Source organism: Mus musculus, chromosome 3 (assembly GCF_000001635.26).
Source record: "Mus musculus strain C57BL/6J chromosome 3, GRCm38.p6 C57BL/6J".
In the NCBI taxonomy this organism is placed as follows: domain Eukaryota; kingdom Metazoa; phylum Chordata; class Mammalia; order Rodentia; family Muridae; genus Mus; species Mus musculus.
This window is the reverse complement of record NC_000069.6, coordinates 48,650,291-48,938,648: the sequence shown is the minus strand read 5'-3', so window position 1 is coordinate 48,938,648 and position 288,358 is coordinate 48,650,291.

Sequence of the window (288,358 nt, the reverse complement as noted above, 5' to 3'; positions counted from 1 at the left end):
GTCCTATAGACCCAAACGATGGGGCTCATGGAGACTGATAGGACAAACAGTCATGTTATGTGTCTGAGCTATGTCCTCTGCATGTATATTTATGTAGCTTGGTGTTCTTGCAGGATTCTAAACCATGAAAATAGGAAGTACCTTTGACTCTTTTGCCTGCTCTTGGGACCCTTTCCCTTCTACTGGGTTGATAGGAGACTTTGAGCTCAGTCTTATTGTATAGGTCGTGTTCAGGGGATATCCCTGAGAGATGTTATTTTATTTTATTTTATTTTATTTTATTTTATTTTATTTTATTTTATTTTATTTAGAGAAATGGAGGAAGAAGAGTAGTTCTGGGATAATGGGGAGGTGAGAAAGGGACTTGGATGGAGTGGAGGGAAGGGAATTGTAATCATCATGTAATATATGAGAGAAGAATAAAAGTTTAAATTTTTCATGATATTTTAAACAGTTGAATAATACTCCATTATGTAAATGTAGAATATTTTTTCTCCATCCATTTTTCTGTTGAGGGACATCTATGTTGTTCCAAGTGTCTGGCTATTATAAATATAGCAGCAATGCTCATGGTTGAGCAAGCATCCTTGTGGTGAGATCAAGCATGTGATTGTCTATTTCCAACATTGGCATATGTGGATTGTGAGGTAGATTGATTTCCAAGTCTGTGAGTAACTGCCTCAGTGATTTCCATAGTGGCTGTACAAGTGTGCACTTTCGCCATCAATAGGTAAGTATTGCTTTTATTCTACATCCTCACCGGAATGAACTGCTGCTTGTATTATTGACCTAAGCTATCTGACAGGCACAAGATGGGACCTCAAAGTTCTTCGTTCCATTCCTCTGAGAGCTAAGGATGATGAACACTTCATTAAACATTTCTCAGCCATTTGTGTTTCAGTTTCCCACTTTTACAATTGCTTATTTTAGTGCTTGTGCTAAAAATGTTCTGTTCAGAAAGTACTCTATGCCAATGAGTTCAAGGCTATTACCCACCATCTTTGCTGTAAGGTTCAATGTATCTGGTTTTGTGTTGAGATCTTTGACCCACTTAGACTTGAGTATTTTGCAGGGAAATAAGTATGGCTCTATTTGCATTCCTATACATGTAGACATCCAGTTTGACCTGTGACATTTTTGAAAAGCTGTCCTTTTTCCAGTCTGTATTTCTTACTTCTTTATAAAATTCTAGTGTTCATGTGTATGTAGATTTGTGTCTTAGTCTTTAACTCAATTCCCTTGATCAATTTTGGAGAAAGTTCCATGAGGTGATTAGAAGAAGGTACCTTTTTTTTGTGTGTTTGGATAGAATCATCTAAAAATATCTGTTCATTTCATTTCATTTCATTTCATTTCATTTCATCTCATTTCATTTCATTTCATTTCATTTCTAATATCAAATAGCTCCAGCCTTTTTCTGTTTATGTTTTTGTCTTGATGGCCTGTCCACTAGTAAGAATAGGTATTGAAGACTCCCACTGTCAGTGTGTGATGGTCAGTATATGATTTAAGGTAAACCAGGGTTTTATTATTTTGTTTTGTTTTGGTTTAGTTTGTTGTTTGTTTGTTTTAGCAACATGGATCTCCTTGTATTTGGGTCATATATATAAAGAATTGAAATGTTGTCTTCCCCCCTCCTAGGGCAGGTTTTTGTTTTTGTTTTTTGTTTTTTGTTTTTGCTTGTTTGTTTTTTTCTGAGCATCCCTGACTATCCTGTAACTCACTCTTCAGACCAGGCTGGCATGGAATTAGAAAATCTGTGTGCCTATACCTCCCAAGTTCTAGGAGTAAAGACACCTCCCACCACACAAGCTTGAAATACCATCTTGGTGATTTTTTTTCCTTTGATGAAAAAGAAAACTGTACTGTCTTGCTCTAACTCTTTTAATTAATTTCGAAGTCTATTTTGTTAGATCTTAAAATATAGCTATGCCACCTTGTTTCTTAGGTGTGTTTGCTTGGAATATCTTTATTCAATTCTTTACGCTGGGCTTTTGTCTTTCCTTGATGTTGAGATGTTTCTTGGTTGTTACAGATGGATGGTTCCTGGGTTTACCCTTATTTTATTAATCTGTCTATTAAAAAACTTTTTAATTGATTCTTTATCAGTTTCACATCATACACCCCAGTCCACTCATCTCCTCATCCTATGGTACCTGTCCTCTGCCTTTGAATTCCCTACCAAAATAAAATACCACACACACAAACAGACAAACAAAAGTCTGAGGGGCCTCTTTTTACCAAAGAGTTAAGAACTTAGCTATTGAGACATATCAATGTCCAATAATTGTTTGTTTATTCCAATTATTTTGTTGATGTCATTTGTGGTTTTAGTATCTGTGTGTGAACGTGTGTGTGTGTTTCCCTTCTTTTAGTTTTGCTAGTGTGACACTGTTTATTTAATATGTGTCCATGGGTTTGTTTAACTACCTTGGTAAGTAATGTTTAAATTTTGCTTTATCATAAATATTGTACTTTTCTCTATTAATGTTAATAAAAATTTTTGCTGGGGATCGTACTCTGAGCTGTATTTGTGTTCTTTTATAGTCTAGAGCACATTTCTTCTAAGCCTTTCTGACATTTAGAAGCCAGATATTTTTCTATACATCTGCTTTTATATATTAATTTATCTTTTTCCTTCATCTCTTTTAGTATTCTTACCTTTTCTCTATGTTTTATTTTCTCTATTATTATGTGGGAAAGGGACTTTCTTTTCTGCTCCCATATACTGAGTGTTCTGTATGCATCTTAGACTTTTATAGTCATCTCCTTAGTTAGGTTAGGAAAATTTTCTTCTATGATTTTGTTGAAAATATTTTCTGTACCTGTAAGCTACAACTCTTCTATCTCTATTCCTCTTATTTGTAGGTTTGGTCTTTGTGTAGTGCCATAGTTTTCCTGAAAGTTTTCTATGAGGACTTGTTTTTATTATTTAACATTTGGATGAAATATCCATTGCTTCTATTATATCTTCAGAATCTGAGATTCTCTCTTCCATCTCTTGTATTGTTTGTGAATATTGATTCTAAAGTTTCTGTTTGCATTTCTAAAATGTTCAACAATTGCCCCCAGTTTGTGATTTATTTCTTCTATTATCATTTTCATGTCTTGAACAGATTTATTTCCTGCAGTTGTTTTGTTTTGTTTGTGTTTTTCTTATTTATTTATTCATTCACTTGATTTTTAAAGGATTTATTCATTTCTGATAATTGTTTGAGTTTCTCGGCTTTCTCAGGGACTTATTCGTTTACTATTTATGAGCAACTTTCATTGTATAGCTTGTTTTTAACATATTTTTCTTCTTGTCTTGCTATGCTGTAATATTCAGAGATGTCTCTTATAGGATAGTGGGGCTTTGCTCCAGACATATTGCTCTAGATGTTATTGAACCCCTCCCACTGGCTTCTAGATATCTGGGTTTGGAAGGATTATAAGTCTAGGTGCTGACTTTGTTGGGTGAGTGCTTGTTCTTTCATTTCTCTTTTCTCTCTGGAGTGTCAGAGTGTTTGGTGGTTCTGTTGCCAAATAGGGAAGTATCTTTTGACCTGATAGCTGTAACCACTGGAAGTTCCAGGTAAAACTTTTTTCTGGGTATCAAAGTGACTCGAGCCCCGGGCTACCTTGCCAGCGGAGTTGCCTGACACCCGCAAGGGCCCACACAGGATTCCCCACGGGATCCTAAGACCTCTGGTGAGTAGAACACAGCGCCGGCCCCAATCCAATCGCGCGGAACCTGAGACTGCAGTACATAGGGAAGCAGACTACCCGGGCCTGACCTGGGGCACAAGCCCCTTCCGCTCCACTCGAGCCCCAGGCTACCTTGCCAGCTGAGTCGCCTGACACACGCAAGGGCCTACACAGGATAACACAAGGGATCCTAAGACCTCTAGTGAGTGGAACACAACTTCTGCCAGGAGGCAGGTTCGAACACCAGATATCTGGATACATTCCCTGCAAGAAGAGAGCTTTCCTGCAGAGAATACTCTACCCACTGAAACCAAGGAGACTGCTACCCTCCCAGGTCTGCTTATAGAGGCTAACAGAGTCACCTGAAGAACAAGCTCTTAACAGAGACAACTATAACAGCTAGCTTCAGAGATTACCAGATGGCGAAAGACAAACATAAGAATCCTACTAACAGAAATCAAGACCACTCACCATCATCAGAACGCAGCACTTCCACCCCACCTAGTCCTGGGCACCCCAACACAACCGAAAATCTAGACACAGATTTAAAAACATTTCTCATGATGATGATAGAGGACATCAAGAAGGACTTTCATAAGTCACTTAAAGAATTACAGGAGAACACTGCTAAAGAGTTACAGACCCTTAAAGAAAAGCAGGAAAACACAGCCAAACAGGTAGAAGTTCTTAAAGAAAAACAGGAAAACACATCCAAACAGGTGATGGAAATGAACAAAACCATACTAGAACTAAAAAGGGAAGTAGACACAGTAAAGAAAACTCAAAGCGAGGCAACGCTGGAGATAGAAACCCTAGGAAAGAGATCTGGAACCATAGATGCGAGCATCAGCACCAGAATACAAGAAATGGAAGAGAGAATCTCAAGTGCAGAAGATTCCATAGAGAACATCGACACAACAGTCAAAGAAAATACAAAATGCAAAAGGATCCTAACTCAAAACATCCAGGAAATCCAGGACACAATGAGAAGACCAAACCTACGGATAATAGGAATTGATGAGAATGAAGATTTTCAACTTAAAGGGCCAGCTAATATCTTCAACAAAATAATAGAAGAAAACTTCCCAAACATAAAGAAAGAGATGCCTATGATCATACAAGAAGCCTACAGAACTCCAAATAGACTGGACCAGAAAAGAAATTCCTCGTGACACAAAATAATCAGAACAACAAATGCACTAAATAAAGATAGAATATTAAAAGCAGTAAGGGAGAAAGGTCAAGTAACATATAAAGGAAGGCCTATCAGAATTACACCAGACTTTTCACCAGAGACTATGAAAGCCAGAAGAGCCTGGACAGATGTTATACAGACACTAAGAGAACACAAATGCCAGCCCAGGCTACTATACCCGGCCAAACTCTCAGTTACCATAGATGGAGAAACCAAAGTATTCCACGTCAAAAACAAATTCACACAATATCTTTCCACGAATCCAGCCCTTTAAAGGATAATAACAGAAAAGAAGCAATACAAGGACGGAAATCACGCCCTAGAACAAGCAAGAAAGTAATTCCAGTTCTGCACAAACTATTTCACAAAATAGAAGTAGAAGGTACTCTACCCAACTCATTTTATGAAACCACTATTACTCTGATACCTAAACCACAGAAAGACCCAACAAAGATAGAGAACTTCAGACCAATTTCTCTTATGAATATCGATGCAAAAATCCTCAATAAAATTCTTGCTAACGGAATCCAAGAACACATTAAAGCAATCATCCATCCTGACCAAGTAGGTTTTATTCCAGGAATGCAGGGATGGTTTAATATACGAAAATCCATCAATGTAATCCATTATATAAACAAACTCAAAGACAGAAACCACATGATCATCTCTTAGATGCAGAAAATGCATTTGCATTCAACACTCATTCTTGATAAAAGTTTTGGAAAGATCAGAAATTCAAGGCCCATACCTAAACATGATAAAAGCAATCTACAGCAAACCAGTAGCCAACATCAAAGTAAATGGAAAGAAGCTGGAAGCAATCCCACTAAAATCAGGGACTAGACAAGGCTGCCCACTTTCTCCCTACCTATTCAACATAGTACTTGAAGTATTAGCCAGAGCAATTGGACAACAAAAGGAGATAAAGGGGATACAAATTGGAAAAGAGGAAGTCAAAATATCACTTTTTGCAGATGATATGATAGTATATATAAGTGACCCTAAAAATTCTACCAGAGAACTCCTAAACCTGATAAACAGCTTCAGTGAAGTAGCTGGATATAAAATAAACTCAAACAAGTCAATGGCCTTTCTCTATACAAAGAATAAACAGGCTGAGAAAGAAATTAGGGAAACAACACCCTTCTCAATAGTCACAAATAATATAAAATATCTTGTCGTGACTCTAACTAAAGAGGTGAAAGATCTGTATGATAAAAACTTCAAGTCTCTGAAGAAAGAAATTAAAGAAGATCTCAGAAGATGGAAAGATCTCCCATGCTCATGGATTGGCAGGATCAACATTGTAAAAATGGCTATCTTGCCAAAAGCAATCTACAGATTCAATGCAATCCCCATCAAAATTCCAACTCAATTCTTCAATGAATTAGAAGGATAAATTTGCAAATTCATCTGGAATAACAAAAAACCTAGGATTGCAAAAAGTCTTCTCAAGGATAAAAGAAACTCTGGTGGAATCACCATGCCTTACCTAAAGCTTTACTACAGAGCAATTGTGATAAAAACTGCATGGTACTGGTATAGAGACAGACAAGTAGACCAATGGAATAGAATTGAAGACCCAGAAATGAACCCACACACCTATGGTCACTTGATCTTCGACAAGGGAGCTAAAACCATCCAGTGGAAGAAAGACAGCATTTTCAACAATTGGTGCTGGCACAACTGGTTGTTATCATGTAGAAGAATGCACATCAATCCATACTTATCTCCTTGTACTAAGGTCAACTCTAAGTGGATCAAGGAACTTCACATAAAACCAGAGACACTGAAACTTATAGAGGAGAAAGTGGGGAAAAGCCTTGAAGATATGGGCACAGGGGAAAAATTCCTGAACAGAACAGCAATGGCTTGTGCTGTAAGATCGAGAATTGACAAATGGGACCTAATGAAACTCCAAAGTTTCTGCAAGGCAAAAGACCCCGTCAACAAGACAAAAAGACCACCAACAGATTGGGAAAGGATCTTTACCTATCCTAAATCAGATATGGGGCTAATATCCAACATATATAAAGAACTCAAGAAGGTGGACTTCAGAAAATCAAATAACCCCATTAAAAAATGGGGCTCAGAACTGAAAAAAGAATTCTCACCTGAGGAATACCGAATGGCAGAGAAGCACCTGAAAAAATGTTCAACATCCTTAATCATCAGGGAAATGCAAAACAAAACTACCCTGAGATTCCACCTCAAACCAGTCAGAATGGCTAAGATCAAAAATTCAGGTGACAGCAGATGCTGTCGAGGATTTGGAGAAAGAGGAACACTCTTCCATTGTTGGTGGGATTGCAAGCTTGTACAACCACTCTGGAAATCAGTCTGGTGGTTCCTCAGAAAATTGGACATTGTACTACCGGAGGATCCAGCAATACCTCTCCTGGGCATATATCCAGAAGATGCCCCAACTGGTAAGAAGGACACATGCTCCACTATGTTCATAGCAGCCTTATTTATAATAGCCAGAAGCTGGAAAGAACCCAGATGCCCCTCAACAGAGGAATGGATACAGAAAATGTGGTACATCTACACAATGGAGTACTACTCAGCTATTAAAAAGAATGAATTTATGAAATTCCTAGCCAAATGGATGGACCTGGAGGACATCATCCTGAGTGAGGTAACACATTCAAAAAGGAACTCACACAATATGTACTCACTGATAAATGGATATTAGCCCCAAACCTAGGATTCCCAAGATATAAGATACAATTTGCTAAACACATGAAACTCAAGAAGAATGAAGACTGAAGTGTGGACACTATGCCCCTCCTTAGAATTGGGAACAAAACACCCATGGAAGGAGTTACAGAGACAAAGTTTGGAGCTGAGATGAAAGCATGGACCATGTAAAGACTGCCATATCCAGGGATTCACCCCATAATCAGCATCCAAACGCTGACACCATTGCATACACTAGCAAAATTTTATTGAAAGGACCCAGATGTAGCTGTCTCTTGTGAGACTATGCCAGGGCCTAGCAAACACAGAAGTGGATGCTCACAGTCATCTAATGGATGGATCACAGGGCTCTCAATGGAGGAGCTAGAGAAAGTACCCAAGGAGCTAAAGGGATCTGCAACCCTATAGGTGGAACAACATTATGAACTAACCAGTACCCCGGAGCTCTTGACTCTAGCTGCATATGTATCAAAAGATGGCCTAGTCGGCCATCACTGGAAAGAGAGGCCCATTGGACACGCAAACTTTATATGCCCCAGTACAGGGGAACGCCAGGGCCAAAAAGGGGGAGTGGGTGGGTAGGGGAGTTGGTGTAGGTGGGTATGGGGGACTTTTGGTATAGTATTGGAAATGTAAATGTGCTAAATACCTAATAAAAATGGAAAAAAAACAAAACAAACAAACAAACAAACAAAAAACAATATAAGCAAATCCTTAGCAAAACAAACTAAAAGGCACAGAGACAGTTTCCATATTAACAAAATCTAAAATTAAAAGGTATCACTGAGGAAATTCAAAGAATCATTAAATCTTACTATACAAAATTGAAAAATCTAAATGAAATTAATAATTTCTAGACATATAACAATTTCCAAAGTAAATCAAGATCAGGTGAAAGACTTACTACCCCTAAGGAAATATAAGTAATCATTAAACGTCTCCAAAAAAAAAAAAAAGTTCTAGGCAGATGGTTTTAGCACAGAATTATACCAGACTTTGAAAGAAGAGCTTATGCCAGTACTCATCAAACTCCTCCACAAAATAAGAACAGAAGAAACAATGCTGAACTCATTCTATGAAGCCACATTCATCCTGATACAAAACCACACAAAGACTTAACAAAGAAAAAGAATTGGAGTCCAATTTCCTTCATGAATATCGATGTAAAAATACTCAGTTAAGGGGTCTGCAATCCTATTGGTAGAAAACAATATGAACTAACCAGTTCCCCCAGAGCTCGTGTCTCTAGCTGCATATGTAGCAGAAGATGGCCTAGTTGGCCATCACTGGGAAGAGAGGCCCCTTGGTATTGCAAAATTTATATGCCCCAGTACAGGGGAATGTCAGGGCCAAGAAGCTGGAGTGGGTAGGTAGGGGAGCAGGGCAGGCAAGGGTATAGGGAACTTTCGGGATAGCGTAAGAAATGTATATAAAGAAAATATCTAATTAAAAAAATAAATATATACTCAAAAACCAAATCTACGAAAGAAGTTTGGGAGCCATCTCCTGTTGTAGTAATTGATTAATTTGCTCTAGTTCCTCTATACCTGCCCCAATATTCTGGATTCCCAAATGAAAGACACACACATGCAGCCTATGTTTAATATGCTTTAATCAGCTCAATGGCTCAGCCACTCCTAAACTTCCACATTGCTAACACCTCTCTCTGATACTGCCGAGCTATTATTTACTAAAATCTACATTTCATCTCTGCTAATCTAGACCAAATGCAGGGTGGGGGTTAGGGTCGCTCTGGCCACCTCTTACATGATTGATGTGCTCTTCTGCAGCTCTCAGGCCTGGATCTTCTTCCTTTGCCAACATGGTAGTCCTGTTTTCTCCTTCTGATCTGCTTGCCCTGAATCCTAAAGTCCTACCACTGTCTCTTTGCCCAGCCATTGGCCACCAACAACTTCATTTACCAATAGAATCAACTGGGGTCAGGGACCCTCAGCATCTTACATGTGGGAATCTTATACAATTTAGGGAACCCAAAACTTCAGGCCAAATCAACAGCAACGCCCTTCGTAATAGCCAAACATAATATAAAATATTTCGATGTAACTCTATCCAAGCAAGTCAAAGACCTATATAGTAAGAACTTTAAATCTCCATAGAAATAAATTGGGGAAGATATTAGAGGATGGAAAGATCTCCCATGCTCATGTATTGGTAGGATTAACATAGTGAAAGTGGCCATCTTAGCTAAATCAATCTATGGATTCAATTAAATACCTATCAAAATTTCAACACAATACTTTATAGATCTTGAAAGAAAAATTCTCAACTTCATAGGGAAAAAACAAACAAACAATTAAAATACAGAATAGCTAAAACAATTCTGAACAATGAATGAACTTCAGCTGTATTTCAAGCTATACTATAGGGCAATAGTGTTAAAATGTGCATGGTGTTGGTATAGAAATAGATAGGTTGATCAGTGAAATGGATTCAAAGACACAGAAATAAATTCACACACCTATCAACACTTTATTTCTAACAATTAATCCAAAACCATACAATGGAAAAAATGAGAGCCTTTTCAACAAATAGTGTTAGTCTAACTGGATTTCTGCATGTCGAAGATTGCAAATAGATCCATATATTTCTCACCCTGCAAAAAAACTTAACTTCAGTAGATCAAAGTCCTCAAGTAAAACCAGACACAATAAATCTAATGGAACAGAAAGTAGATAATAATGCTGAACTCAACAGTACAGGACAAAACTTCCTGAACAGAACACAAATGGCTCAGGCACTAGGGACAACAATTAATAAACAGAGCATCATGAAATGACAAAGCATTTGTAAGTCAAAGGGCACCCTCATTAGACAGTCTCTGGATTGGAAAATGATTTTTCACAAACTCTACATCAGACAGAGGGATAATATCCAAAATATATATATAATTCTCAAGAAGTTAGACTCTAAAAAAATCAATAACCTAAATTAAAAATTGGGTACAGAGCTAAACAGAGAATTTTCAACAGAGGAATCTCAATTGTCAGAGGAGTACTTAAAAAAAATGTTCAACATCCTTAGTCATTAGAGAAAGAAAAGTCGAAATAACCCTCAGGATCTACCTTACACCAATCAAAATGGTTAAGATCAAAACCTAAAGCAACCATGTGGAGAAAGGGGGGCACTTCTCCATTACTGGTAGGATTGCAAACTTGTACAAGCACTCTAGAAATCAATTTGGTAGTTTCTTAGAAAAATTGGAATAGTTCTACCTCAAGACCCAGTTGTACTACTCCTGGGCATGGCCCCAAAAGATGTGCGACCATCCTTGCTCAACTATGTTCATAGCAGGTTTACTCATATTAGCTACAAGTTTGAAACAACCTAGTGCACTTGAACTGAAGAATGGATAAGGAAAATGTGGATCATTTATACAATATAAGCTTTTGAAAACAAAGATATCATTAATTTTGTCAGCAAATGAATGGAAATAGAAAATACCATCTTGAGTGTGGCAACCAAGATCCAAAAGGATATGGATGGTATGTACTCATTTATAAGTGGATGTTAGCCATAAAGTTGAGGATAACCACACTGTAATGCACAGGCATAAATAAGCTGACTTACTAAGAAATCATGAGGGAGGATGACTGAATCTCTTTCAGAAAGGGAAATAAAATAATTAGTGGAGATAGATGGAGGGAAGGGAGTGGGTGAGAGAGGAGATGGAGAGATAATCAGAGTGGGGTAGCAAGGGGATCAGATGTAAGGAGAACATGGCTGGGAGAAGGGAAACTGGGGTTGGGGGCAATCTTTAGGGAATGCCACAGACCTGGGATGGGGGAGGCTCCAGGTGCTCTAAGGGGACGACTCTAGCTTAGATTGCGAGCAGTAGAGGATATGGATCATGAAGTGGTTACTTTCTTTAACCAGGCATGACTCCCAGTGGAGGGATAAGAACAGTAACACACCCACAAAACTTTCAACTCAAAAATGTGATTTTCATATAAAATGTGTAGAGATAAATATAGAACAGTGACAAAGGAAATGGCCAACCAATGACTACCTCAAGTTGAGAACCCTCCCAGGAGCAAGAACTAAACCCTGACACTATTAATGACAATCTGTTATGTTTGCAGACAGGAGCCTAGCATAACTGTCTCTGAGCTGCTCCACCCAGCAGACAATGGAAAGGCATGCAGAGACTCAAGGCCAAATGTTAGATGGAGCTCAGGGAGTCTTGTAGAAGAGTTGGGGGAAGGATCAAAGGACTCAAAGAAGACAGAAATTGCACTGGAAGACCAACAGAGTCAATTAATCTGGACTTTTGGTGTCTCCTAGAGACTGAATCACCAACCAAATAGAGAACATGGGCTTGACCCTCTCCACATATGTAACAGATATGTAGCTTGGTTTTCACAGAGGCCCTTCAACAACAGGAGCTAGGGTTATGCCTGAATCTGTTGTCTGCCTATAGATCCTATTCTCCTAAGTGACCTGCCTTTTCTGGCCTGAGATGGAGAGGATGTGCCTAGTCCTGAGGAAATTGATGTGCAAGGGGTAGGAGTAGGGCTTGGCAGAATAGAGTGGGGAGAGTGTGGTAGTAGTGGAGGGGTAATACCTAGAGGGGAGAGGAGGCTGCTATTGGGATGTATAGTGAATGAATAAATAAATTTAATAATGAAAAACATTTAATGTTTGGATGTTTCTAAAGCCATATTGAACTCTGTGGGCCATGTGACCAACTGTAGCCATGGTGATGTCTAGGTCTGTGATGGTTTGTATATGCTTAGTCCAGAGAGGGGCACTATTAGAAGGTGTGGTCCGGTTTGAATAGATGTGACCTTGTTGGAGTAGGTGTGTCACTGTGAGTGCGGACTTTACAACCCTCACCCTAGCTGCCTGGAAGCCAGTATTCTGCTAGAAGCCTTCAGATGAAGATGTAGAACCCTCAGCTCCTCCTGCACCATGCCTTTCTGGATGCTGCCATATTCCCACCTTGATGATAATCAACTGAACCTCTATCCTGTAAGCCAGCCCCAATTAAATGTTGTCCTTATAATATTTGCCTTGATGGTGGTATCTGTTCACAGCAGTAAAACTCTAAAACAAAGACCATGCTGCCATGTGTGGATCCAAGGTCCTATGGTAACTGAGGTCTGTATTGATGAATGTGGCCCATATTGCCACTGAAGAATATGTGAGTGTCTGTGCTATATGTTTCAGCCTGACGCTGTGTTGATGTCTGAGGGCCATGTTGCCTCTGGGGGCCATGTTGATATGCATGTAATCAGGGTGTATGATATGAAATTCCCAAAGAATCAATAAAATGCACAGAAAACAAAGTCTGGCTTTAAGTGCATTTTGCTACTTTGAGCTCAGAGTGAATGAAGACAGAAAGGTAACAAGCTCCATCAAGGATATAATTGTTGTTGTATTTTCTGTAAAAGACAACCTTAAGCTATTTCTTAACAGAATATTACCTGGTGAAAAGCACCATTTTCCATGACAAAGTCGCAGACAAACCATTCACTCAGATTCTGGCAGCATATTGTGAGCTTTTGTACATGTTTCTGCTGTGCGCATAGAGCGTAAATGAGAACAAAATGTAGTGGGCGAGGAGCATCTGCTGCAGAGTCCTAGCTTGTGCTGTTGACCCCAAAGCTGTGCATAGAGCTTGTACTTGATAGCTGAGGTGCATCACTCTTAGGGATGGTAGAATGAGGGCCCCAAAAGAGCAGCGCAGGGGGGGGGCTGGCCTACTGTGTACTTCTGTGTGCTTTATATTTTTACCCTCCAAATACAGGTCTTAAAAGTTTTGTTTGTATATTTTACTATATCTGTAAACTGACTTAAAACAAAAAAAAGGAATAGTGTAGAATTGAAAATATAATCTGTCCAAGAAGCTGTGTTGCTTCTGCAGCCTGCATACTCTTCTGTGCAGACTGGTCTCTGAGGGACCTGGGATAAAAGATGATATTTATATTTTTGAGAATACCCTTATGAGGAAATGATGCCATCCTCAGTGGCCATGTCTTTTTCTATCAATTGAAAATCAAGACAAACTCCTACACAGTTGCCAATAGGACAACAAGATCTGGTTAACTTTTCAACAAGACACTCTTCTCAGGTTGTATCAAGTTGATAGTTATAATGAACAAACACTGTTACTTGCAGATGTGGCTTAAAAAAAAAACTTGTAGTTGACCCTGTCTGTAGTTGGGTTAAGAAATACTTGTTAATTCATTGCTAATGAGGTAAGAATACAAAACATACACAGTATAATGACACATTAGAATCATGTATGAGAAGTAAAGTCTGTAGCATGACATAGTTAGTTCTGTCAGAAATATCAAATAACAAAAACCAAAAAAGATATATTATAGAGTGATAATAATAAAATGGTATGGTCCTAGCACAAAAAAATAGATATATAGATCAATGGCACAAAATTTTAGCACAAACATATACGTATCACTGCTAAAAATTTTGGAGGAAAATGCCAAAAAATAAATAAACTGGACAAAAGAAAAAGCATCTCAACTAACAGTGATGAGAAAACTGGATGTTCACAATCAGAAAGAATTAGACCAGTATCTGTCAAGTAGCAAAAATTGAACTAGGTGGCTACAATGACAAACCACTCTAGCTGCTAAGAATTGGTACACATTGCAAAAGAAATACTCTACGAAAAGCAATAAGTCAGATCGTCCAATTTGTATTGCCCACATACCAATAGCATAGGGTCATCCACTGGAGTATCTTCAATCATTAGCACTGCACTCTTATATCAAACTAGCTCTTCTCTCAGAAGTCTTCAAAAAGTCTATGTATATAGAGATGTAAATTTCCATGGGAGTTTAATACTATATACTTATCAAAATAATAGTAGTGACTTCACCTATGGTGATTTGTGAGCTCCAATGTTGTAGATTCTTGGCCAGATTACAGTATAAGATACTTGTTTTCTTTCCTATAAAACAGGACTTAAATACAATTATCTCAGGAAATACCATAAAACAAGCTGATAGGTAGCATGTGATCTTCCTGAGATGAGTCTGCTTTAGGTTAATAAATAACCCACAACAGATTTGCTCCCATAGCAAAACCAAGGTGAAATAATTTTAGGAAAGATTCCTGCTATTAATATGGTTTTCCTGTTATTATTACATATGTAACAATCACTACATATTAGCCCACCACTTTGGACAGATCTCTGAAGAACTATAAATAGGTACTGTCTTGTAATGATGCTATATAGACAAATAAATGACTTCTTAATTTTTAGTGAATATTCTGTAAGAATTTCCTAAAATTATATCAGTGTTTATTAAGTTCTTTTATAGTGGGACTGCTATTAGGTTCTTTCTGATAGTCAAAAGTGCAATAAGATCCCTGCAAATCTCCATGTGTCCCCAGCTAATTGCTTCTACTTCTTAGAGGACATTCCAAAAGGTTGTACAGCCATTAACTAAAGGTCATATAAAAGGGAACTATTTATTATAGGTGCTATTACAGAAAATAAAATATTGACTGAGATTGTCTATACAAAACTTCACTAATAACTTAGTTATGGTTTTTAACTCTTCATGATCCTCTGGAGCTATGAGAGGTGATGAATGTTTAGCCAGATAATTACTCCTAATGGATATACTTGTAAACATTCTCTGTTCTAAACATTTTATTTGATTTATGAGTTGAATTTATTTGTAAACTTGTGATGAACTTTTTACCATGTGTTCATGTATTCTGAAAGATGTATGAGCGCTAAGGAAAAAGAAGTCACTCTCTCATGCACTCATTCTCTGTGTCCCACTTTTCTTAGCATTATTATTCTCCTTATCCTCCTCTTCTTATCACTCCTCTCCTGCTGGTTATTCTGCTATCCCCTTTCACTTAGAGAGCTTTCATTGTAAACTTTTAACAATGTAGAACTAAATGCTAAATTCACTTTTCAATGTTTCTCTTTTTTTCCTGTGACTTCAAGACTAGCAGGCTAAAAGTTAGAGCAGTGGAATTCCTGTGGAGTTAGAACAAAGGCTACTTTACTTAGTCTTGCTGTTTTAGGATGATATGCTAAATGCCAGAGACTGCAGCTTCTAGCCTTAGAGGAACACAGAAGGCAGGTCAGCTACAGTAGGAAGGAAACTTAGACTTAGGTAATTAAACTTTTTATAGTTATACAACAACCCTAAGTATCTCATAAGACAAAGTCTTCCCCTCCCCTGATGCTCCTCTGCTCTGCTGCCTCAAGGGGAACTGAGAACCCTGACACAATTAAAATCCAATATTTGCCCTTTTAAATTTCATGGCAGCATGCATCATGAGCATGTTCTGCCATGCTATTCATTATTGATGGGTTCACAACTGGAAAAGACTTTTGATTTATGTCTCAGTAGCCAACTTTGCAACTTATAGTAGTACCAAAGCTATCTGCTAAGGCCTAGAATTTAAACAAACAAACAAAGAAAAGTATACATTGTTATTTAGCAGATTCCTAAATTCTTTTGTTACTTTGTTCAACCCAAGGTGAAATGTATATGTGTATGTGTGTGTGTATGTATGTATGTGTGTATATATACATCAATCATACTTGGGTAAATCTGGCATGCTGATTTTGTGTATCTCAGGCCTACATAGCATTTAAGATTAGTTTGAATACATCTTAAGACTTGTGAAATTTCAAAAACTATGTCTTGTTTATGAAAATATTTCTGAAAGACATTAGACCCATTCATTCCACCTAGATATCAGCAAGAGAAATGTTATCTAAGTCCAATGAACATTATGTATTATGTTTCTGGTCAGGCTATGAGGGTCCAATGGGCAGTTATCTCATTTGGGTTTGATAATAAACTGGAATATTCATCATCCGTATCTGAATATGTCATGTAGGTAAGGGACACATGTGAAAAAACAAAAACAAAAAACAGAATATAAAATATGCAAATGGTATCTGTACTTGCTACTTCTGTCCAGAACAAAACAAATTTCTGATATGAAAGATTGATTTTATACACATATGGAGTTTAGAGTAACTCATGTTTTTTTCTGAGAAACTTTTCACATGCTCATTAGCCTTAAGCAACTTTTAATATTAAATACCTTTGTTCAAGATTACTAATATAATAATTTTTAAAGAGGAAATTCTTTTGATACAATCTACTTTGTATCTAGCTCTTCTAATTTGAATTCCCTAGTACTCAAAAAAATCTATATTGTCATAATAACAAAAATAAATATTATTTTCAAAATATTACCTTATTCAAACTGGATTGAACAAATGGACTTTTAAGAATTATTTCTGTCAGAAAAAGTCTTAAATATCTTACAACAAAATCAAATAGTAGATATTACATATCCTACACACACAGACACACACACATGTATGCACATACATGTACACACATTTCCATTGCAAGCACACACACACACACACACACACACACGCGCGCGCGCGCGCGCGCACACACACATTTTCCATTTCAGCGTCTTCTAAAAAAAATTAGCCTACAAACAAGATCCCCTTTAGATATTAGCGCACAAATGATACATACAAATATCTATGGTCTAGTTAGTATAGGATGAATCATATAAGACCTCACTATGTACATCAATTCTTGTTATGATGTCTGGATAATATTCATCTTTGTATAAACCTGTGTAGTAATAATCTATCATGTTATTATCAGGACATACTCTAAAAATAAAGAATAAATAAATTATAAACAATTAATTTCAAGCAAATGAGCTCATTATTTGTTGTTCTCCATTTTGCAAGTGTACGATTTTCAAATACGTTAATCTGAACACCTTATAAACTCAATGTAGATGTCGAAAAAGGTCTCAGAGGATGGAAAGATTTCCTATTTTCATGGGTTGGCAGAATTAATATAGTAAAAATGGCTATCTTGGCAAAAGCAATCTACTGATTCAATGCAATCCCCATCAAAATTCCAACTCAATTCTTTACAGAGATAGAAAGGGCAATTTGCAAATTCTTCTGGAATAACAAAAACTATTCTCAACAAGAAAAGAACCTCTGGTGGAATGACCATCCCTGACCTCAAGTTTTTCTACAGAGCAATTGTGATAAAAACTGCATGGTACTGGTAAGGTAATTTGAACTTCCTAATACTCAAAAAAATCTATATTGTCATAATAATAAAAATGAATTTTATTTTCAAAATATTACCTTTTTCAAACTGGATTGAATAAATTGACTTTTAAGAATTATTTAAAATATTAACAGGTAATAATGACAGGTAGATCAATGGAATAGAATCAAAGACCCAGCAATGAACCCACACACCTATGGTCAGGTGATCTTTGACAAAGGTGCTAAAACCATTCAGGGAAAAGAAGACAGGTTTTCAACAAATGGTGCTGACTCAAATGAAGGTCAGCATGTAGAAGAATGCGAATTGATCCATTGTTATCTCCTCATACAAAGATCAACTCCAAGTGGATCAAGGACCTCCACATAATATCAGAGACACTGAAACTTATAGAGGAGAAAGTGGGGAAGAGTCTTGAAGATATGGGCACAGGGGAAAATTCCTAAACAGAACACCAATGGCTTGTGCTCTAAGATAAAGAATCAACAAATGGACCTCATAAAATTGCAAAGATTTTGTAAGGCAAAGGACCCAGTTAATATGACAAAGAGGCAACCAACAGATTGGGAAAAGAACTTTACCAGTCCTAAATTGGATAGGGGGCTAATATCCAATATATATCTCTATCTATCTATCTATCTATCTATCTATCTATCTATCTATCTATCTATCTATCTATCTATCTATCTATCTATCTATCTATCTATCTCTATATATATCTCAATGTACATCAATATATGTATATATAAAGAAGTTGGACTCCATAAAACCAAATAACCCTATTAAAATGCAGGGTACAGAGCTAAACAAAGAATTCTCAACTGAGGAATAGATAATGACTGAGTAGCACCTAAAAAATGTTCAAAAACCTTAATCATCAGGGAAATGCAAATCAAGATAACCCTGAGATTCCAACTAACACCAGTCAGAATAGCTCAAATAAAAACTCAAGTAATGCTGGCAAGGAGGTGGAGAAAGAGGAAGACTCCTCCATTGCTGGTGGGATTGCAAGCTGGTACAACCACTTTGGAAATCAGTCTGGTGGTTCCTCAGAAAATCGGAAATAATTCTACTGGAAGATCCCCGCAATACCACTCCTGGGCATATACCCAGAAGATGCTCCAACTTGTAATAAGGACATATGCTCTACTATGTTCATAGCAGCCTTATTTATACTAGCAAGAAGCTGGTCAGAACCCAGATGTCCCTCAACAGAGGAATGGATACAGATGTGGTACCTCTACACAATGGAGTACTCCTCAGATATTAAAAACAATGAAATCAGGAAATTCTTAGGCAAGTGGATGGATCTGGAGGATATCATTCTGAGTGAGATAATCCAATTACAAAAGAACACATATGATATGCACTCACTGATAAGTGGATATTAACCCAGAAGCTCAGACTACCCAAGGCACAATTTGCAAAACACTTGAAACTCAAGAAGAAGGAAGACCAAAGTGTGGATACTTTGAACCTTCTTAGAAGGGGGAACAAAACACCATGGAGGAGTCACAGAGACAAAGCTCAGAGCAGAGACTGCCCCAACTGGGGATCCATTCCATAAACAACCACCAAACCCAGACACTATTGTAGATGCCAACAAGAGCTTGCTGACAGGAGATTGGTATAGCTGTCTCCTAAGAGGCTCTGCCAGTGCCTGACTAATACAGAAGTGGTTGCTCAGAGTCATCCATTAGATGGAGCACAGGGTTCCCAGTGAAGGAAGTAGAGAAAGGACCCAGGGAGTGGAAGGGATTTGCTGCCCCCATAGGAGGAACAACAATAAGAACTAACCAGTAACCCCAGAGCTCCCTGGGACTAAACCACCAATCAAAGAAAACACACAGAGAGACTCATGGCTCTAGCTGCATATGTAGTTGAGGATGGCCTAGTAGGTCATCAATGGTAGGAGAGGCATTTGGTCCTGTGAAGGTTCTATGACCCAGTATAAGGTAATATCTGGTCCAGGAAGCATGAGTGGATGGTTTGGGTAGGAGGGGGAGGGGGAGAGGACAAGGGATTTTTGGAGGGGAAACTAGGAAAGTGGATAACATTTGAAATGTAAATAAAGAAAATATCTAATAAAAAAACTCAATGCACTCAGTAATTGCAGTCATCCAAACTAAAATAAAGAGAATCTGCTGAATGAAGATATACCAATATGTTGTTATAAAGATATAGTAGGATACATTGCAAACACATGAACACACACACACATACACACATGCATACACACAGTACACACATGAATACACAAAGTACATACTCTCACATACATACATGTATGTTATAATTACAATTTTTACTTTGACAATAACAAGAAAACTGATTGTAGTTGAGAGAATTTGAATCTCCAGTGCAGCAGAGCAACATTTTAATGGAAATTGGATAAGTAGTAATTAATAGACAATTGTATCAGCATGATCCAGTTTTTAGAACTACTTCTGCTTTTTAATTATATATTTACTTTATTTACATTTCAAATGTTATCCTCTTTCCTGATTTCCCCTCTGAAAATCCCTTATCCCCTCACCGTTCCACCCTCTCTGTACTTACCAACCCACATACTCCTGCTTCCTGGCCCTGGCATTTCCCTAAACTGGGTCATAGAACCTTCACAGAACCGAAGGACTCTCCTCCCATTGATGACCGACTAGGCCATTCTCTGCTACTTATGCAGCTAAAGGCATGAGGCCCATCATGTATTTTTTTTGGCTGGTGGTTTAGTCCCAGGGAGCTCTGGGGTTATTGAATAGTTTATATTGTTGTTCCTCCTATGGGGGTATAAACCCCTTCAGCTCCTTAGGTACCTTTTCAAGTTCCTTCATTGGGGACCCTGTGATCCATCTAATGGATGGCTGTGAGCAACCACTTCTGTATTAGTCAGGCACTGGCAGAGCCTCTCAGGAGACAGCTATATCAGTCTTCTGTCAGCAGGCTCTTGCTGGCATCAACAATAGAGATTGAATTTGGTGGTTGTTTATGGGATTGATCCCGAGTTTGGGCAGTCTCTGGATGTTCATTCCTTCAGTCTCTGCTCTGAACTTTGTCTCTGTAACTCCTTCCATGGGCATTGTGTTGCCCCTTCTAAGAAGGTTTGAAGTATCCACACTTTGGTCTTCCTTCTTCTTGAGTTTCATGTTTTACAAATTTTATCTTGGGTATTCTGAGCTTCTGGGTTAATATCCACTTATCAGTGAGTGCATATCATGTGTGTTCTTTTGTGATTGGGTTACCGCACTCAGGATGATATCCTCCAGATCCCTCCATTTGTCTAAGAATTTTATAAATCTATTTTTTTTAGTAGCTGCGTAGTACTCAATTGTGTAAATGTACCACATTTTTCTGTATCCATTCCTCTGTTGAGAGACATCTGGGTTCTTTCCAGCTTCTGGCTATTATAAATAAGGCTGCTATGAACATAGTGGAGCATGTGTCCTTATTACAAGTTGGAACATTTTCTGGCTATATGCCCAGGAGTTGTATTGCTCCATTCCCTGATAGTACTATATCTAATTTTCTGTGGAACCACCAAACTGATTTCCAGAGTGGTTGTACCAGCTTGCAATCCCACCAGCAATGAAGAAGTGTTCCTCTTTCTTCACATCCTCTCTAGACTCTGTTGTCACCTCAGTTTTTATTTTAGCCATTCTGACTGGTGTGAGGTGGAATCTCAGGGTTGTTTTGATTTGCATTTCCCTGATGACTAAGGATAATGAACATTTTTTTAGGTACTTCTCAGCCATTTGGTATTCCTCAGTTGAGAATTCTTTGTTTAGCTATGTACCTCATTTTTAATAGGGTTATTTGGTTTTCTTGGGTTCAAAATTTTTTTAGAGTATAGAATAATTTATTTAGGGCATGGGGAGGGGAGTTAAGAGAGTAGAAGAGGCAGAGAGAATGATAGATAAAGCAGAGAGTAGAGAAGTAGAAGCTGGCCATGACTAAGTGGAGAGAGGGGAAAGGGAATGGGGCCAGAGGCTAGGGAGAGAAACAGGAGTAAGAGAACAATGGAGTCCAACTTCTTGAGTTCTTTGTATATAATGGATATTAGCCCTCTATCAGATTTAGGATTGGTAAAGATCTTTTCCCATTCTGTTTGTTGACTGTCTTACTGACTGTGTCCTTTGCTTTGCAGAAGCTTTGCAATTGTATGAGGTCTCATTTGTCAATTCTTGAACTTACAGCACATTGCATTGATTTTTCTGTTCAGGAATTTTCCCTCTGTGCCCATATGTTGGAGGCTTTTCCCACTCTCTCCTCTATAAGTTTTAGTGTCTCTGGTTTTACGTGGAGGCTCTTGATGCCCTTGGACTTGAACTTTGTACAAAGAGATAAGAATCGTTGATCCACTTTTGCTTTGTAACATTTGAGAATTTGTTTTTACTGATACTAGAATTTTAGAAGATAATTCATGAACACATGGAGCAGAAACAAGAAATGGAAATGATTTTTATTTAATGATAATGTTGGAGTTTTGATTCACCCAATAAAATGTAAGAAATATTGTTTAATTTTCACTTCCATATTAATTCTACCTGAGTAGGACTTGGCTATTGCAACGTTATCCTAATTTGTAGCAATATGCGAAGAGATGTGAAGAAGAGTCAGAGAATTTAGGCAAAGAGGTCATGTCTAGTCTTCAGATTATAAATCTGGATGATACATATGTAACTGAAAAATGAAAAATATAATTATAATCCATGATTGTAAAACGTGCTTATTCAAAAATTTGTCTCTCTCAACCCATGTGTTCGACACTATCCATTTATAATGAGTTCTCTATGAACTTTCTCCCAAAATTTATGTCTGTAAACTAATAGTCTCTAAATTTAACCTAATTTTAAAACCATATAATTAATAATCAGGAATTTAAATTGATTTACTAATTAAAACACTTGGTTACATTAATAATCATGTAATTAAATATCTTTTTATTCATTATAATTTGTATTTATTATGATAAACATTACATAACAAATAATTGTTATTTATGAATAGTGAATGCTTAATTATTTAATAATTAATAATTAGTTGAATTAATCATTGACTTGAACTTTCATTTTAAATATGGATAATTTTAGAGATTAAAATATTTTATCACACACACACACTTAACTTGCAAAGTTTGTTTTGAAAGTGTAAGTCAAAAAATCAAACATAATATCTTGTACTTTCATGCTCAGGTTTTTATTACCTCTCTCATATTTTTCCCTTAATGTATACAGTAAGCAGTATACATTATAATAGACATAAATGTAGTGATGCAACTATTTCTTGATACTTCTATTGTACAATAAAACTGGTTGTGTTACAACAGGTTCTGAATGGACACCTGACATCTATGAGATAAAATCCTGATGCCTTGGGAAGCATTAAATTTGGGGGTGCATTTGCTATGCAAATTATGGGCCAAAGTAGACTTTCTACAACCCAGAAAACATGTGGCAACAAAACAAAAAGGGTCCTTGAACTTGCTCAGCACCCTGCCTAGTGAAAGTCTTCAGGTACTCAGGTGAGAGGACTTCGAAAAAACAAGGTGTACCTCTTGAGGTCTTAATCTGGCCTCTAGCTACCAGAAACACTCAGATACACATGAATATCTGAACTCATAACAAAGAAAACACATGTATGTATAGCAAATGCATATACACTCACTCACACTTATACCCACACACGCATGCACATACGCGCATGCACGCACATGCATGCACACACACAAATGCATACACACACACACACACATGCACACACACACACACACACACACACACACACACACATGCACACTCACACAAGAAAAATGACCAAGAATTAAGTTTCCAATATCATTTCAAACAAAAAATTAGATGTTTTAAACTGCACATAATGCTGCATAGAAATGGCATTATTGAACTCCATATCATGTATGGTATTTTCCCTATGTTTATGACTTTAGGACAGAGTTAGTGTAATGTCACTTCTATTTTTTATCTCTCATTTTGTGTGTGTGTGTGTGTGTGTGTGTGTGTGTGTGTATGTGTGTGTTGTGTGTGTGTGTGTGAAAGAGAGTTTGCATATGCCATAGTGCCCATGATGAACCTAAAGGATAGCACAAACTAAGTTATCCTTTCTACAATGTGAATAGCTCTGGTCCTCATTGTAAGAGGACTGTAGATTTAATACCCCATTTAAAAAATATTCTTAGCTAAACTCAAAGGAAAAAAGAATTGTTTCCAAAGAAACTATTGCTAGTTCATATGAGACAGAAGAGAAACTAACTACAGTTTCTCTTGCAAGACAAACTACTACATTTCCTTTAACCCAGGTCTCTTTGTAGACTTTTATTTTCAATTATTAAATCAAGTGGTAATGTGAAAGAATTACATCCAAGCCACAGAATTGACTTTTCTTTCCCATGATCAACCAATAGAGAGCTGATATCCAATATATGCAAAGAACCTAAGACATTAGACTCTGAGAACCAAATAACCCTATTAAAAATGGGGTACAGAGCTAAACATAGAATTCTCAACTGAGGAATACTGAGTGGCTGAGAAGCACCTAAAGAAATGTTCAACATACTTAGTCATCAGGGAAATGCAAATAAAAATGACCCTGATATTCTACCTCATACCACTCAGAAGGGCTAAGATGAAGGGACAACCAATTACTCTTTGGAGCAAATAAGGAAACAAAGTACAGAGCAGAGACTGAAGGAAAGAACATTCAGAGACTGCCCCACCTGGGGATCCATACCATATACAGTTACCAAACCCAGACACTATTTTGGATGCCAACAAATGTTTGCTAACAGGAGCCTAATATAGGTTTCTCCTGAGAGGATCTGCCAGAACCTGAGAAATTCTGAGGCAGACGCTTGCAGCCAACCATTGGACTGAGCATGGAACCCCCAATGGAGGAGTTAGAGAAAGGACTGAAGGAGCTGAAGGGGTTTGCAACCTCTTAAGAAAAAAAACAGTATCAACCAACCAGAACCCCCAGAGCTCCCAGGGACTAACCCACCAACCAAAAAGTACACATGGAAGGACCCATTGCTACTGCCACAGGTGTAGCAGAGGATTGCCTAGTCAGTCATCAATGGGAGGAGAGGCCCTTGGTCCTGTGAGGCTCGATGCCCCAGTGTAGGGGAATGCCAGGGTGAGAATGTGGGAGTGGGTGTGGGAAGACCCTTATAGAAGAGTGAGGAATGAGATAGTAGGTTTGGGGTGGGGGAGCAGGGAGGAAGCCGGGAAAGAGGATAATATTTGAAATGTAAATAAAGAAAATATGCAATAAAAATGACAACATGATTCCAATCTTTAAGTAAGATTTACCTGCTGTTAATTGTTGGTTGAATTAGATGTATCCTTGCTGTATGCTAACAGGTTTGTGGGTCTGAAGGTTTTGACTCATCTGTTCTTATGTTAATGATCACCACCACTTTGAGAAAAGTACCTTTCATATGTCTCATATTAGCTGGTATACGCAACCTGGTTGGTAGCTCAGTGTCTGAGAGATTTGGGGGATCCAGGTTAGTTGACATTGTTGGTCTTCCTTTAGGGTCATTCTCCTCCTCAGCTTCTTCCAGCTTTTTGCTAATTCAATTACAGGGGTCCTGGCTTCTGTTCATTGATTGGGTGTAAATATCCGCAGCATCTGACAGTTTCGCCTGCTTGTTGGGTCTCTCAAAGGGCAGCCATGCTAAGCACCTATCTGTAAACACACCATAGCATCAGTAGTAGTGTCAGGCCTTACAGCTTCGTCTTGAGATAGATTCCCATTTGGGCCTGTCATTGGACCTCTTTTTCTTCAGGCTCTTCTCCACTTTTGTCCCTACAGTTCTTTTAGACAGGAACAATTCTAGGTCAGAGTTTTTGACTATGGGATGGCAATCCCATCCCTCTACTTGGTGCTCTGTCTTTCTAGTGGAGGTAAACTCTACCACCTCCCCACTCTAGGTCATTTCATCTAAGGTCCCTCTCTTTAAGTCCTGAGAGTATCTCACCTCCCAGGTCTCTGGTACATTCTAGAGGGTCCCCCTACCTTCTACCTCCCACCTCCCAACGTTGCCTGTTTCCATTCTCTCTGCTGGCTTCAGTCCTGTCCCCAATACCAGATTATGTTTCCCATTTCCTCTCCTTGTTTCCTTGACCATCCAGGTCCCCACCTCCCTCTGCCCCTCATGACTGCTTCCTGCTCCCTCCAAAGTGGTATTTAGGCGTCCTCACTTGCCACCTTCAGCATGTTAACCTTCTTGAGTTCTGTGGAATGTAACTTGAGTATTCTGTACTTTTGGGGGATAATATTCACAGATTAATGAGTACATAGCATGCCTATCCTTTTGGGTCTGAGTTTCCACACTCAAGATGATATTTTCTAGTTCCACCCATTTGCCTGCAAAACTCAGGAAGTCCTTCTTAAGACCTGAACAGTATTCCATTGTGTAAGTGAACCACGTTTTCTGTATCCATTTTTCAGTTGAGGGGCATCTGGGTTGTTTCCAGCTTCTGACTATCACAAATAAGGCCTCTGTGAACATAATGGAACAAGAGCCCCTGTTGCATGGTGGGTATCTTTTGGGTATATTCCCAAGAGTGTTATACCTGGGTCTTCAGGTATATCTACTTCCAATTTTCTGAGGAACCTCCAGATTGATTTCCAGAGTGGTTGTACCAGTTTGAACTTCCACCAACGATGGAGGCCTGTTGCTCTTTCTCCATATCCTTGCCAACATGTGCTGTCACCAAGGACCACTGATTGTTCACGACTGTTATTCATCCAAGAAAAGATTATAAAATAAATCACTAGAAACTCTCCAATAATTGACATAGTGTTGCTTGTGTTATATTCATAGCAAATGGATCAAAAGAAGACTAGAGCAGATCAACAGTAAGTATCATGATAATATTTCAGGAAGCAATTACACTGAAATAAACATGGTAATTCACAAACCGGTTTTTGTTTGTTTTGTTTTATTCTAAGATTTATTTATTATGTATACAGTGCTCTGCCTGCATGTATGTCTGACGGCCAGAAGAGGGCACCAGATATCATCATAGATGAGTAGGAGCCACCATGTGGTTGAGGTTGATGGGAATTGAATTCAGGACCTCTGCAAGAGCAGCCAGTGCACTTAACTTCTGAACCATCTCTCCATCTCCCTTTCTTGTTTTGTCTTGTAAACAGGATATGGTTACTCTTGTGAGCTACAGGTTCAGTAGAAACCCTGACTCTAAAATTTAAATGGACAGTTATAGAGGAATAAACTCTATAATTATCCTTTGGCCTCCATGAAAACATGCACACACAGGCACAGATTCACACAGAAACACACAGCCACAGAAAACATACACACTCTCACACAATCAGTAGAAATGCACCTATCTCTTATTGTAAATGTAATGAGTCTTAGATGAACATTTAGCTACTTTTTAAATGGTAAGGAAAGTGGTTCCTCTTTTCTCTGTGTTGAGGGTCTGCTGGCTATAATCTAATTTTTTTAAAATCTAATACTGAGATTATTTAAAGCACTGTGTTTCAGATAAGATTCTCTGTCTAGAGTGGGGAATTGAAAGATGAATTGGTTTCTTTGGGAATAACTATTCCTGGATTGGGGCACACACTGGATGTAAATTAAGATTATGTAGATGGTGCTGAATTCAAATTTCTCTACAGGGTGCTTTAACTGCCAACACTGCTCTCTGTCTTGACTTCCCTATAATCACAGTCTTTCCCATTATTTGAATTCCTGTACTTAAGTTAAAAGAGAACTATGGGTAATTAAGGAATTCTGAGAGTGAGAGAATTAGGTTTCTCCTGGGAAGAACCTACCAATTGTTTCTCCAATACCAAATGGCCAGCCCTAAAAACGCACATACAATAACATTATATAGACTGCTATGTTGTATTTAGGAATATATATGGCATGTAATAACAATTAATTAAAAATTACGGTAGAAAGAAAAGGGGAATAACATAATTATAATGTTAAATATTGAAATATGCAATACAATTTACAAAAGAGTGTCTCAGTTCCATGTCTTTTATTGTTAGCTATCAATAAATAATAGTGAATTATAAACATAGAAGTAGGTTTTTGCTGCATTTACATTTATATAAGATTCTCAACATGTCAGGTTTTAAACAGGCTTTTCCTTCATACTTATGTGAACACAGAAGCACCTGAGTTCAGTTTAAAGCTCTAGTGTCTTGGAGTTCTTAATCATTCTTGAACAATTGCATTTTTCACTGGGCTCAATGCATTATACAGGCAATCTGCTTTTGAAATTTGCCAGAGAATGAGACACGATCATAAATGATTAGATGCATTAATGTGGGAGACAAGAATTCTCAAGAAACTGGCAAAGGTTTAATTCAAAAATATTTATTAACTCTGTGGTAGGCAAGTAAACAGCTGAGGCCGTTTCATTAGGGCGCTTCTGCTTTAGACAAGAGGAATGACAATAAGCCAGGGGAGGAGATAATTTACTAAATATTCATAACTATGAAGGAAGGAGAGAAAATAAAGGAAGAGATGAGAGAAGTGGCACTGCCCACGGAGACAGAGATGGCACATGAGTATTACATCACTTTTATTGTTTATTATTTATTTACTGGTTGTTTACAATCTGTATTTATAGTATATAATGTATGATTTTTGTGCACATATATCTTGGGAGATTGTAGGTGACCTCTGTCTTAACCTGTTGGTCCCATCTTTAGGGACATTCCAGAACCATTGTTGGTGTATGGAGACTGAAAACTGTTGCTGGGGAAGTCTAAAAACTGTTGCTGGGGAAGTCTGGAAACTGTTCCTGAGGAAGTAGCTGAAGAAGTCTGAAAACGGTTGCTGACCATTGCCCTTACTCAGTCCAGGTGGCATGGCAGCTTCTGATGGCAGGGTAGTTTTTAGGGTTTTTTCTTGCTTGAACTTGACAAGTTCTCAGAAACAGAGATTAAGGCCTAGTCTCCTGAACTGCCTATTTGAAGCCTGTCATGGAGTCAGCCTAGCTTATCTCAAGATCAGAAGCTAAAGTCAGCTGTTTTTCTATCACTCTCTACTTTGTATTTTAGGTGCATTTTAAAGTTATATTTATTTACATGAGGATGGGTAATGCATTTGTGGAGGCCAGACAGCAAGTCACAGAAATTGGATCTATGTTCCCACCATGTGATGTCTAGGAATGGAGCTAATGTTATCACACAGAAAGTTCATTTCCTGGCTGAGGCATCTTGCTGGTCCAAATAGTCTATTATCCCTACAAGAAAGAGTGTAGAATTATTGTGTGCCTCTTCAGTTCACTGTTAATTATATAAACTCATTACAAATGTATTAGAAGTGAAAATTTACATATTCTTTCATTTTATGGAATATTATATTACTACCTTGTTTCACCCACTCAACATGTAGAGCCAGAGGACAGAGCAAACTTTATTAAGTTTGGGTAGTAAGTCAGTAGTTACTTGCTTACACTGTGGCTCCTCAACATATTGAACTGCTTTCTTTTCTTCATAAACTTAATTATGTTTATACAACCCTGGCATTCTTAATGTTCACTGGAAGAACTGAATTTAATAAAAATGTGTATCCCGAATCAGAGGTTGAATTGTAGAAAGTTAAAAATCCATTTATATTAGCAATAATGACATCACATTCTGTATTCTTTATTAGAACACTAGCACTTTCATCAAAGATTATTGCTTTGGGCTGGGTACCTGCACCCCAGTCATAGTGCATTAAGAGGTATGAACAGCACAATGCTTTACCACAGTTGTTTTTATGGAGATTATAGACCTTCATTTCTGCAATCAATTTTCTTTATTATCTCACGCTTATAATCCATTTCTTGTTTCACTTAATGTTTAAAAAGCACCCATGACTTTTAGTTTACAAATCTCTGCCATTATTTTTTTTAATGTTGCTTCTGCTGAAGCAAAGTAAATTAATTTGCATTTTTATTTTCCAGGTAAGTTATGCTCGTGTTATAAAGTACTTCCTGATGTCTGCTTACCTGCCATCTGTTACAGTAACTGGAGGGATTACTGAAGTCTAATAAGGCGTGCATGTGAGTATTTCTTTAACATTCTGACACTTTCATGGATGAAAAGGTTCTGATATAATCACAAAGCTTTTACATTTTAATTTTAACACTCAAGAATGGTAGTGACAAAAATCTATCAAAACTGGAAGAATCATTCTGGGGTTTGAATTGGATGGTACACAACATTGTAAATCATTTTAATGCGTTCTTTTCATTTTATTTGATTCATATAATAAAACCTCACATGCAAGGGATGGGAAGCTTTATAAACTCATCTCTAACCTATTAATAGTTTCTTTACTAACACTATGCACAGTGAGTTCCTTTTATTAAAAATCGTGGAAGTACATAATTCAGAATACAGATAAGCGGGTAGACTAAGTGAAGAACCTGAACTCACCTCAAATCCTCCAAATCTAATACCCTAGTCCTATACCAAGCTTTCCAGTGGACAACCTGCTGCAGTTTCCATCCCCCTGTTCCCCTCATCTACACTGGATCACATATATTTTGTCTTCAAAATTGTCACCATCCAATTCATTACATTATTTCAGACCCCAAAGCCAGCAGCATTTCATGGAAATCCTCAGACCACTCTGCAGAATTTAACTACATTTCTCTCCTCCAAATCCAATCTATTCGTCTTAACCAGCTTTGAAGCGTGCAACCTCTCCTCTACCTGCACCTTTCTTGCTTTAATGAAAATGATAGAAGTCTTTAAACAATGAATCCATTAACAAAATCTCTGAAAACACAAACAGTGGGAGGAAATTATAAAACAGTTGAAGATGTGAATCTGTGTTTAGAATAAACCAATAAAATCTAATCTGAGGAAAAACAGGTAGTGAGGAAAATTAGGAACTTGAATACTAGGAACTTGAATAGGAATTTAGGAAGCAACTCAGCAATGGAACACAGAGATGTAAGAGAGAGTCTCATGTATTAAAGACACGATAGAAGAAATGCATGTATCATTTAAAGAAAATGTTAAATTTAAAAATCTCCTGACACACTCTAGAAAATCTGGATGTGATGAATCAGAAAGAGATTTGACAAAATGAGTCAGAGATAGGACTCCAACCTCTCACAAGAACAGACAGGAAAAGAAGGCTGTATAAGATCAGTGAAGGAAGAGAAAGTGAGTCACGTGGAACTATATTGTTCTTTCACCACAGTGGGTTTATTTATGAGTTCTATTCAGTTTGTGAAGTTCATGCCATGCAGATCAGTAGAGACAGTTGAGAGAAGAGAATAAGAATCCAGTATATTAGAACAAATTGCCAGAGTTAATTTGAGGCCAACCAGAACAATTCAGGGAGAAGCCCAGAGAAGCCAAATTGAATCTGTCATCTTAGAGAAGAGTTTGACACAGAACAAATGAGTTGGACTAGACAACCAGAGTTCAGAAAGAGCCAGAAAGGGTGATCTTATTTATATGTAAACATCTGAGGTAACAATTACAAACTAGATATAGTTTAAATTTTATTGCCCAATTTCATCTTCTATAGCCATTTTAATATCTGCCAAAATAGAATTCAAACTCAAACTAATCAAAAGAGGTAGGGAAGGACACTGTACACTTTTCCAAGGAAAAATCTACCAAGATGGTACTATAATTCTTAAAATTTGTGTCCCAAAGAAAAGTGCACCAAAGTTCATAAAAGAAACACTGCTACAACTTATATCACATACTGACTCTAATATACTCTTAGTGTGTGACTCAAAACCCCCTCTAACAACTGGACAAGTCATTCAGAGAAAATCCAGAGAATTGCTGGAAAAAAACTGATAAAATAAAGCAAACGAAGTGAACAAATATTTACAAGATACTTTACCCCAACACAAAATAATAGATTTTCTTTGTATATCATGGAACTTTCTCCAAAATTGACTACATACTTTGACACGAAGAAAGTCTCAACAAATACAAGAAAATTGAATTAACTCCTTTTAACACTCCATATCTTATCAGGCCACCAGAGATTAAAGTGGGATACTAACAAAAGAAACAACAGAAAGTTTACAAACACATGGAAATTGAACAATTTATGAACAAATGAATAATGGGTCAGGAAAGAAATTCAAGATTGCTTAGAATTGAATGAACATGAACACATAATATCCTCAATCTCGTGGGACACAAAGTGAAACTGATCTTTTCTTGGTGTTGTTTTGTTTTGTTTTGCTTTGCTTTGCTTTGCTTTGCTTTGCTTTGCTTTGCTTTGCTTTGCTTTGCTTTGCTTTGCTTTGCTTTGCTTTGCTTTGCTTTGCTTTGCTTTGCTTTGCTTTGCTTTGCTTTGCTTTGCTTTGCTTTGCTTTGTTTTGTTTTTTTCGAGACAGGGTCTCCGAGGAGCCCTGACTGTCCTGAAATTCACTCTGTAGACCAGGTTGACCTCAAACACAGAAATCAGCCTGCCTCTGTCTCCCAAGTGCTGGGATTAAAGGCATGCATCACCACTGCCCGACTGTGAAGCTAATCTTAAGAGACAAGGTCATTGTTGGAAGAGCCAACATTAGATAGATAGGTAGATAGATAGATAGATAGATAGATAGATAGATAGATAGATAGATAGATAGATAGATAGATAAAATGAAAAGAAAATAGGAGACATCTCATATTAGCAACCTAACAGCACACCTGAAAGTTCTGGAAAAAAAGCAGTAACACCTCATACAGGTACATGACAAGAAATGGTGAAACTAAACTCTCACAAAACTATAATAGAACCAAGCAAGTAAACAAACAAACAAACAAACAAACAAACAAAAACCAAGCTATCAATGAAACATGAAGTTGATTCTTTAGAAGGGACTGATGAACCCTTATCTAAATTAACTAAAAGGAAGAGAAAGAAATAAACAAATTAAGAAAATTAGATATGAAAAGAGACATTAAAAACAAATACTGAGGAAATTCAAATAACCATAAGGACATATTTTAAATTAAATTAAATCCTGTAATTTATCCAATTTTCTAGTTAGCACCATAATCTAAAGGATATGAATAATTATTTTTTGATATATCCCACTTAGCAAAATTAAATCAAGAGTGTATAAGAAATTTAAAGAGATTTTTAAACCCTAGTGAAATAGAATCAATAATTAAAAGTTTCCAATTAAAAAAAATTCCAATTAGATGATGTGAGCACAGAATTCTGGAAGATTTTAAAAGAAGAGTTAATGTTAATACTCCTGAAATTATTCCATAAAATAAAAGAAGAAGGAATATTGGTAAATCATTTTAAGGCCACAGTTACTCTGCTACCCAAACCACATGAAGGCCCAGCAAAGAAAAAGAATGACAGACCAATCCCCCTTAAGAATGTTGATACAGAATTTCTCAGTACTTGCAAACAAATTCCAAGAAGATATCAAAGATTCTCCCCAATGATCAAGCAAGCTTCATCCAAGAGATGAGAGGATGATTCAACACACGTAAAGAAATAAATGCAATCCACCATATGAAGAAACTGAAAAAGAAAAAAACACATGATAATCTTATTAGATGCTAAAGATACCTTTGGCAAAATTCAAAGTTCCTTCATAATAAAAGTTCTTGAGGAATTATGGATACAGGGCATACCTACATGTAATAAAGACATTTTACAGTAAGCCAACATCAACTAAAATGGAGAGAAATTCAAACTAATTCCACTAAAATCAGGATTAAGATAAGGCTGTATGGTCTTTCTGTTCCTATTCAATATAGAACGTGAAGTCTAAGTTAGCACTGGAACTAAAATCAATAGTTAATAAATGGGACTTCATGAAACTGCAAGCATATCTCCCCATTCAGGTGAAGAGTGACCTACAAAATGGAAAAAAAGATTTTTTACCACCTGTACATCCAATGGAGGACTAATATTCAAAATTCAAAAAGATCTGAAAAAACCTGGATATCAAGAAAACAAATAAATCGATTAAACATGAGACACATATTTAAACAGAGGATTAAAAAAAATGACACAAATGGCTGAGAAACATCCTTAGCCATCAGGGACATGCAAATCAAAATTACTTTGAGATTTCATCTTACACCTGTCAGAATGGCTAAGATCAAATTTGAAAAGTGACAGCCCTGCCATGTTTGGTTAATATCCGTGGGAGGCTTGCCCTTTTCTGAAGGAAAATGGAGGAGTTGATTGGTGGAGAGAGGAGGTGCCCGGAGGGACAGAGAAGATAAAATCGAGAGGAGACTGAAGTCAGGATATAATATATGAGAGAAGAAAAAAAGAGTCCAAAGTTAAGCAAAGTGACCGCACATGCTGGTTAAGATGCGGGTGGAGAGGAGTGCAGTCTTGTACAGTCACTGTGGAAATCAGTGTGGTGGTTCTTTGTGAAGATGGGCATTGATCTACCACTGGACCCAACTATAACTATTCTTGGGCACATATCTAAAAGTTGCTTTATCATACCAGGGAGACTTGCTTGATCATGTTCATTGCTGTATTATTTATAATAGGCAGGAGCTAAGAATGACATGTCTCTCAACAGAAGACTGGGTAAGAAATACTCATAAATTTATACAATGGAGTAATTACTAGGGTGTTAAAACAAGTACCATGATCACCAGGTCAGTGGATAGAGCTTGAAAGATATCATCCTAAGTGAGAAAATTCAGGTCCTAAAAGACAAATAGGGTATATATTCACTTACAAGGGCTAAAATTTTTGTGAGTAATCAACTAATATCTGAATTGAAAGAAGATACCTGGCACGAGAAGTAACCCATACCCAACACTGATTGGGTTATTAAGGACCACGGATTAGATAGCAAAAATATTTAGAGTAAAGCCTATACTATTGTTATAAACATAAACAAACAAACAAGAATACTCTGCAATAAAATGATTATTAATGACATTCTACTATACCTGTTTTGGTAGCTTGGCCCAGGGAGCTATTAGGAGGTGTAGCCTTGGAGTAGGTGTGTCAGTGTGGTTGTGGGTTTTAAGACCCTTGTCTTACCTGCCTGGAAGCTAGTCTCCTGTTTGCCTTTGGAGCAAAACATAGAACTCTCAGCTCTTCCAATACTATGCCTGCCTGAATGCTGCCATGCTCCCACCATGATGATGATGACTGAAACTCTGAACCTGTAAGCCAACCCAAGTTAAATGTTGTTCTTATAAAAGTTGCCTTGGTCATGATGTCTGTTCACAGCAGTAAAACCTTAACTAAGACACTGGTAAATCAGTGCCTTGTTCAACCATCATCAGATCAGCTTTCTTTCTACAATTAAGGGAACAAATACAGAGACTCACAGTCAGATATTATGCAGAGAATAAGAGACCTTGGCACACTCAGCACACCCAAGTGGGGTAAAAAGCCTCCCCTCAGAGCTCAGGGAGTCCTGTGGAAGAGCTAGAGGGCATGGACTACACCAAGAAAATAACGTGCTCTAAATCAACATGACTAGTGTGCATGTGAATTCACAAAAACTAAGGGCTGCATGGGGCTACACCCGGTCCTAAAGCTGAATAGAGAAGAGAAGTGGACCTATGGCCCCATTCCTCGCCTGAAAGCAATCTCTGATTCTCTAATTGATATGCACTTGCAAACCATACTTTTGTTGTTTCATACATAACATTAACTCCATATCAACCCTCCCTCTTTAATAACTGTACTGTTTTTCATAAATATTACAATATGAGTCTATTTCACTGATGTGTGCGTATGCTTGTGCTTGTGCTTGTGCTTGGGGATGAGAATTTGGTATTGACTATCCCATCAGGTATCTCATTCCTAGAAAAGACTGAGACTCTATCTTTTACAAGTCATGAATTGCTTGTAACTTTTAAACTAGGGTTAGTACTAGAAGAAAAGCAACAGCCATATTTTTTCAGAGAGTTGCAGCAAGAAGCATTTCTTTCTCATCCCTATAGGATAGCGAGTGTCTTGGGATACTGTATAGAAAACAAGTAAGCCTAGGGTCACTGTGTGCATGAAAACATGTTATTTTCAGTAAAATTTAATTAAAAGTGGAAATTCAACTTCTAGGAAAATTAAATCTCCATGTAATTTATGATTTTCAGTATGTATATTTTTCACTTGTGAAGATTTATAAACATGCACTTTCTACTTAATCTAAAGAAAGAAATTAGTAAATAATACTTTACTAGATTTCAAAATATATTTAAGGGAGTTTTCAACAAATTGATAGTTGAGAGTCCTCTCTGGATCTTGAACTTTTAGTAGTTTATTCAATCAATTATTAAGGAAAGATTATTAAGTGCCTACTGAGCATTACTAGCCATGGTAGGCACTGAAGACATAGTTAAAGTAATCGTAGACACACACAAATGTTCCCAGGTCAACTGTTCAATATATACAGATCTACAGTACAGTCAAGTGGGTGATGTTACAATAATGATAGGAAAGGCAGTGACCCAAACTAACCAGAAGGCTGGGAATATTAACTTTCAGGCATTAGTTGTAAAATTTAGTACCTTGGTTACAAGTGTGAAAATGTCTACTAGAGTGGTTTAGTGATTGTATTATATTGTCATCAATTTCTGACACCATCTATGGACATTCTATAATAAATTCAGAGAATTTCATAATGCTGATGGAAATAGATATAGAGATAGATATAGATATATAGATATATAGATGATATATAGATTATATAGATATATAGAGATATAGAAATATAGAGAGATAGATATAGAGATATAGAGATATAAAGATATAGAGATAGAGAGATGCATAAATGGATAGATGTATAGATAGATGTATAGATGTATAGATGATGTATAGATATATAGATGTATAGATGTATAGATGTATAGCTGTATAGATATATAGATATATAGATATATGGACATATGGGTATATGGGTATATGGGTATATGGATAGATATATAGATATATAGATATATAGATGATATATAGATATATAGATGATATATAGATATATAGATATATAGATATACAGATGTACAGATATACAGATAGATAGATAGATAGATAGATAGATAGATAGATAGATATACAGATATACAGATATACAGATATATATATATAGATATATAGATGATAGATATATAGATGATAGATAGATAGATAGATAGATAGATAGATAGATAGATAGATAGATAGATAGATAGATAGATAGATAGATAGTGCAGTCTCTCAATAGATGTGTCCAAACTTTGGCCCACAGGCCATGTTCATCCAACAATAGCGATGAAAGGAATAAACACAAAAGTATAAGCCTACTTAAAACATTATGAGGATATGTTTGTAAGACACTAGTGCCATTCTCACACATGAAGGTTATAGATAATGATGTGGAGTTATGGCATGAAAAGGTAAGACTTACCTGATAGCTTCCAGCATACAGAGCTAAAAGAAATGTTTATAACTATAGGATTCACACACTGCATATATTACTCCCACCTATGGATATAACATTACCGTTTGTATTTATGTAAATAAGTGAGGATGGTCATTGCCATTAAAGTTATTTTGAGGGTCTCTTTTCTACAGTGATCTGTGTGTGTGTGCACAGGTGTGTATGTGTCTCTGTGTGTACTTTATGTGTTTGTGTGCTGGTGATATGTGAGTTGTCTAATTGTGCACATGTGTATGTGTGTAATATTGTGTGTTTATGTTTGCATGTGTGTGTATCTGTGTGATATGATCATGTGTATGTATGTTTTGTGTGTGTGTGTGTGTGTGTGTTTGTATGTTTGTGCAGTTGTGTGTTTGTAGTATGTTTGTTTGTGTGTATTTGTGTACATGTGTGTATTTTTGTGTGTGAATGGTATGTATGTGTTTGTATATTTTTGTTTGTTTATGTGTGTCTGTGTGTGTATGTGTATCTGTGTGTTCATTAATGTGTCGCTGTGTGTTTATATGTGTGCATGTGTATGTGGTATGTGTTTGTATATGTGTGTATGAGCATCTGTGTTTGTGTGTGATTATGTATATTTGCATGTGTTCCTGTGTGTTTGGTGTGTTTTTGTGTCTGTGTGAGTGTACATGTGCATGTGTTTGTGTATATGTATATGTGGTTACTTGTGTGTTTGTGTGTGTATGCATATGCATATTTGTGTGTAGTCGTGTGTATATCTGTGTCTGTGTTTGTGTGTCTGTGAGTGTGAATGTGTGTGTATGTGTATGAATATTTGTGTGTGTGAGTATGTGTTTGTGTGTGGTGAGTATGTGCATGTTTTTGTGTATATGAGTGTATGTGAGAGTGTGTTCATGTTTGTGTTTGTGTGTGTGTGTCTGTGTGTATTCCATGATGCTATTCTAGAGAAGGAACCTTGCTCACCTGTTTCTGTATTCAAAAGACTGTAACTATTCTAGGCTTCTGAGCAGTGCATTCTTTTGCACTTGGAGACTTCAGGCCACAGAAGCAGAATTCCAGTTATCTATTGAGTTGATCATCTAAAAATTCCCAGAATTCCTGAATGAATTTCTATTATCTAGTGTTCACTTCCGTGCTTTGGGAAGCTTTTATTTTAAATCCCATGTTGTAGTTTGGATTTTTAACATCCATAAGAGTCTGCATGCTTACAACTTTGTTTCCAGTCTATGGGGTTTTCTGATGGTGGATAACTTTAAGAAGATATTATCAGATGAGCCCTGATGAAAATAAGTGAAGAAACTCCTGAGAATGATTTTGGAACACAGTCTCTCTCTCTCTCTCTCTCTCTGAGTGTGTGTGTGTGTGTGTGTGTGTGTGTGTGTTTATATGTGTCTGTGTATTTTCCAGCTCTGATGAAGCAAACAGCTTCACAGCTACATGCTCAATGATGTGTCATAATGAGCTATCACTATCAAGCAAAGGGCCATGTCCTGAAATTTTGATGACAAATTCAATTTTCAACTTTCAAACAGATTGTCTCAGGAACTGTGCTCCAGAAATAAAAAGTTAACCCTTCTTAAAGCAAATGACTGAGTTGTATTCATTCTTCTACTTATAGAGCTATATAGACTTATCATTTGTAAAATACTTATTGTTTTCAAGCTGTTCAATTGTGCTTCTTTTCTTATAACTACTGTCATTGAACATAAACCATCAAGGCTGAAGACAAAACACTATAAAACCTGAAGCATAAATAAACCCAGGCATGTATGAAACATCTGATATTCAAATCTGAGTATCCAGTGTTCATTAGACAGAAAGAAGTGTTTCCTCATTAAAGGACTATAGCACACTGCAGAGTTCACTCTCTCACAAAAAATCAGCCCAACACTTACCACACATGCCTCTAAAATCAATCTTTGAGACAAGAATGAGTCAAGATGTCCTACTTTGTGATATTCAAATAAATAGCATCAATATATACTGTGGCTTCTTGCTATTCACTTTTGTGGCCACAGTTAAAATGGTGAAATAAAATCCAAGTCCTAATACTTACATATTACAGTTAAAACATGAACCTCTAGCACAGAATTATGTCTTCAGTACACATCTTTCATGGGGCCATGACTAAGGATCAGGCATTTACATCATAAATTTTCTACCATGAGAGAAAAGAATGTGTCAGAATGCTGGAATTGAAGATAGCAGAAAAAAGAATGAACTTAGCACATATAATTTACATTCATGCAGGCATAGTTGAAGAATACCATGGTATTTATTAGTTAGTTTATACATAACGAAGCAGTTATCATACATTTGGTATTACCTGATAGACTGACGATTGATGATTAAATAGTTTCCTCTGTGATGTAATGAAGTTTATAGTCAAACAAATTGTAGACTGATGTTTCTTTCTTTTTTTTTTTGTGCTTATCTTTTCTTTTCTTTTCTTTTTTTATTTATTTTTTTATTAGGTATTTTCCTCGTTTACATTTTCAATGCTATCCCAAAGGTCCCCCATACCCACCCTCCCACTCCCCTACCCACCCACTCCCCCTTTTTTGCCCTGGCGTTCCCCTGCATTGGGGCATATAAAGTTTGCAAGTCCAATGGGCCTCTCTTTGCAGTGATGACCGACTAGGCCATCTTTTGATACATATGCAGCTAAAGACAAGAGCTCCCGGGTACTGGTTAGTTCATATTGTTGTTCCACCTATAGGGTTGCAGTTCCCTTTAGCTCCTTGGGTAATTTCTCTAGCTCCTCCATAAGGGGCCGTGTGACCCATCCAATAGCTGACTGTGATCATCCACTTCTGTGTTTGCTAGGCTCTGGCATAGTCTCACAAGAGAGAGCTATATCTGGGTCCTTTCAGCAAAATCTTGCTAGTGTACGCAATGGTGTCAGCATTTGGAAGCTGATTATGGGATGGATCCCTGCATATGGCAATCACTAGATGGTCCATCCTTTCATCACAGCTCCAAATTTTGTCTCTGTAACTCCTTCTATGGGTGTTTTGTTCCCATTTCTAAGAAAGGGTAGAGGAACACTCCTCCATTGTTGGTGGGATTGCAAGCTTGTACAACCACTCTGGAAATCAGTCTGGCGGTTCCTCAGAAAATTGGACATAGTACTACCGGAGGATCCTGCAATACCTCTCCTGGGCATATATCCAGAAGATGTCCCAACCGGTAAGAAGAAAACATGCTCCACTATTGCAGCAAAAGCTTTATTGCTTACATCTTCAGGAGCAAGAGAGCAAGAGAGCAAGAGAGCAAGAGAGAGAATGGCGAAACCCCGTCCCTTTTTAAGGAGAATTATCCTCCGCCTAGGATGTGTCGCTCCCTGATTGGCTGCAGCCCATCAGCCGAGTTGTCGTCACGGGGAAGGCAGAGCACATGGAGTGGAGAACTACCCTTGGCACATGCGCAGATTATTTGTTTACCACTTAGAACACAGGATGTCAGCGCCATCTTGTAACGGCGAATGTGAGGGCGGCTCCCCACATATCCCCCTTTCCTTTTAATAAGAGCAATAGGCCACCCATTTTAATGAGTGGAGATAGAGGTCAAATCCCCAGTGTGCACGTAAAGGAGCCGTACACATAACCTCCTTCCAGGCTCATCACCCAGAGGGGTCCTGGTCTGGTCCCATGTCGTTTTTCCTGGGGAGAAGGACACTTGGACACTCAACCTTCTTGAAAGATGACATGTCTCCCTAGAATAGGCTCATAAGTGCCGCAGAGCCCTTCTACTGCAGTGCTTAGCCGTGCAACTCTCTCGGGCTGCTGAAGCACACTCACTCTATCCCGTGCAATGAGACTAGCCTCGTGGGGTGCAAGAGCTGAATGGCCAGCGACCTATTGCTTAAGCATAGATAACCATATATCAGGGGAAGCACCATGTTCTAGAGCTGCAAGCGCCTGGGCAATAACCACCTTGTCTCTCCTAGTTTGGGCCTTAAGCTTACAGACCAACCAAAGAAGCAACACTAATCCACAGCAAAGTGTATCTCCAAATAATATCAATCCCACCCATTCTTTAAAGAAGGAAAATGCTGAGGAGATCCAATTGGGTAATCCTTTGGTCAGGGACAGGTCCAAGCGCGTGGAGTTGACCTGAATGATGGCAAGTCTCAATTCCCGAAGGGTTTGTACAAATTCAGCCGTCCAATTCTGTAACATATACTGAGAAAGACTTTTTGACAAATTAGCTGTCCTAGTAAATTTAACGGACAATCCCGGAAACTTTTGTTCACATCCCAGCTGAGCTATTTGCCATAATACATCTAGTTGTTCCTGGACAAGATCTATGTATTGATTAATTTCTGCCCATGGAGCATTTTTGGGATTGGAGGATGGTGGCCGCTAAGCCTGCATTAGTGAGAGGTCCCCCAAGCTCCCGACAAACCCTGAGCCAGTCTTGTAAGCCTTTGTTCTTTCTTGGGGCTATGGCTGCTCGGCACTCCTGTGTGGCTTGCTCATAAATGAGCTGTTCTACCAGAGGTGCGGCTTGCTCTGAATCTCCAAAAATACGCTCTGCTGCCTCTGTCATTCTGGCCACAAAATCTGAGAAGGACTCCTGAGGTCCCTGGACGATCTTTGTTTGTTGTCCAGTGGCTTCACCTGCTCGGGAGAGCGCCTTCCAGGCCCTAATAGCCTTTTCATCTGATTCAGAACTACTAAGAACTGGCTCCTTGAGCTCATCTAGTGATGAGTATAGGCTCCTTCTCCTAGAGACCTCCGCTGATTGATCTTTTTTCTTTTCTTTTTCCTTCTCCTTCCTTCCAATCTCTCCCCAGGTATTCTTACCTGACCTTAACTTTTCCTCGGGTTCAAGACCCTTGGAAAGACCTGTATACTTATTTTGTGCACCATGTTTCCTCTTTGCTCCTACTCTCTCTCCCCGCTTTACTTCTGATAGATTGCCCTGAATTTCATCCAAAATTTTCAGCCCTGCCTTAACCACTTGATAACATGTGAAAAGGAACAAAAAGGCTCCTAACACTGGAGAAAGTTCAAGGCCAAACATACCTTGTAAAGCTATTTACCACTTTACTTCTGATAGACTGTCTTGAATTTCGTTAGAAAGTTCAAGGCCAGACGTACCTTGTAAAGCTATTTCCCACTTTACTTCTGATAGACTGTCTTGAATTTCATTAGAAAGTTCAAGACCAGACGTACCTTGTAAAGCTGTACTTACCCCTGTTCCCCAGCTGAAGAGTTCTGAATCCACGCAGTTGAATCCTTCTCAACAGTCTGTTTTACGGGAACACTTCATTACCACCGTTCCCCAGCTGAAGAGTTCTGAATCCACACCGGATCCTTCTCAACAGTCTGTTTTACGGGAACCTTTATGACCGTGACCCGCAGTTCTGGTTCCGGAATGAGGGATCTTCCTTGCGCCGGTGGTGGTAACTCCCGTCCCAGGTTTTCTCGTCCCCGGTCTCGGCACCAACTCTTCCAAGCGTTCTCGCGACCGGCCAGGAAAGACACAACAAACCAGAATCTTCTGCGTCAAAAGCTTTATTGCTTACATCTTCAGGAGCAAGAGCAAGAGCAAGAGAGAGAAAGAGAGAGAATGGCGAAACCCCGTCCCTTTTTAAGGAGAATTATCCTCCGCCTAGGATGTGTCGCTCCCTGATTGGCTGCAGCCCATCGGCCGAGTTGTCGTCACGGGGAAGGCAGAGCACATGGAGTAGAGAACTACCCTTGGCACATGCACAGATTATTTGTTTACCACTTAGAACACAGGATGTCAGCGCCATCTTGTAATGGCGAATGTGAGGGCGGCTCCCCACACACTATGTTCATAGCAGCCTTATTTATAATAGCCAGAAGCTGGAAAGAACCCAGATGCCCCTCAACAGAGGAATGGATGTAGAAAATGTGGTACATTTACACAATGGAATACTACTCAGCTATTAAAAAAATGAATTTATGAAATTCCTAGGCAAATGGATGGACCTGGAGGGTATCATCCTGAGTGAAGTAACCCAATCACAAAGGAACTCGCACAATATGTACTCACTGATAAGTGGATATTAGCCCAGAAACTTAGGATACCCAAGATATAAGATACAACTTGCCAAACGCATGAAATTCAACACTGATGTTTCTTAAGCAATGTAAGAAAATAAAAATGCAGTGTATGAAGAAATTTGTTTCCCCTGTAAGGGTTTGCAATTGGATACAGGACCTTAGTTTTCTTCCAGTTGACTACTCCTTGCTGTTGAAACAGGAATGGAAGAAGACAAAAGATCCTGTGCTTGCAAAAGTCTCCTGAACTAAATAATAATAATAATGATAATAATAATAATAATAATAATAATAATAATAAAAGTAAGTGAAGCAATAAAACACTTATTTTTTAACAGATGATCAAAAGTTATCAAAATATGTCAAATAGGTGTTGTATTATAATGGTAAAACTGAACTATGTATATATTAACATGTGTCTACTAATAAAACATCACAAGGGTCAAAGAGATTGATGATGTAACTCAAATCGCATGCTTAAATACTTCATGTTTTTACCTTGTGATACTACGATTCTTTTAAACTTATGTCCAGAATAACAAATAAAACAAATGTCCTTAGTTATTTTCTGATATGACCCCTTTATGAAATAGTTTAGATTTTATTCTGTTACTTTTGTGTGAGTGTATATTTGTGTGTTTGTGCTTGACACATATGTTGAAGCCACAGGATAATTTTCCAGAATCAGTTTTCTCATTATACAATGTGGATGCAAGGGGTTGACCTAAGGTTCTCTGACTGGGCAGCAAGAAACTGTTCCCACTGAGCCATCCCAATCACATCCTTAAATTATTTTTATCTGACTACATAATATTCATCACATATGCAAATTAGTCCTAGAGAGATGATCCCATGTGTTCTAAGGAAACATACAGTGAGACTTAACTTATTTGATTTTTATATCATTGTGTTCTTGTTGCTCATGTCAAAGTATCACTCATTCTGGTCACAGGCTGAGGCAGGAAACATAGTCTGGTAAAACAAACAAAAGAGACACATCACTGGCTGTGCAATTCTAAACTAGAACTATTACCAAAATTTGAGCATTTTGTGTTTCTGCACATTGTGCACAAATGATTTTACTGACTGTATGAAATCTCTGAATGGTTCTATAATCTTCCAGTGGCTTATCAAGATCAACCTACATAGAATCCTAACCTGGGTTTATGTCTTTGAAAGGAAGTGGTCAGAACCATTAATATATTTCCTTCATTTTTTATTAGGTATTTATTTCATTTACATTTCCAATGCTATCCCAAAAGTCCCCCACACTCTTCCCCACCCACTCCTCCACCCACCCATTCCCACATCTTGGCCCTGGCGTTCCCCTGTACTGAGGCATATACAGTTTGCATGATCAATGGGCCTCTCTTTCCACTGATGGCCAACTAGGCTATCTTCTGATATATATGCAGCTAGAAACATGAGCTCCGGGGGTACTGGTTAGTTCATAATGTTTTTCCATCTATAGGGTTGCAGATCCCTCCAGCTCCTTGAGTACTTTCTCTAGCTCCTCCATTGGGGGCCCTGTGATCCATCCAATAGCTGACTGTGAGCATCCACTTCTGTGTTTGCTAGGCCCCGGCATAGTCTCAGAAGAGACAGGTATATCAGGGTCCTTTCAGCAAAATCTTGCTAGTGTATGCAATGGTGTCAGCGTTTGGAGGCTGATTATGGGATGGATCTCCGGGTATGGCAGTCTCTAGATGGTCCATCTTTTCGTCTCAGCTCCAAACTGCAGAAAGCCTCAATCTTTAAACAGAACATGCCTGCTTGTGTTCCTGGATATAATATATCCCTTGATATATATATATATATATATATATATATATATATATATATATATATGAATATGTATATATTCATATATATAGATATATGAATATATGAATATGTATATATTCATATATATATATATATGAATGATATCCCTTGAGATATATCATATTTGGTTTTTTTTTGTTTGTTTTGGTTTTGGTTTTTGGTGAATTATACACCAGGTAAGGATGCATGTTTTGTTGATTTCAGCTTCTGCTACATCTACTTTCTCCTTGGTACAGAAAACTTTTGAAAACCGATGATGCTCCCCTAAAGATTTTTATGTTGCACATACACTTCTCTACTCACCCCAGTTTATCAGATAATGGAACCATTTGAGGCATTGGAGGAAAGTGGAATTGCATGGCTGAAAGCAGAGAGAAACTCCAGCTCAATCGTCTACAAAAGTTATGTTTCAGTCTCTTCCTAGTCTGTATCTGAGGCAACTGATGAAATTTAGCTCAGACTTGGAAATGTCACATTTAGCAAGAGACTGTGCTATACTGTACCCCTGCATATTTCTAGCTTTGCGTTCTCCATATATAGTATATGTGGCTTTCCTAAAGCTACTCCAAAAATTGGCTCATTGCTGACTTCACTTCTTTTAGTAAGGTTTGTAAGGTTTGACATATGGAAAGAAACAATGAGACAGAATTGACTATGTCCATGGAGTCCCTGTGCTTACAATTAAACTACACTATTCAATTTGGGAAGACATGGAGAAAACAATTTTAAACATTTCCTAGACAGTTCTAAAGATGTAACACTTAAGATATATATGATATATACAGAATATATAGGGCATATATAGGGTGCATATAATGTATTCTGGGAAGATGCAATAAATTTGTGCTAATGTAAGATTTTTTTCATGATGGGAATAGGATGGCATTAAAAACACTAATGACAATACAAATTTTTGAAGTAATAACATTAATAAGGCATATGGTCACAGATCAGGCAGTGCCAGGCTCAATATCCAGTTCATCTTACATACTAAATCATAATATTTTATAATCTCCACATGCACCCAATGCAATCGTTATGAACTTTGTGAGGCTGATGGGTATGTGGCAAGGAAATCATGGCTCAGTGTCACACACCTGAAAAGAAAAAGGGTCTAGAGTGAGAACTATTTTGGTTGCTTGATTTATTTTTGTATCATTGAAATATATGACTCTTGGATTATAGTATCAAGTTCAAATTCAAAGTATTGATCCAATGAAAAATTTCTGTTGTACATTGCATAATAGCCAGGAAACAGGCTGTGCAAAATATGACATTGCATTTTTATAAATGACTCTTGGGAATAGCATGAACTACATAAATACAATGTGTGTTTGCTTTATGCACAGTAACAATAAGAGCTTTGAGTAGGGGATTTTCGGGATAGCATCTGAAATGTAAATGAAGAAAATATCTAATAAAAAAACAAAAAGAGTTTCAAAGACATCAGTGAGCAGTAACTCATCATTCCTCAAGCCACTGCCAGACCCATAAACAAGCCATACATGAGACAGTGCCATCATTTTTCCAAATGTTTTCTTTTTAAAACAATGATTCCTGGAGAGGAAAATAATTTGTAGCTTAATTTTCAATTATTGTAAGAATTATGATGTAGATTTTATATGCTATAACAACACAGTGGTTCCTGTTATATATATTTACAATATTTAGTGAAGGCATATACTACATTCTGACCTTGAATTTAGTTGATGTGGATTTCTGAAAACCTCAAGTAAAATGAAGTCTCCATTCCTGTAAAGCAGACCTTAATCAGCCTGACAAGTTACGGAAAATGTCTTCAAAGACAAAGGTTCTTTGGACAAACCCAAATGAAGATCCAAGCAGGTCATTATAAGCAGAAAGCATGCTCAGTCTCTAATGAGTATACAGATAATTAATACCTGACTTAAGGAAGCATTGGGCATGACTAGGAGTGCCTTAATTGGTCCACCTTACTTGCCTGCAGGCTCTTCCGTTTTGGGAATGACTTAAGTGAATTTTAGCTTTCAGCAATCTCAGCCTGTCTTATATTTTTGAAGCCACGTTTATCATTTGGGACCCTAAGGGGAAATGAATTGAAATGAAGCTTTTATCTTTCTTTATTGAGAATGGTAAGTGTTTTCAGAGCACGAAAGAGAGAGCTGACTAGAAAGTCTAGAGTCAATCAAAAGCTAAAGAAAAATAAGTACACGTGTATCTTTATGGGCCCATTTGTACATATGACCTATTTCCTTCATGGAGAATATATTATATGGACGCATGTTTTAGTGTAAAAGAGTTATGAAAAAGCAGTTCACAGAATCACTAGAGACATGAGGAGAGATGCTGAATTGGTATCAAGCCACACATTGAGTCCCACCTATCATTTTTTATCACTTTCATAGCATTCTGGGGCAGAAACAAGCCAAATGTTAACTTCATTTCAGAAGTGGGCTTATCATTGCCTACTTTGAAAAAAAAAAACTATCCAGGTTGTTAGGCAAAACAATGTTATCTTTCAGGAGTACAGATTTACATGAAGACATTATCATATGTGGCAGTACTTCAGCTGTACAAGCACAAACACAGAAATAACTATGTTGATGGTCCAGACCTGTGTGATGGTCAAGGAACCATTAAGCACACTTTCTGAGCAGTCAATTATTCCGGTTTATTTGAGTGATAATCTTTGACGAATAAGAAGACAGCCAAAGTAATCTCTTGAATTTTTTAGCACATTTAATTTTTAAATTTAAAAAAGTCAATATGCAGTTGCTTCTGAGGAAATGTTAGAGCTCTTGCATGGATTTGTGTCATCTTGTCTCTGTTTTCTTATCAGTGATAATATTCTTTTATAGAATATATTTCCACAAATTTTACTTAGAATGTCTGTCTTTGGTTTACTTAGAGTGTTTGCTTTGCTCACGTATGAATATGCATGCATTTCCTGCAAAGTCACTTCATACAAATGCTAAATTTGTACAAAGGGCTTAGATTTGTTTTGCTCTCTGTAGCTGTAGAAGACATGTTCAGAGAGAAATATTTAAAAATCTCTTTGAATGTAGAGAAAAAAGGAACAGTGCCATGTTTTCCTTCTGATAATTTTCAACACAGAGACGCGTACACAAGCTCACACACATTTATAGGAGTCCTAGTGTTTTTGTATGCAGAGACAGTAACACCAGAATGAGCGGAAAGTGGAGCCCTGCTGTCATTAAGGGTACTTGAATCCCTCATTCTGAATGAGTTATCTGAGTGTTGCCAGTGAGAATAAAGAAAAATTCTTGTCAATCTGGTTCTTAATTGGATATACTTCACTCTATTTGTAATCTCTAGAGAAAAGCCCTCTCAGATAGTAGGCTTGAACCATTTATAATTAAGATACTGCTCTTCAAGATTTGCTTTCATTTGTGCTGGGGAGAACTTTCTTCCCTGGCTGTGAATGAAACCCATAATTTCTTGCATGCTAGGCAAGCCCTGTATCACTAAGGTACATCCTTCAACCAGATTGTTTTAAATTTATGAACACATACCATTATCATACAGTGTATGCAGCAACGTATACATAAGGTGAACTTATGGACTTGTTTAGAAAAAACTTTTACATTTCTATTACAATTAACTATGTCTTCTAAGTTTTACCTGGGGATGGGGCTGAGGAGATCCTTGTTTCTGTGTACTTGTGACTAAGAGGGACATTGATCAAAACATGAAAATATTAGCTGTATGAATTGGACTTGAGGTGTGAGATATGAGAATATATTCTGATTTTAGACATCAACTAGATTCATCACAATTCCACAATCAATTGTTCATAGTGCAGGTTAAGAGATAGCATTAGAATTTGAGAAAAAGCTACAGATAAAATCATAAAGACAATCCTGTCAGAAATGGGGATAACACCATAAAAGATGAAGTGACCCACATGCAAATGATCAGCAGTTAATAACTTGGAGGTTGGCAGAGGATTACAGTGTTCCCCCTTCCCTGCTTCAAGAATACAAGGGTCTCTCCAGTCAGGTACCTGGGAACCCACCAAATAACAGCATAACATTGTGCAGGAATTTTGATGTGTTACTCCTCAGGCATACAGTTTAAATATGGTGTCTGGGCCCATTCAAAAGACTGAGAGCAGACAGTGAGGACAATCAATTGTGTGCCCATGCCTGTGGTGAGCAGCAGGCTTGAAATGTAGTCCAGCTGCTTCCAGAGTCAACAAACCAAGAACATTTTTCTTGTTATATCTTATTGACTTAGCTGTTGTCAAATCTCTCTAATTACCAGTAAAATCTGTCTACACAAATGTTCTTTCATATGTAGACTTATAAGATGACCATTCCCACATGGTAGGCAAACCTTGCTCAGTTCACAGTATTAGCTCCAATCCTAACTCCTGCCAGAAACAAAACATAGCTGGCAGTGGTGGTTGTACAAGCCTTTAATCCCAGCACGTCAAAGTCAGAGTCAGGCAGAGCTCTGTGAGTCTGAAGCCAGCCTCTTCTATAGAAGGAGTTCCAGTACAGCCAGAAATTGTCTCAGGAAACCAAAACCAAACAAACAAACAAATAAAACAAAGGGAAAGACTATGCTTTGAAAAGAAAGTTATAAATCCAAAGAAAAGTTGAACACGTTGAAATAAAGTGTGTGTCTCAATTACAAAAACTTTTAATAAGAATGAAGAATGTGTATGTGTGTGTATGCACCATTTATGTGCATTTTATTTTTCATAGTTTTTAATACTACCAAGGCCCTGATAATCTGCTGAGATCACCTACAATGTTGACACAAATGTTGGCACTTATAATTAAATATTAAAGTGACTTCTATGACAACCTACTTATCTACTTGTATTCTGTGAAAAATGGCATGAAATCCCAGAATATGTTTATATAGAAACTCAGAAAAGAAGATAAGGCCAGGAATATTATGTGATAGAACTGAAATCTTGAACTCAGAAAAAAAATGTTGGCATGGTTGCATTGAATGTGCAGAATAATTCTTATTTTAAAAAAAATGAGGCACATAATATAATGAAAATCATGTAGTCAAACACACAGAAGCATAATATTTTATTATGAAAAGACCCTCAAAAGTCCCATATAATTGGTAATAAATCATAGATGAAAGACTTATATTGTCAAATATGCACATGTATATGCATGTGTGTGGATATATATTTTTATTTCCACATACATTTATGTATTCTCATGTGTGTTTGTGTAAGTACATGTGAAGATCAGAGGTCAACGTCAGATCTCTTCCTAACATTATCCACTTAACATTTTCACACAGTGTTTCTCAGTGAACCTGTGGCTCACCCATTGGCCATAGCTCCCCGGGCATCTTTCTATCTCTTTTCTGCAGCACATAGACTTAGCATGCTGCCTCTGACCCTGCTGTTTCTTTTACTTGGGATATGAGGAATCCAAATTCAGATACTCATGTTCACTTGGCAAGAACTCTAGTGCCTAAGCCATTTCTGGCTCCAAATATTGCATTTTTTAATACTACAGGAGGAATCCTAAGGCAGAACATTATATTAAGTCATACAGAAGAAACAAGAGAAAAAAGTTGACGAAATTTAACCAAAGTACTCACCATCTGCTTTACTCAGCTGATGGTGATCACAATGATAACTGACCATAAGCTAACAGTAATTATTGATGTCCATAGTGTTGCACGTCTCTAAGCTCCTCTAATGTTCCCAGCTGATTAACCTTTGGACCTCTATTAAAGCAGTGTGGTTATCAGCACTTTGCAAAGAGGCAGGGGAATTATAGGGGCCTCTTTGAGCTAAGACTCACACGGGCAAAGCCATCCATCATTTGCTTGAGTCCTTCACTCTAGTGGCCTCTCAACCACATTCTATTGATGAAGAGACATGTGTATCTTGGTAAACGAACTGCACTGCACCTCTGGAGTAGTTAAAAATGCTATGGTAACCCATAAGGAATACACAAATGCTACAAAGACACAACATACCTAAAAGAATATTCAGAAGAGTTGTCTCTTACAAAAACAACTGTCAGAAAAAATGAACTTATCTCCTTGGGATATTTTCCATCGAATCTGAAACAAATTGTAATTCCAAGATTTATATACATAGATATAGCAATTTTTATTTAGTTCTTTAAGACATACTTAAAGCCAACAGAGAAATACATATTTTGCCATTTCAGGCATATTAGATATAAATTTCAGTTTAAGTAAAGATAATTCATATACACCGAAACTTACTTACCTTACTTAACATAAATAACAAGAACTATTATGAGGCTTTTAATTTGTAATAAATGTTACTTAATATACAACAAGTACGGTATGATGATATTAATTAAATCATTTATTCAATAATATTTACTGAGAGGCATATTGAGAGGCAATAATGTGCTGATTAACACAGATGCAACAGTGAACAGAAGATGTACATGCCTAATATGACTGTGTTCTGCTTTTTATAGAGGAATGTAAAACATAACAAAAAGTATGTTACATTCAGGTGAGTACTGTGCAAGCCAAGGAAGATGAGGGAACACAAAGGTGACTGCGAGTACACGGAATGCTGCAGCCACCCTAAAATGAGAGGAAGCGATGAAATAAGACTTGCACTTACTACACAAGACTTTGTGAAGGAGAGGTGGTGAGATCCTGGACCTGAGGCTAGAGGGTGTGGTGTTTGTTTCTTTAAATGAAAGAATTGAGTTAAGAAAGTTAGGGGACTCTTTCCAGCTTCTGGCTATTATAAATAAGGCTGCAATGAACATAGTGGAGCATGTGCCCTTCTTACCGGTTGGAACATCTTCTGGAAATATGCCCAGGAAAGGTATTGTGGGATTCTCTGGTAGTACTATGTCCAATTTTCTGAGGAACCACCAGAATGATTTCCAGCGTGGTTGTACAAACTTGTGATCCCACCAACAATGGAGGAGTGTTCCTCTTTCTCCACATCCTCTCCAGCATCTGCTGTCACCTGAATTTTTGATTTAGCCATTCTGACTGGTGTGAGGTGGAATCTCAGGGTTGTTTTGATTTGCATTTCCCTGATGATTAAGGATGCTGAACATTTTTTTTCAGGTGCTTCTCAGTCATTCGGTATTCCTCAGGGGAGAATTCTTTGTTTAGCTCTGAGCCCCATTTTTTAATGGGGTTATTTGATTTTCTGGATTCCACCTTCTTAAGTTCTTTATATATATTGGATATTAGTCCCCTATCTGATTTATGATAGGTAAAGATCCTTTCCCAATCTGTTGGTGGCCTTTTTGTCTTATTGAAGGTGTCTTTTACCTTACAGAAACTTTGCAATTTTATGAAGTCCCATTTGTGAATTCTCAAATTTACATCACAAGCCATTGCTGTTCTATTCAGGAATTTTTCCAAGAACCCAGATGCCCCTCAACAGAGGAATGGATATAGAAAGTGTGGTACATTTACACAATGGAGTATACTATTCAGCTATTAAAAAGAATGAATTTATAAAATTCCTAGGCAAATGGATGGACCTGGAGGGTATCATCCTGAGTGAGGTAACCCAATCACAAAAGAACTCACATGATATGTACTCACTGATAAGTGGATATTAGCCCAGAAACTTAGAATACTCAAGATGTAAAATACAATTTGCAAAACACATGAAACTCAAGAACGAAGACCAAAGTGTGTACACTTTGCCCCTTCTTATAATTGGGAACAAAACACCCATGGAAGGAGTTAGAGAGATAAAGTTTGGAGCTGAGACGAAAGGATGCACCATCTAAAGACTGCCATGCCCGGGAATCCATCCCATAATCAGCTTCCAAACGCTGACACTATTGCATACACTAGCAAGATTTTGCTGAAAGGACCCCGATAAAGCTGTCTCTTGTGAGGCTATGCCAGGGCCTAACAAACATTGAAGTGGATGCTCACAGTCAACTATTGGATGGATCACAGGACCCCCAATGGAGGAGCTAGAGAAAGTACCCAAGGAGTTAAAGGGGTCTGCAACCCTATAGGTGGAACTGGTACCCCCCAGAGCTCGTGTCTCTAGCTACATAAGTATCAGAAGATAGCCTAGTTGGTCATCAGTGGAAAGAGAGGCCCATTGGTCTTGCAAACTTTATATGCCTCAGTATAGGGGAATGCCAGGGCCAAGAAGTGGGAGTGGGTGGGTAGGGTAGTGGGGTGGCAGGGTATGGGGGACTTTGGGATAGCATTGGAAATGTAAATGAAGAAAATACCTAATTAAAATAAAAATAAAAAAAAAAAAGAATAAAAGAGAGCAGTCTGAGCAAGCCAGTTTAAAACAATGAAAAGAAAAGAAAAGGAAAGGAAAAGAAAGGGAAGGGAAGGGAAGGGAAGGGAAGGGAAGGGAAGGGAAGGGAAGGGAAGGGAAGGGAAGGGAAGGGAAGGGAAGGGAAGGGAAGGGAAGGGAAGGGAAGGGAAGGGAAGGGAAGACAAAAGAAAAGAAAAGAAAAGAAAAGAAAAGAAAAGAAAAGAAAAGAAAAGAAAAAAGAAAAGGAAAGAAAAGAAAAGAAATGAAAAGAAAAGAAATTAAGTTAGGGGATAAGATCAAAGGGATTGTCTGGAGGCTAAGAATGTCAAAAGACCTCATGGATCAAGTGCGCTAATCATGTTTTTAAACAATATATGTATATGAGCCTTTTGATTAGCGTGTGCCCCACATCGTCAGAGTCCAGTGTGTAGGCATGTGGCACATGGTCCACCATGCTGAAGCTATTCACTTACTGACCTTTCTCAAAGGAAATTTTTGCTAGAAATTTGTGGTGTAGCTTTTAGTAGATTTTTACTTTAGCATGAATATAAACTGAAACCATACAATTTTTGAATTAAAAAATAAATATATAAAAATGTTACGCTCTCACACACAAACACATAGATACTAAGGTACATAATAGTAACATAAACATGCACACACATAGACATACATAAGTACATATATGCAAATGTATATACATATACACACCTACATACATACATACATACATACATACATACATACATACATACATACATGCATACATAAATACACATACACATACTATTGCTCTGCCTACAACATTACCCCATAAAAATTGTCGGTGAACCAATAATTGCATAAACCACAGACAAAGCTCATGGATCTCAAAGTATCCCCTGGTGAGGCTGACAGCCATACATCTTTCACAAAAATGATTCAATACTCTCTTGAGTTCCTAAGAAAATCAATCTCCAGATAACTGGGTAATCTTTCTTTTCCATTTATGTCATTCAACCCTTCTTTATTTTATATCAATATTTCCTTATGCTATTTGCCCATCTGGAAGTAAAAATTAGTGAGGCAAGGGAAAATAGAAGAAAATGGGTTCTGTGCGACTTGTATTTTTCACCAAATGTATTTCTGGTTTAGACAGTGGAGTTTGGTGTGTGAGGACTCTGAGAGTTGTTTGAATTCTGTGCCTATTGTGAAAAAAAAAAAAAACCCTGAAAGATACCTGATTACAAAAAGCAAGAAGAGTGAGAAGGTAAAGGAATGGAGGCTAAGAAATTTAAAAAGTCTCACCTCAGATAACTTAATATGGAATTTCCATTTCCTCAAGTACACAGAGAGAAATGGGAGTATATCACAAAATAAAAGCCTCAAAATAATTTGTAACTGAAAGTGGAATTCATTAATAGTAGAAGAAAATATTGTTTCCTTCTTGATACAGGCAGGTAGAAAAATGAGTTATGTCATTTTACAGTTAAATTTCACTATAGTTTTCAAAGTACAGAATAAACATCAAGTCCATGATGAAAAATATGTGTTTAGCTAAATAGAAGAGAAATAGTTCCAGACAAAGAGCAAATAATATATATTGATTACTCCAGGTCTGAAAGGTGGAGATTAATCGCCACCCTTGCTTGTTGTGTGCATGCTGTGCTTAAATATGTGCCCAGAGTATCCAGTATGGAAGGGACGAAAGCCATCACTCATGGTGGAGTAAACAGAGAACACCAAACTCGCATGATAAGTGGTACAGAAAGCAAAGTACTACTCACACATGTACATATACTGACATGATGGGGAAACAAGGGGAGTTCATCTCTGCAAAAATCATCAGAAAAATCATATCTCTGGTCCAACAACAGAAAAAAAATATCCAGCAAACTGACAAGGATCTGTATTTTACATAGGGCCTGGGTAGCAATCCCCCAAAATCACAGTATGATGAGCAAGTCACACACCAGCAAGGGCTACTAGGCTGATGTGACAAGTAAGAGTGGCCTGACACATGAAATCAATCCTGAAACAAAGCAACAGCATAACTTAAAAAGATAATAAAACATGTGTGTGTGTGTGTGTGTGTGTGTGTGTAGTGATTTGCAATTCATTCTAGTGACCTCAGCCTGACACGTACCCCCCTTCAGCCCCTCACATGTTGAAGTTTCAGGGGTGTGTGCTCAGCTCTGGATCATACATTATGAATAAAATTTAAAATAAAAATTAAGAAAGAATACTTTCAAATAAAATACTAGATAAATTTTTCACATGTCTTAGTTTCCCTCGTTGCTAGCATCTTATAGTATCAAATAGTAATTTGCAGAATGAAGGAACAGATTAGTGAACTATTATTAACTGGTAATTTTTTCAGGGGAACAGGACTTAAGTCCTGAGGACCTGCAGAAAGAATAGAAACAGACAACCTCGGGAGGTAGGAGATGGGAAGACCCTCTAGAATGCACCAGAGACCTAGGAGGTGAGAGACTCTTAGGACTCAAAGGGAGGGACATTAGATGAAGTGCTCTATAGTGAGGAGGGCGAACTTGTAGAGTCCACCTCCAGTGGAGGGACAAGACATCAACTGGAGGGATGGGATCGCCATTCCACAGTGAAAAGCTCTGACCCAGAATTGTTCCTGTCTCCAAGAACTGCAGGGACAAAAACAGAGAAGAGCCTGAGGGAAAGGAAGTCTCCTGACAGGACCAAATTTGCATCCAGCTCAAGAAGAGGTTCAGGGCCCTGCCACTGTTACTGATGCTGTGGTGTGCTTGCAGACAGCAGCGTAGCATGGCTGGCCTGAGAGGCCCAACAAGCAGCTGAAAGGGTCAGATGAAGATACTAGTATCTAACCAATGGGCAAAGAACATTTCTTAAGGGAAACACATTTTGAAATATACAAGTCATCACGTGGAATTAAAATAACAAATAGGAGACCCATTACAAAGTTTCAATCTTAGATTCATCAAAGATCAGTGAAAGGGAAGGGTCAACACGAAATGAGAAAGGCAAGGATGTGAGTCGTCCGTTTTATCAAAGAAGTGTTCATCTATAGTCTTGAGATAGCTAAGTCATGTCCTATACTGAAACATGCCTCTGGGGGAAAATTCCCTGCTTATTTTAAAGTAAAAGTCTTCTAGAGGAGCACACTTCTAGTAGTATGGAGTGTCCCATCTGATTTATGAGTGTGGATAAAGTCTTGGGGATGATTCTGGATTATAGTAATTGAGGACTCTGAGGATCATGTCTATTGAGGTTTAAAGGCTAATATTCCAGTTCCAAACCCTGTTCAATAACGTTCTAATGCAGGAGATATTTGACCGCCTGAACTTGTGGATCACAGAACTTGTATCTGACATGAGGGAAATGCAATGCAACAAAAGCAGATACTTTACATTTAGCTACATGTAAGGCTCTGTAGATAATGACACAGACCTTCAGCAACTATTGAGTTAAAAGGGGTCAACTTCTGATCCCTAATCTGTGTGAATCAGACTGTCCTTATGCCAACCATGATCCCTCTGGCTATGAAATCCAATGGACTCAGTTGATTTTGTTAATTAAGCATTGTCCTAGTTACTGAGTTTAATTGTAGTGTCTTAGTTAGACTTTTAGCTGATACCATTTTAGTCCCTGCAAGAAATACTTACTATTGTACAATTGGGCTCAGAGTATTCCACAAAATTTAAAGATAATTTTAATCTTCTAAAACTGACCCATCAGTCACTTTGGTTTTTTTTTTTTTCCCTTTATTTTCTTATTCTCTTTCTAGACTGTGTAGCAAATCTGTTAACTGATTTCTTTTTCTTTTTCAGAAATACTCAAGAAATTAGTTTGCATTAACTTCTTGCTCATTTTGGGGAAGGGTAAATTGCATAAAGCTAAGGTCACAGGATTGAAGCAAAAATAGAAAGAAAAACAATCAGTGTAAATTCAAAGTACAGCCATACACTTAGCAGGTTACATAAGCTTCTCATTTGCTTCTAGCAAGAATTTTTAAAGGGGGAAATGTGATAACCTAAGTTTTCTAGATTTCATACATGTATCTATTAAGAAGCACCCCTTTCCCAAGTTTTGGCACCTCTGTTAATATTTAAAATATATAAAAATATGGCTTTATTGTGCCACCTGAGTTTGAAACCCCATTCATTTCATTACCTCATTATTAGAAATAAACACATGACTGTGACCTACAATTCTGCAAGGTAAATTTCTCAAGATTCCCTGAAGCAGAGACTGTTGGCACTGTGAGGAGGCCAACAGCCACTCTTTGCTCTATGCAATCTTGTTCTCTGCAAAATCAAGTTCTGCTCTGAACATCAACTAAGAGACAGTCCAGATCAGACAGAGGCCTTGAAACAGAGTCCAGTTTAGGAAACATTGAGATAAAATCCCACCAATGTCCATTCAGAATCATCTATGCACTTAATGGTTTCCACAAACCCGGAAGGCCTTGTCTTCTTAGGGCACAAATGCCCAATTTCAGATTGAAAATTCACCAATAATGTTGGAGTCCTTGATAAAGGTCTGGCGTATCTCACTGGGAATCGACTTCAGATTTTCTCTGGTCTAATATCAGTAAGTTTTATGACAAAATCCAGTTTTTAAAAAAAAAAAAAAAGAAGGAAGAGGGAGGGAAAAAATCATTAATTGATGTAATGATTTAGAGAGCTCAAACTGAGAATGATAAGATTTTGGCCAAAGTCTTGATACTTAATTAACTCTTGGATTCCTGGGAAACTCTTGTTATGTTATTTTTGATGACTAGGAGAAAGTGTTAAAAGATAAACTGAACCCATTTACACTTAAGAAATGACTTCAGAAAAGACCAGACACCATTCTGCACAGGTCGTTCTGTAGGCCTCCCCTGCCCAACCTCACAAACTGAGGTAGTCCATAAACAGGAAGTCAGAATGTGCCATGTAAAAATGATTAATGATAGCTATTCTGTTTACCAGGCACCATTTCACAGCCTTCAGCATGCAGTGGGCAGTTTGAATCTCATCTGATGAGTCACAGTTGTATACTGTTAGTACTTTTAGAAAGTTTAAAACTGGCTTCTAGACTTAGGTTACTAAAGCTTACTGCAGACAAAGTTCACTTGAGCCAAATTCACTGTTCAACTCTGCGGACTAGTTTAATCTAATTTTATTTCAGCTGAACACTTTTTCAAAAGTAAGAAAATAACTTACATTTAAAAATACAACTGACATCCCCTAGATAGGATGAATTCTGGACTAAAATTCATTTCTTAAGAACCTTAAGGACTCTGAATGAATCCACAATTAAATTTAGTTTATGTTGACATCAGCTAAGGTATCAATGATACAGAAACAATGTATCCCAATCAAATTTTTAGTTTCTTTAATATAAACCACAATTTCTAAAACAATAATAAACAAATTAAAGAACTTAAAATATTTGACATCACACATGAATGTATCAAATGTCATAAAAACCCAACATATCAAAATATGTGTTTGCAATGGTAACACTGGACATGAAGTAACAAAATTGTTCCATTTCAGAGCAAAAGACATGTGCTACTTGATTTTGGTGCTTGCTTTGGTGTCTAATACTATCAAAAATTAAAACTTGTGAGTAGAAGTTTATGAACAACCATTCAAGACTGCAGTCATAGAGAAAATACTTATAAAGTTATGTAATTTTACTTCTCATGGTAACAGATGAAATGTCTAAGATTACTCATCAGAGGGAAGAACTGTGTCAATCCAAAAACATATGTAGTAGAAAATCTCCACTCATTGAAAATAATCATTTACAAAATAATTTAATGTTGTTAGAAGCATATTTCAAATATAGCACCATTATAAGAAAAAGCAGTCTGGAACATTTTTGTATTGAATATGTCTTTAATTGTTTTAAAATTTATTTAAGGAAAATGATTATGCAAAGAGATTATTTTGTAAGGACTAGCTTATGAATAAAAACCCTGTAAACAGCTTCTTCTTTCTCTCCTTTTCTGGAAGATATAAGAGAAAAATTTGTATTTTAAATATCATTAGAATCTGTCCAAAACAAACTAATTTGTTTTAATAAGTTGAAATACCGTGGAAATGCCTTCACATTGTCATAGACTATGTAAAATTTATAGTGAAAATATCAAGTATATTTAAGAGAGTGCTCAGCATAAAATAAACTTTTGTAAAATGTTACTTTCCTGATAACTGCAGTACATATTTTGTTCTATGAAAATTCCACAGTGTTGGGATTCTGGAAAAGATAGAGGGAGGGAAATTAGAAAAGTAGGTTTGGACATGCTGTAACTATTACCTTAGCAATACTTTGAATTTTATGATATAACCAATGAAATATTAGTGAAGATTTATTTGATTGTAATAAATAGAAACAAGAAACTGTTAAAACAGAATAGAAATTAATCTTAGAGAAATTATACCCCAAGGAAAGAAACTATGAATTTTGAGATACTTCTGGAATACAATCATAGAGATTTGTATATGTTTAACTATCCCTTGTTCTTTTGAAAAAAGGACAGAGAAGGCAAGGAATGTTGTGAGCTAGGACAAAGAAGCTCTGACAAACCACAGAGAAAACAGTGATGGCATGATAGTGTGTTTTCTTTGCAATGTCCAAGAATGAAACCTTTCAAAAAAGACAGCATTTTCAACAAATGTTGTTGGCACAACTGGCAGTTATCATGTAGAAGAATGAGAATTGATCCATTCTTATCTCCTTGCACAAAGCTCAAGTATAAGTGGATCAAAGAACTCCACATAAAACAAGGGACACTGAAATTTATAGAGGAGAAAGTGGGAAAAGCTTCAAAGATATGGGCACAGGGGAAAAATTCCTTTTTTTAAGGTATTTATTTCATTTACATTTCCAATGCTATCCCAAAAGTCCCCCACAACCTCAACCACCCACTCCCACATCTTGGCCCAGGTGTTCCCCTGTACTGAGGCATATAAAATTTGCACAACCAATAAGCCTTTCTTTCCAATGATGGCCGACTAGGACATCTTCTGATACATATGCAGCTAGAGACATGAGCTCCAGGGGGTACTGGTTAGTTCATATTGTTGTTCCACCTATAGGGTTGCAGATCCCCCCAACTCCTTGGGTACTTACTCTAGTTCCTCCATTTGGTGGCCCTGTGATCCATCCAATAGCTGATTGTGAGCGTCAACTTCTGTGTTTTCTAAGCCCTAGCAAAATCTCACAAGAGACAGCTCTATCTGGGTCCTTTCAGCAAAATCTTCCTAGTGTATGCAATGGTGTCAGCTTTTGGAGGCTGATTATGGGATGGATCCCAGGGTATGGTAGTCTCTAGATGGTGAATCCTTTGGTCTAAGCTCCAAACTTTGTCTCTGTAACTCCTTCCATGGGTGTTTTGTTCCCAATTCTAAGAAGGGGCAAACACTTTGGTCTTCGTTCTTCTTGAGTTTCATGTGTTTTGCAAATTGTATCTTATATATTGGGTACTCTAAGTTTCTAGGCTAATATCCACTTATCATTGAATACATATTGTGTGAGTTCTTTTGTGATTGGGTTATTAACTCACTCAGGATGATGCCCTCCAGGTCCATCCATTTGCATAGGAATTTCTTAAATTCATTCATTTTAATAGCTGAGTAGTACTCCATTGTGTAAATGTATCAGATTTTTTGTATCCATTCCTCTGTTGAGAGACACCTGGATTCTTTCAAGCTTCTGGCTATTATAAATAAGGCTGCTATGAACATAGTGGAGCTTCTCCCTTTCTTACCAGTTGGAACATCTTTTGGATATATTCCCAGGAGTGGTATTTTGGGATTCTAAGAGGGAAAAAAGAATCTAGAGAGAGCACACACTAGCAGCTTGACAACATACCTAAAAGATCTAGAACAAAAGGAAGCAAATTTACCCTAGAGGAGTAGACAGCAAGAAATAATATAACTCAGGGGTAAAATCAACCAAGTGGAAACAAGAAGAACTATTCAAAGAATCAACCAAACAAGGAGCTGGTTCTTTGAGAAAATCAACAAGATAGATAAACTCTTAGCCAGACTTACTCACTAGAGGGCACAGGGCAGCATCCTAATTAACAAAATCAGAAATGAAAAGGGAAACATAACAACAGATCCTGAAGAAATCCAAAACGCCATCAGATCCTTCTAAAACAGGCTATACTCAACAAAACTGGATAACCTGGATGAAATGGGCAAATTTCTAGACAGATAACAGGTAACAAAGTTAAATCAGGATCAGGTTAATGATCTGAACAGTCCTATATACCTAAAGGAAATTGAAGCAGTCATTAATAGTCTCCCAAACAAAAAAAGCCCAGGACCAGATGGGTTTAGTGCAGAGTTCTATCAGACCTTCAAAAGGTCTAATTCCAGTTCTTCACAAACTATTCCACAAAATAGAAGCAGAAGGTACTCTACCCAACTCATTCTATGAAGCCACAATTACTCTGATACCTAAACCACAGAAAGACCCAACAAAGATAGAGAACTTCAGAACAATTTCCATTATGAATATCCATGCAAAAATACTCAATAAAATTCTCGCTAACGGAATCCAAGAACACATCAAAACAATCATCTGGGTTCCGGGACTCCACCAAGACTAGTCTGCACAGGTGAGAGTGTGGACTACAGAAGCTAACAGCTTCTGAGACAGGTGGGAGCCACAGAGCTTCTAAGGCAGCCCCCATTTTGGGCTCCAGACATCTGGGCACCCTCCCTGCCAGAGGATAGGTGTCCACCCTGCCAGGGAGGGCTTTGCAGGAGCACCTGGGGGAGCCATCTTGATTCCTGGATCCCTCTGAGACTAGTCTGTGCAGGTGAGAGTGTGGACTACAGAGGCTAACAGCTTCTGTGACAGGCTGAAGCAACATAGCTTCTTGGACAAGTCCTGTTTGGGGCCTTCATCTTTGGCCAGGAGGGAGGTCCGAATGCCAGATATCTGTGCACCTTCCCTGGAAGAGGAGAGTTTGCCTGCAGAGAGTGCTCTAACCACTGAAATTCAGAGGAGAGAGCTAGTCTCCCAGGTCTGCTGACAGAGGCTAACAGAATCACAAGAGGAACAATCTCTAACCAGTGACAACTATAACAACTAACTCAAGAGATTACCAGATGGCGAAAGGCAAAGGTAAGACTCTTACTAACAGAAACAAAGACCACTCACCATCATCAGAACCCAGCACTCCCACCTCGCCCATTCCAGGGCACCCCAACACACCAGAAAAGCTAGACCCAGATTTAAAAGCATATCTCATGATGATGGTAAAGGACATCAAGAAGGACTTTAATGACTCATTTAAAGAAATACAGGAAAACACTGCTAAAAAGATAGAAGATCTTAAAGAGGAAGCACAAAAATCCCTTAAAGAATTGCAGGAAAAAAAGACCAAACAGGTGATGGAATTGAATAAAAGCATCCAAGACCTAAAAAGGGAAGTAGACACAATAAAGAAAACCCAAAGTGAGGCAACACTGGAGATAACCCTAGGAAAGAAATCTGGAACCATAGATGCAAGCATCAGCAACAGAATACAAGAGATGGAAAAGAGAATCTCAGGTGCAGAAGATTCCATAGATAACATCAGCACAACAATCAAAGAAAATGGAAAATGCAAAAGAGATTCTAACTCAAAACATCCAGGAAATCCAGGACACAATGAGAAGACCAAACATAAGGATAATAGGAGTTGATGAGAATGAAGATTTTCAACTCAAAGGGCCAGCAAATTTCTTCAACAAAATTATAGAAGTAAACTTCCCAAACCTAAAGAAAGAGATGCCCATGAACATATAAGAAGCCTACAGAACTCCAAATAGCCTGGACCAGAAAAGAAATTCCTCCCGACACATAATAATCAGAACAACAAATGCACTAAATAAAGATAGAATATTAAAAGCAGTAAGGGAGAAAGGTCAAGTAACATATAAAGGCAAGCCTATCAGAATTACACCAGATTTTCCACCAAAGACTATGAAAGCAAGAAGAGCCTGGAAAGATGTTATACAGACACTAAGACAACACAAATGCCAGCCCAGGATACTATACCCAGCAAAACTTTCAATTACCATAGATGGAGAAACCAAAGTATTCCATGACAGAACCAAATTCAGACATTATCTTTCCACAAAGCCAGCCCTTCAAAGGATAATAACAGTAAAAAACAAGGATGGAAACCATGTCCTAGAAAAAGAAAGAAGGTAATCTTTCAACAAACCTAAAAGAAGACAGCCACAAGAACAGAATGCCAACTTTAACAACAAAAATAATAGGAAGCAACAATTACTTTTCCTTATTATCTCTTAATATTAATGGACACTTCATCCTCATCAAACTTAAATTCTTCCAAGAGGAACTCTCAATTCTGAATATCTATGCTCCAAATACAAGGGCAGCCATATTCATTAAAGAAACTTTGGTAAAGCTCAAAGCACACATTGCACCACACAATAATAGTGGGAGACTTCAACACACCACTTTCACCAATGGATAGATCATGGAAACAGAAACTACACAGGGACACAGTGAAACTGACAGAAGTTATTAAACAAATGGTTCTAACAGATATCTAGAGAACATTTTATCCTAAAACAAAAGGATATATCTCCTTCTCAGCACTTCATGGGACCTTTTCCAAAAATGACCACATAACTGGCCAAAACAAGCCTCAACAGATAAAAAAGTATTGAAATTGTCCCATGCATCCTATCAGGTAACCATGGACTATAGCTATCTTCAATAAAAACATAAATAATATAAAGCCAACATTCATGAGGAAACTGAACAACATTCTTATCAGTGATACCTTGGTCAAGGAAGGAATAAAGAAAGAAATTAAGAACTTTTTAGAGTTTAATGAAAAAGAAGCCACAACATACCCAAACTTATGGGACACAATGAAAGCATTTCTAAGAGGAAAACTCATAGCTCTGAGTGCCTCCAAAAAGAAACCAAAGAGAGCACACATTAGCAGCTTGACAACACAACTAAAAGCTCTAGAACAAAAGGAAGCAAATTCACTCAAGAGTAGTAGATGGCAGGAAATAATCAAGCTCAGGGGCAAAATCAACCAAGAGGAAACAAGAAGAACTATTCAAAGAATCAACCAATCGAGGAGCTGGTTCTTTGAGAAAATCAACAAGATAGATAAAACCTTAGACAGACACACAAGAGGACACAGGGAAAGCATCCTAATTAAAAAATTAGAAATGAAAAGGGAGACATAACAACAGATCCTGAAGAAATCCAAAACACCATGAGATCCTTCTATAAAAGGCTATACTCAAAAAACTGGAGAACCTGGATGAAATGGACAAGTTTCTAGACAGATACCAGGTACCAAAGTTAAATAAAGATCAGGTTAATGATATAAACAGTCCTATATCCCCTAAAGAAATTGAAGCAGTCATTAATTGTCTCCCCACCAAAAAAAGCCCAGGACCAGAGGGGTTTAGTGCAGAGTTCTACCAGACATTCAAAGAAGATCTAATCCCAGTTCTTCACAAACTATTCCACAAAATAGAAGCAGAAGGTACTCTAACCAACTCATTCTAGGAAGCCACAATTACTCTGATACCTAAACCACAAAAAGACCCAACAAAGATAGAGAACTCCAGACCAATTTCCCTTATGAATATCGATGCAAAAATCCTCAATAAAGTTCTCGCTAACCGAATCCAAGAATACATCAAAACAATCATCCAACCTGTCCAAGTAGGTTTCATCCCAGGGGTGCAGGGATGGTTCAAAATACAGAAATCCGTCAACATAATAAAGTATATAAACAAACTCAGAGATAAAAACCACATGATCATCTCGAGATGGGGAGAAAGCATTTGACAAAATCCAACACCCATTCAAGATAAAAGTCTTGAAAAGATCAGGAATTCAAGGCTCATACCTAAACATGATAAAAGCAATCTACAGCAAACCAGTAGCCAACATCAAAGTAAATGGTGAGAAGCTAGAAGCAATCGCACTAAAATCAGGGACTAGACAAAGCTGCACACTTTCTCCATACCTATTCAACATTGTACTTGAAGTATCAGCCAGAGCAAATCGATAACAAAAGGAGATCAAGGGGATACAAATTGGAAAAGAAGAAATCAAAATATCACATTTTTGCAGATGATATAGTATCATATCATCTGAAAATTCCACCAGAGAACTCCTAAACTTGATAAGCAGCTTCAATAAAATAGCTGGATATAAAATTAACTCAAACAAGTCAATGGCCTTTCTGTACACAAAGGATAAACAGGCTGAGAAAGAAATTAAGGAAACAACACCCTTCTCAATAGTCACAAATAATATAAAATACCTTGGCACGACTCTAACAAAGGAAGTGAAAGATCTGTATGACAAGAACTTCAAGTCTCTGAAGAAAGAAATTAAAGAAGATCTCAGAAGATGGAAAGATCTCCCATGTTCATGGATTGGAGGGGTCAATGTAGTAAAAATGGCTATCTTGCCAAAAGCAATCTACAGATTCAATGCAATCCCCATCAAAACTCCAACTCATTTCTTCAACGAATTAGAAAGAGCAATCTGCAAATTCATCTGGAATAACAAAAAACCTAGGATAGCAAAAACTCTGCTCAAGGATAAAAAAAAACTCTGGTGGAATCACCATGCCTGACCTAAAGCTGTATTACAGAGCAATTGTGATAAAAACTGCATGGTACTGGTATAGAGACAGACAAGTAGACCAATGTAATAGAATTGAAGACCCAGAAATGAACCCATACACCTATGGTCACTTGATCTTTGACAAGGAAGCAAAAACCTTCCAGTGGAAAAAAGACAGCATTTTCAAGAAATGGTGCTGTCACAAATGGCCTTTATCATGTAGAAGAATGGGAATTGATCCATTCCTATCTCATTGTACTAAGGTCAAATCTATGTGGATTAAGGAACTCCACATAAAACCAGAGACACCGAAACTTATAGAGGAGAAAGTAGGGAAAAGCCTCAAAGATATGGGCAAAGGGGAAATATTCCTGAATAGAACAGCAATGGCTTGTGCTGTAAGATCGAGAATCGATAAATGGGACCTCATAAAGTTGCAAAGCTTCTGCAAGGCAAAAGACACCATGAATAAGACAAAAAGACCATCAACAGATTGGCAAAAGATCTTTACCTCTCCTAAATCAGATAGGGGACTAATATCCAATATATATAAAGAACTCAAGAAGGTGGACTCCAGAAAATCAAATAACCGCATTAAAAAATGGGGCTCAGAGCTGAACAAAGAATTCTCACCTGATGAATACCAAATGGCACAGAAGCACCTGAAAAAATGTTCAACATCCTTAATCATCAGGGAAATGCAAATCAAAACAACCCTGAGATACCACCTCACACCAGTCCGAATGGCTAAGATCAAAAGTTCAGGTGATAGCAGATGCTGGCAAGGATGTGGAAAAAGAGGAACACTCCTCCATTGTTGGTGGGATTGCAAGCTTATACAACCACTCTGGAAATTAGTCTGGTGGTTCCTCAGAAAATTGGACATAGTACTACTGGAGGATCCTGCAATACCTTTCCTGGGCATATATCCAAAAGATGTTCCAACTGGTAAGAAGGACACATGCTCCACTATGTTCATAGCAGCCTTATTTATAATATCCAGAAGCTGGAAAGAGCCCAGGTACCCCTCAACAGAGGAATGGATACAGAAAATGTGGTACATTTACACAATGGAGTACTGCTCATCTATTAAATAGAATGAATTTATGAAAATCCTAGGCAAATGTATGGACCTGGAGGGCATCATCCTGAGTGAGGTAACTCAATCACAAAAGAACTCACACAATAATGTACTCACTGATAAGTGGATATTAGTCCAGACACTTAGAATACCCAAGATATAAGATACAATTTGCTAAACACATGAAACTCAAGAAGAACGAAGACCAAAGTGTGAACACTTTGCCCCTTCTTAGAATTGGGAACAAAACACCCATGGAAGGAGTTACAGAGACAAAGTTTGTAGCTGAGTTGAAAGGATGGACCATCTAGAGAGTGCCATGGCTGGGTAGACTTTTGGGATAGCATTGGGAATATAAATGAAATAAATAAAAAAAAAAAAAGAAAAGAAAAAGTATGTGCTGCCTAAGTGGTAGGAACTTGCCGTCGTGAACATGACAAGTCTGTGCCCTGTGGTGCAGAAATCAATGCTTCTCCACTAAATTCAGGAGCAAGGCTGGAGTCTTCAACTCTAGCATTCTTATTTACCATACTTCTAGAATTTTATTCAGCACATAAGGACAAGTAAGTAAAACAAAGCCAAAAATTTTTTTAAAAAGTAAAAATATTAAATGGTTCACAGCTAAATACCAATAACAATGAAACATGTCTTTAAAATTGAGGAAAATGGAGTAAAATTAGTGTCACATATGTATGCATGTATGTATGAATGTATGTATATGTATGTATATATGTATGTATTTGTGTATGTATCTATCATAGTGTGAATTCAGACTAGACACAATTGTTAAAAAAGAATGGAATACTGCCAATTGTAAAAATATGTTTGGACCTGAAATTATTACATATATTTAGTATAATAACATGCCCCAAACCCTAGATACATTGTTGTTCATCTGTGGAAGCTACAGATGGTTATAAGCAGAAAGAGGTAAACAATGGTCTCTAGAGATTAGAAGGATGAGCTTGTAGAATATAGATTAAATTCTGGCAACAAGTACCAAAGTATGGTAACTCTATGGTATTAAAATTTATAATATATTTCAAAATATCTGGAAATGTAGAATCCATAATTTCCTGAAATATAAACATGATAAAATTTCGAGGAGATTCAAAATGTTAACTACTCAAAAAATGTTCATTGTCCATTTTCATATATCTATCAAATAATTATTTTGTATTCAATTAATATGAAAAATATTTCATATCAATATATTTTATAGAATTAAACACAATTATATATCACACATAGTTAGTGTATGTTAAACTGGTAAAATAAGAATACTGGAGCTGGGCGTGGTGGCACATGTCTTTAATCCCAGCACTTGGGACTCAGAGGCAGGCAGATTTCTGCGTTTGAGGCCAGCCTGGTCTGCAAAGTGAGTTCCAGGGAGCCAGGACTATACAGAGAAACCCTGTCTTGAAAAATCAAAAAAAAAAAAATTACTGACAGCAACAATTTTAGGAAAAATTCTGTAGTTGTAATGTTATATTGTTTATACCAGATGATCATGTTGTTGAAAATGCAAGAGTTTATACGAAGCTTGAACAACTACTTTTTAAAATTACATGTTATAAATAGTTTAAAATAAAAATTAAAAATCCTTAGCAAAACTTACCACTTGATTATCATAATCACCTTAGCAATTTACCATGAACATATTTACTATCAAACCTTTAAAATAGACTTTTTTTTATTACTTTGAGATCTCTATAACATGGATATATTCTGAGTTCCTGTGTCACAGCAAGAATATTGATATTTTTAAATGTAGTGGGATTTGTCTAAGATAAAAGCTTCCTATTAAGAAATGAGAAATTTAAGGCTATGTCCATTTAGGCAGAGGTACAACTCTTATCCACAGCTCCATTCTTTGATTAAATACAAAGATTGTTTTGCTCATTTTATATTTAAATTTTACCCTGTAATACCAATAAGTCTACAAATATGCACAAACCGAGTTAAGCCTTTCAACCATCATTTTTTTTCTAGGTGTAAAAAGGTAATGGTGTAATGAAAACACATTTCTTTAAATCATTAACTGGCACAGTGCATGGAAATCTAAGCTTTGGTTTTGAGAAGCAGTGCTTCCTTTATCTTTTAAATTATCTCTTACATATCAGATGTCTCAGGCAAATTCTTGGCATCACAGTTAATTTATGACTGACATTTTTAATGAGTGCCTGAAATGCCAATATTTTGTGTTGTTGATAAAACGATCCATATGTTTTACATTTCAGACACTCAGGCAGCTGAATTGACATTCTGTTGTGAAATGTTAACTTACTAATATGATTCCATATCCAGGCAATGGGCTAACCCCTCTCCATACAGAACTCAGAATGTTTTCAGGATTATATTCCCTTTCTCTGTTGAGACTTGGGGTTTTATAAGTTTCTGGAATGAGTCTATAGAAATGTCACTAACAGACTGAGCTTTACAGGGATTGGAAAGGTTTGTGCAGAGAAATGAGTATTATTTGATGTACATGGATAGCATAATATTCTATTGTAGTATGAAGGACACTTAGTGGCACTTTATCAGTGACTCCCTGCTTGAGTCTTTCGGCACAGCCAAGGTCTTCTACCCCAGAGGCTCAGAACTTCTCTCTCTATTAACAATCAAGTACAAGAGTGTATGGCACATAGAAAGGTTCCTGTATCAACAAGGAGAGCAGTGGAATCATAATCGTGGAAACGTCATGAACAAGCAGATTAAAGTGTCTAGCTCCTTACTGTGTACCAATACCAACGGCTCTTTGTTTTGATTATATCCCAGAAAGCATACATTCTGTTCAAGGTTTCTTTTACTTTCTAAACTTTACTGCAAATAAATGTTTGATAACAGTATCACTCATTAATTTCTTTTCCAGAGACAGTACTATAATGACTCTATTCATTCCCTAATACTTTGTAATTGGTACTTTGGATTGTATCTAGCAGAAGAGAAGTAATCTTATTTTAAAGATATAAACTACTTATGAATGTTTTTCAATTATAAATTTATTTATTGTGTATTTTTTTATTCCTTAAGAATAACAACAGATCAAAAATTCATTTCATATTTGTTTCCTTTCTTGATATCCAAGAAATTTTACCAATTTAGATATTACTGAAAGCCATCCAGAATGGTATATCATTCTAGTAAGAAAATATCTTAATAGAAAGTCACGATGGATGATTGTTTTTTTGTTTTGTATTTTTTATTAGGTATTTATTTCATTTACATTTCCAATGCTATCCCAAAAGTCGCCCACACACTTCCCCACCCACTCCCCCAACCTCCCACTCCAAACTCTTGGCCCTGGAGTTCCCCTGTTCTGAGGCATATAAAGTTTGCATGACCAATGGGCCTTTTTTCCCACTGATGGCCAACTAGGCCATCTTCTGATATATATACAGCTAGATTCACAACCTCCAGGGGGTACTGTTTAGTTCATAATGTTTTTCCATCTATAGGGTTGCAGATCCCTTTAGCTCCTTGGTTACTTTCTCTAGCTCCTCCAATGGGGGCCCTGTGATCCATCCAATAGCTGATTGTGAGCATCCACTTAAGTGTTTGCTAGGCCCCAGTCTAATGGTTGGCTACTGGCATCTGCATCTGTTGTTTAGGATCTGGCAGAGCATCTCAGGAAACAGCTGTATCAGGCTCCTATCAGAAAGCACTTCTTGGCATCAGCAATAGTGTCTGGGTTTGGTGTCTGCATGTGGGATGGATGGTGGGGCAGTCTCTGGATGGCCTTTCTGTTTGAAGAGTTTCTAAAAGAGTTTCTGTCCTCTCTCCCCTGTATATTTGAACAATAGCCCTCCTGGGTGAGTCTCTGTGTATAACCAGTTTTAAGATACCTGTGTGTGTAAATCTTTCACATTTTCATTACAGAATTCAAGTTGTTGATATTATATTAAGCATTTTGTGCATAACTTCAAGAGATTTTGTCATATTTCCCATGATGAAATATCCCCTAAGGTAAATCATGTAGAGAATGATTATAATATATAAAATCTCACTAACCATTACTTCACTGTATTTTTATAATAATATGCACAAATTTTAGCACTGTGTTCAGTTGACAATGATATTCAGCCTAGTTGTATCCTAGAAGTTAGGAGCACAATCTAAGGTACACAAACCAATATAGACCTAGGTTTACATTGGGCTATAATGTGTTTATTACACTAAGTTTAGTGTATAATGTTGCTGTTACAAAAGTAGGTAAGAACACATTTAGCAGTGTGTGTCTGTGTGGTGTACAATTTCTTTTGTCACACTGTATATGTTTGGCATTTGTCACACCAGCTGAGCAGATGAAGTTGAAAGTACTTTTCTTTTCTAGATGGTATCTTTTGAAATGTGTTAGTTATTTTGTATTATTCTCTAGGGAACTCTTGAATGAAAGTTTCTTGCTCAATATGTTTATAATTAAAAATAAATTAATTTCTTTAGTACTTTTAGGACTATCTCTAGTATATATCTTTCCTTGTTGAGTTATAGTTGAGTGTAAGCAATGCTTCTAAATAGTACAGCATTGGGGTATAAGATTATTCCTGGTGATTACTGCTCAGTCATTATCCATGTAATGCATGCAAAGCAGATTAGGAATATTATTCCTCATTTAAACACTGGGTATTAAGATTTCTCTCTATATATTGTCTATGTTTCTAAGATTAAAGTACTTCAAGACTTCTCTCAACCTGTGTTTATGTTCCTGAGATTAAAAGTTTTACAGATTTGTTTTGGTATTCAGCTTTTCATTTTTGCTGAAACCTGTTAATATCTTTTCTTCAATTTTGCTGCCCTTTCTCTTTCTATGTATTATTTCCTCTCTTTTTGATTGTTTTGTGTTTGCTTTGTACTTATTGGCTTTTCTGAGAGTAGAGCACAGATTGTTGATTTTATATTTTCCTTGTTTAAAATTAATCTTTCATAAACATAAACTTTAGGATTGTGCTAGGAAAGGAGTGCGCATATTTTATATATTGTATTTTCTTTTGTGAGTTTTCTTTGGATCTGTATATTATTTATATATTAGTTATATGTTGATGCATATTTAAAGATTTTTGCTCTTGTCTTTCTGTTAGTTATTTCTAGGAACTCAGTGCACTTCATAACTTCAGCTGTCTCTGTTTGTTTAAGATATGATCCACAGTGCCAGATATTTCTTGGGTATTAAAAATATACTTGTTATTTTGTTGTTGGAAGGAACATCCCCATATCAACTCTTTCCTTGTGGCTATTTCTTGATCCATTTATTTTATCTCATTTTTTTTCTTATGCTTTGAAAACTATGAATTACTGAGGGGATGTTTGGGGGTGTTGATAATATTAATTATTGGTTTGCTATTTTCCTGTAGTTCTTTCTTATTTGCTCTATTTTAAGATCTTCATTTTGTGCATATAACTGTAATATTTTTGTCTTGTTGAATAGTTAATCTTTTAAATCTTTATAACAATACATTTCAATTAGGTTAATAATGGATAATTAATGATTTTTGTCTGGTACATTTTATGGGAACTTAGGCAACACAATCTAAACCAAATAAAAATCAGAGCAATTAAAACCTTGTCTAATAGCATATCTAATATTTGTTTTAGACAAAATGACTGGATATCTATCTGTCTGTATTGACATCAATAGCTATATCTATTTAATTTCTATATTTATGCCTATATCAATATCTCTATCAATCTACATTTATCTACCTCTATCTCATTCTATATTTCTATACTATGTTTTGAAATAATACATTAAAATATGAAAATCTTAACTGTCTTGCAAAAGCATTAAAAGACAGCTTAATTATTTTTGTCTAATTCAACATATATCTACAGACTAAATACACATAAACAAATTAAGTATCTTCCAATACCAGAGGCTTTAATTGCAACATTATTCTGTCATAGTGGCTGCTTTGCCCTTTTATAAGTAGCAAAGGCTCAATTCTAGTTCAATAATTATAAGATGAAAAAAATGAGAGTTAGTTCTCTAACCTCTTATTGTAAGGATAGTAATCCTACTTCTGATACTACTATCTCTGTGATTTATGCTTCTCTAAGGTGAAATCTCCGTTTACACTGAAAAATGTAAAATGCACAAGTCCTACTTTAGATGATATTTCAACTTGTAAACTGTGAAAATACAGATGTTCATTCCATAACACAAAGTCATTACTGATCTTTCTATTCATAGAAATTATGATTAGGTTTTTTTGCTATTGTTGTTTTTTGTTTGGTTTTGGTTGTGTGTGTGTGTGTTGTGTGACACACACACACACATATATCAGTTATTAAATAGAAAAGAATTCATTGTAAGTCACATAGAAAGCTATCACAATTAGTTATATTTTATTTTCTAACAATTTCTTTCCAACAGAATTGTTAGCAAACTTCTTGACCCAAATGGCATAAAGCATAAAAGCTCTAATTTATCATTAGTATTAGTATTATTACTTATTCATTCTATGTATTGATCACTGACCCCCTCCTGGTCACCAGCTCTCACAAACCTTCCACCACCTCTATTCTTCCCATGTGTGTGGGGAGCCGCCCTCACATTCGACATTACAAGATGGCGCTGACATCCTGTGTTCTAAGTGGTAAACAAATAATCTGCGCATGTGCCAAGGGTAGTTCTCCACTCCATGTGCTCTGTCTTCCCCGTGACGACAACTCGGCCAATGGGCTGCAGCCAATCAGGGAGCGACACGTCCTAGGCGGAGGATAATTCTCCTTAAAAAAGGGACGGGGTTTCCCCATTCGCTCTCTTGCTCTTGCTCTCTTGCTCTTGCTCTCTTGCTCCTGAAGATGTAAGCAATAAAGCTTTTGCCGCAGAAGATTCCGGTTTGTTGCGTTCTTCCTGGCCGGTCGCGAGAATGCGTGTAAGACATGTGAGTGTGTAGGGACTCCCCTTGGTATGCCTTTACACTGGCACATCATGATCCTGGAAGACTACTTGCATTCTCTCCTACTGAGGTCAGACAAGCAACCCCTTTAAAAGAACATATTCCTCATACAGATAAACAACTTTTGGGATAGCTGCCACTCCAGTTGTTTGGGACCCACATGAAGACCAAGATGCACATCTTCTAGATATGTTCAGGGAGGCCGGGCCCATATGTATGCTCTTTCGTTGGTCTTTCAGTCTCTGAGAGCCCCAATGATCCAGGTTAGTTGACTCTGTTTTTCTTTCTGTAGAGTTATTATCCCCTTAGGGGCCACAATCCTTCCTCCTGTTCTTCCATAAGAATCCCATGGTATGTACTCACTGATAAGTGGATTTTACCCCAAAAGCTGAGAATACCCACAATAAAACCCACAAACTATATGCAGCTTAAAAAGAAGAAAGACCAGATGTAGACACTTCAATCCTATATAGATTGAGGAACAAAATGATCACAGGAGCTAGAGTGGGGAGGGGGGACCTGGGAGGGAGAGAGGAGGGTGAGGGAAAATGGTGGTCAGAAACAGGTATTGGAAGGGACAGGAGGGAAATAAAGAGGGTCAAGAAATTGAATAGCAATATGTAACAGTGGGGGATGTGGAACTGGGGATAGCCAATAGAAAGTCCCAGACACCAGAGAAGCAAGAGGCTACCAGAACCTAATGGAGATAGATGTCTTTAGTCAAAATATTCAACCTGTAGAGACCACCTCCTGTAAATAAGCACAAGCCCCAGTTAGCAATGGGGTGACCCATGCATCTCAAAAATTTAAACCCAGAAATGTCCCTGTCCAAAGGAAAGACAGGGACAAAAAATGGAACAGAGACTGAAGGAAAGACCATCCAGAGACCACCCTACCTAGGGATCCATTTCATCTGCAGACACCAAACCCCTGTACTACTGCTGATGCCAAGAAGGGCTTGCTGACAGGAACCTAGTATACCTGTTCCCTGAGAGGTACGATCAGCACTTGATCAATACAGATGCAGATATTTACAGCCAGAATTGGACTGAGCCCAGGGACCCCAATGGAAGGACTAGGGGAAAGACTGAAGGGGCTGAAGGGGATTGTAATCCCATAAGAAGAACAATATCAATTAACTGGATCACCCAGAGCTCCCAGGGAATAAATCACCAACCAAAGCATATACATAGAGGGACCCAGGACTCCAGATACATATGTAGCAGAGAATGGCCTTATCTGACATCAAATGGAGAGGAGAAGGGCTTGATGCCCCAGCATAGAGGGATGTTAGAGGAGTGAGATGGGAGTGGGTGAATGAGTGGAAGAGCACCCTCATCGAGGCAAATTGAAGGGGGTAAGGGGAAATGGGATGGGGTGTTGGTGTAGGATTAACAAAAAAGGGGGATATCCTTTGAAATGTAAACAAATAAAATGATTAATTTTTTAAAAAATGAAGCAGAAAAGATAAAAGAATCCCCAAGCTTGATCCACTCTTTGACTGTGGGTGTCTGCATCTGAGTGAGCTGCTGGGTGGATTCTCTCAGTGGGCAGATATGCGAGACTCTTCTCTGTAAGCTTAACATAGTATTATTAGGAGTGTCAGGGAAAGTGCTTGCCCATGGGAGGGTCTCAAGTTATCTAAGCACTAATTTTGATCTCAATCTTTCATATTTAAGTTATACATGAATATCTCTGGGATAAATTCATGTTATCAGATATTACAAATTTTATTTCTGATATATATATATATATTTTTAATTTCTTGACAAAACATTAAAAGAAGCTAGTAGTCAAGCTAAACCATTTGTATTCAAAATTAACTTTTAAGTGATATAGATCACATTAACTGATAAAAACTTCAGTATGCAAAATCATGTACAAAGTCATGGCACATGCCTATAATCATGGCCCTGGGTATATTTATGAGTTCTGGGACAGTCTGATCCACAGAGCATATTTGAGCCCATGTGGAATATGAAGATGCTGTCTTAAATCATATTGGGCATTTATATATATTATGTAAAATTTCATGATGTAGTATTGATGAAATCAGATTGACTAATCTAAGTCCTGTGAACCACACCTTCGATTCTGCAGTAGAGCATGAGTTGGAACAACTGTATGTTTTGAGGACTTGACTGACACAAGACTTAGTCCAAAACTACCCCTTATGGATGCTGCAAAAATGCATTTGTACACTATCTAGCTATTGTAAATTTGCCTTAATTCTTGTGTCTGAGGTCTCTCTGCATCCCAGATCAAAACATGACAGCTTGCCTTCTGAACAATTGAGGAAGAGGGAAAGAAAATGCACACATGACAGCTCTGCTTCCTTTAACACCCTAGTTTTTAAAAATGTTACCCCAAATTGTTTGCTTCAGCCCACCTGCTTACACACCTAATCCAGGTCTCTTTAAAGGAGGAGTTACATGAGGACATGACTACAAATAGAGAGATCACTTGTGGTACATATCAGATGCCATGAATACCCACAGCATTACTATTAATGCTTGAGGTCTTCAAATTATTCTCCTTGATATTCTATGTGGTTTTCCCAATGCAAATGAGATAATATACAATGGAATTCTAATTCTGATTGTGGGTGTATGATAGTAAGAAAAGTATATAAAATAGGTTAATATATGTAAATTCAACATATGTGCTCTCTCTCTTTCAAAATACCACTTCATTTCAATGTTCTAAAATAGCAAGAGATTGCTTTTAGAGTTTAAACCTAAAATTAAAATAGCAAAAAATAAGTAGTTTGGATTTTACACGCTTGTGTGATTTGGCAGTTTGATTTTTCTAACATTACCATAAGGAATGAACAATTGTCAAAATCTGTATATATATATATATATATATATATATGTATATATACACATACCTATTTATAGAATTTAATCTTTTGGAGTTTTTGCATATTTGTTTGTTTTGTTACCACTGAATTGTAATAACAAGAGCTTCTCACATGTTTCACAAATTATCCCCTTAGTACCTTATATGTTATTATGTTTGTAAATGTTTTCCAGTTCTATGGGTCATATATTGGGGAAACTATTTTGGAATGATGAGGACAGGGGGACACACCGAGGGAAAAGGTGTGCCTCTGGGGGTGAGTTGGATGGTTTCACAAGTCTGAGCCATTCCCAGTTAGCTCTGTCCTGTCTCTGTCTAGCTCTGAAACTTTCCAGTTTTTCTTTCTCTTCTACCTTGTACTAATGGATTAGATATGAACTCTCAGCTGTTGTCCCAACACCATAAGTGCACATCTGCTGCCGTGCTCTCTCCAATGATATCCATGAATTCAGCCTCTGATGTTGTGTTACTCCAACAAACTGTTTCTTCTGGATCATGGTATCTTAAAGTAGCTAAAAAAATACAAAGTTCAAATTCCCTTAGTTTTTTTTTAGGTTTTTAACCAATCTTCTTAAATTTGTTGAAGTCAATATGCTTTTTTCTCCTTTTGGACTGCTGGCTCTTGTTAACAGGCTCACCAGACAAGCATGGGTTTACTCTTGAGAGCTCTGGAACATTTTATTATTTTATATGGAGGTTTGTCTTTTACTTTTTTATTACAGTACTGAATTGTTCAATAGCCATAGTTTATAGTACATTTTGAATCTAGGACGTACGATATATCTTCTTGTTCAAATTATTCTTCATTCTTGAGATCTTTATGCTTCTTGGTAAATTTGCAACATTATTTTTTGTTGTTTTGTTTTGCTATAAAATTTTGTTAACAACTTCAATTTAGATATAGATTATATTGATTCTACAAAGTGGTTTTTGTGATATGGTTATTTTAACAGAAGACAGTGAACCCACAAAACAACACACCTTGACCTAAGGTTTCATATTTCATTGGATTTATTTTTCTCACTAAATGTATCTAATTTCTTAGGTAAGCGTCTCACTTTAAGCATTCTATTCTTTGACTCTCTCAATTTACTCTTTGACATGTCAATATCCTCATAATTTCAGTTTTAATTATTGATAATTTAATATTTTCTGTTATAGATATGCAAAGCACACTTAAAAAGTGTATATCCCAGCACTTGGGAGGCAGAGACAGGTGGATTTCTGAGTTCGAGACCAGCCTGGTCTACAAAGTGAGTTCTAGTACACTGGGGACCTTGTCTTGAAAAAAACAAAACAAAACAAACCCCCAAAAAACAAAAAACAACAACAACAAAAAAACAAAAACAAAAAAGTGTATATTGCTCTTTATATTCCAAGTTTATGTATATGTGTTCATGTTTTAGATCGATGGGATTGTCTTTGTAGAAACTCTAGGGAGTTCAGTATACTGCAACTCACACTGACAACTATTGAAATATGCAAATAGTGTGAAGACACATATTTTATCAATCAACTGTAAGCAGAAAAATTTCCCTGCCCATGAAATTATTTGGAAGAACTCAGTTCCTTATCTTGGATGGACTCCTATCCATTTTCACTATTTGGTACTCACTGTAGCCAAGAATCATAAGCATTGTAAATAAGGCCTGACCAAAGCATAGATAAAGAAATTTGTTACATACTGTCTTAATCAGGGTTTCTATTTCTGCATGAACAACATGACCAAGAAGTAATTTGGGGAGGAAAAGATTTATTCAGCTTATACTTCCATGTTGCTGTTCATCACCAAAGTCAGGACTGGGACTCAAGCAGGTCAGGAAGCAGAAGCTGATGCAGAGGCCATGGAGGGATTTTACTGTCTTGCTTCCCCTGATTTATTCAGCTTTTTTCTTTCTTTCTTTCTTCCTTTCTTCCTTTCTTTCTTTCTTTCTTTCTTTCTTTCTTTCTTTCTTTCTTTCTTTCTTTCTTTCTTTCTTTCTTTCTTTCTTTCTTTCTTTCTTTCTCTCTCTCTCTCTCTCCCTCCCTCCCTCCCTCCCTCCCTCCCTCCCTCCCTCCCTCCCTTCCTTCCTTCCTTCCTTTCTTTCCTTTTTTTTGAAAGCACCTTAATTTTAGAACTTTGGATGTTCAGGACTCCAAGATATTGAATCTGTGTTGATTTACGACATTGTATGTTTGGCATTTGTAACATTAGTGATAGAAGTTCAATGTACGAACAATTGGTATTTATATTACCTTCTTTTTATTGGATATTTTATCTGTTTATATTTCTAATGTTATCCTCTTTCTTGATTCCCTCCCCCCTGAAAACTCCCTATCCTACCCCCTGCCCTTGCCTCTATGAGGGTGCTGGCACATACACCCATCCACACCCACCCTTGAATTCCCCTACACTGGGGCATTGAGCCTTCACAGGAACAAGGGCCTCTCTTGCCATTGATACCAGACAAAGCCATGCTCTGCTACTTATGTGGTTGGGGCCATGGGTCTCTCCATATGTACTCTTTGGTTGGTGGTTTAGTCTCTGAGAGCTCAGTGTTCTGGTTGGTTGATATTGTTCTTCCAATGGGTTGAAAACCCCTTCAGCTACTTAAGCCCATTCTGTAACTGCTCCTTTGGGAACCCCATGCTCAGTTCAATGGTTGGCTGCAAGAATCTGCCTCTGTATTTGTCAGGCTCTGGCAGAGCCTCTCAGAAGACAGATATATCAGGCTCCTGTCAGCATGTATTTCTTGGCAACTGCAATAGTGTCTAGATTTGGTAACTGTATATGGGATGGATCCCCAGGTGGGGCAGTCTCTGGATGGTCTTTGCTTCAGCTCTACTTCACACTTTTTCTCCATATTTCCCCCTTGAGTATTTTGTTCCCCCTTCTAAGAAGGACTGAATCATCTACACTTTGGTCTTCCTTCTTCTTGAACTTCATGTCGTATGTGAATTTTATCGTGAGTATTCTGAGCTTTTGGGCTAATTTGGACTTATCAGGGAGTGCATAACATGTATGTTCTTTTGTTATTGGGTTACCACACTCAGGATGATATTTTCTGGATCTATCCATTTGCCTATAAACTTGATGATACCCTTGTTTTTAATAGCTGAGTAGTACTCCATTGTGTAAATGTGCCACATTTTCTGTATCCATTCTTTAGTTGAGGGACATCTGGGTTGTTTCCAGCTTCTAGCTATTATAAATGAGGCTGCTGTGAACATAGTGGAGCATGTGTCTTTGCTATATGTTGGAGCATCTTTGGGTACATGCCCAGGAGTGGTATAGCTGGGTAGTACTATGTCCAATTTTCTGAGGAATCATCAGACTGATTTCCAGAGTGGTTGTACCTGATTGCAATCCTACCAACAAGGGAGGAATGCTCCTCTTTCTCAGATCCTGGCCAGCATCAGCTGTCACCTGAGATTTTTTTCCTTGTTTTTTGTTTTTGTTTGTTTGTTTGTTTTTTAAAATTAGATATTTTCTTCATTTACATTTCAAATTTTATCCCATTTCCTGGTTCCCCTTCTGAAAATTCCCTATCTCCTCCCCCATCCCTCTGCTTACCAACCCACCCACTCCTGCTTCCTGGTCCTGGCATTCCCCTACACTGGGGCATTGAGGCTTCATAGGACCAAGGGCCTCTCCTCCCATTGATGACCACAAGGCCATCCTTTGCCATATATGTGGCTGGAGCCAAGGGCCCGTCTTTGGTTGGTTCTTTAGTTTTTGAACTTAGCCATTCTGACTGGTGTGAAGTAGAATCTCATGGTTGTTTTGATTTGCATTTCCCTGATGAAAAGGATGTTGAACATTTCTCTAGGTGCTTCTAAGCCATTCAGTATTCCTAAGTTGAGAATCCTTGGTTTACCTCTGTACTCCATTTTAATAGGTTTACTTGGTTCTCTGGAGTCTAACAGCTTGAGTTCTTTGTATATATTGGATACTAGCCCTGTATTGGATATAGAGTTGGTAAAGATCTTTTCCAAACTATTGGTTGCCCCTTTGTCCTATTGACAGTTTCCTTTGCCTTACAGAAGCTTTGCAATTTTATGAGGTCCCATTTTTTGATTCTTGATCTTAAAGCATAAGCCATTGGTATTCTGTTCAGGAGAATTTCTCTTGTTCCCATATGCTCGAGGATCTTCCCCAATTTCTTTTCTACTAGTTTCAGTGTATCTGGTTTTATGTAGAGGTCCTTGATCCACTTCGACTTGAGCTTTGTACAAGGAGATAAGAATGGATCAATTCGCATTTTCTACATGATAACCCCTTGTTGAATCAGCACCATTTGTTGAAAATGCTGTCTTTTTCACTGGATGGTTTTAGCTCCTTTGTCAAAGATCAAGTGACCGTAGGTGTGTGGGCTCATTTCTGGGTCTATTCCATTGATCTATCTGCCTATCACTGTAACAATACCATGTAGTTTTTACCACTACTGTTCTGTAGTACAGCTTGAGGTCAGGGATGGTGATTCCCCAAGAAATTCTTTCATTGCTGAGAATAGTTTTCACTATCCTGTGTTTTCTGTTATTCCAAATGAACTTGCAAATTGCTCTTTTTTAATCTATGAAGAATTGAGTTGGAATTTTGATAGGGATTGCATTGAATCTGTAGATTGCTTTTGGTAACATGGCTATTTTTACTATATTAATCCTTCCAATCCATTAGTAAGGGAGATCTTTCCATCTTCAGAGATCTTCTTCAATTTCTTTCTTCAGAGACATAAATAAAGTTCTTGTCACATAGATCTTTCACTTGGTTGGTTTGAGCCACACAAAGGTATTTTATATTCTTATAGTACCCAGGACTACCAGCCCAGTTATGGTACCACCCACAGTGGACCCTCCCACCCTTGATCACCAATTGAGAAAATACCTTACAGCTGGATCTCATGGAGGCATTTCCTCAAGGGAGGCTCCTTTCTCTATGATAACTCCAGCTTGTGTCAAGTTGACACACAAATCCAGTCAGTACACATACTTTCAATAAAATAGTCCAGCCTCAAAATTAAGGAAATTCCACATTATGATAAAACATGAAACAATCTGAGATCTTTTCAGTAAATGAATGTAGCAGGCACATATAAGCAAATAATGCAGCATTCCCTTATCTGAAACTATTAAATATTAATACCTACAGAAGCAGCAGGTCAGAATGGTTGTCAGAGGTTTAGGAAGAGTAATATGGAGAGCTGCATTTCCTGGAAAGAGTTCCAGTTTTGTGAGAGGAGTATGTCCTGAGGAACTGCTGAACCTCAGAACTCTGCTTAATTATACTAAATTGTACAGTTAACAAACCACTAGCAAGATTGAATTCACAGTATCTGTGATCACTACAATATCTATAAAGGAAGGGTTAGTAGGATCAGAGAGATGACTCATTCAGTCTCTACTGTGCAAGCATGAAGCCCTGAGCTTCGATTTCCATAATTCACCTACAACAAAGCAAGCAAGGAAGCAGATTCACAGACCCTCCGCTGTGATGGAGGAATAGACACATGCTCATTTCTAAAGCTCATTTGTCAGTCTAGTCAATTAACCTTTACACTTAAGTAAGTCAATATTTATCTGTTTCTAAATTCCTGATCTGATATCCCTCAATAATCATGTATTCTGTAAGTTGAAACAAATCCTTTCATTTACAGTGCTTTTCGTCAGAATATTTTCTTAGATCAACAGAGAGAAGAGAGGAAGGAAGGCAGACATGAATCTTTGGTATCTACATACATAGACATGTGCATTAGCACATGTAAGCACATATGCACCAAGACATGATTGAAAACCCCACATATGCACACATATGCATACAAATATGAAATTAAAATTAAACACTTTGGAAATATTTAGCTGGTGAAAATTCAGACTTGTTTGGATAAATCTGAAAAGCATTTGTATTTTTTTTTTTTTTTTTTTTAGGTTGAGGAAAGATTTTTTTTTTTGTTTTGTTTTTTTTTCCATTTTTTATTAGGTATTTAACTCATTTACATTTCCAATGCTATACCAAAAGTCCCCCATATCCACCCACCCCCACTCCCCTGCCCACCCACTCCCCCTTTTTGGCCCTGGTGTTCCCCTGTACTGGGGCATATAAAGTTTGCAAGTCCAATGGGCCTCTCTTTCCAGTGATGGCCGACTAGGCCATCTTTTGATATATATGCAGCTAGAGTCAAGAGCTCCGGGGTACTGGTTAGCTCATAATGTTGTTCCACCTATAGGGTTGCAGATCCCTTTAGCTCCTTGGCTACTTTCTCTAGCTCCTCCATTGGGAGCCCTATGATCCATCCATTAGCTAACTGTGAGCATCCACTTCTGTGTTTGCTGGGCCCCGGCATAGTCTCACAAGAGACAGCTACATCTGCATCCTTTCAATAAAATCTTGCTAGTGTATGCAATGGTGTCAGCGTTTGGATGCTGATTATGGGGTGGATCCCTGGATATGGCAGTCTCTACATGGTCCATCCTTTCATCTCAGCTCCAAACTCCGTCTCTGTAACTCCTTCCATGGGTGTTTTGTTCCCAAATCTAAGGAGGGGCATAGTATCCACACTTCAGTCTTCATTCTTCTTGAGTTTCATGTGTTTAGCAAATTATATCTTATATCTTGGGTATCCTAGGTTTGGGGCTACTATCCACTTATCAGTGAATACATATTGTGTGAGTTTCTTTGTGAATGTGTTACCTCACTCAGGATGATGCCCACAGGTCCATCCATTTGGCTAGGAATTTCATAAATTCATTCTTTTTAATAGCTGAGTAGTACTCCATTGTGTAGATGTACCACATTTTCTGTATCCATTCCTCTGTTGAGGGGCATCTAGGTTCTTTCCAGCTTCTGGCTATTATAAATAAGGCTGCTATGAACATAGTGGAGCATGTGTCCTTCTTACCTGTTGGGGCATCTTCTGGATATATGCCCAGGAGAGGTATTGCTGGATCCTCCGGTAGTACTATGTCCAGTTTTCTGAGGAACCGCCAGACTGATTTCCAGAGTGGTTGTACAAGCCTGCACTCCCACCAACAATGGAGGAGTGTTCCTCTTTCTCCACATCCTCGCCAGCATCTGCTGTCACCTGAATTTTTGATCTTAGCCATTCTGACTGGTGTGAGGTGGAATCTCAGGGTTGTTTTGATTTGCATTTCCCTGATGATTAAGGATGTTGAACATTTTTTCAAGTGCTTCTCTGCCATTCGGTATTCCTCAGGTGAGAATTCTTTGTTCAGTTCTGAGCCCCATTTTTTAATGGGGTTATTTGATTTTCTGAAGTCCACCTTCTTGAGTTCTTTATATATGTTGGATATTAGTCCCCTATCTGATTTAGGATAGGTAAAGATCCTTTCCCAATCTGTTGGTGGTCTTTTTATCTTATTGACGGTGTCTTTTGCCTTGCAGAAACTTTGGAGTTTCATTAGGTCCCATTTGTCAATTCTCGATCTTACAGCACAAGCCATTGCTGTTCTGTTCAGGAATTTTTCCCCTGTGCCCATATCTTCAAGGCTTTTCCCCACTTTCTCCTCTATAAGTTTCAGTGTCTCTGGTTTTATGTGAAGTTCCTTGATCCACTTAGATTTGACCTTAGTACAAGGAGATAAGTATGGATCGATTCGCATTCTTCTACACGATAACAACCAGTTGTGCCAGCACCAATTGTTGAAAATGCTGTCTTTCTTCCACTGGATGGTTTTAGCTCCCTTGTCGAAGATCAAGTGACCATAGGTGTGTGGGTTCATTTCTGGGTCTTCAATTCTATTCCATTGGTCTACTTGTCTGTCTCTATACCAGTACCATGCAGTTTTTATCACAATTGCTCTGTAGGAAAGCTTTAGGTCTGGCATGGTGATTCCGCCAGAAGTTCTTTTATCCTTGAGAAGACTTTTTGCTATCCTAGGTTTTTTGTTATTCCAGACAAATTTGCAAATTGCTCCTTCCAATTCGTTGAAGAATTGAGTTGGAATTTTGATGGGGATTGCATTGAATCTGTAGATTGCTTTTGGCAAGATAGCCATTTTTACAATGTTGATCCTGCCAATCCATGAGCATGGGAGATCTTTCCATCTTCTGAGATCTTCCTTAATTTCTTTCTTCAGAGATTTGAAGTTTTTATCATACAGATCTTTCACTTCCTTAGTTAGAGTCACGCCAAGATATTTTATATTATTTGTGACTATTGAGAAGGGTGTTGTTTCCCTAATTTCTTTCTCAGCCTGTTTATTCTTTGTATAGAGAAAGGCCATTGACTTGTTTGAGTTTATTTTATATCCAGCTACTTCACCGAAGCTGTTTATCAGGTTTAGGAGTTCTCTGGTAGAATTTTTAGGGTCACTTATATATACTATCATATCATCTGCAAAAAGTGATATTTTGACTTCCTCTTTTCCAATTTGTATCCCCTTGATCTCCTTTTGTTGTCGAATTGCTCTGGCTAATACTTCAAGTACTATGTTGAAAAGGTAGGGAGAAAGTGGGCAGCCTTTTAATTATAACACTCTACCATATCAGAGATTCAGGATGAATGGTTGGAATAAGGACTAAAAAGAACATGATCTACACATACCATGGAGTAAACTCCAGCATAGCATTCCTTTTACCAAAGCACCATTGTATCCAGTTTCAACAAAATGCCAATTCATTATATTTCTAAATCATTCCTTTACTGTGTGTTAGAGCAGAGAATGGTTACAATTACAAACAATAGCCACCACACATGACATCTACTTTATGACTTTATGTTTTAGAATTCAATATTACACATATTGATTTATTTTTATAAAATCTATTATTAGCACAGTATAAAATATTGAACCATTGACTACCTTCCCTGGTGTAGAATTAGATGTGTAGCTATTGTCTTATAATGAATATCTTTCCTAACAATGGACTGCCTTATAAACATAACAATAACATTTTGGATTTCATCATTATGAAAGATTAGAAATGTACAATTTAATTCCCAGTGTTTTCACATTAATGCAACACTAGCAGAAATATTTACATTTTTTGTGCCAGTTTAATTAAGCATATTCATTGTCTTGAATCAAAACCTAATTTGCACTGGGTTTATATATTTCAGTATTTTGTTTGTATTGAGCCTAAACACTGTCATAAGGGGTTCTCAGAGTTAATTTAAAATTCCAGCGAAGAGTCATTGTGAGCTAACCCCAGCTTCCTGGTTCCTTCCAGCATGCCTTTACATTTCCTGACAAATTGAATTCCAGCCAGGTGTCACTCTTTAGAATCCCCAAGGTTTATCTCTGCCCTTTTTGCTCTGACATATGCTTTTGACATACCCAGAAAATTGTGTGATAGAAACCTGTGGAGTGGTAATACCCTCTACAGCAGGGGTCACCTGTAAAGAACCATTAATGAGGCCTCCCATAAACAAACTGTGCTGAACGGTGACAGTAGCAGGGGAAACAACAAGATATGATCTGCTAATACATATTGCATACGGTGCAAGGCTCGCTTATGGCTGCTCCTCAGGGGGCTTTTCAAAAAAGTGAAAACAAGCTAATCTTATTCACATTCCCCATGAGAAAGTTCTTTGATTTTTTTTTGTTTTGTTTTGTTTTTACATATTTCATCAGGTCCATGTGACATCCACCCAATGTTTACCTTTATTGGGGTTCCATAATAGATACATTGTCTACTGCTCATATCATTAAAAGTGTATGTCACTGTTAGAAAACATAATGGGAACATTTGAATACAGATGAATTACTACTCTCAGAGTGTACAGTGAATTTCACTTGGAAGGTTAATATGATGTAAGAATAGTATAGCGCTAAAAACCTATGTACTAAAAGTGAAAAGCCCCCCAAAAAATGGGGGGGTTGTTAATGTATAGCCCATAAGTTTCTCCTTAGTGAAACCAGAGGCAAAGAAAGAGTATATATGAAGAAAAGCATCCCATAATAATTGAAATGTATTCCAATAGTTCCAAAATGAAACAGAGGATCTGAAATGAACAGAGGATCTGAAATCGGCTTTGGGGTCTGAGTGTAGAGCTTCAGCAACCATACAGAGACTATCTTCAGTTTAATATGCTTTATAAGGATATTGATATTTCTAGCTTATGTGTTTGTGGGCACTGAATTTTGTATTTATTGGTATTATGTGTACATACATTCTACATTTTATAATATAAACTATGACATTAGAAATTAGTTAATGTCAAACATAACAAAATATACTCAAACAGTTTAAAAATGTTTAGTGTTGGATTAACATATGCTTTATATTTTTGTATGAGATGTAAGTGTTTTCATAGAAATAATATATGCATCTATTTAAATACACCAATAAAAACATATGTGGATATTACATTAGTTATGGAATTAATCTGAATAATTGGTGAAATACTTGCTTAGTTTATGAAGACACCTGTTACTTAATAATGATGTATATCTGTTCCATAGATTATTTATATTTTTCTCAGTAATTACAATAGAAATAAAGTAAAGTTAAAAAGTGGGAAAAGGTCTATGAAGTTAGAACATAAAGAGGTACTGGCTTCCAGAGCCATCCCATCCAAGGAATCTACACCATGCCTGCTATCTACATGACATCTCGTAGCAAGCTACAGCTGGCTTGTCTACTCCAAAATAAATCTTAAGGACTTTGAGACTAACAACTGAAATTAATTGAAATAATCTTCAATTATGGGCTGGTCTCCTACTTCTATTCATATTCTAATTTAATGATTCTCAGGAGCAATATCATTGTTACAAGTCTGTGTGGGACCATGTTCTTGGCCCTGAGCTTGTGTATCTGCATTTTATTCAAATATTTATGCATATGTCTCTCTCTCTCTCTCTCTCTGTGTGTGTGTGTGTGTGTACTCACCACTCCTATTGGCACATCATTAACTTAAGTGTAAGAACATTGCCATAGAATTTCAACCTTTAGGCTTTAAACTTTTCAAGTTATTGTTTGTAATTATTACAATGCTTTGATAGGCTAAGTAAGCTCAATTTGTGCAAACAAGGCTTTAATAGAATTAGATGCAACCATGGCTCATTTCTCCTTTTCTCTGTTTACTAACAAAAGATGCTGCTCACAACGAGACAACTGGAGATATCATTTGGAAGTTTGAAATTCCTTTCTCTCTGTGCAGAACCAATTTTGCAGTGCTAAATGGAAAACTAAGCCCTAGTGCCATGTGGATTCTCTCCTCCAATTAATTCTCTGTATCACTATAATTAATGTGCTATAGAGGCAGAAGAATAGGAATTATCTCTTGACTATTCTCTTCTGAATTACTTACATTGAGCATTTCTATAAACACAGTGACAGAGAAAATTAAGACTTCCTGAAATGTCCCTTTAAGGATGTTCAGAGTCTCTTGGAGAAGGTTATATATTAATTGCTTACTTTTACTTCAGGACAGGGCAGGCACGGTATAACAGAGAGCAATGTTGTCAATCCCGGGCTATAACGGCTAGATGGCAAGTTTGTGAAAATTCACCAAATCTTTAGTATTTAGAATCAAAATTTGTAAGTCAGAGCATTGAAGACAGTGAAGTTCGGTTTATCTCCCTGTTTTACAAATCATGACCATGGCATCATTCCTTGGTGGGGGGGGGGGTTGGGGGGGGGTTTGAAACAACGTTAAGCTCCAGGTGAAGCTAAAGATGTGAGGTTGTATATAAAAGGTATGGGTCTTAATTGCAATCCAAGCAGTTTCATTCACGGTAGACGTAATTTAACCTAAAAGCGTTTGTGAAATGTCAATGTTATGAAAATGAATTTAACCGCGTATGACTCTTAAGTGTCGCGTCATTTCTTTGTCCTTTTATTACTCTGCGCTGTTCAGTCTCATGTTCAAAGGACAAAGTATCTGAGGTAATTAGTATTTAAATAGAAAAGCGTGTCTTCTAGGTTCGATTTTTGGAGATTTTGTCATCGGATATGACGAATGCCTCACTTTAGGCATGGGGTTGAGCTAGAGGTGGAGGAGGAAGGAACACGGAAAAGGACAAACTGCTCACACAACTACGCAGAAGCAAAGAAGACAAAGCCCCCTTTGAAGGTCCACTTTCAGTGGCTCAAAGACTTCCCATAGGGCTGCATCTCCATTAATGTCCACTACCACCAGGAGTAGCACTGTGTAGACTCATCCTTTCACACAGAGATCTTAAGAAGAAACATCTCCCTTGCTCTTCTCCTCCTCTGCCCAACTTAACACAACCCACAGTTTGTCAGGGAGAGGTATACCTTGAACCAGACCCAGCTCTGGTCCCAAGGATATCATCTGAATAGAAGGAGTGCAATAAACAGCTAAATTCTGCTCTCTCTCTCTCTCTCTCTCTCTCTCTCTCTCTCTCTCTCTCTCTCTCTCTCGCTCTCTCTCGCTCTCTCTCTCTCTCTCGCTCTCGCTCTCTCTCTCTCTCTCTCGCTCTCGCTCTCGCTCTCTCTCTCTCTCTCCCTCCCTCCTTTTTAGAATTCTCCCAAGGTCTTTCATCACTGAAAAACATGTGCCATGAGTAAACTTAAATGCATATAACAAAACAACACACACACACACACACACACACACACACACACACACACACACACACACACACACACACATATCAAACCTTAAGTAAAGCTTAGATGGATTTGAAGGTAAAGCCTAGATGGATTGAGTCTGCGAATGTTTATAATTATAAGCTGTCATGGTTACACTACGCTTTGTGTGATCCTATTCCTATGACTGAAGCAGCTTTTAACGGAGCTTTGCAAGTGCAAGGGTCGACAAACAGACATTCCATCTGTTGCTGTTAATCATTTGTTTACCCCTTATCTGATACATTCTTCTCAGAACCCGTATCCAAGTTCACATGTACTTCAGAGTCGTTCCTGGAGTTCTCTATAAAGAGTAGTGAATGAGAGGGACAATAATAAAGCAGGTGGACAAAGCCAAATGAGGGTGGACACAAATGAAACCATGAAGTTACTGCTAGATATCTATAGAGTTATTTGCTAACATCATCTAGATAGTAGATCATGTTTAATAAAGTATATTTTAATATTTCTTGTTATGCACCATTAGTAATGCCATTCAACTGTTATAGCACGTGCCATCAGCACCAGGTGTGTTCCATGCCTCCGTGTCTGGGTGAATGTATAATAAACATTTATAGTCATGAGTTTAAACATTTTAACATCTGTAAGATATTTATTATTGTTTGAGCTTGATTAATTTATGAAGCAGAACAGGACTTGAGATTTCACTATTACCAAAATATGAATCAAAGAAGAGATGAAACTTCATTTTTATTCTCAATGTATCAAACTTTTTTTTTTCAAATTTTTGGGAGTTCAGACAAACCACAGGACATGAGAGCTATAGATTTTTTCTTCGTATAGTTTTTATTTTACACAGTACACATATTTCCAGGGTGTCTTTCTCTTCTCATAATCAAGAAACATTGACAGTCTGCCCTCTTAGTAACAATGTAGTAGAATTTGGGACTGAATCTTGCATTTGAAAAAATAATCAGGAATACATTTTTACTCTTTGATTCACTTCCTAAACATCCATACTATAAAATCAATTGGACAAACATAAAGTAATCTATATTAAAATATTATTTCCACTGTTTTTAGTAAAATAGGCCGTTAATTTATGACATGTGAGACTGGTGCCAGATTAATCCTTCAGTAATATATTTTGAAGATTTTATGCTACAATTAAATTTTCTTATGTTGGATAGACAGTGTTAATAATTACTACAAATATTCAACATAAAAGTTTGGGATGGGGGAGATTTCCTTTTGATGCCAGAGGAAATCCAGTACCTTGCTCTATTATTTTGGAACTTATTCTTCTGAGACAGTCCTGGCTTGAATTCATTCATTTTCCTGCTGATTTCTAAAATTCTTTTTTTTTTTTTTGAAGTTGAGTAGTATTTTTCTAGGTTGTTTCCAATTACTAACTATAAAACATAAACCAGCAATAGGCAATGAGGTGCAAACATCTTTATAGAATGATATGGGGGTCTCTGGGTATACCACAGCAGTGCAAAGTAAAATATTATTTCAGAAATAATACTCCCAGCATAATTTAGGAACAATTCAGAGATAAGTCAGATTGTGATATACGGATGCTAATTATTCATGTTCTGATTTCACATGGGCTTCATAAAATCATGTTTTGTTTTGCTCTTCCTTTCTATTTTAAAGAGATGGTTGTTGCTACAAGTCTATGGATGAGAATCAGTTGTATTGAAATAAAAAGAAAAGAGACATTGGCTTGCTCCATTAGATTTGACTGTTTTAAGTCTTAGAATGTGATCCTATACATTTAAGAGTTAAGAGAACACAGAAGGAAGAGCTAATAAAGAGGACAGGGTGGGGAAAGTGACCATCAGAGATGGAAACCCCATGTGATATGTATACAACAGCGAGAAGGGAGATAGGCTGCGATTCCTTATCAAAGTTTAAAGCATCACACAGAGCTTCAAACATATTTTGGAAAATGTGGGAGTTTGCTTTGTTAAAGGCAAATTAAATTTTAAGCAAGTGTTCAAAAAAATCTTTCTGATGAGGCAATCTATTTGATTAAGGATTCAGGGATGAAACATTAAAGCCTGGTTGTTCAAAGTGCTCGGCTGGCTCGGAGTGGCTTTGCTCTGAGAGCATGCATGGGCTGGCTTCCATGCACCCTTTCCTTCCCTGGGTTTTTGTAATTTTCATTTCAGATTAAGGTAAAGGCATCCTCACATCAGGATCTTTTATATTCCTGGATGCAGAAAGATTGAATAGCATAGGCTTCCAAATACACTATAGTTAAAATTTTAAATGGCCAGTTGCTTTATTATTCCTGTCTTTTATTTTTCTGTGTCTTTTTTTTTCTATTGCATTATCAAAATTTAAACTTTCCATATACTACGTTGGATATGGTGGCTTTTTCTAAAGAAGAACAATCCTAACAAAGGACTACATTATCATGCTGTCTGGGGTTATAGACCCCCAAGGTCCTCAGTGCCTCTGTGATGGCATGTCATATCAGGATTCCACCATAAAACACCCGCAAGTCTCTTCTAACAAAAAGAACCAGAAAGAAAGCACAGGGCTACTTTCTCAGCCTGCAGCAAGATGCTTAGGTGCTAATGTTTCTGGATGGAAGGGCTTTAAGTGCCTGGCTATTTTAAGAACATTAATGCTCAAAAAGCCAGTGTATTATTAAGGCTCCAGTGACTCACTTTTAATACAGCTAGTCATTAAACAAGACACACTTTGGAGTTTTCCATTTTTAAAAGTAATTTATAGCTTGGTCTCTTAAACTGGATGCTTTGATTCTGAAAACACCTCAAAGCATTTTTTTCTGTTATAGTATTCTTACTATAACTGATAAAATCACCGATGATTTTCTCTTATAAGTGCTATAATAAATATATTTTTATTCCATTACCAACAAAAAGATCCCACTGAAAAACACTATCTTTGCTGTTTTTGTTTATAAGAAAGCACAAAGGTTCAAGTAGTGTCCCATTCTTAAGTTGGTTGAGATACATTAAAACATATTTTTAAGCATCGGCTTTAAAATTTAGTGATGTAAATAATTTATTGCAACTTGAGTTTCAAAGGTAAGTAATTGCAATCTTATAGATGCTAAGCATTTGGCCAGTAGGTGGCAGCATAGCTCTTTGATTACCTACAAGACCTGCCCCAGTTTTAAGCAGTTGAAAGAATTCTTTTTATAGGCAATAAAAAAGAAAAGAGTTTCTCTGTGGGCTTATATGCTGCTTTCATTTCTAAAGCATTATAATGCATGGGTGTGTAACACTCTGGCATGCATCTTGTGGCAGATAACCAATCTGCACCGCCTTTTCTAATATTTTCAGCGACATGTGTTTCGTTGACATCATTTTCACTTGCAAATCACACTCTAGAACATAAGGAGAAATGCACGGATACACCACTTCCTCCAAGTTAGTTTGTAGGTGAGAAAATCAAAGAGGTCCGGGATACATGAGCCATATGTCCATGTTCACCTACAAGAATATTAGAAATCAAATATTCTTCAACTAAAATTATGTATCAATTTTGTTTCTTCACACATGGTGAAAAACTGAAATAGAAAATATAAATAACTGTTTGCCTTTTGGTTTTTATTTTGATGACTTTCATGCAGTTTCTGATTGTATGAAGTTGTGGGAAACTTTCCAAAGGTCATTGATAAACAGCAGGTGATTTTGCTGGCTGTTGGCAAGGACTCTAACTGGATAACAGCATTATTCAGAGCCAACAGGTGAGTGGATCATTTTAAAAGGTGATGCCGTATTGTGATCACTGTGTGTCCTTTAGAACACACTGCTTGGAGCACAGAGACCAAGCTGCTTTGCTGACAGCTGAGTGTTCCTCAGATAGCCTCTCTCCTCCTCTCTCCATCCCCAGCCTTCATCCGTACTCTATGATGTTAGATTTCTCACTGCAGGAATCAGTGCTGTTCCTAAAGGCTGAAACAAGGGCTCCAGTCTGATTTAAACTTCACATCCATGAGTACTCAGGCCACACATATTTACAAGGATGTCTTGCCTCGTTATCTTTAGGTCTTGGCACAAATGTCCTGATTGCAGTTAAAGCTCCACATATTTCCTAAGCATCTTCAACTAAATTACAGCCATAATTCCTCTTAGCCATTGTTACTGTCCATGGTCTCCATGTTACTTTCCCACATACTTACAGTTATCAGTAAAACTGATTTAATATTCATTTGTTTCCTGCCCTTTACCTCAGAGACTATAACTCTGCAGAGGTTTCAGATCCAGTTTCCTCCTGTTTCTCCAATAGGAACAATAGCCCTAGACCAATAACAATAACTCAACAGTGTAATTTTTGATTTTGGTCTTTTTAATGAAGCCCTGTTGTACTTTAAAACTGTTGCAAACAACAAGAAGATTTGCATGTAAGGTCTGACTAGCACAGAATGTGTTTCCGACGTTACTTGTAGTTCACACAAGGTATCCTCACGGTTGTCTTGACATGCTCCTACATCTTAGAAATTTATGAACCTGTTAGAAAAAGAAGAAGAACAACAATGCAGATATGCAAAGTATTTCCCTTTCTTCTTCTCCTCCTCCTTCTCCTCCTCCTCCTCCTATCCTCCCCCACCCTCCGTATTTTGTTCTTTCTATTCTCCCTTCATTTTTGTAATTGTATATTAAGTACCTGAACATAGCTGGTGAATTATAATTCTGAAATTTAACAGATATTCATTAAGTAGAGGGTTACAATAGAAGGTTTATTTTTTTACCTTGGGAAATTGTCTTAAGTTTCTCATGACAGTCAGTAATTTATTACCCACCCTAAGATGGATATGTTTTGTAGACTTTTTTTTTGACAATTTTACCACTTCTTGCATCTGTGATACATTCATGGATAAACAATTATCAATGATACTTTATGATTTTGTGACTATAAAGAATTGCTTTAACTGACAGTTTGGTGAGAAGACAGTTAACAAGATACAATAATAAGACAGAGGATCCTCTCCATTAACTTCTATATCAGCGTTTAACTAGGATACTAAGACCAGCTGAGAAGCAGAGCTTTATTCCAAGATATATAGGATGCTATTTAAAAAGCATACACAGCAGATCTGAGGCTCTAGATTTACTCAGCACCGGAATAAGTGTGCACTGCTAAAAACAATTAATGGACCGTGCATTGTACTGGCCATCACATGAGGTGACAGGTAGAGTTTGTTGTTGCAAAAGAAATGGAGCTTCATGTGTTGATCACCTAGGAACAAATCATTTGCCGTCTCTTAGGGGTTTAGTTATCGTTCTATTGCTGTGAAGGAATACCATGTCCAGGGCTATTTTTAAAAGACAGCATTTAATTGGAGGCTTGCTTATACTTTAAGTGGGTTTGTCCTTGATACTAAAGGTGGGAGCATGGCAGCAGGCAGGCAGGAGCTTAGAACCTACATCTTATTTGCAAGAACAGATTAACTGCCTTGGGGCGGGAGGGGGGTGTGCGAGGGGGGGGGCAAGAAGACACAAAGCAAAACTTCCTTCTCTCAATGTCCTCTTGTGTTGACTGTCAACATAAAAGTATGGCCTAGATTTAAGGTGGGTCTTCCCTAAGTGGGTTATGCGTAGGAAAAGGGAGACAGACAGAGAGAGGCAAAGAGAGACAGTGATGGAGAGATAGAGACATAAAGATGGACAGAGGGAGACAGAGACAGAGACAGAGACAGGGAGAGGGAGAGGAAGGGCTACCTAGGAATGGTGTGGTCTTTTAGATGCAAATTCTTCTGAACCATTCCACCATCTAGGCACCAAGCATCCAAATACATGAGCCTTATGGAGGAATTCTCATTCAAACCACTACATGCTATAAATTTTGAACTTGCTTTTGGACTTCATCACCAGGAACCGATTAAGTAGTCCTCATTTTTACAAGAGTAAGATGCACTACAATATCTTATAGTATTCATTTAAATCACGAACAATGAATGTGGCTATCTTAGTTTCACTTCTGTTGCTTCTCCAAAATCCCCAGACAAAAATTAACTTAGGGAAGAAAGGGCTTATTTTAGGTCACAATTCCAAGCTATAGTCTCTGTCCTAGCAAAGGAAATAGAGGTCTCTGGCATTTGAAATACCTATTCACGTGACACTCACAGTCAGAGGTACACAGAAATGAATTAAAGCATACATGCTTATGGTGTTCAACTCTTTCTCTAGCCTTACACAGTCTAGGAAAACCTAGGGAATAGTGTCACCCAAAATGGCCAGGGTCTTTTTCCAACCATTAAAGCATCAAGGAACTCTTAAACACACTGTCCCCTAGGCCACACTGGTCTAGAAAACCCCTCATGGACACTATGTTCATAGTTAACTCTGAGTGTTGTCAAGGTGACCATTAGCATTCATGATTTCACAGAAAAAATGTTTTTCTAAATTAGCAAGAAAGATGAAAAAAAACAGTCAACAAGACAGACAATTTCACATCCATATGTGGTCCTGGCTAGCTCCTTCAAAAAATAGTACAGGAGGAGAATAAATTATCCACATCTCAAAATTCATTTATGTTGTCCCTAAATAGATCTAGACATTTTAAATAGATGCATAATTAACAGTCATCAGATTACAAGGAAAATAGAAAAAAAATATGTGAAACAAAATTTTCAAAAGCTAAAGATTTCCATTTTACCAAAAATCCAACTTGTCTGATTCTTGAAAATTAATTCACAAGGAAAATATTTGCATGCCAGAATTGTGTGAGTTTATACTGCTGTTCACCATGTGAGTGATCATATAGTATATTGTGACTTTACACATTTCAATAGGTAGGTCTGTGTAATTCAGCCATATGATGAAGACCTTGGCCAGTAAGACACCTGTAGTCTTGCTTGAACAACAATGAGAAGCACCTATAACTGATCTCCTGATTTGACACATGTGAAAAAAATGTGAACCACTGAAGGCAGGCTTCATTAGTTTCAGCTGTGAGAATTCAGTATTTCAGAAGCATCCATCTCAAGTAGAACTCTACATGGATGTGATTATTCACACAGGACACCAATACCTCCTGAGTGTTTAAAATATGGTCTTCAGCGTGTGCTGTGAGATTACCTCATGTAAGAAGCATAATGATTTTCTTAGTTTGGAAACTTTGGCATAAGGTTTATTATAACTGATCCATATTGATAATATAATTATCAATATGTTTCTAAACAAATGTATAAATAAGGTTTTTTTTCTATTCATGTTTTTCTGTATCACGTTTTCAACTGTATGATACCCTGCTGTTTTCTGTTTCACTCACCTACATAGAATAGTCATTCTCTTTTACAGGGACATATGTCTTTGTTTATCTTCTGTCAGTAGAGTATGGATTGTTGGGATGATGATGATGATATAAGTTTTTGTAATTTTATGATATAATGGATTTTTTGCCATGACATATTTTGACACGAGTGATATAATATACTTTACAGTGAGTATCATGCATACTATCTATCATGCATACTATGAATTTTTCTATTAAAATTGCACATGTTCTATGAATACAAGTGACAAACTACAGTGGGCATACACAAGCTATTTTAGTTTAAACAATACACTTTTAGGCTCATAAAATATATTTATTTGGTCCTTTTGACTTACTCATTATTTCTAATGAAATGACAATATTAGGGCATTTTGATTAAGACATGTAATTTAAAGTTTTTCTTTACAACGGTTTTGAGAAATATGTGAGAAAGCAAAAAAGAACTATGAACTATCTCAGTATAGTACAAAAGTGATTATTTTCATACACACACACACACACACACATACACACACACATACTGCCCACATGCCCCCATACATTCCCACACCCTCCATACACCCCCCACACACCTCAGACAGACACACACACACACACACACACACACAATCATCTGCCCCCCCCCACACACACACTCACACATAGTATTGAATATACACATGAGGTATGTATTCAGGGCCCTGTGCATACTAGGCTACAATGCTACAACTAAGCTACACTGTCTATTTTCTGAGCAATAAAGTGTAGCCAGTTTTAACCCCTTTTAATTCTTCAATACCACCAAAAAAAAAAAAGACTCTTGAAATAATTGTTTATTTTTTTCTGAAATGCTTTGTGTTTGAATGCAAACACTCATAAGCTTAGTTATTGTGTAGTAAAATTACATCAATATAAAAGTGGGTTCCTTTTACCTTTATTTTTCTAAAGACAAGACTTTCTGTAACAGTCCACTCAGAACATAGATATCTTGAGTGTAGAAATAACCACATTTTGGATAGTTTATACAATAATTGCAGAAAATATGACATTTGTTTTATAATCAGTTCATTACAAAGGTTTTAAGGACAGAGAAGTTTAGGGAAAAGAGTAAAAAAAATAAACTGCTGTATCATTAATCATTCTTGAATTTTTTTATTTTAATATCTTTGTGTGCCTGTGATAGTTTGTATGCACCGTGTATGTATAGGTGACAGTGGCCAATGCTACAACAGTCTTGGGACTGGGGATGGATATGTGATATCAGGGAGAATAAAGACACTGAGCACTAGTTGGCATTCAAGTAAGTGGCTCCTAATAGCTCAAGGTGCCTTCATTTATACAATCAGAAGCCTGCTCACCTGAACAATATTGTTGTTTTCCTTTTCTTAACTTGAAGCCATCATAACATCAGCAATGCAAAACCACCCTCACTGTAAAAACTCTATATGTTCCAACACGAGTTTCCCTTCCTCCTTCTCCCTCCCACGGGTGAGTCACCTCTTCCCAACCATACATATTTCACACTACAAAGCACAATTTCAGCAAGCCAGAATTAAATGTCTAGCCAGGTATGTCCCCTGGATGTGAACACATTAACTGCTGGCAGCAAACGTGGTTACACAGCTGTGCAAGCTGAAGAGACCTTAAACATTTTTTGGGAGTATAAGTCCATCCACTTGGATCTTTGAAATTAAAACATAAAGTTAGTCTTTCCCCCAAGTCAACAAATAGCATCCCTCTGTCATAATACTTCTTTAATTGCAGAGAGAAGTGCAGAGAGATTGTGTCAAGGAAGCTTTCCTAAGAGGTACCCATCAACTCCTGATACCATATTTGTAAATGAATTATTTCTTAATATAGATGTAAGTATTAAATTAATCCAGTAGCAGTATATCTTTACCCTTTTCCAGCCCCCAATAACAACAAAGAGAAACCAAGATTTATTTCAAGCTGCGATGATCTATGCTGGTCTCTGGGTACCTTCCAGCCCTGACTCCAATGTACTTGCTTCTTATTATTATTCTGGCTAGTAGGGCTTCAGGTGTGTTTCCATGATCTTTCTCCAGACCCCATCCCCATGGCTCCAATTTCTCCATCCTCTTGGCTGATTTGAAGCTCTCTCCCTCTTCTCCCCCCTGGCTGGAAGATAACCCACCCCTATTCTTTCTTCTGCCCAACCACTGGGTGATCAACATTTATTGACAAGCAGAGAATAAATGGTAACGTGTGGGAAGATACAAAAATCTCAAATAGGAGATTCTTTTTGTTGTTGTTTTGTTTTGTTTTTGTTTGTTTTGTTTTTTGAGACAGGGTTTCTCTGTATAGCCCTGGCTGTCCTGAAACTCACTCTGTAGACCATGCTGGCCTCGAACTCAGAAATCCACCTGCCTCTGCCTCCCCAGTGCTGGGATTAAAGCCGCGTATCACCACTGCCCGGCCAAACAGGAGATTCTTGATATAAGCATCACAAAATTGAGTCCTTATTGAAACAAGATATTAGGACAGAGAAATCAGCATTTGAATAACACAGTGTGCAAAAATGTGCCTATACATCTTACCAAGAACCATTTTTATGTCTATGTTTATCAGATCCAAATACCTCAGAATGGTTTTTCAAGCAGGACACGTTGCTTGCAAGAATTGTCACAGGTTTACTCATGTAACTCTAGCTGAGTCTCTAGGGGCAAGATTGATTAAGCATCCCAAAATACCCAGGGTTAATAGTCACATCTGGAGGATCAACAGAAGTTGAGGAAAGGAGGAATTTTCCCTTTCGAAAGAGTTTTGAGACAAAATCCAAAAACCAAACAACCAAACAACCCCACCCCCCAAAATAAACAGAATCATCCATGGGGCTTTCGACATGCATGATCGCAACCTTGCCTGTGACCTATAAAGTGAAGCCAAATGTTTTTGAGTATGACCAGCACAGCGAAAGCAAGGGGGGGATTGTGCACATGCCATGTAGGTGATAAGCATCGAGACCAATGGTTTCCATGGGCCTTGCCACCTAGAGTCCAATCAGCGAAGCACTCACACACTGCTGCTGCAGATGCCGCATGGCCATTTGTGTAAAGGGGTCCAAGGTAGCTATAAGGCAGCATTGGTACCCTAGGACTTATCTTAAAGGAAGTTGTGAACTGACTGATCTGGGTTCTGTGGATCAAACCCAGGGCCTCCTCAACCGAACCCTTTCTCCAGCACCTTGTTCCACTTCTTTTGTGGTATTGTCCTAAACTTCCTATTTTCCAATGCTCCTATAATGCCAATCCCCACACCACTTTTTCCCTCACCCTCTCCCTCTTCCCCTCTTCTCTCTTGCTCCCTCTCAGTGAATCTAGGATCATCTCTGACCCATCTATGAGAGTTGAGTTCATCCCCCAAAACACTGTCTTATCTTTTTCTGAATAGTTTTGACAGGAACATTTATTTTGTTCAAGAACTAGTCATGAGTCTTCATTGTGTAGCTCACCAGGTGAATTGTATCCTATAAGTTAATTATATGATCTATCATGATTTCCCTTAATTTAGCTACGGAAAGGACCAAAAGGAAACAGAATCCTCTAGAATCCTGCCTACTTTGACTTGGCTATCATTAACTGAAAGTTTTTCACACAGAATCAAGTGAAGGTAACTTCATTTTATATTAGCTAACTCTAAAATAAGTTATTTAAGGTTTACATGATGAGCTCTAAAGAATTAAAAGCAATATACAATAAAATTTAGATTTTACTTATACATATAATAATTACAAATATGTATATACATATAGCTACACTGTATTTATGATATGTCTTCAAATATGTTCCCTGAGGGTGTGTACAACTCACTGGACCTGATGCAATACCCTGTCATTAGGGATTCACTCAGCTCCTCTGCATATCCATCTTCTCTAAGCTCTTCCTTGTGCCTTCAACCTCTGTTTTCCTGAGTTTGGGTTGGAATGATTATTTAGATGAAATTTGCACAAGCCATTCCATGACATTAGAAGACTCATGTATTCTGTTTTAAATAATTTCATATTCATGTTCTCAGTTTTACGGAAGAAAGCCAAACTTCTAGAAATCAAGAGAGTACTTTATATTCTATCAGGAGCCATTTTTTTAAAAGATTCTTTAGCTTATGTGTCATAAATTTAGAAAGCACAGAACAGCGCAGTATATGTTAAAAGACACGCAATTTTTAAAGCATTATTATCAGTTTCTTATCTGATATAAAGTGACTTAGCTTGATAACAAGTAGATCTTTCTTACACAAGTACATACAGTGCCAGGAAACTATTAACACTGTACAGCTTTTCAAGGATTTTCAGAAAAATAACAATGACTTAATGGCAAAATAATATTTTAATGTCTTCTTAGGAGGTGACATAAATTGATGCTGCAGTATTTAAAAAAATTACTCCAGAGAATAATATATAATGGCTTGTATATTCTTATATACATAGAAACAAAAACAGGGCTGGCATATTATACCTTTTAATAAATTGCTTCATCTCCATTCAGTGAAAAGGGGGACTTTCTTCCTTTCCATGTACTTTAAGAAACATATTTAGTTAGCCATTGGGTGTTTTGAGTTGGTATTGCACTGATGATTGACTGAAGGTGAGTGACATCTTGCAAATTGCAGCTGTGTCAAGTGGTGACAAAGGAAATGGAAGAGATCTTCTCCTCCATGTTTCACCTTTGCTTTAATGCTGCTCTTATCAGAGTGTCACTTTGCTTAGGGGATGCAACAACACATATAGTGCCTATCTGCAAACTAGATTTGGAAAAAGGAAAAGGAAGGATGGATTGAAGGAAGGAAGGGAGGAAGGATGAGAGGAAGGAAGGAAAGAAGGAAGAAAGGAAGGAAGGAAGGAAGGAAGGAAGGAAGGAAGGAAGGAAGGAAGGAAGGAGGAAGAGAAGGAAGTATTATGCTTACATTTATTATCATCTATGAGCTATAGTTATTTATTTGTAATGTCTTTATTTTCTGGTTATGAACATACAATAGACCAACTATTTTTGACAACATTTTTATCTATAATAGTTTTATATTATTACTGCATAAATACAATGCTAAAGCTGGCTTGATGGCGGGCTAAAATAGGAAGGTGCCTATAAAATAACCAATATGTTATAAGAAATGATTTGATGCTGAAACAGAACAGTTTACCTTTATATGTAAAAATATAGTTATCAGATGTATATCTAATTAGATTTACTTGTTCATTTTCGTGATTTAAACAGTATGAAATAATTGCAGTTTATTGAGGAGAAAAGTTACCAGTGGGTTAATTCTAAAGTTATTAAAATCTGAATAGTTCATAGAAACAAGCATGTCTAATTTTAATTGCTTATAATATTTAATATTAATTGATGGGATATGTTGGTGCTGACTTTTTAAAACTAGTCTATACTTACATGTTCCTTACCTAGTTTAACTGTAATCTGGGTATCATATGTGCTCAGTACTATTATTTTCTTTATAACTATTATTGTCAGTAGTTTATAAAAATGATCACCTTTCAAAATTATGGAGAATTCTATGACAAATGAATTCATGGATCTTGGAGAACAACTCCCACTGTACTAAACTAGAATAAAACTTACTTATAGTTTAAGTATTGTCCTTATGCCCACAGAAAAATATAGACCTCACCTTTCATCAATGAAACCCCCTTTTACAAAAGATGGATACCACTACAGAAAACCACCACCAATCAAAATACAGAGATGTAGAACCCAGTCTCAATAGATACATCTATAAAACGTCCACACTTAAGGCTCAGAGAATATTAGAAATGAGGCAGTGGGAAGCCTATAACAACCTGGAGTTTGCTGTGAGACTGTATCTCCTAGTAATGTCAGAAGCTATACCCATAAAATTTCACCAACTTGTCTATCTAAGTATGAATTTAACAAGGTCAACATCAATAGATATGCCAAAGTAGACATGGAATAAAGGACAAGGCCTCAACCCTACACAAAGAACTATAGGCAATTAAGGAATTCCGAGGCTGGGAGAAATAGTCTTCTCTATGGAAGAGCACACTGGCTGGCTATTTCATAGCAATAGACAGTCCTGAAAACATGCACACATGCGTGCGTGCACACACACATGTCACACATTTCAGACTGGGCAAGTTATATTTAAAGAAATATGTCCATATGCATGTACATATACATATATGCATGCAACAACAATTAATGAAAAAGACACTATCAACTGAAAAAGGAGCAAGTTTGGGCTACACAGGAGGGTTTAGAAGAAGGAAATGGAAAAGAAAAATGATGTACTTAAAAAATCTCAAAAAAATTGAGGATATCAAAAGGATATAATTTTTAAAATAAAACTGAGCAATTCAGACGTTTCAGAATATTTGCTATATTAGCTAGAACCAAATTGCCTCATTTTAAATACATTTTCAGATAAGAACATATGGAAAGTATCTATCAAAGCTTCTGACACCTGGTATTGAATGTTTATGATTCAGAGAAAGGGAGAAGAATGCAGTGAGGGTCAGATTTCTGGAGCCTTTTCACACAGCTCAGGATACCAAAGTCAGTAATATTAATAAAATAGTTCCATAGAGATCGAGAACAGTCAAGTATAACTTAAGAGTAGTTTGTTCAAATAAGACTTGAGAATCCTGGAGAGATTATTAGAGGAAGGTATTAGGGAGATTTAGAGTTTCCTATGTTTTCTAGGGCAGAGGGTTTATGTGTAAATGTGAGAATTTGGAGGAATAGTGGAGAGTCTCTATTATAAGTGTTCTAAGCACTGAGAAATATCAGGAACAGCAAAGCTGCAATAGTTCTAATGATCAAATCACACCCTAGCATTTCCTTGGAGGAGAGTCTCACTAAATAGCACAAAAAAAAACTTCGGCCTGTTAGCATGTCTATACACAGGATCTAGAGTCTTAACTGATGTCCTCAAATCTGTCTTGGTGTAGACACTCCCATTCCTTACATAAGGTTTTCTGGACTGTGAAAGTGTAGAAAAGGTACTGAACATGAGAACCATGCATTCACTCATTTTGCTCCGCTTTGAATGTGAGCATGAACACCTGCTTTGAGTTTCTTCCTTGACTCTCCTACAATGATGGTGGGTTGAAGCCTAATATTTTAATCCAAATAAACCACTTTTCCTATATCTTATCTTGTACAGAGGTGTTTTATTGATGGACCAGGGAATAAACTAAGACAGAAAATCTGGAAGACAAAGATGTTTTAGCTCAGCCTAGTGAAAGGAATCCTCTTTATCAATTTGAATTTAGATATGCCTAAGTTAGGGTGTTGTGAAATGCATCAAACAGCCCTACCTTTGAAGAATCCTCATAGCATAAGGTGATGGGAGAAAAATTGAAGTATCTGTGCTCCAACAATAAATCAAAGTAAGTGTGCACATAGAAAAATGATATTCAAAATTTAACTTCTTCCTGAACAAAAATGGAATCCTTAGTGAAGATATTCTAGCTACTACATATTATCCAAATCATTCAGAAAACAAGAAAATGTATTACATATTAAAGGAATAGAAACTCACAACCTACTATTATAACATGGGCAAATAAACAAAGATATGAATAAACATAAGTAATAAATGAAAGACAATTATTCATAATTTTAATAACACAAGAAAAATGTATAGGGTTAGAATAGGATAAATAATTCATATTATAATTAAATTGCATATGATTCATGACATATAAAATATATAAAATAGAGAAACAACTGTATAAGTAAATATAGACATGAAAGTGATTTAAATTTGTATAAATGTAACTATATTGAAAAACTTACCACATCCAAATAGATACAGATTGGATACTTATAAGGTCACTGAAGATGCAAAGAAAAAACAGTATTGATAACCTAATTATAATATCATGTATACTATACGTACTACTAAAAACACATTTGGACCTTTAAATTCCCAGGATTTATAGGGAGCAGAACAAAAAAAATGAAGTACTTTTAATTTTTCTTGAATTTGCTAAAAGTTTCATTCTTGTAGAGCCAGAATGTTAAATAACTTTGAAACTGAAAGTAGAAAATGTGAATATCTCCAACATAAAATATCTTAATTAAACTAACAAAAACTTGGTATGAAGAATATCTTTAAAGGAGAAATAATAATTGCCACACAAAAGAATAGGTATAAGAATAATAGTAGTCATTCTATGAGTATCAATATTAGTTAAAAAATGAAATACTATTCTTAAAGCAAAAAATGTGAAACTATCTACATTTATACGTCACTCAAAAATGTTTTGTAATAATATGCATAAAATCACTCAGCATGCTTCTTGTTACGATTGTTAGCGCTTCTTTTACCAAAGTTGTCTTTTTTAAAGCCTATTAAAATTATCCAACTAGCATAGCACGAATGAAGAAAGCATCTATTCAGGAAAGATTTCAGAACAGAAATCTAAATCTGCAACAACCAAACTCAGTTTTTTATACTTTTCACGCATACACCACCAAATGTAACAACACAGAGAATCAATTCATGATTGCCGAAGTTCAGGATCTCTCTCTCTGTTTTTTTTTTTTTTCTTTTTTGATTTCTAGTTAAGAGTCCCCCTCGCCCCCCCTCCGTAGGAAGTAATACATTTATTATGTCTTGTCATACTCCCATTTACTTGTAGCTATATCAAGAACAAGTGTTGTCTACAAACAGAGTTTCTATTCCTTTCCAAAACTCACTCATGGCATAAAGACATAATATTGACTTTAGAATGATTTAAATAAAGGGTCTTTATGACTTGTCATCTTGCTTGCCAGGTGTTAGAGTTTTTAAGAAAGATAAACAATTTGACAATACAATAGAGTTTTACCTTCCCATCCACAGGACCCTCATCTGCTAAAGCCAAAATTTTGCTTAGAAAGAAGTCACCAATGTTTGGTTCCCTTTCCCACCTCCAGAGTCCTGAAAGAAGGTTATGGGATATAAGCGGAATGTGATAGAAATGAGTCGTCATCTTTTCCCAGGAAATTCATCTCTTTTGTAATAGAGAACAGAGAAGTTTAAATCTAATACCTTTTATAGCAGCAATGAAAGTAATTCTGGAAGGAAATTGGGGAAAGATTAATGTTGAGGACTACTCAACCTGTGCTGTCTGCAGGGTAGTTTGCATGGAAGAAGGGAGAAAAAGACCAGAAAGAGCAGTTAGAAAAAATACCAAATTCTGAATGTACACATTTTTCTCTTAAGAATTTAACACACAAATAAGTTACAATATTAAGTACACAAAAGAGGATCAAACCAGAGTCTACCCAGATGATATGCTGGATTTAAAAGTCTATTTTAACAACAACAACAAAAATAATTATGGAACCCAGGGAACAACTCAGAAGCCAGATGCATATTCTGAAAAATACATTCAAACAATAGTAAACAAGAAGTTGTCCAAGAGAACAAGCAGCCATACTTAATTAAAATAATTTTAAAAGATTGCACAGTAGCCATCAAAAATGAACACACTAAAATGTGACTAAGAAATAGAGTGGAGTATATTGATAATGGTCAATAAAATCAAGAAATTTGTTTTATAATCACAATATATAAATTCAATGTAGAGACTCTTATCTAAAATGCTGAACTATCACCAGAAAACTTTAATAGTGGACTTGAACTAGGAAAGATATAACTTAGAAATACAAAGTCCCACTGATTAAGATAATTTATAACAAAATAAGTGAAAATACAGGAAAATTAAGAAAATTTAAAATGACTATATAGAGATTAAAGATAGGAATAAAGAAAAATAACAGAAGCTACAATGGCCTAAAACCATGAGTTAAAAAAATGGTGACTTACTCATTGTGGAACTTTAATAAGATTGAAAACTTTATTTAAAGGGACCAACAACAAGTAGTCACATCAAAGAAAAAGAAAAATTGCAACAGAAAAGAAAGGAAGACATTTTGAAAACTACAAAACTAAAGTGATACATTGTATACCTAGAAACCCTAAAAAAGAAAACAGCTGGCTTAAAGCTGTGTCTGGGAAGAGTGCAAAGGGGTCATTAAGTTCACAAAAGTATCATGTAACCAACAACCTTCTATTTAGTGGAAATGAAATAAATATGGTAACCAATCACACTCTGGTTTTTCAAAATTAAGACACCATAGATGTTTGTGGTGGTTTAAATAGGTATGCCCCCCATAAACTCATGAATTTAAATGTTTGCCAAATATGGAGTGGTACTATTAAGTGGTATGACCTTGTTGGAGTAGCTGTGACCTGTTGATGGAAGTATATGACTGTTAGGGGGTAGGCTTTGAAGTCGCCTATGCCCAAGCTATGCCCAATATAGCAAATAATCTCTCATTGTTGCCTGCATATCAAGACGTAGACCTCTCAGCTCCACTACCATGTCTGCCTGGAGAACACCATGTTTCTCACCATGTGATAATGGACTAAACCTTGGAACTGTAAGCCAGCCCAACTAAATGTTTTCCTTTATAAGAGTTGTGAGGCCATGGTGTCTCTTCACAGAAATAAAATCCTAAGAGTATGTGTGAGGTCCTAATTGATTTTCTTTTCAAAACTTATGAAGTTAACAGAGAAGAAAAAAAAAAACTGCCTATTTATATAACTGTACATTTGAAAGGCTTTTTCTTATTAATTTAAAATATATCATATATTTAAATATATTAATTTATAATATTAATATACAATATAAACAACAAATTATATTTGTATAGAATATGTATTCATATATAATTTACATATATTAGCAACATAACTATATATTATATGTGATATATATGTATATGTATATAAAGATATAATATTTCAGCAAAATCTTAGTCATACAAAGCAAAGTGAATGTCAATTAAATTGAGAGGAAGACACAGTATCTTCATTTATATTGACTGTTCATCAAGACAAACCCTGCTGTTTACAACAAAATAAATTATTAAGTAGAGAGCACTAAAATCATACAAAGTCTGAGTTAGGTCTACAGTGGGATTGTCCTAATAATTAGTAACATAAATAGAACTGGAACATTCCCACATATTTAGGAATTAATGATATGCCTGTGTAATATTTAGATAAAGAAAACACTTGCAGGGATCTAGAAATATTATAAGCTTAAAGTAATTAAAACATATGAAATTGTGGAATTTAGATAAATCCAATGGGATTGTGAATATAAATGATAAAATAGAAAAAAGAAAATAAAGAAATCATTGGGTATTTAATATTAATAGAATTTCTAAGATTCTAGCTTATTAGAATAAGAAGCAATGTTAGAAAATATACATTTTCAATATTAGTAATAAAGGAGATATTGCTACAATTGAAGAATTGTGCACTAAAAGAAAAGTTAGATAAAATTAAAATTTTTCTTAAAGGAAAACTACCCACATTTGTTCTACAAAAATACACATGAATAATCATTTTTTCTAAAATGACATTTGATGTTTAAAACATCGGCAGGAAAACTCCTAACTCAGGTATGTTAAGTGGTGAATGCTCCCAGACATTTAGAAGTGAATATTTGCAAAAACAGCAACACATTTAGAAAACCATCCCATATACAGACACCAAACACAGACACTATTGCAGAGGCCAAGAAGTGCTTGCTGACAGGAGCCTGATGTAGCAGTATCCTGAGAGGCTCTGTCAGAGCATGACCAATACAGAGACAGATGCTCATAGCCAACTATTGGACTGAGCACTGGGTACCCAATGGAGGAGGTAGAGAAAGGACTGAAGGAGCTGAAGAGGTTTGCAACCCCATAGGAAGCACAACAGTATCAAACAACCACATCCTCCAAATCTCCCAGTCACTAAAACAACAACCAACAAGTATACATGGGGGGACCCATAGCTCCAGCTGGCTTTGTCGCAGAGGATTGCAAGGGGCATCACTGAGAGGGAAACCCCTTGGTCCTCTGGTGGTTTGAAGACCCAGGGTAGGGGAATGCTTGGACACTGAGACAGGAGTGGGTAGGTGGGTGGGGAAGCACCTTCAAAGAAGCAGGGGGAAGAAGTGATAGGGCATTTGTGGAGGAGAAACCAGGAAAGAGGATACCATTTGAAATATAAATAAATAAAGTATGCAATAAAAAAGCAATGTGACAGTTAACCTTCATTGTTCCTCATATATCATCTTAGAAAATACTGTAATCACCTACTTCCTAAAAAAAAAAAAAAAAAAAAAAAAAACACTGGGTGGGGGGACTTAGAATCTCACACAATTCTTACAGGGATATTCAGGTATATGCCCTTGTGGTCTAGTGCATTTTTACAAATGACTCAGTTCATCTTCCCAAGTTCATCTTTGACTCCATAACCCTGACAATGAATGTTGGCTCCATTAACCAGACAACTTTCTTGAAAACTGTCTTCAGAGTCTGTCTTAGTCAGGGTTTCTATTCCTGCACAGACATCATGACCAAGAAGCAAGTTGCGGAGGAAAGGGTTTATTCGGCTTATACTTCCATGCTGCTGTTCATCACCAAAGGAAGTCAGGACTGGAACTCAAGCACGTCAGGGAGCAGGAGCTGATGCAGAGGCCATGGAGGTATGTTCTTGCTTCTCCTGGCTTGCTCAGCCTGCTCTCTTATAAAACCCAAGACTACCAGCCCAGAGATGGTCCCACCCACAAGGGGCCTTTCCCCCTTGATCACTAATTGAGAAAATGCCTTACAGTTGGATCTCATGGAGGCATTTCCTCAACTGAAGCTCCTTTCTCTGTGATAACTCCAGCTGTGTCAGGTTGACACAAAACTAGCCAGTACAGAGTCTAACCAAAATTTTAATCCAGCTGCAAAATCCCACTACTTACAAGTGGCTCTAACCCCCTGTCCAATCTGAAGTTTTACATACAAACATGTATCATACGAAAGACTGTTCAGTAAGCTTTCAGGACTATAGTCTCCATTTTGAATTTTGTTTTCAGGAAATCCAGAATAAAAAACATGCATGAGCAAAAGTGATGCTTGTAAGAAAATGTTTTAAGGGAAAGCAGTGCTATAGTTGAAAATCTAATTAGTTTAGTGCTTTGAATATTGAATAAAAGTTTGATAGAGAACATGAAATGCCCTGGATGACCAAGGACTTAGTTGAACTACTGAATATAAGTAATAAACACATTTGAAAATCATTTCTCAAAAATTGACTGTTAATCACTAAGTAGGAGCAAAATTCTCTTGCAAATTGAATATATTTTAAAAGCAAGTAGAACAGAACTATCTGGTTATTAATACCAAGATGTTGTTTGCCAAGTGCATTCTACAGATGCTGGCAGTGAAGTATGGGCAAATGGAAAGAGTGCTGAATTACCCAGAATTTTTCTTGTCTGAAAGAACTGCTGGAATGAAACTGGAGAAATGTCTGAACAAAAGAAGGTCCAGTGGCATGCCCAAATTAGGATCCAGCTCAATGGGTGGCACCAAGTTCTGACACTATTACTGATGCTATGATAGACTTACAAACAGGTACCTATCCTGACTGCCCTCTGAAAGGTCCAACAAGCCACTGAAAGAGTCAGATGCAGGTATTTACACCCAACCACTGGGCAGAAACTGGTGACACCTGTGGTTAAATTAGGAAAAAGCTGGAAGAATTTGAAGAGGAGGGTGATGTTATAGGAAGACCAGCAGTCTGAATTAACCTGGACTCCTGGGATCTCTCAGACACTGATGAAACAACCAGGTAGTATAAAACACCTGATATGTAGCAGAAGACTGTCAAGTCTGGAATCAGAGAGGAGGCACCTAACCATTAAGAAACATGAGTTCATGAAAGTGGGGAGGTCTGGTGGGATGGGGGGTATGCATGGGAACATCTTCTTGGAGCCTGGGGTAAGATGTGTGGGATGTGGAACAGTTGGAGGGTGGACCAGGAGAGATATAAAGTCTGGATTGTTGCTTAGAAGTGGGAACAAAACACCCATGGAAGGAGTTACAGAGACAAAGTTTGGAGCTGAGACCAAAGGATTCACCATCTAGAGACTACCATACCCTGGGATCCATCCCATAATAAGCCTCCAAACGCTGACACCATTGAATACACTAGCAAGATTTTGCTGAAAGGACCCTGATATAGCTGTCTCTTGTGTGGCTATTCCTAGCAAACACAGAAGTGGATGCTCACAGTGGATGGATCACAGGGCCCCCAATGGAGGAGCTAGAGAAAGTATCCAAAGAGCTAAAGGGGTCTGCAACTCTATAGGTAGAACAACAAAATGAACTAACCAGTACCCCCCACCCCCGGAGCTCCTGTCTCTAGCTGCATATGTATCAGAAGATGACCTAGTTGGCCATCACTGGAAAGAGGGGCCCATTGGTCGTGCAAACTTTATATGTGTCAGTACAGGGGAATGGAAGGACCAAGAAGTGGGAGTGGGTGGGTAGAGGAGTGGGGGGTGAGGGTATGGGGGACTTTTGGGATAGCATTGGAAATGTAAATGAAAAAAATATCTAATTAAAAAAAAAGAAAAAAGAAACAACGAATAAATTTTGAAAAGGAAAAATAAAATTATATAAAAAGGAATAAAAAAAAGAGTGCTGATAGGGAGCAATGTGCCAAGCTAATGCAAGAACTTCTTAAGGTAAATACTAATGTCAATTTGCACCATAGTAACTTAAAAGGAGGGCTAGTGCTTTATATGATAAACATGTCACTTATGACAATAATTTTTGAGATTCCTATTCATCCTTAATTATTCCTCTTTATGCTCACTGTATATCCTCATGGCAAATATTCTAAACATCTGCTTTCTGAAACAAGAGATTCAGGGTCCTATTCACAAAAACCTTACACGGATTTTTTGGTGCACAACGTGTTGCTTGCCACCCCCTAAAAATAATTCAAAATATCTGTTTCGCCCCCAGCCCAGTCCATTGCAGAGTCTGTAACCCTGTTGCTAAATATTTGCACCTTATTAGGACCGCCTTCTTCAAAACAGTTTCTTCTAAGCCAAAGTAAAATTCCATCAAGAATTCATGATGTAAAATATTAGGGTAATTATACTTTTAAAGGTATTTTAGTTCAGTGTGAGGTTATTTCTTCAGTTGCTTAAATATCTCTTCCTTCCCAAATTGATTTCAGTTACATATCAGAAACTGATCTTCACATCAGACATTGTGTCTTAGCTATATCACACTACTTCCTGTGGAATTTTCCAATTTCCACCCTATCTCTAAGATTTTTGATGAGATATTGATTGGGCATGTAAGCCTTGAGAGAGAGAAAAACTTAACTTTTGTTTTCAGTTCTCCTTTCATAATAAAACCATGAGTCAACAAATTATCAGGACTGTCTGGAAAAAAATACACACAGTTCTTAGTAGTCAGTAATATAGAAACAGTAGATCACTGAGGTTTCACTAACGTTTGCTGAAGGTTGTGTGGTATAAATTAGTATCGTTTTTAATCACATACGTGATTTTTATGGCCAAAAATTTCTCCTAACTAGACAGCTTCTGAGCATGGTGGTATTATAAAAAAAATATCTACAACACTAACTAATTTGTAGCCATTATTTGACAGATAAAGCAACCCATGTATTGTGATATATACCCATAAATACAACATTCCTCATGTTTAAGCAGAATGATCATGGACTTGAGAACAGCTTGACTTTTTTTTTCTTCTTTTTCTTTTATTATTTATTTTTTTATTAGGTATTTTCCTCATTTACATTTTCAATGCTATCCCAAAAGTCCTCCATACCCACTCCCCCAATCCCCTACCCACCCACTCCCCCTTTTTGGCCCTGGGGTTCCCCTGTACTGGGGCATATAAAGTTTGCAAGTCCAATTTGCCTCTCTTTGCAGTGATGGCCGACTAGGCCATCTTTTGATACATATGCAGCTAGAGTCAAGAGCTCCGGGGTACTGGTTAGTTCATATTGTTGTTCCACCTATAGGGTTGCAGTTCCCTTTAGCTCCTTGGGTAATTTCTCTAGCTCCTCCATTGGGGGCCGTGTGACCCATCCAATAGCTGACTGTGATCATCCACTTCTGTGTTTGCTAGGCCCCGGCATAGTCTCACAAGAGACAGCTATATCTGGGTCCTTTCAGCAAAATCTTGCTAGTGTATGCAATGGTGTCAGCGTTTGTGAGCTGATTATGGGATGGATCCCTGCATATGGCAATCACTAGATGGTCCATCCTTTTGTCACAGCTCCAAATTTTGTCTCTGTAAATCCTTCAATGGGTGTTTTGTTCCCATTTCTAAGAAGGGGCAAAGTGTCCACACTTTGGTCTTCGTTCTTCTTGAATTTCATGTGTTTAGCAAATTGTATCTTATATCTTGGGTATCCTAAGTTTCTGGGCTAATATCCACTTATCAGTGAGTACATATTGTGTGAGTTCCTTTGTGATTGGGTTACCTCACTCAGGATGATGCCCTCCAGGTCCATCCATTTGTCTAGGAATTTCATAAATTCATTTTTAAATAGCTGAGTAGTATTCCATTGTGTAAATGTACCACATTTTCTGTATCCATTCCTCTGTTGAGGGGCATCTGGGTTCTCAGCTTGACTTATACAGAGAAAAGGTAACACAAAAAGAAAAATAAAATATAGTTAATTTTGCTGACAAATATTCTACCAATAATTACCCTAAAAAATCAAAATTAGATTTATAAGACTATGTAATGTTTGTGTATAAAGGCATGAGATATGACCATTTTTGAACATTAATGGTGACATTTCAAATGAATAATCTTTAATCTGACACTGCAGTTTTAAATAGGCAGACTCTAATTGGTATGTGTTTCTTCCAAGAGAAAGATAAGAGAGCATTAAAATCCATGCAGGGGCTCTTTTGCTCTGGCTGTTCCAAAGACCATTTAAAAATTGAACATAAAAAAAGATGAAGTTGAGCATGGATGTTGCTAATAAGCTAATCAATTCCCAGATATAATTAGGAGTGGTCAGATGAATTTAGGCGCAACAAGGTGGCCTTACCTACTCCAGTCAACTCAGACTTCCAATGTCTTCACTATACCTTGTCTTTACCTGTGGAGAAAGATATAAAGCAAAGGAGCAGAAAAAGACCTGGGAAGTCTCTGTTCAACTCTAGAAAGTAGTGTTCTCCTGAGTCCTTAGAGACTGACAATAGAATCTAGGAGAGTAACTGCCTTTTACATCATTTGGTTTGAACTACACAGTATTTCTCATGTAATACATAAGTATGCAGAATAGTCACACAGGATGGAAATTTATTACTATTACTATCATTTTGCAGTTTCTGGGAGTCATACTTAGGACTTCACCTATGCTAGGAAAGTACCCAGCACTATACTAGATTACATAACCTACATGTTATCTTAACTGTGAACCTGACTGCATAAATATAGTCTGTTCACTAGAGAAAACTTATCAAAGCAGAAGTATAATTTCATGCATACTTCTTAAAACAAAGTATAGAACTTTATTCACCCACAGACCGATGACATTTCTATGGATGTGAACGTTAATATTTTGAATATAATCATTGATCCAAGTTGGAAGATATTTAGAAGCTAGGCTGATTCCTCTACAGACTTCAAATTGGCAGTTAAGGAGACTAGGCCTAAGAACTAGGCAAGTCCAAGCAAGGCCGAGCAAGTCAATTACTAATAGAAAAACAAACAAACAAAAAGAAAAAAAAACAGGCTCCAGGCTTCACGCCTCTCTAACAGTCCCGCAATGCCTAGGGATAGAGTAGGATAATGCTCATCTTTCCCAGAATTCCTAACCAACACTTTCCAATCTCCATGCCACAATCAGGGTCTGAAATGCCTAGAGACAGATAGAGCTCTTCTACCCTATAATTCCAATATGCTTTAAATGGAACCTGTGAGCTCTCTTGGTTTTCTCTTTGTCTTGGTAGTGGGAGACTCCAGACTGCTGGACTTTTGCCGAATAAAAGCACTTTTGCATTTACATACTATTTGATTTGAGTCCGGGATACCATTCTTCAGTGAATCACGGATATAAACAGTATGTATGAGCAGCTATTACTGTACAGGGATCTAAAGATTCAATGTGGGAGGATAGCAGAGTGGGTAAAGTACTTGCTGTGCAAGCCTGAGGCTCTGAGTTTTCATTTTCAGGACCCCTGTAAAGCCAGTTGAGGTACAGGGTGTTCTGTCAGCCTAAACCTCCATTTGTGGGATAGTGGATGAGACAGAAGAACCCTAGACCTTCATGTAGTAAACAAGAAGCTACTGTATTGAAACAAGGGAGGATGAGTCACTGCATGGGTAGCACATGTTTGCCTATGCTCACACCCAAGGAAATCTCTCTCTCTAACATGTGACACACAGAGAGGTAGAGAGACAGAGACAAAGACAGAGACAGAGACAGAGAGTCAGAGAGAGGGAGGAGAAAGAGAGACAGAGAAAGGAAGAGACAGAGAGATACAGAAAGGAAGAGAGGGAGAGAGAGACAGAAAGAGAGAGAAAGACAGTCAGAGAGACAGAGAAGGAGGGAGAGAAAGAGATTTAAATAAAAATGCTCATTAATATTAGAATTTAATATAAATTGGAAATTCACTTCTCAGCATTTTGTAATCTACTTTTGAATTTTTATAACAATCCTCATCTCAGGTTCTCCTCCCCCCAAATACAAATAATTATTTTCAGAGACCTTCTAAAGGAATATGAAAGTCTGTATTTTTAGTAATGGTCGATCAGGATTGATATGAGTATTCTGGTCATGAAATCAGACTCAAATGTGCTTAAGAGGAGATGCTGGGCACGTGTGCATTTCCAGTTTTGCATTCTGTGAAGACAAAGGTGGCTAACAGATGGAGCAACACTGAACTTTCCTCTGTGTTCCATTCATCATGCACACAAGTCCACACAGCGAGCAAGCCAACTTGACAGTTTAATTCCACATTAGGATAATGCTTGGAAGGGTAATCCTATTCGCACTGCAGGATAAGGATGCCTGCATAGCGGCTTTGGCCTCTAAAACTGTTAGCTATAAATTCTGAGCTGGCATTATGAGCTTCTTAAGTTCTAAACCAGCCTTTTCTTAGCAGCCTAGCCAAGCGTGGGTTATTTGTTCATAAATCTATCTCACCCTTTGTATTTTTCTCTTGGAAATCATTTTGACAAATGTCCAAAGTCATGCAATCTACATTAAAAATGGATTATTTTAATCTGTACATAGTGGCTGCATGCATGTAAAAAACATAGAGAATGAGTTGTAAATTGAATGCTCCTTTTATGGTTAGATTTTAAAAATATGGAAGCAGGCTTTTTTTTTCTTTTTTTCAAAACAAATAAATAGCTAATTATTTAGTTTTTCTTTCTGAATAAACTAGCACTTTAGATCTGATCTGTGTACTCAGTTTTGTATGATGCTTGTGTTAAATAAATTAACGATGTCTGTACTCTGGTCTTGATACAGGACTGCTAGGACACAGAACACAGGACAGTGAGCTCCAGGACCCCTGAAAAGTATCTACCCTAAGTTTTCCTTTGAAACACAAGGAAATTATAATTTTCTTTTAAAAATATTTTTACAATTAATTAAGAGAATATAATTCATGTCTGGATATCTGAGCTTCTAAGCAACCACTGTAAAAACAAATGCTTTTTCGGGTACAGAGCTCTTATTCTTTTCCCTTCTTTCTTTTCTTTTATCTCTTCTTTTCTTTTCTTTCCTCTTCTTTTCTTTTCTTTTCTTTTCTTTTCTTTTCTTTTCCTTTCTTCCTTCCTTCCTTCCTTCCTTCCTTCCTTCCTTCCTTCCTTCCTTCCTTCCTTCCTTCCTTCCTTCCTCTCCCTCTCTCTCTCTCTCTCCCTCTCTCTCTCTCTCTCTCTCTCTGTCTTTCTTTCTCCCTCTCTCTCTCTTTCTTTCTTTCTTTCTTGGTTTTGGTTGTTTGTTGATTTGTGTGTTTGTTTGTTTGTTTATTTGCTTGTTTGTTTCGAGACAGGGTTTCTCTGTATAATAGTCTTAGCTGTCCAAGAACTAACTTTGTAGATCAGGCTATCCTTTAACTCACAGAGATCTGCCTGTGGTGTTTCCAGTTTTGATCTTCAGTTTTCAAAAGTCCTTGTTTCATAAGAATGCTTCAGGCCTCAGGCATTTTTTCCAGCAAACAAAATCATTAAGTCCTCAAAAGGAACCTTGTTGAGTCAATGTGCAAATTTGAGGAAACAACTGAGTTCTTTATCCTTCATGCATGCCTAAGTAAAGGACAGCCACAGACACACTAAGACACTGATACTGAAGGAGGCATTCTACAATAGGCACCTGTGTGGCTATAACCTGTCAGGGATATTCTTACTCCCTCCAGTGGCCATCCTACAGGTATGGCCTCAGTGGGAAAGAACTCATGTAGTCCTGCAGAGGCTTGATGTTCCTGGAGAGGGAGATATACAAGGGGGACTCCACCCCTCAGAGAAAAAGAGGAGGCAGGGAATAGGGAAGGGGGTTTGGCAGGAGGATGACAGGAATAGGGTCAGCAATTGGGATGTAAAGTTAAATAAATAAATAGATAGATAGATAGATAGATAGATAGATAGATAGATAGATAGATAGATAGATAGGAATATTTTTATTCCCTTTTGTGCCAGTCCTACAGGCGTCTGGCAATAGGATTCCTGAATTTTTGGTCACGAACTTTTGTCAAAGTTTGAAAAATTATTTTTCCAATAAATGTACTCTATTTTTATTGTAGAATATTTTACCTTTTAACAGACAAAAAAAGAAAAAAAAGAAAAAAAACAACAACAAAACAAACAAGCACAATGATCTACCTAATATACAAACTCCTGGATAGACTTTAAATCTTAAACTCAGTAGACACTCCCATTAGTTATTGCTTGGAGTTTGATTGTTTTAAAACCAGTTTCTCAACTTCAGCTGTTTGTACCTATTTTGCTGAATTATATTTGTTTTTCAAGTAGTTGCCACTATGATTAAATTACTATTTTATTTCTTTTCTCTTTATCAACACTAAATAATCCATAAGGTATATTTTCAATGAATCATGATTTATGTGAAGTTGACACAAAAACATAAAGTTTATATTTGGGCATATGAATAAACAATGCTTTGAAGATGTCATCTAATAGATTACTAAATATATTTATATTCATGGAAAAATTAAGAAAGGCATTAAAATTTGCACTAGCTCATACCTCAAGTAAGTACACAATATATGTAATGTAATGATTCGCCACATTTCTGATCTTTGCTCTCTTCAGCCCTCCTTTCAACTGCTGCTATGGAATTTTTCTCTGAGTTTAGTGAAACTTTTTTGCGATGTAGGTCTTTTCAATATCCATACTACAACAATCAGCTTCAGTAATGAACTTACAACAAAGATCAAAACTATACAACCCACATGTTCACCACATGGCCATTGTCCCTATTACACCATGTTGCATGATTATTTTTAAAACTTTCTATTTATTTATTTATTTTAACTATTATTATTATTATTATTATTATTTTAACACAGGGTTTCTCTGTATAGCCCTAGATGTCTTGGAGCTCACTCTGTAGATCAGGCTGGCCTCAAGAACCAAATGCCAATAACAAAAGCTTGAAAAATAAAGTGCTCTGTCCTTCTGTAATAACTAAAACATTTAAAAGAGCAACCACAAAATTATAGATTTTACAAACCCCAAGTGCTGGAATTAAAGGCCTATGCCACCACTGCCCAGCAAACTTCTTTAGTTTTAACAAGGAATTTAATCCTACAATCTACAATGAAATACTGTCAAGTTTTACAATGATTGAAAAAAAGTTCAAGTTGACATGTAAAATGCATAAATACTGAAGTTCTCATTAAGAAGAAATGAAAAAAGAAACAAGCCAAATTAATAAAATATCATTAAAATGTACTGGAAATTCCCCTGGATAGAGATAACAATAGGCATTTATTATTTGGGGGAGGAATGGTCTAAGATAGAGTCAATTCCTGAGACAGTATTAAACCCCATGTCTCCCAGTTTTGTTTTACTTTAGGAAAACAACATTGATAAAATGTTATCAATATTAGGCACAGTAAGAGCTCAACAAGAAATAAGTATGAAAATATGTAGTTAGTAAACTTGCACAGTTGTGGTGGGCTCTCTATTTCAAAACTTTTATTGGACTTTTGCTTGGTACTTCATAGCTTCTCATTGCTAGATCTACTTTTTTAGCATCTGTTACACATTACATAGTGAAATAAAACTTGAACAAAACTACTGAGCCACACAAGAGGCCCTCCGTGAAATCATGTGCAGCTTGTATACACAGTAGATTCCCTGAACTAAGAGGTAAGGTGTGTCTCTGGCAAGATGAGCTTGCTTCGATGTTATCATGCCATTCACAAGATAGGTTATTTAAGATATGTCAATCATGTATTTCTGGAATTTTCTATGTAAAAACGTTTAACGTCAATTGGCATAAAGAAATTTCAGAAAGCAATGCCAGGAAAACTGTTAACTAGTAAATGTTCATCAATACATCCATATTAAGGTTTATATAGCGGTTTATCTGTAAGTTATTATCCAAATTAGTTCCTTATATCATTATAGCTGGGCTTAGGTACAAGAGTATTAGCAGTTTTGGTGTGCAGTACTTCCTTTCATTTCTTAATTCTTCCAATAAGCATCAAGGCTTACTAATAAATATGCTATATATAAATAGATATTTTAAACATAACATAAAGTGTCTGGTAAAAACTGGTTTATAATTTCATATGATTATCCTACTCTGATTCTTACAACCCTCTTCATAATGATACTTGTCTCTTACAATGTGGAATCAATAAAATCTTGAACACACTTTGTATAGAACTGATATACAATATTGTTTAATTCATTTGGTATATGCAAATTGTGGAAATAAATTAGAAGTAAGAACCAAATGCCAATAGCAAAAGCTTGAAAAATAAAGTGCTCTGTCCTTCTGTAATGACAAAAACATTTAAAAGAGCAACCACAAAATTATAGATTTTACAAACCCCAATGGCTTCTCAACAGCACAATAATACTCGCAGTTGGTGGCCAAGAGAATGCTTGAGAATCTGTTGTTTCTATTTCTAGTAAAGTTGTACTTAGGGGAATGAGGGACAGAAAACTGTCAGAAAAGCCTGGGGGTGCATCATGGATGTTTTTGTGTTTGTAAGAGCATCTGTAAAACTCCAGATACTCTCTCATGCCCATGAATGTCATGAACACCCCAGAATCACCCCTTGTCCCCTTCACTTGAGTACCTTCAAAAAATGGAGAAAAACATCTCAAGACAGTTGTCTTCGGGGTTATGAATGGCATTGTTTATTTTCTTAAAACCCACTTGCCAACAAGCCCGTAGAGAAGAAGAAAAGCTGTGATGTCCACCTGTGACACAGTTGTAACAGGGAAGCAGTATCAGCTAGGGAAGTTGTGTAAGTTACATAAGCATTTGGGGCTGAGTATCTCTCTACAGAGGCTACATTTTGTGATGTTTGCATTATTATTGTTATATATTATTATTAATTTTATCATTATGGCTGATTTCTAGTAAAGTTGAAGATAAGTCTTCGAGCTCTCTACAAGGGACTTTTATATTTAAATGATCCCTTAGCCCATCATGCACACAAAATTAGTGAGTATCTAACACATGCTTTCGACAATATTCAAATAAAAGAATGGTTTTTAAAAGGCATAAGGTTATATAAAGCAAATGGAGAACCACAGTGCGTGAAATTAAAGCAAGTGAGATAATTCTTTAAACTTAATGATATATATTTTACAGTACTTTTTAGACTACTCACACCTAAATAGATACATATAAGATTCAAACAGAAATGCCCTCTTATTGTTATAATGTTCTTTACAATCATTTGGAAGAATTAAGTGCACTGCTGTAGGGGACAGAGTGATAAAGGATAGAGTGTGGAAGATAAAACTGACAAGTTGGGTGGGTGCTAGATTCACTGCTACAATCTTCTCAACCAATAGATTTTTTTCAAATGTGTATATATAGATACTATTTAATACACAAAATTGAATATATGATCACCAAAACCATACTCTAATGAATAAAAATCACACTTCCTTTCTAATGTGTGTGTGTATATATATAGAGTGTGTGTGTGTATGTATGTGTGTGTTCACTAATGTCATAAGTGTGTATTAAACTAGATAGTTTAACAAACAACTTGAACTGATTACTGAAGGGTTCACAGTCAATCATGTACTAATAAAGAAAAAAGAGATTATATTAAAAAATAATTCTACATCTCACTTCACATAATAGAACAGGTACAAGTGAATAAAAGAACCAGTAAGCAAGAACATGAAGAACATTAACAGATACATTTCAAAGTATAGACTTCCATAAGCAGAAGTTTCACATAGGCTAAATGATTAAAAGTTATAAAAAAAATATTAAGGGAAGTAACACCGTAGCATAAAATAATGATATTTAACCTGTAATATCATTTTTACAGAGATTGGTGAAAGAAAACCTTGTAGAAGACAGGAGCTCACAGATCAGCACTAGGGGACCCTAGAAATGTTAATTATGTGTATACTCATTTCCCACCCATAAGGCTAGGAATGGATGCAGTTAATAACCTGGTGACATTTGCTATGTTACCTCTGTTGATTCCCCAGAAAATTTACCCTAGACCCTCCTTCCCTCAACCTTTTTCTTGATTCTTGTTTCTCACTCAATGGAACCCATCATACACACTTTTTAGTCTGTTCACATGTACTCGTGAACTCTGCTGTCTTGTCAGAAATCACAACACATCCTAGGCCCTTAAGCTCTAGGACCCATCTTCATGGTAGAGCTCCCTTGAACTTTGAAAAGAGCTTTGATGTAGCCTTCAGCTTTATTATGCTCATAGAACTGACATAGTTATTACCAGGAAACTTTTTTCCTCAAAATTTTACTGTACTTTAATATGTCTAAATAAACTGCCAGTTCTTAAACGCCAGAAGTTTGAACCAATGTGGCTAACTGTTTGCTGAATTCAAGTTTCATTCTTGCCCCTTGCTGGACGTTTCGTTTCCGTGCTAGCAATAGAACTTGTAGGGAACCCCATAAACATTCCTTAACCTAAGGTAATCTATCTAAGAACTTCATATAGTGAGAACATCCTCAGGGGATGTTATATGTCATTTATTGGGGTTTCTTTTTTTTTCATGAATCGCATGCATAATACCAGTTTTTTTATCTAAAAGTTGAGAAACTGGGCAAATAGCACTAGATAAGATGACTGTTATCAAGGACAAATACATAACACTGCATGTCTCATAGTCTTATGTAGCAGAAATAAGAAGTTATGTTTTTTAAATTTAGGTCATATATAATCATATTACACACACACACACATACACACACACACACAAATGTTTACATCAAAACTCACTGATGAGTCAAGGATTAGAAGCCTCCATGTTAGAGGATGTCCTATGTAATGTTTTGCTTGCACTTATGCAAATATCTCACATCCCATCTCGCTGGAAGAAATCTCTAGAATTATTGTAACTGTGCATAATAGCTTCAAAATAATTTTTTCTCTTGTTAAAACTAAAACTGTGCTGAAGCCTAGGGTGTTTGGATCCTTCTCTGCCACCCATCTTTGCTTTCAGGTACAGAGAACAGGGATTCTCTTACTTGTATAGAGCTTGCTTTTGTCCCATGCTACATACAGTGACTCCTCCTCTGATTATACTTGGACTCCACCCTATTGCCCCAGGTGGTAAAAGCTTCAACCCCTACTTGCTGGAGCACAGTAAGACATTTAAAGGTGGGGCCTTTAGTTAATATCTGAGGTTCTCATTGAGAATTATGGAACACTGGTCTCTATTTTTGTATCCCATTTGATTTCTAGATAAGAGATGAGCTGGCTTGTTCCATAATGCATGTCCACCTTAATGATCTGTAACACATTTTAAGCAACAAATCCAACTGAACACAGGCTGAAATTACTAAAGGTGTGAATTCACTCAGAACTTTTTTGCATACGGGTTGATTATCTTAGTCATTTGTTATAGTAACAGAAAACTGAATAACACAAGCTCAATTTTTCTTTCATTTAATTTCCTGTGAGTTCTTTTTCGCCCACAATTCAGTATCCCATTCTTTCTCAGTTTCATATTTCTACATACCACAGTAGCAACAGAAGCATAGAGATAAATATCAGTGTACAATTTTTATTCCCCTGAAGTTCTTGTTTTTCCTGTAACGACCACAGAGGCTTTTTCTGTTTTAACATACAATATTCTCTGAATTATTATTATTATTATTATTATTTTTTTTTTTTGGTTTTTTGAGACAGGGTTTCTCCGTGTAGCCCTGGCTGTCCAGGAACTCACTTTGTAGACCAGGCTGGCCTCGAACTCAGAAATCTGCCTGCCTCTGCCTCCCGAGTGCTGGGATTAAAGGCATGCGCCACCACCCCCGGCTTATTTTTTCTAAAATCTACAAAGGCTTCCAAGTTTTAGAACTCTTAGCAAAGAACCTATAACTAGATATTATATAATCTATAATTAGATAAATTGTAGATTAGTCCATTCCAATAAGCTGAGTGTAGCCAGGGCTACGTAAACATTCAGATAAATAAATAAGCAATGATGAAAAGTTTAGAAACATGCCTAACAGCAGGGAAAGCTACATAACTCTACAAACAGTAATAGAAACATTTTTTAATTAAAGAATTAATGTATACACATACACACACACATAGACACACACACACATAAAGATAGATGTGGATGTACTAACAAGGAAAAGGAACACAACTAACATCATTGTATACATTTCTTAGAAATATGCTCAAGCTTTGTTACCTACTTTGCATATGACCATCATAATTAGCATGTGGTAGCTCACAGAATGACAGTTCTACTTCTTCTTCTTCTTTTTTTTTTTTTTTTTTTTTGCAATATACACTGATAAGCAGAACATCCAGGATTTCGTTTGAAACTGATCCTTTTTAATTTTTTTGTTTTTGTTTTTGTTTTTTTTTTATTAGGTATTTTCCTCATTTACATTTCCAATGCTATCCCAAAAGTCCCCCATATCCACCCCCCCAATCCCCTACCCACCCACTCCCCCTTTTTGGCCCTGGCGTTCCCCTGTACTGGGGCATCTAAAGTTGGCAAGTCCAATGGGCCTCTCTTTGCAGTGATGGCCAACTAGGCCATCTTTTGATACATATGCAGCTAGAGACAAGAGCTCCGGGGGGGGGGGGGCGGCGGGCATGGTGGCGCACGCCTTTAATCCCAGCACTGGGGAGGCAGAGGCAGGCGGATTTCTGAGTTCGAGGCCAGCCTGGTCTACAAAGTGAGTTCCACGACAGCCAGGGCTACACAGAGAAACCCTGTCTCAAAAAAAAAAAAAAAAAAAAAAAAGAGAAGGAAAAAAGATGTATAAGACAGTTCTACTTCTACACTGCTATAAACTTATTCCTCTTATTACCAATATTTAAATCTAAGGTGAACAGTCATTGGATAGAAATTGGATGCTATTGAAATATCTATTTTTTTTTATTTCTTAAATCTATTGAGTGATTATACAGAATTTAGGAAGATACAATTCTTCATCATTTTCATATTTCATATTGGAACATAAAAAGAACAGGCTTTCAGAGTACTTACATTGGAGTGGTATTTAGTGTGATCTACTTAAGAATTTTTGTGTTTTAAATCAAGCTGATAGACACCTGCTTAACCATTGCTACATGCATCATGTACTCAATACTGAAAATAAAGGCATTCAAGAAAGACACCATCAGTAATATATCATTATATTTCCAGTATTCAGTAGATTGTTGTTATTATTAGTATACTATTACTATTACTATTTATTACTATTACTATTATTTTGAGACAAGCTTTTTCTGTGAAGCCCTGGCTGTCCTGGAACTTACTCTGTAGACCAGGCTGGCATCAAAACCAGAGAGCCACCTGCCTCTGCCTCCCAAGTGTTGGGATTAAAGGCGTGCGCCATCACTGCCTGGCTCCAGTATCTAATCTTTACAACTTTGCAGAACTTTCACTTGAGACTTTGTGATTACAAACTAAACTTTTGAGGGCCTGGAGAGATGATTTGTTAACAACTAAGGGCTTTTGCTATTCCTGCAGAGGACCTGGGTTCCAATCCCAGAATCCTCATACTGGTTCATAATCTACTGTAACTTCATCTCCATTAGGTCTGAGGCCCTCTTCTGGCTTCCTCTAACACAAAATATACATGCCATGTCCTGAAACACATTCAGGTACAGTACTCATACATGTAAATGGAAAAATAAAAGCTTAAAACAAACTCTCAAAGCAATTTCATTTTTAAAAAAAATTTCCCACTTTTTTGTTTAAACAATTTTTATTAGATATTTTCTTCATTTACATTTCAAATGTTATCCCGAAAGTCCTCTATATACACTCCCCCTACCCTGCTCCTAACCCACCCACTCCTGCTTCCTGGCCCTGGCATTCCCCTGTACTGGGGTATATAATCTTTGCAAGACCAAGGGCCTCTCCTCCCAATGATGGCCGATTAAGCTATCTTCTGCTACATATGAAGTAGAGACACAAGCTCTGGGGGTACTAGTGAGTTCATATTGTTGTTTCCCTTATAGGGTTGCAGATCCCTTCAGCTCCTTGGATACTTTCTCTAGCTCCTCCATTGGGGGCCCTGTGATCCATCCAATAGTTGGCTGTGAGTATGCACTTCTGTATTTGCCAGGCACTGGCATAGCCTCACAAGAGACAACTATATCAGGGTCCTGCCATCAAAATCTTGCTGGCATATGCAATTGTGCCTGCATTTGGTGGCTGATTATAGGACAGATCCAAAGTGTGGTTATTTCGTTCCTCCTTAGAATGGGGGACAAAATACCCATGGAAGGAGTTACAGAGAAAATGTTTGGAGCCGAGATGGAAGGAAGGATCATCCAGAGATTGCCCTACCCAGTGATCTATCTCAAAGCAATTTCTTAAAATGGATAGATTTATAACTATTCCCCAGATTCTGAAGTTAAACTACCTGTATGTATAGTGCCTCTACAGGTTTTCTGTGGCATGTCATGCTGCTTGTCCCTCCCTCCATGGGAAAATGGGAATGACATTAACACTTTTCAGAGCTGCTGTGATCACTAAATGGGATGATTGATTTTAAGTGCTTAGAAAAGAATCCAGCATTTTCTTAAAGCTGAAACTTATTATCGATTCTTCTCTAACACTTCTATTCAATCAGCACCTGTCTGTTATCTATCACATGGAATGCATTAAACCAGGCCCTTCCCAGAGCTAGCCTTGCTTAGCCAAGTGATCACTGTAGCCACATATCAAGAAGACTCGTAACAATTAAAATTTATTTTGAGCTTTGATTGATAATTTTCTTAAAATTATCACATCAGAATAAACTCATATTGCTACACATGACACTAACATATTATTGCTTTCAGATATTATGTGTCAAATAAAAATAGGATATCATAGTTAACAAATTTATCATAAAGTTGTAACAGCATGCTTGCTATATCACATTGGCAGTTAGACTAATTTCATGATAATTCAACATATTAAGATCACTGTTTTGACTAACTATAAGTAAGTGATAAGACAATGTGATGTGAAACTCTAGAGATGGGAGGTGTAGCATTCTATGACCCACTCAGAGTTTTCTTTGCTTTTTCTTTCTTTCTTTTTTTTTAATATCATCAGTGGGTTATGGCATGGGTCAGAGGTCTGATGTAGTCCACATATCTAACAAAGGAAATGACCTAATGGAGGCAGAAATTAATCCCTTGTAAACCCAAACTGAAAGAAGTACACACATATGGGCACAAGCTTATGACTGCTGTGTGGTTTGAAAATGAAAAGACACAAACAACAAACAATTGCCTGTGGCTTATGCTATTTATCAGCATTTTTTTTTGAGTATGTAATTGTCATTCCCAAGAACCGCTATTAGAAATAAATTTGTTTGGAAGGTATTTCCAACGTGGTCACTGATGACTGAAATCTTTGTGATATTCAGATTGGCATTTACCACCCACACTGTGAAAAATAAGCCTTGTAATGCAATTATGTCTGAAATGGCCTTATAACAATAGAGATGTTATATGGCTTATAAAATTTTAAATATGACTCTCTTAGGCTTAGTACTGGCACATGTGATATGAATTCTCTCTGACAAGTATTTCATCAGAGGGATTTTTGATGAAAATTCTATCTACCTACAAAATAAATGGTCCACCAAAATTTATTACTCATTTCAGAGTCAACACACAAGGCAAGATTATTCACATAGGCAAGATTTTAAAAGTTGCATGCTTTGTGGGCACAAGTAGCCAAACTGTCTGCTAAACCTACCTTTGTGTTATTTGCCCTGTTGGACTGATGCTAAACTGGAATATTCTGTATGAGATTATCAGTACAAAATAGTCCTCTAACCTCCAAAGGGGTAAGGAAGGGTTTAATTTTAGAATAAATTCTGAGAACAATGGCCCAAGAACATGGATTATGATTTCCCCAATTTATGGGTTCCAGTGTGTTAAGTTGAAAGATTGTTTTATACTAAAAGAACATAGAAAGTTATAAATCAATGCACTTATGATATATTTTGGTGGAACTATAAGGTGAGAGGGTTGTGGCAAAGGAGAGAAATCTCAGCTGTAGTTACCATATGTCATCAGATGGCATTCTTAGCCTCTTTGTACATTTTAAACAATTTATTTAAAGGTCACAGTGATGTTAAATCATAAACAAGTGTAGGTAATATGTGGATCTGAAGGAGCTAAAGGTGGTCCAAAATAAATTTTAACTAGACTCTGAAGATATTCCATTCACACTCCACCACAATCAGTTAATGAGCAACATGCTCTGTGTAGGATTTGGTTCTCTTCAGGAAATTACCTGCACAATCATTTATGTAAGATCTTCAGCAGTGTAGAAACAGTAATTTGCTCATGGACTAAAATAAAAACATATTTCTGGAGCTGACTCCCAATGAATCTATCTTTATGCATCGTTCAACAAAACATATGTTAACCTGAAAGAAATTCAGAGAATGTCATATGCATAGGTTTCCATGGTTTGCCACTGACCAACTTTTCAATGATGGTATGTTTCCTCCCTCGAGGAAAACGTGATGTTGTTTCCTCTAGAAATGGAAGTTCTGCCTTTAGTCTTAAAGTCTTTTGAAATTATAATGGGAGGTGAATAATGACAGGTCCTTCAGAATCAGTCAAAGTAGTATACAGCCATTAAGGTAGACATAAATAACACAAGAAAGGCTTCCTTATTAAAGTGGGCAATTGAAGAAGACATACTCTTTCTTTTTCTTTTTTTAAATTAGCTATTTTATTTATTTATATTTCAAATGTTATCCCCCTTCCTGGTTTCCCCTCTGAAAACCCTGTATTCCATCCTCCCTCCCCCTGTTTCTATGAGGGTGTTCCCTTTCCACCCACCCACTTCTGCCCCACTGTCCTGGCATTCCCCTACACTGGGGCATCAAGCCTTCCCAGCACCAAGGAACTCCCCTCCCATTGATGTCTGGCAAGGCCATCCTCTGCTACATTTGCAGCACATGGTCTCTCCATGCATACTCTTTGGTTGGTGGTTTAGTCCCTGGGAGCTCTGGGGGTCCGGTTTGGTTGATATTGTTGTTCTTCCTATGGGGTTGCAAACCCCTTCAGCTCCTTCAGTCTTTTCTCTACTCCTCCACTGGGGATCCTGTCTGTGCTCAGTCCAATAGTTGGCTGTGAGTATCTACTTCTGAATTTGTCAGGCCCTGGCAGAGCCTCTCATGAGACAGCTATATCAGGTTCCTGTCAGCAAGCCCTTCTTGGCATTTGCAATAGTGTCTGTGTTTGGTTGCTGTATATGTGATGGATCCCCAGGTGGGGCAGTCTCTGGATGGCTTTTCCTTCAGTCTCTGCTTCACACTTCATGTGCGACTGTGTACTGGAGGCTTTCCCTTGAGATAACTGGCCTGCCTGGGGACAAGGGTTCAGGCAAAAGGGAGAGAGCACAGGCAGGAAGGAGGAATTGCCTCTGTAGCCTCCCTGCTGCAGCTGGCTTCACCTCTGTCTCCACTGTTGCCTCCACATTGCCCTGTGCTGAGTCAGGCCAGGCTGGGCCCATGAGAGGCCAGCTAGCCAGCAAAGAGTGTAGGGGAGCTTCAAGTGGCATTTTTAGAGAACATACCACTTCCCAAGTGACAGTGTTACAGCTCTTATGATGGAAGCTCTCAGTTGACTACGGAGTTCTCACACACCTTTATTCCTTCTGGATAGGATTCTTATATTTTTGTGGTGGGTCAGGGTCTGACAACAGGTACTTTTCATTGGCTTGATCTGAGAGCTTGGAGATACCTTATCTGCATGTGGGAGGGCTTGGTGCTGCTCCTATGAGACTAATGGCCACACAATTATGGAGAGGTGAGGCCTCCTGTGAGGAGCCTAGTGTCTGGTAGTGTGGCAAATGCCTTCTGTACCTTATAGGAACACCTGCTGGGTTTTGGGGGTTTAATTCTAGCTCAACCAGAAAATGGGCTGCCTTTCAAGGTCCAACAACTTTGTCTCTGTATTTCCTACTGTGAGTTTTTGTTCCCCTTTCTAAGATGGACTGAAGCATCCACACTTTGGTCTTCCTTCTTGAGCTTCATGTGGTCTGTGAGTTGCATCTTGGGTGTTCTGAGCTTTTGGGCTAATATCCACTTATCAGTGAGTGCATACCATGTGTGTTCTTTTGTGATTGGGTTACCTCACTCAAGATGATATTTTGTACACATACTCTTAAGGGTGATGTCATGTGAAGAGATAGCAGAGATGAGGGTGGTCTATCTATAAAGCATAATGCTACAAAGATTTCCAGCAAACCCATTAGAAACTAAAGGCTAGGGACAGACAATTTCTCACAGTCGTATGGAGAAGCCAAGTCTGCCACAACTTGACCTCACAGCCTGACCTCTGAGGACAAGGTGTTTGTAATGGTTTTAGCCTTTCCAACAAACCAGACACAGAGATATAACAAGGAAATAGACGTGCCCTGTTTTGTTGTTGTTATGGCTTTTACAAAACCACTTTGTTCCCACCACGGATTCTACTTCTTACTTTTAAGTGATTCCCGTCAAAAAAAAATCAATTAATGATTTGGGTCACTTCAATTGCCTTTTAAGATTACCTTCCACACTTCTTTGCAGGCGGGGGCTGGGAGCCATGCCTCTCAACCTTGTTGACAAGCTCACTAACTGGAGCTTTTGAAGATTAATCTACTCATCAGGTCGACTCCTTCCTGCACATGTATCTTAAAGGTCTCCCGCGGTTCCCAGCAGTACCACACTAATTCAGTACCCTAGCAAAATTAACAGCAGGAAACAGACCTTTGTAATTTTCTTCCTTTATAAATAGCATTGTTCATGCAGTAAAGGAGAGCAGTTCCTGCTGTAATTGTTTCTTCACTAAAAAGATCCTTTCTTTCCACGGGTGTTAAAAAAAAATCAATCAAAATGAACGGACATACAATTAAGCAGCTTACTGAGAAAGGCTACATTGCCTTTACGTTTGGATTTTTCTCTTTTCAGCTATGAGTGTTCTTAGGTGTAATGCGGCTCAGTGTCATGGCACTGTTTAGGAAGTACACAAATAAGTATGTTTAGTACACTCTACTCTTGGGAGATCACCAGAGACAAGGACTCACAGCATGAAAGGAACTATGCCACCAGGCTTCCATCCTTGGTTCCTTTACACAGCCTTGTTTCCCCTCCCCTTCTTGCTTCCCTGCCTTTCATCCTGTCTTTCTCTTTGTCTGCCACCTTGCCTCCTGTCTTTCCTATTTCAAAGCAAACATCTAGTTTGTCTCAGCCAAAAATGTAATGTTCAATATTAACTGAAGGCAACATTTTGCAAATTAAAATTTCAAAATGGACTTAAAAATTGCAAACTAATAATGGTGGTAAGTACAGAGAAATGATGTAGATACATATTAGTTGCAATGCCTTAATGTGCAAGATCTTCATTTTACAGATTCTCTGAAATGACATAATCTTATTGTTCAAGAGCAATATAAAAAAAGCAACTGGTTATCAATTTAAGTATCAAAATAGATTAAATATCTTAAATTTTTTATGATATTCCAATTGTGGTAAGGGAAATAAAGCCAATAAAATGAAGTTTCTCCTTACTCTGAAGTCCAAGGAGACAATACTGGAAAATTAATATATACTTATTTTTTAAAGTAAATTATTTTATTTGTTTATAGCTACAAAGTTGTCCTCTTTCCTGGTCCTCCCTCTCTAAGTTCTTCACACCATCCCTCTCTTACCCCCATGGATCTCTGAGAAGTTGTTCTACCACCTGTCCACCCATCCCCACCTTACCCCCACCAGCATCTCTCTTCCTGGGGTCATCAAGTTTCCACAGAATTAAGCACAACCTCTCCCACTGAGGCCAGAAAAGGCAGCCCTCTGCTGCACATGTGTCCTAGGCCCTGGACAAGTCCTTGTATGCTCCTTGGTTGGTGGCTTCATTTCTGAGAGCTCTGATGGGTTCTGAGTAGTTGACACTGTTGTTTTTCCTATGGGGAAATCCCATTCAGCTCCTTCAGTCTCTCCCCTAACTTTTCCACAGGGCTCACAGTCCTCAATCTAATGGTTGGCTGTAAGTATTTGCATCTGTCTTAGTCAGCTGCTGGTAGAGCCTCTAAGAGGACAGCCATGCCAGGCTCCTGTCTACAAGTACAATGTGGCATCAGTAATAGTGTCAGAGTTTGGTGTGCTCTCATGAGATGGATTCCAATTTTGGTCTGTCACTACCTGGCTTTTCTTTCAGTCTCTGCTCCATTTTCCTTTCTGAATTTCCTTTAGACAGAGATAATTCTGGTTCAAAGTCTTTGAAGGTGGGTGGGTGTTCCCCTGCTTTGGCTGGGGGCCATGTCTATCCACTTGAGGTGTTTATCTACTTCAGATTCCCTCTCCCTGTCATTGGGCATTTCGATTAATGTCATCCTTATTGAGTCCTGGTAGCCTCTCATATCTCAGGAATCTGGGACATTCTAGAGTCTCCCCTTGCCTCCCCCTCCACACTGTTGCATATTTTGTTTCATTCTCCTGCCCTTCTGAGTTTCTTTCTTGTCTCCCCCCATACATGGTCATGCTCCCCTTTCCCTTCCTCCTCTCTACTATCCAGTTTCTTCTCTCTATCTGCCTCCCATGATTATTTTGTGCCCCTTTCTAAGTGGGATTGAAGTATCCACACTTGGTCTTTTCTACTTGCTAAATTTTCTATAGTTTGTAAGTTGTATTGTGAGTAATCTGAACTTTTTGACTAATATTCACTTATCATTAAGTACATAAAATGCATGCCCTTTAGGGTTTGAGTTACCTCACTCAGGATGATATTTTCTAGCTCTATCCATTCGCCTATAAAGTTAGTGATGTCCTCATTTTTTGATAGCTGAATATTATTCCATTGTGTAAATGAACCACATTTTCTGTATCCATTCTTCAGTTGAGGGACATCTGGGTTGTTTCCAACTTCTATTTATTACAAATAAGGCTGCTATGAAACTAGTGGAACGTGTATGGTGGAGCATCTTTTGGGTATATTCTCAGGAGTGGTATAGTTAGGTCTTCAAGTAGATCTATTTCCAATTTTCTGAGGAACTTCCAGAAGGATTTCCTGAGTGATTATAACAGTTTTCAAATCCCATTAGCAATGGAGAAGTGTTGCTCTTTCTCCATGTTCTCATTAGCATATACTGCTGCTTGAGTTTTTGATCTTAGCCATTCTGATTGGTTTAGGGTGGAATTTTAGGATAATTTTGATTTGCAGTTCCTTCCTAACTGGAGATGTCAAAGATTCTTTAAGTACTTCTCAGCCATTTGAGATTCCATTGTTGAGAATTGTTTAGCTCCGTACCCCATTTTTAAATTGGGTAATTTGGTGTTTTGGAGTCTAACTTCTTGAGTTCTTTATATATTTTGGATATTAGCCCTCCATGAGATGTAGGGTTAATGAAAATCTTCTCCACATCTATAGGTTGCTGGTTCATCTTACTGACCATGTCCTTTGCCTTACAAAAGCTTTTCAGTTTCATGAAGTCCTATTTGTCAATTGTTGACCTTAGAGCCTGAACCATTGATGTTCTGTTCAGAAAATTTTCATCTGTGCCAATGCATCTGAAGGTATTTCTCACTATCTCTTCTACTAGATTCAGTGTATGTATTTTTATGTGGAAGTTCTTGATCTGCTTGAACTTGAGCTTTGTACAAAAAGATAAATATGGATTAATTTGCATTCTTCTACATGCAGACTGCCAGTTATACCAGCACCATTTGTTAAATATGTTTTGTTTTGTTCTTTTCACTGTATAGTTTTGGCTTCTTTGTTAAAGATCAAGTGTCCATAAGTATGTGAGATTTTTTCTGAGTCTTCAATTCTATTCAATTGATAGAACTGTCTGTCGCTGTACCAACATGCAGTCTTTATCACGATTGCACTGTAGTACAGCTTGAGGTCAAGGATAGTGATTTCCCCAGAAGTTCTTTTATTGTTGTAAAGTGTTTTGGCTATCCTGGGTTTTTTGTTTTTCTATATGATGTTGAGAATTGCTCTTTCCATGTCTGTGAAGAATTGTGTTGGAATTTTGATGGGGACTGCTTTTGTGTGGAGGATGGAAGCAGTACTGCTTTCTTGGAAATCTTGGGTTCAGTGATTATCAGTTCACTGAGGAAGAGAGCATTGTACTTCCACATTAAGAGCATCTTTGACTCTGGAAATGCATCTGCATCAATGATGCTGGGTATCCAAATATTTGAGTGTTTTACAAAGCAGCCCAGACGTAAGTTAAGTGACATTCATCTGTAACTATTGGTGAGTAGTTTCTTACTATGTATAGCCTAAATATGTATGGCCTTATGAAACAAGTCAGATTTCTATGTATATCTAATCTTAAATTATCTTACTGAATTCTATAATTACGTGAAAACTTGTATTAATTTTTAATAAACACGATGAAATTTTTGAAAGAAAACAATTTTGTTTCTGGTATGCGAGTAAATATAAGCATTATTTCCATGAGACTGGACATTATTCTTCATAAAATGACATCTAAAAATTATTTAAAATCCAGGGCTACTTTCAACAACTAAATTAATAGTAAACAAAATGTGCTCACAATAAATGTCATTAAGGTTCACTGATACTACCTGACACCCTCATATTTCTGAGAGCTTCCAATACAGGCCATTTGTCTTACCTATCAGGTTATTTAGCTACCTACAAAAAGATGATAACTACTTTCTCATTACAAAGCTGCCCCATGCATATTTATAATTATTTCTCAATATGTACTCAATCACAAAAATTTATTTAATCTATCAAGTGAAGAGAAGGGATAAATCCCGAATTTCAAATAGTTAAAGAATGTAATTTTTGTTCAAACTCTACATTCATATTTTAGCTGCAGTTTCTTGTTCATATATGTGTGTGTCCATGTGTATGTGTATAGGATTTTATATTTATTTACAGTATAATACTCCCTAAATAGAGACAATCTACTTCATCAAAGCAATAATTACTACTTACATATGAATGTTTCATATCCACTCATTGTGTGTGTGTGTGTATGTGTGTGTGTGTGTATGTGAGATCAAAAATAAATACTGCATATACTGAGCCAAAATGCCTCACTATTTATTAATATTGTTCTTATTCCATCTGGTTGATCCTGTTGATTCAAACAAAATGGCATGAATGAGATCCTAGCTGAGATTATTTATTCAAGTGAAAACAGAATTAGAAAGGGCGGTGACACATACATCATTGCCACTGTAAGAAACCGCTTTGGAAATTTAGTCTCAGTCGAGTGTATTAAAGTCTATGAATGACTGGGCAGGCAAAATTATAGTCCCCTAGGATAATTACAGTTCACAGTCGTGTCTAATGGGATCTGCATAAATCAGGGTATTGTTTGCCTCAAAAGTGTATTTATACTTGTCAAATGATTGTAATTGGACATTTACAAAGGACCATTTCAATTTATAAACACGACTTTCTAAATGAATATTTATAAAGCACTTGTTAAAGAAAATAAATTTACTCAGGTAATTTTGAACTGTGTTTTACAACATGTAATATAAAACCATCTCTTACGAAGAAAAACCTCTCCTAAATGTCTGTTGGTGATAAAGCTTAAAATTAAATAGAGATAGATAGGATGGTCTCAGCTGTTCCATGCAAAACTGTTTTGTAGTATCTAACTATGGTAAGAAAGAAAACCATAGCATGACTTCTTATGTGTTGCTGTCGTTTTGGTGCACTGAATTGACCTCAAGCACACCCCTTTGCATGCAGATGCACACATGAGAACCTTACAATCTGTATAGTTGTCCACATCAATCAATTTATACTATAGATATTTCTACAATAGCAAAAATATTAAGTTAATATAAACATGATCAAGATTTTTTTTAACTTGAACAAAACTGGTAGATTCTACTTGTCATACCTGGAAAATCTAATTTCCAATTATTTTAACACCCCCACAACTCACTCCTACCACGGCTTCATTGCTAAGTTAATATCAGACCTCTGACTTAAATACACATTAACAGTTAGGGTGCATAAATGGCCTGTATAAAGATGTAATCCTTCAAAATTTGACAAGGCACAGTCCATGGGAACAGAGTTTGTCTGGTGATGTTACATTATATATTGAAGAAATTTCTGAAAACTAAAATTGTACTTTATTGCTAGGACAGGATCCATTAACACTCTTGTGAGTTTTCCTCTTTCACTGAGTTGGGCTAGACCATCCCAGCAAAAGTCTCCCATAGGAACCTGAACGTGACAAATAGTCTTTTGTGACATGTTTCTGCCTTGTGTGATCTACTCCAGCTATCCAAGGCATTTCCTTTAAAATACTCATGACTTTGCAAACCCTTTTAGTTGGTTGAGATGTTATAGAATCACCACAAATGATGGATTTAAAATAATACATACCACTTTAATTTCTCTCTTGCTACACTTTAGTCTAAATTACAAAATCCATCCTATCACCCAGGGCTAAAGTGATAGAGTTGTGTGTAACTTTGTTGGTTAGAAATTCACATTTTTTTTCCTAGTAACATGCTGTTTAACCTCCTGTACTGGCTAGTTTTGTGTCAACTTGACACAGCTGGAGTTACCACAGAGAAAGGAGCTTCAGTTGAGGAAATGCCTCCATGAGATCCAGCTGTAAGGCATTTTCTCAATTAGTGATCAAGGGGGAAAGGCCCCTTGTGGGTGGGACCATCTCTGGGCTGGTAGTCTTGGTTCTATAAGAGAGCAGGCTGAGCAAGCCAGGGGAGAAGGCAAACTAGTAAGGAACATCCCTCCATGACCTCTGCATCAGATCCTGCTTCCTGACCTGCTTGAGTTCCAGGCCTGACTTCCTTTGGTGATGAACAGCAGCATGGAAGTGTAAGCCGAATAAACCCTTTCCTCCCCAACTTGCTTCTTGTCATGATGTTCGTGCAGGAATAGAGACCTTGACTAAGATACCTCCTTAGTAAGGGCAGTGTTGAGTTTTTTTCTGGAGAATGGAATGCACCCCACCTCATCATCACCTTTGGGGTTTATTATCAGTTACTGGCTGTTCACTGAGGGAAGCAGGTGCTCTCACAGATATAATTAACATCTATTTTCTCCTTACTCTATCTCTCCCATTGTCTTTGATTGTCTAATTTATTCTAATCAAGATTCATGCAAACCAACACGTATGTAAATCTTTTTCTCTCACTGCCTACATCAGAAACTTTCCTATAAAATCTTCTATCTTCTTGACTATTTTTTGGGGTATTATTAAAAAAATTCTCAGATAATGAAGTGTCTGTTTTCAATGCTCATCATGTCTCCAATCATCAGTATGAGACATAAAATATTCTTTTGTAAAGCTTCAATGTCTAAGAACAGTGTTCTACTTTTCTATTGGATGTTTTATTTATTTACATTTCAAATGTTATCCCATTTTCTTGTTTCCCCTCTAAAACCCCCTATCCCATCCTACTCCCCCTGCTTCTATTAGGGTGCTCCCCTCCCCAACTACCCACTCCTGCTCCACCGTCCTAGCATTCCCCTACACTGGGGCATCAAGCCTTCACATGAGCAAGGGCCTCTCTTCCCATTGCTGCTAGATAAGGCCATCCTCTGCTACATATACAGCTGAAGTCATGGGTCCCTCCATGTGTACTCTTTGGTTGGCGGTTTAGTCCCTGGGAACTCTGGGGTTTCCTGTTGTTTGATATTGCTGTTTTTCCTATAGGGTTGCAAACCCCTTCAGCTCCTACAGTCCTCCCCCTATCTCTTCCACTGGGGTCTCCATGATCAGTGTTCTACTTTTAAAAAACCTCACACAATTCAATCATCAACCAATCAAACAAATTTATATAAATATATAGATGATGTAAGAGAAGCACTTACATTATCACTGAGATAATGAATTTAGATTCAAAGGAATTAGGTGAGGCCATCTTTCTCAAAAAAACCTTCTAGAGCCTTCTTATATTTTACGCATCAGTTACCTGTATATCTTCCAAGATTTCTCCAGTATTGTGATGGATAAGAGCCCTGGTAGTTTATTATTTGTATTTATGCTTATTTATGTATACATACACATATTGATGTTTATTTCTATATTTGCAGTATTTTCATTATCCTTATATTGCTAACACCATAACACTTTATTATGGAGAAAGAAAATGGATAAAACCATTGGCTCCATTTACACTAGTAACACTCAAACACAAACACTGTACGACATCACTGTACAAAGGTTGACAATAACTGCTTGATTTTCCCTATGTGAATTAGGATACCATTATGACCCATGGTGTATTTGGAAAATCAAATGATACTGGCCGTCATAGGAATATTGCAAGTATTTAGTTGATAAATAACCTGTGAGAATAAGTCTCTAGGTTCGTCATTACATAAAAGACTTCCTTGTTTCTTTTTTAATTTTTATTGGATATTTTCTTTATTTACATTTCAACTGTTATCCCCTTTCCTGGTTTCCCCTCCGAAAAACACCCTCCCTTTAGACCCTCCCTCCTTCCCTTGCTCACCATCTCACCTACTCCTGCTTCCTGGCCCTGGCATTCCCCACACTGGGGCATAGAGCCTTCATAGGACAAAGGGCCTCTACCCCAATTGATGTCTGACTAGGCCATCCTCTGCGGCATATGCAGCTGGAGCCATGAGTCCCACAATATGTGCTCTTTAGTTGGTGGGTTAGTCTCTGGGAGCTCTGGGGGTACTGGCTAGTTCATATTGTTGCTCCTCCTATGGGACTGTAAACCCCTTCAGCTCTTTGGGTTCTTTCTCTAGCTCCTTCATTGGGGACCCTATGATCAGTCCAATGGATGGCTGTGAATATCCACTTCTGTATTTGTCAGGCACTGGAAGAGCCTCTCAGGAGACAGCTGTATCAGTCTCCTGTCAGCATGCATTTCTTGGCATCTTCAATAGTGTCTGGGTTTGGTTACTCTATATGGGATGGATCCCCAGGTGAGTCAGTCTCTGGATAGTCATTTCTTCAGTCTCTACTCCACATTTTGTCTCAGTAACTCCTTCCATGGGTATTTTGTTCTCCCTTCTAAGACGGATTGAAGTATCCACCCTATGGTCTTCTGTCTTCTTGGGATTCATGTGATTTGTGAATTGTATTTTGGGTATTCCCGGCTTCTGGGATAATATCCGCTTATCAGTGAGTGCATATCATGTGTCTTCTTTTGGGACTGGATTACCTCTCTTAGGATGACATCCTCCAGAACCATACATTTGCCTACGAATTTCATAAATGTATTGTTTTTAATTGTTGTGTAGTACTCCATTGTATAAATGTGCCACATTTTCTGTATCCATTCCTCTGTTGATGGACATCTGGGCTCTTTCCAGCTTCTTGTTATTATAAATAAGGCTGCTACAAACATAGTGGAGCTTGTGTCCTTATTGCATGTTGGAGCATCTCCTGGGAATCTGACCAGGAGTGGTATTAGTGGGTCCTCGATACTATGTCCAATTTTCTGAGGAACCATCAAACTGATTTCCAGAGTGGCTGTTCCAGCTTGCAATTGACTACTGCTTCCAAGCAGAAGCTCATCTTTAAAAGCTTTTGTAGAAGCTCCATATGCAATAGCTTAACACAGCCTAATGTGGAATTCTAGGACGGAAAAGAAATTATACATAGACTTAGGACAAATCTAGTCTCTCACAGTTCCATTCAAGTTTAGTTTAGTTTTGTTTTGTTTCACTTCCTTATTTAATCTGTGTGAATCTTTTGTCTACATGTATGTCTATCCACTATGTGTGTGTTCTGGTCCCACGCAGAAACAGTAAATGATATCAGAGCATATGATACTAGAGTTACAGATGGTTGTGAGCTGCCAATTATATACTAATAATTGAATCCAGGTCATCTGAAAAGAATTACCTGTTCTCTTAACTGTTGATACATCTTCCCAGTCCCCTCAGAGCTGCTTTTGAATAATGACTTAGAAAAAATGGTCAGCACAACTAATGCTCAGCACTGAGGAAAAGAAACCCATATTTGAAGCCCAAGACTCCTTAAGGAAACATTTAACTTTTAACACACCTTGACTAACTACAAGTCACTGAAGATATGACCAGTAGACTTCTACCTTTCATAATTGTAAGTTAAAATCAAAGTGGCTAAATATAGCCTAAGGTCAAAGTAACCTGAAGTTTAAGTGGAAGCAGAAATAAATAACAAATGCTCCCATTTGATTATCTATTGGGGAAAAACTGATAAATATCTAGGCATATTTTAACCCCTTTCTTAACTCATTATCTATCTCTCTTCATATCTTGGCCACCAACATAGTTCACTCCATTTTTCATGTTTACAAAGTATTAGTGGCTCATATAAATTATTTGTCATTCAAAGATATTCTAAAATACCTGGATACCTCTGAATTTAATGAAGAATGAACATGACTTAGGGTCAGATCAACAGATCATAAAACTTTGAATATATTTAGGTATGAAGGAGAGAAACATCATCATATGAGTAAAGATGTGTGTGTGTGTATGTCTGTTTGCTTCTCATGTAAGTGTGTGTGTATGTGTTCATGTATGTGTATGTGGCATGGTATATATTCACAAATTCATGTGTATATTTACCTTTGAATGTGAGTGCATGCTAAACAGAAACTTAAGAAACAGTAGTTCTTTTCTAGAAATCTCTGTCAATTTATTCATCTGTGACTGTGCCTTTCAGTGGACTTGAAACTAGTCACTCATAGAGAACCTGATTCCCTTTTGTTTGTGGGCAGAGAACCAGGTTAAGATACAGCTGTATCTTACTGTAAGTTAGGTGCTGGAGACTCAAACTCAGATCTCACACTGCAGTCAGATGTCTCTACCACTTTGGTTGAATTTCTACTCTGCTCTATGTCATGTATTTTCAGTACTGCTTTTGTTATAAAATGTTCTGTGCTCTTCCTATCTGGGTGTGCAGGAAGCCAATGTACTAGATTTTTAGGACTCTAGAAGGCAGGACTCAGTCCTGGAGTCATCCTTAGAGATAGGATTCTTGACTTTTATTTGTATATTTAATCCATAGCAATTGATATTATTATTTATCATAAAATGCATTTTTCTTCTTTGTTTGTAGTCTTTGAAACTAAAATAGTACTTGTAAGGGAACAGAAAGTTTGTTGCTGTTGTCGCTTCATTTTTTTTGTTTTGTTTGTTTTTTAAGACTGCCAAAGTTTTACCCACCATGCCTAGAACAGTCACTGAAACACTAGGTGTGTAATATTTTTGAATGAATAGCATGTGATGAAAGAAGACCTAACCTAAAGGAAATATAGAAAAAAAAATCTGACCTTGCATGTTTCACAGAGAGATTTTTAAAATGAAACATCATCATTTCAATGCTTAGGATGCTAACTTACATTAAATATTGGTGGGGCTAAATTTTCCACTGCATAATTTTATAAGACTTCAAATTATGTCAGAAAACCATGGTACAGAAGTCCAAAAATGGGAAAAATTACATTTAATATGGATTTATAATTTGAGCAAAAAATTTAAGGTAATGTAACATATAAATAGATATGTCTGTGATGAAAACATTGACCATCTCTGTCAAAATGGCATGCTGGTGTTTTGTGCACTTCGTAAAAGAAATTTTCATTTCCCTGAGAGCCAAATTCATAAGTTAGTTATTTTTGTATCTCTCAGGAAAGAATGTAACTGCTGTTACATAATAGAAAAATTATATTATATCTTAAATTATATTTTAATATAAAATATAAAATTGAAAATGAATAAAATATAAAAAGTATATTTACTAAATCAATCTGATGGAAAATAATTGATGTATCTGAATACCTGCTAGAAACCTTCTCCAAACATGAAATTTAACTTTGTAAGTGTTAAAGCACATAGAATAAAACCATGTAAAAATAGAAAAAGAAAAAAATGAAACTAAGCAAAAGAGTATGTTTTCTAAATAGCATCTTGATTTACGAGTCACAGAGTGCTCCTCCTAACACTAAGCACTTAAATCTTGTTTTCTGTATTCTCTATTGTCTAAGCACAGTTTTGCTTAGAGTCACGATGTCTTTCAAATGAGTTAAATGAGCCAAGTCACTCTTTGAAACATTGTATACTACAATGGCACTGTCTATTAATTGAAAATTCTAATAATTCAAATGGATGCATGTCGAGTGAAATATTAAAAAGTCAATACATACTACACTGGCACTGCATGGGCAGACAGGTGGGTCAGACACTGGTGGGCAGGCTGACCTGTTCTCATCTCAGCAGACTCTCTGACCCAGAACTCCAAAATCTCTCCACCTGGCTTGCTAAGTTCCCGTGGTAAACCATTGCTATGCTATCAAATTCCCATGGCCGTTTTGGGTGCACTTCTTGCAAACCCATGTTTTCCCTCCTAACCTTTCTCTCTGGAAAACAGTTGAGTCACCACATGAAGGAAAACACCACACAAATTTAGTTTAGAATCAGCAGGTAACAGAATTATTGGGTGCAGCAACTAGCATCCAAATTTTTAAACCATTCTAAGTTAAATCCTCCAGTAGTGGATCCAAATGGATCTGCCACCTGAACCAAGGTCCTCTACTACCTAAATTTTGGCCTCTATGCTCATCTCCTGTCTCCAAGACAAGCCTCTCTCCTCTTTTTTTTTTAATTACGTATTTTCCTCAATTACATTTTCAATGCTATCCCAAAAGCCCCCCCCCCCACTCCCCTACCAACCCATTCCGATTTATTGGCCCTGGCTTTCCCCTGTACTGGGGCATATAAAGTTTGCCTGTCCAATGGGCCTCTCTTTACAGTGATGGCCGACTAGACCATCTTTTGATACATATGCAGCTAGAGTCAAGAGCTCTGGGGTACTGGTAGTTCATAATGTTGCACCTACAGGGTTGCAGATCTCTTTAGCTCCTTGAATACTTTCTCTAGCTCCTCCATTGAGGGCCCTGTGATCCATCCAATAGTTGACTGTGAGCATCCACTTCTGTGTTTGCTAGGCCCCGGCCTAGTCTCACAAGAGACAGCTATAACACAGTCCTTGCAACAAACGCTTGCTAGTGTATGCAATGGTGTCATCGTTTGTAGGCTAATTATGGGATGGATCCCTAGATATGGCAGTCTATAGATGGTCCATCCTTTTGTCTCAGCTCCAAACTTTGTCTCTATAACTCCTTCCATGGGTGATTGTTTCCAATTCTAAGAAGGGGCAAAGTGTCCACACTTTGGTCTTCGTTCTTCTTCAGTTTCATGTGTTTTGCAAATTGTACCTTATATCTCACTATACTAAGTTTCTGGGCTAATATCCACTTATCAGTGAGTACATATCATGTGAGTTCTTTTGTTATTGGGTTACCTCACTCAGGATGATGCCCTCCAGGTGCATCCATTTGCCTAGAAATTTCATAAATTCATTCTTTTTAATAGCTGAGTAGTACTCCATTGTGTAAATGTACCACAATTTTTGTATCCATTCCTCTGTTGAGGGGCATCTGGGTTCTTTCCAGCTTCTGGCTATTATAAATAAGGCTGCTATGAACATAGTGGAGCATGTATCCTTCTTACCCATTGGGACATCTTCTGGATATATGCCCAGGAGAGGTATTGCTGGATCCTCCGGTAGTACTATGTCCAATTTTCTGAGGAACCGCCAGACTGATTTCCAGAGTGGTTGTACAAGCTTGCAATCCCACCAACAGTGGAGGAGTGTTCCTCTTTCTCCACATCCTTGCCAGCATCTGCTGTCATCTGAATTTTTGATCTGACTGGTGTGAGATGGAATCTCAGGGTTGTTTTGATTTGCATTTCTCTGATGATTAAGGATGTTGAACATTTTTTCAGGTGCTTCTCAGCCATTCGGTATTCCTCAGGTGAGAATTCTTTGTTTAGCTCTGAGCCCCATCTTTTAATGGGGTTATTTGATTTTCTGGAGTCCACCCTCTTGAGTTCTTTATATATATTGGATATTAGTCCCCTATCTGATTTAAGATAGGTAAAGATCCTTTCCCAATCTGTTGGTGGCCTTTTTGTGTTGACTGTGCCTTCTGTCTTGCAGAAGCTTTGCAGTTTCATGAGGTCCCATTTGTCAATCCTTGATCTTACAGCACAAGCCATTGCTGTTCTATTCAGGAATTTTTCCCCTGTGCCCATATCTTTGAGGCTTTTCCCCACTTTCTCCTCTATAAGTTTCAGTGTCTCTGGTTTTATGTGAAGTTCCTTGATCCACTTAGATTTGACCTTAGTAAAAGGAGATAGGAATGGATCAATTCGCATTCTTCTACATGATAACAACCAGTTGTGCCAGCACCATTTGCTGAAAATGCTGTCTTTCTTCCACTGGATGGTTTTAGCTCCCTTGTCGAAGATCAAGTGACCATAGGTGTGTGGGTTCATTTCTGGGTCTTCAATTCTATTCCATTGGTCTACTTGTCTGTTACTATACCAGTACCATGCAGTTTTTATCACAATTGCTCTGTAGTAAAGCTTAGGTCAGGCATGGTGATTCCACCAGAGGTTCTTTTATCCTTGAGAAGAGTTTTTGCTATCCTCGGTTTTTTGTTATTCCAGGTGAATTTGCAGATTGTTCTTTCTAATTCGTTGAAGAATTGAGTTGGAATTTTGATGGGGATTGCATTGAATCTGTAGATTGCTTTTGGCAAGATAGCCATTTTTACAATGTTGATCCTGCCAATCCATGAGCATGGGAGATCTTTCCATCTTCTGAGATCTTCTTTAATTTCTTTCTTCAGAGATTTGAAGTTTTTATCATACAGATCTTGCACTTCCTTAGTTAGAGTCACACCAAGATATTTTATGTTATTTGTGACTATTGAGAAGGGTGTTGTTTCCCTAATTTCTTTCTCAGCCTGTTTATTCTTTGTGTAGAGAAAGGCCATTGACTTGTTTGAGTTAATTTTATATCCAGCTATTTCACCGAAGCTGTTTATCAGGTGTAGTAGTTCTCTGGTGAAATTTTTAGGGTCACTTATATATACTATCATATCATCTGCAAAAAGTGATATTTTGACTTCCTCTTTTCCAATTTGTATCCCCTTGATCTCCTTTTGTTGTCAAATTGCTCTGGCTAGGACTTTTCAAGTACTATGTTGAATAGGTAGGGAGAAAGTGGGCAGCCTTGTCTAGTCCCTCATTTTAGTGGGATTGCTTCAAGCTTCTTACCATTTACTTTGATGTTGGCTACTGGTTTGTTTTAGATTGCTTTTATCATGTTTAGGTATGGGCCTTGAATTCCTGATCTTTCCAAGACTATTATCATGAATGGGTGTTGGATCATGTTGAATGCTTTTTCCGCATCTAATGAGATGATCATGTGGTTTTTGTCTTTGAGTTTGTTTATATAATGGATTACATTGATGGATTTTTGTATATTAAACCATCCAGCCCCTCTCCTCTTATACCATCCCTTTTTCAGACTCAGAAGTCCCACCTACTTGCCCAGTGATTGGTTCCTTGAAATCTTTATTCATTAGGGGAAGGTTCAGAAGAAGCCACCTGAGTGTTCGTTTATTCTTCATCCCAGGCAGCCCCTCCTGGGGAAGCAGAATTAGCATCAAAATACAAACAGCACCAGAGCTATCTACAACACTTCCCCCTTTTGGTCCAATTAAAAGGCTCTTTTCTCAGATATAAATTGAGCACAACTATTACCGTTTTGTAATTTATAAAGTATAAAATACACCTAACACTCAGTCCATCATTTTTGTCAATTAAATAAAACACTGTTATCTATCCTAACTTAAAAAGCTTATAATATATGTTATGTCCTTGTTTTCGCTTGTATATTATCTGAACACTATCTACTTATATATATTTTCTCAATGCTAAATAGCCTGGGTTGTCGTTCAACACCATCAAAAATCCATCTGAGAATGACCAACATTATCTGAAAATATAGGAAGTCTAACACAGCTTCCAGAACGGAAACAACTTGTAGAGACAGCTGCCTACATATATTGACCCTGTATGTCAGGAAGTTAGAGCATCAATCTTCTGCCTTCTGGCTCAGGAATCATCTGACAGACATTAGTAAAACAGGAATTATTAAGGACTAGCTTATTTTGTCTCAGCGGAACTAACCTGTCCTAACCTGTAACTTGTGTCCTCTGAAGAATGGTACAGGTCTTGGGAGAAATAGGCAATTTCTACCCAGTGGCCACCTAGCCACAATATCTCACCTGGAGGTAGAGATGCTCCTTTGTTTCTTTGAATCCACAAATGGGGAGCTGTTAGGAGCAGATAAGTCTCAACCACAAGTGAATAAATAACATTAAATGTCACATTCTGTGGATTTCTGATGTTTTTAAAAACTATCTATGTAAAGTAATATGGACTGTTGTCCATTAGCTACCCTCCGCTGTTTCTAAATAAAATATCTTGTAAGCACCCTAGCAATTAACTCAGAGCCATGAATTTTCTATCTAAATCTTAACTCAGGCTTAATCCTCTCAGATCAGTTTGTAATGTCATTTATAGAAGGACCCTATAGCTCTAAACCTTGTATTCTTAAATGTGTTGTATAGGCACAATGCCTATGTGAGGGTAAAAATATTAATTTCAACTTTATATCAATAAGAAATGTATGCCAATGAAAACCTTAAATTTGTATCAAAACAAATTCTGTACCAAAGTAAGAAATTATGACTTCAACTTAGTAAGTATTAAAAAGATTTCTATCAAATGAGATTATGGCTATACAGTCAATGCTAGGTATTTCTTCCCTGTTCAAGTGTGTGGGTTTGCAAGAAGTGAACCCCAAGAAGCCATGGGAATTTGAAAGTGTGAGGCTGGCATGGCAACAACCTGCCACGGGAACTTAGTGAGCCAGTTTGGACCAATTTTGGAGTTCTAAATCAGCGTCTCCTAAGATGAGAGCAGGCTGGCTTGCCTGCCAGTGTACTGCCAGCATAGTGTGGGTTGCTATTTTAATATTTCACTCTACAAATATGTCCTAGTTTAATGAAACTAAGCTGTAACACTTTTGTTAAAACTTAGTGTTCTCTATCTGAAAATTGAAAAGCTAAGAACTTTATTCCATTTATGTATTATTATTTGGCTATTGATATTGTTAGAAATATTTTTAAATTTTTATCAGTCGTTTTATTTTTTAGTATTTAGTTTTTTATTTATTTACATTTCAAATGTTATCCCTCTTTCCAGTTTCCCCCCTGCAAGCACTTTATCCCCTCCCCTATACCCCTGCTTTTATTAGAGTGTTCTTCCATCCACCATATATTTAATGTTTGTTATTATGAACATCTTAACATAGATGATTTTCTTTCTATTTGTAGCATCTCATTGAACTGATAAATTTGATAATTTAAGAAGCATAAAATATCACCAGAAATGTTAATTTACAAGTGCCTTCACTAAAATACAATTGGTTCCTTCCAAGTCTGCTTAGCTATATAACTTGTTGAAAGTAGTCTCATTTCATATGTAAAATTTCTGTTCATGAAATGGAGCCTATAAGAGACTCAATATTCAAAGTGTTACTTTCAAAACTAAAAATTAACAGTTTCTTTTTCTTTTAAAAATGTTTTCATTAGTGTTTGAGATTTTTCTACACTGTATTTTGCTCTCATTTTCTTCCTTTTTCATACACCATGTCTTTTTTCTTTTAAAAACCTTTCAAGTCGAATTTGTGCTGCCCCTATATTCTTGGGTGTATGGACACCCACTGCCACATGACTTATCAGAGGCCACATTATTAAAGGACACTGAATTCTTTTTTTCCATTAGCTATCAGTCAATAATACTTCCTTATGAAATGGAATGACTTTGTGGTTACATATGTGTAACATACAGGGATTCTTTTTAACAGTTCCCTTATGGCATTTCAACTGCCATGAATTCACATGTGCAGCTGCCCTGCCAGTTAAATGGTCTTCCCTTTTGTAGTCATCTGAATCTCATAGGCTTTTAGTTCTCTCTTCTCTTTTTATCCCTGTGTGTTGAGAGTGTCTTGGGGGAGAGAGAGAGAGAGAGAGAGAGAGAGAGAGAGAGAGAGAGAGAGAGAGAGAGAGAGAGAGAGAGTGTGTGTGTGTGTGTGTGTGTGTGTGTTATAGATATTCAGTGTAGGACTAAAAACTTTGCAGTATCTTATTCTCTCTTTCTGGCCCATTCTCCATGTTAATTGCTAGCGAATGAAAACAGAAGCCATTCTGATGAGAATTGAGTGCTAATCTAATCTATGGGCACAACTCTAAGCCATGGGAAGTCAGTTTAATACTATGTTCACTTAGTAGAAAATTAATAATAGAAGGTTCTCACCTAGGGCTTATGACATTTATAGCCACAAATTCTTGGCCCAGAAACAGAGTTGCATATGGCTTTCATCTTGTTGAACACACTGCAAACCCAATCACAAAGCGTTGGATTACTCTTATGTCTCTTGATGCCACTCTTAGACCAGAGGATGGCCTGCAATGCTTACTCCAGATGTCGATTCGTTATTGATTATTTTGTCCATATAAATCATTGTTTATTTTATCTATAAAATATAAAATATAACACTTAACTACATAATAGCAATGCTAAACATATAGTATGTATTTATTTATTGTGTGTATGTGTGGATGTGGATGCCTGTTTCTGACATGTAAGCAATGTATTTGTTGGTGCAAATTTCTACAGCTTTTTAGAACATAGACTATTTGTATTGCCTTCAGCTTGATGAACTGATGTGTTCATGTCTATTTGCATACGTAGATTCTGAAGGCTTGTGAGATTTGACCGCTATTAAATAAGAAATCAAGAAACATTTTGCAATTACATTTAGCTTGATTTGGTGTTGGGAGAATAATTTTATTTACTGTACAAAGGTTGTCTTTTTATTATTAAAATGCTGTTTTCTGTACCAGCAGAGAGATGAGTACTATCTGGACTTAGGTATTGTTATTCCAATTGCTCAGTATCTGTCCTCCATCACCTTGTGACTGGTTTTATAAGGATCTGGAAGCCAGGTCAGGAGATAAGAGGCAGGATTTCCTGGCAGATATCAGAACTCTGGTAAGAGTCAGGCTCACGTGAAATTTGCCTGCTAGTCATGCAGGAAATTGGATGAACCTGAACATATTGAAAGGTAAGGGGCCATGTGGAAAACGTGGACTACTATGGACAGGGTTAGTTAAGTTATTCGAGATAGTTGGGAAAGTACCTAAGCTAAGGTCTGAGCTATATTAATTAACAATTTTCTCTATGTCATTATTGAGAGCTGATAGATTGAAGCAGCTTAATGATAACTTGGTACATGATGTTTAATTTAAAAGGTAACTATAGCATAGATATACTAATAATAGATATTTGCAAGCAAATTCCAAAAGGCCATTACATAAATTTTAAAAAATGATTATTTTAGTACAACTTTATTTTCACAGGATTAGAACAAATACATGCATAATTAACATTGTGATGAATTTCAATTAAGTATTTCTATCTCAAAGGTATTAGTCTAAACTTAGCGGGAAATATCCTCTATACTGTAAATGTTTGATTCTTCAGGAATATTACATAGAAAGGTTGTTAGTGCCACAGGGTACATCTTCTGCTGACTGAAGAGTGTGTGGATTTAATCATATAAGCATTCAAGTGTGCTGTAAGCTATGATGAGAAGGATCAATTCAGATGCCTGTAAAAATAACTGCTTTATGGTAATCTGGATTAATAATCATAAGTCACATTAATGTCCATTTTTCTCTTATAATTTAAGAAAATATTGTGATGTATTTACTACATATCTTAATCACAGGTTTTGGTAACTTGGCTTCTGAGATCAGCAATAGGCATCCCCGTGCTCTCTGTAAATCCCTCTCCTGTGCTGCCAAGTCCAAGCACTCTAATTAGAGGGCGATTCCTTTCATGTTCTACACGATTTTACCTCTGGAGTGTGGCTCTTTCTGCTTTGTAGTTTTTTGTTTTGTTTTGTTTTTTTTTTTCTGTTTAATCTGTATCCACTTGCTTCTCAATTTTGCTGTATATACCCTTCAAAGTCACGCCTCTCCAAGCGACCTTTCTTCCTCTGCTACTTTGTTATTAGAACCTCAATCTTTTTTTGTCATTCTTTTTCACAAAATCTCTTTTTTCTTTCTATCTTAACTTGAAAAATATGCATACATTTGTTCTCACATGCATGATTTTATGCCTCTGTGTGCATAATTTTTTACCAATGATTCCCTGGCTTTGTATACACACACACACACACACACACACACACACACACACACACAGAGTCAGACTGTGAAATAAAAGAGAAAGACAAAAATATGCAGAGAGAGAATGGAAAGAAACCCACCAAGATAGATAAAAAGATGGAGAGAAGGAAGAAAGACAGAAGAGAGAAAAACTGAAATAGAGAGACCCTGAGAGACAAGACAGAGAAAGGGAAAGTGAGACAAAGAGAGTGAAGAGAAAGGCAGAGACAGAAATACAGAGTATCAGGGCTTAAGCCACATCATCTAAACTGATATCCCCTCTCCTCTTTAAATATATAATACTGGGGACTTCCAAAAGAAACAGGACTCTCATCGTTAGTTACTATACTTTTGCTGCTGGGACCATAATAAAGAAATACGTTTCTTTTTTTCTCCTTTTTGCCCTTTGCCTATCCCTGTGTGTTCCATGCCTAGAAAGTGTTAGTAAAGTATGTGTGTGTGTGTGGGGGGGGGGAGCGCGGTGCACGGGGTCATCACAGAATCTCTCCTATGTCTTTAGCAGGTATTACCTGGAACTGCCTCTTTGTTTGCCCTCACAGTATTCCTTTCGATTTGAATCAGTTCCCCCATGGAGCACGGGTTCCTGCACTTCCGCATGGGCCTTTGTCACTAGCAAGCCCATCATGTACATTGTTTTCCTCCTCCTCTTCCTCCTCCAGCTTTTCCTAGAGTATAATATCAGTAAGTATTTTGGAAGGAAAAAATGGAGTCGGGCATGCTGGCGCACGCCTTTAATCCCAGCACTCAGGAGGCAAAGATAGGCGGATTTCTGAGTTCGAGGCCAGCCTGGTCTACAAAGTGAGCTCCAGGACAAAAAAAAAAAAGAAAAAAAAGAAGGAAAAAATGGAAAGGAGAACAATGTCTCTTGATTTTTTACTGTGTTGTATTTCCTTCTTGACTTCATACACTTACTCTGTAATTCTAATGGTTTATAAAATTCTCTCTGTATATACATGTTTTTCAGTAATATAGTTATGAAAAAACATATTCTTATCTTATACATATTCTTTGCTCCTTTGAAGTTTACCGTTGTATGGAATTGGCCCAGCCAAACTGATTCTGCTTGCCATAAGTATACCCGAAATTCTAAATTGCTCTCTGTCCTCTCGTCCCTTTCATGCTAAGCTTAAATAAATATGTCATCTTTATCTGCCTAGCCATTTAATCCAAAGGTAAGTTTTACCTGAAAGAAAAGAGAAAAATTACTTTGATTTTCACATGATTTCTTTTTTGTTTGTTTTTTGTTTTTTTGTTTTTTGAGACAGGGTTTCTCTGTGTAGCCCTGGCTGTCCTGGAACTCACTATATAGACCAGGTTGGCCTGGAACTCAGAAATCCACCTGCCTCTGCCTCCCAAGTGCTGGGATTAAAGGCATATGCCACTACTGCCCAGCATGAATATTTACTATATAGTGTGGACCCAAGCAAATATTTACCTAGAATTTTTTTATTATTATTCATATATAATCTTTATAAATTGGTGCTATATGGTGCCTACAAGTAGCTCTTGAATTATTTTCTTAAATACTTATGATTTTGAAGTATAAGATATGTTAAAAAATTCTTTTATTCAGCAAAATATACAATTAGAACAAATGGGTAAATAATTTCATAAAGGCTTATTACTGTATAAAATTTAGCTAACCACTGAAATTTTATGCAAGAGATATAAATGCTTTAAATAATTCATTTATGGTTCTTAACTCATTTGGGGGCATTATCATAGAACCAATTAATTTTTTAAAGTCTCTTTGTTAAAAATTATGTCTTATGAAATATGATAGCTATTTCCTTTCTTATCCAATCTTAAGAACCCCATTTAATGTGGCAAAAGTCAATAGTGACCTCAGTTACTGAGATCCCAACAATAATTTCATTAATTGGGGAACTGCTGGCAGGAACTGCTTATAGACCTCATAATCTCTGGAAATAGTTCTTTTTCTTATATTGCCAAAACTAATTATATGTTCAGTAGGCTCTTATCATATTTTTTCAGTTAAAAAGTAGTCTTGCCACGTGATATTACTGAGCAGAAATTTCTATCAGAGTCTTAAATAACCACTCTACTAATGTGACAAATGGCAAACAAGAGGCAGCTGGGGCTGAGCAAAATAAGAGTGGTGTTTCAGAGCTATGCAGTGCAGTTATTGGTAAATGTGAGTAAAGGCTGGCCAAGTAGTCTTTAGCCTTTGTGATCCAGCAATTGGGAAGTGTGAACTAGAAATCCATGCTCTGGTAATTGTTGCATTGCTCAAAGAATTAGATATTGTGGTGAATATCAGAATCACTGTTGAGTGCTTTTTACTTTTAGAAATTTTGTGTATGAGTTTAATTATTTCCTAAGATTTTTTTCATGACTTAACTATTGCTATGGTTTTGAATTTCTTCCTTTTGTGTGTGGGGGGATGATTTACAACAGTTTTTTTTCCATTGTACGAAGTCTTCTAAATTTATGAATATAAGCTTACAAATATGGTTTATATAGATGCATACTGTGTTTGTGTATATGCATGTATGCAAATATAATCACTTTAGTGAGAGTCCACCATTTCTTTGCCAGCTTATACCAGCAAGGAGCTTCTGGGTCCCATGAGCTGCTCTCTGAATGACTGATTAGCTATAGACCACAACCATGCTGATTATTGGTACTCTCTTACTGTGTTGTCTTTAAGACAGCTCTTCATATACTTTCTTCCCCACTTCTGGTACTTACATCCTATGTTCTCCAGAGCCTCAATGGTAGGCGTATGAATGTCCCCTTCATAGATAAATATTCGATCATCACTATTCACCTTTTCACTAGAAAGATAATGATCTGTGATTTAAATTGTGGGTATCATTTTTCTATGAGTACAAATGCCATTATTTAGAAGAGAGTTTGACACTATATCAATTTATCTAATCAACAGGATTAAGTTCTCCCACTATGACCTATTCTGTCCCAGCTGTGGGGTTTTGCCTAGATTCACTGAGCCAGCATGCCATCTCTCTTGTTGAACAGGTCTCAAATCCAATCCAGAAACAGTTGTTTATCCCCATGGCAGCCATTCCAATATTGCATGAGTGAATATGTCAGTCAGGAAAAAAGAACAAATGCCAGGAGATGAAATACTTATTCATTGTCAGTGAAGGTGTAGAATAATGTAGCCACTGTGGAAATCAATATGTACATTACCTAAAAATCTAGGAAGAGAACCACGATATGGTCTGGCCAAAGCACTCATTGAAAAACACCGAAGTCTACATATCCTACTTCAGAGAAATAAGTCCATCCATGTTCAGTGCTCCTCCATTTACAGTAGTTAGGAAATGGATGCAGCCAAACAGTCATCAATAGATGAACTGATGATGAAAATGTGACAAATACACATGAATGAATTTTATTCTGTTATAAGAAAAATGTAATTTGTATGTAAATGGATGGAACTGAAACTTAGTACAGATAGGCAAACACCACATGTTGTATTTCATATATAGAGCCTTACTTTGACTCTTTAAATTTGCATATCTAGCTTGGAGGACATGTGGAAGTCTTGGGACTAGAATGTAGCCATGCAGGGGACATAAGGGGGTTGCAACACATAGACAAAAGTATAAAAGTACTGAGGGGAAAAACATTATGGAGAAAGGTTTAAACGAAAGGTAGGAGTGAGAATGGGAGGCAAAAAAGGAGGGACAGAGAGCTAACCAAAGTAATGGGAGTATAAAAAGACATTATGGGAACTTACTACCTTTTAACCCAATTAGAAAATATAGGTATGTAAATTAGAATGCTAGAGAGATGGTTCTAAGTTGAGAGGTTAGAAGTACATATTATTCTTACAGAAGACCCTATTTCAGATTCAGACACCTACCTGGAGCAGCTAACAAAAGCCTATAAATATAGATGCAAGGGATCCAATACTCTCTTCTGGTTTTCTCAGCCACCAGTGCACATAAGCACATACCCAGAGCCAGAAACATATGCATGTACATACTTAATACAGAATTTATGAATGAGTAAGTAGGGGGATATGCTTGCATGACTGGAAAATGCTGTTCCTAGAAGCCATTATATAATGATCAGATTCCAATAAGATGTGAAGTTCTTGTTTATGAGTTGTTGATTGACCTGGAAGTACTACAAACCTCCATAACAATGCAGTCTCTTGTTATGCTCTTTGGATACCCATTAAACCAAATCTTAAGACCCTATTTCACAGGCTTGGGATGTGTAAGGATTTGAAGGAGCAGCCATATGTAAGGACCATTAATACTTCTATTTACATCCAAATTCCTACTTCCTGCTGTGGTCTTTCTTGACTCTGATTCATCATTTCTCTTAATGTTTGAAAAAAATTGCCTACATTATTTTATAGAGCTATACCAGCACAAATCTGTTGGCTTTAGAAAGGTTTACATGAAGTGGTGATAATAATAGAGTCATGATTACATGTACCATACAGTATAAAGTTTGGTATTGAAAACTAGATATTGCTCTTTCTATACCCTTTCTCCCACAGTCTAACTCATATTAGAAATCCATTCTGGTTTTTCTTTGTTGCTATTGTTTCTTGTTCCTCTGTGTTTAACCCTCATCTTCAGCAACTCTGCTATCATCTGAAATATTCTATTTCCTTCTTCTCTATTTCCCACTTTCTTTTTAACATTTTTCTCACAGTACCAAATGAAATACAAATTGATGAATTTCTTTAACATCTAAAAGTAATGTTTCCAAAACTAATATCTTCCCCTGATATGTTACCTTTGTCTTCAGTATGGAAGTGTTGTGACCATTTGTTTTTCTTCATTTTTCTTCCTGTGAAGTTGATATATTATTACTACAGAGGATTCTTAAGACAGTACACTGTGATTACAACAGCAACATGCTTGGAATGGGTTTGTACATTTTCAAGTGTATTTTGAAGATGAACTAGAAATATAGATTAAACAGGAGACAGCATTTACCCTATCTTCTGTCTGTCTTCATCAGTGAAAAATTGAATATGAGCAAACCATCCTTGCACCAAATAAGATGAGAGGTGGGGAGTGGAAGGGAGGGGGTATGGGAAGAAGGAGGGAGAAAGGGAGATAGGGAGAGGGAGATGGGGAGAGGGAGGAGAAGAGGGAGAGAGGGAGGGGGAGGGGGAGGGAAGGGGGAGGACAGTGAACTCAATAGTGGTTGAATCTACAGTCACTTTCTTGAAACTTGTTCCTGTCTCAAATCATTTCCTCCAGCCTTTCAACCTTAGAATTCTGTTTTGTACATTTGGACTCTTGTCAATGATTCTATGAAGTAATATTTTAGCATGGAATTATTCTGAGTTTTAGTCATTTCAGTTGCAAGATTACAATAAAAATTATAAAATGGGAGCAATTGTCATTAACATATTTTAGACTAAATGAACTTCTTGCTCAAATATCCACTCTTTACTACTCTAGCACATGTATGCACTGTTCATGTACACTAAAACAGATTCATGATCACAAGTTCTTTAGTTTTAGATGCCATAAACATCTCGTATTAAACATACACACAAAGAGAAAGTCATTGCAAGGTGAACTGCTATACACTTTAGGAAGGTGTTGTAGACTTCAATGAAGTCAGTAATTGAAACAGGAAACTTTGAAAACTGTGTATTTGGAAGAGGAAACCAGATTAAAATTAAAAGTATCACTACCAAAGACAATGACAAAGAGCTTGAGAAAGTGAATGATTTAAATATCGTTATGAAGAGATGCCTAGAAAATAACTGATAAAGTATTCAATTACCTTTTCTTAAACAACATGTATTTATGATGCCATTTTTACAGCCAGACATGAATCAAAGACAATCATATGAATGCACACTAAGACATTGAAATGACAGTTATGCAAGTAAAATATTAGCATTTGAATAATTTTTAATCAATCTTACATTTAGTATATTGTAGAAAATAAGCAAACAAAAGTGTTGGAAACCAGTATTTAGCTACCCCAAAAAATGCTTACCATTTTAATAAAGAAAAAGCCGGTATCTTGGCACAAGCCAAGCCAATATCCTGAATACCAAACAGGTAAGATTTCCTGCCTTGTCCCCCTTACACCTGCACCATCCCAAAACAATCACAACCACCTCTCTTTTCATTACTGTATCTCAGTCCATATTTCCCAAGGAAGCCTTCTCTTCTACCAGAGGCCAGAACACCAGAAACCAGTGTAGATTTTTGAAAACAAGGCAGAAGCTGACTACCCCACCAGAAGCCATGCCAGCATCCTAAACCCTAGAAGATCCAGGCCAGATCAGAGGCCACACAGCATGAAACTAGGCAGGAATCACTGCTGGGCCATAGGCCATGTTGGTTAGTAGAAATTCAGCACCCAACATGAGTGTAGACCTTCTACCCAATCAGCGGTCACTCCAGCCTAAAGAACTGAGAGGAAACAGAAACCAAGGAAGAAAACAACCCAACAAAGATGAATCCAGTAATCACTCCAAATTCTGATGCCTAAACTTCAGTGTAAGAACACAGTCAACAACAGCTAAGACAGTGTTAATTCCTGTTATTTTCTTATACCTAGGGGTGGTGTTCCTGTATGTGTGTAGTGGGGCAGACATCTACTTCTCCAAAACCCGAATATTCTAACACAGCTGAAGCACATGAAGATGACCTTAAAACTAACTTTATGAAGATTATAGAGGGCCTTAAAGAAGAAATGAACAAATCTCTTAATACAACAAAGGATGTGGAGCACAGAATCAATTGATCAGAACTCATATGGGCTCAGAGAGATCAGAGAGCTGAAATGAGTCTGACCTAGGTCCTCTGCTTATATAGTATAGTTGTGTAGCTTGGCGTTCTTGTTAGAATCTAACAGCTGGGGTTGTCTCTGACTCTTTTGCATACCTTGGAACCATTTTGTTACTACTGGTTTGCTTTGTCTAACCTTGATGTGAGACTATGTGCCTTGTCTTACTGCAGCTTGTCTATCATATTTGGTTGATGTCTTTGGGAGGCCTGGTTGGTTTATTCTGAGGGGAGGTGAATGGGGGATTGATTTGAGGGAAAGATGAGTTGTGAGACAAGAGTTTCCCTTGGAGAAGGGAAACTGCAGTAGGGAATGTGATGTATGAGAGAAGACTTAATAAAAAAGGAAAAAATTATAAAAGAAAGGTAAAATACATAATGAGGAATGAAGAATGTGTAATGGGAAGAAGGTTAGGTGGGAATTATACTCACCTGACTTTGAATTAAGGATTTAAAAACCCTACATGCCATTTCAGATTCTGAATCATCTCCTTCTTTGGGGTGCCATTTTTTTTTATTAGGAGATAATTCTACTTCTCTATATATTTATGAGAATCACAAATATATTAACAACAATGGCCCATATTTTGTTTCCATTTGTATAAGATATGTATAATTTTAGCAAGACTGCCACCTCTATTACCCAAACCTGCAATGATATCAAGTTTGTTAAGAGATACTTATATGTAAAGTTCTAGACCCAATGCCCAAATCATAGTAAGAAGTTAAAAAATGAGTTCATTTTTCTTAAATTACACAATACTCGGTATCAGTTGATTTATTCTAAGAAATAGATTGAGAGCATGGCAAACTAATGTTCTTATACATTTAAGGAGAGGAAGGGCAGTTAGTGCTCTCTTTTCCGCATTTCCCTCATTCTCTCTGTCGATCTGCAATAAGAGAAATCTTAATGTGTAAATTGAGTATTATACCTTCTTGATCTTTGATCATTACTGTTTACTTTGGCATTAAATTTCTTTTATATGTGTGCTTTTTTGAATCACAACCAGTGATAATAATTTCTATGTACCTTCTTGTTTTGTGTTTATTTTATATAGCAGTTTCATTTAAATACAATGTTTATTTTAAACCATCTCTTTGGCAAATAAATATCTAATTGTGAACTGAAGCATTTACAGAAAAGTAATATGATAAGGTTTTCTTGAGGAACATATTCACATGCCAAAGAATAGAACTGAAAGAAGAGAATTAAGAAACACAGAAAAGCTATTCACAGCAGCAACAAGCATCGTGGGATCATATATCAATCTCTTTACAAAAACAGGACCATACTTGCCCAGTTCAAGTTAGCTGCTGTTACATACCAGCATTACTGGAAGAGTGCTGAATTTGTTAAAAAAAAAAAAAACTCAAAGTGTTTCTTTAAGGCATACCTTAATACACAATATTACACAAGTAATACACTTAGCAAAACTGACTGCCTGGTCAGAAATGACCTTCTGCAGAAAGTTGCTGTATTTGGTATCACCTCCTAGCTGTTAACATGTTTGGGCTGCATTGAGCTAAATTGTAAATACCTGACATCATTTTGGATGGAGTTGATTGTGTTCAAGAATGGCATTTCTATAGAATTCATACTTTCCCAAAACTGCTGACAACATCAACATCTCACATCATTGAAAAACTTATGAGATTGCTCTGTGACAAGCTGTGATTGTTGAGCCCATTTATTTAATATATGTCCCCCGGTCAATGGGTTTCTTTTGAAATTATGGAGCTAAATCTGCTCCTAGTTATTCTTAATACTGTTATGTTGGAGTCGTTTTTTCACTTAGATGGAGGAAAAAGTAATCTTATGAAACCGTTCACTCAAATTATTTCAGCGAGATATATAAACTCCCATGTCTTTAAGGCCTAAGATGATTAAAACCCCCACTTCTGTTTATTCTGATCAAACTGGAAGTGCCGATGCCTTTCTTCTGCCTGTGCAGTATGTATGCACAAGTGAACTGTTTCATCTTCCCTTGATGTGCACTCATCTTGAACTTTTGGATAAACAATATTCTAAAAACCAAACTGACCCTTGAAACATCTTTCCTAGAAAGGTGTCGTAGTCTCCTTACTGAGCCCTGATGCTGCTAAAGACAGAACTCACATCTGGGGCCTCATGGTCTTTGTCTTTGGGTCTCCTTCCTATGCCCCAGGTATAGGAAGGATATTTGCTGAGCTCATGCAATGAACAGATAAAACAAAGTCTTCCTCTTTCCCTTTTACTTCAAGCCCTTTTACTTAAAGTCTGATGGGGTGGGAGTATGAGGGGTGAGTTTTAGAGCATTCAGCAACTGTTAGAGGTTCCAGAATTCCATCAGTAGATGCACTTGGCATGAGGTTGCTTGTGACCCACCAAACCTCCTGCGTGTCACTGAATCTCTACAGGATTTCCAAGACTGGGTCCTAATGGTAGATGCTGATTTACTAAGTCAGTCCTTTTCCTGGGTGGTTTGGTTGCAGTTATAATGTGTCAATGTTTTATGATAGCAGTGGAGACAGTATTACCCTTATTGTTTAACTGGCAGCACATATGAGTAGATATATTAAAATAATTCATATTTTTTCTATTATTTAAAATATCTTCATTTTCTTTATAATTCATATACAGTTTTTGGAAAAATGCCTCCCTCTAACTTGTAAAATTGCTAGATATGTCACATGGATAAAGCTGTATTTACAAATGTTAGTGTATCAACACTTATTAAAGGTTTATTATTGTTCTCTATTATACTCTGACACATAGAAAAGAATTTTATTTAAATTATTAGATGTAGTCCTATGAAGTATTATAATAAATATCACCCCTTTTCTGCAAACTTTTAAAATAATTGACAAAATATTTTTAAAAGATAATGATTTTATGGAAGTCAATATCATAAAGAACAGGCATAAATTGAATAAACTGTGCCCAGTTCCAGTAATTATCAACACAATTTGCTTGAAGGCATGCCTCAAGCTTCTAAATGTAGTTTAGCAAATAACCAGTGTTAGCTGTGTGAGCTGCTAAATAGATCAGAAAGAACAGAAAAAATAAAATAATCAAAACCAGCCACTTAGAGTTTCTTTTTTCTTTTTGACTTTTGGTTGTTTTGTTTTATTTTCTCCTGTTTTTATTTATTTATTTTTTTATTCACTATACATTTCTATCACAGCTACCTCCCACCTCTCTTCCTAGTCCCACAGTTAAAAATCCATCCCCAATTGCCCCTTCTCTTTCATCTTGAAGAAGGGGAGACCCAGTTGAGCACCACCTTAAGACATCTAGTCCCAGGAGAACTAGATACACCCTGTTCCAATGAAGATCAGCCAGGCAGTCCAGGGAGGGAACAGATACAAAGAAAGACCCTGATCCACTTGTTATGGAACCCACATGAACACCAAGTTGGGCATTTGCTACAAATGTGTAGAGGTTTAGGTCCTGCTCCACTATGTTCCCTCATTGATGGACCAGTGGCTGTGAGCCTCCGTGGCCCCAGGTTAGTTAACTCTGCAGTCTTCTTGTGATGTCCTTCACCACTCCAACTCGCTCATTTCTATCCCTGCTTGCTTCCACAAGACTATATGGGCTCTGCCTAATGTTTGGCTTTGGGTCTTTGCATCTACCTCCATCCAATGCTGGATGAAACCTTTCAGGAGACAGTTATGCTAAGTTCCTCTCTGAAAGAATAGCAGAGTATCATTAATAGTGTCAGGGGCTGGCTTTCTCACATAGGATGGGTCTCAAATAGGGGCAGTTAATGGTTGGCTGTTCCTCCAGTACTCCATTTTTCCCCCTGTCCCTCTTAGAGGTAAGACAAATTTTGGTTTGAAGGTTTTGTGGGTGGATTGATTCACCCTTCCCTCCTCTGGAAGTCTTTCCTGTTTACATGGCCACTTCAGTCTCTATATTACCTTCTGGTAGGAATTTCTTTCCCTCCCTCCCTCCCTCCCTCCCTCCCTCCCTCCCTCCCTCTGTCCTTCCTTCCCTCCCTTCCTCCCTTCCTCTCTTCCTTCCTTCCTTCCTCTCTTCCTTCCTCTCTTCCTTCCTTCCTTCCTTCCTTCCTTCCTTCCTTCCCCTCTCTCTCTCTCTCTCTCTCTCTCTCTCTCTCTCTTCCTCCTCCTCCTTATTCTTCTTCTAGAAAACCTTTTTTAGATATTTAAATTTTATTTTATTTTTATTAGATATTTTCTTTATTTACATTTCAAATGTTATCACCTTTCCTGGTTTTCCTTCCAAAAACCCCCTATGCCATCCCATCTCCCCTTGTTCAACCACCCATCCACTTCTACTTCCTGTCCCAGGCATTCCCCTACACTGGGGCATAGAGCCTTTACAGGACCAAGGGCCTTTTCTCCCATTGATGGCAGACTAGGCCATCATCTGCTACATTCGTGGCTGGAGCCATGAGTCCCACCATGTATACTCTTTGGTTGATGGTTTAGTCCCTGGGAACTCTGGGGACACTGATTAGTTCATATTGTTGTTCCTCCTATGGGGCTGCAAACCCCTTCAGCTCCTTCAGTCATTTCTCTAGCTCCTTCATTGGGGACCCTATGCTCAGTCCAATGGATGGATGTGAGCATTCACTTTTGTATTTGTCAGGCACTGGCAGAGCCTCTCAGGAGACAGCTATATCAGGCTCATGTCAAAAAGCTCTTGTTGGCATCTACAATAGTATCTGGGCTTGGTGATTGTTTATGAGATGGATCCCCAGGTGGGGCAGTCTCTGGATGGTCAGGTTACCTTCATATACTCCCTGTATCCTCCTCCCAGGCTTCCAGCTAGTCACCAATAATGACTCTGCCAATTTCCATTCTCACTTCCAACCCTCTCAAGCCCCCTCTTCTCCTCACAACAGATGACCATCCCTATTCCCCTCCTTATCCTGTCTCTTACCTCGTTCCCTCTCCATCCACCTTGGATGACTAATCAATTTCTCCTTCTGAATGAGGTTCCCATATCCTCCCTTTGGAAATTCTTATTAGTCAGTTTCTTTGGGTCTGTAGATTGTAGCATGTTTGTCTTGTATTTTATGGCTAATATCCACTTTATAAATGAGTATATATCATATGTATCTTTCTTGTTCTAGGCTACCTCATTCACAATGATCATCTCAAGTTCCATTCATTTGTCTGCAAAATTCATGATGTCTTTTTTTTTATAGCTGAATTTAATCCATTGTGTAGATATATCACATTTTCTGTATCTATTCTTCAGTTGTGGCACATCTAGGTTGTTTTCAGTATTTGACTATCACGAATAAAGCTGCATATGTGAGTATGTTTCCCTGTAGTGTAGTTGGGCATATTTTGGGTATATGCCCACTAGTGATATAGGTGGGTATTGTGGCAGAACTATTCCCAGTTTTCTGAGAAACCACCAAATTGATATTTTTAAGGAAATTTCATCACTAGCTTTTATTTTTATTGGTTATTTCATTTATTTACATTTCAGAAGTTTTCTCCCTTATCAGTTTTCTCTCCACAAACACCTATCCCATCCCCACTGCCCTTTGCCTCTATGAGGATGCTCCCCACCTCAACTGGCTGGTTTTGTGTGTCAACTTGACACAAGCTGGAGTTATCACATTGAAAGGAGTTTCAGTTGGGGAAGTGCTTCCATGAGATCCAGCTGTAAGGCATTTTCTCAATTAGTGATCAAAGAGGAAAGGCCCCTTGTGGGTGGGACCATCTCTGGGCTCGTAGTCTTGGGTTCTGTAAGAGAGCAGGCTGAGCAAGCCAGGGGAAGCAAGCCAGTAAAGAACATCCCTCCATGACCTCTGCATCAGCTCCTGCTTCCTGACCTGCTTGAGTTCCAGTCCTGACTTCCTTTAGTGATGAACAGCAATATGGAAATGTAAGCCGAATAAACCCTTTCCTCCCCAACTTGCTTATGGATCATGATGTTTGCGCAGGAATAGAAACCCTGACTAAGACACCACCCATCTACTTATCCCACCTCATCACTCTAGCATCCCCTTTTGCTGGGGTATCAAGCCTCCTCTGTATCTGTATTGGCCAGGTGCTGGCAGAACCTCTCAGAGGACAGATATACCAGGTTGCTGTCAGCAAGAATTTCTCGGCATCAGCAATAGTGTTGGGGTTAGGTGGGATGGTCTGGTCTCTGGATGGACTTTCCTTCAGCCTCTGCTCCATTTTTTGTGCCTGCATTTCCTTTAAATAGGAAAAATTCTGGGTTAAAATTTTTGAGATGGGTGAGTGGCCCCACCCCTCAACTGGGACAGTGCCTCTCTAATGGAGGTGGTCTCTATAGGCTCTATCTCCCCTTTGTTGGGTATTTCAGCTATTGTCATCTGCTTTGGGTCCTGGGAGCTTCTTGCTTCCCTGGAATCTGGGACTTTCTAGTGGCTACCCCTAGTTTCCCATCCCTTCACTGTTATATATTTCTGTTCAATTTTCCGATCCTCTGTATTTCTCTCCTCTTTCCATACCAAATCCTACCCCCTTTTCCCTCCTCCTTCTCTCTCCCTCCCAGGTCTTTCCCTCCCTCTACCTCTCATAATTATTTTGTTCCCCCTTATAAGTAGGATTGAAGCATCCACACTTTGGTCTTCAGGTTGTCACAATTATGTTTCTTGTCACTAAAACCATGTCTTTGAGTATAGTATATAGAGCTCTTCATTCTGCTCACAGTATCCAGTTCAATTTTTTTCTTTTTTTTAATTAGATACTTTCTTCATTTACATTTCAAATGCTATCCCCTTTCCTATTTTCCTCTCCAAAAGTCTCCTATATCCTCCACCTGTCCTGCTTCCCTAACTCACCCACTCCAGGTTGGCGGCCCTGGCATTCCCCTGTACTGGGGCATATAATCTTCATAAGACCAAGAGCCTCTCCTCCCATTAATGGCCGACTAGGCCATCTTCTGCTGCATATGCAGGTAGAGACCTAAGCTCTGGGGGTACTGGTTAGTTCATATTGTTGTTCCTCCTATAGGGTTGCAGACCCCTTCAGCTTCGTGGGTACTTTCTCTAGCTTCTTCATTGGGGGCCCTGTGTTCCATCTAATACCTGACTGTGAGCATCAAATTCTGTATTTGCCAGGCAATGGCATTGCCTCACAAGAGACAGCTATATCAGAGTCCTATCAGCAAAATCTTGTTAGTATATGCAATAGTGTATGGGTTTGGTGGTTGTTTATGGGATGGATCCCTAGGTGGGGCAGTCTCTGGATGGTCCTTCCTTCTGTCTCAGCTCCAAACTTTGTCTCTGTAACTCCTTCCATGCGTATTTTGTTCCCCAACCTAAGAAGGAATGAAGTATCCATATTTTTGTCTTTCTTTTTCTTGAATTTCATATGTTTTGCAAATTGTATTTTGGGTATTCTAAGTTTCTGGGCTAATACCCACTTATCAGTGAATGCATATTCTTACAATGATCATGTTAGAAGAAAATATCATTTGATTGGTAGATATTTCTGACCCAGACTATGACAAAGCTCATGAGTGCAGGGCAGTGGCTCTTTCTGCTTCTTTGTAGAAAGCACTTGGTTTAGTCTGCTTTTGTTTTCCTTTGTCTCTTTCTTTCTCTTATGGGAAATGTGGCTGTTAGTCTTGATTTTCATTTAGATGTCACAGAGAAGTAGCTTCTAATTTGCCTGTATATGCAAAAATAGCTACTAGTGGCTATTTTTGAAAAAACAGTGTAACAATTTTGGAGCAAATTAGTAACTCATATTGGTTGATTTAAAAATAAACCCATAACAGTGCTGAAGAGATGGCTCAGCAGTTAAGAACACTGACTGTTCAGCCAGAGGTCCTGGGTTCAAGTCCCATAAATCACATAGGAGGTCACAACCATCTCTAATGGTGTCTGATGCCCTGTTTTGGAATGTGTGAAGACAGCCACAGTGTACTCACATACAATCAATCAATCAATCAATCAATCAATCAATCAATCAATCAATCAATAAAATAGACCCATAATATTTTCTATAAATATTGGAAAGTTTCCTTTGTGGAAATGAACTTCAGATCTGATCATGGTTGCTTTTCATACCACTTGAGTATTTTAAGATTTATGAAAGATTTTCTGGAAAGAGTAGATGCTGAGAAAACACAAACCTTTTATTACACGACAGCATTAAGATAAATAATTGATAATTCTTCTGATGAAGATGCTAATTGTCAGCTTCCTATCTAGAAATTGTTTCTCTTTGTGCAAATGATTTTTATTAGCAAGCATCATGAATATTTATAATAAAACTCTTGATATTAGCTAACATGTTAATGCACTAATATAGTACACTCTATGCTAATTTCAGAATCCATTGCAAATTCTAAAACACAAAGCTCAACTATCTTCAAGATTAAGAACTTTTATTAAAATTTCTAGACATAACTGACTGTGGTGGCCCATGTCTTTAATCATAAGGAGGGATTATATAGGCTGATCTCTATGTGTTTGAGGAAAGTGTGGTCTCTACAGGAAGTTCTAAACAAGCCAGAGCTACTTTTATAGTAAAAAGAAAATGTCTAGAGATGAAATTGTGTAAATCATTATCAATATGGCTTTTAAGAAAATCACCAGGTTTTAAGATCACCAGGTTTTCATGTTGTGTCACTTTTTTTCTCAGTGTGTTGGTTCTTTCTCTTTCTGCTGTAACATCTCAGCTAAAATGTCAGGTATCCCATCCTTAAGTAACTATGTAAAAGGAACTGAAGCCATTTTGAACAATAAAAAAAATTCCTTAAGTTATAGAATATATTCATGGAAATCAACATAAAAGGAATTCTTTATATGTTTGATAATTATAAATTATAATATGATATTATAATATCACACTTTTACAGACCTTAGTTTATAATTACTAAAACAAAATCTACTGTTAGCATTTTCATGTAGTTGGTTCTTTCAGGAATGTAAGATCTGCTAAGCATTTTTTTAATAGTTTCCTCTTTCAAGACAGCCATTATTTTTCTCTATTTTTCTCCTGTGAAATGTAAATATTTTTCTTATAATTCTCTGAACATATATTAATATATTACATCATTTAATTTTTCTATATGTAAATGTATGTATCTTTGGAAATTCATGAACATTAATTTCAATTTTGGCTAAGGAAAGAGCAAATGCCATCTGCTACATTTCATTGACAATACATCTATTAATAATTCATCAACCTGAAAGTGCAACATAGATGATCAAGAGAGGATCACAACCCAATTTAATACCACATAACTTTTGGGCATGCCCTTCACTTTGGTTGATCCAACTAAAATTGATTTTGTGCCTTGAATATAACAGGTTAGGTAACACACATGCACCTGTATTTAACGTGTTCTTTATGATAATAAAACATAATTGTTTATGAGGGCATCTGGTCTTTGTATCCTGCCTAGTTGTAATATATATGTGTATATGTATATACTAATCAGAATAAATCATCTATTTAAGAAAACACCAGTTTCATAATCCTTCTTCATATCTATGACAGGATGTTCAGTGAATGCTCTTGAATGTGGTTGTTCCTCTCATAGGATGTTGTGATAATTTTAGAGACACTTAGGGATATCACCTACGTACCCATGCCCTTAATACTGATAAATGCAGTCTCACAGCGGGTTTAGTTGAAGAGCATAAGCTGCCACTGTTTCTATGGCATCACTTTCCTAAGGGAGGTGCATTTGGCAATGTGAAGTGTTAATGATCATGGCTCCTCTTAAAAGGGAATGAGAAAGTTCTCTTCCCTGAAAGCACTTACAAGACATTATCTCATTATCTCTATAGCATCTTCTTGTAGAGTTGGCTAATGGTACAAAATTCCCATCTTATTGGTAGATAGAGTCATGCACATTATTGTTTTACACTTTAGCAAAGTCGTGGGACCGCCTGACTGAAGAGGGTTCAACTTTACTTCCATCATCTTGGTAATGAGTGTCATTTATGTCTCCACATTTTCAGGGCAGACCCGACCACAGTATTCCCAGAAACCAAGTATTTAAGTGGCCAATTGATCAAAAAGTCACTATTACTATTTATAATAATAATAATAATAATAATAATAATAATTATTATTATTATTATTATATTTTTCTGAGAAAGTGTTGCCAGATTTAACTTTATTTCATTTTTATGTGAAGGAGAGTAATGTCTTAGATAACAGAAACTGATTTGGGTAATTGTCCAGAATCAAAGGAATTATAGAAGTTTTAAGAATTTTTTTTTTCGGTTCTAAATAGATTCAGACACTTTTACATAGTTACTTGCAAAAAGTCTAATACATAATCATTAAAAAAATCAATTTTATGTAGTTTTCTATCAGACATGTATGAATTAAGTTAGGTGCACTTCTTGTGTGGGATTTCCCTAAGAGACAATGGAAACTAGATACCCATGATCTAAACCAGATAATTTTGATAACTGAAGAGTTTTCGGTGGTGGAAATGTGTTTTAAAATGTGTTTTATTAGTTGTTTGATTTTTGAGTCAGGACATTGCTATATAGCACTGATGAGTATCGAATTTACAATATTTTTATCCATCAGAAAAAAAAATATGATCACAAATATGGACCACCACATAGAGTATGCCATTTTAATGGATGACATTTATTAAGCAAAAACAGACTGTTTTAAAATGTTTTCCTGGCTACAGAGATAGTTCAATAGTTAAGAGCTCTTACTGCTCTTCTAGACAGTAAGAGCTCTTCTTCCCAACAACCCACATGCTGACTTACAACTATTTACAAATTCAGTTCTAGTGGTATCTGGTCTCCTTTTATGGCCTTTGTGAGTAATGCATGCACACTATACACAGACAAACAATCAGGGAAAACAAATATGACTTTAAAATCAAAACGAAAAATTTCTCAAGTGTAAGAACATGGTCCAAGGATAAAACTGTGTGACCTGAATTTCGATTGTTTCAGAGAAAACTCCAAGAGAGCAGGACCAGAGCCTTGGAGCCTCAGTCCTCCAAATCACATGAAGGATCTTGGAATGCGCTTCTGTGCTCCTAGCAGATGAGGAGATTGGAGTAGAGTTGCTTCAGATAACCTACCCACTGTCGATGACTATGGTTATTCATTTACTCCTGGCTTGGCCATTGGATCACATATAAAGTGATAACATCTGAACTTTGTTCATAGGAACTTGTTTGATGATCTAAAAAATTGGCCTTCTTATGATACTTTAGTGGGCCTCATTCATAGGTTCCATTCTACCAGGTTCCGCTGCCTCAGGATCACTTACACTTAACTTAGCTGGGTTTGTTTGTTGTTGTTGTTGTTTGTTTGTTTTGTTTTGTTTTGTTTTGTTTACAATAAAAATTTAGAGTTATTCAATTGAAAAAAAGTTCTTCACAAAACCAAGGGCCTCTCCTCCCATTGATGGCAGACTAGGCCATCCTCTGCTACATATGCAACTAGAGACACATCTCTGGGGGCCAGGAAGCAGGAGTGGGTGGGTTAGGGAGCAGGGCAGGGGGAGGGTATATAGGGGTCTTTGGGGATAGCATTTGAAATGTAAATGAAGAAAATATCCAATTAAAAAAAAAGAAAAAGAAAGAAAAAATTCTGTAATCATAAGGGTTTCACAGATTTAAAACATAAGACATCCTAGAGAGAAATCTTGAATAATCTAGAAGAGTTCTGAGAAACTCGACAGATTATAGTGAATTGGGAATACTAACAGACTTTATAAAGTTGTGCGGACTTTATAGGAGTCGTTAGGAATAGAGAATCAATTGAGCTAAACCTGAATTCCACACATACATAGTTAGGTTGGCTCCTATAAATCAAGCTGGTTTCCCATAAATATTAGAAAAATCCAAGCTCACGCCTTCTAAAACCTAAAATTCTTACTGAAAAGCACAGGAATATACTATGAGCAATGCAATTTCTCAACAGCAGCATCTGTATCTTTCAAGTGCATGTAATACAATATGAATATTTATATGAGACATACATCAACAACCAGGGTTACCCAAGCTTACATCATATTTGAGGTAATGGGACTGGGTAGATGGTTCAATGGGTAAAATACATTTTGCACAAGCATAATGCCCACAATTCAGATCCCAGCACCCACAAAAATCTGGGCAGGCATGGGGGTCCTTCTGTATTCCCAGTGCTAAGGATTTGGAAATGGGCCAGCTAGACTAACAAATGAGGGAACTGTGGGTTCAAGTGCAAAACTCTGTTTAAATATATTGCAAGTGAGTAGCTGAGCAAAATGCACAGTATCAAACTTTGCCATTCTCATACCTGTATACTTACAAATGTATATAGCATGTACAAATACATGTGAAACATGCACTAACACATAAAACTCAATGTGAATCTATTCTTAAACACACACATATGTATATGATATATATGTTGTATATGTATACGTATATAATCAAATTACTAATCTTGAATCACAAACTGTGTAAAAAGATAATTCAAATATGCATATAATTTTTTCTTCACTTTCCTTTCTGCCTCATTAGAGATCCTACAACCTGTTTGGATTCAATAGAAGCTATTGCATGTTTATGTATAATAGAAAAATGTAGAGTGGAAACATGTAGAAAATGGTGCCCTCCCTAAATGTAACTTTGGAGTCTGTTCTTCACAATGAAAGCATTTTATGCTTTTAACGATAGCTCTGGGCTTCACTAATGTATTATCAAATGCTGAATGTATTTTAAAAGATATTTAATTTTGACAGATAAATTGTGATTGAGTTCTAAAAACTTTGGAACTTTGATCTATTATTAGAAAAATGTATTCATATTTTTATTTCATGATGCTCAAATTATAATGGATTCTTTTTCTACTTTAGAGAGCCATCCAATTACTGTTTAAATATCAAAGACACTATGTAATATTTTGATTTAGGTTCAAAGTAGGTGCATACAATCAAGCTATTTTAAAAGTCATTTAGCAATAACCATTTAGTATATTTCCCCATTCTCTTACTGAAAAGGTAAGTATGAATTGTGGATTTCTTGGAAGTATACCCAAATAAAGCTTTAATGCTATAATTCAATCTCAATTAACAGAAAAACATGTAATCTCTTTTACAATATTTTAAATGGCAACCAACATTATTCATAGAGACAAATCATGTTATTGTTTATGGAAGAATTTCTTTTGAATAAAAGAAACAGCAAATACATTCTATATATTACCATACCTTTTCTATTTAAACATTGTCTTCCTTACATTATGCATAGAATAATATATATTCATGGAAATGTTGAAATAATAATAGCTACTAACTATCTTCACTTGAAGGAAATATTCAAAGCTCCTCAATGTTCAGTGTGTTTTAAGCTAAGCTAGCTTAAAAGTAACATTTGTTTAGTGCCAGGAAAGTCAAGACTGTTCAAATCCCTTTATATACAAGGACAGACAGGGGATTCCAAAGATGTCTCAAGCTTCCAAAGTGTAAATCTGGGAGCCTTTTGACAGAAGAACTGCAGCTTTGACCTTAGCCCCTGCTGGATGCCTGTTTCCTGTGAGAGAAAACCTCTTTTCTTTTGAACTGTTCAAAATTCATTTCCAGGGTACATTTGCTATGCTCTACTCTCTCTGAAAATATATGAAGACAAAGTTGGTTGACAGTCTTCTGGTTATCATACTATGAAAGCAGAAACCATAAAGGTGATAACTCTAATTCACTGACAGCCAAAATCTACAAAACCTAATTTCATAATATTCATTCTTAACATCTCAACTCATAGTCCCAAGAAGAATACCCAAATTAGGTGTGGTGGTTTGGATGTAATTGCTCTTCATAGGTTTATGTATTTGAGTGCTTGGTCTCTAGTAGGTGGAAAAGTTTGGGAAAGATTAGGAGGTGTGCCTTGGAGGTAAATTATTGGGGGCAAGCTTGGGGGTTTCAATAGCTATTCCCAATCTCTCTCTCTCCCTCTCCCTCTCCCTCTCCCTCTCCCTCTCCCTCTCCCTCTCCCTCTCCCTCCCTCTCCCTCTCCCTCTCCCTCTCCCTCTCCCTCTCCCTCTCCCTCTCCCTCCTCCTCTCTCTCTCTCTCTCTCTCTCTCTCTCTCTCTCTCTCTCTCTCTCTCTCTCTCTCTCTCTCTCTCTCTCCCATGCTTGTGGATCAGATATAAGTTCACGGCTACCATTCCAATACCATACATTCCTGCCTCCTGTAATGCTCCCCACTACTATACTCATGGATTCGCCCTCTGGAACTGTGCACCACTTAATAAAGTCATTCTTCTGCACATGGCCTTGTTCATGCTGTCTCTTCATCATAATAGAAAAATAAGCAAGACAGGGAGACTATATAAGAATAATGGACACAATGGGGTACTACTCAGCTATTAAAAACAATGAATTTATGAAACTCTTAGGCAAATGGATGGATCTGGAGGATATCATCCTGAGTGAGGGAACTCAATCACAAAAGAACACACATGATATGCACTCACTGATAAGTGGATATTAGCCCAGAAACTTAGAACACCCAAAATACAATGTGCAAAGCACATGAAACTCAAGAATGAAGACCAAAGTGTGGATACTTCATTTCTTCTTAGATTGGGGAACAAAATACCCATGTAAGGAGTTACAGAGACAAAGTTCACAGCTGAGACAGAAGGTAGGACCATCCAGAGACTCCCCCACCCGGGGATCCATCCTATAAACAACCACCAAACCCAGACACTATTGCATATGCCAGCAAGATTTTGCTGATAGGACCCTAATATAGCTATCTCTTGTGACGGTATGCCAGTGCCTGGAAAATACAGAAATGGATGCTCACAGTCATCTACTGGATGGAACACAGGGCCCCCCAATGGTGGAGCTAGAGAAAGTACCCAAGGAGCAAAAGGGATCCACAACCCTATAGGAAGAACAACAATATGAACTAACCAGTACCCCCCAGAGCTGGTGTTTCTAGTTGCATATGTAGCAGAGGATGGCCTATTTGGCCATCAATGGTAGGAGAGGCCCTTGGTCTTGTGAAGATTATATGCCCCAGTACAGGGAATGCCAGGGCCAGGAAGCATGAGTAGGTGGATTGGGGAGCAGGGCAGGGAGAGGGTATAGGGGACTTTTGGAGAGAAAATTAGAAAAGGGGATAGCATTTGAAATGTAATTGAAGAAAATACCTAATAAAAAATGAAAAAAAGAAAGCACTGGATATTCCTTATCAAAATAATGAATAAAGCATATATATATAATATACAATAATTTAGATATACTATGTAATATCAATATAATATATAATATATAATAATTTTAGGTTATATTTTCATACAAGTCTAAAATGTTAAGTCTAATGTCACTTTTATTTTTTTCAGTCTAAAATTGTGACTAGGACAAGTAAATATATATATAAAATCATAGTAAATTAGTTCCAAAAGGATGACTGGTGAACTAGTTTCATTTGTCAAAATATTACTTGTTCTGGTAGAAAAGCTTACTAGAAATAGTTTCCAATGAATTAGAAATTAGTATGGTAATCTTTCCCTAAGGTTAGGGCATCCCCCAGACCTCAAAATAAAGAGATGTGGCTTTTGTACAGCTTAGAGGGGTTAACACGGAAAGTCACAATGTGTCAAATCATAGAGATGTATCAATGGCATGCTAGGCCAAAGATGCTATTTATGCCATTCCACTGTCAAAGCTCAGGGAATATTTTGAAATAGGATAGATAAGGATTATAACAGGTAGAAGTCAGGAAAGACAAGAGATAAATGGTTTCTTCTGGACATGATAGGACCACTGTACTCATAAACTCACATCTGAAACAAGCTCAAGCACAAGCCAGTCAACATCCTAGCATGGAGAGGCAGAGAAATTCACAAGGATGCACATCTATCTAGTCGAGGAGATAGTGACAGTTGATGGCTTTTTGTGGAGGTCAATTTTCTTTGGGACTTTAAGCTGACCCTACTATAAAGAATGACATCCATACTTAGTATTATACTGGCAGGAGTATTGTGAGTAACAAGAAGAAGAAATAAATTTGGGGGTGTGGGCAGGGAATGGAGATGAATACAATCATGGTACACTTTATGCATATTTGAAATCCTCAAATAATTTATAACTATATTCTCTCTAAGATATTGAAATTTTAGGTTATATTTTCATACAAGTCCAAAAATTTTAAGTCTAATGTCACTTTTATTTTTTTCAGTCTAAAATTCTGACTAAGAGAGGTAAATATTTCATTTTTCTATCCTTGTATCTAGAGAGAAGTTATATAGAAAAATATTTTTCAAAAATATGTTTGTGTTTAAAAAAAGTATTGCATGTACTCACTGTGTATCTATGCCTGTATGTTGAGAGAAAAGGGGAATATGAAAATAAGAAAACAATGTTGAGGTGTTCTCCCAACCATGTGGGTCTACTGGGTCAAATTCAAGTTCCCTGAATTGGCAGTAAGTGCCTTTGCTTACTGAGATGTGATACCAGACATGTTGTTATTTCATATAATGCTTTTATTTCCACCTTTGTCCCTCCTCAGCAAAGGCATTATGTGTTTGTGAGATATATACAAATTAGAGACAGAGAGATGGAGATACTTAAAGCATTATTGATTTCTTAACTATGTACTGATTTCCTCTTTCCAGAAAAGAATGTGTTTCCAGGTAAGCCACTGTGTTAGGTTCAATAATGTCTCCCTAGGTAGGAGTGTGCACTTCAAAATCTTCAGAACCTGTCATAATGATATCTTAAATAGTAGAGTTTTCAGATTTGACTAAATTAAACATTTAGGAATGGGAGCCATGGAGGAGTGACACATTGCTTAAGAGTACATATTACTCTTTCAGAGGATGTGAGTTTTGGTGCCAACACCCAAGTCAGCTGAGAGATGACTCCAGCTTAGGGAGATTTGACATCCTCTCTTGGACTTAGTGGGTATCTCCAAGCACATGTGCACATATTCAGAGAGAGAGAGAGAGAGAGAGAGAGGCAGACAGACAGACAGACAGAGACAGACAGAGACAGACAGAGAGACAGAGAGACAGACAGAGAGACAGACAGACAGACAGAGAGACAGACAGAGAGACAGACAGAGAGACAGACAGACAGACAGATAGGAGACAGAGGAGAGAGAGAAATTTAAAGCAAAGCACATCTTCAGTCTTTTCAAGAATATTGCTCACCCTGTGTCCAGTGTCTTTCCTTTTAATTTATCAGAAACAAATGAAAAGCTCGATTAAGTTGTGTTTCTTGTCCTATGCATTTCTATAGCACTCTCCAGCTGTCTACAGTTGCTCCATGGCAGTTTGAGGAATATCAGACATCTTTATCTCTATGTGTTTCAGAAAACTCTGACTAGCACCTGTGAGCTACAGTTTCACAAACATATTATCTATATGAATTATTTACTCTACACATTAAATTGAGCTTAATATACAGTTTTCTATAAAACATAGAAAGAATTAATATTTTATGTTTACCTGTTTGTCTGTAAAATTTAGATGATTTTAATTTCAGAAAATTTATTTAAATATATAATTTATGATTCACAGATAAGAAAACCTTGGGAAATATTGACCATAAATTCTATAAAGAACTAACATAAATTTATAATTTTACAACTGATAAGAACTAAGTAATCTACAATAATGACTTTTCTCAGTGAAGCAGATGGTAAGTTTGAATATTGATATGATAGTTAATAGTTGCATAATCCTAGTAGCTTAATTATTGAATTAAATAACATACTTGGGCATTTAAAATATTTAAGTATTTCTAAAGATCTTGATTAACTTGAGTTTTATGATAATTTTGAGCAATTGATTGATGTCAAGTGTCTCAAAATATTTGCACATTTTAGCCAAATACATTCATAATTGTTCTAAAAGGTCAATATATGTACCATACTGATACATAATGTCTATTAAAGCTTAATTTAATTATGTGAAAATGCAAAGAGAAGCCAATGATGAGAGCATCCATAGGTTTTCCTATATTATCTTATCTTAATAAATCATGGGTTATAAATGTGGTTATATATTCTAAATTATAGTAAAAGTTCACACATATGTATTATGTTTAAATGAAAATCAAAATTGGCAGCATGGTAAGCCATGAATGACCATAGGTGTTGTGCCTATCATAGCAGAAATCACACTGAGCAGTGGCTCAAATCCTTTAGGGTTGCATACCAGATATCCTGCATATTAGATATTTACAATTCATAATAGTATCAAAATTATACTTATGAAGTATCACAACAACACGAGAAACTGTATTAAATACTCACAACACTAGGAAGGTTAAGAAACCACTGACATTGAAGCTTAAAAGGAAATTCTAATTTAAATGGGACATATTATTATAATATGTTACTTTTCAATATGTTGATCTAACCATATCCAATTTTTGTTCAATTTTTAAAATAAACATGTTAATTTTATAGCTATCCTTTAAAAGTCACAATATTGTTATTAAATTTTATTCTTGTTTTTTCCGGTGGGTAAATTTTTTTTTAAATTAGGTATTTTCTGCATTTACATTTCCAATGCTATCCCAAAAGTCCCCCATGCCCTCCCCCCACTTTCCTCCCCCCTCCCACTTCTTGGCCCTGGTGTTCCCCTGTACTTAGGCATATAAAATTTGCAACACCAATGGGCTTCTCTTTCCACTGATGGCCGACAAGACCATCTTCTGATACATATACAGCTAGAGACAGGAGCTCTGGGGGGTACTGGGTAGTTCATATTGTTTCATCTATAGGGTTGCAGATCCCTTTAGCTCCTTGGGTACTTTCTCTAGTTCCTCTATTGGGGGCCCCATGATCCATCCAATAGCTGACTGTGAGCATCCATTTCTGTGTTTGCTAGGCCCCGGCATAGCCTCACAAGAGACAGCTATATCAGGGTCCTTTCAGAAAAATATTGCTAGTGTATGCAATGGTGTCAGCGTTTGGAGGCTGATTATGGGATGGATCCCCGGGTATGGCAGTTTCTAGATGATCCATTCTTTTGTCTCAGCTCCAAACTTTGTCTCTGTAACTCCTTCCATGTGTGTTTTATTCACAATTCTAAGAAGGGGCAAAGTGTCTACACTTTGTTCTTTGTTCTTCTTCAGTTTCATGTGTTTTACAAATTGTATCTTATACTTTGGGTTATTCTAAGTTTCTGGGCTAATATCCACTTATCAGTGAGTACATATCATGTGAGTTCTTTGTTATTGGGTTACCTCACTCAGGATGATACCCTCCAGGTCCATCCATTTGCCTAGGAATTTCATAAATTCATTCTTTTTAATAGCTGAGTAGTACTCCATTGTGTAAATGTACTACATTTTCTGTATCCATTCCTCTGTTGAGGGACATCTGGGTTCTTTCCAGCTTCTGGCTATTATAAATAAGGCTGCTATGAACATAGTGGAGCATGTGTCCTTCTTATCAGTTGGAACATTTTCTGGATATATGCCCAGGAGAGGTATTGCGGGATCCTCCAGTAGTACTATGTCCAATTTTCTAAGGAACTGCCAGACTGATTTTCAGAGTGGTTGTACAAGCTTGCAATCCCACCAACAATGGATGAATGTTCCTCTTTCCCCACAACCTCGCCAGCATTTGCTGTTACCTGAATTTTTTATCTTAGTCATTGTGACTGGTGTGAGGTGGAATCTCAGGGTTGTTTTGATTTGTCTTTCCCTGATGATTAAGGATGTTGAGCATTTTTTCAGGTGCTTCTCAGCCATTCGGTATTCCTCAGGTGAGAATTCTTTGTTTAGCTCTGAACCCCCTTTTTTAATGAGGTTATTTGATTTTCTGGAGTCCACCTTCTTGAGTTCTTTATATATATTAGATATTAGATTCATTAAAAAATATTCACTGAACAAATATTCACTCGTAACTTGAAACCAGTGGTCAATGCTTGTGTATAATAAACCTGTTTCACAGCTTGTCACAGAGTGCAAATGTTTATAATACGTGTATAGCACCTCATGAAATGCAGCTTGATTTAATCTTCTGATGGCCTATGGCAGGCTTTCCTTTTGTGACTCTAGGTCTCAGTTGAATCATAAGATAATGGTACACCTCTAATACCAACACCCACATGTACGTATCTGGCTCTGTGTGATGACTTACCAGATGTTAGCACTGAACATTGGGATTCAACTATAAACACACCGGAGAATCTAGTGAACTCATTGGTAAAGGCACAACCTACAGGGGAAGGATTTCAAGACAGGGCAATGCTCTAAATTTTAAAAAGCCAAAGTGCAATGTATAGTTCTAGGCAGCTGTGAGCTGGAAGAAGGAAGCATTGCTTATAAACATGAGAGAGTTGTAGCTTTTAATTTCACATTATTTGAATCTCCTGCAATATTAACCAGTGGTCTTTTGTCTACACTAATACAGGCACATCATTAAGTGTGTTTGGTTTGGTTTTGCTATGGCTGCCTTTGTACATGCCACACAAGTAATATTTACCTTTCAGCAATATTTCCATCTTCAAATAAGTTTTATTTGGAGAAAACACATCAAAAGCAAGGTTATATTAATTTTGCAGAAACAAGTCTATTATTGGGTAAGTCTCACTTACCAGAGGCATATATATGAGTCTGCTAGGAGCTAACTCCTTTATGGTGGTTCACTGAGTTATAGATCTAGGTACCTGACTTAAGTAAGACCTACCTGAAGGTATTCAGACTCTTTATGAGGGTGACATGCTCACACATTGACTTTTCTCAGGCGTTTTTAAATGTTGTCTTCACCCCCCTCCCGCTATGTGAGAAAATGATGATAAGAGGCATTTTTTTCTATCAACAAAGAAATCCCAGGAAATCCGCATTTCCTTTAAATTATGCTTGAAAACTGAACAATTACATTTATTTCCATATTTCATGCTGCTTATGAAATACTTATGAGCATGTTCCACACACAGGGAAACACCTCATACTCTTATGAGAAAAGATTTTCACCTTGTAAGAGAAGTGATTTTAGAAACAAGCTCCCTCCCATTTCCCAAAACACCAAGAGCTCCTCACCACTTCTCTAGCTTCTCTATAACATTTCAAATCAAATATAAACCGTGGGCTTCAGTTCACAGTGCTGGCTGACACCACTTAGCTTTCTGGTGCCTTATTTCTGTTACTGGATGATGTGAACGAACTTATGGATTCAGTCAGGTTAAAACCTGATATTTTAGTGCACATTTGTCTTGCTATTTGTGTATTCCTAGCTGATTAAGTGAATATCATCTCGAGGGATCACCAAAGTAGCGGAAGAGAGGCGATGTTTACCAGGAGGGTAGTTTTACCACGCTCATCTGGAGCCCTCAGGAACAGATCCCTCTCAGTGTGTCCTGTCATCTTAATCTTTAAAATCTGTTCCTGCTACCACTGTTTGAAGGGGATAACATCAATGTATGTGTCTATTCATTTTGAAGTACAAAGATATTTAACACTAAAAAAATCAATTATTATAACTTTGAACCATTATTTGATCTCATGGCCTCATTTAAGTGAGAATAGGAAACCTCATACTTTTCTTTAATAAAGAATCAAGGATCTAATTTTTCTTTCTTTGGGAAACAAGAACAAGGCAGAGATCTAGTACAGCTAAAATTACATTAGGAAGAAATATAGGGTCACAAAGACAATTTAAATGGATTAAATCTGAAAAAGAAGTGTTTAAGACTATCTTGTGACACCAAGAAAGAACAGTAGATTGGAAAGTGAAAAGAGATTTGGATGGCTTTGTATTATAGCTACTTCCTCCTTCTACAGTCTCTGCTGGCTTACCTCCATGGTGGAAAACAATCCTCCCAAACATGTGCGTTATGTTTCATGTTTTGTCTTGTTTGTAAGTCTCCTTTTCATCTCTTTACTGCATTCTAGCAGGGCCATACCTATGCTTTACTCTCTGTCTAGATTCTACCAACAGGAAGGTTGTAGGCTTGCTAAACAACTCTTTATTTTTTTAACTTTTTTTTAATTAGATATTTTCTTCATTTACATTTCAAATGCTATCCCTAAACTCCCCTAAACCCTTCTCCCGCCCTGCTCCCCAACCCACCCAGTCCTGCTTCCTGGCCCTGGCATTCCCCTGCACGAGGGCATATGATCTTGGCAGGAATCACAGCCCCTGTAAGCTTCATTTAAGTTTGCAAAGCCTATGCCATCAGGCCACCTTGCTGAAGTTTCTGCCAGCCCTGGTTCTACAACCCAAGACCTCAACATGAAATCTAAAGGTAAAGAATTGAAGTTTGCTATTTTTCTTTGTAAAGGACTTCAGTGTAGACTAACTAGTTCTCCCTTACTTATTGGGAATGCAAAGGAGCTACAGCAATAGCTGGGTGCAACTAAGAAACACATTGAAAATTAAGTATCAAGGGACTGAAATAGAAAATACCTTTACCCTTGAAGTGGTTAGTATTCTGCGGAATGCTTTAGGAAGAGAATAATTCGGGACAGTTATGGAATCAATTGATTTTTACTGAAAATATAGATTACTGGGAGCCTTTTAAGCATTAAGGCAGACAAGAATAAGAATAGCAATTATGTATTGAATATCTATGAACTAACATAGACTGAGTGAGATATTTCTATGGATTATCCCGTTGAACTCCTTCAAATCCATATTATTTGTGTATGATCAACCTCTCAACTAGCAAAACTTCTTACAGCTAGCAAGTAGCAGAGGAAACACAGAAACGTGAGGAATTGGATTTCAGAAATTTAGATCTTAACAATCATTTACTAATACCTTCAAAATACCTGAGAAAATACTGAGTTACATGGTTTTATTTTTTAAAATTAAGCAAGAAAAAGTACGCGTCATCCAGTGAGATGACACAGTGCTTATTACCTTCAAAGTCTCACAAAACTGTGCTACATATCTCAGAAATATGCTTTTAAATTCCTATGCCTGGTGAACAGAGAATTATAGAAATCTACTTTGGTTTAAAAAATAGCTAGACAATATTAAATTGTATTATATTTAAATAAATTTGAATATTGTTACTAATATGGACATGTTAATCTTTGAGAGATTGTAAGGATGTGTGAAGTCAAACTTTATAATCATAATTGGATATATATGTTGTTTTAGGTTATTTATTGTCATTTTCCTGCCAATTTAAGAAGCAGTCAGTAAATAAATTTTATTGGGAGTTGATTTAACCTAAATCATTTCTACATCAATACCATAAAATATTTCTTTTCAATATAAGGTTAAAGAATATAACAATGTATTCACATTATATTTCCATTGCCCTGGTTAACAACTAGTACTGAGCCTGGGAAATATCTGAATGTGTAAAGCTCCTGCTGTGTGACACAAAAAACCCAAGTTTCAATTCCTGTTGTCCACATTGATAGTCATGTCTGTAATCTTAGAATGGTAGTCAGGGGCAGAGATAGGCAGATCCTCCTTGTAACTTCTTGTTCAGCCCAGCCAAAGCACTGAACTTCCCATCAATGCAGGGACCCATCTCAAGGTTATAAGCTGAGTACTGTAAAGAAAGACTTCTGATATCATTGGGTCTCTAACTGTATGCACATGGGTGGGTATGTATATCTATACCCCTATACCTACGTGTCACAAAACAATCAGGGACACATAAACAAACAATTAACATTTTGTGAATGGACTAAATATGTCATGCAGTTATTATATATTTTTAAAAACTAAATTATGACAATATTTTAAGGGGAAGAGAACTTGGGGAGTGGAAAGAAATACGATAAAAAATAATCCATTTTTAATACCTAAACAAGTGCCACTAAACTTTACTTCATATATATACATACATGTCTTTTAATCCTTTCCATACTCCTTCCATATACATAATATACAAACATGAAAAAGGAAAGTAAATACTGTACAGCAATATATTAATTTATTATCAGGTAGCAAATATACATTACTTATACAACTACTATATAACTTACATGAGTAGTTACAAAGATATCTTTTAGGCAGTAAAGCACCTGAACGATAAAGTGTTTTTCTGCAAGTAGAAAACTCATTTCTTTTTCTTATTGGCAGGAGTTTTGATTGCATAAGTTAGTATTTCCTGCTGAGTGAAACATTAATTCAAAAAGGAAGACTGACAGCCACTTAGGTATTCCAAAGTCAAGTTGCACAGATCAGTCTAGATTGACTTCTTCACATCCCAGTATTCAAATAGAATATTTGCCTGATACCCTCCAGAGGTTTCTAAAGCCTGCAGAGCATTGCTGCAACTACTAAGTTCTCATAATATTTCTCAACTTGTTAAGAAAAAATATTTTTTCAGAATATGATTTCTCTACAGCATTTTTTTTTTATTTTTTAGAAATCAAGCCAAGCAGTATAGCTTTGAAATTTGGTATGTACCCCAAATTCACTTCCAGGGGCTCTTCTAAAATCTTATTTTAGGATATCATAGGGCAGGAGCATATTAGGTAATTTTGAGCTTTCTTCATTTTATTATTGGTTATTTTATTTATTTATGTTTCAAATGTTATTCCTCTTCCAAGTTTCCCGTCCACAAGTTCCCTCCCCCTCCCCATCTCTCCCTGCATTTATGAGGGTGCCCCCCTTATCTGCCCACTCACACCTGCCTCAACACCCTAGCATTCCCCTGCCATGGATCACAGAGATTCCACAGGACCAAGTGCCTACCCTCCCACTGATGCCAGATAATGCCACCCTTTGCTATATATCCAACTAGAGCCATGGCCCCCCCCCCTCGATGTGTACTCTTTGGTTGATAGTTTTGTCCCTGGCAGCTTTGGTGATTCTGGTTGGTTGATATTGTTGTTCTTACTCTAAACTCGTTCTTAATTTATACTTCTGGATAGAATCCATTTATTTGCCCAAGTAAACACTGTAGTCAAGAGTTAACCCACTGCATTTCCATGAGTATATAAAGCCTACATATGCCAAGAAAGGTTTAGTCTTGTCAATATTCTGGGACATAATATCTAGGCTCTTAAAATATTATGTATAATTATAACAGTTCTTTCTTTTTATTTTTTTTTTCTAGTGCCTTGTTCCACATTAGAGAGCCCATGCTAAAAGAATATTTTGTTCTGGAGACCTTGACTTACGTGCATCAGTTTGACCTCTGAAGAGGCTGAAGGCTGAGTCTGAGGCTCCTTGGGTTGCTACATGACCTTAGGACACTTTCCATGTCCTGTGACTGTGAGTTTGTTGAGCTTCTATAGTTGTTGATAATCTGTATGATTTTTCATATACTCATTCCATAAGGAATAAGACTCCATAGGAAGTGCACATTTAGATCTTCGTGCTTTTGTACATTGGGCCTTTATGATTTAAATTTGGTTCTTTTCATGGTAATTAAAAATCCTGTAAGAACAACAGCTTTTCTTAGTTCTGAATCACTAGAAAACACTAAAGTAGAAATGGTGTAGGAGACCAGCTAAGCACTGTACAGTGAGGTGCGTGTGTTTTAAAGCACTTTCTATCACTCCGCATTCATCCACAGGACCACAGAATCATTGAGTTGTCTGGAATCAAGATGCACACTGCTGACTAGTTCACCTAGATGGAGAACAAAGTCCTACATGATGAGTCTATTTCTTTGAACACTTTGAGTTGATTATTTAGAAAAACCACCGGTGTCTCCAGATAAGAATGAACTGTAAGTAATGTTTTTGTGTGTAAAAAATTCTGTACATTGGAAAATAGCAAATCAGTCACAGGTCTCTTTACCTAAGATTCCCTTAGTTGTCTGGTGAGTACTTTTTCCTTTGGAAAAAGAGATTTAGAGTGTAGCACCATATACACAAAGCTATCATGGATTTTTCTGATGACTGTTGCCAAAATTTATCAGATAGTAAGAAAGTTTTGACTTAGGTACAGGTTCTCTCTGTAACTTGCATAACCATATTTACTCCTAAAGCCCCCAAACCATATTTTCAGCATTTTCTAGAAGGTGGCTCAAATTTCTAATTTGTGTGGGGGTTTTGTTATTTGTTTGTTTGTGTTTCATATTCTAAGTCCATCTGCCATGTCTACACATTTGAATACTATAACAGGGTTTTCCTATTAATTCAGATATTATCAGATTATTTCATAGAGAAAAATTATCAAAATTTCAAGAGAAAATCAGACAATTTCATGTCTGCTAAAATTTATCAAATAACTTTAGTACAATTTCGTTGATGCCTATTTTACCTTGATATTATTTTCTTGATCAAGAATCTCCTTTATTTCAGGCTGGTCTAAGCCCATTGCATAATCAGTGATCTCAAACTTCTGATAGCCCTTCTTCCACCTTCCCTGTGCAGGGATTGCAGATGTGCAACACTGTTCTCAGCCTATGTAGTTTTATGAATGGAATCAAGGGCTGTGTGCATGCTAGGAAAATATTCTACTAAATAACTATATCCATGTAGACTGTAAATAGTCAACATGAACAAAGTCTATTCTAAGTTAGGTGAATGCTTCTTACTCAGAGTTGGAACTTAGATGCATGTTAGATATATTGGTGTGCTTTGCTAATTATTGGTTTAACAAGAAGATGCATTGCATGAACCGTTTTTCTAATAAACTATCTTTTATTCTGGCTTCATAGATGCTAACTTTCAATGATCTATACACCAATCATTGTTAGATTATTTCATCTAATAATATTGGAATGTAATACAAATCACACTGTATAGAAAGTGTTTTCTCTTTTTCTTCCATATTCAGGTGGGAGTCTATTGAATAACAAAGACCAGAATTCAATCTGTGTGAAAGGCATGAGCTGGGAATGAGAAATGAAATTGATTTGGTCCAGTCCTCACTATACTTCAAATGCTGTCCATCAAACATGCCTGAGAGGAGCTGTAAGGTAGGAGCCTTCATTATTTTCTTTTTTGACACTTCAGAAGAATCAGCTATGAGACATCCAGTGGCTTTCCTAACTAAAGTAAGAGTGCAAGTAATGACCAAGCCCAGATGAGAACTCAAGTCACTGGTGGTGGAAAAACTTCTGCACACCTTGCTTTGCGCCAGCACCACTCTGCTTTGTGGAGGGTCGAAGTCTCTTGAACAACCTGTTTGCTATTTTTAGTCAAGTTTTATAGCTTAGAAGTAGGTGCTTCATACAATGAGCAACACAGAGGAGTTTCAAAAACTCACATACTTTTTGAATTTGGTTCTGTTCATGTTTTCAATCTTCCTTGCTAGAGGGAAGGCCATAAAAAGTTAGGTCCTAGGTCTTACTTGCTATTGAATCTCCACTTTTTGGACTCAGAATTGGGTTTCATTCAAAACTGGTACTTTATAAAGACTTTTCTTGATAAGATACAATTGAATAGGTAAGAAAAAGATTAAATGATTTTTTGATATCAGAACTAGTACATGATATACCTTATACCCATTAAAATAAAGTATATGTCTTAAGAGTAGATGATAATTTCATAAAATATCACTTGTACCAGTATTTGACCAATCATCCTTGGACTAGTAATGTAGGTTGGTGGAAAAGCATTGTCTAGCATGTAGAAGACTCTGATTCTTGGGAGCCATAAAAATAATATAAATAAAATATAAAATAAAACTAATTAAAATTGAGGTCAATATATTATCATAAGGTTATTTTTTCATTTGTGCTGTGTATGTTTGTGTTTTTTAATATAAGATGAGTTTTATTGGTCCTCTATGTAATTGCATCTCTTCACAGAATATCATATTAGGAGAACTTAGGCAAAATTTCCACCTGAATTTAAATGTGAATGTCTCCTTTAGGTATTGTAAGTGAGGTTAATGAAACGTTAACTTCCAATCCTATTTGGGACTATTTGTATGCTAATTATTAAACAGAGATGGTCTAAGAAACAAATGTGCATCTACACTCAAGGCACTTTTAAAATACACTGTCCTATGGTCGCTGTTATTACTTGAGAATCCTAGGATGACTTTATTTATCTAGTAGTTTCCACTTAGACAACACAAAGTTGGTTGTCTAACCATAGTCCCTAGTTTCACACTTTTCATTTTAAAACACTTTACATTATGGATGACAGGGAAGAACAGAGAAAAACATCTGCTACATAGTGTGTCCAGTGTCCAAAGCATTTCTAGTACTTACATGATACTGAATAATGTGATTTGGTCCAATCTTGTTCATAATCATGATTATTCTGATTTTCTATCAATGATCCTGATTTTATTTAGTAATTTTATATTTCCATTAATAACATAATAATAAAGATGAAGCAATATTTCTTAGAAAAGATATGATATTGAGTTTATGTGGTAGTATACACTCTATAAACGGAGCACTAATTTGAGGCAGGAGAATTTTGAGTTCAAGACTAATCCAGATTCTACGGTCCATACCCTGTCTTCAAACAGTAAGCTAATAAAAAGATAAACTTTTAAATTGTTGTTATTGAATTTTTATCAACAAAATTATTGCCACCAATAAGGAATATCCACCAGTACTGCAAAGGAATCCCCTGTAATAGCAGAAAGAAAACATAAACAGGAAAGAAAAGTTTCCATTAAATGCCAATTAAAGAAATTGAGCGTGAAAGAAATCATTGATTATAGGAACAAACCCAAGTGGTTCCTGCATTTTCTCATCTTTACTTAGACACCAGAACAGTAAGGGTCCTCGGCTCCTATTCTCTGTCACAAAATTAGAAGGATGGAGTTCATGGCAAAGAAAAAGGTTAGCATATTTGAAAGAAGTACATTCTCCTTCAACAGAGGAGGGACTCAAGAGCTGGGAGAGGAAAGAAGTAGGTTTCTGTGTGTGTGTGTGTGTGTGTGTGTGTGTGTGTGTGTGTGTGTGTGTGTGTGCGTGTGTTAATTAGATATTTTATTTATTTACATTTCAAATGATATCCCCTTTCCTAGTTTCCTCTACAAAAACCCCCTATCCCCACTCTCCTCCTCCTGCTCACCAACCCATCCACTCCTGCTTCCTAGCCCTGGCATTCCCCTATACAGGGTCATAGAACCTTCACAAGAACAAGAGCCTCTCCTCCCATTGATGACCAACTAAGCCATCCTCTGCTACATATGCTGCTAGAGCTATGAGTCCCACCATGTGTTTTCTTTGATTGGTGGTTTAGTCCCAGGGAGCTCTGGGAGTACTGCTTAGTTCATATTGTTGTTTCTCCTATGGGGCTGCAAAGCCCTTCAACTCCTTGGGTACTTTCTCTAGCTTCTTCATTGGGGACCCTGTGCTCCATCCAATGGATGGCTGTAAGTATCTACTTCTGTATTTGTCAGGCAATGGCAGAGCCTCTCAGGAGATAGCTATATCAGATTCCTATCAGCAAACTCTTGTTGGCCTCCACAATAGTGCCTGGTTTGGGTGGTTGTTTATGGGATGGATCTCAGATGGGGCAGTCTGTGGTGGTCATTCCTTCAGTCTCTGTTTCACACTTTGTCTCCTTCTCTGGGTCATCTTCTCTGTACTTATGGATCATAAGCACATCTGATCAGTTTACTAGATCCCTGAGCCTGTGTCTATGAGCACAGCAATTGGTTTCTAGTGGATCCCATACCCATGTTTATAAGCAAAAAGCTAGCTGGATTCTGTTCTTATTCTACAAATCCTTCTATAATTGAGCCTCCCCTGAGATGATATGTTCTGAGGAAGAAAGAAACTTAATCTGTAAGAAAATAGAAGTTAGTGATCCATTTGTCATCTTAGGTCTTAGATACCAATAAGACAGCCTTCCATAAAGAAACATTGGCATTTCTTGCCTACCTTGCTTAGTACGGACTTTTTCTATTAAGATAATAAAGTCCTTGATAACTTGCTGATATGCATTTCCCTTATCCTTTCCCCTTGTTCAGCCATCTTTTTAAAGCCCAGCCAAGGGGGCTTCTTCTACAGCAGATCCATACTTCTTTATGGAAAATAGTCCCGCCACATAAAAGGAATCATTTTATGAAAGTAGTCACAGCAGTAGTTTTCTTACTAAAATATAATTGTTTTTCAATCTGTAGATAAATTCATACTTGTGAATCTGTGTACATATTGTACAGTGATATATTCAGCACATTAGACTCTTTGTCACACTAATAAAAATCAGTGACATATTTACTGAAAAAATATATGTGTATTATCAAGTGAATGTCAGTTCTAAATCAAAATGGATTAATATCTTATGACTTTTTCTTAAAATTTGGGTCAATATTTAAAGTTATTTTATTCATCTTGAGAGCTTTTACTACAGTGTTAACTGTGCATGTATTGTGTGGTGTTTTTTTTTCCAGTATAATATTTTTATTGATTCTTTGGCACTCTCACATTGTATACCTCTATCACATTTGCTTCCTTTCCTGGTCCTATCCTGTCCTTCCAGACACCCTTGTTACTTTCCCACTATATCCAAAAACCAAACCAAACCAAACCAACCAACTAAACAAACAATAAAACCGAAGACCTATTTTGTTTATTTTGGTATCCATGTATTCACTGGGGTGTTGTCAAACTCTTGGTGGCTTGTCCCCATATGGAGCTAAGTCATTTCCCTCCAACATCCCTTTTAGGTGTCATCTACAGTAGAGCATGACACACTAGCATCCAATCACAGTTTTTAAGAGTTCTTTCCATCCAATAGATGACTGTGAGCACCTACTTCTGTATTTGCCAGGCACTGGCATAGCCTCACGAGAGACAGCTGTGTCAAGGTCATGTCAGCAAAATCTTGCTGGCATATGCAATAGTGTCTGCATTTGGTGGTTGATTATGGTATGGATCCCCAGATGGGGCAGTCTCTGCATAGTCCTTCCAGGGCTCCCAATGGAGGAGCTAGAGAAACTACCCAAGGAGCTGAAGTGGTCTGTAATCATATAGGAGGAACAACAATATGAACTAACCAGTACCCCCTGAGCTCATGTCTCTAGCTGCATATGTAGCAGAAGATGGCCTAATCGGCCATCAATGGTAGGAGAGGCCCTTGGTCTTGCAAAGATTATATGCCCCAATACAGGGGAATGCCAGGGCCAAGAAGTAGGAGTGGGTGCGTTGGGGAGCAGGGCAGGGGTAGGGTATGAGGGACTTTTGGGATAGCATTTGAATTGTAAATGAAGAAAATATCTAATAAAAATTGTTAAAAAAAAAAAGAGTTCCTTCCAATGGCTTTCTGTCTAGGCTGCTACTATATTTTTTGTGGGTGCAGAGAAAGTTGGGGTTGAGGTAAGGATTATCACAGAAGTCTTCCATATTCCTCTTCTCAACTGTCTGTCTGTAATCATCAATATCACTATGAAGGTAGCCTATTTGCTCTTTATGAACTAGAGAAGCATGGATTATGGGCTTTCAAATGGTTTATGGTGTCACAGAGAGCATAAACCAGGCTTCAGGTTGCAGTAGGGCCACTGACCTGAATAAGATACTCAAATGCACCTGTGATCAAGGACATCAACATGGATTCTTGGTTTATTTTAGCTTATGTCTCACTTTGCACTTTAGTTCATATTCTTCCACTTGTTTACCCTTCATTTTCCAAACTGTATTAATAACCAGGGAGTTGCAATTCATCCTTCTATGGTGAATTGGGTTGATAATTTCTCCAAATGACTTCCAGGATTGTAATTTCAAGTTTCAATATAGGGCTAGTTGGCTGCAAAGACATGCACTCTTTAAATATTTAATTTTGTCTTGCAGATCTTCTTAATTTTTTTTAATGTAGAGAGATAGCATAGCTAAGTAAAGCAAAGTGGCAGCTAGGTACTCCACCTTTCAAGATATTTAATAATTTGAAGTTAAATAATAGACTTAGGATAATGTAATATATGCATGAGAAAATAAAACTCAGTGTTAGAAACATTACAATACATCCCATGAAAATTTTAAAGAAAATAAGAGGTTAATTTTGTTATATATTACTGAAAGTCCTAAAAAATTAAAGCATGATATATTGTATTTTCTTAATTTTGCTTATCATTTGACATTTGGTTTGGAGTGTGCTAGCTTGATAATTTTTTTGATCAGTGAAACTTTATATCCTTTAGCCTTTGCTTCTTATCTTGTGAAATTTGTTGTAATTATTAAGACTGCTATTCATTTCTTTTGAGAGCAGCAATAGTGTTGGAGTGTTTTGGTGACTTCACTTAACATTAGTTACCTCGCACTAATTGAAAAATATATTTAAAGGAATTAAAAAGAGGGTTTTAAAATGTTAGATTGAGTTGTGCCTAATTTTTATCATACAGATAAATCAACATAATGACACAATAAGTTGATTGCTAATAAAAATCATTTAATATTCTACACTTCTGCATATTTATCAGCTCTAAGTGCAGCCTAGCAATCAGCTATCCCCATGATAACTCTCCTGTGGTGCCTGGCAAGATAGCAAAAGCCTGATGAACAGGATGGTACTCTAGACCAAGAGGCAGTTGGTTTGCAATTCCCTAAAATGGAGATGAACTCTTTCTGTTGCCTCTGGTAATAGATAAAGTCAGCAAAGAGCTGAGAGGTACTCCTGCAGCAAAGCAAACCTAAGAAAATCTGATCATTTAAAAGTCTGCAAACCTATCCCCCACAAAAAGAAAGAATTTAATGAATCAGCATGTTATGGGTCATTAATAATTGTGTTTAGTATTAAAAATACTTTCTCATTGAAATAAGCTTGAAATTTATAAATTAATACACCCCATATATGTTTCTTGCACAATAAAGCACTATAATGACTAGACAGTCCCAAACAAGTGTAGCTCACAATGCCTTCTGGATATATGTTGATGTCCCAAAGAGGATAGATCTTGTTTGCACCCATCATCAGAAATGGAGCTGCACTTGTGTACATATTTTAGTATTTGTAAGACCATGTGATATTTGAATTTTTATTACTTAGCTAAGAACTTAAAATCAAAGTGAGCCCTTTGAAGAATGTTGAGAGGACAGTGTGATTGTGTCATAGCCCTACCTGTGTGTTGTCATACTTACCTGTGTAACACACTGCCTGGGGATATAGAACAAGCTCAATTTGCTAACCTATCCTGAGCCTAGGTGTGTAGAAATATATGGTACTTGCATAAATAGTGGTAAATTCTAAATGGTTGTTTAATTTAAAATTACAGATAAATTAGCCATCCATTTACCATATAGATTTCACTGACAAATAAACCCTAAACTAAACAAATAAAAATTAAAGTAAGGTAACATCTCTCGTGAATATTTCCTTTGCATTTACTTACTCTATTCATAGTACCAAATGGTGCTTGCTTCCTGGTATTTGAACTATTGCAGTGACAAAAATCCAACATCTTTGTTTTAAAACTCCTATATTCTAGTGAGGAAGGACAGATGGCCTATAAATCATTAGATACATGAGGAAGAAAATATCTGAAGAAGCTTTGATTTTGTTGATGATGAAACAGAACAGGTTAAGAGGAATCTGGGATGTTCTTTTAGAAATAAAAATATATTCTTATTTTAAACAATACAAAAAAACCCTTTTTGAAGAAGTGGCATATAAACAAAACCTAGTAGCATAAGGATAGGAGGCAAGCAGACACCTTGTATAGGGAGCACACAGCATGAAGAAAACTCAGGAGGCCAAGGGACACTAAGGAGCAATATGTATACATATGAAATTATGATTGAAGATATTTTTGGAAAATGGAAAAGTATGTCACAGAGGCAATAAAAGGACAAATTAAGAAAATTCTTTTAAAACAGTCTTAAGTTTTTTGTATTTTAACTAGAATTATAATTATAAGGATATGGGAGAGTTTTAAGCAATGATTTGATTGTATTTTCTAAAGGTTCACCTGGCTTCTTATTTCTTAGAAACAAGAGCTGAAGTCAGTAGATTACACAGTACCAGATAATTTATTTAAGGTAGCTTGTAAGGCATACCAACTATTTGATAATAGGTACAAAAACTTTAGATACAGTCTCACTTGTATATCTGTGCACAGGTACTGAGTTGATGGATGAAATATCTGAGAATCTTTGTCATTCTGACAAAATAATGGTGGTATATTAAATGATGAGAAAAGACTTATATTTTCATGAGTGAATCCTTGTTTCTTGATCAAAATAAGTGATATGCTCATGTTTAGTTTTGATTTTACTTTGAGTCAATAATTAAAGTTGATTCATTCATATTTTCACTTAATATGACTTTTTAACTGATGGTAATGTGTAAGTTGTTATACTAGTTAACAGCATACTTACAAAACATCTTTGTAAAAAGAGAGCATTTCTTACAGCTTACCACCAAAAATATTGAGAACATAGCAAATAAGTAAAGAAATATATATACTAGATATTGATAAATGTCTAACAGGAAATAGGAACAATCAGAAATGACTGGAATAAAAGGAATTGAAATCATGAAAAGAGTGTTTAGACAAAACCATATTAGGAGGCACGTGTCAATTAATAAATTCTTGAAGTGGTAAGACTAAGTATAAGAATACATGGGCAGATCATTCAAGAGAACTAAAAGTAGCTTGTAAATTCTTTCTCCTCTGACCTTCAGCATAACTCTAACATGCTGTTCAAGATGAAGAGACTCCTGCAGCTGCTTCGATCAATCCACAATGATCCTCTCTAGTTGACACAGATTGATCAACACAGCAGAAAGCTCTGAGGTGGTGACCGACATCTTCAATACATTCTGAATTTAGTCTTTAGGACTGCTATAATGATGTCTACTATAGGCAGGTAAATGAGATTCAATAGACTGACAAATATGTCCACAAAAATTTTTTTAAAGCTGATGTTATGGAAATGGTGTTGAATTAAGTATGGAGTAACTGTGTCTATTTAATATTTGTCTGTGATGCAAAATTTGTGAAGTTTGGTTGATGGTGGATAAAAATCTTTATTATCTCTCAAAATGTACATACACATTCTCTCTCTCTCTCTCTCTCTCTCTCTCTCTCTCTCTCTCTCTCTCTCTCTCTCACGTTTTTGGTTTATATCTCACAGAGGGTTTATAATGTTCTTAATTGACTTGGCAAAGTTCACTTCATTTTGGTAATATAAGAATCTATAAATTCTCCCCTTATAAAGATTTACAAACTGATAATTATTCAAAAACTTAGGTGTCCTTGCATGTATCATGAGTGTTCATGTCAAATAAGTGCATCCAGGAAACCTGGATGGGAAGGTCTAGGAAGTCTCTGCTACACGATGCCTGTTGGACAGCAATGTATTATCACCCTTCTCTTTCCCCCTTGAGCATACCTCTGACTGTTAAATTCATTATATAGATATTATCAGAAGAATTTGTTGAGTGATTCCTTATATCCAAATTGGGAAAACAACACAGGTGACCATGTAATGACAGATAGTACAAATGAGCTTTGCAAAATGTGGCCATAGATACATGTGATAGGGTTTTTAATATTCATAACATTTTCTCCTGGGGAATACAGTAACATTACTAATTTTAAAGTATCCAGTACTGATACTATCCTGTGTATGTACTGCTCATCTTCATTGTCAGGTAACACAAACTGTCTTTAATTATTGTAATTTACAAGAAAAAGAATAGACTTCTGCCTGGTCCTTGCTGCTGGGGCAGACTCCTACTTGGTCTGCTCGCATGAAGGCACTATATCCCAATTCATCCTAGAGGACCAGCTGCACTCAGAGAAGTAGGTAAGAACCCTTTCTAACACTTGCCCTCAAGTCCTGAAGCTGCTGCTGGGAGCCTGGTGGACTCTGGACCCATCATCCACCCAAACTTCTGCCCTTCTGAATACCACTCCCCTTCCATCCCTTCCTACCTTTCCACCCGGTCCTTGCTGCCAGGGCAGACTCCTAGTTGGTCTGCTCCCTTGAAGACACCATATCCCAATCCATCCTAGAAAACCCGTTGTACTCAGAGCAGTTGGAACCTCTGCACTCAGAGCAGTTTAGGAACTGCTGCACGCTGAGCAGTTGAGGATCAGATGCACTCAAAGCAGATAGACAATATTTGACTGTTCCACTGGAAGATCTGAAAGGAGATCTACTGTAGCCAGGGCATCAGATCAGCAGATTCTCTGCCCCTGTGAAGAGACCCCTGTTGAAAGGACCCACAGGTAGTCTGAGATAGCCGGGATCCAGACCTACTGGGAGACTTGAAGAAACCCAGGGACAAAAGAGGAAGATGACATACAATCCCTCAGACCAACAAACACCAGGAATATCCAGACAGCATAAGGCAATTGCAAGACCATAAGCAACAGAAGCCAAAATACATGGACATCATCAGAACCCAGTTCTTCCACCACAGGAAGCCCTGAATATACCAACGCACCTGAAAATCAGGAATCTGTCCTAAAATCCTATCTCATGAATATAATAGAGTCCTTTAAGGAGGATATCAATAACTCACTGAAAGAAATACAGGAAATCAAAGATAAAAAGGTGTGAAGGAATTGAATAAAGCCATCCAAGACCTAAAGGTGGAAGTAGAAACAAAAAACAAAACAGAAATGGAGGCAATCCTGGAAATGGAAAACTTAAGAAAGAGGTAAGGAATTACAGATGTAAATATTACTAACAGAATGCAAGAGAAACTCAGGTGTAGAAGATATGATAGAAGATTTTGACACAACTATCAAAGAATATTAAAAACACAAAAAACTCTTAACCCACAGCATCCAGGATATTCAGGACACAATGAAAAACCAAATGTAAGAATAATCAGAATAGACGAGAATGAAGATTCCCAGCTCAAACGACCTGAAAATTTCTTCAGCAAAATCCTAGAAGAAAACTTCCTCATCCTAAAGAAAGAGATGGTCATAAAGGTACAAGAAGCTTACAGAACACCAAATAAATGGGATCGGAAAAGAAAATCTTCTCATCATATTATTATCAAAACACTAAATGAACGCACAGATTAAAGAGAGAATATTAAAAGCTGCAAGGGGAAAAAGGCAAGTAACATACAAATGTAGACCTATCAAAGTTACACCAGACTTCTTAAGAGATACTATGAAAGCCAGAAGAGCCTGGTCAGAAGTTTGGAAGACTCTAAGAATACAAATGCCAGCCCAGGCTACTATACCCAGGAAACTCTCAATCAACATAGATGGAAAAACAAAAATATTCCAGAACAAGACCAAGTTCAAACAGTATCTATCCCAGTTCTACATAGGATCCTGGAAGGAAAACTCCAACACAAGGAAGATACTTGCACCAAAGAAAGGACATGATATTAAGCATCTAACAACAAAGTCAAAATCAGAGACCTATAAAACATATAGCTACCTACAAAAACAAACATATCAGAAAACAACAGTCATCTCTCTTTAATATCTCTTAAGATTAATGGACTCAACTTACCTATATAAAGATGTAAGCTAACAGACTGGATAAACATCAAGATCCAACATTTTCCTGCTTAAAAGAGATATGCCTCAATAACAAAGACAGGCACTATTTCAGAGTAAAAGGACAGAAAAAGGTTTTCCAAGAAAATACTCCCAGGAAACAAGCAGGACTTGTTATCTAAATATCCAATAAAATAGACTTTCAACCAAAAGTCATCAAGCATGATGAAGAAGGACATTTAATGTTCATCAAGGGGAAAATCCACCAAGGAAAAGTCTAAATTCTGAAATCCATGCCCCAAATTCAAGAGCACCCAAATTCATAAAAGAAACTTTACTAAAACTCAAAAAACACATTGAACAACACACAATAATAGTGGGAGGTTTCAACAACCCAGTCTCATGAATGGACAGGTCATTGAAACAGAAAGTAAATAGAAACATAGTGAAACTAACAGAAGTCATGAACCAAATTGATTTAACAGATATCTACAGAACATTAAACCTTAAAACAAAAGAATACACCTTCTCAGCACCTCATCTTACCTTCTCCAAAATCAACCATATAATTGGTTGCAAAACAGGCCTCAACAGATAGAAGAAGATTGAAATAATACCATGAATCCTATCAGATCACCATGGCCTAAGGCTGGTATTCAACAACAGCAAAAACTATAGAAAGCCTACATACATGTGGAAACAGAACAACTGTTTACACAATGATAACTTGGTCATAGAAGAAATAAAGGTATTGAAGACTTCCTTTAATTTAATGAAAATGTTGAGACATCATACCCAAATTTATGGGGCACAATGAAAGCAGTGCTAAGAGGAAAGTTTATAGCATTCAGTGCCCTGGTAAAGAAACTGGAGACATATTATACAAACAACTTAACAGCACACCTGAGAGCTCTAGAACACTAAGAAGCAAACTCATCCAAGAGGAGTAGAAGGCAGGAAATAATAAAACTCGGGGTCAAAAGCCATCAAATAGAAACAGAATCAACAATACCAGAAGCTGGTTCTTTGAGAGAATCAACAGGATAGATAAACTGCTAGCTAACCTAACTAAAGAGCCAAGAGCCAGTATCCAAATTAACAAAATCAGAAATTAAAAGGGAGATATAACAACAGAAAGGAAGGGAATTTAAAAAATCATCATATCCTTACTATAAAAGTCTATACTCAACACAACTTTAAAATCTAGATAAAATGAATGGTTTTCTAAATAGATGCCAAATACCAAAGTTAAATCAAGAGCAGATAAATTATCTAAACAGGCCCATATCTCACAAAGAAATAGAAGTCATTAAAAACCTCCCAGCCAAAAAAAAAAAAAAAAAGACCACAGCCAGATGGACTTAGTGCAGACTTCTACCAGTCCTTCAAAGAAGACATGATATAAATTTTTCTCAAACTACTGCATAACATAGAAAGAGAAGGAACACTACCTAACTAGTTCTATGAAGCCACAATTACTCTGATAACTAAGGCACACAAAGACCTAATCAAAAAAGAGAACTTCAGACCAATCTTGGTTTGAATATCAATGTAAAAATACTCAATAAAATTCTTTCAAAACAAATCCAAGAACACATCAAAACCATCATTCACCATGATCAAGTAGGCTTCATCCCAGGGATGCGAGGTTGGTTTAATATATGAAAATATATTCACTTAATTCACTTATAAACAACCTCTAAGAAAAAAAATCACATAATCATTTCCTTAGGTGGAAAAAAAAACAGACAAAATACAACATCTGTTCATGTTAAAAGTATTGGAGATGTCACAAATTCAAGGCCCATACCTACACATAATAAAAGAAATTTACTGCACACCTATAGCCAATATCAAATTAAATAGAGACATACTTGAAGCAATCCCACTATAATTGGGAACAAGACAAGGATTCCCACTCTCCCCATATCTATTCAATATAGTACTCAAAGTGTTAGCTAGAACAATAAGAAAACAAAAAGAGATCAAGGGGATACATATTGGTAAAGAAGAAATAAAGTTATCACTATTTGCAGATGATATGATAGTATACATTAGCAACTACAAAAATTCTACCAAAGAACTTCTCTAGCTGAAAAACAACTTCAGCAAAGTGGCCAGATATAAACTTAACTCAAATAAATGAGTAGCCTTACTTTATACAGGTAAACAGGTTAAGAAAGAAATTAGGGAAACAACTCCCTTCACAGTAGCCACAAGTAATATAAAATATCTTGGGGTAACTCTGACCAAACAAGTGAAAGGCCTGTATGACAATAACTTCAAGTCTCTCAAGAAAGAAATCAGGGAAGATCTCAGAAAATGGAAAGATCTCCAATGATCATGGATTTGCAGAATTAACATAATAAAAATGGCTATGCTACCAAAGGCAATCTATAGATTCAATGCAATCCCCATCAAAATCCCAACACAATTCTTCAAAGACATGGAAAGAGCAATTCTCAATTTCATCTGGAAAGGTTAAAAAATAACCCAGATTAGCAAAAACAATTCTTAACAATAAAAGAACAGCTTGGGGAATCACCATCCCTGACCTCAAGCTTTACTACAGAACAATAGTGATGAAAACTGCATGGTGTTGTTACAGACAGACATGTTGATCAATGAAATAGAATTGAAGACCCAAAAATAAAACTATGCACTTATGGTCACTTGATCCTTGACAATGATGCCAAAAACATACAAGGGAAAAAAGAAAGCATCGTCAATAAATGGTGCTGGTCTGTCTATATGTATGTAGAAAAATGAAAATAGACCCATATTTTTCACATTGTAGAAAGCTCAAGTTCAAGTAAATCAAGGACCTCAACATAAATCCAGATACACTGAATCTAATAGAAGAGAAATTGGGAAAGAGCCTTGAACTCATTGGCAAATGGGGAAATTTCCTAAACAGAATTCCAATGGCTCATGCTCTATGATCAAGAATTGATAAATGGGACCTCATGAAACTAGAGAGTTTCTGCAAGGCAATGCACACAGTTAATAAGACAATCCAGCAATCTACAGATTGGAAAATAATCTTCATTAACCCCACATCCAATAAAAGGCTAATATCCAAAATATATAAAGAACTCAAGAAGTTAATCAACAAAAAAGCCGAACAACATAGTAAAAAAAAAATGGGGTATAGAGCTAAACCAAGAATTCACAAGTGAGGAATCTCGAATGACTGAAAAACACCTAAAGACATGTTTAAAGTCCTTATTGATTCAAGAAATGCAAATAAAAACGACTCTGAAATTTCAACATACACCAATCAAAATGGATAAAACCAAAACCTCAGGTAACAACACAGATTGGAGAGGATATGGAGAAAGAGGAACACTTCTCCATTGCTGGTGGTATTGCAAAGTGGTACAACCACTGTGGATCTCAATTTGGAAGTTCCTCAGAAAATTGAACATAGATACACCTGAAGACCAGCTATTCCACTCTTGGGAATATATCCAATAGATCCCCAACCATGCCACAGGGGCATCTATTCCACTATGTTCATAGTGGCCCTATTTGTGATAGCCAAAAGCTGGAAACAACTTAAATGTTCCATGACAGAAGAATAGATACAGAAAATGTGGTCAATTTACACAATGGAATACTACTCAACTATTAAGAATGAGGACATCCTGAGGTATGCAGGCAAATGGATGGAACTAGAAAATATCATCCTGAGTGAGGTAACTCAGACCTAAAAAAAACATGCATGGTATGTACTCAGTAATAAGTGGATATTAGCCCTGCCTCAAAAAAAAGTAGAGAATACCCAAAATACAGTCCACACAACTCTAAAAGGTCAACAAGGTGAAGTGCTCAAGTGAGGACGCCTCAGTCCCACTTGGGAGAGAAAAGAAAGCAATCACAAGTCAGGAGGGAAGGAGGGACCTGGGAAGGAAAGTGGATTGAGGGGTGGGGGAGGGAGAGAGAGGAGGGGAACCTGGTCTGGTATTGGGTGAGGGAAAAGGACCAAAGCCCTGAGGTCCAGAAGAAAAAATGGAAATAGGCAACCTTGGAAGTACTGCAGAGACCTGGGAGGTAGGAGACCCCCCAGGACTCAAAGGAAGAGACCTTTGATGAAATGCCTAACAGTAGGCAGAAGGAACTTATAGAGCTCACTTCCAGCAGGAAGACAGGACATCAAGTGAGAGATGGTGTTGCAATCCCAAAGTCACAACTCTGATACATAATTATTCCTGTCTGAAAGAATTACAGGGATGGAAATAGAGAGGAAAAGAAGGTTCAGGGACATGCCCAAAGTGGAATCCAGGTCAAGGTGAGGTTCTAAGGCCTGGCATTATTACTGAGGCTATGGAGTGCTTACAAAAAGGGCTTAACTACACTCAACAAGCAGCTGAAAGAGTCATATGCAGATATTTTGCACCCAACCAATGGACAGAAGCAGCAGACCACTGTTGTTGAATTAGCGAAGACTGAAAGAAGCTGAGAAGGGCGATTCTGTAGGAGGATCAGCAGTCTCAATTAATCTGGACCCTTGAGATCTGTCAAACACTGGACCGCCAAACAGGCAGAATATATCAGCTGACATGAGGCCTCCAACACACATACAGTGGAGAAATGCCTGGTCTGTGTTCATTCAGAGATGATGCACCTAACCTTGTAGAAACTGACGGCCCCAATGGAGTTTAAAGGTCAGGTGGGATGGATGTGGGGACATCCGCATGGAGAAGAGGGGAAGGAGGTATGGGTTGTTTTAATAATCCGGAGGGAATAAAATATGGAATGTAAAAAATTAATTAATAAAAATAAATAGCTATGATTTTAATTGGTAGTCAAACACTTTTTTGAGGAATTTTATAAAGTAAGTAAACAAACAAACAAAAAACAAAAAATCTGCAGTAGGATATTGTTGGGAGGAGATACCCCTGATGAAGGCAACTCTTGAAATATGGAGACAAAGTAGAGCAGAGTCTGAAGGAAAGGCCATTCAATGCCCCACCTAGAGATCCATCCCATATCCAGTCACCAAACACAGACACTATTGTGGATGCCAACAAGAGTTTGCTGACAGGAGCCTGATATAGCTGTTTCCTGAGAGGCTCTACCAGTGCCTGACAAATACAGAGGTGGATGCTCACACCCAGGCATTGGATTGAGCACAGTCCCCAATGGAGGAGTTAGAGAAATTTCTGAAGGAACGGAAGGGGTTTGCAGCACCATAGGAAGAACAATATCAACCAACCAGAGCTCCTAGGGTCTAAAGTACCTACCAAGAAGTACACATGGAGGGACCCATGGCTCCAGCCATATTTATAGCAGAGGATGGCCTTGTTAGGCATCAATGGGAGGAGTGTCCCTTGGTCCAGTGAAGGCTCGATGCCCTAGTGTAGGGAATGCAAGGGCAGGGAATGGGGAGTGGGTTGGTGGATAGAGGCACAACCTCAGAGAAGTAGGAGGAGGGGTGATAGGATAGGGGGTTTCCAGAGGGGCAACCTGGAAAGGGTATAACATTTCAAATGTAAATAAAGAAAATATCCAATTAAAAAAGAGAAAGAGAACATTTAATTGGGGTTGTTTATAAATTGAAAGACCTAGTTTATTATCCTGGCAGAAAGTATGAGGGCAGGTAGGTGTGGTCCTGGAGAGGTAGCTGAGAGTTTTACCTCCTGATCTATAAGCAGACAGTGGGAGGGAGGGAGAGAGGGAAGGAGAGAGGGAGGGATAAAAGGAAGGAGGGAGGGAGAGAGGAAGGAGGAAGGGAGGGAAGGAGAGAGAGAAATAGAAACAGAGACAGAGAGACAGAGAGACAGAGAGACAGAGAGACAGAGAGACAGAGAGACAGAGAGACAGAGAACACTGACATGGGCATTTGAAACTTCAAAGCTCATGCCCAGTGTCTTAGTCAGGGTTTCTATTCCTGTACAAACATCATGACCAAGAAGCAAGTTGGGGAGGAAGGGGTTTATTCGGCTTACATTTCCATACTGCTGTTGATCACCAAAGGATGCAGGACTGGAACTCAAGCAGGTCAGAAAGCAGGAGCTGATGCAGAGGCCATGGAGGGATGCTCTTTACTGGCTTGCTTCGCCTGATTTGCTCAGCCTGCTCTCTTATAAAACCCAAGACTACCAGCCCAGAGATGGTCCCACCCACAAGGGGCCTTTCCCCCTTGATCACTAATTGAGAAAATGCCTTACAGTTGGATCTCATAGAGGCATTTCCTCAACTGAAGCTCTTTTCTCTGTGATAACTCCAGCTGTGTCAAGTTGACACAAAACTAGCCAGTACACCCAGTGACACATTACCGATAATGATGTAGTATGGCTAGTCCTTCTAGTTCTTCCAAATAGTTCCACTGCCCAGTGACTAAGTATTGAAATATATGAGCCTCCAGTGGCCATTCTCATTCAAACCATCATCGTGTCCTTCTTTTAAGAAAACTAAAAGGAATTTTTAAGTTACATTTTATTTGAGACTGTCTTCAATGTGTACTGTATTTAGGTTATTTCCATTCCAAACTTTGCCCCTCCTACTTTTCCCTTGTGTCCCTGAATCCAGGTTTATGACTTTTTGTTATTATTGTAAGAGAGAGCTGAAATTAATTTGTACATATTATATTTAATTATATCACTATATTACATAATTCTGTATATATTATAATATATGTATAAGCTCTGAACTTTTTATTTATTAGCACCTGGGGTCTAGTAAAGACCTTGTTGTCCTGATATTGGATATCTCCATTTTGAATCCTTTTATGTATGTGTATAGATAAGTATATTTTAGGATACTTCTTCAGTAGGAATTTCCTTATAACTCATTTGAAAATCTTTAGTGTTATTTATCTCTTCCACTTTTTTTAATTAGGCATTTTCCTCATTTACATTTCCAATGCTATCCCAAAAGTCCCCCATACCCTCTCTCCTAACACTCCCCTCCCCCCACTCCCACTTCTTGGCCCTGGCATTCCCCTGTACTGAAGCATCTAAAGTTTGCACGACCAATGGGCCTCTCTTTCCAATGATGGCCGACTAGGCCATCTTCTGATACATATGCAGCTAGAGACAAGAGCTCTAGGGGGTACTGGTTAGTTTATATTGTTGTTCCACCTATAGGGTTGCAGACCTCTTCAGCTCCTTGGGTACTTTCTCTAGCTCCTCCATTGGGGGCTCTGTAATCCATCTAATAGCTGACTGTCAGCATCCACTTTTGTGTTTGCTAGGCCTCACAAGCTACATCTGGGTCCTTTCAGCAAAATTTTGCTAATGTATGCAATGGTGTCAGCATTTGGAGGCTGATTATGGGATGGATTCCCAGGTATGGCAGTCTCTAGATGGTCCATTCTTTTGTCTCAGCTCCAAACTTTGTCTCTATAACTCCTTCCATGGGTGTTTTGTTCCCAATTCTAAGAAGGGGCAAAGTGTCCACTCTTTGGTCTTCATTCTTCTTGAGTTTCATGTGTTTTGCAAATTGTATCTTGTATCTTGGGTATTATCCCTTCCACTTTTAACCTGCTTTCTCCATCCTACCCAATTTATCTCTTCCTAATTCATAATTCTCTTTAATCCTCTATAAGTAATTGATTTTATATCCCCTGTTTTGAAAGGCCTTCCCCACGGACCCTCAATAATTTCCTGAAACCTTTCTCCTAATTTACATAATAGTAATGTTATTTGTACTCTCTTATAATAAATTAGTTATTACACTTTAATTAGCTTTTATTGATGTATAAAATATAAGTTAAAAAGAAGAGTGTATCAAGTTAACAGTCAACAACAACACTAATAAGTATTTCTAGTCAGTCTGGAATTATGACAGCATGATGCTTTGCTGACTTCTCATTCATCATAGATGTGCAATGGGTTTGTCACTCTTCTTACTGATGTGACCAAATACTTGGCCACACAGACTTTAAAGAGAAAAAGTTTACTTAGGCTCACAGTTAAAGAGTTACTTCAGTCCAACATGATGGAGAAGGCATGGTGATAATAGGAGATGATGCAGCTGGTCACTGAGCCCACAGTCAGGAAGCAGAAATTAGAGAAGATGACAGGTCAGGATATGGAACCTCAAGGCTCAACCACAGTGGAAAGCTCTACTTGTTCCTTCTTAAGCTTCTACTTTATAAAAATCTAAAATAGTGCTACATCCTATATATGGGGGGGGGGGGGCTGAAGGGAGCAAAGGGCAGGGGAAATATGTAAATGTATATAACATTTAAAAAATAAAAGAAAAAATTTAAAGAAGAAATACACACAACCATATCTTGAATACCAATATCTTCAAACCTATGAGCCCATATTGTATCTGTCAAATTTCAACCACCATACATACAGAATTTGTTTCATAGGCACTGTGTGTTTATGATTACTGTGGTGATTTGATAGAAATGGCCCCCATAGAGTCATGTGTTTGATGGTTTGGCCCATGGGGAGTGGCTCTATTAGAATGTGTGGCCTTATTGGGGGTAGATGTGGCCTTGTTTGAGGAAGGGTGAGCTTTGAAGCCTCCTAGTGTTTAAGCAATGCCCACTGTGGAAGCAGAGTCTCTTCCTGGTTGCTTGTGAAGACAGTCATCTCCTAGTTGCCTGCTGTTCAAGATGGAGAACTCTTAGCTCACTCTCTAGCACCATAACAGCCTGCATACTGCCATGCTTCCCACTATGATGATAATGGACTAAATCTCTGAAACTGTAAGGCAGCACCAATTAAGGGTATGCCTTTATAAGATTTGCCTTCATCATGGCGTATATCCATAGCAATGAAACCCAAACTAAGAGAATTCCCTATGTTCATTGGAAGTTGTCTCATGTTTCTTGTGAACTACTGTACACCTTGTATATTATTTATATTTATTACTCAGTATTCATCCACCTTCATTTAGGTGAAACACACACACACACACGAGAGCTAAAGTATCTTAGAGAATTGCTTTCTTTCCCTCTCATGTTGTATAAGACCTTATGTGGGGAGCGGGTGTGGCAGCAGTCCCAAAGGTGCCAGGCACTGCAGCTAAGTCATATGACTTGCACCTGACTTCCTCATATAAGACACAAACATCTTGAGTGCTGCGCAGGTGTACCAGGATTCAGGTGAATCCAATTTGGTGGAGATTTGCCCCTGCTGCCCTGATTAGCTGAAGCTGCGTGCCTGGTGAGGTGGCGTGGCCTGCTGTGTGTGGATGGGAACTGAGAGTATAAAAGAGTGAGAGGCCCGGGTTAGAGGGAGGATTATTATTCGAGAGAGGATTGTTATTATTGGGAGATATAAACAGGGGAGATATAAAAACAAGGGAGATATAAACAAGGGAGATATATAGAGAAAGAAGAAATAGGACTGAATAAACGTGTGCAGAAGGATCCTGCTGTGGCGTCGTTCTTGCTGGCGAGTTGGGGGCGCGCTCGAGAAGTGGTGCTGAAACCCGGGACAAGAAACATCTTCAGGCACGAGCGAAGACCCCCTGCTACAGGGAGGATTCAGAACTGCATCACGGGGAAGGAGTGGTTAATAAAAGTTCCTGTAAAACAGACTGTTGAGAAGGATCTGGCGTGGATTCAGAACTCTTCAGCTGGGGAACGGTACTGATGAAGAGAAAGAAGAAAGATGAAGACTGAATAAACTGTTGTTAGAAGGACTGGTGGTCGCATCATTCTTGCTGGTCGAGAGCAGACGCGACAATTGGTGGCCCATACAGGGAACTGACTCCCCCACCGAGTTCAGAACTTTCAGCAGTCAGTGGTTGCTGGCAGGGTAAGTTCACGGTGAGTGAAACTTGCGACCCCAGGAGTTTGGGAAGGACCTCGGATAAAATAGAGGTGAGCATAAAGTTGCCAGGAAGTAGGCACAAAGTAACCCAGGAGTTTGGGAAGGACCTCCGATAAAATAGAGGCGAATATAACGTTGCCAGGAAGCAGGTACAAGGTAACTAAAGGTTCATGGTTTTGGGATAAGTTAAGGTTCCCGGTTTGGGGACAAGTTAAGGAACTATGATAACCTCAGTGTAGTGATCAATAGATCCTCGCTGTGTAGTTATGCTTTTTTCTCCCATTGACCCTTTGTGGGTAGGTCTGATAGTTTTGGTCTTGTTTGTTCTGATATATGGACTCTGTTACTGTTTGAAACTGTGTGTAGAGGCAGTCAAGACAGGTCAGAAAATCCTTACAGAGCAACAAGAAAGTATGTCGGAAGAGGAAAAGGGCTTAAAAAGAAAAAGGAAAAAGAAAGGAGACACAGTGTTATCAGGTGGACAGAAAGGACAGGACAACAGAGCTGAGGCGGAGGAGGAAGGTGAATTAGCTTCTGCTCCCCCTCCCTATGCCTCCTCGGCAGCCATCTATGGGCAGACCTTCTGTCCGGAGGTCTGGAAAGAGGATAGATTCTCCTTGCTGGGATGTCCTATTTTCACTGATCAAGCTGAATTTGCATGGGATAGAGATATGTTGCTTGATCAAGGTCGATTTGCACAACAACAGACAGGATATCCAGTGCAGGTGTTTAAGCAGGAGAATCAGATTGCCATAAGGGCACGGAAATCATTGCCCAACAGAGGGGAAGCTAGTGAAAACTTGACTTTCATATTGACTTCCCAGATGAACACACAGGTGATTGAGGTTATGGTCTCATCACCACGAGGTATTGTGTCCATCTCCCCTGGGGATCGACCAGATCAGGTATTGACATGGGCGAGAGGGTCTGTTTGTGTGTTTCCACAGGACCAGACGGAACCTCTTTGGGTGCCGGAGAGATTGGTGAGACGCTGCAAGAATGAGGCTCCTGATCCAGTTGCCCCTGTGGATGTGGTGGATGGTCCCACAAGCACAAACAATGGAGCAGAGATGGGAGATCCTTTCGGTATTGCAGAAGCTGATACCAGCTCGACATGACATTCAAATTTTTCCACACTTTTTGATCCCTGAATTCCCCTTAAAGAGATAGCCTCTCTGGCAATCTATCCCTTGCTTCAGGGAAGATGAGCGGGGATGAGAGCCCTGGGATGTATGCTTGTTATAGTGTGTGTGTGTTGTGTGTTTGGCAAATGTGTTAGGTGCAGCATGTGCAGGCCCACACTTTCGCCATGGTAGCGTAGGCTTTTGCTGCAGTGGAGGCGGGACAATCTCCTCAGATTCAGTTTGCCACTCTAAAAGAAATTATGCTGCGTTATGCCGTGGGGTGAGAGGCTAAGCACTGCACAGAGGATAGCTTGCTGTTGGCATCCTGTGGAAGGTATGTCTGATTGCATGAAGGTTCAGTGTCCTAGTTCCCTTCCCCCAGGAAAAACGACACGGGAGCTGGCCAAGACCTCTCTGGGTGATGAGCCTAAGGGATGGTTTTGTGTAGGGCCCCTATGCTTGCACACTGGGGATCAGACCTCTACCTTCACCCATGAGGCTTGCTTGCAGCAATTAAGATCTGGCCATAGGTTAATTAACATCCTGGCCTTTTGATGCACCTGCCACAAGCAAAACACAATCTCCCCAGGTGTGGCTTGGCATGATAGAGAGGTAGTCAGTGATAAGACTCCCTGGGCATGTCACCAACCTAAGACAGGGATCAAACCAATGCTGTTTGTCTCCCAAGGACGGGTAAGGGGCATGGCTGCTGGGGGCTATCTACAGACATTCTCTCTGCCAAAAAAGAAAAAAGGGGGAATTGTGGGGAGCGGGTGTGGCAGCAGTCCCAAAGGTGCCAGGCACTGCAGCTAAGTCATATGACTTGCACCTGACTTCCTCATATAAGACACAAACATCTTGAGTGCTGCGCAGGTGTACCAGGATTCAGGTGAATCCAATTTGGTGGAGATTTGCCCCTGCTGCCCTGATTAGCTGAAGCTGCGTGCCTGGTGAGGTGGCGTGGCCTGCTGTGTGTGGATGGGAACTGAGAGTATAAAAGAGTGAGAGGCCCGGGTTAGAGGGGGGATTATTATTCGAGAGAGGATTGTTATTATTGGGAGATATAAACAGGGGAGATATAAAAACAAGGGAGATATAAACAAGGGAGATATATAGAGAAAGAAGAAATAGGACTGAATAAACGTGTGCAGAAGGATCCTGCTGTGGTGTCGTTCTTGCTGGCGAGTTGGGGGCGCGCTCGACAACCTTAGAGAGCTATAAAGAAATATGCTTTGTTTATTCTTAGCTACTAAGATAGTTAAAATTCTGATTCTTGTCCTTTTTTGGTGCTGGGTATTAAAGTTTCTACTTAATTATTTACTTCCCCCGAGAATCTCAAAATAAACCCAACTTGACTCAAAATAACCAGTTTTCCTTTCATTTAAAGCCAACCATATTTAAGAAGAAATTTGCTATGTAAGATGCGCTACGAGGTGTAGCTGGACTTTTTAGCTTTAAGGGAGAAAATAACAGAGCTCATAGTTAAGGAGTTCGGGATCCGTATAAGGTTTTAAGGGGCTTGTGTTGTTTCTAAGAATGCTTGTGTCATGTATCACAACATACTTCAAATAAAGTGAGAGTGATTGGGGACAGAGATTTCTTCCCATGAGCCTATTTATAGTGCCTGCCATTCTAGCACTTTGTCACGTACTATTTGACCTCAAAGAGTCAAATACAACATCAACCATTATGGCTTGAACTTGCCCCAGCATAAAATGTTAATTAGAGAGAAAAGCTGCAAATATCTTTTTCTAAAGAGTAAGTCACCCACATTGCTATAATCTTGATAATTTAGGATTTTACACAAGTTACACTGAGAATTCTAACTAACTTGAACCAATTGTGTTTGTTAACAGGCACTCAGGTTTCTATTTTTTTTTTCAATTTTATGATTTTATTATTCACTTTTCATCCCACTCACTGCCCCTCTCCCAGTCACCCCTTCCTACAATCCTTCCCCTATCCACTTTCCACCGAGTGGCTAGGGACCCCCTGGGTTCCCCACCAACCCCCATCTTGGAATTTCAAGTCTGTGTGCTTCCTCTCTCATGGAGGCCAGACAAGTTAGTCTAGCTAGTAGAACACTTCTCACATACAGGCAACAGTTTTGGGATAGCCCCCATTTCAGTAGTTCTGGACCTACATGAGAGCCAAACTGCACATCTGCTACATATGAGTGCAGGCCAAGGTGTCTAGCCAGAGTATGCTCTTTGGTGTTTCAGACTCTGAGAGGCCCAAACTTCCAGGTTAGTTGACTCTGTTGGTCTTCCTATGGAATTTGTATCCACATTGGGGTCTCTGTTTGGTTGTGGATGTCTTCATCTGTCTGAGTCAGCTTCGAGGTGGAGACTCTCAGAGGACAGACTCCTACCTCAAAGCATAACAGATTATCATCAATAGTGTCAGGAATTGCTGCTTGCCCATGAGAGGGGTCTCTTGATAGCCCGGTTATTGCTTTGCCATCCCCTCAGTCTCTCCTCTATCCTCTGTCCTCTGCATTTCTTGGAGACAGGATGAATTTTGGGTTGAAAGTTTGTGGGTGGGCTCAACTCTCTAATGTTTCACTGTAGTTCCTGTCTGGTTACAGGAGGTGAACTCTTTAGGTTCCATGTCCCCAGTACAGTGAGTCACAGCTAAGAGCACACCCATTGGTTCTTGTGTACGTCTTTATTCCAGGTTTCTGTCTCGTCCTGGAGGAGGCCCCCACCTGCCCACCTCCTTCTTCCATCAGTTTCATATTTCTATTCATACTTATGGTGAACTCTTTATTCTTCTCCCCATCCCTCCTCCTTCTCTGTTCCCTCCTTCCATTTGCCCCGTATAACTATTTTATTTCCCCTTCTAAGTAAGAGTCAAACTTCCTTGCTTGGACCTTCCTTGTTGTTTAGCTTCTTTGCATCTGTGGAATGTATCAGGGTGCTTGTATTTTATGGATAATATCCACTTGTAATTGAGGACATGCCATGCATTTCCATTGGGGAGTAGGTTTTCTCACTCAGGATGATATTCTCAAGTCCCATCCATTTGCCTGCAAAATTCATGATATCTTGGTTTTTAATAGCTGATTTGAATACCATTGTGAAGATTTATCACATTTTCTTTATCCATTCTTTAGTTAAGGAACATCTGGGTTGTTTCCAGTATCTGGCTAGTACAAATAGAACTGCTATGAACATAGTTCAGCCAAGTATCTTGGTGGGACGTTTCAGCATCTTTTGATTATATGCCCAGGAGTGGTAGAGCTGGATTTTAAGGTAGCACTATTTATAATTTTCTGAGAAACTGCCAAATTGATTTCCAAAGTGGTTGTGCACATTTGCACTCACACCAGCAATGAATAACTGTTCCCCTTTGCTTCACATCCTTACCAGCTTGTGCTATCACTTGCGTTTTTGATCTTAGATATTCTGACAGGTGTAAGATGGAATGTCAGAGAGTTGTTTTGATTTGCATTTCCCTGATGACTAAGTATTTTGTACATTTCTTTAAGTGCTTCTTGGTCATTTGAGATTTCTCTGTTGAGAATTCTCTGTTTAGCTCTGTACCTCATTTTTAAAATTGGTAATTGGGGTTGTTGCTGTCTAACTTCTTGAGTTTCTTATAAATTTTGAATATTAGTCCTCTGTCAGATGTAGGTTGGTGAAGATCGTTTCCCAATATGTGGGTTGCCAATTTGTCCTGTTGACAGTGTCCTACAATTTTTTTTTTTTTTTTTTTTTTAGGATCTTTCAAATTTCAGTAACCATTTGACTTGAACTGTATTTCAGTTGTACAGGATCCCTATCTGAAAAGCTCTGAAATCAATTATCAGTTAAAAAAAAAACCTTAAAACCTATTATATCACATTGTAATACAGTAATTTAGTCAGATATTGGTAAAAGAATACCTCTGTTACCAAAAGTCTGCTAACAGAGAAATTAATATGAGCTTGGTGATTCATTACATGATTTCTATATTACTTCAATTAAACATCAAAATTTTGAATGAATCAATTGTATTTTTATATCAACTTAATTTGTAAAATATCTTCTTATATTTCTATGTTTTCTGTGGTTTTCAAAGTTATTTACTTGTTTTACATTTGACTTTTTTCTCCATTTTCAATATCATCAGACATTATTTATGTTTTTCAATATGCCAATCTTTAGGAACTACCCTAAAATAAAATTATTTGATCATAAGCAGGAGTTAGTAGGAAAGATGTAGGTGATTGTGCCCTGACTTTTTTCCTGCTGAAAAATAATGCATTGTTTCCTATGGGTGATTATCTGATTATTAAAGATATGATGCAGATGGGATATAACTTATTCTGTCATTCAGTATTGTAGACAAAGAATTAGGTATTAATATATAATAATAAAAATAAAAAGTATCAGCACATAAATTATTCTACATTGAAGTAACATTTAAAAGTTCTTTAAATTTTAAATGAAAAAATTTATAAGTATTCTTTACAAATCTGATTTTCATATATTTGAGAAATCCAATCTGGTGATTCTTATTAAGACAAATATTAACCTCTGAGTTTTAAAATGTACTTAATTACATAGGACATCTTAACCTTGCATGCAATTATTTGGGAAGACTAATGAAATATTAACTTATAATTTCTGAAGTATATTTTTAAAACTAGAGTTTTTCACTTAAGATTTTTAAAAGTTAATTGGATTAATCTAGCTAGATACTTTATGTTGACAGAATGTGTGCACAGAAAGATGCGGTGCTGAATCCCTCATACCTATGCGGGGACTGTGAGAAGGTTACTTAGATCATTAGACTCTTGACCCCCATGACAGACTTACTTCCTTGATGAGATGAGGAAGAGGGCTGCTTCTCTACTGTCCCCAGAAATAGAACATGTATCTGCAGTCAGGAGTGGAGCTCCAGCCAGGATCTTAGGCATGAACTTCGACTTCTGAACTTCCTGGCCACAAGACAGGGAACATTAAGTATTTACAGGGAGCCATAATCAGTTGGACTTGCTATAGCAATTCAAGTTAAGACATTTTCCCTTTGAATGCATTGTCACCTGTAGGTAATATATCCTTCTGCTTAACTTTTATATTTAACAACATTTTAATTCTGGCGATTGTAGGAAGGCTTCATGACTTTACATTAAAAGGGGTTGTTTTGGACTCTGATACCCTTCCTAATGCACATTAGAGGAAGCATAATTAAAGTATAACAAGGTACTGAGTCCCAAAACCTCAGGAAGCTATAGGTCTAAATAATGCTACAAAACACACAATTTTTAAACATTTTGCCCAAAATATAATGATGTATACTTATATTTGTGTTTGGAGACTACAGCGTTATATAATTGAGTATATAAATTACTTCCTCTAAATATTATAGCAAATGAAAAATATTTTTCTCTCTTTCTACTTATGATACATAGCTGATATCATAAAATATTATTTTATTTTTAAGCATAACCACTTAGTGCTATCAAATTTTTCCAGCCTATATTATGTTTGGATTGATATATCGAAGGAAACATAAAGTATTGGCTATATTAAATACTTCCAAATGTTTAAGAATGTAGTATTCATGACAACTGATTTTGAAAATCTAAGTATAGATGAAATTCTGGCAATGAGGTCATCAGAAATGTTCACACTTATTGTGCTATGTGTTTGATAATCAATTGGAAAGAAAATACTATCCAACTATATGCAACCAACTCACTTTACAGGATACAATTAAAAAAATATATTCCCTTTTCTGTAACCAGAAGGAATAGACTTAAAATGTTGATATTTGCTTTGAAATATTCTTCTTTGATATAATTTCAATTGTGATAGTTAAAATATCCACATATATTCCAAATAGCTACATCATCCCATACATCTTAATATGAGTTATATAACCATATGGAGTATTAATTGTCCAGGAATTAACTATTTAATATTGTGTCCATTGATAATATGAGTTATTTTAAATAAAATATTGATGATTAGAGAGATGCTACTTTAGAGCAATGCATATGATAGGTGATGAATAATTATAATGCACAATTCTACTGTGAGTATATAGAAGTTGAGGCCATGAATTAATTTTGATAATTCTACAAGGAGCACAGAACTGTAGACTCCCATGCTCACTTCCGCTCCTGTTCTCCAGTCTCCTTAGGTAATTAGTCCTAAGGAAGCTGTCTTCACAGAAAAGTTAAGAGATTCATTTCTGCGGAGGAGGAATGGTAGTCTCAGAAATCATCTGTATAGCTCTGGCTGTCCTGGAACTCACTTTATAGACCAGGCTGGCCTCGAACTCAGAAATTCGCCTGCCTCTGCCTCCCGAGTGCTGGGATTAAAGGTGTGTGCCACCACGCCCGGCATAAAACGAATCTCAAGTAAGCTTAGTAACAAATTCTCTTACGAGTGATTGAGAATAAGAACAATAATATCTTACCCTGGTATGAAGCCATGATGGAAGGACTGATTTTTGACTTTCTACACATGTATGAGAAAATATTGCTTTTTATACACTTATAGAAACATTGTCAGCATGCTGTGCATAGTACTTTTTTTATGTATAGAAATCACTTTCCTGTGTGATTGCATTGCTAATGATTTGAAACAGGGAGCTCTGCCCCATGAAGAAGATTGTAAATTAATGAACCTGATGCAAACAATTTAGTTCCCAAAGTTGATGCTTTAAATTATAGCCCCTGGGCAAGAGAAGTTAAATATTTTGCAATAGCAAACTTGACCCAAATGCAATCTTGGCAATTTGTGAGAAAAGAAGCAATCTTGTCCCCGCCACATTTCCTTCCACGATGACAGAACTGATTTGATAAAAATAAAATCTAATTTTGCCCCAGATTTAAAGTTTCCTGGTCCCTCGAGTGGTTCCCAAAACCCTGATGAAGTTACTTGTCTTTCTTTGTTCGGAGAATAAAAAGGACAGCACTAAACTTCCTCACAGGAGACTTAATATGCTCATTGTATGGAAATACCTCATGCTCTCCCACTGTCTTATACTATGGTGGCTTTAAAGTTAATTCAGTTCTGAGAAAATAATATTAATACAGTTTTGGTTAGTTCTTAATGTTACCTGAAAGACTATAAAATTGAACAGTCTCAAGGGTGTACCTTTAGCCATCTTTATTCTGTTTTATTTTTCTGCTTTTAAAAAAAAACCTTCATTTTCTTTTGCTATCTTTGAATACAAATTATAGTTATCACTGCCATAGAGAGTGACATTAAACATCCCCCAGTGATTTCTGGCACCACTTTCCACCCTTTCTCAGCAACTCTATATTACTCTTAGTATACAGCCTTCCCCTCGTAGGGCATCTAAACTGCTACTGTAGCTTCCTGAGACAGGATTCTATCTGGCCCCTTCACACGCACTCAATTAAAAACAACAACAGCAACAACAACAAAAACCTATAAATCATAGTTGAAGAATTAATGTCACCACTCTCTATCCCAATGTCTCAAACACATTAAACACTCTTCCTCTACTTCCTTGGTATAGCATTGATTACAACAATTTATAGAGTTTAAATCGCAATACTTCTTGGCTGTACTTACCACATTGCATTATAATTTTTTTACCGTGCTTGGCTCCCATGCACAGTGAGATTTTCTGCTTGTTGGAGCTGTGCCTAATTCATTGTTGCACTCCTACTTCCTAGAATACGATATATTCGATAGTCATTTAATTATAATTCCATGCGTGCTTTGCTGAATGAATGAATGACTCATTGTAGCTTCCATAAGCACTGACAAAATCACCATGAACACAGCCTATGTGCTAATTGTATAAAGATGAGATTTAAATGTTTATACTATCAGATCAGAGGGTTTCAACTCTCTGCCTCAGAATCACTTGTGGAGGTTTAGAAAACGCTGTCTGGTCTTCAGCATCTGTCTGATCTGTTTTGGAGTAGTCTCAAGTGATTATACATTTTTTGCTACCTTTAACTTTACTCAGAATAACTATGTGCAATTTGTGAAAAATGAGGATTAATAAAATTGATAGCATTTTTAGATCTGTATTAGGAACTTGGAATGGAACATACAAATAAAATTGTAGATATACGTGCTTAATTTTCTAACACCAATCTGACAACATCCCCTACTGCATTGCATGTAATTTTATTACAATTTAACAATATCTTGAAAACATAATCTCAAGAGTGTATTTGGGATATTTGCCAAGACTTAGGACATCATTAACTAACTGTTCATTATGGCTTTGCATGTAATTTTATTGCAGTGTGATTGCATTTATTGAGCTTAGTCTTAGAAGTATTTAGGACAATTGCCAAGAATGATGGCATTATTAATTTTCACTCTGACCACAAAAACTGTCTCCTGGGGGATCAGAAGCCTAGTGTAGATGACAGAATTGCATTTATTCTCAATCCACAATGAATTCTGTGTTGATGTTTTTGTAGTAGTTTCTTCCCTGTGATTTAGTGAAGTTGTGATGCTTTCAGTTCACTTGAATAGGGAGTTTGGCTCTGATTTGATTAATCGTGTGACAGTTTGTGCTTTTGCTATCCTAGAGGGACAGTAAAATAAGATTTAGTTGTGAAGATATGTATAGTATAGAATTTCATAAAGTCTTATCTCATAAAATGCCTGAATAACTTTCCAAGTGGTAAGAAAGTAAAAAAAAAAAAAAGAAGAATATACGACAAAAATAATAAAGAAGAGCCTGTTATTGAAGGCCTGCTTGCTGTTGGAACACAGAAACAGCCACGTGAATGTGGAGACAATCTCCATGAAACTGCCCATTCGAAGACACAGTTACTTTTTCCAGTTGATTTGTGGGATGGCCTTCAAATGGAGGTGACATTCTTAGCATCACAGCATCATTGTCAGTGATATTCTGACTCAGAGATCCCAGTCATTACGCATACTGAAAGAACAGGTCTTTGAACAGGTTATTCTAGGCATTAAAATGTTATGACTTCCATTTATATTTCAGAACCATACAGTTTTAATCAAATGTACAACATTTACCTAAAAGCCAACCTTCATTGATTTGTATAACTATTGTTAGGGAATATCAATTGTAGGACAATGGATATCAACCAACATGCAATAATGAGACTCTCCCAACCAACCAACATTCATAAGCTAACTGAAAGGTTTTCAAGGAAAATGAGATCATAATAGATTTGTTTTTAAAAATACAGTGGCTCAACTTAGATTTGTGGCCTCAAAATTTCTTTACATTTAAAAAAATGTTTTTGAAGGATGCTATGAAAGTACTACCTTTGTTAACCAGTGAGCAGTTCACCTGAGAATGTTTTGGAAATAGGTATGCTTAGGAAAATGTGACAGATATGTTACAGAAGTCAGGGGTGCTGGAGTCAGTAGATCTTTTGCACTGCAAAGTGTGAGGTATTTCAAACATGCACTGTTGAATGGGCTGTGATATTTTACGCGGAGGCAGGGCTTCTGGAACTCACACTGTTAGTGCAAGAGTCTAACTATAGATCAGACTCCGAGATCTGCACGAGACCCCATGGACTATCCTGTAGATCACACTCAGGGATCTACATGAGACCCTGTGGACAATACTGTACATCACACTCAGGGATCTGCCTGAGCCCCTGTGGGGAAGATCTTTAACAGGATGGAGAATCTGGGGAAAAAAACGGTCCCCCACTGCTTGGTTAAGCTGTGAAAGGGAATCTGCAAAGTGTCAGGTCTAGAAAAAAACTATAAATCTTGTTTGGCCTTAAAGTGCTATTTAACATAACTTCATTATATTTGCATAATGGTTTCTCGAAATTTAAAAAGAAGAACACTCTCAGGAAGGCAGCTGAGCTTAATTACCATTTTTCTTATAAAGGTTATCTAAAATTCTCACTCTTCTAGTTTTAATAGGAAAAAAAGCAGTCAAGCACAAACTGCATGGCAGACCATGCAGCATTTTAAAATCTGATATAGTAGAAAGTCACAAAAAAGATGTTAAAGTCTATTTGGTTAAGATAAAGAAAATAGAAGAAAGAGAACTCAGGTTTCCTCCCTTGGAACTGTTCCTTCTTCTTTTTTTTTTTTCAGAGTGGTTGTAGTAGTTACTGTCTCATTGATTTGACAAATACCTCTAAAGAAAAGAATGATTTATTTTGGCTTCTACTTCCATGGGAAGAGCTACAGCAGGGAAAGCATGGGGGCAGTTTGGGGTACCTAGTCTCGTTGAACCCACAGTCAGGGAGCAGAGTGCAGTGAATGCAAGTACACAGGTCACATTTGCTCACTTGACTTAGAAAATCCCAGTTCTTGTTCACATGAATGGTGGATTTTCCCAAGTTTAAAAAGCTACTAGATAGCTACTCACAGATATGTCCCAATCCTAGCCAGCCTGATACAGAGAACACTTCACATTCAACTAACAGGATTTAGAATGACAATATTAACCATTACAGTGGCTGAACCTAAATTATTTTCCTATGGTTAACAATGGACAGAGACTCTATAATTTAACAGTATTGTCATTTTCTAAGTTATAGTTTTCTCTGTCAGAAATATGGCCAGCTGTCTTGTTTTCTTCACTCAGAATGCCATTAAAATCCAGGGGTTTGAAAGAGTATCCTTAGTTTAATAGATTTTGTGACTTTTTAGGACCTCATTCATTTCCATGTGGTACTATGAAAGAACTGTGTGCTTCATTGGTAACTAGGGTTCATGTGACTCTCTCTGCTCCTGAAAACTAGTTGTTCTTAAGATTTCATGTGTGGTCTATTCCATTCTTATTGTCACAAAAGATGCATAAAATCTCTCTCATGCTTGAATGTCCCACAACCTTTCCTGAGTCCATCAAATTAAACACTATCTAGGCATTTAAGGTACTCAAGTAAGCTAGGTCCATCCTGATTATCATATTTTAAAGCCAATATTCATTTTCACCATATTTTGGTCCAACATATTGTATTGTATATACGTTGGTAAACCCATAAACCAAGTATTCTTGCAAAGTATGATTTTAGTTTGTGTAATGCTGTAACACCTACATCATTATTATTTATAGTGATGCTGCCACAAATAAACATCATATAAAAGTATGGCACTGTGAGTTATGAAGGAATGCACCTATAATAACAACATTCAGTAGGCTGAAGTAGAAGCATTGTGAGTTCAAGTTCAGACTGGACTACATAGAAATACCCTGGGTAAGAAGCAGAGGATAGGGCTTTAGTTAAATAGGAGATTCCTTGATGAGATGTGCAAGATCCTAGGCTTGATTCCTTGAGCTGGACTAAAGCACAGCACACACAACTATAATGAACAAAGATCAAAAATCATCTGTTGGTTTCATATCAAGATGATTTGGAAAAGTCTTCTCTAAGATCCCATCAGGTAAGAGACTCAGTTGTTCATACCATGGAACAACTGAGAAATCACTGGGCTTTGAGGAGGCGAGGCCTGGTAGGAAGTCTTCCAATCTTGTGAGGGTATACCATTAAAGGAGTATTGGAACCCCTGTGAGTCATATTTCTCTCTGTGTTTCTCATCCACTGTGAGCTCAAGTTTGTTCCTCCATTTTTGCCCCCCATCCTGTACTAGCTAAACACCTGAGAAAGTCATCTTATAAATTGAAAAGTGATATTTTCTTTCTGTTTTGAATGTTCCAGATATGATTAGTTGTTACTATGAATTTGAATTTGTAGCAAGGCAGTATATCATTAGGGGACATCACAGAGCATGACAACTCATCACTTCATGGGCAGGAAACCTAAAAGAGAATGAAACTAGTTGATCTACAATCAACTTCAACATGCTCTAAATGACCTAGGGACATCTAATTCAGCTTTCCTTCCTATAGATCCCCTATCAACTCTCAATGTCACCCTAGGGAGAAACATGTAGATCTTAGTCAGACCTTTAACATTCAAATCAGCAAATCACAACCTAGTGGCTTGTGTTGATCAATGAATAGAACTTTGAGATCCTGAGTTACAAAAGTAAAGCAGCCATATGAACATTAGATATTTCCCATTTATCTGGAAGAGAACATGGAAAAACCACAACAGTGTCTCTGTCTGACATTATGAACCCTATGGACATCTTAGCTCCTATTCTTGTATTTCTAGAATCCAAAATTAAAAACACACACTGCAAACTTTAAATGAAAAACTTCTCACTGTTTTTTTTTTGTTTTGTTTTTATTAACAGTAAGTTTACAACATGAGATAATTGGCAGGGGTTAAAAAAAGAAATTCAGTTTCACTCCTAGCCAGATTCTGATATTTAATTACATTGAAGAAACTAACATTCTAACAACTGACAACAAAAAATATTTTGTCTCTGAGTATAAGAAACTGAAATGATATACTTGTATTCCAACTTAAAACATTGTAAAATGTTATAAAGACTTGCAAATATCCCTAGAAGCAATTGATGCTTTAATGTGGTAATAAAACCCACAAAATTAAGATAGAATCCAGAGAGGTATTTTTCTAGTTCATATTTCTTCCCAATGGATTTTGATGAAATTGCTGGATTTTTGAAACCTGGCAAAGTTCCCAACAGTTGAGTAATTGAAAGAATCCATATATTGTATAATTATTTCCTACAATAATTTTATGTCACTTGAACTCACTAAACCTTATCCAGAGATATGCACTAACCTGAACATTTTTCAAACTGTTATTATATCTTTGTATAGATCTATCTTTGCTAACTGGTGGAACAGTAGGTTCTGAAATCTCCAATTATCATATAAAAATTGAAGTTCATCGGAATGTCTCCTGAGACATGTAGTAGCTTGGCAGGTTGTCGATGTCCTACATATTGACAAATTCACAGAGGACAGCTCTTCTCTCATTTTAACTGTTTGCTTTTTGGTTAGGTATTTATAACCTGCAGTTATTGGTTTACATAGAGCTATGCTCATTTGAATTAAAATGCTAAGTTTGAATCTACATTTCAAAGCTATTATCTTTTTCTCAGAAAAATCAACCTTTAATAATTTTTTTCTTCTTTTTATAACTCAAAAAAAAGTTCTGCTTTTCATTGAAAGATGAATTCATGGAATTAAATGACTATTATGTAAGTTGTATTACACATTGTATTTTATTCATTGAAAATTTATTTAAAATACACTTAATAAAAACAATAAAGCCATAGCATGTTGAAAGTGAATATGAAATCATTGCTATCCCCATTTTATTATCTGTCTATCTGTCTATCTGTCTATCTATCTATCTATCTATCTATCTATCTATCATCTATCATATATTGTATGATAATATTAATATATTTATCTACTTGCATTTATCTATCTATGGAGAGAGTGACATTTTAAATTACATAGAAAAAAGCAAATTATATAATTATGTTGAGTAAAAGATTTATCAGAAAATATTTATTTATTTGAGAGTTCTTATGAGTTATAATCTGTAATTACCTTTTTTGTGTTTAGCACCTATTCTGAATATTGTCCAAGAGCATGGGGTTACAGGATCCACAGAACCTTGATAATAGAATATAGATAACTAACTTAGATGTTTATTAATCTAACTCTGAATAGAAATATCTAAATAATATATACTTCCCATATATTATTCTTCAATCATGCATGCATGGTGTCTATATTTTTAACAGAATGTTTTTCCTAGGTTGCCTATATTGTTCATTAATTTATTAAAATATCTAAGCAGCCCTAATAGTGTCAACAGTGTAAGCAGATGCATGCTGAATGTTTGGAGAGAGGCTTAGGAAACACTAAAGTGCTTCCTGTGGATTAAAGCGTGAGCAGAAATGAAACAATGAAACAAAATTTTCAGGAGGCATAGAGGAAAAAGATGGATTGTGCTTCAAGGGAAGTATAAAACGACTGTGAATAGTTAAAATGGATAGATTTTTTTACCACTGTTTAAAGAGACACCTGTTCAAAATTAAAGGGAAAAATCATGTTAATTATAAGCATGATGAAAATGATCATGCTTCAATAATCTATCAAACTATATTTAAAACTATATTTAAAGCTAGCCACTTGCTCCAGTGTATGATCTCATAGCAAATACAACATTTTCAGAGGCTATTCATTATTCTTCAGCAATGAAAATGAAAAAATAAATAAATAAAAGCTGCAGTCTATTTATGTGTATGTGTCTACAATCTATATGTACTATGGGTCTATACACTGAAATTTTTTAGACTATAAGGAGAAACCTTTTGCAGGGAGGACTATTTGGGAAAGAAAGCTTATTGGCTAAGCCATCCGGGCCTTTAGGAACCTCATTAAAATGGAGATCTGTCATGAGCCTATATGACCACAGGTCATATCCTCTATCTGTGGAGGGGATTGAGGCATTGCTCTTTCGTGACTGATGGTCACAAATCTATAGGGGGCTGTGGTTAGTGACTGGGCCTGATACCCGGGAACAGGAGAAACTCCTGCCATCCCTTCAGGACTTGCAGGATTTCTAGCCTAAGTTCAACCAGGAACCAGGCTACCTTTCACTGCCCCACAGGCTGGAGAGGTGGCTCAATAATTATAGAAATGTTTTGTTCTTGCAGAAGACTGAGGATCAGTTCAAGCATTCACACGGTGTCTCACAACTGTCTGCAATACAACCCAGGGAGATCCAAAACTTTCTTCTGGCCTCCGTCCGCAGGGCATATGTATAGTGTACTTATATACATTCTGGCAAACCTCTCATATTCATAAAGTTATGTGTCTATTTTAATAAGACAAGTGATTTAAAATACAAATAGGAAAAAAAAAAACCAGACTGATGTTAACATGCAGAGGTAAGGCAAGACCACTCTAAATATATTTCCTTGTAATATATTTGGCTGTTTGTAATATATAATCTGTTTGTCTGTAAGAATGGACTACAGTACTAAGTTTATACATTTAAAATAAAGATGCACAGCCTACCAATTAATTCCCACATATTTCTCTAAAGGCAATGCAGCAGTGAGAAAAAAAAGGGTGTGAAGTGAAAGGGTTAATGCGTGCACATGATAGTTATGTCCTGCAGACACTTCCATATTGAAAATTAATCCCTATGGTAAAAGGAAACATATTGGTATATTTAGTATAGAAATCAGTGAAGAAGTCCCCAGAATGGCCCCTCCATCCCCCCCCAAATCCCTGTCAAATAATCCTAGTATATAATTACTTGTATACACACAAAGAAGTCATGGTACTAAAGAAATACTTGAATATCCATGTGTATTATTGATTTCTTCATATGATAGAGCTAGCCAATATGTCCTGCAACAGATGAATGAATAATGAATAATGGAAATATTCTGTACCCTAAAGTAAAATGGGGTCAGGCCATGATGAGAAACATGTATGCAACTGGAATTAAACATATCAGTCAAAAAGGCCAGACTCGAAGACACAAACCATAGGTGCTCTCTGTCATAAGCAAAAGGTAAACTGGATACCTACATCTACAGCTATAATTATATCTGGGTATGAGACAGAAATCGGAACTAGTGTTGGTGGGGGGAAAACAGAGGAGACAAGTGAAAGGATGGAAGAGGAATGAAAGAAGGATTAATGAGGAATAAATATGAACAAGGTTCTATGTACGTACATGCAAATACCATTTCAAACCAAACTGTCTTTCATACCAACAGAATATAGAAATCATAGAAGTAGCAAAAAAAAAGAAAGAAAGAAAGAAAGAAAGAAAGAAAGAAAGAAAGAAAGAAAGAAAGAAAGAAAGAAAGAAAGAAAGAAAGAAAAGAAAAGAAAAACATGAGGTGATGATATTGGAATATTTGAAGGAAATTAGTTTGTGAATTTGTTCCCGCTTTGAAGGGATTAATTACCAGATACCTGAGTTTCACCATTTGGAAACACAATATTATCTAAATAAATGGGGCACCACTGTGTGTGTGTCTGTCTCTGTGTGTGTGTGTGTGTATGTGTGTGTGTGTGTGTGTGTGTGTGTGTGTGTGTGTGTGTGTGTGTGTGTGTATACATCCATCCATGTATGTGTATACTCACATCATGATCATGGACTTCCCAGCCCCCAGAGCTGTGAGATTTGGTGTGGATTATTCATCAGCCACACAGTGCATGTGCCTAAATTCATAAAGATTGTACACATCAGCTTTCTTGTGTATAAAGTGAGAAAAAAACAAATTATAGACCAAGGAGAGTAAGATAAACAACAGAACCCGCAGCACATGGGTCCTTGAGCCTGTTTATAACACCAGCCCTTAGAAAGCAGTGGTCCCATAGCAGAAAGACAGACATATTCCAAAATACACAGTTATCTCAATACATGGGGTAGGAATAGAAATCAATTGCAATGGGTCAGTACAGATGGAGAGAAAATAAATACAAAATAATGTGAGAACAGGATAAACTATAACAGTGATATATATATATCATGAACTTTCTCATCTTGGTTGAAAATGTTCCCTCCAAGAACCAAAGACGATTTAACAAAACAAAATAAAACAATACCAAACAGGAGAAGCCCTATTATGAATTGGCCAGAGTTGTTCAACTGAATCCCAAAACACTACAAAAGACTTTTGTTAATGCCCTTCCTTGTTTCTTAAAGGGAAAGCAAGTTCGTATTTCTTAGTGTCAGAAACAGCCCACAGGCTCTTGAGCTGGAAATGATCTGTATCCATCCTTCTTGAGGACTAGATTTTCGGATACCAGACGTCAACATGTAAGCTTCCAAAAGAGGGATTACAACCAACAGTACTACCCAACTTTCATGCCTGTGAACCACAGCAACAACCACCATGGTATGGTAACCCTAAAGAAGCAGTAGTAGCCTGCACACCGTTGTGACTGCCAGCAACATTACAATAGAATTTAAGACATATTCAACCAGAACGAAGCCTCTTGGTACCAGAAACCTAGCTAAATACTCAGTGATAGTGAAGTTGTGGATATTGAAGGGGTACCTACAACCACTACTTGACTAAACCAGCATATTCTATAAAAACAAACAAACAAAAGACAAAAATTTTCACATTTGTCCTATAACCACAGATTAATTTAATCTGCACTCTTCATCAAAGCAACTTGTCTTTGCAACAAATGGAGACCATAGAAAACCACATCCAATCAGAATGTAAAATTATGGAGCATAGTCCAAAGGGATACATGTAAAATCCATTTTCCCATCTAAGGCTCAGAGAGCATTGTGGAAGAGGTGATAGAAAAATTGTAAGAACCAGAACATTGATATGAGATGTGTTTCCTAGTGTGCTTGAAGATGCACCCATAAAGTTTTACCAACATTGCTGCCCAAGCATGACTGTACAAGGATAAATAAGACATGTTTGAAGGGATTGAGAAATCACACAAAGCCTCAGACATGTACAACGACTACAGCCAACTATGGATACGTGGGAACAGAATAAATATCTTCTCCAAGGGAGAGCTATGCAATACCAAATAGTCAACCCTGAAAACAAATATATGAGTAACATTATACAGGCTGAACAGATTATATTTAGGAATATATAAATACTTATATGAACTCAATCATAATTAATGAAAAAAGAGGCCATAGATTTCAATGATTATAAAGACGGATATTTGTGAAGGTTTAAATAGCAGAAAGGCAAAGAAGAAATGGTGTGATTATATTTAAACTCCACAATAAAATAAACAAGTGCCTACCAACTCTCAGGGCTGATGACACAAAATGTGGGTCAACTGTTTAGTTTGATGTAGAAAAAAATCTTTAGAATGGCTCCATTCAAGTCCTCTTTATGCTACTGTGAATAGTTGTCTTAGATAATATCTTCAGTGGTTCAGAAGCCTATTTCCCATGTTTGGTTTTGTTGTTTTAGTCCCACAGTGACACAATCATGGGGCACTGGCCCCGTGGTAGCAGGATCATGGGTCAGAGGTACCAAATGGTTCCATGTAAGCAATGACAGAGAGGAAGGAGTTATGGTTTCCCTATATTGATTTGCACCCAATAGTTCAATTCCTCTTCAAAATTTCCACCATTCATTCTTACAATAAAAGAAAAGTTGAGCCACTAGTGCATGGGCCTTTGAGAAACAAAGTTTCACACTGTAATATCTAGCTGGCAAGGAACCACATGCCTCTAGCACTTACTCCTCTGAAGATGGGCTGAGGAATCATTTTACCACTTATTTTTAGAAGATCCTGGTCCCTTTATAGCAAGACCAGGTGTCAGAAAAGAAAACATCAGCAAAACACCTATTCTTTAAATTATCATCCTATAGCAAAACAATAAATCCCAATATGGAACTAAAGTTGAATAAAGTAGCAATGAGGGAGTTATAACTAATCTTAACTATAGTTCAATGTATGCTCACATTCAAACTATTCCATATGCATGATAAAGGGATCACCATTGTGAATTTAATAGGATATACTTCAATTTCTGCTTTATGTATGCCTAATGTGAAGGATAAATAAAATAATGTATGTGATAAGTGAGAAAATGTAACTGAAATCATAGAACAAATTAATAAGTAGGAATTGCAAATAGCCAAAATAGATGTCTTAAATGTTTGGCATAGCAGATAACTGTCTAATACCATGCATCAAATGATCATTTTCTAATAAAATCACTAATTTATGCATGCATATAATGGAAAAATAAATATGGACAACATATATGAAACATGAGGAATATAAATTGGAAAATAGAAATCTCTTTCAAAACAACAAAATAAACATAAAAAACCAAAAAGACAATGTTATTGAAATCCTATCTGGTTTTATGCTATCAGAAGGAAATGGCATGTACTTGCAGAGTGTGATTGTTGCTTTGTGAGGATTCCCTAATAGTCACTTGTGTGTGGCCACTGGTCAGTACTTCTCTATACAATACTGTATAGATTAGACTAATCCATAACAGTTTACTGATATTCAGATAAAAACATTCCATATTTGCAGAACTCTTACTGAAAAAGAAGTGTGCTTAATACTGTTTTAGAAAGCTGGAAATTCAGACCAATCCAGTTTCCATTATTAATCATACACCTCATACTTTCAATAAACTCACTTTAGAATAATTTTTTATATCAACCACCTTCTAAATTGAAGCACCTTCAATTCCTGTGCTTGCTATTCTGTTTAAAGCACACGTTCTTAGCTTGCCCTTCTGTGCTGATTTAATGGGAGCAATAACATAGCCAAGACTCGTGATTTCTCTTTGCAGTTTGAGAATGATTTCACCTCATTTTCTCACGTAAGCCTCATTACAACCCTATGAGATAGGAATTTCTAATCTCCATTTAATAGATATAAATATGGTCCTAAGCTACAGTTGACAAGATCATACTGGTACTGAATTGTTGAAGCTGATGTGAAAACTAAATCTTTATCCTTTAGTGAAGCATTTCCCTGAAAGTGGAATACCCATTGAAAATATTTCAATAGTGTTAGAATTGCATATGCATTTGAATTAAGCATATGATTTTGCCTACTTAAATGTTGAATTGTAAAATTTGCTGCTGTTCTCTGACCTACAGATCTCACAATGACATTATAACATTCTTAAATATTTAGAGAAGCCATTGTGACATTCATTCTCCAGCTCTGATGAAGAACATGTTCTTAACCCTGGAGGTTATAAAGGAAGGTGAGATCTAAGGATATACTAGCAATATTAATGTTATTATTTTATGTACCTTAATGAAAACTTTCAGACAATACAAAATGGGCAGAGACATTCTGTTTCTATGCAATACTCATTACTCTTATAACACCAATCTTACATCAATTAAAATTAGGATAGCAAAATCAGTCTAACTGATAATATTCTCTATTTGTAGTTCTAAATGGTATAATTTCACACCAACTTTCAAGGAAGCCTGTTAGAGTGTCTTTTTATTAAGATGATTTAATTCTCTGAACCCTCACAATGCTTAATTACACCAAGAAAAAGACCTTACACACAACAGTTATTTCCTTAGGAAAGGCTCCTGGAGATAGAGCCATGTTAATTTAATAACATACTGGTTAGTCCGTGCTTCAGTTCTTCAAAGTAAAAATCCACTGTAGTACAGAAAAATAAATGAATCTATTCTATAACAACTTGCCTGATTGTTTCTTCTTGTATCTGCATGACCTTTGTTCCTTCCTTTGTTCCTCCATTCCTTCCTTCCTTCCTTCCTTCTTTCCTTCCTTCCTTCCTTCCTTCCTTCCTTCCTTCCTTCCTTCCTTCCTTCCTTCCTTCTTTTCTTCCATTCTCCTGCCTTTGAAGCTGGAATTGCAAGCCTGCATCATTAGGTCTGTCTTTTTAAAATATTATCCACACTGTATCTTGGTTTACTCTGAGATACCACAGAGGGTATCTAGCTTGTTAGACAGACATACAGACAGACAGACAGACAAACCATTTACTCACCATAGAAGGGCTACAATCTTCTTATCACTAATTACTGCCATCCTTCAGTTATGGACTCAGTACCCTCAGCTCATTTTATGAAATGTTTTTCACTTAAGGTAATCACCCCTTTCAGAAATTGACACGTGTACTACCAGAATTTTCAATTTCATTTTCTTCTACTTTGATTTGTTTTACTCCATTGTTTACCAGCTTCAGCATCTATGTAAAATGGTGATCTCCAACCCCTTTCTTGTCTGGTGGCCATTCTGTGAGTCTCTTTCTTTAAAAAGTTTCCTGAACAAATCTGAAAATTACCCATTCCTTCCTTCCTCACCTACTATCCTCTTTGACTTTTTCCTCTCATTTCCTTCCCTTTTTATTTCTTACATTCTCTCTAAATAAAAATAATTTTCCCCTTCACCTTAGGACTAAAACACAAACAGAAAAGCCTATGAAAATGAAACAACCCTCTCTTCTTAATTGGAAGTGCACCAGGAAGATGTGCAGAGGGATGAGGACACTGGCATTAACACTGAGACTTTTCACTAAACTATGCAGTGACAAAGAAAATATTCGAAATAAAACTCCTTGAAGTTTAATATCAAACACCATATGCCCCTTCACAAACAGTATATTGCAGGCAAGCAGAGAGGTGAAGAGAAGTCTTAGGGGTGATTTGTGCATCCCTGCAAATGAAGGCATCGACTCAAGCAGTAAGAAAATGCTAAATTCACTTAGAGGGAAATATTCAAATGTGTTTACAGCCAGAACATTTGTTTCAGTATTCTCCACAGCTAGTAATTAGCTGAAAGAATAAGGCAGAAGCTTCAGAGCAGAGAGATGAAAAGGGGCTTTGTAAGCTAGATGAGACGGATGAGTTCTCAGAGAGACTTTGGAATAAACAAATATATTAAAACTGTTTTTTTTTAAGGGAGTAATGTTTAAGGCTTACCTGTGTACAAAATTCATTGCATATGAACAGAGTTGTATGAGAACAAAAATTAGAGGACAGAAGCCTTAAAGGGGCTATTACGGATTAAAAGCAAGTCCTAGAGAAAGTACTGAGGATCCTGGGGATATGGCTACAAGCTTTTTAATAAAAACACAAAATTTAGAAGATCAGTGAGTCGCCAAAGCTCTTGGCATGGATACGTATCCATATATTTGCATGTAGCATATTCAATATTAATTTTAATGGAAGGCTGAAAAACAAATTTTTATCATTTTGTCAGAGGTATCTGTGCTTTCATTATTGAAAAAGAAATTCCTATTTCATTATAGAAATAGGAATCTAAGATGGAAACAGGAAAAAATTAGTACTGTGCAAAGGGATTGAAACTTATAAGAGATTGTTTTGAATTTGGGGTGGACAAAAGGTGCTTATTTTTCATGAGTCATGTTTCATTTATCACCTAGTGAAAAAATACCAACTAAAGAAAAACTGTAGGTGGAAATTCTGAGAAGATGAGTGCGAGAATACTGTTTTCCTCAAATTAAATGTTCTCTTTTAGCTATTTTGGTGAACTGAAACCTTCATCATTTCAATTTCATTGTATTTACTGAAATACTATAAGCATTTCTTTCCCCACCATAGGCTTTTTCATAACATCCATTTGTCTAAATGACCTTTTTTAAGCATCAAATTGCATAAATACATATACATATATGTATACTTATACAGACACTATTGCTATGTATTGGATATATCCAATGCATAGTAACCCAGTAGCAATTACAGTTTAGTACAAATAGAAAGAAAACAGGATAACGAAAACCAGTCAAGATAACTAACATGCTTACTCAATGGTGGTCACAAGTCATTTCAAAATATTCTCAGAGACTGACCTATCCTGGTTAGAATATCAAATTTAAAACTCAGTTAAAAAAAGTCATTTTATCATTTTTAACGTCAAAGGCCCAGATTGCACAAATGGGAAGATAATTAATTGTTATGCCTGAAAATATACCTAGTAAGATAATTGAAAATACTTTGTATAGCTGGAGGAATGTGCAGAACTTGCTTAAGCAATCAAATACTAGGCCAAAAGTAATTAGAGCAATGTGTTAAACAGAATTCTAAGATTTCCCCAAAGGTAGCATGCACTCTCTACTGCACATGCCCTAGCTATGAAGAGGATATTTTTGTTCCCAGCATCCGACTTATTAACTGGTACTACTGACTTCAGGTAGACAGGCTTTCCTGAGTGATCCCAGTCTGAGCTTTTAAAGGATATTTTCTACAGAAGATAGAGTCATAGAACTGGGGGCATTTCACTGAATCTTCCTAGAAAGACGATGGTCAGGGTCATGTGAGAAAGATTTCAGAGAAATGACATTAAAATGTATTACATATATGCAGTTGAGCATTATTCAATCATGAAGAATGTTTTGGCTTTGGGTCTGGTTCATTTCATTGTATGATGTTTATTAATGTGCAGTTCTTTATAATAAAGTTTTAACTAAAAATAAGCAAAATGTAACCATGTTATTGACGACACAAAAGTAGGACCTACAAAACATCATATTTAGGGAAAGAACTCAGACTCAGAAAGGCAAAAATATCAATTCCCTTTTGTACATGGAATATAAATGAAAGAGTGACATAGACAGTGATAGCGAGACAAAGAGAGGTCACTCACAGAGACAAAGACAGAGGGAGAGAGAGAAAATATTGAAATAGAACAGAGACTAATAGAGGAATATATTAGAGACAGAGTTGAGGGGAAGGGAAATACAATAAAGGGACAGATATAACCAAACATAAAGTATCATTCACAATCAAACACTTTAATTCCAGTGATTATGATAACATATACTAAAGAAATAAGAAAACAAGATAAGGCCATGGGGTAGATCAATGCTAGAGAGATTCCTCATTGTGGACAAAGCTTTAGGTTCAGTACTATGGAGGGGGGAAAGAAAGAAGGCTGGAGAGCAGGAATTTCAGGAAGGAATGGAGGGAAAGAAAGAAGGGGCAGGAATGTCAGTATGGAGAAAGAGGGAGAAAAAGAGGGAAGAAGAGAAGAGGCAGGCATGGAGTGGGGGTGGTGGTGGTGAGAGAAGGAATAAGTTGAGACCTACAGTCACACAAACCATGATTTCTGAGAACACAATTATAGTTTGTTAGAAAATTTTCTCAATCAACAATTCCGGAAGAAAGCACAGCCTGTCCCTACCTTGACTTTGGAGTGGTGACCTAGACTTCGGAGTTACAGAAGTGTGAGGTGATAAAGGGGTGTTATTTTAACTTGCTATATAGGTAGAGATAAAAATGGACAGAGTCAAAGTAGCAGGTTCTCTTCTCTAAGTGTTAATTTAGATTTCTACAGTGAATATTTTAGGATTTATGTGATAAGCATCCATTTCCCACCACTTCTCCATCGTTTTGGGAACACAAATTTCCTTTCGGAAATATTCTTCCCTTACTGTTTATAGACTTTTGAACAGACATGTGATTGGCCACACCTCAGCTTCCTGGATGAAGGTGTAATGAGTATCTACAGGACTGATTTCCTCTGATGGTGTTATTTCAGTTCCTGCACAAAGCCTATGTGGGTATAATTAAAGAAATTTCCAGCGGTTCTCCTAAATGTCCTTGGAAACCAACAACTTCCTTTCAGTTGCACCATGAACAAACAGAAGAGGACCATTGCCCGAGGTGGCTCATGACTGCTTTGGAAGAGGTAAGTAAGTACATCAGACAGAAACAACAACCCAAGAAATAAGACCAAGAGATCAGAGAAGAAATGGAGGGGTTGATTGGCATCATTTGAACACTGATCAAGATTATTGACCCCTCCTAGGTAATTAGGTCAATCCCTGATTCCACTTTAACATTGACGTGCATTGGTTTGCCTGTTTGCCTTTCACAAGACAAATTTCTCTCACAACACTGCTCTTCACTGAAAGCGTATTTTATTTACGGAGAAGAATGACTGTGAACCGTGGAATAAACTTTCATTATTCTTTTCTTCAAATGACATTGATGGGCTCTTCAGTGTTTGTAACCTTGCACCAGGTTCAGACCCTCTTTCACTGTCCAATGCCTCATGTGAAAGCTGCCTCTCTCTGCTTCCTTTTCAATAAGAACATTTGAAATTGACTGTTTCCTGATGACTCAATGACAGACATTCCATCATCCATGTCTCGAAAGTGTGTCTGAGAATGAAAAGTAGAACAATCTCTACAAATGACTAATTTCTCATTTATTTACAGCAGTGCAAACCCAAACAGAAAATATGCTACTGAAATGCAAACAACTTTCAGTATCTCAGTTATTATTGTGAGCCAGTGTCCCCTTTGGCAGCACTGAAAATAGTGTTTGTCTGAGAAGTACAGAGCAGCCAAAGTGCACCGAGAAAGCTGCCTGTGGTTATCATGTTATCCCTACTGTCCACTGGGACCGAGGAAAATCTTCAAATAAACATTTCATGTCTATTTTATTGCTTTATGGAGAAGTCTTCTTTTATTTAAAACATTTTTTTTGTTGCTTTCCTTTTATCTGGTTCAGATCATGCAAGAGGGAATAGTGAAGTTCCTGTGCCTTCCTGCTACCTACTAATCCCAAGTCACACAAAGCAATAAACTTTAAATAAGTCAGCATATGCGTATTCAAGGGTAGATACACAAGAGAGTGGTAGGATATCCATTTGGCTGATTTATCATCCAGGAGTGTAAGGCAGGCTGGGATAAACAGCCTATGGATTACTGGCTTATCTATTGGATTTGTAGCCATATTAAACAGACAGGATTTTCATGTTTGCCAGGTACAACTGAACTGTAAACTATAGCCAAATGACAACTGCCCCTGGGCATGCAAGATGACTCAAGGAGTAAAATCATTTGATGGGCAACCCTGCTGACCTGAATTTTATTTATAGAACCAAAACTGGGGGTTGGGCAATAAATCAGATTCCTTAAAGCTGTTTTTCTCCTTATTTAGCTTGACTGGCTAGAACTACTTATATAGAATCACCTGGCATTGACTTCAAAGGGATTCACCTTCCTCTACCTCCCAGTGCTGATATTAAAGTGTGGACTGTTGTTCTCATTTCCCAAAGTTGTTCCCAGACCTCCAGGTGTGCTCTGTGATGTGTAAAGAACTATATTAACACAAACACATTACACACAGAGAAAAACACAATAATTATTACAATAGAATAATCTAAATTTATAAAAACCTTCCCAGTTTTTTGAATGAAAAAGGTAAACATAACACTGCATTGTTGTGTCTGCTTTTCTGTGTACTTAAAAATGAAATAAAGGATAACTTAATTCTATTAGAATGAAGCAAGATAAAGTCAACACAATACATGATTTTTTTTTCTTTGCTCCTATAAAAACTCTATGTTGGTATTTTATGAAACACTGAAAGAACGAACTCCTGGAGTTAAAGTGAGAATGTAAATGCCCCCCCCCCTCAAATCAAATCAACAATTGCTATGAACCTTGTTATACTGGCAAGGGGCCTGAACAATGCACTGCACAGTGAAACTCATTTCTTAGGTATAGGAATATTGTGGCCTAGGAGTTAGCTTTGACAATGTAAATCATCCCATGTAGGCTGTTTCCTTCACAGCAATCATGTAACCTTGTTCCAGCAGTGATGGGCATCATAACACCTCCCAGACTACACTTTTCTGCCAAAAGAACTGGTTCAGACAGATTGTGTTTAAAAACATATTACTTGACCAGAGTGTTCTCATTTCTCCAAATACCTGAAAAATCCCAACTGAATTAAATTGAGTGCATGGTGTGTATTTTAAATACTAGTGTACTATGTTTTACTGATGACTAAAGTTAGTAGTTTTATTAACATCCATTGTCACCTGTTCTGATAGTTTGAACACTGAGCATATGGCTAATGCTGGAGTCTTTGCACTGAGATTCAATGCATGCTATTTAGCAGAAATCCAGGAAAAAGTATTGCCAAAGGCAGAAAATCAAATTATCTTAATTATTTATATGCCCTATTGGTAATCCCAAAGCCTTGTAATATGGTTATCTTTTTCCTGGATTTGTTATGTTAATCCCTTTAATTAAACCTTAAAGCCACAATATGCTGGCATTTAAAAAGCTACTGACTGAATCAAAGCCAGAAATCGTAAAGAGAACAGATGATACTATCCCAGAGGCCCATCTCAGTATCCCAACTTTGGCTTTGAGAGGTCTGGAAAGGTTAAGGGGTCAGCAGGATCATTCCCTTGAGAATAAAATACTACTAAGGGGATTAAATAATACTGTCTGTCAAGAGACAAAAACAAGAAAAAAGGTCGGTTTTACCACTTTTTGTAACACTTGGATATTTTATCAATGACATCAACTTCTTTTAGCCGTAATGGATTATTTTCTATTTGCTCAACTCAAATAGAGAGCTTAAGGAAGTATTCTCTACAAGAAGAAGCACACTCACAAACACACACACACACACACACACACACACACACACACACACACACACACACACACACAGAGACAGAGAGACAGAGAGAGACAGAGACAGAGAGAGACAGAGACAGAGAGACAGAGAGAGACTGCTATTAAATAGATGATCTCCCTCTAAAAAATTCAAGTAGCATTTACGTCAAAATCCTAGTTATCAATATGATGGCATGGAGACAGATGGACACTTTGGGTGAAAGGTTCAGATTTTTCATGATGGTAGGTTCTCATAATGTGACTAGCACATTCATAAGAACTCAGTAGTTAGATACTTTCTCTGTTTTCACAATTATGTTTTACAGCTCAGTGAGGTTGTCAGATCACCTGTAAAGCCAGGAAGAGAATATAATTGATCAACACTTCAACTTCTTACTCCATAGAAATTTTTGTTGTTTTTGTTTTGAATTTATGATTTATATTATGAAAAATAAGATGCAAATTCTTTTAATAAATTATATATGAAATAATTCTAAATGTACTTTACATGAGATAAAACATTGAGATAAAGCTTATACTGAAGTATTAAGAAATCAGGAGCTAGAGAAAATACCCAAGGAGCTAAAGGGGTCTGCAACCTTTTAGGAGGAACAACAGTATGAACTAACCAGTATCCCCCAGATCTGTGTCTTTAGTTGCATATGTAGCAGAGGATGGCCTAGTCAGCCATCAATGGCAGGAGAGGCCCTTGATATTGCAAAGATCATATGCCTCAATACAGAGAAATGCCAGGGCCAGGAAGCAGGAGTGGGTGGGTTGGGGAACAGGGCGGGGGGGGGGGTACAAGGGGCTTTGGGAATAGCATTTGAAATGTAAAGGAAGGAAATATTTAAGAAAAAAAAGAATAAAAAAGAAATCTTAGAACAGAAGAAAATGTAACAAGGTATATTACGACTCAGATTTGTTTAAGAAAACACCAAGGAGACATACCATAACAGTATCATATCATAATCATAAGTCATTATCATTAACAAATTTCAGTACAAATCCCTCAAATGAATACAGGTAGTTAGCATTCAACTATAGCAAATCGGTATTGAAAAATCATGTGCAAATTGACTTTTTCTGAATGCTACCAATTCACTCAGTTGCTTAATATTTCCTATTCTGCTTAGCTATGTTAATCACCTTTTAAATTGCAGTAAAGAGAAACTATGTAGTTTCTTTTTTTTTAAATTAGATATCTTCTTTATTTACACTTCAAATGCTATCCCAAAAGTTCCCTATACCCTCCCCCTGCCCTGCTCCCCTACCCACCCACTCTTACTTCTTGGCCCTGGTGTTCACCTGTACTGGGGCATATAAAGTTTGCAAGATCAAGGGGTCTCTCTTCCCAATGGCGGCCCATTAGGCCATCTTCTGATACATATGCAGCTAGAGACACGAGCTCTTATGCTCTTATGAGAGATTTACTTGCAGGTTTAGAGGATGTCTGCATGGTCATCATGACAGGGAAAATGGCGAGATGGTGAGAGAGAAAGAGAGAGAGAGAGAGAGAGAGAGAGAGAGAGAGAGAGAGAGAGAGAGAGAGAGAGAGAGAGAGAGAGAGAGAGAGAGAGAGAGAGAGATTATGCCTGATGTGGACTTTTGAAACCACAAAGCCCATTCCAAGTGACACCCTATCCCGAGCTTTTGTCCCCAGCAAGAACACACTCTGGACAACCGGAATCTTCTGTGGCAAAAGCTTTATTGCTTACTTCTCAGGAGGGAAGACCCCAAACCCGGAAAATGGAGTCGCTTATATAGCCCTCAGCCATGGCGTTTCAGCACCTAATATGGCTTGTCAGCTACTGATTTGTTGCTCGCCCATCACCCCATTACTACGCCGGGAGATGGGCAGTGACTAAGAGTGAGTTCACTCTCACACCTGCGTACAAGGCTTGTTTACTAGTTAGGCACAAAGGAGGCCAGCTCCATCTTATACCGGCGATTGCTTGCGGCTCGCGATTGCTTGCGGCACAGCTCTCCACAACACCCTTCTTCCAAAATGCCATACTTCCAAAAACAATTCTACCAAGTAAGGACTGAGAATTCAAGCAAGTGGCCCTATGTGACCAATCTCATTCCAAGCACCTCACTAGCTTACTCTCTTTCAATTCTATTTCTTTTTAAGATCTTTAGGGTCATTGGTAATTGCCACATAACTAAAATACCATATAAATCCTCCTAAAACAAGTTTAGTCGAACTTTTTCTTCCTTAAATACACTTAACATTTCATCACATAGTTCTTAACATTTTCTGATAATCCTTCATATTTTTCAACATCTTAATACATATTTCTGAGCTCCTCTCTCACATTGCCTTTCTAGTACAACAAAAACATATTTCTATTCCCAAGTACAAGTAGGTTGGCTTTTGTCTTCATCAAAAGATTCAAGTTCGATTAAAATCTGTATAAATTCTACATATTCATTTAAAATAAGCTGGCATTAATGCACAGCGAATGTCTTGCTTTTTAGGACATAATATTAAAGTATAAAGCTATAAATACAATAAAGACAGAGAAGTTAGTACAAGTTTTATTTATGTAGTTTTGGGGGGAAAACAGAAGTCCTTTCACTCAAAGACCCATAGGTAAAACATTAAACACACTGGGCCTTCTTCTCTATGGAGGAGATAAGAATACCTGCTTTCCCATACAGATGCCTGGGAGTGGATTTTGTTTATGACCTGGTGACCTTTATTATATATGTTGAGGCAGACCTCACCTACCTTTTGGTATAGAGGCAGACATCAACCAAGAGCCTCAGAATTAATTTACCAGACACTCTCCTCCCTAGAATATTCCTCTTCTTGGGGAGGCATTGCATGTACTTTATATCCTGCTGATTTCTATGCTGTATCAGTTAGAGATGACTTTCCATTCCAAGACATTTAGCTATAGAACAAAACCTCATGGTCACATATACTTTGTGAAGGAATTTCTATGTAGTTTACTTAAGTTTTAATTTAGAGCTTGAATTGGATTGATAGCTACCTGGAAACCTATTCCCAAATTGTACCATGTTCTAAGTACACTGACAAACATCCAACAGGCATTAGACTCTCCCATATGTGATCCACAATGACAAAGTCAATCTGAACTTGGTTTTCATTTTCATATCTTCACAGGTTCTCTTCTCTGCTTGATACCTGCCTGCTTCCCCTTGTGCGTTTGATAGATATCAGAATTGTATTTATTACAATATTAAAATATATACATTTGTCATAGAATTATAATCAGGGTCAAAGAACTCAAAGAGAAATGTTCTACTAATATTTATTTATATGTTGTAGAAATAAGAAAATAACAACTACACACATAAACAGAAAATAACATTGGGAGTTCTCTGGGCTACACATGTAGTTTTATTTAGACCCTAAATTATCCAAAGTGGGAATGAAGGGCCAGTGAAGCCCTAAAAGGTAGACCTATATTATGGTAAAACAAGAAATAGTAATGAGTCCTTCTCAAAGTCAGGATTTTTTAACAAACTTTGAATACATTATATTAATAACTGAGATCCATATCTTTCAAAAATTAACAGCTCATGTTTCATAATAATTTAATATATATTCATGTGATATTAGTAGTAAGGGTTTTTTTTTTATTCTGGATTTGTTTTGGTATCAAACGAACAGAAAATTTATGTCCACTTACTAACAAATATACCTGATTTCATTTGTTTAAAAATTTAAGAGGCATAAGTATTGTAGGCATGCAGAAGAGTAACTGGATAAAATACTGTTTTTTTAATATATAAATGAGATTGTAATTTAATTTTAACAAATAAATGCTGCATTCTGATTGATGCTTAGGGAAATAAATATAATAAAGTGGACTAAACACAAGTATGAAGGGAAAGGAACAGTCCCATAAGGGCTACTTCAGGGAGCTTTATCATGAGACACATTGACTTATTACCAAATGTTGGCACTTTATGGGATTTCAATTATGTTTTTAAGGAGGAATTTACAGAGGCTCAATGCTCACCCTCACTCTGAATTAACTGGACTTGAGGATCATTCGAAGTAGCTTAAGAGGACAATAGCAAGTTTAATTTTATCACAATGCAGAAACGTGTAAAAGTATTCAAACAATCTTTCTGAAGTAAACATACAATAACTAAATGATTTGTTATATGGGATCAACTCAAGAAAATTAACAACTTGAAACTGAATCAGTAGGAGGCATTCAGACCAACAAAGAGATTTGAAATTATGTAGACTGTGTGAGGAAACTAAAAACCTTGAGTGGAATCCTGAAACAATGATAAAGGAAAATGAGGTAGGTGAGTCCCTGGAGATCAAGGTGGGAAGGTTTCTGACGATGCTTAAAGACATAAAGTAGAAGCACAAGTAAATTCTAGGAACAGCCAAATAAAACTACTTAGCATCCAATGCAGGATAAAATTCTTAAAAGTCTTAGATGACCCAGTTTCTTCAAAAGGAAAATAACTAAATATCACTAATAAATAAAACATCTATAGTTTAACATATCAAATGCAGTCAGTAAAATTTTGTTGCCATAGCAAAGCCAGAAAGCAATAATATACTGTTGAGCAACCTAACAGAAAAAGAGGTAGGGGTGAGGAGGCTTGCCAGAGCAAGGGTGAAGGGGAAAGATAAACATGTGCAAGAAGTCTAAAAGAAATCAGAGAAACCACCTGGTTGGGTGGATGACACCTAGAGGCTCAGGTGGGAGAAAGAGAGAGACAGAGCAGTGCACTATGAAGAGATGTTAACTGAAGAGTAGAGGGTGGTGAGCAACAGCCTGATGTGAGTAGCTAGAACTGCCACCTGAGGTCTTAGTGATGTCCCAGTCTGTGCTACTGCCAATTCTGGGTCCTTTTCCCTGCAGCAACAGGAGTCTGTGTCAATGTCTGTGGCACATGTTGCCACCAAAGAATATCTCTGGTATGGGATGCAACCTGGGGCACCCCTCGGTTATGCAGGAGAGCTGGCTCCATCCTATACCTGGGTATGTAGGAGAGTTGGCCCTGGTGCTATTGGTGCCATTGATAGCCTTGATGGTGTGACCAAGGGACCTAACTAGCCTACTATAGGCAGGAAAGCAGGCCTAGTCCTTTACTTAAGCAAAGAGATAGAGCTGATTCTGGCTGCATGGACTTAGGAGTACCTGCAGCCTGACCTCATCAGCTACCATATATGCTCTGACCCAGGGCTTTGAGCTACTTCAACATCTACACTATCTATGAACTGCTGGAGCTCATGCAACAGCTGGTATAGAGCCAAAGCTGTAGGGTCTCTAGGACACAGGGCAACAACAGGATATCTGAGAGGGGTCCTGGTGATGATCCAATATTGCTGGTGTAGGAGAAAGCAGAAGCCTTGAAAAAGATCAGTGACTCACTGTAATGAACATTTTCAAATAAAGCTGTTTGGGGAAAAAGGTACACTATGTGACACACCATGACTAACCAAAGATTTCACAGTGAGATTTGGTTTGGTTTGGTTTGGTTTGGTTTGGGTTGGTTTGGTTTGGTTTGGTTTGGTTTGGTTTGGTTTGGTTTGGTTTGGTTTGGTTTGGTTTGGTTTGGTTTGGTTTGGCTTGGCTTGGCTTGGCTTGGAAGATTACAAGGGTACATTATATGAAATTCACAAAGAATCAATACAAAGTTAAAAATGAAATTAGGATTAGTGTGGTTGGGAGAAATATGGCTTCTTTTGCCTTCTTTTGGTCTTCATGTTATGCATTTCCCATATTTACTGACACATAAACAAGAAAGGTATTGTGGTAGATAATCATAAGAGGGTTAAGTAGTTTGGGAATGGTTCTGGAAGTTTCTATTTGAATCTTGTTCAATATTACAATGAAAGAGGTTAGAAACCTAACATGTGCTGGACTAACATGCATGATTATGTTGGTCTACTATAAGACTAGAAAACCACATGGTGTGTGTGTGTGTGTGTGTGTGTGTGTGTGTGTGTGTGTGTGTGTGTGTGTGTTTGTGTGTATGTGTGTGTATGCATGTATTCTGATTCTCACTTCGAATGATATGGAAATAATAAATACTTATGAATAGTGATTATCTGCTTAATATCTAATGTCATGTTCAAAAATTTTTGGATTGACATCAATTATCAAGCAACACAGTTGATTGTTTATACATACTTGTTGGCACCATCTGCTGGTCTAACCAGTAGAGACTAAACACAGGTTAATATTTCAATGACTATAACACTAGAATATATTCTGCACTGATTGCTACCTAGTGTGTCTTACAGACCTTTTTGTAACGCATAAACTTCTTATAAGTTCTCTGATCATACACAGTATAGACACACACACACACACATAAACCTCTTCAGTTCCTTTCTGCCATCTGGCACACAATTGTGACATTTCTATCAGATTGAGAAAAGACCATCAGTTCGTTCATAAATATTTGTACCATCTGCTTGGTTTGTTGGCATCTTCCAAGAGTGTGAATCCATTAGAGTTAATCTCAGATAAATTCTCTCAAGGCCAACCAACATTTTTTATATTTTCTCTTGACCAAGATATTTCAAAAAGTATGTTTCAGAACGTTGATCTACTGTAGTTGCTTGATTTCAGGCATATTCTACCTGGGCTCATGCACTGCACACATGAAGGATAACTATGAATATACTTCAATATACGCTTCGTGAAGCTTGCGGTGGTTGATTTTTCTCAACTTGGAAGAATTTTGAATCACCAAGGTGATGAGCCTCTTGGCATGATATGAAATTATTAACTGATTATTTTAAATGAAAAAAATAAAGGCACTGATGACATAGAGGTGCTGAGAATGACAACTGATTTTAGGAGACTTTGAAGGTTGACATGATGTCATACTTAAAAGTATTTATTCTCTCTAATTGTAATATTGCATCTTATCTTTTAAAAGCAACTTTTAGGTCCTGAACACACATGTTGCTTCACAGTGCCGTGGAGGAGCAGGCTGGCCATGGGGTGATCTTGTGGTAAGACTGTTTGAAGGTGTGCATGTATTTCATAGTTTTGTGCCACAATGAATCAGTTACTAATTCCTGGGAACTATAAATTCTTGTTTTCAATTAAATTAATATAGGTTTTTAAAATGCACTCAGTAGGCTTCTGGCAATTACTGAACATTATCTCATCATGTCTCAACAAGTAGAGTGAGCACTCTCAAAATATACCGACCTTTCTGGAATGTACAGTTTTCCTAGAGACTGGCATTTTTCTCTCAGTTTTCTAGGAGACAATAACAAATCACATATTTTTTCTCTTCATATTTTCTGCTTTGAATTATATTATTTTATTCTCCTACAGACTATACTAATCAGTACTCATTGATTTCACTGTTGAATACCTGATATTTTGAAACTTAATGCTCAAAAACCTAGCATCAGTCTACTGAACCTGATAAAACTGGTATCATAACTCTTCTTGGGTTCTTGGAATATACTGATATATGGTTGTGGTTTTTTTGTAACAGAGTGCCATAGGGTGGTGTGATTGCTAATCTTGATCATCAACCTGGTTAAACTAAAAGGCACATATTAAATTAGTAAAATATTTCTGGGTGTGCCATTAAGGTTTCTCTTTTGAGGAGTTAGCAGACTGAGGAGAGAAGAAAACTGAAAGTGGGAATAATCATCAAATAAGCTCTAGGCTTGGATAGAAATAAGGGCAATGAGGAAAAATCCCCCTGGTTCATTCAAGCTCCTTTCCTTCTTCCTGATCAACTGTACCTACCACCACTCTATCTGTAGATATCTATGTGTAGCCTCATCCATCTTTGATCATTGACCATACAAGTCACTGTAGGGAGAATCTACTCTTCCTACCTCTTATTAAGGTTATATAATTTGGCATCCCTCCTCTCTTCTTCTAGTTTATAAGAACTTATAGGTATCCAATATTCTCCATTCTCTAGGCAGACATAATGAAGCTCTATAGCCTCTGATTCCACTAAATAGTGTTGATGAAAACATTTAGTAGAATTATGATTTTTAAGATGTTCTATGTGATAGGTTACATCCATAATTTTTGTAAGTACTGGAAAAAAATGTGTAACAATGACATTTATTTCAGGTCCTTCATTTTCTCTAATTTATAACTAATGTAAAATTTAAAAAAATAAAATTTACCTCTATATTTTTAATGTTTCTAATTCAGGATTTGGGTTCATATTATTATCATTAACTTCTGTTTCCAGAATTACCTATTCTGCAAAATGGAAACTTAATGACTGTGATTTAGTGATCTCTCTTCTGTTACTCCTGCCTATGACATCATTCTACCACCTGCCACCTTGACTTTCAATATTATGAGGTACTTACAGTAAGAAAATAGTGGGAGGCTGGAGAGATGGCTCAGCGTTTAAGACTGATAACTGATCTTCCAGAGGTCCTAAGTACAAATCCCAGCAATCACATGGTGCCTCACAACCATCTGTAATGAGATCTGATGCCCTCTTTCTTCTAGTGTGTCTGAAGAGAATGACAGTGTACTCATATAATAAAATAAATAAATCTTAAGAAAATAAAGAAAAAAAACTAAAACAAGAACAAAAATGTTTTTAACTACATTAAAAAAAGAAAATAGTGTAGGAGTCATTTTAAAAAAGACATATTTCCATATTATAGCATCTGTGAGAACAACTTTTTTTGTACATTTTGCACCAATGGGCATGATTCCTCAAGAATTTGGGGTATTATGTATTGTTGTTTTCTTATCATGATGGATAAATATCTATTTTACATAAAAATTTCAATTATTTGGAGAAATATTCTTAAAACTGGGTGAGATGTGTGTGTTTTACTGACTGTTCTATTGCTGGGAAGAGATGCTAGGACCAAAGCAATGTATAAAATAAAGCATTTAATTGGGAGGTTACTTACTTCTTCAGAGTCCATGATCATTATGGATGAAGCATGGTAACAGGCAGGCAGGCACGGTGCTGGAGAGTTCATGTCTATCACACTTAGAGACATGAGAGGAGGAGAAGGTTGGCCTGGATTATTGCAACATCAAAGTTTCCCCTGATGGCACACATTTGCCAACAAGGCCACAACCTCTTCTCCTTCCCAAAGAGTTCCACCAACTACATCCCAAATCTTCCAAAATATGAGTCTATGGGGTTCTTTCTCATTCCAGCTAGCACAAAAGGGATTGTGTGATAGTTATACTTTTGTGAAAAAGTGTTAAACTGTGTCCAACCGTTAATGTACCATTTTACCATACCATCAAAGTGTCCAGATGTTTTCATCAACATCTATGAGAGTCTCTTGATTCCTGTTTCATTCTTGTTCTTCTCTGCAGTAGCCATGCTCATTGATGAGATGTGATGTCACACTCATTTGTTTGGATTTGCAATTCTCTAATGTTGACTTATGCAAAGCATCATTTAATTTACCTATTCAAATTATGCATATAAATTCTTAAAAAGAATCTACTTAATACCTTTGAATAATACTATAAGTTAAGTGGTTTAACATGTGGAAAATTTAGTTTTATCAAAGTAGCATATTGAACCATGAAAATAAGTAATATATTTTAGATATTAACCCTTTTTCAGATGTATCACTTGTATCAGTGGAAGATATTTCACCACCATTAGGTTTATCGTTTTGCAGTATTGATAAGCTGTGTTTGTGTGCATGTGTATGTGTGTATGTATGTGTATGTGTGTGTGAATATGTGTGTGTGTGTGTGTGTGTTTGTGTATGTGTGTGTTTGAGTGTGTGTGCTCTGATACAGTGTTTTGTGTAGCTTTAATTGTTTCAAAGACCTAATTTTAATAACATTTTTAAAGTGCTTTAACCTTCCTTCTAATCTACCACCACCCAGAGGTAGTAGAAAATAAAGGATACAGGGAAAGAGGAGCAAATTCCATCTGTGTTGTTAGGATATCAGCAGCTCAGTTCACAATTCAGCAGCAGCAGCTCGATCTACTTGTCAACACTTCATGAATACACCATTAGTTCATTTGGGTAGAATCGGGATAGCAAACATAAATCAGCAAAGGTTGCATGACCTAACAGAGACAGCCAGGCCTCAGTCAAACAGGCTTGAGCCAGCAGGAAGACCCAGGACCAGCAGGGACACCAGGAGAAGTATTTTTCTGTACCTCTATCAACAAATTGGACATCACAGAAGATGTGAGATCAAGAAGCATTGTACAGCTTTGCAAGCAAGCCCCTCTCATTGTCCACTGAGTTCTATGTATATACTCCCTTCAAACATCATATGTCCTTCATGGGTCTTGGATCACTACTCATCATGCATCAGCACCTGAGTGTGTCTTAGCAAAACTCCAGGTGAGTCTGTATCAGCTGATATCACTATGAAAATTGGCCAAAGCCTGCAGAAGCAGCAAGAAGTCACCAGCAAACTACTAGAAGATTTTCGGGGCTAGTTTTTCTCTATGGAGTCCCAACAAATGGAACTCAATTATGCACTACAAAAGAGACCAATCAATGTGTGTCCTTAGCAAAGAGTCATTCATCATGTCCTTTCAAGTGATTGCTTTAGCAAAACATGCTTTGGCCTGTGTCTACTTCAATGAAATGTTCCCACTAGTGCTTACCCCAGCAAAACAGCATTCAATACAGCGTTTTTTTCCAAAGAACCCTAAAATTCCACTTCAGTGTTGCCACACAGCTGGGATTGTCATTGAGGTTACAATTCTAGCAGCTAAGCCTCAGCAGTACAGTCATGACAAGCATATCCTACCAGGTCTGACTAAATTTTCAGTGTTTTAAAAAATATTATTATTTATTTTTTGTAAATTCTTGTGCACATCCATGTGTGTTATTAAGTAGAGGTATATGAGTTCCACTGTACATGTATATAAGTCATAAGTTCAGACTCTTGAGATGAAATCTGGAATTTGTGTGTGTGTGTGTGTGTGTGTGTGTGTGTGTGTGTGTGTGAGTGTGGGTGTAATAAATCACAGAAGGATAAATACACAATATTGGAGATACTGATACTTCATTGTAGTGTTGTGTTTAGGAGTGACATACTCACATTTTCAAGTAGATAAAACTTTGATTTTGATTTCATCAATCTCTCCTCTGAAAAAGAAAAATGAAACAATTACTTTTTTCAGACAAAGAAAATGAAGCTATTCTCCTAATTGAATGCACACCAAAAAATAACAAATGATAAGAATAAATCATTTCATTATAGTCCCTAAAGGAAAGTGTGTTTAGGATAGAACAAACTGTGGTGATTCTTGACTCCTAATATTTTATGGCACAACATAATATTCAGGTGTCAAATAACAACAGAACCTTTAACTTTAGGAATGAAAAAAATCACATAACAAAGAGAGTAATTTTTTTTATTAAAAAGCAACCACTTCTTGAAGGATTGTAAAGTATAATTATGGAAATGTATTTTTCTTTGATTTTGCCAGCTGTCACCAATAGCTTGAATCTTTCAACATCATTATAAAGGACTTCAGGCTGTAGAAGGCTACAAAATCAGAATTTGGGACAAGGATTGAGAGTGTTAGGCTGTAAGGACAGGTTGTCATACTTTAGTGGGGCAATAATACAGGTTGGATTCAACAGATATAGACACAATGAGAACAGAAATGTGATATTCTGTGGAAATAGGGCAGAAGGACTGAGGCAGCAGAGAGACATTAACACGTGGTTTAGGGAAGACCTCAGAGAGTTAGGAAATGAAGATTTTAAGAGACTAGAATAAAAATAGAAATAAGTATATAGTGTCAGGACTCATTTTTAAAGGCAAGGGTTACACTCAAGTTTGTTTTGCTAAAAATATTGCTAGTTATAAGCCACATAAAAATATACTATCTAGGAGAGAAATGGTATGCTGTGTTTATTAAGGAGAAAAACAGAGACTTTTAAAAAAGAATACTTCTCCAGAGAATGGTTCAAACACTTTATGCTGTCATCTTTAAACAAAGAGAAGTAGAAACCTAAGTGTATATGGCTATATTGGAGTGTTTTCTGTGAAAATATTCCTTCTAATAATTTCTCTTAGATAATAATTTAAATTTACTGGGAACTGCAAAAACTTTATCCATGAAAATGTAGTCACAAAAAGAAACTTATTTAAATTGTGGGTACAACTTAAATAGAAATAGCTTATTCTAATTTTTTTATTAAGAATTAATAATAAAACTGGATACACTGAAACTTGAAGAGGAGAAAGTGAGGAAGAGCCTTGAACATATGGACATAGGGAAAAAATTTCTGAACAGAACACCAATGACTTGTGCTATAAGATGAAGAATCGACAAATGAAACCTCACAAAATTGCAAAACTTCTATAAGGCAAAGAACACTGTCAATAAGACAAAAAGGAAAACAACAGATTTGGAAAAGATCTTTACCAATCCTAAATCTGATAGAGGGCTAATATCTAATATATACAAAGTACTCAAGAAATGAGACTCCAAATAATCAAATAAGCCTATTTAAAAAATAAGGTACAGAGCTAAACAAAGATTTCTTAACTGAGGAATACCAAATGACTGAAAAGCACCTGGAAAAATGTTCAACACCCTTATTCATCAGGGAAATGCAAATCAAGACAACCATGAGATTCCACCTTACACCAGTCAGAATAGCTAAGATCAAAACTTCAGGTGACAGCAGGTGCTGGAGAGGATGTGGAGAAAGAGGAATACTCCTTTATTGCTGGTGGGATTGCAAACTGGTACAACCACTCTGGACATCAGTTTGGGGTTCCACAAAAAAATTGGACATAGTACTACCTGAGGACCCAGCAATACCACTCCTGGGCATATACCCAGAAGATGCTCCAACATGTAATAAGGACACATGCTCCATTATGTTCATAGCAGCCTTATTTATAATAACCAGAGGCTGGAAAGAACCCAGACGTTCCTCAACAGAGGAATGGATACAGAAAATGTGATGCATTTACACAATGGAGTAGTACTCAGCTATTAAAAACAATGAATTTATGACATGCTTAGACAAATGGATGGATCTGGAGGACATCATCCTAAGTGAGTTAACGCAATCACAAAAGAACACAAATGATATGCATTCACTGATAAGCGGATATTAGCCCAGAATCTCAGAAGACCTAAGATACAATTCACAAAAACCAAGAAACTCAAGAAGAAGGAAGACCAAAGTTTGGATACTTGGAAGCAGGGACAAAATACTCATGGAGTTACAGAGACAATGTGTGGAACAAAGACTGAAGGGATGACCATCCAGAGACTGTCCAAGCTAGGCATCCATCCCATGTACAGTCACCAAACCCAGACACTATTGTGGATACCAACAAGAGCTTGCTGACAGGAGCCTGATAGAGCTCTCTCCTGGGAGGTTCTGCCAGTGCCTGACAAATACAGAAGTGGATGCTCACAGCCATCCATTGGACTGAGCTTAGGGTCCCCAATGAAGAATATAGAGAAAGTACCCAAGGAGCTGAAGGGGTTTTCAGCCCCATAGGAGGAACAACAATATGAACTAGCTAGTACCCCCAGAACTCCTAGGGACTAAACCACCAGCCAAAGAATATACATGGTGGGATTAATGGCTCCAGCTACATATGTAGCAGAGGACAGCCTAGTTGGTCATCAATGGAAGGAGAGGCTTTTGGTCCTGTGAAAGCTGTAAGCCCCAGTGTGGTTGAATTCCAGGGCTAGGAAGCAGAAGTAGGTGGGTTGGTTAGCAGGGGAAGCTGGGAGGGGATAGGGAGTTTTCAGAAGGGAAACCAGGAAAAGGGATAAGATTTGAAATGTAAATAAAGAAAATATCTAAAAATAAGTAAATAAATAAATAAATAAATAAATATTCTCACATAAAAAATTATTACAAATTATATTTTCTTGAAATAGGATGTCTTCATATCATGATCTTTTACTTTGAAATACCTAAAGCATATAAATACATGTAAAATAATTAACAAGTATAATTACTAAGTAAATGAAATATTTTTCAATTTATACATTGGTAAGCTTTCCTTATGTCAGCCTCCAGTTTCTAAATTTATAGTATATATTCAAATAACGGAACCTTATAATCTGGCCGCAAGTAACTGGAGAATTACAAATTGCTAAGCAATGGAAAGTTAGATAAGACATCCCATTTCTAGAGAATGTTTACAGAGAGCAATAGACAATGTAAGATCACTTAATCTTATTTAATTTTATTTTAACTACCCTGCTTATATGGGTATTGGGAATTTTCAATTTCTATATCAAAGTATAAATGGATGCTTTACAAATAATATATATTTCTTAAGTGTCCATAGCTGTAGAGAGTAGAAACCAATTCTAGCATGATTTCTTGGTCTTCTCTGTATAGAGTGAAAAGATTTTTGTCTCTTCAGATGACTGAGTCAGATCCATTTGTCTTTTGAATTTAAAAAGTACAAAAAAAACCCTGAAAAATATTAAATCAAGTACTTAGTTTTACATTCCCTTAATATAACTCCTGCACATTTAGAGATATTTAAAATTATGCAATATTGTGAGTTTTAACCCATGTGAGTTCTGTGTCTCTGTCCCTGCATAGTTTTGGCTTTCTTGATATCCTAGGGCTTAGAAAGACATGCATGACCACAGTATTAGAACATTCCTTTCCATGAATGGACACTCCTAGGACTTGCATAGTAAATACAAAAAGTAGTTATTTTTTTTCAACCAACAAAGAATTTTCTGCTAATTCTAGGAACAAATATTTCATGTAATGTTATTATATTATGGGTAGATGACAAAGGTCTGACAGTTATTTCCCTTCACACTTTGGAAATACCACTAACAACGAATGACACTAGATAGTCTCTTTATGGTCAAGAGACTAGCACGTTTCAGCTGTAGTGAAATTAGCTCACTTCATCCAGAAACACACTCAGAAAACTGGAGAAAACACTTCAGGAAGAAAGAAAAGCAATGACTTTTGCTTCTCTGAATAAAGAGCACGTGTGTTCATTTCATCGCTCTCTTCCTAAGCTCAATGGATGGTGTCAGATGTCGACAAGATCACATGGAGCAACACAGCTTCATCTCTTTACAGAGAATGAGAAAAACATTCTCAGAGGTGTATCAGTCTGGAGCCTTAACTGTTTCCACGAATTCCTCAACCTCTGTCAGACATGAGAAGCACTTTAACAGAAATATCTAACAAGAGATGCCTAAAAGATCCTTTAGGCAACTAACTAATATCTGTTATACAGATAACTTGGCACTTACTGTATTTATTATGAAGGATGGGCATAAGAAATTACTATTATAAAATGTAATGGATGTTCCATATATATGAAGTTTCAGAGCCAGAGCCTCATGTTGAAAGGCAAGTTGGATCCCTTCAAAATTCTGGCAGGCATTTTATTCAATTTTCATTCTTTTCTCCCCATTTGCATGATTAAAATTAGACTTTAATCATTAGCCATGTCTGCCTTGTGGCAAAATATATGCATATAATTCTAACACTAAATACTGATTATTCGGCTTTTAGCAAATAGTCTTTAATGTGAGAGCTTACCATTTTCTCTATGACAGAACTAGCTATGTCATGCTACAGACTTTACTCATCATACGTGATTCTAATGTGACATTATACTGTGTATATTTTGTATTCTTTCCTTATTGGCAATGAATTAACAAGTAGTTTTTTAAAAAAATAAACACTCCTGTAACAGAATTACAGACAGGGTCAGCTTAAAGTTTTTTTTTTTTAAACCACATCTGCAAGTAACAGTGTTTGTTCATTATAATCAACTTGATACAACTTGAGAAAGTGTCTTTTTGAAAAATTATTCAGATCTTGTTGTCCTTTTTTAATTTAAATGATTTTTATTACGTAATTTCCTAAATTACATTTCCAATGCCATCCCAAAAGTCCCCCGTCCCCTCCCCACCCCCACTCCCCTACCCACCCCTTCCCACATTTTGGCCCTGGCATTCCCCTGTACTGGGGCATATAAAGTTTGCATGTCCAATGGGCCTCTCTTTCCAGTGATGGCCGACTAGGACAACTTTTGATGCATATATGCAGCTAGAATCAAGAGCTCCGGAGTACTGGTTAGTTCATAATTTTGTTGCACCTACAGGGTTGCAGATCCCTTTAGCTCCTTGGGTACTTTCTCTAGCTCCTCCATTGGGGGCCCTGTGATCCATCCAATAGCTGACTGTGAGGATCCACTTATGTGTTTGCTAAGCCCCGGCCTAGTCTCACATGAATTTATGAAATTCCTAGGCAAATGGTTGGACCTGGAGGGCATCATCCTGAGTGAGGTAACACAATCACAAAAGAACTCAAATGATATGTACACAGATCTTGTTGTCTTATTGGCAACTGTGTAGGAGTTTGTCTTGATTTTCAATTGATATAAAACCACATATCCACTGAGGATGACATCATTTCCTAGTAAGGGTATTCTCAAAAATATAATGTGAAAAGAGAAATAGCTTAGACCAAACAAACAAGGACCATGCATTTAGTGTTTATCTGGCTTTGACGATGGGTGGAATCCTGAACATTCTTGTCTTGACTTCTACAATGACAGACGGTATTTTGAACTTATAGATCAAATAAAAATTTTCTTCCTGTAAGTTTCTATGGGTAGGATATCTTAAAAGCCATAGAAATTAAACCAGACTAGCATTTACATTAGGTTCAAGTCAAGTGAGTAGGTCCCACTGAGACATTATCTCACGAGACCTAAAGTCTTGCAAGATAATCTGCTTAATTATAAACAACTCTCGAACCTACCCATAGGCTCTCAACTTCACACAACAGTGGATTCAAGGAATGTTAAAGTTCAAGGTGTCATTTTTTTTGTGGATCATGTATTTTCCACATTTAGTTTGTCAAGGATGATATTTCAAACCTTCAAGTGCAATTCAGAAAACAATATGTTTCTAATGACTCTGGAGACCACACACACACACACACACACACACACACACACACTTACTTTCTTCTTTAATGCCAATTGTGCTGCGGAACATAATATATAAGGGATTGCTATGTTATTATATCTTCAGTTCTGGAATGACAAAAAACTGGAGGGTTCAGTTTAGAAGCCCTGTCTGTGAAAATAGCACCTTGCTTCAAAGGGCAATGGTGCAGAACATTTTCCTGCAGATATACTCTTTATAGTTCCTGAGTAGAGGCACTGGCTACCTTGATACTTAATAATGAAATAAATATTATAATATACTATGAAAATAATACTGGGTTACAGCATTTAAAAATTTTAATTTGTCAAATCAAAAATAATGGTTTTGATGATTCATGAAAAGCTTTATTAGGTTGATAATAACCTAATTCCTCTTTAGGAATTAGGTAAAAATCATATAATAAGAATGGAAGTTGAATTATTTTTAAAAATCTAAGATAAAATATTTAAACAGTAATTCTAGGATATATGGCTTTCTAAACAAATCATTTTCTTTTTCTGTAGAAATAAGTTGAATGCTGGGAAGCTTCTTGTAGAACCTGATAGTCGTTTATATTAGTCCCATGCCTGTGAAGAATCGGACCTTTCTGGCAAGAGAGAATTTGCCTGTGAATTCAGAGCCATTCTTAATCAGTAAACATCATGAGATCTTAAAAAATAAAAATAAAAAAAACCAACAGCATCGTGAACAACAACAACAAACCTAGAAATTGTTAGGTTTTCTCTGAGATACTGAGATATTCCCCCATTATTTAATAATCATCATTTTAATGCTGGAATTTCACATTTCAGATATAGACTCAGTTTTAGGAGAAGTTATAAATTGTTAAGGAGCAACAATTAAAATATTAGCTTTGTGTTCTTCCCAGAAAATGACAGACAGCATTGTTTGATTTTCGCACGGAGGACTTTGAAAATTAGACCTTCACGGAAACAAACCCCTCTTGTTGGAACCCAGCAATTGCTAGGGATCTTCTTAGTGTCACAGCAGATTCCAGAAATTATTATTACATTTAATTCACATTCTGACAAGTTGAGGGATGCTTTCCCCTCATTTAGAGTGCATACAGAAAGTGATTTGAAAGCATTTCCGACCTCAGAAACATCAAAGAAAATCAAAGAAATCTGTTCCAGTCTTATCTTTATTATCAAATGCCTAAGGATGATTAAATCAAATGACAGATGAAGAGATGCCGATTAGAAATGCAGTTTTATCATGACATTTTGTTTTCTATACAAAGACATTATTTCAAGCAGAATAACGTAATCCTGGGAAATTACTCTGTTGAAATGCAATTTTAGTAATTCTCATTTACTTTCTTCACAAATAAGATGGAGTAAGATGTATTGATATTTAGTATGTATATCATCATCCAATGACTACTTAATTACTAATTTGTGTTAATGATAGGACTGAATTATTTAATAATGTATTAAAATTAATCAAGACAGAAGTTTTAGTAGCGTAAGAATTTTTAAATTTAAAGAATGCATATATGTTGATATGGTGATTAGCATGCCAATTGTGCTACAGAACATAATGTATAAGTAATTTATCTGTTATTATCTTCAGTTCTGGACTGAGAAAAACTGAGGGTTCACTTTAGAAGCCCTGTCTGTAACAGTTGTAAAATTCTTCAAAAGTCAATGATGTAGAACATTTTCCTGCAGATGCACTCTTTATGGTTCAAGAGTAGAGGTATTGGCTACATTGATATTAGAAATACTTTAGGAAGACCTCAAAGTAATTAAAATACTGTCTATAATATTTATTTTGTGCAACACAATATCAATTTTCTTTTCATATTTTCACTTTGTAACAATGATATTGATAATTATTCATGATGACCTACAAATTGTATTTAAAAATAGATATCAGTCACTTTCTTGGAGATAAAATTAAGATAAGTAAGCAAAGAATGAAGATTTCATGAAAATGTATACAAAATAAATTTCTCATTTTATCTCATTGAGGCTACAATCATTTCCACCTATATAATAGTGTAGTTATATTTCTGCAAGTATACATTTCAAAATCATCTTTCTAGTATAAGCTACAAATCAATAAAATTAGATAAAGCCAGTGAGAATGGAAAACTTATATTGGCATTATATAGATCAAACATTCAATAATGATTAAGACATATTGAAATCCACAAGAAATATATTATATTTTATTGAATTGATAAAAAGTAATATTCCCTATTTGTTTTTGTAAGATAGATATATATGAACAGTGATTCTGGGCAGAAAAAAACAACTGTTAAGGAAAGAGATAATGTTACTTTTTCATATGAATATACATGTTGCAAAAATGAATTATTTGAAATATATAAACAAGGTAGGATATACTTAGCTTTGGTCAGGGACAATTCTGTGAAATGTTCACAGTTAATATGTGGACTTATTAGAAGGTATGCTTATATTCTGTGAGATCTGAAACAGTTGGGGGGAGATAAGCAGAAGAAAGTCATAGTTGATCTATGATTTAGTGGGACTGGTGCTGCTCAGAAATATGGCCAAAGAAGTGCAATAAAGAAAGGAAGAAGAGACTCATCTTCTAAGCCTTCTTAAGACTATAGTTACAGGGATATATTTTGAACCCAGATGCTAAGAGTGGGAACAGTTCAGATTCTAGCGAATATTCTAAAAATGTAGCTTTCAGTATACATCTATTAAAAACAAACAAACAAAAACAGAGAAAATAGTATAGCTTTGCAGGTTTCTGAAGTGTAAGATTGAGAAAGAGAGAGCAAGAAAGAGTGAGAGAGAGTTTTTATTTGGTGAGTTTGAGACATTTGTATCCCTGGCTGATCTCAAACTCACCATGATATTTTTGCCTCTGCCTCCTGAATGCTGGGACTAAAGATTTACACCTGCACACATACACATGCATTCAAACACACACACACACACACACACACACACACACACACACACACACACACACACACACCACACACCACACACATACTCAGGAATAAATCAAAACATCAAAACCAAACAAATTAAAAATTCCTGGTTATTACAAAGGGATTTTGAAAAAGTGAGTTTCCTCATTTATGGGAAAGCAAAAGAAAAAACAGAAGGTATCAGTCATAAATAAAGACAAAGAAATTTGAAAAACTGTACTCGGAGCTTAGGCAAGGGCCTTAGAATTTAATAACCCCAAGTAAGAATCACAAAGAAAAGGATAAAAATGTTAGTGTAACTTTACTAGATGCGAATTCCTTGGAATGAAAGAGAGAATCCATATATAGGTAAAATCAGTCGTCCGTGTGCTGAATTAGACAAAAAAAATATATTCTATAAAAATGCATAGGCCATGGTGTCTGCACTGGAGTCATCATTAATCCTGGGGGGCTACGTAAGAAGGGCGCTGTTGGTTAGGGGTTGGTAAAGCAGCTTGTGCTCAAAGATTTCTCTGAGCCTGAAGGCCTTTTTACTTGTGATAAGATCATTTTCCTCCTGATACAGAGAAGAAAACTCTCTCAAGAAACTTGTGTCTCCTTCCTGGGAATTACGAAGCAGAGCATAGAGTTGTCTGCCTGCATCTGATATTAGTCAAAGTCCTGTAGCACAAAAGAACATTCACCTCAAAGGACAGTCATACAACTGTCATCCTTCATGGAAAAAAAAAAGTTGTTTTGAGGCTCTTACTAGAGTACAAATGTATCAATTTGATTTTAATTTCTTATTTGGCAAGTTAGTATTATATTAAAGAAATTTTAGACTGGAAAATTAAGTTCTAAAACATCATGGAGGAGAAGAATTCATAATCTCAACATACATACTCAGGGATTACTCAAAAAGGTGCACAATAAAATCAAGCTAAGCAATGTGTGATGATTCATAATAAAGAATTGTAGCATAATTATTTATTATCCAAGAAGGCAACTGTGCAGAGTCCTACACACCTATCCTATGCAGACATGCAGGAGAAGCTACATTCCAGGAAAATAAGGTTTTTCCTAAACTCTTCTGAATCTGCAGAGAAGTATCTTAAATCTGAAACATCCAAAATTCCAGAATTCGTTAAGTGTGAAAGGTGCAGGCAAACAATGTAAGAATACAGATAGTTTTCACCTGCATTGATAAGACTATTTACATCTTACATCTAGAATCTCCCATTGAGATGAGATGAAAACTCTTTACAAAAATCTATAAGATATTCATGAAACCAAAGGCCTGGAAGGAGCCACTCTCAAGAGGCACCAGAATTTCCCTCAGGGTGACTGTCTCTTGCTTCACTTCACCTCTGACACACAACTTTTTTCTTCTTTTTCTTTTCCCTTCTTCATAGTGGAATAATAGTACTCTGTTATTTCACAGTTCCATCATTCGCTGTGGAGGCTGGCATTTTCGCTGCCCTAATTACAAATTATTACAAGAGAGGATGTGAACAGACCCACTTCAGTCAAGAGTCACTCAATTAGGTTAGTGAGAGTCTGACATAAACAAATGCCACAGATGTTCACATCGGCTTTGTGCCTTGTCATTCACGGGGAAAAATATTCAGTAAAGAACCATGTTATGGAGAGGACTTTAGGATCCAGTGAAGACATGTTGGAAAGGAGCTTTCAGGAAAAACAGAAGACAGCTATCACATGACTTTGAAACAGACCTAATGCAGGTGGAAATCAGACCAGCAAGAACTGATTGAGCTTAACTAACCTGTCAAAGAGACTCGTCAGCATTAAATTCAGACATATTTGATACTAAATCATACGATCCTACTGAAACTTCATTCACATATTACTTTCACATTTAAGTATACATAAGTTTGTACTATTTGTACATATATTCATATATAAAATGTATTTGCTTATGTTTTAGTTAATGTCCTATTTCTGTTACAAGACACTTAATTGGGGTAGGTTACTGGTTCAGAGATTTAGCCCACTGCTCTCATGGCTAGAAGCATGGCAGTATGAAGTCAGACCTGGTACTGGAGGGTAACTGAGAGTTCTACATCTGAATCAGCAGGCAACAGGTAAAGAGAGTGAGCCCAGCAAGATCACACCAACTTCCAGCCCACACCTCCTAATCCTTTCAAATAATGCTTCTTCCTATGAACCTTTGGGTTCATTTTTACTCAAACCACCATAGCTTGTATATATGTATGTATATTTCTCTTTAAATATGGACATATACATTTTAAACTGTATTATCTCTTCAAGGGTTGATATCATTATCTGGTTAGAAATCTGTAACAAATATAATTTTTAGAAAAGCAGGAATCAACGTGGGAACTAAAAATTGTTGATGCTAAGAGTTCTCAACAGACAAGGAAGCATTCTCACTGCCTTAGAGGCTCTAGCAGGTTGAATTTAATTATGTAGAGTGTCATTATTTACTTTATCAAGTAGTTCCTGGCTCTAATGTTTCTACAAATATACTTATTTGGAGTTGAGTGATCATTTTATGCATTCTTATTTCTTAAGATTTAGAATTAGAGCTGGTCTTGGTGGAGTTCCTGTTATACAAATGTGTAACCAAGTTCCTGGGGGAAGTTTCTCAAGTTCAAGGTCAGTCAGTGAAATTTGATCTCAAAATAACATACATAAACATAAACATAAACATATACATACACACACGTGTGCGTGCGCGCACGTGTATGTGTGTTTGTGTGTGTGTGTCTGTGTATGTGTGTGTGTGTAATAATTAAATGTGAATTTTGGTTTTGCAGTATTGGCCACAGCATGCATAAGGCCTGAGGTCTATCCCAGTACCATTAAATCAGTCAATCAATTATAAGTTTTACATAAAAATATTCACTCATTTATAAACTCACATATAATTTTTCAACTAGGTTTTTCTTTTCTTTTCATGAGAAGTCTTGGGGCAAGAGATATTGCTCAGAGACTAAGAACACTTGTTGCTCTTCAAGAAGACCTAGATTTGGTTCCTAGCACCCACATGAACTTGCTCACTATCATCTGTAACTCCATTCCCACAGGATCTAACACTCTTGTCTGGCCTCTGTAGGAACCTGTCTAATACCTAGTGTGCATGCATACAGGAAGGTATTCACATATACAAGAAGGATTAGATACATCTTTAATGCACAGGGAAAGGAGACGCTAAGTAATACATCATTATCAAATTACTATGCACTAATCTAGTGAAGCTATTTATTTATTAATAATAACTTAAACTGAACTTTGTATAAAGATACTTATTCAGAATATATCAAGTAGAATAAATTCTTTGAGAAATATGAATTTAATTTTTGGTATACTTCTAATGGTTTATCAAACTTTGAAACATAAATGTTCAATTGAATTTTACCTATAAATGAGCAAGTGAAGTGGACATGTGGTTGCTTTAACTCTGTGTAGAGAAATCAAGGGAAGTCTTGCATTTCTGCTGGCGCATGTGACAGGTAAGCCTTTGTATTGTCAAGTATTTTCTGTGGACACAATACAGCTGTGGAGCCTATGTATTTTTACAACGTGAACTGAGTACCCAAATAAGAGCAATTAAATTTTGCAAAGCAAAAGCCTCATGTTTTGTCAAAAATAAATTATAATTCTGAATTGAATCTGCATATTAACAGCTTTCATTATTATCTCAATTCGGGACTTATATAGTATTCATTTCCAACTGCCTCCAGCTTTTTCACGATCTGAAAATGCAAAACTCCTTTTGAGAATCTGTATGTGTCTGATTGCCTTGAATACTGTGAGGAATTCTTTAGAATATAAGTCATGAATCATTAAAGGATTTATTTAGTATCTGGAGCATTGAAAAGGTTTGGAATTCATTTTCAAAAGAGGTAAAGTAAACTACGATCTCCTGGGCTTTGGCTTCCAGAACTCACATTCTCAGTGAATGATATTTTTCCCTCCCGGTGTGCTACCTGATCGGGAGGTGTACAAAATAAGAGATGAAGCAAATTTCCCATGAGTATAATGTGAAATCACATCAGAGAATAATGTTGTATTTTTGTTTAAAAACTAAATCAAATGCTTGTACATGAACTCCCACATAGGGTATGTTAAGATAACATGTGTTCTAGTATCAAGTTTTTCCCTGCATTTTCTACATGGCTTTTGTCTTTAGTCACTACTTGCAGTCTAGAAGGAAGAATTAACTTCTAAGATTCATTTTTCATCCATGAAATAATGAGTATCCAGAAATCAGTAGCATATCATGTCCACTAATATTTTCAAGAAGTAAGTAGGCTGGAAATTGGCTGCTGCTGTTGTGTATGTAAGGGGGCACCTCTAGGACAAGCTAGAGAGAGAGACCTGGGATGGGGAACGCTTCAAGAAGTCTATAGGGTGAGACTCCTAGCAGTGGGGTTATAGAACTGGAAGTGGCCACTTCCTGTAGCTAGGTAGGAGCACCAATGGATGAATAAGGACACCAATCACCCACAAAACTTTTGACCCAAAATTTGTGTCTACAAGAAATGCAGGGACAAAGATGGAGCAAAGGCTGAGGGAATAGCAATCACGTGATTGGTTCAACTTGAGCCCATCCCGTGAAGAAACACTAAATCCTGACACTATTAATGTTACTCTGTTATACTTGCAAACAGCAATCTAGCATGACTCTCCTCTAAGAGTCTCCATCCAGCTTCTGACTGAAAGAGATGCAGAAACACACTGCCAAACATCAGATGTAGCTCACTGGGTTTTGCGGAAGAGTTTGGGGGAAGTACAGAGGGATGAGGAGGAAATAGAAGTTCCACTGGAAGAAAAATAGAGTCTGGACCCTTAGGGACTACCAGAGAATGAACCACCCACCAAAGATCATACATGGGCTGAACCTATTACGCCCATATATATGTAACAGATGTCTAGCTTAGGTTCTCCAAAACTTGGAACAGGGGCTGTCCCCAAAACTCTTATCTGCCTGTGAATCCTGTTCCCATAACTGAGCTGTTTTGTCTGGCCTCAGTTGTAGTGGATAAATCTTGCCTGAAGGTGACTTTATATGACAGGGTGGGGTGAAAAAAGAAGGGGAGTAGTGATAGGAGAGTGACTGTTTTAGGGGGCTATCTAGAGTGGGTCCTGCAATTGGGATATAAAGTAAATCACTAAAAATTTAATGAAACAAAAGAATTAAATAGGATATAAAGTATACATTATGTATCTAATATGTTGATGTAGGGCATGAATAAAATATACTAAGTTTCTTCATTACAGAATATATGTATATGTGAAATGACATAATTAAAATTTAAATTATTTGACTTTAGCTTTGTCTTAGAAACTTCCAAAGTAAATAAAAATCTAAAACATTCTATTGATGCAATCAAGGTAGTGGCATTTTGTCCTCTAAATTCCTACCCATCCACCCTCCAAAGTAGTCACATCTTTCTTGTCAAAACATTTGGGTTTTCCATTCTGCTAGCCCTGGTCCAGATGTATAAACCAATGTAGTCAGCATGTATATAAACTTAAAGTAAAATGACTGAAGAAGGGATAAGTAAAACACAATTGTCATATTGTACTTGATTATTTTCTTCCATAGACAAATGTCACAATGTTTTCTGAGTCTGGAACCAAAAGATTTTAAGATATGAACCTACTCTAAGGCAACTGGAAAATTAAAGGATTCCCATGCTCTTAATTCACTTTGTCAGTGTGGTTTTCTGTATCGTTCTCACTTGGATTTATTTTTACTGTCCTTAGTTTCATTACATAAGCTTTTGTCATTTTAAATATTAATTTATATCTTTTCACATACATTTCTAATGGTAGTCTCATCTTTCTGTCACATTTTTCTTAAAGTAGAAAAAACCACATGTGCAAAACACTCGATGGAGATTAAGTGACATGTTATTAATATTTCCAAGTAAAAAAAGAAAAAAAAAAGAAACTGCTAGGTCATGAACTTAGAAACTAAGGTGTGAAATACTGGCACAGGCTACCTGATAGTAATAACAGAGTCCAAATCTTACCAACATCAAGACTGGAGAGATGACTAAATGGTTGAGAGCTCTTGTTCTTGTAGAGGACCTGGGACTGGTTCCTAACACCCACTTCAGGCAACCTACAGTGATCTGTAACTTTAGTTGCAGATCTGATGTCCTCCTCTGATCTACAGACCGGTACAAATTCAGATAAACAGGCACACATGTACATATACACATGAAAGTATATGGTATTAAAATAATCAAGCAAGAAAAATTACAGCAAGACAACAGGAAATGGTGATTACAAGCATGAAATCAAATGAAGATGGATGTCATGTGTAGTGAATGGAGATGAATTAAATACCAGCACCAGTGTTTTACTCATTGTGTCCTAAGGACAACATAAACTCCCAGTCCTTAGCATCTGGTCTGTTGATCCAATAATAGGGAGACTCACCATCATTCTTCACTTCCATGAACAAAATTTGAGAATAAGCTGCAAATATGGTGCTGAAGAGCAATTGATATATTTGATGATATATTTTCTGACTTTGTAAAAACAAGATAGGTGAATATTGATACATAGTTAAATCAAGTAAATACTCAAGTTTTGCTACAATCAGAAAGAATAGTGGCAGAGGCAAAAATGGACACTATTGTTTCTGATTTTTTTAATTAGCTTCCTTCCCATACAAAAGAGAAAGGAATTTGAAAAAAACAAAAACATACAGAAAAAAAAAACACCTTATACTTTCTACATAGATTAGATGGCAGAATTTAATTTTAGGTATATATATGCTTCTTAGAGGATGAATAATGAGTAAGAAAATAAAATTGAACACATGGAAATACACCACAGTCTGATAAGGAGGAAATCCTATCTTGCAAGTGAAAGGAAAAGTGTACCTCTTAAAAATGATTTATTGTAGCAATATTTTAGAAATCCACTTGGTATTTTAATAAGATTCAAGAAGTGAGGGTGAAAAGCCCGGACACACAGAAGGAAAGAATGTCCTCATGATTAAAAAAGAAGGGCATAGATTTTTTTCAATACAGAATCTAGATGAAAGAAAGATGTTTTGTTTAAAGTAGGAGGCAGAACTTAAGTGTCCAAGGAGAACATGGTGACAAACAAAGTCATTTCTGTGGAAGGGAGGAGGCAGGTGATAGTGATAGGTTGCTCCTGATCTCTCTGCTACACACACACACACACACACACACACACACACACACACACACACACACACACACACCTCTCCGTCTATTGTTCTCAGCTGCTGTAGACCAATTCTGAGCACATCATTAGATGGGCTCTCCAGGACCATAGTTCTATGCTCCTTCTGTCCTGGGCCTTCTCTGGTGCTCCTTGTTAAGACTGAAGTGAGTGTGATCTTGATGGAGGCCATGGAATATAGTCTTAATGCTATGGACCAAAATGATAGCTCAGCTATTTGGACAGCATTGCAATGACTGAACAATAAGATGTTACTAATAGAACAGCAGCAGCATTCACAACAGTGAGTTAGAGATAGTGGACTCTATATCTTGACTATTTGGACTCCAGATAATAAGAAATGTCAAAAATGGTGATTGATGTTTATCATAAAAAATTAATTATCCTTAAGGAAAATGGTGCAATTACATCATGTTTTAAAGTATGTTTTTAACTGAAATAGAATTACATCACTTTCCCCAAACCCCTCTTCTACTGCATCCCCTCCCACATGTTCAACCTCTGTCTATCCCATGCCACAAACTCTCTCAAGTTGATGGTCTTTTTTCTTTGTTATTATGTATGTATATAAGCATTTGTATAGATACATGTATTAATATCTATAACCTACCAAGTCCATTTTGTTGTTTCTGTGTATGTGGTGTAGAAAATAACTTCATGCATGTGTATGTATACATAGATACCTTTTGAGTTAAATAAAAATATAAAGATTATTAGATAAATAATAGCCAGTTAGTAGAATCAAGTTAGCATTTAATTATATAGTATTTTTCTTATAAGCTTAGCATAACAATAATGATATTATGGATATACATTAGTCAGGAAAAGATGGTACCCAAAGAAGAAAAAAGATGCTCTGACTTCTCTGATACAGTTCCAATGAGCAGAAACTAATAACAAGATGACAAGAATTTTAAAGCAAAGCTGTGACTGTAGACTTGTTCCCAGCCACATGTGTGTTAGTCCTTTCACCCTCTAGAACATTCTAAATCAGAAAACACATCACAAAAGAAAGACAAATAAAAATAATACCTAAACGTATAGGTTAAAAAAATAGAATAGGAGTGGTCACTGTGACACAGGGAGCAGCTCTTGGTGCACAGCATCACATTTTCTCCTGTAGTGTCCATCTGCTGTAGTGCCCTCATGGCACCTGCAACTCTCAATAATGACCTCATCAGTATTTGTGTTCACATAGCAGAACCAGTCTCCCACCCATGACTAAACAGAATTCTCTGGACACATGTTGGATAGTGGGAAAGTTATATACTTTCTTAGAGAGTTCTTAGAGAGATTCTCAGTGTTATTCTTGGTATTTTATTTCCTCTATCTATCTATCTATCTATCTATCTATCTATCTATCTATCTATCTATCTTTCTATCTATCTATCTTTCTATCTATCATCTATCTATCTATCTGTAAATTATTTGTACAGGTTACACATACAAATATATATGTAAACTATAAATGCAATACATATAAATATATAATATATTGTTAGAAGACATGAGAATAGATTAGAAAATCTAGATAATTAACTTATGTAGAGAAACAGAGGCAATGCAAGGGTTAAAGCCCTTGAGGTCCATCATTCCCTTCTATTTCTCTGCTCTTTCAGGGATAACCTTGCTGAGATTTGTTGTTGTTGTTGGTTGTTGTTGTTGTTGTTGCTGTTGTTGTTGCTGCTGTTGTTGTTGTATGTGTATGTGTGTTTGTGTGTGTGAGAGAGAGATCTATTTTACTTTATTGTTGATTAAAATATGCCACTTAATTCCTCATTCAAAACCATTTCCCTAAGTATTCAATATGCAGTAGGAATCAAATGCTAGGTTATGAAATTATTCATGTGTGTGCTGCAATTTCTCTACCTGTTGTGACATATCTAAAGCAACTCCCATCACTTTTCAATTCTTCTAGGTTAATGGAAGGTCCAATGTTGACAGTATATCACAAAATGCAGGATGAAATGTGTAGTCGAGAAGTTCGGTTCTACATCATAATCAAACATCCAAAGTTAGCTTAACAGGAAGCTCCTTCCTTCCCACAGCACAGTTTCACTTCAGACAGGGATCTCCAATTGCAGAAGGAAATTAGATAAGCTAAAGTTATCAGAGTCTTATGCTTATAAAATTTTTCCTCTTATTTCTCATTAAGCAAAGTCATGGCTATGGATAATGGGGAAAGAACCATGAAGAGGAAAATAGTATGTTGTAAAAAATCAGCCATGCCAATCTGGCTATGCACCAACATCAGCTTTCTCTTGTCTGTTCCTAGTCGGGTGCAGAGCCAGAAACCAAGACCACGCCTGCTGGCTTTGCCTCTCCAGGACTACAAGATTGCTCTCTAGGTCCCAAAGGCTAGCAGTGGGTATGCTCTTGCCATCCTGCACTCCACTGTGGTTACCTCTTCCCTGGAGCTCAGTCCTTGCCCAATCTTCCAGTTGCAAAGCCTGCCCGAATTCTGTCCCAGCTATGTTCTTTCCTCCGAGCTCACCTGAGTTGATGCAAGTTGGAAAACACCAGACAATCTTAGTTTAAAATCAATAGATGACACAAACTGCTGGGAGCGGAATCTATTGTCCTGAACACATTAACTATTTCGTGTTGGAGATCTTCCAGTGGCGGAAGCTAGATCTAACATTTCCCAGCCTACATCTTGCTTCTTCTGGCTCCACACCTTGCTGTAAAAAGGGCCTTTTCTTCCTCCTCAATTCCTTCTTCCTCTCTTAGACCCAGAAGGTCCACTGTCTCCTTTTCACCCAGCGATTGGCTTCGTGTTGTCTTTATTATCCAATCAATTAATTAAGGAGAAATTCCTCTACCGGGAACATTACTTTTATGTGTCCACCCAGGACAGCTGATACCCACTAGCATAGCAGGCATTTAAAGTCTATTGTTCTGTGAGGACTTTATGGGGGGGCACAGTCAGACAGTCAAGGATCTTCATAATTGAAGTATTCACATTTCTGCCTTTGTTCACGTGTGGTGGTAATCTCGGTTGTTTCTATGGAGCATCATTGTTTCTTCCACACTGACCTGAAGATGAACCCAAACCAACCCTCTTGCAAGACATCTACATGTAGTTCCTAGAGAAAGTTTGGCCATCTTATACTGTCAAAAATACACCGTGATTTCACTAAGGTCAATTTCCTATAGTTTCACCATCACCTTAAAAATTCAGCTAAAATATATTGTTTTAAACCTCCCTAGCTGCCCCACAGTGTACTTCAGGCACCGAGATAATAAGATTCCTTATGTTCCACCCAGATATCACTGGTTTGCCTTTCTGTTATGTGTTCTCCATAGTCTGGAATCTCTTCTGGTAGAAGGAGGAGTGAGACTTTGTGCTAGTTTGAATGAAAATGCATCTTGTAGGCTCATCTATTTGAATGCTTGGTCCATACTTCTAGAACTTCTGGGAAAGCATAAGGAGGCATGGCTTCAATCTTGTTGAAGGAGGTGTGTTTAACTAGGCCATGTCTGGCTCACTCTTTGCTTCCTGATGCACTTAAGGATGTAAACCCTCAGCTACTCTTCACAGCACCTGTGCCCATCTGCCTACTTTCTAACCTCCTTCCTGCCATGGTGGTCATGGACTGACCCTGTAAAACTGTAAGCAAGCCTTCCATTAAATGCTTTCTTTTATAAGTTGTCTTGCTCATGGTGTTTCATTACATCAATTGAATAATAACTGAGATGTTCTCCAAATAAGTTTTTCTTGTTAAAATCTATCCCCATGAAATGCAATTCTCTATCCTCATGGTGATTATAAAAATTATAAAGAGCTCTACAAATGATTTAGTAATTTACTCCCTTCTAATAAGTTTTTGTAAGTTTAATGTGGAAGCATAGTGTATTTGATAATGTAAAATAAGTATATAAACCAAAAAATCAATTTGAAGTTCTATTGTTTTTAATAAGTATGATATATATATCCCCAATTCATTTTGTCTTTCAGGGACACATACTGGTACAGTTTCTTGCACATTAAAATAATTTAAAAACAGTAATCACAGAGGAGTAATATTTTTATTTAAATAACTATGCTGAAGTTTGAGAAAGTGTTGACATTGACAATTCATGGTTGTGGAAGTGAGAGCGCTGGGAACTTAGTGGGTGAAAATTTGTGGTAAGCAAGTATTGTGTTACCAAGAGAATCCAATAAATTTGGGAGAAAAATCAACAGCATCGCCTGTCCTCTGACTTTCACACAGATGCTGTGGTTCCCTACCATCACACATATACACACATATATATACGCATATATATACACATATATACACACACATATATATACACATATACATACATATATATGCATATATATACACACGTATACACACACACACACACATATATATGTGTATATATATATATATATGTGTATATATATATATATGTATATATATATCTATCTATCTATCTATATATATATATATATATAGTAACTAATGAGAAAGAAGGAGAGAACAGTTATCTCTAGGACATGGAGACCCTCCCCAGTATTTATCTTGTTTTGATACTTATAATTTCATTGTTCTTTTTGTAAAAAAAATAATTATATTCTTCAAAAACACAGATTTCTGTATAAGAAGGACAACTGCTCCAAGAGGCATTGCATCTTTGAACTAAAATGATACTTTTTCTCTCTGATACATTTTAAAGTAGACTTTAGATATTTGATTCATGCTTCCTCAGAATTTTTGCCTGTTTTTTCCCTGTGCCTTGAGGACTGTGTTGTTCAGTGCTCTACCTAAATAAAGCAAATATGACTAACAGATTGTACTGTCTGTTACTATATGAAAGTCATATAAAATTTGGTTGACAATTTGAGAAATATTTTACAATTTGCTTCTTGCTAGTTTAACTAGTTAGAGTATATTTTACATACATAAATCTGATCTATGTGAATCAGATAAAGTGGGATGGAATCAGACATCAGACAAACAAAATTTGTGGTTCTAGTAACCATGAAACCGAAGCAGGAGCATCACTAGTTTGCAATGAGCTGCATCTATATATTAAGGCCACGTAACATAACTAGTGGGGCAGGGGTGGAAGAAAGGAAGGAAGAAAGGAAAAAAAGGAAAGAAGGAGGGAAAAAAGAGAACAGGGAATGAAATAAGATGGGAGGAAGAAAGAATGGAGGGAGGGAGGAAACAAAGATTTTGGAAAAAAAAAGTGTTTTTCTTATTATCTTTAATATCGCCTTCTATAATTTTGTTGAAGTATTTACTGGCCCCTTAAGTTGATAGTCTTCATTCTCATCTATACCTATTATCCTTAGGCTTGGTCTTCTCATTTTAGAATACATGAATTTATGTCTTTAATGACTAAATTAAATAAATTTACTTTATTCCTATTGCTTATGATATATTTAGCTGAACATGGTAGCACATGCCTTCAGTCCTCCAACTCAGGTAGCAGAGTTAGGCTGATCTCTGTGAGTTTGAAGATATCCTGCTCTACATAGCAAGTTCCAATTAGTCTTTGTTATTTAGATAACCTCTGTCTCAAATAACAAAGAAACAAAACAAAATAATGTAAAATAATTACATATGTGTGTGTTTAAGTGTATCTGTCATCTATGTATAAATCTATACGCATATATTCATTAGAAATATAGAACAATATAAAAGTTTATTACAAATAATATTTTAGTTAATGCTAATAAATCAAAATCAGTTACCTAAAATTGATTTTACTTAAGTGAAGTATACAATTTTACATGTAATAGAAATGATAATTACCGAAGTCCACCTTCTTGAGTTCTTTATATATGTTGGATATTAGTCCCCTATCTGATTTAGGATAGGTAAAGATCCTTTCCCAATCTGTTGGTGGTCTTTTTGTCTTATTGACAGTGTCTTTTGCCTTGCAGAAACTTTGGAGTTTCATTAGGTCCCATTTGTCAATTCTCGATCTTACAGAGCAAGCCATTGCTGTTCTGTTCAGGAATTTTTCCCCTGTACCCATATCTTCAAGGCTTTTCCCCACTTTCTCCTCTATAAGTTTCAGTGTCTCTGGTTTTATGTGAAGTTCCTTGATCCACTTAGATTTGACCTTAGTACAAGGAGATAAGTATGGATCGATTCGCATTCTTCTACATGATAACAACCAGTTGTGCCAGCACCAATTGTTGAAAATGCTGTCTTTCTTCCACTGGATGGTTTTAGCTCCCTTGTCGAAGATCAAGTGACCATAGGTGTGTGGGTTCATTTCTGGGTCTTCAATTCTATTCCATTGGTCTACTTGTCTGTCTCTATACCAGTACCATGCAGTTTTTATCACAATTGCCCTGTAGTAAAGCTTTAGGTCAGGCATGGTGATTCCACCAGAGGTTCTTTTATCCTTGAGAAGAGTTTTTGCTATCCTAGGTTTTTTGTTATTCCAGATGAATTTGCAAATTGCTCCTTCTAATTCGTTGAAGAATTGAGTTGGAATTTTGATGGGGATTGCATTGAATCTGTAGATTGCTTTTGGCAAGATAGCCATTTTTACAATGTTGATCCTGCCAATCCATGAGCATGGGAGATCTTTCCATCTTCTGAGATCTTCTTTAATTTCTTTCTTCAGAGACTTGAAGTTTTTATCATACAGATCTTTTACTTCCTTAGTTAGAGTCACGCCGAGATATTTTATATTATTTGTGACTATTGAGAAGGGTGTTGTTTCCCTAATTTCTTTCTCAGCCTGTTTATTCTTTGTGTAGAGAAAGGCCATTGACTTGTTTGAGTTAATTTTATATCCAGCTACTTCACCAAAGCTGTTTATCAGGTTTAGGAGTTCTCTGGTGGAATTTTTAGGGTCACTTATATATACTATCATATCATCAAATAACCCCATTAAAAAATGGGGCTCAGAACTGAACAAAGAATTCTCACCTGAGGAATACCGAATGGCAGAGAAGCACCTGAAAAAATGCTCAACATCCTTAATCATCAGGGAAATGCAAATCAAAACAACCCTGAGATTCCACCTCACACCAGTCAGAATGGCTAAGATCAAAAATTCAGGTGACAGCAGATGCTGGCGTGGATGTGGAGAAAGAGGAACACTCCTCCATTGTTGGTGGGATTGCAGGCTTGTACAACCACTCTGGAAATCAGTCTGGCGGTTCCTCAGAAAACTGGATATAGTACTACCAGAGGATCCAGCAATACCTCTCCTGGGCATATATCCAGAAGATGCCCCAACTGGTAAGAAGGACGCATGCTCCACTATGTTCATAGCAGCCTTATTTATAATAGCCAGAAGCTGGAAGGAACCCAGATGCCCCTCAACAGAGGAATGGATACAGAAAATGTGGTACATCTACACAATGGAATACTACTCAGCTATTAAAAAGAATGAATTTATGAAATTCCTAGCCAAATGGATGGACCTGGAGGGCATCATCCTGAGTGAGGTAACACATTCACAAAGGAACTCACACAATATGTACTCACTGATAAGTGGATATTAGCCCAAAACCTAAGATACCCAAGATATAAGATACAATTTCCTAAACACATGAAACTCAAGAAAAATGAAGACTGAAGTGTGAACACTATGCCCCTCCTTAGAAGTGGGAACAAAACACCCTTGGAAGGAGTTACAGAGACAAAGTTTGGAGCTGAGATAAAAGGATGGACCATGTAGACACTACCATATCCGGGGATCCATCCCATAATCAGCTTCCAAATGCTGACACCATTGCATACACTAGCAAGATTATGCTGAAAGGACCCTGATATAGCTGTCTCTTGTCAGAGTATGCCTGGGCCTAGCAAACATAGAAGTGGATGCTCACAGTCGGCTATTGGATGGATCACATGGCCCCCAATGAAGGAGCTAGAGAAAGTACCAAAGAAGCTAAAGGGATCTGCAACCCTATAGGTGGAACAACATTATGAACTAACCAGTACCCCGGAGCTCTTGACTCTAGCTGCATATGCATCAAAAGATGGCCTAGTCGGCCATCACTGGAAAGAGAGGCCCATTGGACACGCAAACTTTATATGCCCCAGTACAGGGGAACGCCAGAGCCATAAAAGGGGAGTGGGTGGGTAGGGGAGAGGGGGTGGGTGGCTATGGGGGACTTTTGGTATAGCATTGCAAATGTAAATGAGCGAAATACCTAATAAAAAATGGAAAAAAAAAAAGAAATGATAATTACCAGGATTCTAACACTTTGTTTCACTTAATAATTGAATTGCATACTTGCCCATTACAATGATAAGAAATGCACACAATTATTATTAGATTAAAAATATTTTCCAATTACTCTTGCCTCGTCTCATTAGAAGAACAAACTCTATTAGCTGAGAATGCCGCACTAATGTGCGGTTACAGAAACCTCATGCTTGCTCCTCTTCTGAAACATTTTTCCATTGGAAACAAACCTCAGTAGTGAACTTAGGTATATCTTAGTGAATCTTTTGGACATAAGTTGATATAATTCTTATTTCACTTGTATTAGTGATCAAATGTTCAGGAAACAATTCACTGTTATTGCTCTGAAAGTAAATCTAATATACATTTATATCTCAGAATTTCTCCCTTCATTTGCTTATTTCTTCATTTGACTATACACAAACACCTATGAGACAGATTTTCTGTTTGCAAAGTTCTTTGACATGTTTTAAGGTACAGTGAAAAGTAGGGAGGGTGAATCTTAAGTTAATTTGGTTTCAAAGTATTTTTGAAATCAAAAATCTTTGAGTATATATTGGTTGAGTTCTAATTGGTGCATTTATTTAGAAAGAGCATTAGGAAGAGGTCATTGCAGAGAGATTAGAAGTGAAGAAGGGACCAACGATCAAGTGAGGCAGAAGGAGGCATGTGAAGCGAGGGGGACAAAATGTGTGTGGCAGCTTGATTTTTAACTTTTTAGTTTTGATTCTCTACGAGTTTCACTTCATGCATTCCAATCCCACTCATTTCCCCATCCCTTCCTATCTGCCCTCTGCCCATGCAATCTTCCTCTCAAAAAGAAAACAAAAATAAAAATTAAAAATAATCAAACAAACAAAAAAATCCATCTCACCATGGAAGTTGCAGCGTGTCAAGGAAATGTGACAGTTGAAAAATGGGTCAAGAGAGAAGGGACTCCACAGAGCAGGAGTAGTTGTTTGGTTGTGTGTGGGGGGGGTGTAGAGAGGGGGTCTTTCTGGTCCTGTTGTCAGTAAAGGAAAATCTACAGTAAATTTTCATTTGGTTGTTATACTGTAACAAATTGTTTGTTGGAGACCTACATCTGACTGGGGTAGGGGTAATTAATAAACAAGTGCAGAACCACAAAAAAAGTAGTGTGTGATATTCATAAAGTTAATAGGAACACATACTGAAAAAATGCAGCCAATAAGTATTCATGGTGAAAAAATGACAGAGCAATGAATTTGTTACAGCAAGGAATTTCACAAGTCACCTGAGAAATACAGGCAAGAATGTGCCTCATCTATTTTTTTGCAGTTAAAATGATGTAGTAAATAGTATGTAATGAGATATTCATTTGAAAATCAATTTAGCCATTTAAAAAAATCAATGTAGTGTATGGAGACCACTACAGAAATGACCAGCAATAAATAAACAAACAAACAAGTTAGTGAATGAGTGAATAAATCAATGAATGAATAAAGAAAAAAAATAGAGAGTTTGTAGCTCAGTGCCAATGTCTACAAAACAGCATTGCACCCAAGTCATGGGGAACACCACAAAAGAGGGTGAAAGATTGTAAGCCTTGGGTCCAGGGAGTTTGCTGTGAGATGGTGTCTCCTAGTGGTAGCATTAGAAGCCAGACCTATAACTTCTAACTAGCTTAAATGTGACTGGAACAAGCACAAAATAAATGGACATGGGATAATGGGTGGGAAGAAGCCCACAAGGTCTAAATTTCACACCAATCAGGGTAAAGGTGGTCTTGGGAGTCCTGGCCCTCTCCAAGGACAGGTATACCAATTGCCAGCCCAGTGCTAAACAGGGAGTTCAAAAACATATATACAAGTAACATTAAATGGAGTGAACAGGGTGTACTTAGAAATACGGATGTATGTACAATTACATGTATGCATGCAGTATCAATTGATGATAAAAGAGGGCCACATATTAAAAGGATACAAGCAGAGGTAGGAGGATTGGGATGGAGCTAAGGAAAGGGAGGAAATATTTCATTAAATTATAGTTTCAAAATCTTATGCATATATCATGATAAGTAAAAACGGAAAATAATAATGTACATTACTATGAGGAGGCTTTTGAATACACAAACATGCACAGGGGTGTCAAAAATTTATATTTGCTCATTCTAGACTACTTGAATTCTGATAGAAGCAATATTTTCTGTCAACGTTGGCTGGGGTCAAGGGGATTCTTGTGTTTAATGAAGATGACCAACTGCTTTGTGTTTAGCTGGTGTCTGGAAGTGAAAAAAATAGCACTAAACACCAAGCAAGCAAGCAAGTAGGAGCCTTCTGAAACTCTCCATAAGGGGTTTCCAGAGTCTGGGTGATTCTGTATTATATATTGCATCAGCATGACCAGTGCTCACATAGCTCCCACTTTGGGTCAAACAGCCAAGGGTATCTCCTTTTTCTTAGTCCACTTTAGCCCCATTGGGGGCATTTATAAAGGATGATCTATTAAAACGTTCATTTATAAATTATATCTTTGAGTTTCCCGAGTAATAACAAAACAAAAGACTATTATCTAAAATATTCCTCTTGAGGTAATTTCTTAGAAGAAGATTGAGTACGCTGCTGGAAAATTGCTTTGTCTGTGTCGGGTTTTAATCTTTTTTTCTGCTAGTAGGACTGCTACATGGTTGTGGATAAAAAAGAAAAGCAATTATAGTCCTTTTTTTTCCCTCTTAGGAGTCAGTAAACTGAATTACTAACACTTAGAACTTTGAATCAGGGTCTTGAAAAATGAAAGATGTGATAAATACCATTGTTTTCCAATAAGGCAGTTTTCTTTGATGATTAATATATAATATCTTCATGTGTTCAAATACATTTAGTTTTAATTTTTTATGGTCTTGAGGATTTTTTCTGTATAGATATATGTACAGCATATGTGTATATATACCCACAGAGAACAGAAGAAGGTCTTGGATCTTTGGATACTTGCATTTACAGGTAATTCTAAGCCATTGTGGACGTACTGGGGAAAAATTTCAGGTGCTCTGAAAGAAAGACAAACACCCTTACCTCTGAATCATTTCTCAAGTGTCACATAATGTGATGTATTTTTAAAGATTAAAAACACATCATTGTGCAGATTACAATTACTCCATGAGACCCAGCACTTAATGTGCACAATGCATTTGAAACACAATGCTTTTAAGCTCTTGTGATTTTTGAGAAGGGTTTATTTAGTGTGGGGGTGAGTGTGGAAGAGTACCAAAGTGCTGATGAATGCTATCCTTCCCGGTTTTGATTCTCTTCCATCCTCAGAGGCTTCATACTCTAGCATCCTCAGCCTCTCATTCTGTACTGAAAACCAGCAAGCCCAGATATCTTCAGGATTGTCAGTGCTGGACTAGGGCAGCTGAGGCTTTCTTTCTTTGGGACTGAGAAGCGACAGGTTCTTATCCTCTCCAGTACCGAGAATACCCCCTTTGGATTACCTAATCCTTGCAACTTTTAAGACCTTCTTGGAAGCTCTTTTTCACACACACACACACACACACACACACACACACTCATGAACACAAGAATGTGCTCTGTGTGGGCTCATGTATATTTCAATAGAACCCTGTCTAATGCAGGAAGTGTTTATAGTTGTTTACTGTCTTCTTGTGTCTACAATTCTCTACACTACAACTAACAAATAAATGAAAGTAAGAATTCTCTCTACTAAAATCATCACTATACTGTTTCATATATTACCCAGTACTGAAGCATGAGTTCTAAAGTTTATATTTTATGAACTATGAAAGGGAAATAACCCATTTCTGAGGGGAAGTTGTAGGTGGGTATCCCTTATAACATTTAGTGTCTCTAGTTTTCTGTTCCTAAGACTTTATCTTCCATAATCAAGTGAGTCTTAACATGATTAGGAAAAGAAACACAGTAGTCACAAGACAGTTTAATCACTATACTGTTTATTCCTAGTGCATATCATATCTAAATCTATATACAAAGCATTCTAGCCTGGAAATAAGGTGATGCTTCTAAATGTTCCTGGATCCCTCTCTAACACCTTCCCTGGTTTCATTCTTATCACTAAAAGTTACAAGTGAGAAACCCAGACTATCGTAGAACAGTACATATCAGAACATATCAGTTGATATGACACCACATTATTCTATCATGTCTGCATTTCTTTTCCTTCTATTAAAAACATGCATGGGTAAGCCTGTAATTTCACAGGCTACATTCTCTGGAAATGATTGACATTACAACAGGGATGATTAATAAATCTCACCAAAACCAAGCACAATTCAGGCAACATTTGGAAGCCAAGAGAAACAGTATTGCATTTCTCAGATAAACTCTGAAATGCTATTATGCTAACTCCTCTTGGCAAGAGGCTCTCTCTTGGCTGGTAGAGAATACCCCAAGGATACGTGGATCTGTGTTCCTGTGGGTACCCAGCAGGATATTCTGAGGAAGCACTATGCGAGCTGATAAGCAGATCTGAGCAAGCCTGGGCAGCAGAGAGAGGTCAGAGAGAAAGGCAATGGCCATGATATCACCTGAGATTTCCCAAAGAACCTGCAAAACACTATGCGGCAAGGCACTTGCTCTCAAGAGAATATGTTTCTGTGGAGACTGCCTAATACATTCAATAGCTTGAGCACTGAGAATTCACATGCTTGCTTGTGTTAAACTAGAACACATGTACTTCATTTCTTTTATTCCAGTTAACATTTTATGCCCTAGTTTATTCCCTTTTATTATTTGAATTCATGTAAAATATTTTCTGCATATTTATCTTTTCCTTTTAATCTTTTAGTATTTTTGTTTTTATAATCTCACAGTTAATTGTTCTGGGCTGATTTATCTTTCCTTACCCTGGTACAAGACTTTTATCTTGTGTTTACTTTGTTCTCATATTATTTATTTACCTACTTTCTTCTTATCACCTCAGGCTTTGCTTTAATTATTTCCCTTTATGTTATCTATTTTTCATTTTACTTTTTAATTTTGTATTATCTTTCTTCTGCCTTATCTTTACCTTTGCTTTATTTTAATATAGCAAATTCTGTGCCCAAAGCCCAAGGGAGGGGATGCAAGCAGCAAGAGGCTCACTGGAATTTGAAGTGTTTGTTTCCCCCCCCCCCCCACTTCAGTCTGCCCGTATCTTCCTGTCTCTCAGGACAAAGTTCTATCTCTATATCCTCTATATAGAGGATGTCTCCATATCCTCCTATTAGGATGTCAGGGTAGTATTTAATGAAAGGCACAGTCCTTGTGTTGAATTTAAGTCACACAAGAGCTGTATTCTTCGGCTACTTTGCACGGAAGCTTTCCGTTCTACATTTATAACTTTCAAATAGATGTATTCACAAGCAGTGAATTATACTTACTTTGCCCTAGTTCACTAATACAGGACTGGCATATGAATAGCACTTAATTTGTTTCTACAGGGTTAGCTATCTGGATTCTGTTTGAACCATTTCCTAAATCTAGAAGTATTCTGCACTAACCTAGTGATATTCATCTCCTCATCTATCATTGGAACTGGAGTTTTAGGGTCAAGAAAAGACTGGCAGTCCAAATAAGATAGGCTCAGATGCTCACCATCAATAGATCACTTAAAGATACACATAATTTCCCACTAATGCTAATTTCAATTCATATTTTAAACATAGACTTTAACACTATTCCGTGTTAATTAACTGTCCTAGCTTTCTGGTCTCAAAATTGTCTATTTTCCAGACTGAAATAGCTGAAATACTAAAACCAAGTTATTTTTAAAAATATTTATTTTTTGTGTGTATGGGAGTTTTTCTGAATGCATTTCTGTGTAGTACATGCATGCAGTGCTCATGGAGGTAGATTTTCTGAAACTGGACTTATAGATGAAACTGGACTAACAGCAATGGGATGGTAGGAACTGTCTCAGGTTCCCCACAAAGGCTGTAATTGTCCTCAAGTGCTGTGATATCTCTCCAGTCTTACTACTCCATTTTTGTTATTTTTCCATGCATTCACATACACAGCAATTCCAGTTTTTGCAGTGGCTTTATATCTAGCTTTATTTAGGCATTTTCTCACTTATTCTCCTTCCACACTGCCCTTCCCTTCTATGTTTACTTCCAACAGATCCTATCCTTTTCTCAAGCATGCCTTATTGTACCTATGACTTGTATTCTGTTGCCTTTTCACTTCACCCACCATTAAAGTATCTTCCCCTGGTCTCATGATCCCCCTTTAAGTTTCATGGCATATTTATAGACACATACATTTCCACACATACAAATATACATCATACACACTCTCACATACTCATATTCTCTCTCTCTCTCTCTCTCTCTCTCTCTCTCTCTCTCTCTCTCTCTCTCACACACACACACACACACACACACACACACACACAAAGTATTTATATGTAACTTTAAATGTAGGTTACATATACACGGCGATTTGAATATACTTGATAAAAACAGTGGCACTATTAGGAGGTGTGGCCTTGTTGGAGGAAATGTGTGGGCTTTGAGACCTTCCCCTAACTGCCTGAGATGATCAGTCTTCTCCTAGTGGCCTTCAGATTAAAATGCTGAACTCTCAGCTTGTCCCTTACCATGTTTATCTGGATGCTGCCATGCTCCAGCCTTGATGATAATGGACTGAACCTTTGAATCTGTAAGCCAGCCCCACTTAAATGTTTGTCCTTTATAAGAGTTGCTTTGGTCATGGTGTCTCTGTGCTACAGTGGAAACTCTAAGACAACATATAAATGTGAAATGGTATATTTCTCCATCAGTTTGGATTATTTTGCTCAGCAAGATGATTTCAAGTTCTTTCATTTTCCTGTAAATGTAGGACTTCATTTCTCTTTTTTTATACATAAAAGTCCACTGTGTATAGGAACCACGTTGTCTTTTTCCTTTCATAATTTGGAACTAAGAAGCAAACTTCATTATGTGGCTGGGTTCATAAATGAAATCTGTCTGTAGTTTTCTACTTTGAGTTTTGTCATTGTTAACTGGTTAAAGGTAAATGTGGCTTCATAGGACTGAATTGTTGATATTCAACCCCTTTCTGTTTATGGTGAAGTTTAGGAAGCACAGAAGTCTAATAATCAGTAAAGTACTTGTGAAATTCAAGAGCAGATTCCCCTATCCCTGGAATTTATTTTGGAATGAAAGTGATTAATGTCTCAGCTTTATTGTTTAGTGTGCATTTAAGTTATTTCTATATTCTTGATTTAATTTTGGCAGTTGCCATGTGTCTAGGATTTTCTAATATTATCAAAATAATCCACATCTTGGAAATCGGTAGTCAAGATTCATTTACTCTGTATATATCTCCTTTGCTCTCCCAATTAAATTCATCTACATTTTCAGTTTATTCTTTGGCTTGTTTGCTATTGGTTTTTCAATATTGTTTTCCTTTTTATTTGGTAGATTACTTATACTTTTGTTGTAGGTTCTATTTCACTAATTTCTAACCTGAACATTTCTATTTTTCCATCTACTGCCTTAGTGTTTGTTTTACTCTTATTTTTTGTTTGTTTTTTGAGTAAAATTTTCTATTAGATATTGTTTATTTGAGATGTTTATAAATCCAGGTTATATTTGGAAGCCCATTTGATTTTTTTTATTTCAGGAATTTACTGTTATTACATCTTCAAGTAGATTCTCTAGGTTTCCTCTCTTCAGCTTCACTCCTACACCAGCCCATGATTTCTCAGGGTTGTTCTCTAGATGATAGCACAGAATTGATACTATTGTGATAAAATTATGATGTGTGATCATACCTTTTTACATTTGTTTGGCTTTACTGCTGTTTTTCATAGTATTTTCTTGGTCTTGCTCCTCACCTCTGATATTAATTTTATTTGCGTAGTGAAGTTTATTGATAAAGTTTTCCATTAGGTGTTTTATTTTGTTCATGGTGTTTTTTTCATTTCTAATATATTGGTTTACAGTTTTAATTTAAAACTTAATTTCCTTACTGAAAATTTCTCCCACATTGCTGAGGATTTCTTTCATTTTATGATGTTTTTCCACATTTGTTTTCCTTTTGAGGTTATTGAAGATATTTATCAGGAAACTTTCACATATTTTTTCTGATATTTTAACTACAGTGATATCTTTGTGTTTAGCAGCTGAGCAGTTGTGATATGTTGGCAGTTTTATGTTCCTTTTGTTTCTCATGTTTCCATGTCTGAGTCAAGATTTGCCAATCTGTTGGTTAAGTTATTTTTTCCCACATTTATTTGCAGATCTTCTTATTAAGCAACCAGGTCTTAAAATCTTAATATCCAAAACCAGTGTGGGAATTGTACAGGAATGAAATAAAAAAGACAGCAGAGAAAGGCTAGAAACAGAAGAAGGTTAACTACTTGAAAGGGTAAACAGTTTTATCTACTATGTTACCTAGACGTCCTCAAAGTCCCTCGTAACTGTAGGAGTTGTTCTTTTAGTTTTCATGTCTTCAAGTTTCTTGAACAAAGGCATTTGGATTTCTGGTTGTCTTCTTGGGATCTGGTGTGTAGAAAGAACTGCTCCACAGCAGAGTGGAAACACTAAAATATAATATAGAGATTTTATTAAGTTGAAGTCTACAGTACAACAAGCTTCATTTCAAGATACATTCATTTGGCCAAAAATATGATACTCTAGAAAAGACATTGAGATATTTCCATGTAGCTTTAAAAGGTCAATCTGATTAGTCTGGGAATTTCATGGTTGTACTGATTGTACACATTAATCAATTTGCATTGTGAAGTGTATAGTTGTATTTACTTCAAGTGAAGTTTAATTTGCACCTTAGTAAAACTGTTCTGGGGTATAACTTAAAAGTATTGACAAACAATCCTATCTGCAAATGTAAATAGGATCTGTTTTTTTTTTTTAATGAATGTAGGATAGCCATTTGCCTTTCCTGAGTATGATAACATATGTGTTTTTGTGAATCTAATAGCCTGCTTTATAAACTAGTCACATTTGTTTAAATTTATTTATTTCATGCATATGATTGTTTCGCCTGCATGTGTGTATGTGTCTGGTGTCCACAAAGTTCTGGATCCCCAGAAATGATGTAAGAGATGTTTGTGAGTGTTCCAGATCCAGAAAGTGCTGGATCCTCAGAATTGAATAAATGGTTGTGAACTAGGATATGGGTTCTGGAACCAGATCCAAATCCTCAGCAAGAACAGCAAATGCTCTTAATGAGTGAGCCAACTCCAGCAACATGGTGGGCAGAAAATCATGGGACTCAGAATTTGGAATGTCATGACCCAGTACATTCTTATTTCTGGTCTAAGTCTTGGACATTGTAAAGAATTTCTATACAGTGAAATGGCACAGGCACTGTCTCCTGACTGCTTCCTGAAAGCATCTGTCATACTTGTTAGAATGTTAAATTTTTATTTTAATACCTTGTCCTCTTTGTCCTTTGGCTTTTCAGCATTCAAAACAATTCAAAACAATTATTTCTGCATCAGAAGCACTGTCTGCCATGTCATCCTGCTTGTCATTTACAGAATATAGTGTGTGACAGCACTGCAAGGATTCATCCTAGCACGTTTACAGGACCTTAGAATTAAAGTGTTCATATCACCTGTCCTTTAAGAAAAGAGTGTTCTGTAAATATGACAAGAAGATGTACTTATGCACCTTCACACACTGCATTCCAAATATAAACACCATTCAACTGCCTTTCTTTCAATTATATAATAAAACGTATTATATTAACATGATGAATTAATTATTTCAGCTATTTAATTTTTAGCTGTATTCTGTATGCTTAAAATACAACCTTCGATTAGTGACAAGATATATGAGCAGGCTACAGGAGACAGCACACACATTTCCGAGTATCACTTTCCCAAAGCAGTTGACTCTTAGAATTTGGAAATTGTTGCATTGCCAGTAATCAGATAGGAAATTGGACTTAAGGAGAACTCCAGTAATATAACTTCTGACAATGATGATGATTGCCAGGATGATTACAACCTGCATATGCATCTCTGTGTGTGTGTGTGTGTGTGTGTGTGTGTGTGTGTGTGTGTGTGTGTGTGTGTCTATGTTCCAGGCTGCATGCAAAGAGGTGACCTTAGGGATCACTCTTGGTCCTTGCTCTATTCACTGAGACAGGGGCTCCTATTTTTCTAGTGATTACCCTGTCAGTTTCTTTTTTTTCTGTAAGAACCCTAGGATTCAGATCCACATAACTATATCTGGCCTGTATTTATGTGTGTCCTGGGATTCTGCCTCGGGTTCTCACACTTGCCTGTTAAGCACTATACACACTGAAGCTTCTTTGGAGCCCTAGCATTGTTTATTTGCTTGCTTGCTTGTTTGTTTGTTTATTATAAAGGAGCTTCCACTTGGCTAAGAACTAGGGGCAATGTATTCTATTTTAAGTTCTCCAAATGTAATAAAACCAGATCTTTACTAACATTTAAAATGACCAATAATACTGTACAAAATTATTTTCAAGTTGGTAATATTTGTATTTGAAAATTAAATTTTATAAATGATTCTCTTATCACCACATCTTAATGAATTTTGAGATCTGAAATGTCCTCACAATAAAGCATAACACTCTTTGAATTTTAATAGGTTTATTTATATTTCTGATTTGCATTTGGGTAGAAGGTTCTTATTTATTGTTTTGAAATTATTAATTCCATAACAATTCCTTTATTGCCATTTGGGCAGATCATGACTGTGGTGGTAGCACTAAATAAAATTAGTTCCATTCTGATGACTGAAATGTAAAAGTTCCAGAATCTTGAGGCCTATCAAGAACATAGTTAGGTGCTGTTCCCTTAAAAAGCAAGTAGTCTATGTAAAGACAAAGATTTCCATTGTAATTTTTGATGTTGGGTCAATTTATTTAAAAAAATAATAAATTTCATTTATTTATTTATTTGTTTATTTATGTTTATGTGTGTGTGTGTGTGTGTGTGTGTGTGTGTGTGTGTGTGTGTGTCTGTGTGTGTGTCTGTGGATGTGTGTGGAGGCATGTGCACATACACAATGCTATATATGTGGAGATCAGAGAACAACTTTCTGCATTTGCTCTCTCCTTTCACTTCTTGATTTGCAGGGATCAAACTGTGGATTGTCAGGTGTAGCAGCAAGTAATTTTATCCAGTGAGTCATCTCACTGGTAATTTTGTGGACATTTGTGAAGCCATGGCAGAAGACTCCCAAGCAACCTAAAATCCTGTCGTTTTGTGTCATTGTGATATTTCTGACCACCCATCCCAATTTCTTTTCATTTCACATCAAGTTATAGACAACCCATTTCCTCCCCTTCCTGGGCACTTTCTCTTTTCCTTTCATTTCTTGCCTAATTTTCTCTATTCTTCAAGATGTAGCTGAATTTCTACTTTTTCTTTTCATGTTGATATCAGACCTGGATCTATCAAATAAGACTGAATATATCTGCGAATTAATATAAAAAGAAACTACAGCTTTTGCTCTCAACTTATGAGACAAGTAGAGGTATTCACACTGAGTCTCAAAAGCAGCACAAAATTGTTACTAGCAGGATCTTCCTGTCTTTTGCCTTGGACGTTTGAGCATGTAGCTTTCAACGTGTGCTCAGGGCTCCATAACTGCCTTTTCCACCTGAGGCATTGATACAAATTGTAAGTGAGAAGACATGAGGTGAATGGCAAGAGTGTCAGTCTCCTCACTTAATGAGCTCTCTGCCAAGAGAGTCTATTAACTTATACTTCAGCTGAACCTGTTAAAATGACCACTTCCAATAACAACATGAGTGAGAAAACACAATTCCTTAAACAAGAACACCGAATGCAGCCAAAACAGAGCATTATTTCTGTGAAGGAAAAAAGAATAAAAACAAGAAGGTCACATAGAACAAGGCATTTGAAGGTGCTTGGCCCTTTGAAATGTGCAGCTTCAATAGAAGGCTTTGAATGTTGTTTTTTTTTCTCTCTTTTTTTTTCTTCTTAGAATTTACAAGTCTTGTTTGCTTTTTGAGTTAGTCTGACTTGAAAAAGAATGGCTTCTCATTTGAGGAAAGTAATTCTGAAAATGATAAGAGAATTAGACTGTGTTTGCTACCAGCAGCACATATTGGGAAGTCAGTTGTGTGAGCAACATGTCTCTGGAGAGGTGTAGTCTATGGCAGTTACCAGGAACAGCAGTCAATTTCTGGAGTCTAAGTACTTGCCTCCACAATATTGAGCATGCTTACCCATTTTTCATAAAGTTTCTATCACAATTTCACAACAAGTGTATTGCTTACTGTGAATCATGTCCATATCCATTTTATTTTTCGAGTCTAAACAAAAATGTGAGATGATTCAATGCACCATCGTTTTACAACCCCAGGGTAACAAGTGTCTGTCATGAAACAGACTCAAATTAAACTGCACTAAAAGGGGACATCTTCATAAGACAAGCTACTATATAATATATGGTTCATATATTATTTAAACTATTTAACCCAACAATATTTTCAACTTTGATTATAGAAAGTTGGTTTTTACTAGCTACATGGCTCTATCATTAGTTACAAGTTATGGTAAATGGTTGTCCCACAAAATTATTTTTACTCTTTTAAAATTCACACCATGGTTAATGTCTTTGTTTTGGATGACATTTAGGAAGGACTGCTTCCTAATTTTATGATTTTTGGTTAAAATCAAAAAGTAATGCCTAGCATCAAAATTTTATCAAAAAAAAAATGAAATGATGATGTCAAAAGGCATCCATCAAATAGAGCAGGGCAGAGGGCAGTATACCACTCCTTTGCCCTTGCTGCCTTTCCTGTTGCATGGATAAACATGGATAAAAGCTACATAGCAGAATAAAAGGGTTTTTTCAAAGTCTATTACTTGTTAGCAATCCTTCACTGAAAGAAGTCAGGGTGAGGAGCTAATGTAGACATGGCGGCAGATAGCATAGTGGGCTGTTGTTAACTGACTGGTTCTCTTACCCTTGTGCTCAGCCACCTTTCTTATACAACTCAGCAAGACTTTTCCAGGAAAATCCCCGCTCACAGTAGACTGGAAATGCCCATGCCACTCATTAACCAACAGAATTCCCCATAGACGTGACATGGTCACAGTTGAATCTGACCTGGCAACCCCTCAACCAGGACTCATTTCCCAGGAGATTTTCTTCCTTGTGGTGAGCTGAAGATACAATGAACCAGAACACCATCCATTAAGCCAGATGTGACGCACTCAGCTGTGTGTTTGAGTCCATCTTTAGATAAGACACTCTACTTAATAGGCAAATAAACAAGATACATCAGAATATTACAATGTAAAATCAAACATGTATTAAAACTAAGGTTTCTTCTATTACTAGGGACAATTGTGAGGAAAAGTTAACATATTTGAGTCCAATGGGGGGAGGGAAACTCAGTGGTTATTTGATTCTAGTTTTATAAGAATATTATATATTAAAGCACAACACTAAAATAAGTATATAGTGATGACTGATCAAACAAAGGCAAAGGATATCATAAATCACCAATTGCTTTCCTCAGAGAAGGAAACATTTAGTGGGAACATTATATATACTTATTTCAGTGTGTTTTACATTATTTTTAAATTTTTGGCAAATTGAGATTCCTGCTAGTTGTCTTTATTTACAAACCTCAGTAGTCTTTTCTGCTGATATTCGATAAATCATTTAATAATTATTTAGAAATACAGATGCTGTGTTGAATAATTCATGCTGCCATCCTCACCTCAGAAAAGCTAATTACCTAATTTCCATGACCTTTGCATGTTTTTCTGTTTGGTTTCATAGTCAATTCCTAAATGCTTGGTGAGTGGCCACTGTGAGTTAGGTAATGTGTTTATTTAATTAATGTTGATATTTAGCATACATTAATTATATCTACAACCAGAAAAGTGATGGCAGCAAAAAAATGAAGAATTTTTTCCATGTTATTATGCACAGGTTCATCCCAACAAACACTTACAAGGCACCGACAATCTGGCCACACATATGCTAAGTGATAGAAATTAAATAGTTGCCTGTAACATCATCTTTGCCCTTGAGAAAATTACAGGGTGCTGTGCAGCCTCATTTTTTATTATTTACTGAAGTATGTTTAAAATAATCATCTATAAGTATAATTTTGACACATAATAATATGTTTATGCCATATAATTTTAATGCTAAGACCAGTTTAAAAGTTTTATTAGTACTCAAGAGCAGCTTATAGGTTATTTTAAAAGGATAGGAAAAATACTCATAGTTTACTTAGCTTGTACCAAGTGCCCAACACTCTGCTACACTTTGATACATTATCAGGGTTAAACCTAAAATAACTCTATGACTCAATCTCTATGGCTGGCTCCATTCTTGTAAGAAAATACTCACTGAAAGCTACATGATAAACTGCCCATTGTTTCACAGTTGTGTTTGGAAGAGCAAAGATTCAAACAGGTTCTTTGAGATGGTAGACATATTTTCACGCATTCAGCAGCCTCAGTTGGCAGTGTCTACTGATAATTACTTCCTACATACTAACTCTAGTTACTAGATAACAAGGAAGTTTCCATGGCAAATGGTGATCAACCTTTATCTAGGCCCACCAGTCTAGGGAACAACAAACTGGTTTTGTTGTTTGAGGGAACTTGGAAGAGCTTCTTGCTACTACATGTTTTGCCAACTGGCCAAGAGCTACACATGCTTTCTGCTTTGTCTGAGGCCTCAACCTATACAACTGACCAGGATCTGTCCCCACCTGGCAAGCAAGTGGTGAAAGCACAATTTACAAAAGGAAAGGGGACACAGAGTGACACACAGGCTGCTTCTTGCTGAGGCATGGCAGTAAAGTGCCTTTGGTTATATTCTATTACCATAGCAAAGAGCATCCTTCACCTCCATCTAAGATTTAAAGCACTGAGCAATTGATTCTCCCATTTTATGCAAAGAAATGCAATGTCAAATTTCAAAGAATATGGCCCAAATGAAGATAAAGATCATGGTTACTTGTATAATCAGCTGTGTATGCCCACTCAATGGCTGTAATCAATATCTACTTCTTTTTAATAAGCAAAATGCATTTATTCTTTGAAAGGCAGTGAACTCTCACTGTATTATATTATACCTTTCGGAGTGTTTATATAGCTCAGGAATGATATTAGGTCTTCCTGTTCATGCTTACATGACATTTTGAATCTCAAATGCGATAAACATAAAGGACAAATTGTTTGCATTGTCTAATTATAAGGCCCTACCACAATGATGATATTTAGGTAATTAGCTACTATGTGTAAAAAGAGTGATGGAAACTCACCTCACTCCTTGAGTAAAGAGAACAAATATTCAAAACACCTCCTCCAAGAACACCACCACCACCACCAATAACAACAACAACAAATCTACAGATCATAGGCCAAGTTAAGCAAGTTCTAATGAAACTGAGGTTGCGTGAAATTAAGATATATCCTGGAGAGATTGATGGGCAGTTCTGAAACAGTGAACTATTCTGAGCCTATAAAAGTTCTTTTTAATGGGTTAAGGCAGAATTAAGATGACACAGATTTCCAGACTGGACAAGTGGTCCCAGACTCAGCAAGGCTGAGCTAGAATACAGACTCAGCTACTTAGAGCCCTTTTTTATATGTGAGTAGGGTAGGAAAATTTGCCACAACTGGCAGACAAAGAACTGTGATGTTGTTGAATGTGAGAGCTGGGACATGTACAGAGCCATACATTGTCACCTTATGTTCAATTCCAGTTGTGGGATAATAGTGTCTACTGTACCAGAATCTGGGGCAGTAGCTGATCAACTGTTATTGCGGTCAGTTTACATGCTCCATCTGAGAGGCAGGGGGATGATGCTTTATTGCCAGATTGCTGTTTGAAAATTTTTCATTATTTTCTAAAAGGCCAGTAATAGTTCATCTTTTATTGCCTTATTGTCTAGCTTCCATTCTTGTCACTATTGGTGATTATTTTTATTTTTACATTATTATTATTATTATTATCATTATTATTTACATCCCAACCATGGTTTCCACTGTGTTGCCCTGCCTCTTCTCCTCCCAGTAACTTCCCAATCTCCCTTCTGTGTCCCCTATTCAATCCTCTTTTTCTCTTTAGAATAAAGACCTGCTGTGGCTATCAACCAAAAATGGTGTATAAAATTGCAGTAAGTCTAGGCAACCCCCTTGTCTTAAGGCTGAATGAGGAAAGTCAGTATCAGAAAAAGGGTCCCAAAGGCAGGCCACAGAGTCAGACAGGCTCTGATCTCCTTATAGAAGTCCCACAAGAAAACCAAGCTACAAACTGTAATATATATGCAGAGAGCCTAAGTCAGTTGCATGCAGGGACTTCCTGGTTGTTTGTTCAGTCTCTGTAGGCCAATATGAGCCTAAGTTGGTGGATTCTGTGGGTTTTCTTGTGGTGTTCTTGACCCCTATTGCTGCTACAATTGTCCCTGCTCCTCTTCCATGGAATTCCCCAAGCTCCACCAAAAGGTTTGCTGTGGGTCTCTGCATCTGTTCCTACCAGTTGCTGGATGGAGCCTCTCTGATGACAATAGGGCTAGGCATCAATCAATCTATGAGTATAACAGATCATCATTAGGAATGATTTAATTTACTTTTTTTGTTGTTGTTGTTCTATCCTAGGTTATGCAGTCTCTTGTTCCTGACACTCCAGGCAGTGTCAGTGGTGGGTTTTTTCTCATGGCCTGGATTTCAAATTGGAATGTCATTGGAAGTTCACTCCCACAATTTTTGTGCCACCTTTGCCCCAGCATATCTTATAGGCTGGACAAGTTGAAGGATTTGTGGCTTGGTTGGTGTTTCAATTCATTCACTAGAAATTTTGTCTTGTTAAGGAGATGGCAAGTTCAGGCTTCATACTCCACATTTCTAGGAGTCTTTGCTACCGTAACTCTCATAGATTCCTAGGAGTTTCTACTGCTATGTTATGAATAACACATCAAGAAAGTTTGCCCCATGCCACATCACAATCAAAATACTACAATTACAGAACAAAGACAGAATATTAAAAGCTATAAGGTAAAAAAATTGCCAAGTAATCAAGTAATAGATCATCTTTTGTTTTTATGGGAAGTTACATTATGTTTTAAATTCTGTTCCATTCATGGAGAGAGAGAGAGAGAGAGAGAGAGAGAGAGAGAGAGAGAGAGAGAGAGAGAGAGAGAGAGAGAGAGAGAGAGAGAGAGAGAGAGGAGAAAGGAGAGAGAGAAGAAAGAAAGAAAGAAAGAAAGAAAGAAAGAAAGAAAGAAAGAAAGAAAGAAAGAAAGAAAGAAAGAAAGAAAGAAAGAAGGGAGGGAGGGAGGGAGGGAGGGAGGGAGGGAACCTGCTTCTTCCCTGATTCCCTCCCAACACTGACAAAATAGACACTGACACTGAAAATAGGAAGAATGAAATGAACCTTGGCAATTTAGAAAGTTTTCTCCAAGATTGATGTTCTGTAGATAGTGAGTCTACCTTCATTACCCTCTCCCCCTACATTTGAAGCATCTTTCCTTATGCCTTTATTTTGTATTTCCTACACAGGAGTCTTTTTCCATTGTTAAGTTTGAAGGGAACACAGAATGTACATGCACTGAGCTGTGTCTGTTTGCTTAATCAAACTAGCAGTGGAACTGTTCTGCCCTTTTGCACAATGTCAGTCCCTTTTAGAGCGTGCTGTTGGACCCTTGGCTTACAGCAACATTCCCACATACAACACATAGCAAGAGGAGCATACAGCAAGCACTGCATACACTAGATACAACTGCAGTGTCATAGCTGGACTTCTTGATGAGAAAACACTTCTGGCCCTTTATAGAATATCATGAATATGCACACTGCTAGAGTATTCTTTCCAGAGCATAAATATACACTTACATTGAGCACTCTCACGCACAAGCTCTTCTCCATATATAGCACATTATGATTCACACGGAGGCTAATGAACTGCTTAGGCTAGTCCATGTTCCCTCTTGATACTTGATTCGTGTGACTTTCCCATGAAGTTCATATTTCTGCTTTTGAATCTCAGGAATTAATATGTTTCTCATGGTCTCCAGAATAAATGAAAAGTCTTTCCTCTTTTCAAGAGCCTTCAGATAGTGGAATAATTTACTATGACCATTAATGTCCCCAATAATTTTGTTGGGGTTCTTGTCCAGGTAGTTTAGAAGTCATAGCAGTAGGTGCTGAGGATGTAACTCTTCTGCCTTGAACAGAAGACTGGCTGGTCCAGAACCGTGGCCATCATGGCAAGCAAGTTGGTGAAAGGAATTCCTTTTGACATCACAGATACAGTATCCCTATCTCTGCAAGCAAAAAGCACATAGCTGCTATCAAGGCATGCTATAAATTGTTTCAGTTTTCCTTGCTCTTTCTGAGTGAACATCTTTTTTTTTTCCTCGTGTGTTCCACTTGTAGACATAAATCTGGTCTGGAGCATTGATGGTGGTAAGGAGCTCTCTATACAGAAGATGAGACACAGTTATGACCGTACATGTGTTAGCTAATTGTGAGTTTGGATGAGAATCTCTTGAGTATATGAGTCTAGTTGTACACTCCTCTGAACCAGAGACTACAACCTGATCTGTACCTAGTCACACATTTAATGCTTTCTTGTGTCCTTTATCACCCACTAAAGAGCCACTGTTTTAAAAGAGCTCAGCTCTAAATTATTTCTCTTCTCATCTACCACTGTGATCTTCTGATCATCTTCAAAACAACGTCTTATTTTCTCAGGAAGTAACTGATACTCATACTTGGACAGGCTCTGTTTTGGCTTAGGGTTTTTCTAGATCTTCAGATTCATAGATACAAATAATTTATAGCCCTGATATCACATCATTTTTTTAGATAATTTGTAAAAGTGTATATATGTAAATGTGTGTATGCTGAGCAGATGTGTGGGGTGGGGTGGGGGCATTGTAAGAGAGAATGATCTTGGGTGGTCCCTCCCGAGTTTTTGAAACACTAGCCCATAGCTTACCTATTAGATTATATTGGCTCTACAGCATACTCTAAAAAGCTGTCTGTCTTTATCTCCAATCCTGAGAGTACAGGCTTGGGTCATCTGGCCTGACATTTTTTTATATGAGATATGCATATCAAACTTAGGTCTACATACTTGAATCACAAATACTGTTGTGGTTTAGCCATATCTTCAGCCCAATTTTATATTCTATAGAAATTTGCACATGCTAACATTACTATACACTAATTCCATCACTATATATATATATATATTTTTTTACTTTTACAAATCTTAGGCATGCTTACAATGAAGTATGATCATATCTAATCCATATTCCCCCCCCCCTTACATCTCCCACAAACTCTCTGGCATACCTCCAACCAAATGTATACTTTTCTCCCTTTTCTCATATCTCACTAAGGCCTCCATATCTCACTATTTACCCCTGTGTGTCTGGGTATGGGGTTATCTGTTGGAACAAGGGAAACCTTTAAGTGGATATATCCTCAGCAAATAATGATTAACCTGCACTAAGAAATTTTCTGTTGCAAATATTCCTCAGAATGGGGGTAGGGCCTATGAACTTCTATTATTTTGATTTCTTTGTCAGATATAGTTACAGAACCCAGGTTGGCATAGAACTACCTATGTAGACCAACATAATTTTGTCTATGTTTGCAGCAATGCTGAGTGTAGGTAGCACAGGAATGTCTTGCCACACTTGGCCCCATGATAAGAATTTTGAAATACCCTTTGCATTTCTCAATATAATTTTCTTTGTGAACTATCCATACATTTGACTAAATATGGAAGACTATGTGGAAGAATAATGACCACTGTATTTAAACCCTTAAGCAGACTTTAGCCAAAAGGAACTGAAAATATTCGCAGTGAATCCTAGAGGGAAATTACAGAAAGACATTTCAGCACCCTCGTATTTTCCATATTAAAATCGATTTTCTTTTGTCCAAATACAGGCTAATTAGTAATTATAAGAGGCTGTACTTTTACATATATATTTTTTGTCCAAAATTTAAATATTGTCCATTATCTGAAGTTGCAGATCATTGGCTTAAGGTATTAGAATGTAACATTTAAAATAGCATCTTCCATATGTTATAGTAAGTATGCTAATATGCTGCATTGCTCCTTGATCGTCAATTTTGAGAAAGCTTTTAGATTCTGATAAAAAATATGCAAATTCCAGCATGCAGCAATCCTTAGAGTTTCTATTAAACTGACACTAATGTTAGCTGCCCATCACACTAACAGTAATCTATCTGAACTACGGGGTGGAATACCAATTACTGTGATGAGTGAATCCCAATCTTGAAGTTTCTTCTCCATGTTGCAAGTAGACATATGTCAGCACACAGGGAATAGCACAGAGGTATCAAAGTCTTTCAAGTAACTGAGTGTCTTTTTGTCAGGGGGCAGGCTATAGTTGACACACAAAATCTTAAAAAGAAAATGAAGTCACTTTGTGTTCAGAGCAAAAGGTTGAAAGAGAGAAAAATATATGTGACAGTATTCTCAATTATTTAGAAATATTGCTGTGGACCTTTTTCTTCTGATACTTTAAAAAAATAATTAATAGTATATATTTTGTTGGACTTACTTTTGAATAATTAAAAATATTAATGATTTTGTGTCCAATTAATATTTTATTATATTCATTCTTTATTGTTGCTGACGAGTGTCAATTACTTCAGTTGTCCCACAATAAAGGAAAGCAGAAAAAAGTACTTATGTTAAGAGATACTGTCACTAGGTTTCAATGGAAGACTTTGGTATACAATGTCAATTGTGTAAATACTGCTTTATATTCTGATGCTATGACTCTTTATAGAAAGTTTGAGTAACTGCCTTGAATAATTTCACCAAATAGGTTTCTCTATATACTCTTGGCTGTATAGAAATAATTTTACAACTATGTTACAATGCCAAATCACCATGTATTTACAATGTGTTTTATGATAGTATATATGAGCTAATTAAATATAATCTCCACATATACAATGTTACATAAAATTAGCTAATAATTTATATGTGTGTTTATTTGCAGATTCTGTTTATTATAAAAGGTGAATAAGGATAAAACTTATTAAAATATATCTAAGTCCTGTAACTCCCATAGTACTTGAGATTATAAAAAAATCAATTATTTTCAAAATGTGAAGAAAACAAATGTGATTCAAGAACATTTATAATGAACTTACTTTAGCAACTCCCTAGAAAGCAAACCAACCCATGGACATCATTACCATGGTTCAGGGGGGTACCTGATATCTTCTGAAAAACAGAAACAAAATCGTAAAAGAATATAATGCTGGAGACAGTTTTAGAGTCTAAATTGAAAGTTTCCTGTGAGATAAAGGTTGTGAAAGATGTCTTTTCATTAGGAAGAGCCTCTTCCAGGAAACTGTAGAGGATTTTGCTGTAAAAAGAATCCCTTCCACGACCATTCTTTACTTTCCTCTACTCCTTGCGTTTTACAAAGAAGCACACACATTGCACATGAGTCTTAATCATGAATGCACTTTATGACATATTTTATATATAACTTTCCCCTAGATAAGCATCTACATGCAGCTTTCAGACTGCTAAAACTATTTAGGTGCTGAAGCATTATAATAGCAGACAGGATATTTCGTGTGTTAACCCCTAAGGATATGTGCACAAATAACTATAAGGACTTGGTAGCTACTGGTGATAGACAAAAGTAAGTATTGTAAAAAGTCAAGTTTGGTGTATCAGCAAGGTTATTAGGTTTCCTTACTAAGCACGGGTGAGGGGATATGTAGAAAACTGTTAATGCAAAGTCTCACCCCGTCATTGATTACAGCTTCGTGGAAGCGACATCATGTACTCAACCTCTCAGTTATTACGGTTTACTGACATCACTTAAAATTGCTTGTCATTCGGGTAGGGTGGGGGTAGATATAAAAGAAAGAGCAACGTATAATGAATATATTTATATTCTCTCCAACTTCTCTTACAAAATGTCAATCACTCTACTACTATAAACTGAGCTATATTTATTTATTTATTTGGCATGGTTACTTGGTTAAGGTCATATTGATTCTAAGAAGACTATAGAAAGAGCATGTCATGATATTAGGAAAGGAATCTGTCATATTACAGATTTTATACTATATTTCTCTTTATATATATTTCTCTCTGAGCAATGAAGATCAGGAAACTCATCTATGTATGCTTGCAGCTACCAAATTAGTAACAGCACTGTATATTATCTATAATTTATCCTCAAGTTTAAGAAGATTTTTAACCATAATTGCTTTATGGATTATAATATGGAGAATGGCATGTATCAGTTTGCTTGGTAAGATTCACCTTGGTTGCTAGTAGGCAGCCTCCCTATGGTTCTTTCAAAGAGGTTACTGGCAAACTATGGATGGTTAAAATATCTGGTTGAAACCATGGGAGTTATGCATCTATTCTCTCCATTCAGTATCAGAAAGTGGACTATAGCTTCTAAAGTACAATTGGGTTTCCAAGATAACCAGATTATCACTTTCATTTTTTCTTTCTTTTTGTGCACTTGTATGCATGAATTGAAACACGACAAAATCATAGTATGTTGTAGTTTCCTTTGGAAATTTATTAGCCTGTCTTATTTTAAAAATTTTAAAATAAGAAAGAAAAGAAACAGCTCCAAGTCACTTTGACACACTGACATATGATGTACTGATCATCTTCAGCATACTCCCACTGGAATGGTTAACTTTCAAGTTGTGAAACAGTCAACATAAACAAGCAGATCTTCAGCGCTTGGAGATTTTTCACCTCTCTGGGATCTTTTACACTGAATCTGTTCTCACAGAAGCCTGCCCTGGAAATGTGGGTTAGGGTTCATATTAATGGACAAAA